At 43.2% G+C, this 270702-nt stretch overlaps 4 protein-coding genes across 5 annotated transcripts; 1 reads left to right on the plus strand and 3 right to left on the minus strand.

The window, feature by feature from the left end:
• Window positions 1–12852: 12852 nt before the first annotated feature.
• On the minus strand, window positions 12853–17178 carry COX7A2 (cytochrome c oxidase subunit 7A2). Its single transcript, XM_074150828.1, has 4 exons — window positions 17094–17178; window positions 15487–15576; window positions 13950–14034; window positions 12853–13071 (listed from the first exon to the last, which is right to left on the minus strand). The coding sequence occupies exons 1-4, from the start codon at window positions 17109–17111 to the stop codon at window positions 13016–13018; spliced, it is 249 nt and encodes an 82-aa protein (XP_074006929.1). The 5' UTR covers window positions 17112–17178; the 3' UTR covers window positions 12853–13015.
• A 4132-nt stretch (window positions 17179–21310) lies between these two features.
• Window positions 21311–34710, minus strand: TMEM30A (transmembrane protein 30A). Its single transcript, XM_074150394.1, has 7 exons — window positions 34426–34710; window positions 29231–29347; window positions 28401–28508; window positions 27206–27293; window positions 26645–26788; window positions 24280–24486; window positions 21311–23382 (listed from the first exon to the last, which is right to left on the minus strand). Exons 1-7 carry the CDS (start codon window positions 34708–34710, stop codon window positions 23189–23191), a joined length of 1143 nt encoding a protein of 380 aa, XP_074006495.1. The 3' UTR covers window positions 21311–23188.
• Window positions 34711–37934: 3224 nt separating this feature from the next.
• On the minus strand, window positions 37935–140667 carry FILIP1 (filamin A interacting protein 1). 2 transcript variants are annotated; one of them, XM_074150393.1, is made up of 7 exons: window positions 140135–140667; window positions 96881–97159; window positions 81416–81589; window positions 79333–79511; window positions 53166–55971; window positions 48162–48219; window positions 37935–40233 (listed from the first exon to the last, which is right to left on the minus strand). In XM_074150393.1, the coding sequence occupies exons 2-7, from the start codon at window positions 97151–97153 to the stop codon at window positions 40193–40195; spliced, it is 3531 nt and encodes a 1176-aa protein (XP_074006494.1). In that variant the 5' UTR covers window positions 97154–97159; window positions 140135–140667; the 3' UTR covers window positions 37935–40192. The 2 variants fall into 2 exon arrangements, with proteins under 2 accessions (XP_074006494.1, XP_074006493.1); XM_074150392.1 differs by having other exon boundaries at window positions 38000–40233; window positions 47996–48219.
• Window positions 140668–176982: 36315 nt separating this feature from the next.
• On the plus strand, window positions 176983–234955 carry SENP6 (SUMO specific peptidase 6). The gene is made up of 24 exons (XM_074151084.1): window positions 176983–177133; window positions 194046–194139; window positions 199516–199579; window positions 200214–200356; window positions 204552–204653; window positions 209196–209216; window positions 212365–212435; window positions 212979–213124; window positions 215457–215859; window positions 216763–216995; window positions 219537–219707; window positions 220612–220654; window positions 221133–221312; window positions 222994–223220; window positions 223785–223891; window positions 223977–224093; window positions 224707–224829; window positions 225081–225173; window positions 225585–226018; window positions 228062–228165; window positions 229058–229146; window positions 231364–231432; window positions 231652–231802; window positions 233784–234955. Exons 1-24 carry the CDS (start codon window positions 177082–177084, stop codon window positions 233991–233993), a joined length of 3447 nt encoding a protein of 1148 aa, XP_074007185.1. The 5' UTR covers window positions 176983–177081; the 3' UTR covers window positions 233994–234955.
• The last annotated feature ends 35747 nt before the right edge of the window (window positions 234956–270702 follow it).

Below are 270702 nucleotides of genomic sequence, written 5' to 3' on the forward strand. Positions count from 1 at the left end.
CGGCGGCCCCGGTAACGCCGCCGGAACGGGCTCCTCCGGGCTAAAATACGGGATGTCACCGTCCCCCCGGAGCGGGGTCCGCAAACCCGGGAGGCGGAGAGGGACCAGAGCTGGGCGAGGAGCGGGGGCGAGCGGGGAGAGAGAACAGGGGCGGGTGTCTCCCAGCCGCAGCACGGCTCCTCTCCCTGCCCCGGCTCCGACAGCACCGCGCCCGCGCAGCTCCCGCCGCACCGGGGCCATTCGCGGTGCGCGGCCGCCCCCCGGCGGCGGCGGCGGGCAGAGGCGGGCGGGCGAGCGTCCCCCCGGCCGAGGCTACCGCCGGGCGCCCCGGGGCCACCGGCCGTCTCCCCGGCCGAGGCTACCGCCGGGCTTCCCGGGGCCACCGCTGTTATAAACGGGAAGGAAAACAAGAGCCTGGGAAAGGTGGGGAGGGGGCGAGGCAGGGGCAGACCCTCAGTGCGGAGGTTTGGACCCCCTTGTTTGCAGAGGTCGGTGACGTTCCGGGTCCCGTGTCACCTTCTGGCACAGCCGTGAATTTCAGAGCAATCGGGACGCTTTCCAGCCAGGGTGGAAGTGCCTGATAGCGGAGATCAATAGTTTATCGGGCTGGGGCACGGCTCCCGGGCACTTTTCCGCGGGATGGGGAGATGAAGGACATGTGGCCGGGGAGGACTTGTCTCTCCTGAGCTGGGTCGGGTTGTCTTCGTTTCTGTAGTGCGCCAGTTACCTGCATGAGAACCCAACCGCTGAAAAGAAGGTGATAACCCAAAGACGTGCGCTGACATTTCCTGACACTTTGGAAGTGAGTCAGCTCCTCTCGGGGACACGCCACGGCCCCAGCTGCCTGGTATGGATAAAAGGCACTTTCCAAAAGCAACATCTCCTCCACCGATAAACTTTCAAAACCTCTTTTGACCCGTTAGCCCCTGTGCCCAGCTGTTGAGTTGGGATTCTCACTGTTGGCATTTTGGCATGAGGAATTTAATTTCTTCCTGTCCCAATCTGATATGTAAAAGCAATATTTCTAAGGAATAATACTTTTTTTTTAATTTTAATTTAATTTCCTGAGTGAACAAGCCAAGAACACCAGTATAAATGTGGTGTGAACGATAGTTTCAGAAGAATGGATATCAGGGATTACAATGAAATACCCTGCCCTAGGAAGTGAATTAGTGCAAGTGAGGTATTTTTATCACTTGTGCACCAAAATGGTATTTTTTACAATGTACTGTGGATTTTTTTTTTCATCACAGGGTAACCAAGATTTGATGTTAACAGTTAAAATCAGTTAATGCAAAAAAATGAGGATGGGAGAAAATATGTATTGTTCTATTTAAAAGTTAAATCACTCAGAAAAATTACTTTAAAATATTAAAATAATTTGGTACTAATTCTACAACTGGACTTACGTGAGTGGAGCCATTGAAACCAGCAGGTCTCTCGGAGGTGCAAGAATCCCCTGGTCTCCCCCTCGCGGAGTTAGGTGCTGCGCAGGGGACTATCTCCCACTCCTCTCAGCCCCCCAGCTTCGCTTAATTTCGTGGCGTAAAGTAAGACTCAGCGCTGGCAAAAGCAAATAATTCATTGACTCCAGGGGCAGCAGGATTTCATTCTCATCTTTAACTCTTTGTCCTAACCATTCTCACTCCTTTCCTCCTAAGATATTTTTACATGTGAAAATACACCAGTGAATTGTGTTTAGAGTGTGTGCTTCCATACATCACGGTAATTAAAAGGGTTGTTTTTAATCAGCTCTGTTGCTATGTACATTCATGGCCTGAGTACACAGTCTGTGATGCAGAAGGCATTTCTGAAATGCATAAACATTTACTAACACTCTCCTGTCTGCTTGTTTCTGAGACAAGTGTTAAACACATTAAGGCCATGCACTCCAGCTCTGCAATTTCCTTTGCTATCTAAGCTGAATAAATTGAAACAGTGACAAATTTAAATACAAAAAATCGAGATCTGAATTCATATTTGTGCTTTTAATAATGTTGCCCACTTCTGGTGTCGGTATGTGGCAGTAATATTGCAGGTAACCAGGAATTTCTTAGAAATTTTGAACTGGGTTTGGGTCTAGAGTAATTCAAGATATTTTGTGCTCCTGGCACCTTTTTTTTTGTTCCCTCAGGCTGCGTTGCCAGAGCAGAACAAAACAGGACGTTCTGCATTTCAGCACTGTAAACCTGGAGTATCGTTTTCTGTGTGGATATCGCACTAGATTTGGCTTCTGTGGCTTCCTGACAGTTAGTTGCTTCTGCTTTACATATGAATATGGTAAAGTCATTCATATGTATAAATATATATATATACACACTTGTGTGTGCTTTACAGAGAGGAAGAATTAAAAAAAAACAACAACTCAGCTCTTTGAATGTTAAACAACAGATAGAGGCAGCATTAAATATTGTCATAGAGGCAAAGCTGTGCTGCTGCCAGTGACTTACCTCATCTGCCCAGGACACTGCATCAATCACCGCAGCGTATCTAAATTGGACATTATCTTAGCGCAGTCATTTAGGGGGCCCATTCGTTCTTTACAGCACAAAGAACGACCTCTCCAGTGTATTTTTTTTATTCCCTACCGAATCAGTCATAAAGCTAATATTGCACGGTGTGATATCTGCCTCCACAAAATGCAGAAGGACGAAGGACAGCAAACCCCTTCCTCCGGGCCCTACCTTCTCTGAGAGGTTTCCAGTCGATGGCACGAGAAGAACTCAGCCTGCTGTTTATTTATTCAGAAAATTTCATTTCAGAGCTGGTATTCAGAGAGCAGAGCTAGTCTGACCTCTCATAATGAGGAATGGCTTCTTATATTAGCAGTGTTCGGAGCGGACTGGTTCTATCTGAAATCTGCTCATTTAGTGGAACAACTGTGGAAGCAGCGTCCCTGGAGAGTGTTACAGCGCTGAAATAATTATCTATCTACCTCACCAGGTATGTTTTCCTTAGCAACTATTTATTTCTTTTATTTCTCTAACTGATTTTTCCCATCATGTAATGCTCTGAATGTAAGAAATGATTGTGGTTCCAAATAAGTAGAACTGGAAAAGTAAATAAATCGTTCAAAAGCAGAGGTATAAATAGAAAGGAACTAGCCTCATAATGTGATTTGGGAGTCTTGGAAAAGCCAGTTAATTTGTAGACATTTTTTAAAAGATAGCAGATCTTTAATACTAAAACTGGAAAAAAAGAGATGCAACAATCTTATAGTCCCTTTTATATATATATATATATATATATATATATATACACAAATGCACCTTCTGTTAAAACTTTCCTAAATTAAGTTGCTTTGTTTCAAAGAAGCTGGTTCTTTATTTCACAGCAGAATCCTGATCTGTTCCGGAAGCATTCCCGGCTGAAGCCAGTACAAACCTTGATTGATCCAAGAGGGCTAGAAAAGAAATTAGCTGAGGACGGTGACCCTTTCCATTCATCAGGTGTCACGCTGTGCCTTAACGTGACCGTTCCCGTCACAGCACTGCACCGGCCACAAGGACCTGCGGGTGCAGGTCTCAACGTTCCTCTTCTCCACGTGGCTGAGGGGTCCCCAGCAAAAAAATGACATTCCACTGAGGAAACGCCTCATTTAAAAAAAAATCAAAACGCTTTTAAAAATCACTAGCCACGAGTTCTGCTACTTGCAGAACATTATAATACAGCGTTCTCTGAGAACCTAATTGGGCTCTTCGTATGATGAAAGGTCCACGGCCATGGGTTCCCCTACATTGGTCACCCTCCAGCACTTTTCAACGTAGTCACTCCCTACAAAGAAGCACGCAGTATTAATCCACAGCAAAGTCTTAAATGGTGTGGTGCCGAGCCCTGAATAGGGGCATTTTGCTAATCCTTATCAGTATTTCTGTATCAAAAAAAAATCAATATATATTGTGACAGCGGGGTCTGTGTAGGTGGTAGGTTTATGGAAAAGATAAGCTCGGGCCTGAATGGACAAGGTATTCAAAGGTATTGAAAGTCCAAGTTGTGTTTGCTAATGAGTGACCTGATCCCGTTGTTGCAGACAGTGGAATAATTAATTATATCGGGGAAATTTTAAGACTGAATACCTTCCCATTAGGCCAACCACTGATGCTGCCCTTCTGTCCCCAACAGGCACCAAAGGCACTGAGTACGGAGGGATGCTGCGGCTCCCCGGCCTGAGGAGCAGGTCAGCGGGAAGCTGCGAGGGGGACTACTCGGTGCTCTCGCCCAATTCTCATCTTTCCAAGAAGAAAGGAAGGACGTAAAGGTCAGCCCCAAACTTCCTGCCAGTTCAGGGGGACAAACATTCAAAGGTTTAAACACTCTAAACAAGTGAACCTGATGCGAATGCGCAGAACCGTAGTAAATGAGGCTGGAAAAGATTCTGAGAGGTCATTTGGTTCGTCCCCCGTTATTTAAAGTACGCTAGGACTTCAAAGGGAAAGCCTCCGCACCATACTTAGTACTAACAGCACACGTTGGGGAGCCGTTTCCCAGCGGCTGACGATAGATAATAGCTTGTTTTAGGTGAGTCGCGTGTTGACCATAGTTGGGCTATGAGCACAGCGCTCAGAAATAAGTTGGATCAACAGAGTAAAATCTGCTCTGAAGTGAAAGGAAAAAATGATATAGGGGGAAAAAAAAACAACCCACCCTACACCAGAGCAGCCTGTGTCTTTGGATGATTCCACAAAATAGCCCCAGTTTAGGATGAAAAATTAATTGTCTGCTTAACTGGTGTCTCTGCAAACTCTCAGCCCGAGAGCAAAGCACCAGGAGTGGATGATTCCTTCCTACATGTGACTGCCAGACACACAGACCTCGCCAGTCTTCCCAAAAACCCTTTTGCTGCTGTGGTACGTCTGGACTTAAAAGTCATGTCATTTTTTGACTGTTTCTAAACTTCAGGGGAGATAGACTCAATGGTCATCGTGTCCCCTCCTTCCCCCCCGCCCTCTCCCTGCCTTCCCAGTCTCAGTGCCCCGATATCCATGCTGGCAGGTTGTGGTGTTCATCACAGCTCTTTCCTCCCCAAAAGCAGAGAACAGCACACAGGAGAGACAGCGCTTGGGCCAGGACATGGCCAGGGGATGCAGCAGGAGCTGGTTAGCCCGGGTTGTACGTACTTCCATGGGAACTGTGGGGCTTTCGTCCGCACGTCACTTCTCACAGGTGGTGATGGGCTGGGAAATTCCATCCCTGAGGGTTTTGCGGAAAAAAAAAAAAAAAAAAAAAAGAGACAAGAGCTTAACCTGCAGGAATTAAAAGCACCGCCTAGGAATCACCTGTCCTGACATTTATGAACTCCACACCAGCGAACTTTAAAGAAGAAATCTGCTTCTTTTGCACAAGTCCCAATTGGCCGGTGACTGGATGGGGAAACACACAGAGCGAAAGAGCGCAGACTGGAATCGGCATTTCTTCATGCAGCCTCGCGGCTGCTGCTTCCCAGGACGCTGAACGCCGACAGTTCCAAATACCAGAACGTAAGATTTATTTGGATTATAAATAGATGTTGCCCTGTGCTTCGGTATCAGCAGCACTCTGTTGTGTAAACACAACGCTATTGTTTTTTTGTTTCTACTTTTGAAGGTTACTTCAAAGCTCCCACCCGCCCTTTGCCGGGGCCTTTTCCACCCGCTGGAGCCGGGTGTCTCTCTGGTGGCTCCACACCTCCCCAGCCTGCGCAGAGCCCTCACGGGGAGCCGTTGAAACATCCCCTCTCGGGTGCCCTTTCCTCCGCTCTCTCGGACGCTTTCCAGCTGGCCTCCCTGCTCTCTGTTAGCTTTTAGCCACTCCGGTTTATTGAACGTGTCTTGGTTTTGGCATTGTCCTGATTTCTGTTATATTAGTTTTTCCGGAGACCTGTGCTTGCTACTAGCTGCCGTCTCTCTTATTTGTTGGTTTGTGTTTGTTGGTTTTTTTTAAAATAAAAAGTATTAAATCTGCTTAACATTTTTAAACAAATAGTTTTTTAAGCACAAATTACATTCTGAAGCACCACCCAACTTCTTTCCATCCTTTGCTATTACATGTTCTAGAGTAAATGTTCAGCTGGTGCACCTGACCTGATGCTCCTTCACCCCCTGCCCAGCGCTCTTTAAACCTAGTTGGGTCATGGGCTGCTTAAGGCGCATCACAGCAGGGGCTTTACTGCATCCTGATCTTCTAATCTTCTTCCCCAGCTGAGAACAGCCACAGCTGCAAGATGTAGTCCTTTCCTTTTCTTTATGCTCAGAGTAGCTGTTGGGGCTTTATTTGGGTGGTGAGAGCCTGGTCCAGGTTGCCCAGAGAAGCTGTGGCTGCCCCATCCCTGGAGGGGTTCAAGGCCAGGTTGGAGGGGGCTTGGAGCAACCTGGTCTGGTGGGAGGTGTCCCTGCCCAGGGCAGGGGGTGGGACTGGATGATCTTTAAGGTCCCTTCTGACCCAAACCATTCTATGATTCTATTTTCTAATAAAAACTACAAAATCTGCTTCCCTAACCTCCAGAGAAGTCACGAAGGCAGAGGAGGGTTGTGCTGCTTGACACACGTCCCACCATCACAGCTTTGCTGCACCCATTGCTCTGAACTCTCTGGTCACCTCACGCAGCATTTGGATCTAGGTTAAGATACATTCCAACACCTCCATGTGGGCCCAGGATCTGAACTTCTGCAATGGCTAATGAAGATCTAGTTAATGAACTCAGTGGTGCCTGAGCAGTTTGGCCACTCACCGTCCACAGGGTTTGGCCCAGCAGCTTTCCCGTTGGATTCTAGAGCCATCTGAGTGCCCTGCAGCACCTGAGACCTCTCGTGGAGCCACCAGCCACAGCCCAGGACCCACATACGCCGGCACTTCTCAAGCTGTGGTAGACCACTGGGGGAGGCTGATGCGAGCCCCCAGTGCCCTTTTGGTTGCCACAGGCATCCTGCCAAGCCCCCGGCTGCTGTGCCACGAGCGTGTGAGTCTTCTGCAGGCACAAACACACTGTATTTGCCACAGAGATGCCTCCAACAGAACCTGAGATGGTGCTAAACACACAAGTTTTTGGGGTGTTTTGAGCACTTTTGCTTTGCACCCCTGGTGTTTTCGCCAGCCAAGTCTTCTGCTGGTGCCAGGCCTCGTGGTCTGCTCCTGGAAATAACTGTTTACCGGGGAGCAGAGCGAGACCAGCCGGTGTTGTTGATCCCAAGCTGTTTTAGCTGGTAGTGATTCCCAGCCTCTGCCCATCTGCTTTTGGATCTGAGACCCGGACAGAGAGATGAAGGTTGTGACAGAGGTTGCTGCCTAACTCTGTGAAATGCAGCACACGCGGCTTGCAGTGCTGTACGGCTGGGGTCTCCCGCACCTCTCCCAGAAACTGCATTCACACCCCAAAACTAATTAAGCTGGGCTAAGCAAAAGTTGTGATCCCCCTCTTCTTTTCCCAGAAATCTGGCTGCACATATGAGTACTGTTTCCAGAAATAACAAAATCCTTTCTCCTCCTTGTTGTTGAAAGATTTTAATTTTTTTTTTTTCTATTTTCTGATTTTCATAGAAGAGAATTTCTTGGTATGGCTGTTCTGAAAAAAGTCAGGCTATTTGCGTAAATGCCCAAGTGTGGATTTAGGAATCTAAGTTCAGGCTCTCGTTTCTGACCATCCCGGGCAAAGGGGGAAGGTGCGCCAGCCTCCCCTCCCGGAGCACCGTGCTCCCGGTGCAACGCTCCGCACATCCCACGGATTAGCACACCCCACTATATTTAGCAAAATGTGCCCGGCTGCTCCCGAGGGATGGCTGAGTAAACCTTGATAACAAAGTTGGCCTGGCTCCTTTGGGACTTGTAACTTCCCACTGAGCAAGAGAGATCATTAAAATGGTTTAATTATATAATTCCCTTTGGCACAGTGTTGCGATAGATAAGCTTGTGTGTGTGTGTCAGCCTTTCCAGTATAAACTTTGGGTCCCAGGGCATTAGTCATCCATCGAAAGCGCTCGCGCTGAGATGAGACAGCCTGGAACCATTCTGATATTAAATAAAGATCTATAACCCAATTAGTTAAAGAACATGTTTGCGGTTTAAAGGTCCCGATGGAATCCCAGGCTCCTCCCTGCAACCCTGCGGGAGCAGAAGCTGCTCACGGTTACAGGGTGAGACAAGCTCCAGCAGCACCGAATCTCCCTTTTATTCCCCAAAAGCATCTCTGAATACCTACACATAATGTTAAGCTCGTATCAATGAGAACAATACCAGGAGATTGAGAGAAATTTTGATTTGGGAGTAAGAACATTTGGGCAGATCACATACTGCAGCTCTCGCACAGCCCGGTTTTCTTCATTAAAAGGGAAAACTTTTGTGGAAAATTAAAGACAGCCATCTACAAGTATTTACATTTTTTGCTGCTGTTTCAGATATTGTTAAAACTGGACAAACAAACATATGTTCCTTTTGGCCCTGAGAAATCCTCTGCAAAATATTTAACCCAAAGAAATTAAGAGATGGTTTAAGTTGTTTCTGGGTCCTTGTGGCAGCTGAAACGCTTCTGGACTAGCGCATAGAAAATTTCTCAGTTGAACACCTTTCTTTTGGCTTTTTTTCAAGGAAAACCTTCTGCTGCTTCTCCTGGTGAAATCGTGTGGAACTGCATCTCTGGGTGACCTTCACAGGCAGCCTCAGGAAGAGAGTTATTCTCTGATGTGCCTCTGACGGTAAGGATACCGATTGATTAGAAGGACATATCACAAGAGACTCTAATTTTACACCTCCTTTAGCAGCCGAATGCGTGTCGCTCACAGAGGAAAGAGGGCACTTACGCTGCAATATGCTTTTAAATCAATACCCTGACCTTCTCCGATCCATACTTAGTTTGTAACAACGCTCTTTAGGAAGCCTTACTGCAGGAAACTCCAAACCTCCTGTGGTCTACGGTATTGTAGGTCCTTCCAATAGCTTAAATATCACCGGATCTCACCTGCTCATCCCTTTCCCATTTATTTCCATGCTCACCAGGCGGCATCTTGCCTTTTCTGCAGCCAGCAAAGACCCAACAACACAAAGGGCAGGCAGTTTCACCAATGGAAATACCAACGCTGGTAACTTAACAATAAAACAATAAAAGGCCGCGGAGGGAGAGGAAAGACAATTCCGTGGAATGCATAAACCAGGCAGAGGAAAGGAAAGATCCTTCACCTTTGAGAAAGTTCAGATTGGTGGATTGGGAACTCAAAGAAGGACACACGTTAGCAAAGGACAAATTCACCCCGCTTTGGCAGTTTCCTCGAGGACACAGCGGGCTACATGCAACGGCAGGAAATATTTTATGAGCTGAGTGAACCGTACACAGATACTGGTGTTCCCCAGGGAGCTAAACCCAGGATTGCCTGCCTGTCTGGGGAATTGGGGGGGGGTAACACCCTTCTCTCCAGCACCTCCCCGGCTCCTCTGAGCGAGTGGGGCATGTCACAACAGTTACAAACAGAAATCCCGGCCGATTACCTCTTTCTTTTTTTTTTGCGAGGACGTATCCTTCGGAGAAAACAGATACGGGCGTGCTTCAGCTGTACGTGTCTCCTGGGAACCCTGTGATCAGTTAGAAAACCTGTGAATAATAAGAGCAACTCTTGAGGCACACTGAGACAAGACCGAGCCATCGATCACAGACTGCGTGTGCTGCCCACCGAGTCTGAAGGCCTGAATGCTCGCGCTCAAGCCAAGAAATTCTCCTCAGGTTGGGTTTTTGGACAAGGCATTATTTTCACAGCAGAATTGACTGACTACTGAAAAAAAAAAAAAAAAAAGTGGAAAAGCTCGGGCAAGCTAGACTCCAGAAGGTAGTGTTATTATTGAAAGGAACTTCTTTAAAAAAATACTGCACAAGCACGCACATGAAAAGAGACATTGGTTCTGACTTACTCATCACCTAAATACCTTCTGGAGGGTCATGTCAGGTTGATCAGATTGATGTTGTCTTTGAAAGTCTGATTCACTCCAGCAACTATGAAGGTCAACCTCCAGCCCTGTGACGTGTTACAGGATTGGGGAAGAACGGGGGAGTAGGGAAGGACAGCTTCATGCCACAGATGCCAAGAAAACTTCATCGCGCTTTCTCGCAGTTGAGAGCAGCGACAGCCGGGGTGAGCGAGGTCGGAAAAGTGGCGGTTTTACTCTGGGATCTCAAAAGAAAAAAAGTAAAAAAAGTACCGATAAGATCATACACCTACAGGTGTCTCTGGTGTTTTTTACTTCTGAGAGTTTCTGAACTTCTCCCCTGGTGTCCTTGGGGAAGCTGATGCTGTGATATTGTGTGTTTTTAGTCCTCATACTTTTATCGGGGAGATTTCTGAGTTGGATCTAATTGGATCTATGCGTATTTTCAGCCGCCAAGAAAACGTAGCCCAGGGCACAGTTCTAAGAGTAGATAGTTCTGAGCTTCCTTCCCAGTGGAGAAGGTAAAACGTGGTCTGTACATCGGGAGTCTCGGAAAGGACGGTGTAACCTGGAACTGCAATACTGAGCATTTAACTCTCATCTGCCTAATTATTGTTTGAATAATCATTTCTCTTACAGTAGCATGAACAATTTTCATTCTGCCAAAGCTGGTGCACTACTAAGCTTTCTTCATTAACTTTAAAACCATGTGAGGTTAAAAAAGCTTAAATAATGAAAAATAGAGTGTCAAAGGAGGTGGAAGAGCTGGAGTACTCCTTGCCTGTCCAGCAGAAAATGTCCTCCGTATTCTCAGGGTGACATTCGGAACAACCCAGCTCAGCGGAAGCCAGGACAGCGTTCCCATGTCCTCGGCACCAAGAGGCTTTCCCATCCTTCAAAGCAAAATATGTATTAAAAAAAAAAAAAAAATCATAGCTAACATTTCTAATTACGATAACTGAAAAATAAAGTTTCTGTGAACCTGAAACAGAAAATTAAGTTTACATGAAGTCTCTTTTTGGCAAAGATACCATGTCTGTTGCCTAAACACACACCAAAAAGAGGAAGGCAGTAAGGTAGTAATATTTACATCAATATAATACCTACCTCAAAAAAATACTGATTTAAGGGCGCTAATTAAGAACTACAGTGATAGAATCAAGAAAAGCACATAATTGGAGTACATCAGCTGCTAGCAATCTGAGACTTCATATTACTATTTTCTTTTTTAAAGTTTATAACTTCTCACATTAACAAGGGATAACAGAAGTTGCTTATTTTAACTTCTTCGACTCAGAAAATACCCACAGGGACACTGAAGGTAGGACCTTCAGATATTTCCGAAAACTTTCCATTCGTTTTAGCCCGGGTAGCTCTCCCTCTGCATTTCCCTCGGGAGAGACAGCAGAGGCATCTCGTTGACACCTTCTGGCAGCTTGTGGCGGGGACGTGCCTGCAGCAAAACACAGGTACAGACTGAGCCGGGGGTGGGAAATTCCGCTCTGAGCTTCCTAACGCGGACCCAGAAAGTGCCGCTGGGCACCGACCGTGGCTCCCCTTTGGGTTCATCCTCCTCCGGCTCCAGCAGCAGGAAAAAAAAACTCCCCGAAGCGCTGGCGGAGCCGTGGCTTTCGCACGCCACCCCATGAGCGCTCGCCAGCAGCACAGCAGGGCCCTCGGGGGACACCTCCTGGGGTCACCAGACCCACCCCTGCCACAGCAATTCTTGTTTTTTGCCATCTGTTATTCCTTTAAATAACATTTCGAGGCTTTGTCTATAAATAGGGATCGCTTTGTAGCACCGAGATCTTTTTTCCCCGGCGCATCAACCGCCCCTGCCCTCCCGCCGGGGCGCTGCCCGCAGCCCAGCTCAGGCTGCCGCCCTTCCCGAGACATTGGGCCCCGCGACGCACCCCGTGGTGAGAGCGAGGGGGACCCCGCGTCCTGCTTCGGTTGCGCACGGAAACGGGCGTTTACCGCCCAGCTCATCACAGGATTTTTACAGTTTAGGCTATTTAAACATTTGTCCTCTTTCAATAGTCTTCATCGTTCCCGTGGGCAGAAAAGGATGCGGGATTTTTAAAGGTTTTGGTTTTTCCTTATGCTGCCTTCCAGAGGCCCACCGCTCGGTCCACATCTGGGTGGTCACCCTGGGCACACGGTAGCCGCAGAAGCCTTGCCCAGCGTCACAGGGAGCGGACCGGTTCCTTCACGTGCTGTGAAGTACACTTCACCGTGTTCATCACCTCAAGGTAACCTGTACCCCATTCCCCAAACCTTCTCCCGAGACATCCATCAATCCGCCCAGATGTTTCTCACTCTTTCAGTCACGCGGTTGCCCAAACCCACCACTGCAGACAGACCACCGGCAACGGGTACTCCCCCACTCGCCTTTTTTTAAGATTTTGGGGTTCTGCTAGAAAGTTCTGAGGACACTGGCCTTTCTCTTCCAGTTTGCCTCAAATTTAACAATCATATTCTGGTTCTGCAGGATAGCAATGAAAAACTGTAAACACACTTAATCCACAAGAGGCTTAAAATAGTCCTGAAGTGGGAAGTTAGATTTTTGTGCTCATTTTCACGTTTTGGAAAACCCACTGTTTCCTCGAGAAGAGAAACAAAAGGATTAATTTGATGGATTTTTTTTTTTTCTTCTATAAGCTCTGTTTATTACAGAGCCAACACCAGACTTTCAAACAACAGGAAGCCACAGGCAGGAACTTGACGGGAAGGCTACAAAGGCACAAACTGTGTTAGGAACATAAAGCCCGACCAGGGATGCCCAGCTACCACTGGGCGCTTCCTCGGAGGGATTCGGGGCGTTTCACTCACCTTTGGAGGATGAACATAAACCACGTAGAAAGAGAAGAGGCTCTCAACCGCCCGCACGGTGACCAACCCAACATACGTCCACCGCAAGTAAAAAGCCCTCTAGTGCAGAAGACACGGTAACAGCCCAGAACACCACACCACCATGTAGAAACTGCTTTATTGATTGCAGTTCACATGTTACAATTAAATTATGATTCCAAGCATTAAGCCAGCTGCTTGTAATACGTGTAAGCTGCCGTCATAGTCACGTGGAACTGGACGAAGAGATGCTAGTCACTGGGGGCATCCTGAACTGGAATCGTTACTGCTTCTTGGGCATTGAAGCGACGAGCAGCTCGTACACAACATAGGCCGTTCCTGAGTCAGGAGACAGAAAAGATACTTTCAGAATGGTGAACAGAATTTCTTTCAAGCCAGCTTTCCCCTTCCAGGTTTATTCCAGAAGAAATACCGACACTAAGCAGCTGCGGTTCAGACACGACACATTTCCATAGCCATCTCTCAACGAGTTTTTTTTTTTTTTAGCACTTCGTATTTTAGAGAAAAAAAAAAAAAATCCTTAAATACCACTCCATATACTGCACAAAGAAACGGGGAACCACAGGGAGAGGCACGTTTGTGGAACCCACACAGGTGATCATAAAGTAACAGCTACTCATTCCTGAAGTAACTGAACTGAAAATCCGTTAGCTCAATACATTGAAGTTAGAGGCTATTACAAAACCGTGTGACAAGCAACGTAAAGGTTAAATATATACAGTACATAAAGCCTGGATGTATTCTGCTCATTTTCACAGCACGTGGGACCTCAGCACATCAACTACCACCTAGGACTAAAGAGTCAGCCTAGTGGGAAAACTGCTGTGTGTACGTGTTATAACTACATTTTACTCCTTTTCAGAATAAGCTTTCTAAGTAGCTCTAGTTTCCTCTAACACCCCACAGGAATCCTGAAGGAGTCTTCAGCCCGCAGTACTGTTAGTCAAGGGAAGAAAGCCATCTGAAAAAACCTTGAGAAAGCACAAATAAATATATAGTATGTCCAAATGGTTTTTTTCCCCCCCTCTCTATATATAGGCATTTTCTGTGTTCTGAGAAACAGACTGAAGAGACCACGTAACTAATTTCCAGAGGAAGTGCCAGTCGTGTCGGAGACCGTACCAAAGGAAAAAGCACTTTAACATTAGCACGTTGGAAATTGTACCAAAGCATCAACATTTGAGTATTAGCCTTACCAAAAACCGTAAGGCCCATGGTGACTCTGTACAACAGAGAATCCATCACGCCACCTTTCAGATGCACAGGGATGCCATTATCCTCCTAATGGAAACAAGTGACAAAAAGAAACTACTTAAATACAGCTCTGACGATACGGCGTTAACATAACTAGAATTACCCAGAACAAGAACTGTTTCCCCAAATTATCTTCCCAGTGTCAAAAAGACCCTGAACTTTATTTAGATTCTTTCACGCTGGTATCAGTTGATCTCAGGGAAGTACAGAAAATGATGTGCATGTTTATTTCTTTATTAAAGCAGTAATTGGTGAATGCCCGAATGCTTCTGACACCAGTCGCCACCCTCCTCGGGTGCACAGGGTGTGATTACCGTCCCCAGAAACTTCCCCACACTCACCCCCAGCTACAGGGAGCAACAAGGGGAGGAGCCCCTACCCTCACCCGGTGTCACACAGGAAAATGTTTCGCTCCACCTGAAGTGAAACTCCCGGACACCAGATCCTTGTGATCTTTGCCCCTGTCAGCAAGTTCGCACTGCTCTGCAACCCAAGCCTGCCTCCAGCGCTGGGGAACCGTGACCCAGCCCAGCTGAGCTTGCTGCCCCACAGGAAAGGGATGGGAGGAGGAAGAGATGCCCAGAGATCTCCGCCAGCAGAAACACCACCTCTGACCTCACCCATCACCAACATCCCGCTCCCCCTTGGCTCACAGTGAACACCGTGCTCCTCAGACAGTGTCCCAACAAGACCAGTTTTCTCTTTCAGGGTACAGGAAAGCAAAAAGATGCAAAAACTATTCAAACAGGGCTTCTAACATATTTTTCCCTGTCACATCGCAGAAGCCCAGTCTACTCTGTCCTCAGAGCGAAGCTACCGCTCTAGGTTATGGCTCGCAGTTGGGAGTATGCTCTTGAGTATCCACTGCTTTGGCATTTGAAGAACCACTATTCTCACCCTATGGATCAGGAAGAGATTCGTTCAGAAATCACCTTTAAGGATTCAATAGTTTTCCAGCAGCGAATCCAATCCCTTAAGACTTTACTGCTTTCCTAACTGAGAAGTACAATAATGCCACATCGTTGTTAAGAATTATGGGGCTCATCTATGAGCTCTGGATGTAGCTGTGAGATTGGAGGTTTAACTTGTCACTCTACTCCCGTCCTCTTGCTTGCTGTTTTCCTCTATTTGTTCTTGGGACACACTCCCCCACCTCGGTCCATCGCGCAGTACTTGGTCTCTACCTTTGTACAGCGCCTACTACTCATGAGAAACTCAGGTACAAATCATTTCACAGGGTAAAAAACCCTAAGGTTTTTTTGCTGACCCTAAGGAGCCAGCAAATTAAGTATACGTATGCAAGCAATCTTAACCAGAAAATAACTGCTGATTTCAAACACTGTAGTCACACAACTGATCTCAAGAGTTCACCTCAGATGTACAGAGGACTTTCACCAGTTCTTCAATGTAAGCGATTATCACCTCCTAAAACCTTGTAATTCTACTAACATTACCCTACTATTGGTGCTCATTCAATACCTGAAAAAGCTTCTGCTTCTCAGGAACTCTATTTTCAAAGTGCCTGCGTGAAGCAGTGCTTATGGTCCTCTGGGAAAGCTGGCGAAGACTCTGAAATAAAAGATAAAACAGGGTTTTAAAAACAGTGACATTTTTCAGCTATATCACACTAGAGCAAAAATATTTTCTTTTAAAAGTAAGACGTAAGTGGAAGAAGATAAAGTCTTAAAAATACCAAAAGCCTTCACCGCAACCCACTTTTGAATTCAGTCACTCTTTCAACAGACTGATTGACTGGTTACCAATAAAGAGAAAACTCAAGATGATTACTTTCATTAAGATGCAATCGATTCATGGATCTGCAGCACAACCTTCACAACCTTTTTTGGGGAGAAATCTCAACCTCAGCCCTTCAGGTCTCCGTTTCAAGCACAGATTTTCTGTGCCTGACTCTAGTGACAGGGGCAATATTATTTAAGACAAACACGTTTGAGCAGACATGGATCTTTCCTCAGCTGCAGTTCGCCTGCGGCCACCCGCACCGGAGCCACCCTCCACAGAGCTCAAGGAGGCACACACACAGAGAATTTAAAGACATCCTGCTGCATTCTACGCTAGAATCGGTTTCTCTACTTGGTTCACACAGGTGCTCGATAGCACCAGTCAGGCAAGGAAAACCAGTAACCTACAATTCTTCCCATGACTCAAAGCCTGCCTTCATTAACACGCCAAGTCTCAAAGTACCTCTAAGGTGCCAGCAGTCTCCTTAGAATCATAGAATGGTTCAGGTTGAACGGGACCTTAAAGATCAAGTTCCAACCTCCTTCAAGCAACCCTGATCCTCCCCCACAAAATCAAGGTGGTTTTTTTTGGCCTCAAGTTGCACCAGGGGAGGTTCAAATTGGACATTAGGAAAAAATTTTACACTGAAAGGGTTATTAAGCCTTGGAATGGGCTGCCCAGGGAAGTGGTTGAGGCACCATCCCCGGAGGGATTTAAAAGACGGGTACACATAGAGCTTAGAGACATGGTTTAGTGATGTTTTTTTATCAGTGTTGAGTTGATGTTTGGACTCGATGATCTGAAAGGTCCTTTCCAACCTGGGCAATTCTATGACTCTATAATCACCACCACTTAAAACGCAGCCGGAGGGGGGGGGGGGGGGGGGGAGGAGGAGCAAACACCCAGATAATGCAGGTCGCAACCTCCTCCCCTCACCCACCCCTAAATAAACACACTACAAACGTGTTTAGTTGTGTCCCCCCTATGATGGGAACGACCTACACCCACCGACTCCCAGCTCCCATCCCCTTCCAGTTCCTAAACCTCAGCACTAGATGGTGCGAGTGGGCCAGGACTTGAAATGCAACGCTCCCCCCCCCCCCCCCCTTTTCCTCATTCCCCATCCCCAGCAGCCCTAGAGGGGCTGGGAGGGAGTTGCCCAGGCGGGCGAGACCCACAGCCCGGACGGGGGCCGACAACACCCTGAGGGAGCCCCCACACACACACTGTTGGGTGTTGTCGGCCCCCGTCCGGGCTGCGAGGCTCGCCCGTCTCGCCGGGGGGGCTGACACAGCGTTAACGGGCTGCTCCCCTCAACCCAACCCGACCCGGCCCAGCGGCCTCACCAGCAGGTTCCGCCACATCGCGGCTCTTGGTCCCGTCACCTCCCGCCGGCAACAAGGGCAGCGGAAGCGGAAGTACCTCTCCTGCCCCCTCCCCGTACCATAGAGGCAGCCGCCCTCCCTCCCCCGCGAGCCCAGAGCGTCGCCCGAAGAGCCTAGAGCGCCCCCTAGCGTCGCCTGCAGAGTCAGTCCTCCCGATGGGGGGGGGCGGGGGCTGGAGAAGATGGCGGCGGCGGCGGGTCTGGCTGCCGCGCTGGGAAGGAGCAGGCCTCGAACGCCACCCCCCACTGTTTCCAGGCTGGTCGGAGAAAAGCCATTCCCCTCCTCGCACCTCCGCGACAGCCTTTTCCCCAGTAAAACAACGATGGCGGACGAATGGGGAAGGCATGAGGCCGGGAGGGGGGGGGGGAGTGTGTGGGGAAAGGCCTGTCCCTGAGGCCGTACCCCCCCCCGTTAGGCAAGAATGGCCGGGATCTGTCTGATTTCAGGGCCCTGGAGAAGGAAATGAGCCCCACAAGGCTGAGAGCGGGATAGGGAAGATGAGGCAGGAGGGGTAAGATCCCCAGCAAGCAGCAGTACAGGGCAGCAAACGCGGGCACGGGTGCAAACCAGGAGGTATTTCTCTGCCTCGTACAGCATAAACTGAGGAACGAACTTTCCCCAGGATGCTGTGGCTGCCAGCCACTGCCCTGCCTTCAGCGGGCACTTTGTCAAATCCATGAAAGAAACAGCCTTTCAGAGCTGCTACATACCAATTTTAAAATCGCCTTTCATTAAAAAGGTTTAGAGGTGCATGGGGCTGGAAGCACGGCCCAGGAGAGCAGCACCACAGGCTGCTTCTGGTCATAGGGACGCCCTCGACGTCCCCTTTGGCCGTCGCTGGAAGCGGGACACTGAGCCAGGCAGAGCTGAGCGGGACTCACACCCTCGGGACAGATGCCGATCCCTTGGTGAGCTGCTACACGCAGAAAAAAAAAAAAACAAACCCCAAAACTAAAACATGTACCTGCCTCAGACGTGGTGAGTAGCAGGGATACCGAGTAATCTGCATGTGAGAAAAGAAAACCCAACTTGAGCTTCATGTTTCACAATATATAATTACAGACAGTGAAGCAACACCAGATCGGTATGAAATGCAGGTCTGTCTGATACTGAAAGAAGAATCTACTTGCCCCTGAAGAATACAGTACTCTTGAGAAGCCTGTGTTGTTTTCTGCATTGCAGATCTAGCCCCATAACTGCATCTTCTCATGCTTCAGCTTTACACTGAAATACAACGCTGTCAGGAGCACTATTTCCTGCCTCTGCTGTGGCTGCAGGACACGCAGGGTTTGGCGTTACACTGCTTTTTGCGCTGGCGCCAAACCTCATGATGAGTAACGTGTCAAACGCAGCAAATCAGCGTTCCGTCTGGTGTGGAAATCACAAGGATCGTACCTCAAAGCACAGCACTTCTCAGTCTGATGAGCTGCCCCACAAAGGAACTAAAAACACAAAGATGGAGAAGCATTTGTAGGTACAGTCTTAGCTGAGCAGAATACTAAAAATACCATTTAGAACGCATAGTCAGAGAGAAATGTGATGTAAGAAAGGAGGAAACTGGATGCATTATTTAACAATTTTCAAACACTCCAGCAGTGCTATTACAGAATTGCACCTAGAATATAACTACTGCAAGATAGATTTCCATTCATTCCTCTTGCAATCTTTCATCGTAGGAGCGCATATAATATTTTTCTAATCTTTACATACTCAATTGTATTTAGATACTGGTAAAAGGATCATAATCCCCAGAGAAATGATTATTGCTTCATTTCTGCTGCGTGGGCCGTTTCCTGGTATGCCTGTACCTGAGCTGCTGTGCTACCCTCTGTCAAAATACACTTTACAATAGAAAGGCCATAAAGCTTGGCATGTGGGTTACGTACCTTTTGTAAACCTCCTCCTGAGCCCTGCCTGCCCACCAGTTTAATTTATTTTTCTTGCAAACAAAATAACTGAGTAACTCTCTTAAGCTATGGTCGGTATGAAGAGAGAAAACACCGTATAATCTTAGTATAACCATTTTCCAAGCTACTTTGAGCTGTGTAATGCGCTAAAATGGCATTAGAAGAACTTCTTGAGCTTCACTAATTATTGACTTGTGCTTTTATTCTTCTTTATCTCATTCCCAACAGGAAATGAGAGAGAGAATTTTCCAGCTTCAGCCTTTCTAGCAGGGGTTGGTGTAACTCACCCAATGGACAGCATGGCTTTATCTCAAACAGAGGGTAAGCAGGTTTGGGCTGGGAGGCTTACAGGGAGGCAGTTGCTAATTTGAGACTTGGGTCTTATAAGGACCCGGTAATTCTTATCAGGCCATTCCGTAATGGACTTTGGTCTTAATTGAAACTGTCAAGTAAGATTAGACTTTGCATTTGGACATAGGAGGCGATACGGTGATCAGATTCTGTCAGCTAGAACCGAGGGTATTTTTACATGAAAATACTTCTGCTGATCTAAATAAAACTTAATGATACTACCAAAAAACCCCCACCTTTTTACAACTGGGTTTTCTACCTCAGAGTCCGTTCTCACACTGCTAGAAGCAGCCTCTTCCATGGACCAGCCACATTGATAAGAAGAGAGCAGGAATTCAATTGGCTGAGATTTTCATGTTTTTTCTCCTGCTTCAGAAGTGAGAATTTCTGGCGGGCTGTTCAATACAGACAAGTATTCGGTATGTGGGACATTTTGGAGTGCTGGGGTCTTTTTTTTGTTGTTGTTTTTTTAAACTCAGCGACTAGGTCAGCACAAAACCCTCATGGGACTGGCTTGATTTTAAGACTGATTGTGTAAACCTTCCTGAAGGCCTCTGCCTGGTTGCCCTCTTCATTCCTAACTCCCCACAGCTGGTTAGTTCAGTTACAGGCAACAACCCCAGGTAGGAGAAATAGCGAACTTTATAAACACAAATACTGCTGTTGTAGTAGCAAGGGCAGATCACAAATTTTCAGGCAAGATCAGAAACCATATTCATGTCTCCTCGACTTGTAAGATCTGGATCATGTGCAGGGCTTCCAGATTACTCCATGGTTACACCTTACTCTTTGTTTTCCACGGTTGCATTCTAATCGGTACCTTTTTTTTTTTTTCTAAGTCACCGTAGGTACATTCTGCTTTAGATTAGTCACATTTTTTCCACCAGACACTCACTTTATCTCAGTCTCGGAGTGACCTTGGGAGGCAAAGGCTATGAAGGATCCTTCACATTCCAGTTAGAAGGTGGTAACTCTTCCCTGTGGCTCAGCAAAGCACAACCAACAGCTCCCTGAACAGTCTGAGGCAATTAAAAAACCACCTGAGGTGACAATCTGCTTTGTTACAGCCATGTGGATTTTTTACAAGAAACCAGAAGGAAGGTGGGTCTCACACAAGTGAATTTGTTTGGAGAGATCTCGCATAAGACAGGGACACATCCTCGTTTCCCAAATTCCTCTCTCTAGGAAGCAGACCCTCACTAACACCAGCAGCCTCCAGAAAACTCATCAACTCCCACGGATTGGGCATTGCCTGCGTTGGGTAGGACTCGGGAAGCGCCCAACCAGCACTGGGAGAGCAGAGGCTTTGCTCTGGGTATTCCTGAACCCTGGCAGCAAACACCCCTGAAGGATGGATGGCGCTGAGGACCTGGGTCACAGGGGGACAAACCCAAACCCAAAAGAGGACACCAAATGTCCTGCCACTGCCCTCAAGTGTCACACAGGGACGCCCTGGCTTCAGCTCTGAACACCTGATACACGGGTAACTTGTCAGAAATATAAAATCCAAGGATCTCCATAGTCACCAACTTGACACCAAGACAAATGAGCACGAGTGAAGGAAGAGTTTACGAATTTGACCTAATATTGCAAGCTCTTACAAGCAGTTTAAGCACCTCAGGTGCACTGCCCGACAAGTATTTACTGCTACAGCCTCTAAGAAAAAGCTTAGTTATAACAGAAACCAGACAGCAATTCTCATCCTGGTGCGCTTCATTAAGAAGAGCAAAGAAGCACTGACAGCTACAGTCAGTAGAAAAAAAAGTAAGGCATTCAGAAATATTTTAAGGTAAAGACAGAAAAATACTTTGCTTTTAATTTTGAACACAACGCAAAAGGCAGCATTTCCTAGTTGGAAAAAGATAGGGATTATGAATGAAGCACAATATATTTGCAATTCGAGTGACAAACGTGAAGTTTAAAAATCAAAATATTTTAATGACCAGTAATTGGGAGACACCCCTTTACTTGCTCACTATATTCTGGACTGGCAGCTACTCTGCAGACAAAAGCCCATTTAACCTTTTGTGTGAGTTTTCTGCCTTGCAACATACAAAGGTATATACCCTTACTCTAGAATTCCAGCAACAGAGATGTAACATTTTAAATAAAACCTTAAAGTCTTGACTATTTAAAGTCCTTGCTGCCAGGCTGTACTGTACGGACAAATTATAGGGAGCTACAGAAAGCTGGCGTGTGGGAAACGCTGCCTCCTGCCACAGTTCGTGCAGACTTACACACGACTGCCAGCTTAAAAAGGTGACACAAACAATTCAGTAAAACCAGTGTTTATGTGATAAATTAATAGAGTTGTTTAAAGCTGGCTATAGATTAAGCTGTTGGACCATAAATAAATGACTTCTTATAACAAATACACAATCCCAGGAATACAACTCGCTTAGACTGCATCCACGCTTACTGAGAATAAACGGAAATAAACGTATGTTCAAGAACAAAATAAAATCTCTTATTAAACGGTTTTGCAGAATGTACCAGGTCTTTTTTAATATACTCCATACTTTATCAAGCTAGTCGCATATAAAGTGATCTCCACCATATACATTACAATTTCTGTGTGTCAGCTAAAAAAAAGTCACCGAAAAGTAATATTTTACAGGTTGCACTTAACTTTTAATTAACCTAAAAGTGAACCCTTCTGTCGTTTGATTTCAGACACTAACCCGCACGTTGCTCCTATCTGCAGGACTTCAGTGAGGTTTCACAGCAAGCTCAACCTGCCTTTCAGTGAAAGGAGGTTACTGCCATCTCAGCTTCTCAATTTCTATCGTTTATTATCTTAACACCGCCAAAAACTTAATGTGGTGTTCACCCCAAATAAGGAAAAAGTGTATGACAATTCCTTTACGACAAACCCCGCTCAGAGTACGTACGCCTCAAGGAAATTAAGAAACTCCTCCAGTAAAAGGAATTCACCCAAATTTATGAACAGAAAAAACATTTTAGGTTCTTAATTAACGCTTGGAGCTGCTCTTAAGAAGCAAAACCAGCCAGCACAATAGAGAAACTCGTAGTGGATATGACTTAAAGCAAAGAAAAATTAGAAAAAAAGCAGCAGATTGTACCTGCAACAAACATTTCCCAATTTAGAACAAACATCAAAAGGGACTCGGGCAGGTAATTAACAAGCAGGTTTTCTGCTGACTTCATAGGATGGTAGTTTACTGGCCAGGCACATGGATTGTAAATACACAGAGAATCCAGAGTGCTGAAATTTACACCGCACTTCAATCCTTTAACAGAACAGAGGTGGGAAGGACACAGGAAAAATATTTAACAACTTATATAAATATATTAAAAATCTCAGCAAGAAATGGAAGAGCCCATGCACACAAGACAGTAAACTGAAAAAAAAAAAAAACCCCAACATTTAAGACTTGACTTTTCCTTTCAACAGCACTGACACCCGCATTCCGGAACGTGAACAGTTTAGGGTATCTTCTAACAATCTTTCCCCACACAATCTATACATCAGGCAGCACAGGAACAAGCAGCAGATGCATCAAGGGAACAGGAGCGTTACGCATCACGTGGCCTGCCTAGTTAGAGGCAAATATCAGCAAAATCGGTTCCGACAGCGGCAGAGATACAATCAATACAGCTAATTGTACACCCGTCATTCTCGGGAGCGAATCCACAGCACGGGAAAGGGGAGCTTTAGATCAAAACTACGGACCCAGCCTCAGAAGTGAGAGAAGCAGAGATTTATCTTTCAAAACCTGGGTGGGTTCTGGACTGGCCTTGATGCACATGCAGTACATTTGTCTTGAGAACGCGAGATTAATTGGGAATGTCTGCGCTAGTGTTTCGGTTTCCGTATTTGTGATGGATGATCAGCAACACAACCCCTAAGAAGAAGCATATGGACCCCACGGTGATGTACGCGATTCCCAGGAAGGGGTTTTTGCCTCCCATCCACGAGATGGTGCTCAGGATCATTCTTTTTCGTCCGTCAAAACTGTGTACAGGATAATCTGAAACACATTTAGGAAAACAAGAAGCGCGTTTCCAAATTTAGCTTTGGGTCAGGCACATGAAAATCTTGGGTCATTTTTACTGAGGTTCCAAACGCAAACTGCTGCCTTTGGGTACCGGAAGAGCAAATACGAAACATTTAGCTGTTCTTTTGGGCTAAGACTAATCTGGGCATTGTTGGCTTCCCCAAGAAAAACGCCAGGCTAGGAGAGGTTAACTCCTTCTTAAGGGAAGAGTAAACGCATCATTTTGTGGGGTTTGGAAAGCAGCTTCAATAAAATGAGGGGAATCTAGATTTTAATTCTTGAATATATTTTAGTACAAAATTCTTCTTTATGCTCAGTTTTTTACACACTCCCCTCAGTTTTGCAGCAGAAGAAAATACTGCAGGAGCTATTTTTAAATGATAATTAAGTGCTTTTGAATTTTAAGAATTTGGTAACTATGACAACCCTCCTCCTCTAGTCTCCTGCACTTCTACCTCCTGTTTCCAGTTTGTCCAAAGCAGAATGCTCCATCTGAGCATCAGCTCTGCCATTTTTCTGACCTCCAAAGTCATCGATTCTGTATTTTCATTACACCTTGATGTTAAAAGTTCTCAAATTTCTAGGCTGCCAGCCACCTCTGTTCTTTCCTTTTCCCTATACATCTCTCTGTGTCTCTACAGCACCCAAGCAATCTGATTTCTCTCTTGCTATGAACCTACCAGTTCCACAAAAATTTTCACGGAAGTAAAAGATGGCAATATTCTACCCAATTCTCACTCCCTGTTTTCAACCACAGTTCAATACCCTCTTTTTTTAAAAAGGTGGTAAAAAATAAGGCATGTTCAATTTAAGCTTGCACAAAGATATGCCCTTGTCATCCAGCTTCCAAAGGTTTTTTCCAAAGGATACTGTATGTGATATCCAGGGAATATTTTCCAGCCTGCAGGGTAGGCTGTAAGTTGTTCTTCCGTTCGATGAGACGGTACAGCTTGCGGAAGGTGGGCAGAGCGGCAGTGCGCATCCACACGATGAAGTCTTCATTGATAAAGCCATTGTTGTCAGGCTCCGAGTCCAGCATATACACGGGCTTGGGCCAGTTCACGGGTTTGGTCGTGCCTGGCATTAAACAAACACAGTAACAATGAAGAATTTCAAATACAGGACTGGGTAACACTGCGGCTCATCACAGTTCATGGAGTCACAGAGTTGCCCAGGTTGGAAGGGACCTTTCAGATCATCGAGTCCAACCATCAACCCAACGCTGATAAAAAAACCCATCACTAAACCATGTCCCTCAGCACCACGCCTGCCCAGCTTTTAAATCCCCCCAGGGATGGCGACTCCACCACTGCCCTGGGCAGCCCGTTCCAAGGCTTGATAACCCCTTCTGTGAAGAAATTTTTCCTAATTGTCAATCTGAACCTCCCCCGGCACAACTTGAGGCCATTTCCTCTTGTCTCATCACCTGTTCCTTGGGAGAAGAGACCGACCCCCCCTGGCTACACCCTCCTTTCAGGGAGTTGGAGAGAGCGAGAAGGTCTCCCCTCAGCCTCCTTTTCTCCAGGCTGAACATCCCCAGCTCCCTCAGCCGCTCCTCACAAGACTTGTGCTCCAGACCCCTCACCAGCTCCGTTGCCCTTCTCTGGAGATGCTCCAGCCCCTCAATATCTTTCCTGAAGTGAGGGGCCCAAAACTGGACACGGCCCCCGAGGTGGGGCCTCACCAGTGCCCAGTCCAGGGGGACAATCACTGCCCCAGTCCTGCTGGCCACACTGTTCCTGACACGGACCAGGATGCTGGTGGCCACCTTGGCCACCTGGGCACACTGCTGGCCATTATATTATTATCATTCTAGTATTACCCAAAAAAACCCCATATTTCAAGACACTGGGCTGTTTAAAGCCTCCTTATTTGGCAGCTTCAGTAGCAGTGTGTATCCATTTATTCTCATGACAGCACCGTCCATTTATTCAAACGGATCTGCCTCCCCAGGAGGTTTCTATCGCCAGGAAGTCTGGTCTCAGAACATTACTCAACCTTCTCCATTCCCCTGACAGCTCCCCCGCTCACTTGTTAGAATTTGACTACCACTTCCCGGACCACGAGCAAATAAAATTCGGTACAATATTTTAGATGATACCATACTAACCACGTCACTAATTTTATCGGAAATGCAATTCTAGGCTGTGCTTTCCCAAGGGCAGCATCGCGTTGGTAACACGCGGTTTGGCTGTGACTAAGCAAGAAACCCACATCGGGTTAAACCTGAAATGATTACATATCCTGCATAAACACACACACCTTAGAGCCCCAAGGAAGAGTAATTTCAGACCTTGGCAGCCAAAGAAAACTTTGATTTACCAAACTGTATTTAACCCAACAAGAGACATAAGTCCCTTCTAATCACAGTAAAAAGGATCAGGTATTTTAGAAAACTCTGCACAATCTGGCAGGAGAAACATTTAAATGAAAACTCCGTATGAAGAGTTTGATTAAACAACTGCAGGATTTCTTTTGAAGTTAAATCCAACCATTGGAACAGTTGTACTGGTTTTGGCTGGGATGGAGTTAAATTTCTCCATAGAGGCCTGTATCCCGCTGTGGTTTGGATTTGTGCTGAAAACAGCGCTGATGACACAGGGATGCTTTATTTATCGCTGAGTGGCACTTACCCAGCATCAAAGCCTTTTCTGCTCCTCAGACCACCCCGGGATGAGAGGTTGGGAGACGACACAACTGGGACAGTTGTCCCCAACTGACCACAGGGACATCCCATCCCATATGGCATCATGCTCAGCAATAAAACTGGGTGGGCAGAGGGGCGCAGGGGCTGCCGTCGCCACCGGCTGGTGATGAGCAACTGTTTTCTTTCCATCACTTGTTTTTCTTGGGGTTTATTTTCCTCCTTTGTTGTTTGGTTGGGTTTTTTCCCCCTTTACAGTTTGGGGTTTTTTTATTATTATTAAACTGTCTTTATCTCAGCCTGTAAGTTTTCTCACTTCTACTGTTCCGATTCTGCTCCCCATCCCACCGGGGGGAGGCAGAGCTCGGGAGCGGCTCCGTGGTGCGTAGTTGCCAGCCAGGGTTAAACCGCATCAGCAGGGCACCTATCAGGCTGTTCTCAGTAGTCAAAGTGAGAAAAAAACAAACCAGAAATTTAAAGAAAAAATAAATTACTGGTTACAGTAAAGGTAAAAACCAAAAAAACCTCATTGGAATCAAAGTGTGTTTGAAGCGTTTCGTCATTCTTACAATGTACCATCTTCTATTTTACCTTGGAAAAGCGCAGTTAAGTTATTCCCATCTCCTGTAGGATTCCTGAACTTGACGTTTTTATCTGTCCACCACGCAATGCCTTTTTTAATCAAAGTAATAGGAGTCCTGGTGTCGTTATCAATGCGGTACAATTCCAGCGTATCTAGGGAGAAAATCAAATTAGAGAACCAGCTGAAGAAACTTTCATCAGGCAGATGATCTTGATAGGCAGTGAAACAACTACCGCTGGACGAGGCGTTTATTACCTGCCCGTCACAGGCTGTTCTGTAAGGGTCAATGTATGTTCGATAGCGGCGTATTATCCATATAAGATACCTATATGTCTACTCCTCAGCACTAACAGCTTCTCACAACGGGGATTCCCATCCTTTGTATGCTTTCAGATGAAGTTAATTGTGATAGCAATTTGGAAAAAAGCAGCAGCGGTACAACACAAGGCATTTCTTTTATGCTGAACAATGGAAATGTGTTAATTCGAAACAAAAAAGCCCGCGAAGTGTTTACTCTGAATATTTTGCAACACAACACAGCTCAGTGATAACTTTAAATGGTAGCGTACCGTTAAACATGCTGTTGGCGATGGCTCCGCAGGGAGCGATGGGCTTGTCCTCGTTTGTGCGGTACGGCTCACACTCCTTACTCGGGTTCTGGGAGTCAGAAAGGAAAGAGGCAGATGGGTCTGTGCTGGTTTATCCAACTAACCTGGTTTTTGCACCACCTCAATAACGTACACATCTTAAATGTGCCACAAAATAATCTTCACAAGTCAGGACCTCTACAAATACTTCAGCGTTCAGTACTACCTAGCACAACTGATTCTTCTTTTACAAGCAGGGATAAAATCTAAATAAAACATGAATAAACTCAGAATCCCACCCTGGGCACACTGAAAATAAGGCTTTTTTGGGAAGCTATTACAACTTTTTTTATCTTTTAATAGAAACAGTTTTCCAACATGAAATACTCAATTATTCTTTCATTAAAGGATTTTTATTTTAAAGTATTCATCAATTTTATAGAAAACAGACTCTAATAAGAAGCTGAGCATTAACGTAAAATGCAAAATGTTGTCAGGACTCCAAGAGCATGACAAAAACGAACACAGAAAAGGTCCCCCCCAAACCCTGTGTCAGTCACTGGATGGAGCCTCCTGAAAAACTCTCCCCTTTTCTAACATTTAAAGGTAAAAAGGGAGAATCATTCCTGCTGGAGCAGGAACTCAACTGTATTCCCACTCCTCAGAAAAAGGAGGGAGAGGAGAGGTCTGGCCCTGAACGTGACACAGCGGCTCCAACAGAATGAACAGCGCGGATGTTTTCCAGTGAACCAGAGTCACCGAAACCAGATGCCTGTAGGTACAACACCCAAACCCAGCGCCAGGTAACCGGGTAGTAGTTTATAGCGAACATGAAAGTTTTGGGCAGAACGGATACAGACAGATTCTACTGATTGAAGATAACAAGTTCAATAATAGTTTAAACAATAGTTTAGTTTAAAACTACTCCGATTTGAGAAGTGATCTAACGAATGAAAAGACTGACAGGAAATTTTACAGCATTTTACGGTTATTTTTTTTATTTTTTTACGGTTATATATTACGGTAAACAAAATATGAATTTCTTACAGTTGTCTTCTATCACACAAAAAAAAAAATCTAGTACCTTCTCATTATTGAACTACATCCTCTGCTACATGGTGATTTATGCAACAGTCAGAAGTTGGTTGTTTGTTACTATTCAAGCGTAAATACCTACAAGCAGTGAGGCGTTATCTCCATTGAGCTGGCTGTCGTCTCGAGATTTCACGTAGCGACGATGGTTTTGGTAGAAGTTGGAAAGTCCATAATACATGAATACGTTGCTCTGCAAGAAGCAAGTGGGGGCAAGAGAGGTTTTCACTCACGCAGAGAACAGGTCGATAAAACATACCAACACACTAAGTACCACAACGCTTAAGTTCTAGCCTCTTAAACTCTGTTTCTGATCCTTGTTGGACTGAGTTTCTGTAAATCACGCAGGAAGAGCTGATCCTTGACAGGACAAGAGGGAACGGGCACAAACTGGAACATGGGAAGTTCCATCTCAACATGAGGAGGAACTTCTTTCCTGTGAGGGTGGCAGAGCCCTGGAAGAGGCTGCCCAGAGAGGTGGTGGAGTCTCCTTCCCTGGAGACATTCCAAACCCGCCTGGACACGTTCCTGTGTGACCTGCTCTGGGTGACCCTGCTGTGGCAGGGGGTTGGACTGGATGATCTCCAAAGGTCCCTTCCAACCCCGAATCATTCTGTGATTCTGTGATTCTGGGATCTACTCGCCAGCTCTATCACACAAACACTAAATCTAAATGTGTGAAACACACACATCCCACTTAATTTGGGCACTTCCAGATAAACAGAAGCATTAAGAACCATCTCATCCTTGCTACTGAAAAGGCACACAAAAATCAGATCCAAGTTTGTAGAAAAACTAGAAATAATCCTTTAAAATAGAAATAAAAGACAGGATTTAAATGATGCAGCTCTGCTATCAGTTATGAAATGAAGCACACAGAGTGCTGTGATTCCCCTCTGCGCACGGGGCACGTACCTCGAACGAGTGCTCCAGCGTGAAGTTGATGGTGCAGGTACAAGGGGGCGAGCTGTCCCAGGACACATTCAGACACTTGTTGCAGGGACTAGACGGCTCCGTGCCCGTATAGTCGATCTGGAACGGGAAAAAAAGGCAGTCATTTACAGTGGGAGAGTAAAAAAAAAATAAATTGGTTAATAAGCCAGAGTGTTACCAGGGCATTCATTTCATAGTGTTATTACACCCCAACTCCAAAAGCCCATCCAGGCCTGTCTGATGATCTGGAGGGGACCCTTCCAACAGTCACTGTGTGACTCTGTCTCTGAGCTCCATTTCTGCCCCAAACAAATGTCACGCGGAGCCGGGGGGGGCGGACGGGGGGGACACACGGGACGACACACGGGACATTAGTGCTGGGGGGAAACCAAACACCACACCCCCAAACACCACCAGCAGATAACTCAGACAATATGATGTTTCCAAACACACAGATTTGAGCTTTTATTTGCTTTTCACAGAGGTAAAATTTTAAAAAATCCAGATATTTAATAAGAAAAAAGGTTTGTGTTAGACAACTTGCTTTGCTGATGATTTTTAGCCATCTAATTAGCCAGAATACTGAAAAAATAATTTAAAAAAAAAAAAATCACGTAATGCCCAAGAACTCTCCCAAAATAGGGCAGATGAAGTCTGTACATACAGGCTGCCTGGACAGCACATAATATACCCTGAGCAGCCGTGAGATGACCCTCTGGCCCAAAAGCCCACTGGAATTAGCTCTCCCTCACCTACCGCTCCGGCATGGGAAGGGCACAAAGGAATTAACTTGGGCTCAGCAGGAGAAAGCTTCCATCCGCCTATAAACCATGTATTTCTACGCTTACCGTGAACTTGCTATTTACAATTTAGACTCCGATTGGTGCAGCACATCCCAAGTTACGGCAACAACCTGTTTATCAGCAGTAGCATTTAAACTGCGACTCTGATACAGCTTTATGAAATGCTGCTGCAAATGGTTTGCCCAGATTTACGCTCGTAGTGCAACATGTTCTCAAGAATTAGAGTGATTTATGATCTGTCCTGATACCCGTATTAAGGTTTAGCTCAAAAAAAACACAGAGTTTCAAGGTTCAGGGAACAAGTGAAGCCCGTTTTCCTCCACATCTTCTTCAAGGTCTCTCCTTCTGTGTTTTCTTCCATGGGTATTAATCTGCAGCCCTTCCCTCAGCTCTTTTCTTACCATCTGCTCCACTGCCAGGTTTCTGACAGAGGAGACCTACCCCCTAACGAGCCAAGCTGTAACGAGCCCGCTTCAGGAGCTATTAGCCAGCAGAGAGAGAGAGAGAGGGGGGATCAGAGAACCTTTGCTTCCTTTGCTGAACAAGATCCTGAGTTTGTGCTGCTCTAGAAATAGTGCCGCTGCAGCAGTCCCGAGGGGCTCTGTTCGGCAGAACAGACAGACAGACAGACCCCTTCTGCTCTCAACAATGCACCTCGGTTGTTCAAGGTGAACCTGGTGATTTTTTTTTCTTTTTCCTGCTAAAATAATCTTAAACAAGCATTTCCTCCAGAAGGAACTTAAACCTCCATGTCCCGAGCGAGTCCTTCAGAGCGTGGAAAAAGCTGAAGATCCAGAACAAAACTCAAATACTCCCAGGCTGCAAAAGATCTGAAGGCTGCAGCTTTAAAAATATAATCGACTGAATTCTGCGGTGCATGAAGTTGATGCGTATCGAAACAGAATCGTGCTTTTTGAGCGCTGCTGTCAGCTTCAACGCTGTCCGAGAGCTCTCCTGTACAGTGGCTGCCAACACAAGAAGGTTTTTCTGCATCCACATTTACAGGGCACACTCACCAGACAGCTCAGCTAACGGGACACAGGGATCTGTCCTCACCTGTCCACAAAATAACGGAACCGGGGCTTTGAGAACAGCAAGGATTGACTTTGGGGTCCACGGCAGGAACCAGCGTTGTGTCCCCAGGGATGGGCCAGCAAAACCCACACGTAGCGAGCCCTTCCCAGCACCCCCAATCTCTCACTGGGTACATCCCAGCTACCCGATGGCATTTCAGGCTGTCCTTCTCCACTGATTTACATTTTTGCATATAAAAATAATACAGAATTAACATATTGCACATACATATTCACCAAACCACTTATGATTTTGTAGACTCCATACACTGCCACGTATTTATGCTACTCCGCTTGGCCACCTCTTGTACAGAGGCATCCCATAACTCTGGTCCTCTTTGCTCTCCCTCCTTCTCTGTAGTTTTTTTATTAAGTTTTGTACCATTTTTGAGGTAGGGCCGCTGGACCGGCACACAACACTGAAGATGTACGGAACCGCAACCATTTCCTTTCAGCTCTTCTTTCCTAGTCGTGCCTTAAAGTCCCTCGGGTTATTTAACTACAATTACACATTTCACAGCACAGAGATCCCTTTCCCACACAATTCCTGTTTTGGATATTCCTCAATTTTTAGCACATTTTAATATGCTCTGTCAATGCTTCTCGTCCATTCTAGAAAAAAAAGTACTGAGGAAGAACACCACTTTCACCCTTTAATAACAGGGCAAAAAGAGATATGCTCACACAGCTGATTCTCATTATCCACCCAAACGAACTATTTTCATAATAGACCCAAGATAAATGGCTATTTATACTTTCTAAAACAATAAGAAAATGCTAGAGAAAACCAACACAAAAAAACCCCCTATAATTCTAGTTCACTTAAGCAGTTGGAAATCTTCCACCACTGAATTCAGGGGAGCTTATAAAGGAAATCAATGGCAAAGCTGCATTTTGCTGCTCAGCCCCTGCACCTGCAGGAGAAGAGCCCAGTTCAGAGACATCAACGGCTCCAGGAAAGGGTGATGTGAACTGTACATCAACGTGTACTTCAGGGGCATGAATTATACATCCTGTTCAATACCGTAAGCTTACAGGCAGCTATACATATAACGCACACACATTTAACAGGCACGCTATTGTCTGGGAGGTGGGTATAAACAACCACCTCTGCTTCCTCTCCCCATTGGGTCCGTAGAAGAGCTTAGTCACTGCACCCACCTCCTGGACGCCTCCTAAATTTACAGCTATTTGTGAATAACACTTGGAAGTTCCTAACAAAAGGCAGCGCCCTAAGCAGGGACGTGTCTCAGCGATGCACAGGGGTCACAGCAGTGTCTTAAACCGCCTCCCTCACTGGGGTTCACAGCCCAAACGCTGCTCTGCAAAACGCTTCCTCTGTGCTTTGTTGCTGCAACCGTAAAGCCTTTTTTGATTTAAACTCTTTTTTCCCCAAAAATGCAACTGCCTCTAGAACGATGACCTCACTCGCAGAATTTCTGCGTTATAAGTCAATAGAGCAGGCAGGAGGGCGAGAGATGAGAACCCACGTTTCCTCGTTCTCGCTCGGATACCCCGACTGTCCGACCGTGCTCTTGGATCCATGGCTCCTGCCCCCGTGAAAGCCTGAGGAGCTGCCCTGGGGGAGCTCCCTCATACAGGGCTGAACCCACACAGCAAAACAAACCAACCCCCTTCTAACCTTGAATATCTTGAAATGACAAAGGGTGGAAGGCCAGCACCTGCCAATTGGTTTCCAAATATAAATGACTACTGCTGCTTTATATATGCAATAATATATATATTTTATTTCTATCCAGTTCACCTATGGATTTGCATACTGCACGTTAGGTGGGAACACGCTTTGGGCTCCTACTGGAACCAACCAGGAACAGAGGACAGAGCCGCTAAGCACCAAGAGTATGTAAATTTTCCGTATACGCATCCAGCAGCAAGGCAGGCACCAGGAGTTGCTTTCATTTCTGGACTCATGAAACTGATGCCTTTCCTGTCCCTACAGACCCACCCCGATCCACTCATAATGGGGAAAAAAAATCCATTTATCCAATTATATTTACCTTACAATCGTTATGATCTAAAGACTCTGTACTGCTTTACTATAGAAATGGCTATTTTAAATGCAGTTCCCAAGACAATTATCCCTGCTAACTGATTTTTACTTCTCTCCATTGAGTGTCCTATTGAAAACGTGACTGTATGTACCTTAACTACGACTGTCCCCGCACAGCGTCACTGCCTACAGGCCCAAGGCCCCTTGGCCACGCTCTGTGAAGCGCTTGTGTCACTTCTCAGATGTTCTGTGTACCCTCAAACATTGACACAGAGCAAAACTGCTCTTCAAAAATATGCTTACGTACAATATTCAGACGCTGTAAAATACACTTCAGTTTGGGTTGTTTTTTTTTTTTTCCACTTCTGTTTTTCTGCTTGACCGGAATTTTCGTTTTCAACATAAAAGGAAAGCGAACGCTAAATTGGTGTTATTTTAACGTCGGGCGCACCCACACACATTCACATGGTCCCACACAGCAATGCAACAAACGGCTACACGTATTATTTCTTTTTTCCCCCGTACAACCAACGGCGGGGGCATGAGCCCCCCGGAACGCACCCCAGCCGCCCATCTGCTGTGGGAGGTTCCCCTCAGCCCCGGGGGGGCCTTCCTTACAACACAAAGCCGCGCCGCCAGCGGGTACAGCTTAGTTTTCGGTTCACGCTCAGCAGCTTCTGACAGCAGCGCCGTGGTTAATTATCGGATGTAAACGACTCGCGTTTTGTAAGCATAATTAGGAAAAGCCACGCTCTTCCATCTTTGTTTCTAAGTTTACTCCGGACACCCCGGTCTCCAACGGAGCACCGAAAAACGTTAAAATCATTAGCACATATAAAAATTACAGCAATACGATCACCGCAGAGCTTTGTCGCGAAACTACAGTTACTTCGGGACGTTTAAGGATATACAACCCGGCCCTCCCGAGGCCGACGCGCACCCGCGGCAGCAGCGCTCGCCGGGGGCTGGGCTGATGAGCCGCTGCCGTCCGCGTCCCGGCCAGAGCCCCGGGGAGGCCGAGGGGCGGCCGACGATCCACGCAACCTCAACCCGGGGCAATTAATGGACGGTTTGTTAAAGAGCTCAAGCCTTAAACCCAACCGGAATCGCCGGGGCGAGGTGTCCGTTCACGGCGGAAAACCCGCCCGGCACCGCCGCCTCAACCTCCCGCCGGCTCCCGGCGTCGGGAGGAGGCGCAGGGGCCTACTCGGTCCCCGACACCGCTCCCCCGGCCCGGCCCGGCCCGGCGCCCCCCGGGGGCTCCCGAGCCCCGCCCCCGTCCCCCCGCACCTCGTACTCGCGGATGTTGTTGGAGGTGACGAAGATGCCGATGCCGATGGGGATGAAGATGAGGCCGATGATGAAGAAGGCCGGCAGCACCGTGCCCGCCGTCAGGATGGGCTGCCAGGCCGGCAGCCGCTGCTGCTTGAACGCCGTGTTATCGGGCTTGCGGGTCTTCACCGCCGCCCCCCCGCTCCCGCCGCCGCCCACCGCCCCGCCGCCTCCGCCCGGCACCCCGACGCCGCCCGAGGGGTGCCCGTCCGCCTCCTCCTTGGCGCTGTAATTCACCGCCATGATGGCGCCGCGCGCTCCCACCGGCGCCGCCGGCGACGCCCCCGACCCCGCCTCACAGGTGCCCCCCGGCACGTGACCGGAAGCGGGCGGGCGCGCGACTGATGACGACGCCCCCCTCCCCTCCGCACGCCGGCCACGCCCCCCCGCCGTTTCCCGGTGCCGAGAGAACGGAGCTGCGCAGGCGCAGGAGCGGGGCGCCCGCGTCGGGGTGGGAGGGCGCGTGCGCGGTGGCTTCGCTGCCGGTGCCGCTGCCAGGCCTCGCGTAACGCATTGCGTCACTTTCCAGCTCCCTCGCCCGCTCCCGGCGGCTCAGTCAGGTGCCGGCCGGCCCACGGGCCTCTCTCCGAGGGGGCGGCGTGGCCCTGTGTGCCCTCCTGAGGGTCCCTGCCGCCCGCCGGCCTCCTTGTGCCCCTGGACCGGGCCGGGCCGGGGCCAGCCCGGCGGGCGGCGGCCGCCTCTGAGGGGAGAAGGCCCGGACCTGCGGCCTTGTCAGCCCGGGTCAGTGCTTCAGCGGCCCCCCCCCCCCCCCGCCAGCCCTTGGCTTCCCGCTGCTTCAGGGGGGGGTTGCTGGAAAACGGCAGCAGCTGTTGGATCCAGAAATGGAAAATGGAGACGTTAACTTAAGCTGCCTGTTCTCATAAAGAGGGACAGCAACGGTGCCGCTGTAGAGATGTAATAACACAGGTCATGTCTTTGCAAAATTATAAGAGATAATTGTAAAAAAATTATCTGAACGAAGGCACTGGTAGTAGCCATCGCTTCTGGGAGTTGTTCTGTGCTGTATTGCTGCTGGGTTGTCAGGAGGTGTGCGAGTGAATGGGTGCAGTGAGTGCGGGTACTTGTTATTCCCTTTACGAGCTAATCCGGCTTCTACTGACTCCACTGAAACAGTCACCCTGTGGAAAGCGGTGTGGGAGTGTGCGTTTGTGTCCCAGAGTAGCTGCTTTATCAGCCGTTGCTGACTGGCAGCACTGAAAGTCCGTATTGCTCACTTTATTGACACAATTACATTAAAGTTTGTTTTGTGAGGACGGTGTGGTCCTTACTATATAGAGAGGTTGTACCCAAATCCACTTTCAGCAAGTATTTATGGATTTGCTTGACTTTAGCGAGAAAAAAAAATTATTCAAACTATTTCATTAAATAATTTATAAGCATGTAATTCAGTCTGTGACTTCTTAGCTGCCAGCAGAACGGTTTCCCTGAAATAAATGCCTTTTAGTTCTCTGGAGTATGGAAAGTATCCCCAAAGGCCGCTGGGGGGAAGCAAAGGGCTCGTGCAAACCCCGTCTCCCTGGAGACCCGAAAGCCCTCTCTTCGCAGGCAGCACAGGAAATTTGGACACTTCATCATCTACAATTTAAGAATTAATCTGGTGCCTAAATAATTATTTAGGGTTCAAAAACGGGTGGTGTTCCTTGTGGCATCAGTCCTAAAGCTGTGTCTCATTCCTAATTCGTCCTTTCCGTTATCTTGCGGGCCCTGCCGTTAGCTGCCATTGCCCCCAGCTGAGCCCCTGCTCCCAATTATCACCATTTTCTTTATTGCCTTTTGTTTCCAGTTACCCCTTTCAGCTCCGCTGTACTCCCACAGCCCCACAGAAAATCCAGCGAGGTACAGCCTGAGATCCCAAGGGAATAGGATGCTGCCAAACCTGTGCCGTGAGATGGCATGAGACTTCTCTGGCAGCGGGATAGCTGAGGGGCAGCACCGGGACATTGCGAACCTGCTGCTGCCAGGTATGAGAGGGCACGGTAAATTTGGGAGAGGAATCTGTTGTGCGATGGGTAGACTGGGCACGGGCTCTGTGGCTTGGTGGGGAATAGCCACAGCGGAGCGCTTCCTAGGGGGTCTCGCAGAGGTGCCCTCAGTCCAGCAAACACAGGTTGATGCGAAAGATTCCCCGATTCCCCTCGGAAAGCTTCAAAGTGACCCGCAGGGGAGAGTTTTTGCCCAGGGGCCGGGTTAAACCCAGCCCAGGAAAACCTCAAATTGTCTCCCATGGAGATCTGAAGAGCCCCCGAACTTTCATGTGCTGATTCTCCGATTTATGGGCTGATTTGATATTTGATACAAGTATCAAATACCATGGTAATACAGCCATAGCTACGAAAGCCCAGCATAAATCTGGGCAATGTGGAAGAAGGAGAGAGCAGGAGAACTCCCTCCTTACCAGCCAGTGGAACCAGCTGCTTGCCCGATTTTGAACTTTTTAAAATAAAATCTAAATAAATAAAACCTTATGAGGCTAAAGCCCCCTAATGTTTAGAATAGGCAAGGCAAATAAAATGCATTAACTGCCAAAGAGATTATTTCAGGGTGCAAATCTATATAACTTCAAGCATTAAATAGGAAGCTTTCAACTTAAATGTTACTGTTCGGCAGAGGAGATGAAGCCCAGCGATGCCCAGGAGGAGGTGGAACAGTCAGGACAGGAATCTCCAATTTATTTCTTGTTTTCTACATTAGAGATGGTTCCACAAAACAGGGAATTTTGTCTCCTCTTTGGTCCAATTATGTTTCACAATGAGGCAAAAGAAAAAATCACCGCCTGTAGAGTTTTTCTCTAGAAATCAAAGAATTTGAGATAATTTTAATAGATTGAAACATCATATATGACCAGCTGTAATTATCCTAATACGGGTCTTTCAATCCTCTTCAGACAGTAAGAGATCTTTACCGGAAAAGTGTGTCTTCCACTGGTTTTCAGTTACTTAAAAGCTGCTGCTCTCTCTAGCCCCGGGGAGCCTCTGCGTTGCCTTGGTCTGAAAGCACTTCCTGATTACTTCCTTTAAAATGACAATGCTTGTAGAAATTAATCACATCTTTAGCCTATATTAATAGATTTCCTCCTGAGTGTCCCCGAAATAGAGGCTGGTTATGATGTGGCTAATGCACTTCCTTTGCTTTCTTGTTTTAGATTCCTACCCACATCGGGCAATGTAAAGAATTGACCGGGAACATAAATGCAGTGAAGATGAAATAACCCCTCTCAGAGCGCCCCACGCACACCTGAGTTTTACCCTCCGGGCATTTCTGTGAGATAATTTTGATGCTTGCCAGGGGTCAGAATTTATTATTCCACCTGCATAAACCAGCATCAGCCGGCGATGAAACAGTGGGTGTCGGCACAGTGTGACCAGTCTCCTGCTCCACAGAGCTGCGGTTCAACGGCAAGATTTTACAAATCGAAATGATTTCAAATACGCCACAACTGCAGTTATGCTTTAAACAAACTTGTATTTTGTAAAGCTTAAAAACTTAATGTATTTGTGAAACTGGAGATGTTTCTGTATTTATTTAGGAATCGTAAACCAGAAGGGGACGACTTACACGTACACTCCTACTGAATCGGCTTTATATTAAAATCTAGACAAGGAAAAATATTTTCTACTTTGGTCGAGACCTTTTAAATCTAGACTCAATTCCAGAATAAAATTTTGCTTATATCTTACTCATACTTAAAAGCTGAAGTTTCTTTGAGGCACGTCACTGTCACTTTCAAATAGCCAGCAAGTTTCATTCCAGATGAGCTCAGTGTAGTTCTTAACATGGATGGGTTTGATTCCCGAGTAACGCTGTGAAAATAGAAGATGTGGGTCATTCCAGCGTTCACTCTGCTGCCCGGTACGTTGAAATGTGGCACGTACTAAGCTTTATTCATCTCAGCTGTGTTACTCTCCCAAAGCTGGAATTCTCAGCTCGCTCTAATACATGATCCGCAGACACAGCTATGTTATTGGCAGACATTGTCTGCCCTAAGAGAAAAACCACACACTCCTTAAAAAACCCCTCGTACCAGCTGGAGTGGAAGCTCTACCAACAAAACAACTCTTTTGCAAGGACAAGCAGCGTTTATTTTGTTTGCTCGGTGTAGCTGCGGTACCTAACACTTTCCAGCACGGATTAACTCCAAGGCAGTTTGTACAGGTCCCAGAACATCCCGCTTCTCTGCAGCATCAGCATTCGCCGCAGAACTCCTGTCTAGAGGGAAGAGCAGCTCCTGTGGCTCTCATGAAGATCCAATTGACTCCGTAGCAGCGCGATATTTCAGCTTTGAAGAACTGACCTACTCATCTCCGCGGGAGGCTGTGATGCACTCTCCCTGGTGTCTCATGGCGTACCTCCTGCAAGCAGCTCCGCCTGCCCTTCCAAAAAGCAGTTTCTCCCAGTAGCTTCTGCAATTAAAAAAAATCTACAGTATTTTAAATATGTGCCAATGACTTAGATTAAAAATAATTCATTGTGAAATGCATAGGAAAAAAAAAGGCCCTTCCTGGGTTGTAACCAGCTTCATATATAAATTCATTCTAAAAATCAGTTTAAGTATAGCTGCCTCAGAACTCTCCGGATGCTAATTGAAAAGCCATGGCCACCAGTGTGAAACGTGCCCTTCGGCGCAGGGCAGGGCACGTGTGGCATCTCCTTTACATGGTCCCACTAGTCCAGGACTAACTATTCTGATCGTGCCAGTCCAACGTCTCTGCCAGTGCCGGGAAAGCACAGGGTTCGTTAAGTCGTTAAGGGCTTGGTGACAGATCCTGCTCCGTGTCTCAAAGCACCTGAACCAGTTTTGCTGTGTCCGTCCCTGTGATACCAGCCGGTAAAAGGAACTGCCAAAGCCGTACCTTCTGTCCCTATAGTCACAGAGACGAGTACTGTCAGCCTTCAGAAATCAGGCTTAAAATTCAAACACTTGATTACATTTGCATAGTTGTGAAAATTTATTAGTTACAGTGTAATGAAAATCGGCTTTTTTTGGTACAGGCAGAAGTAAAAACATACATTATATAGAAAAAAAAAAATCACAGCTTTAAAAACTGGCTTAGGTTGTTTAAAATGAGTAAATCTGGTTGTATTTCAAGGCATTGGACTTCAATACTTAATTTGATGCCAAACCATCACACAGTGCAAGAACTATTCTGCAATAGCACAAGTCCCATACAGCAGTCTGCAGAGTAGCCAGTCTCACAGAATCTCACGGTGGCAAAAAAAATGCGCTGAACATTCTTTCCATTTAAACACAAAACATTGCCAAAGTTAAATTTTTCTTTCTTTACATACTCTCTGTTACAAAAATATCGAATTGCGAGTTTGACAGTGTATTCTACAAACAAATGTGCCACGGACAACAGGCATTGCAACTTTGGGACAGTTACTTTACAAAGTGTATTATAAAAATAAATTATATGGCAAAGATCAAACAAAACCAAGCACGTGTCTCAGGCTTTGCAAATAAAAGTGAAATTCAGCCGGCAGAAAGACTGCTCTCTCTGACTATGGACTTTAAAAATATCAGCAAGGCCCTTCATAAAGCTCTACCAAGAGAAAAAAATATATAAAATCTAATGGAAGCAACAAATACTTCCACGAATAATCAGTAGCACGAGTGACCCTGGTGTCGGTGGCAGAGCTTCTACCGCGACCCATCCATCGGGCAGGGAGGGAGGCGCCCACGGAGACGTGCGGTGGGGACGGCAACTCATCGAGAGTTCATACGTAACTGGTGAATGATGACACTCTCTAGAAGGAAAGAGCAGAACGTTGGGGTTTATGAGACCACAAATAAAAGTTACTTTAAAGAAGAACAGTCGCAATGGGAGTGCAAAGCGTCTTTCATAGAATCACAGAACAGTTAGGGTTGGAAGGGACCGCAAAGCCCATCCAGTGTCCCCCCCTGCCCTGGGCAGGGACACCTCCCACCAGACCAGGTTGCTCAAAGCCCCATCCAGCCTGGCCTTGAACCCCTCCAGGGATGGGGCAGCCACAGCTTCTCTGGGCAACCTGGGCCAGGGTCTCACCACCCTCACAGCAAAGAAGTTCTTCCCCACATCTCATCTCAATCTCCCCTCTTTCAGTTTAAAACCATTCCCTGTCCTATGGCTTCACTTTCCTCTAGAAACGTCTCGTGGACTTACCCTCACATCACTGGTGAATAAAAACTGTCTGTCCTGGCTGATGCTACAAAGGGAAACTAAATTTGTACCAGGCTATAACTCAGCCATTGGCTGAGTCCCGTTGGCTTCCACTGCAATGTCCAGCCCATCGCTGAGTTGTCCATAGGGAAAAAGATAAATACAGTGGGATGGATTAAACCCCGGGAATACCAAGGCTCCAGTCCCACACCCCAATCAGGCAGAGAAGACTTGGAGCGGGGTCTCTTGTGGCCCATCTGAGCAAATCCATCATAAACCCGCGGGCAATTCTGAAACGGGGATGAGGAAGAGGTTATGAGGTCAATTCTTATTTTTAATTGAAATTTGGCTTATAAAGCTACACTGGCTTTATTCAGCAAATCTGCTGGGATTTTGCTACTGACATTAATAGGGACAAATTTCAGGCGTAGGATGAAGAGTGAAGAGTTGGCGTTGTCTTTGAGCGGCCCCGTGTGTAGTGTGGGAGATCCCTGGTCCTGAGTCATCCCTGGGCTCTGCTGAGATACTAATGACCTGCTCATCTCTTCTTCTGCCTGGATCCACTGCTCCCAACAGCAACCTTTTTAATACAAGGATTTAGCTGTCAATGATGCTTTTCTCTGAAAAGGTGTATTTTATGCATTTCAAATAAAACAACTGTGCCAATGCTGACTGGAAACATGCAGTAATACATGTTCACAAACACTCATTTTCTTAACTGAAATTATTTTTTTTTAAAGATTCCTTCCTCACTTAACAGTCTGAAGATTTTTCAAAATTGACCCAGAAAATGACGCTAATCATGTATTTATTCCCTTTTATGTTTTGATGGACTTCTGCTGCCTTTTGCTTCCTAACTAATATTTGCAAGATGTTTGACTAAGCTACATTCTAAGAGGAAAGAAAATCAAAAGCTTTTCCACGTACTCTTAATGCCAGAACTTTGCCACTAGATGGCAGGTCCCAGTTTCTGAGCGATGAATGTGACGGAACCACGAACTCCAGTAAAAATGTACCTTAAACCAGCGCTGGGCTCTACCTTCAAGCTCTTAAGGAATCTGATGTAAAAAGCTGCATTTACTTGATATCGGATTGTAACCTCAGGTGAAACCTCCCATTAACTCGATGGGACTCACACGAACTCTGTATAAAACAGATTTTTCTTAATATTCACTACGCACATTATATATTAATATGGGGTTTAGACACAAAGTTCTGCAACTAACTGAGTAGCGCAAGAGTAGCATGTTCCTTGTAACGGCCCTACTAGTGATTCAGGTCTCTGAATGAGTCTTCCTCCTACAGACCAGACCCAGCAATTATGCAGAAAAGAGTAGGAGAAATAATTTAAAAATCAAATAATTTCCACTTCTAGTATTCATTTCTCACATGCGTGAGAAGTGTCTGTGTTTGGTCTTAGTTCTTCTAACTTTTTTTATATATATTGTTTTTATATATATATATTACTGTTTATATATAAAAAAATAAATACATATATTTATACACACACTAGTTACTAAAAGAGGTGTCTGAACAGTAATTAAACTATAATTATAGCAGGGCAGATTTTGTCAGAGTTCTGCAGGACAGTGATTATATCCGTAGGATATGACTACATACATCTTTCTAGGGTTATTAGATGTGAACATTTCAAGAAGCTATGAATTCAGTTAAACAAAACGATTTATTTTAACGACAGGGGAAGACAACACCGTGAGTGTAAAACTGCTAATTCTGCTGTCGGTCCCAGGGCTGTAACTCAGAGCTTCTCCGGGAAACGCAACATCAACAGCCCACGGAAAACACCAATTTGTATCAGGAAGCACATCGACTGGCATTTTAACACAGGAAGTTTAATTTTTCTTGCAATATATACAAACAAATAACAGCAGAAAATACAAAAATGTATGTACCCCAGACAACGCACACCCAAGCGACAGGAAAGAATCGTCCATCAGTATTTCTGTTTTTAAAATCCCGTGGAAGAGAGTTTTTAAAGCGAAGAGCCGCTCGTACCTGAGTGATTCACCGACTCTCGGAGCCGAGAGCGGTTTCCCCTGAGTGCGTTCTCCAAAAAGCCAGGAGCGGCGCGTGGGGAGCGAGGTTCACGGGGAATTTAACATCCATAATGAGAAATGCTGCGTCCGGGTTCGCCTGAGAGAGCCCGGGCAAAATGAAGGGAAAAGAGGAAAACTCACCCCGAGGAAGGGGAGAAAAACGTTCCCCGAAAGGAAAACAAGTTGGGAAGAGGAGCTCACAGGAACTCCTGCAGGTTTCAAACCCACTCAGTGAAATGGGCCACCGGTGTGTGATGGGGACATATAATCGCTCTGCAAACTGTCCCGAGGGTGGCAGCTGGTGCCGAGCCCCTGGGAGCCGGCGGGACAGGACCCAGCTGCCTCCCTCTGAACACACGCTCTGCCACTCCTCATCAGTCACTGGAAATTCAGGTAAATACTGGGCACGTTTCAGAACGTGTAGCATGTTTCAGGCAGTAAGATATGAGTTGGCACCCGGCTGGCATTAATCAACGTAATAACGTGAATTTAGAGCTTACTTACATGATGCTAATTACTGTGTGCTGTAAGCGGTCTGAGGTTTAAATGTGGTAACGCCCACACTCGATGGGCAGATTCAGCACTCACGGTGTTATTTGGGTTTTTTTGAAAAATCACACTCATGGGTGTCACAAAAGGAAAAAAAGGTGGGCAAAATAATTCAAAATCTCTGTTTTTCTTCTGTTATTTCCTTAGCATGTTCACCAATCTGAAAGCAATCCCCCAGGCATCAGGGCTGCAGTTCTGTGCTCCCGCATTGTCAGTCACACTTGCTCTGCCAGTGACTACGTATACAACAGGAATTCAGATGATGGGATCTAATCTAGAGAACGTGGTGGAAAACTTACTCGGAACTAGATTTTAAATCACAGAGATCATCTGGAGAACTGAGGGTGCACCTTCTCAGTCCATATGGGCTGCTCATGAATGGGTTGGCCCTTTCCCTGCTCTTCTGCCCCTCCACCTCTCTGCTGTCCCTCTGCTGGCCTTGAGTTATGGGCCACCACAGCTTATGTGGCCACGCGACCAGAGCAGGACATCTCTCCAGCTGATGTTGACTCCTAAAAATACAGAGATTGGTTCTCAGCCAGCTCAGTTCCCGATGAAGCACAAGAACTATCATTCTTTCTCCAAGCTGAGTGCATTTTCCTACCGAAACTGGTCCACTTCATTTAAAAAAAAAAAAAAAAAAAAATCAATACAGGGAAAAAACTAAGAAAGAGAAAGCACAAGGATGAGTCATTCCAGATGATCACCAGGGCAGAGGAAGGCTTGGCTTCTGCACTGCAATCCAGCGACTTAGAAGACATAAGAAGCCCCATAAATAAAGACCCTGACATTTTCCTATGGATTGGAGTCTTAGAGTTTGATTCTTCAGCGCCCTAGAAAAATCTGAGGTCTGAACAAAGCTCATCCTTGTGGTATTTCTGACCTCATTCTCTCGAGTTCATTCTTTGATGCTGTGTGAAGGTGAGCTCATGCTACATTCCTCCGCGCAGCGGGGCTCCGCTAAGGTCTCGCTCCTCTTCTCTGTCCCCCTTTTCATTAAACTGGAAGAACTTCTTATTCTGGAGACAGCTATTGCTTTGTCAGATGTGGTTGGAGTTGGTTGACGTGTTCAATGTTATTCATCAATGAAGGACAGAAGGAGGGATGGCTGAACACAGACACTTAATCTTATAAGCCTTCTTTTCACAAAGGGCCAGGCTCAAAGGCGGCCTTTGGAACGGGGACCAGAACCCGGGGGGGCTCCCTCCGCCTGGTTCAATATCCTGACCACTCAACCACGCTCTTGTTTCTGCTCAGAGAACACCGGAGCCCTCCGTGCGGAACAGCCCAGCCTTTTTGGGAGGGAATGAGAAAGCCGCCTCCTTGCCCCGCAGCCATCGGTCAGTGCCGCTGGTGGACCTGGTGTGGGCTGGAGTCTCCTCAGATGCTGAGAGAAAGGGGGACCTGTCTCCTACCTTTGAAGAAAGGTTTCAATTAAAAGCTTTTCAAAATAAGCAGCACCGCCACTCCATTTGTGTGGGATCTGATCTACCGGGAAGCGTTCGTGATTCCACAGTCACTTTAAAGCAGCCATCGGTTTCCTGCTCCTGCCCAGGTTCTTTTTCTGGCCCGAGAGCCTGGAACTAAGTGATGTTAAAGCTTTTTGCTTTTTGCCAGATTCCTTTTAGTTCGGATCAGTTCCCCAGTTAAGTTCAAACACTTGTGCCAGCTCAAGGGACGACCACATGGAAGTGAGTACTTTCCTGGCTGGAGGTGACAAAGGCAGGACGACAGCTTGTGACTCCAGTGTGGGGTTATGCCCCGACTTTAAATGACCATGAAGTTGTGGCTTGACTGAAAGCCCTTAGAGGAAATACAAGAATACCCAGATCACGGATCTCCATTAGGTTCAGAGGCTGCAACGCTGGTCAAGTCACAACTGGAACACTGACTAGAGAAGTGCAGAGGAAGAACTTCAGGAAGATCTTCAAGATGCCCCTGGGGCTTAGGCACCGTCTTTAGACTCAGTTGTCTAAACTGCCTTCTGGAGATGACCTGCTGAATGGAGGATCTTACTGTAGTCTCTAAACATAACTGTCTTCAGATTCAGAGGAAATTCCTATATAATAACGACAGTTATGCTTCCAACTTTTAAGAATTCTGAACTATGGGCTTTCTTTTTTCATCTTGCTCTTCTCCTACCTTTAAGAAACAGGTCAATTCAAACAGATGTTAAAAATTATGAGTACAACTAAATACCTATTTGTAGCCAACAGTTAAATCAGTTGCCTGATTCCCACTCTTTGGGCTTCTGCTATGGAGCAGAAGTTCCTTTCTGTTGTGCTGCCCCTGGGAAAAATAACAGGAACCTCGATCTGACCTGTCTGGAATTTCTCGAGGTCGTCTCATGAAATCCTACTGACTCTCCAGGAGAAATCCCCGGCTCGTGCTAATTTGTGCATCCCGGATTTCAGGTGCCGTAACCTTGGCTTGTTTCTTCAGGTGAATTAGTTCCTTAGATCTCAAGCAAAACAAACACCTTTTTCAGCCGCAGGAACAGACAGAATATTGCCTTGGGTGTAGCAACAGTGAACTGAGGAACCGCGTTTCTTTGAAAGAGGGATGTTAAAGGGAAGGTTTAAGGCAGCTGTGGCTCATCACCGCATCCAGCCACATTAGCTTGGGGCTCATGTTTGCAATATTATTTAAATGACTGTTTTGACCTGAGGACTTGCTTCAGTGCCAGTATTTAGAGTGAACATCCAGCAAAAAGCCCTTAATAATGTGTTTTCTTCAAACATCAGCTAAAAAGTCTATGTTACAATGGGAACAGTAAGATCTCGGCAACAGTTTATTGACAAATGGAGGCTTTTAAGCGGTACCAATTAGTTGAGAGGACCCGATACGTGTCTGGCACAGTAACTCGCATTGCTTGCTAATTCCAGTGTCCAAGTTTTATCTGAAATACTGGGAATTCAGTGTTATGAAAAATGTTACTAATATGAATCTGATTTTCAGATTTCATAGGAAATGAAAATTAAACAGGGGATGCAGATGCTAAACATGTAAAAATTAGAACCTACTTCTTTTCTGATACGGCAGCAGCTTTTACACAGGGGCACAGAAATGCCCTTCATGTGAATGATAAAATCCCAGCTTTATACTGGGATAATGGCCATTCTGGATCTCAAACTGGAGAGCAATGCAGAGTGCAGACTGAAGACTAAACATTGCTTGGACTGAATATAATTTTGCTGACCTTCTGTGGCAGATTCTTCCATCAACTCTCTTCTCCCAGACAGAAGTCCATTTAATATTTCACCCACCGGTGCATTTTCTTTTCTGTGAATTGTATTTATTATTTATTGGTGCTTCTTCCTGCCTCGCCTTCTGAAAGCTATTCCTAACCACCGGTTCCTTTACAGCTTGCTGTGCTGGTTGAGTTATACGAGCTTTAAAACCATCATTTATCAGCCTGTTTGGCTCCATTTCTTTTGGCTGCGAGTTTCTTCTGTGGGAATTGATCACTTAATGGAAATGCCCTTTAATAATTTTCCTGTTATTAGATAAACAATGATAACAATCGTCGGCATCCACACCATTTCCATGCTGGAACAATTCCTTAAAACATGCTTAAAAATGCAAACATATAGATGAGGAAATCACACAGAGGGATGGAAAAACAATGAATCACCATGGAATTGTGACATGGTCTGTACTGAAGACACAGTATTTCAAACAGCTGAGAACTGAGAGGAACTTCCATTCCGAACCCTGTCCCTTTCGCTGTCTGTACCCGAGCTGTGCCTTCAGACAGCAGCTTGTGCCCCCGGCAGCCTGTGCTGGCCTCCCCGGGGAGACGCAAGGCCACTCGGCAACCAAGACTTAAACAGCCCGAGTCCATCCAACCAGGAAAACCGAAACCCTGCTGAAGTTGATGGCGTGACCTGCCTCATAGCCTTTAGCGGTCTTGGGAGTGGGCACAAACGGACTAAATTGATTTCAGCCAGATCAATGTTTCTCAAGGGTTTTTTTTTAAGGACTAACCACCTTCTGGCTCCCTTGCCTTCAGTAACTCAGCGTGTGTGAGTCAGGGACCTGGCTGTAACCATCCACAAGCTTTAACCCTCATTATAAGAAATAAATAAGCTGCTGCTTTCCCACTGCTGTAGCTGAGCATCGTGGGATCTCCTCACCCCCTCGAATTTTGTAACCGCCTGGAGCAAGCAGCTCACCACCGAGAAATGCGGATTTGGATGGGAGACTCGGAGAGAAGGCTGGTCCCACGGTGCCCATCCTTTCTCTCCTCCCCTCCCTCCAGCCCCTACGGTACCAGCGTTCATTAAAAATAGGACCCCAAGTGTGCTCTCTCCTGGTGCTACTTCCCTGGGAAAAAAAAGCGATCACAGGCAGGACGGAAAGTGCCCCCATGCAGTAGCGAAGGTGGAAAGTGACCTGTTAAGGTGGAAGACAACATAGTAGAAGTGACCAAACTTTCTTCAAGCTACTAAACTGTGACCAAGTCTATCATTAAGAAATACTGGGCTAGATTAATAACCTAGTGCAGTCGCCCATTCTCCCTTCCTCGGCTGAAAACCTTCCTGGCCCACAACTGCCTTTTGAGGGCTTTTTTGCGGTGTGCGTTTGTTTGTTTAAATTGAGTAAGAAAACAAAAGGTTATTGTTACTTAAGTAGTCAGTGCACACACTTATTAGTTTGTTGTGAGTGACAGCTTCGGGACTCCGTTAGTACAGGCAAACGTGAGCAACTACACAGGCGGGGGGGGGCTGACTTCATGGTAGCAGCAAAACCTGCAGAACGTACCCCCTGAGCCACCGCCATCAGCCCTGGCCCCCGCCCAGGGAGGCAGAGCCGCTGGCTGAAGATTTCTTCAGTTCTATTTTCATAGACTGAGTCTCGGCACGAGGCTCGAATTTTGTCACATTTCCTGCTCCAGGGGCTGCCACTACCGGCTTTCCTGCTTTCATACCTTTTGACACGGGAATGCGGGTGGGTGCAGGTCTCGGGGATGACCCATCCTGTCCTGTCTGCAAAAGAGAGAGACAGAAAGAAATGACATGAAAGGAGGACTTTTTCTTCATCTATATATGCTCATCTTAGACTTTTCATTGGGTCTTCTTTTACCTCTCGGGCAACCATGCCCCAAATCATGCCTATTTGGGGGCAGAGTGGCTGGAGCTGCCTGGGGTGAAAAGGACCTGGGGGTGTTGGTCGACAGCCGGCTGAATGTGATCCAGCATCATGCCCAGGTGGCCACCAGCATCCTGGCCTGTGTCAGGAACAGTGTGGCCAGCAGGACTGGGGCAGTGATCGTCCCCCTGAACTGGGCACCGGTGAGGCCCCACCTCAAGAGCTGTGTCCAGTTTTGGGCCCCTCACAACAGGAGGGACATTGAGGGGCTGGAGCACCTCTCACAAGATCCTGGGATGCCACCTAGACCCATCTGCTAAATGACTAAATTCTGCAACTTAGGACAGGTAAGCACAGTAAAACTAAACTGCTGAAAGAGAAAGGATTAGGGGACTGCGTCGACTGCAACAGATATTTACACATTTACTTAAAAATGCTCTTAAAAAATGCTCCACAGATGAGCATCTCTCTCTCTGGAAGGTTTTCCAGCCAGTAGCATCCAAGCCTTCTGTCTGCATCCTTGAGCATTCAAAGGAAAATCATTCCTTAAGCTTCTAAGAACAGTTCAAAACTCCATGTGTACAGCAAAAAGAAAAAAAAATCCCAACTGGAAAAGTTGAATGCCGTCTGCCTGGCAGGAAGGAAGCCATTTTCAATAACTAAAAGCAACATTTACAATAGCAGTCTAGAGGCTAATACGGAACTCACATGTCGATGTCAAAACAAGTTAGGCCCATACAATTCTGTAGGGCAAAACATGCAAATGCATTCCATCAGCCTTGGAAAATATGTCAACATCCCAGGGAACCCGAATGACAAACATCTTGTACTCCCTGAAAGAGCTCCACAGTGTGTAAACATGAGGCAATCAAATGAAGTAGCTGGAATCTCAGGCATTTCTTCAGCTTTATTCACATGTAAATTATTAACTAAGGATTTGGGCGCTTTCAAGTTACTCATTTCAAGTCTAAATCACTCAAAAGCACTTTGAAAAAGAACTCTAACTCGCTTTAAATGTCTTAGTTGCCTTCCTTAGGGCATACTAACATGTTGATGGTATGGAAGCTAAGGCCCACTTCACAGGCAGCTGCAGAAGCATCTTGTGTTTGCCAAGTGAAATGGCACAAAAGTGGCTCTTCAGAAAGCCGTCCGTACCGTCTGTGACAGCGAATCCACACAACTCTCTGTTTTTTGGCCATTTCTTCCAAGAACCAAGCCCTAAGCGATTCCCTCCATGTAGGATGCTGAATTCTGATTGATCCCACCAGACACCAATCCTCCCGCGGGATGCAGGGTGACGCCGGCTGGCTCTGAGCTGGACACGGTACGTGATGCTGGAAGGGCACAGGGGGCTGCAGCGAGGTCACTAAATACTTTACCGAGGGGGAGATAAATACTTGCAGCCGCTAAGCCGGTTATGTCGATAATCAGCGCTCGCTGCGGACCCCGGCAGGTGCATTAAGCCGTGAGGTTGCAGTAAGGTCAGACAGTCCCATTACAGGAAGAAAGGCAATTTGAATGTACAGAACATTTCGTGTGTTTTAGTGGTTTATAACAGAACCTGCTTCATGCATTTTATTGACACACAAAAAGAGCACTTTCACGCACACGTTTAGTTTTGGAGTATTTTCATAACAAAGGTGTTTTTTCAGCACTTGTTCTCAATCAGATCAGGGACCAGCTTGCTCTGGGCAGAAATGGTTCCCTTCAGTGGTTGACACAGGTCAGTTTACGATGCCCTGGGCTACCAGTGCCACCCCTTGCCCTGGGCAGGGACACCTCCCACCAGACCAGGTTGCTCCAAGCCCCCTCCAACCTGGCCTTGAACCCCTCCAGGGATGGGGCAGCCACAGCTTCTCTGGGCAACCTGGGCCAGGCTCTCACCACCCTCACAGCAAAGAATTTCCTCCTAAGATCTAATCCAAATCTCCCCCAAGTATCTCAATGACTTCCACTGCAGAAAGGTACAGGTGGGTGTTAGTTTCAGGCTCGTTTTGGTGCATGCCCTCTGGTCTCATGGTTTTGAGTTTTCGGTTGTGCCATGGTCCATCTGTAATAAAACAATTATCTGCGAGGTCTGCTAGGCTAGTCCGAGAATTTTCCTGGGAGTGGGTTTGATTCTAACCAAGCTAAGGAGGACCAAACCCCGTTTTTCTCACTTCTGTGGTAATTACCCAAATCCACAGGCTATCATATAAAAGGCAGTGACCAAGTTCTCCTTCAGGTGCCTGTGCCTTTCTTTGGATGAGGGTCTCACTTTATCTAAATCAGAACTGCTGCAGACTCTGAAGAGAACTTGGCTCAGGGGAATATCAATCTCCAGCTACCCATCAGTGTATGTCAGGGTAAATCAACACAACCGTAACACCCCTTAATCCAAGGGGTTCAAACATCGTGCTGGTCCATCATGAACCCACAGTCTCTGGTTTTGGACTCACAAATGCAGAGACGCCACAGCCCAGGCTGAACCTTTACAAGTACCAGGTGTGCGTCTTATAATCAACTCCACCTGCAGAACTGAGGGTAATTCTATAAATTCAAATAGGAAGAAGAGTTAAATGTTTTCAAATATGAAAACTGCAAATTTGTCATAGCAACAGATGAGAGCCAGGAATTTCAGAATTATTTTCCCCTTTGTAGCTTGGCACTGCATCAGTGCATTGTACAAAGCATCTCGGATGAGGGTTAAGAGAAAAACTAAACCCAGGGAGCTAAGAAAGCCGCTGTGGATCAGTTTGTCTGCTTCCATTTTATGAACTTAAACCCTCAAAATTCTATCGATGTTGGTTAAATGATCACAACTTGTTTTTTCTGACAATGGGTACTGAAATGTGTTTGTAAAACAGTCATTTGCAAAACAGATGGTGAATATCCAACTTTTGGGTTTTTTTCAGGAGGCCTGGGAGGAAAAGGCACATTTGGGCTTGTCGGAAGTTTCCCTGTTCATCTGCCTAAGGACCTTAAAAAAACAAAGGGAAGCATAAGATAAAGGAAATCTTATGGTTGAAGTATTTTCCTTACATGCCAAACCTTGGAGGATGACGTGAAGAAAGAAGCCACTTTTTAGCCAGATGAAAACAAACCAAAAGAGTTTTGTCTGTCATGGTTGAGTGCATCACCACAGCAGAGACAGACATCTAGTAAAAAAGAATGAGGGACTCTTAGGAAAAAAGATGTTTTCCAAGCTTCTGAGAGACAAAGGAGTTTGTAAATTAATTAATTCAAGACGTTTTAAAAAATGTGCAGTTGCCTCTAATATGTAGGAAAACACTGTACAGAAAAGTGTCTCCAACACATTGTGTACGTGGGGAGGGGGTGCGCGTGGGCATTCCCAAACAGCCTCTGCAGACCCACCAGCGGGGCCAAAAATTATGATGGGTATTTTCAGAACTCAGAAATTGCATTCACCAAAAATAAAAATACAGTTTCCTGCTCTGTCCCTCTGTCTCTGACCGTATGACAAATATAGTCAAGTTTTCTTTAGTCGCAGGCTGAAACGGGCACGGCAGCCTCTCTCCAGGAGTGTGGAAGTGTATCTTAAATGCATTTCGACATTCCAGCTTGGAAAGCGGTGGCTGCTGTAGGGTCTGCAGGCTCCGGGGCGGCGCAGACAAACGAACGGGGGATGACTATTCAGTGTTTGTCAAGATACAAGAAAGAGGCTGTAACCAATGAAGGTATCGCATAAAAGGTATCCAACAAAAGAGCATTTTTCCCAGAGCCCACAACTGAATTCACTGCCCCCTGATGTTGTGGAAACAACAGTGTAAATGAGTTCAAAAAGCAATTAGAAGAATAAATAGAAGAAAACTCCGCCACGGTCTATTAAACACAAAGCTGTGGCTACAGGCCCCGGTTCAGAAAGAAATACCCACCTATTGCCAAAAACTGGGAGCAGACGCTGAGGGAAACATTACTGTGTGTTCACCCACTTAAAATAATCTTCCCCTGAGCATCTGCTGTGGGCTCTGTCTGGCTAAACAAGCTTTTGGACTAATACAGAACTGTTTGGTTTCTATTTTGGTTAAATTCTTCTTTCCCAGGGTATTTCCAACCGGAGACGTGCAAAGCCACATCCAATAATAAACCTGGGGGGGAGGACTAGCAATAAATATTGTCCAATATGTTTAAAGACAGAGGTGAGAGACTGATTTAAGTACGAAAACGAAGCCGGGGGACAACCACAGAGAGACAAAGCAGCAAAAAATATGCCAGAAGCAGCATTATTGTGATGCAGCACTTCTAGAAGGTGAGGATTTCAGAGGAACAGAAAGAGCTTTACTGTTTACCGGCTGAAGGAGGTTTGGAGCTGTCAGCAGCGATGCCATGTCTGCCTATTTATTCCTTTGGAGCTCAGTATTACAGCAGATATTAATAGAATTATAGCTATAATGGGATTATACCAAAGAAATACCAGCCTGCGTGACCAGACTCCCAGGACCCGCCAGCTGGGCCAAAAATTATTGTGAGTGTTTTCAGAACTCGGAAATTGCACTCACCAAAAATAAAAATACAGTTTCCTGCTCTGTCACCTCCATCACTCTTTGTCCCTCTCCGTCTCTCACTTGCAGGATGGCCATTATGGAAACAACTTTGAAAGGACCTCCTTTGAAAGTCACTCCGTTGGGAGATAATGCCAAAAGTATAGCAGCGCTCAACACTGCTACAAAAATACATTCATCAGGCAAATTCTGATTTTAAAGCTAAGCTAGTACCTGAAACAAATGTAGGGAAGTCATGAGTTTCCTCACGCCACCCATTTGCCCTGCTCGTGTCTCAAACCCAGCCTATGGTTGCCCTTCTCCTTACTGCAAACACTACATGATGAGACTATGCCACTCACCACTGACTGTGTCCCTCGGGTGGAAGACGTTGTCACGGGCGTTATGGTGATGGTACTCGTCACCTTGCTCGCCGCAGGGCGCGAGGACAGGTTGTTGCGGGGCGATCGAAGGACGGTGCCCGTCACAACTTCCTTCTCTGCCGCTATGTTCACCGGCCGGACTGTTATCACGGGACTCGCACCATCGGCTGCAGCAGCGGGAGAGCGTTTGAACTGGGAACCCAAGTGGATGTGGATTTTGTTGTCTTCTGTCGTGATGATGTTGGCGTTGGTGTTGTACTTGCGGATGGGAGTGGGGACGGTTTGTTTTTCCGGCGTTACTTTGAAGACAGCCCTTCCCATGGTCATATCTTGTGACTGCGGAGAGACAGAGATTTCTGCCGGTGCTGTGGATGTCGATACTGTCATAATCTGAATTGGCGACGCGGGTCTGTCAGCAAAGGGTGCTCTTCCTCCCTCTGGGGACTTCTCCCTGGAGAACGTCGTTATAGTGACTGGAGACATAGAACGATCTGGGCCCATGGGACTTTCGCCGCCTTTTGCTTTTTGTGGCATAACGTTTGGAGAGGGAATGATGGTTATTCGTGGCTTCTGATTTCCCAAAGTAGGAATGACAGTGGTACTCGAAAAAAATTCCTCTGAGGTTGGACTGGTAATCTCCAAGGTAGCTGTGCTGTTCTCGTGGTCTGGTGTCACTCGAATATGAAGGGGTTGACCCTGCTTTGGTGAAAGGACAACCTCCCCGGGATGCGCTGGGCTACTGTGGGCTCGGGTTCCTTTATCAGGAGTTGCCTGGGCCCCAGTTTCCCTCTTTCTCATCCAGGGTATCCAAGATTTCCTCATTGCGAGTTCATTTGCTGCTGGAGGATATCTCTCGAGCACTGAAGAACGCTCCACGGGTTTTTTCAGACCTACCTGTCGCAGATTGCTCATGATGTGATTCTCCTCCTGGAAGGATTTCCTTATAAACACTGCGGGGGTTTCTTCTTCTGCTGCTTCACTGCTTACAGCATCTGTCTGCACACCGGTGGACGTCACGGGAACATCAACCATTCTTCGTCCGTTTATGCTGGGCCTCAGAGCACGGCTGTAACGCTTAGAAAGCTCCAGCTCCCTTGTTAGGTTCAGAACTTCCTGCCCCATGCTCTTGTTTTTATTTTCTTCTTCCATAAACCTTTGCTGCAGAACCGAATAATCGACCTGGAGCTGAGAAAGCTGGTCTTCTTTGTTCATGAGCTCATGGATTTTTTCCTTCAGAGCTTGAACTTCTGCTTTCAAGTCTCTGCTTTTGGCCTCTTCCAGACGAAACCTGTGCCTCAGCTCTGCCTCCTGGCTCACTGCTTCACCTTTTTCTATCGCTTTGGTTTTGGCAATCTGGAGTTTCATCTCCTCCAGCTGCTGAGAAAGAAAGTTAGCTTTGTCCTGCTCAGTCCTAAATTTCTGTTCCAGCTGATCATATTCATCTTCCGTCTTCATCAAATCTCCTTCAACCACTTCCAACTGTTTGAGACGTTTTTTCAGCCTTTCAATTTCAACGGTCAGTTCTTTGATCTTGTTGTCCTCGTGACAACCATGCTCTGGTGCTTTCCTGCTTCGACCTCTTGTAATTTCTCTTTCTACTTCCTCCATACCATCAAGTCTTTTCTTTAACAGGTCAACTCTACAGCTTAGTTCAGACGATTTTTCTTCTTCGCTTCTCAGTTTGCCAATTAACTCATCCCTTTCCTTTGTCAAACCAGACACCTTTTCCTCCATTTCGGATTTCAGTTTCAAAAATTTCTTACTTTCTTCTATCAGCTTCTCTGTTACATCCATAACTTTCCCTTGTTCAACTTTAAAATTCTTGGTTAGACCCTCAACCTTTTTTTCCTCCTGTTTTATTTTTTCCATCATATTTTTTCGTTCATCCACCAACATTACAGTAAATGACTTCAGCTTTGTCAGGTCATCTTTTAAGCTTATTTCAGCTTTTTCCAACTGGCTTTCTGATGCCTCAAGGTCTTTCACTCGTGTCTTCACCACTTCCAACTCATTTATCAAATCCTTAGTCAAATTCTTTTCTCTCTCCAAGTTTAAGTGCAGCTGGGTGCATTCAGACTTGCTTTTACTGAAAGCCTCTTCCAGCTTCTCTAGTTCTGACATTCTTTTCTGCAATTTTTCCACCTCAAGTTTCAGCTCTTTGCTATGGTGCTCTTCCTCTTGTAGTTTATTTTTCAGCTCCTTACACTGGGATTCAGTTTTTGTGATCTCTTCGTCTTTCCCCTCCATTTCAAGCACGCGCTTGCGGAGGTTTTCCACCTCTGCCATTAAGCTAGAGTTCCCACATTCCCCTTTCGCAATTTTATCTCTTAGTTCTTGAAGTTCTTCCTCAGCTTTTTGGAGGTTTTTGTTAGTTTCTTCTAGCTCCTCTATTCTGCGAGTCAACCCCACCAGCTTAAGCCTCAGCTGTCGATTATGTGACTCTTGATTGGCCAATTTAGCAGTCATCTCCTCATGTTCCTGAGAAAACGAGGATGTTTTGTGTTCAAGTTCCGCCTCTAACCTCATCAGTTTTTGCCCATCTTCTTTTGTTTTCGCGCTAATAATTTTAAGCTTTTCTTCTTCTTCCTTTAGTTTTTGGGTTAAGTCCTGTATTTTCTGGCTTTGCTGACCAAGTTGTTCAATATGCATTTGTCTCTCATCCACCAGCATGAGTGCGAATGATTTGAGCTTGACTAGTTCTTCTCTTAGTTTATTGAGTCTCTTTGTGTGTTCCTTCTCCTTCCGGGCTTGATAGATCTTCTCCTGCTCAAGAAGTTTCTTCAACCTGTAACGAGTTAGAAGAGATGTATTAAACTAAAATACATATATAGTTGTATTTCTCCATTTTTTAGATCACCTTCATTTTATCATATTTTTTTCATTAATAAACGAGGTAGTCTTTCAAGAAATAATGACCAGCTACAGTTACATTCCCAAACCAAATATTTTAAATTACAAAACGTAACTGAAAACTATGCAAAATCATCTAGAAGTCTGAAAAGCAGTGAATTTTTATACATGTATAGACAACAAACACATCAGGTTTCAACTCCTTTATATTTAATTCTCTGTTGGGATGATGTTGGTAAAAATATACACTACCTCAACAGGACAGGTATGTGTACCCACCAGTCCATTTATACCGAACTTGTTTTACAAGGTGGATTCCTCCTTATGTCTTGTATACACAAAAAGGCGTAAAATAAGATAAAAAATGAAAACTAATTGCTATGTGCAGCCATACACAAATGGATCAATCCCGGTGATAAATAAACCAGCAGGAGAGAAGGTTACATGAGCACACAACTGATAACCATCTGGGTATCACAGGCATAAGAAATCAGCAGGAAGACAGATTTGCCAGCACAGTGACTATTACATTAAAAAGTTTCTTCTTCCAGGCACATTTCCATTTAGAACAGTAGTTTTTGTGGACTGCAAGGGTTGGATTAATCAAACCTTTGGCTACATCTAACCCCAGCTAGAAAATGCTCTTCTTTATATAGTTGGTAAAGCGCACGATACACAAATTAGGTGTATCCTCAGAAAGATAACAAAGACCTACATTTTGCAGCCTTACCCATGCAACAGTTCAATGGAGAAATTATTGGCCATGTAAGTATTTTATATCTGTGATTTATAGTCAGGATACGTCGATGTTGGCCAGGAAGTTCCTGCGCACATTGTAAGCACAGATTTATGAGGCTGGGGACCCTCAGCTGAGAGAGGGGTACGGATAACACAGGGACACATCCCCTGCTACTGCGGGACCCTTACTGCAAAAGCAGCGGTATGACTTAGAGAAGACACAGGTACGCACACTGAATTTCCTGTGAAATGTTGTGTTTCTCAAACCACCCGCAACTCCCATATCCCTGATCACGACAGGGGCGATGACTCGAATCCACTTGCTTTGCTTACCCTCCGTTTGGAGCTTTTCAGCTTCTTTGTGAACCACGCAGTGAAGTGATAATACAGAGCAATTTACCACCTGTTAATTAACTTGCAATAACAAGAACATCCATATCTTAGCAAAGATGGGCTTTTATCAGTATTTTTATATTAAATGCTGAACTGCAGATGGTGGTGAGTGAAGCACAGATATACATTCGCAATTAAATGGTGCAAAGAGCTCCGGGCCACAATGTCACAGGAAAAGGATGTCTCCCGGAGCCCTCACCTGAACCCTACACCCCTCACAACAGCCGTAGTAACTGGGGCCTCCAGCAACTGTTAATGTGTCACTCCTCGGGGACCGGAACGAAAAGGAACTGGGAAGAAAAGCTCTAAGAAAAGGGGAGGAAGTCAGAAAGCGGAGCACAGGATGCAGTAGGTAGGGAAGGAGAAGGCTGAAGAATGCGTTTGAAAACAAGAGTCGGATGGGATGTGGGAGTAAGAGAATAGTAGGAACCAGCGGGAGAGAGAAAAACAAACAAACCTTGCAGCCAACCTCGCTGGGTCACAGATTATTCTCAAAAAAAATCTCCTCGGTTCTGACAGCTCTTTGGAAAGGACTGAAAAGCTGTGCTGGTGGATGCCTCATTATGGGTCAAGTTAGAATGTCAAAAGGTAAAAAAAAAAGACCCGCTGCCACTCACAAAGCATGCATTTCTCACACTGAAGAAGGAACTTTATTAGCATGCGATGTATCCCCCGGCTGCTCTATCACACTGCTTCATGCAAAACTTTCTGCCAAGAACTCTCCCTCATCTCCCCCAGGCTACGTTTTTAAAGAAATAGTATGAACCCTTTTACAAAATATTATTTACCGTGACAGAACAGTGTGTCCTAAACCGGCGGGGCTCTAAATGACCCATCTCCCAAAGTCATAAACATATATACAAGAATACAAGACCTTCAAAACGGAGAATATTTCCAGCCGTCCTCGTCCCACAGGAAAATTTTAAGGTGACTCCTATCAAATACAGGCTGAGAGAGTTGGGGGGGTTCAGCCTGGAGAAGAGAAGGCTCTGGGGAGACCATAGAGCCCCTTCCAGTCCCTAAAGGGGCTCCAGGAGAGATGGGGAGGGACTCTTGATCAGGGAGGGGAGCCATAGGAGGAGGGGGAAGGGTTTGACACTGAAAGAGGGGAGATTGAGATGAGATCTCAGGAAGAAATTCTTTGCTGTGAGGGTGGTGAGAGCCTGGCCCAGGTTGCCCAGAGAAGCTGTGGCTGCCCCATCCAGGGAAACTGCTTCTAAAATCTGGTTCTGTGAGGGACGGGTGGGAAAGCATTTTCCAAATCTGTGCCAATGCCAAAGTAATAACCCAAATCTACACCTTTTCAGTGTTACTTCTAAACACTAACATAAAGCCGAGTTTAAGCTGGCTCCTGCTTTTCCATCCTTGTACAACTCTCATATCTCAGTGGCTGAACTGGAATTTCAGCAGGATTGCAAGGTGATGTCCCCTCTTGACCCTCACAGCTGATGTATTATCAGGCTTCTAATCTGACTGCTGCTGCTAATTGCTAATTAACAAAAACCTGCATGGGCTCCGATGCAGCACTAAAAGCACCTCAGACTCCCAGCACGTGTGTTTTCAATGTGTTATCCAGAGCAACTGCACACAGGATTATCAAGAGGTTGAAAGCAGCTGAATTCGGGGTCAAAATAAGCAAAAAAGAAAAGAAAACCAAACCCAAACCTTTCACAATGAAATGTGGGGCTGGATACAGCCAAAACACTGACAAGCCAACAGTCTAGTACCCCCGGTCCGGTCCCTGCGTTTGCTTCAGGTTGATCATCAGAAGCGCAAGGAGATGCTGAACCTCATCCCTCCAGAGATGTGGCTTCACTTCTTTTATTGCAGTTCTATTCCTGGGCTTTGTCCTGTCAGTTCTGCCCGCCGTGCTCGGGCTGGGGCTCATCTCTCCCTCAGGTTTGGATGGCAGTTTTTCCTTAAAGCAAACCTGGCCAATACCTATTTTTCCACCCCTCAGCCACATGACCGCTGCCAGGAAGTCCAGTTACTGTGTCAACGTGTTTGTACGAGACAGTTGTGGCACAGACACAGTTTGTGAAACAGCACCTTGGGTACATTGGGAAGAGGTGTCCGCCTCAGGCAGGGCTTTGGTCTGCTGCGAGCGAGTCCCTGAGTCTGCCCTGAAGGACAGGAGGACAGGGAGGGCTCGATCCACTCCTTCCAAAGAGAAACGCGGAGTGGTTGAAGGGCTTCTTGCTGGAGCCTGCTGGTCAGCCGTCAGCGTGCTTTACCATTCTGTGATCAATTCATGGAATCAATAAAACTACAAGCTTAACTTGACCGCATACATTGTTTTTCCTGTTTTATTTCTCCGTGTGTCAAGTCCAGCACCGAGATGCAGAGGAGGGACCCCCCAGTACCATTCTCAGTGTCCCTTCTCAGACCAGAGCGAGACTCCAACGTAAGTTATAACTTACAGCTGGAGAATAATGATTTCGTGGTTTTGAAAGACACTGCAATAGTTTCACACCAGGAGAGTTCCAATGGGCATTACTGGATTTGAGATGGAATTTATTTATGGTAAAAGCAGTAGCAAAGACCTTAGCTAAAATCAAGCATTAGTTCTTCTCTACTTTTGCAAAAGAAATTACAGTGGTCAGTAGACATTTTCTTGCCTTCTGAAGGATCATAAACTTTGTGACTACATTTGAAATACAATAAATGGAGCAACCTGGGAACTATAAACCCCCCACTTAGCACTGACAGCTGATACCAGCAGCCATTCTCCAAAGTGAGTTATGATATTTTAAGAAAATACAAAGAATTTTCAATTTTCAGGGGAAAGATGCTCAGTGAAAAACCCACCTCTACCCTCAAAAAAGCATGATTCTGTGGGAACGCTTTGGCAGGGCCTTTCAACTGCCTGGGCCTGATTAAGATCCCTGCTTTGCAACCAGACTAAGCCAAGCTTCCCAAGGTGTCTTCTAGTGTTTCATGAAGCACTCACAGGAAGGGCTAACATGGAGGGCAATCTGGAGAGAGGGGGAGAGCTATCTCCCCTGCTTCAAGACAGGAGGGACAGCAGGTAGAAAGAAGAGGATGGGAAGGAGGGAAGCAGGAGGACCTTTGTAACTAAGTTCCTACACAGCCTGGAGGTCCACAGAGCTCCTCATCGCTGTTCTAGCACAAAGCCATCTCAGACGTACTGCTCTGTACCTTATTTTGCCATTTAAATTCCGAAATAGTTTGTTGCAATGGGATGTAATGCCTTCTCTCCTATTTTGTGGGCTGGCAGTAAGAGGGGGTTAAGAGAAGGGCTCTAACAAGGACTCGATCACTCTAAGGATGAGCTGACTGATGGCTGATGAATCACAGAACTGTAGGGGTTGGGAGATCTCCGAGAGATCCTCTGGAGATCATCTAGTCCAACCCCCTGCCAGAGCAGGGTCACTGCTTCCTCCCCAAGGGGCCAGCAGCATTCCTGCCACTCACCCAGCAATCCCAAGGAAGCACTGGGAAGCCAAACACCTTCTCAAGCTCGATTTTCCACTTCAACCCTAAAGAGTTTGCGGCTGCATGCGCAGAGTTACGGGGACTGGACAACTTCCTGGTGGTAGCTCCAGAAAGCTGCTGCCCATGAGGCGATGTGAGAGGCTGCTCACCAGAACCCCGGGACAATGAAAACGAGCAAGAGGTGGTTTAACTGAATAAAGGAGCTCCCTCCTCATATTTTTTTTTTTTCCCTGTTTACTGTACAACAGCCGATTTTGATGGTTATTTCTACAGCCACTGGGAAATCCTCCACGTCATGACTATTTCTGAGTCCTTCCGTGGTTGGGGCCAGGCTGAGACACCCAGAGGCTGAATTTCGCTGATTCTGAGCACTTTACAATTTCAGCTAAAACCAAAGAGAGTCAAAAGGCGGTGAGGTTCTCTAGGACGCAAAGCAATCAGGCCTGACGCTCAAATTGGGCAATTCAAAATTAGGTAACACTTTCAAGTCATCAGCGTCAGTCCTTCCCTCATCTCCCTCTCAACTGAGAGGAGAAAGATGTAAATGAGACCAGATCCCATAGCAAGAAAAAGAACGAAGCACACTGGAGTTACTTTCTCCTTTCTATCCACTCAACTTTAAAGGCAAGGAGCAGAGACAAGTGTTTGAACGACCTTGCTGCAGAGCTCCCTGAGTTGCTGTTTGGTTTATCACAGGGTCAACTCTGAAAACAAATAAAAACTTGTAAAAAAACAAAATAGTTATCAGTTCTAGTCATTCTAAAGACAAATTTTGTGGGTACCCGCTATACAAAATTGAAGTGTAAAAAACTGCAGATTCTTCACCGCTGAATTAACTTTTTAGTTTAACTTTTAGTGATTTTATCAAATTATATCAAAAGCAAATTGATATTCTTGCTACTTCAACACTACGCAACAGTTCCCAAATTATACCGACAGAAAGAAAACATTTTCCATACTTAGGAAGACACACTGCTTATCTTCTACAACAATTTTTCCTCCTGCTTTTGTTTCTAACACCGATTTTGGATAAATTAAAATCCAGTTTGCTGAAATAGTTCATCGGTGCTGAAACCGTCTCACTTCAGCTGAACGGTGACTGAAAGCAGTGTTTTGGAATAAGAACATTTGCTAGATCCAGTGTCCCACCACCTTTCCAGCATCTCGTTCACAGAAGAAAAGCACCAAAGAACTTTCTTTTGGTCGACCAAAACACGGCCACAACCCATTCAGGCTGTGAAACGGTATTACAACCAGACAGGCGCTTTTTTCCGCCCCCCCCCCTCCCCCCAATTAATACGTCCGTATTAATTTCGCAGGTCAGAGGAAGGGACGGGGTGGGGGGGAGGGTAAGCATGGAGCATGCAAACAGCCTCTGAGAAAAGGAAGCCGCGGCAGCGCTCAGCTGGGAGATGAAATTCGCCAAACCTGTCTCCGGGCCGCCGTTATCCTCCCCTGACCCCTCGCTGCGCTCCCCGGGCGAGGAACCCCCCCCCCGGCAGGACACACACACACACACACACACCCCCCCCCGCCCAAAGCTGCACCTTCCCCGGCTCCAGCCGAGCAAGAAGACGGGAACGGTTCTGCCCCGGCCGGAGCCGGAGGGACAGCGGGAGGGGGGCTGCCCCGGGCTCACCCCGAGCATCCCCGGCAGCCCCCGGACCCCGCTCCAGCCTCCCGCCGGCGCCCGGTGCTCTCCGTTATCCACTGTGCATGTACCAGAACAATTAGCACTGCTCAAATTAGAAGTAATAATAATAATAATAATAATAAAATCTGAATTATCTTACCTTATAATTAGACCTTTTTTTTTTTTTAAAGCTACCAAAAAAAAAAAAAAAAATAATAGAAAAGGACAATTTTGCAGCACGACTCCTCGCTCCGCGCCGGCTCAGCCCCTCCGCCGGAGGGAAGGCGCCCTCACCCCGCCGCTGCGTCCCCCGAGCGCCGCAAGGTGACGGCTGCGACCGGGCGAGGGGGGGAGACGATGGGGGGACCGGAGCCGGGCGGGGGGGACGGGGCGATGGGACCGGGGGTGGGAGGGGGCGGCAGGAGGGGAGCGGAGCCGTGCGGTGGCCGGGGGGGGATCGGGAGCAGCATTGCGGAGGGAGGGGTGGAGCTGCCTCGGCGGGGCAGGAGGGGTGGAAAGGCTTTAGGCGCCCGGGTGGCTCCTTTCGGCCAGCCCTTCCTTTTAGCACCCCCTTTGCCGGAGTTTATTATTGACAGCCCCCTCCGGTCTCACAGTTTCTGGGTTAACGATTAAGAAATAGCAATTAGATGGCAGGGAACCCTGGGCAGCTGCTCCCGCGGCACCGAGCCGGGATGCCCAGAAGCCGTGCGTCCCGGCCCCGCTTCCTTCCTCCGGCTCAAGAAAAGTTCCTCTCCCTTCTCCCCTGTGGCGCTGCTGCTGCTGAGCCCCGGCTGATGTTAACACCCGTTGAGAAAGGCGTTGAGTACCTGAAGAAAAGCCCCCGCGGGTTTGATACACGCACATACTTGTTTTTGGAAAGTCACACTAACCGGGAGCCTGCACGAGGGCCGAAGAGCACCATTCTGCGAGCAACCTGCGTTAAAGAAGTCCGAAATCAGCCCTTTTGTTCCCAAACCAACATAAAAGAATTCGGGGATTCCTTCTATTTGCCTAATGATTCCTTAGATTGCCCAGGGTCACCTCTTCAGACTCCACAAGGGCAACTAGAAACTACTCCTCCTTTTCCCTTTCCCCTTCTCCTCCTCTTTTTCATCCCTCTTCCCTTTCCCATTCACCTTCCTCTTTTTTTTTTTTTTTTAAGAAGCCTGTAATATCCAAACCCACTGAAAGTCTATCATGTCAAATATTATTATACACAAAAATGGACCGGTGTGTGTGTTTACATTTTTTTGAGAAACTACCTAATTCAGTGTCCTTTCATTATTTGTGCTTGGGACCCTGGCCTCATTCGGCATACAGGCTGGGCAGCGCTCCTTTGGAAAGCGGGTGTTTAATGGTTGACTTTATGCTCTTTATTCCAGGCCGTGTTTACCACACACCCTTCAGCCTCTGCCGAGAGCAGAATTGCTCCTTGCCGGGTGGGAAACAGAAGCGCAAAGGGGGCAGGTCACGGTTGGGGACCTGCTCCGGGGTACATGGAATGTGGTTTTTGGAGCGCTGCGGGTGGTCCATCACAGACCCCTTTGCCCCCAGCCCCGGGAGTGGATGTTACAAACTCCTGCCCATCAGAACCTGGATTTCCAACAAGCTCCCCAAAATGAACATCAGTCTGAAAAACGTTCACCGCCCGTGTGAATTAGCTTCAGACTTAACCAGCGCCATCTAGGAAATCACAAACTCAACAGGGGCAGAGTCATATTTTCCAAGGAAACATATACCAGCCTTAATCATTCCCTCCCTTTTTATGTTCTCCTGCCTCATTTACTAAATACTTTCCAAAAGATGAAGTTGGGGTCCTGCAGAGAAACTGTCGCCTCCTGTGTGCAAAGTTGATGTGTCTCAATATGTTTCTATTATTTTTTTTTCAAGTGTCTGAGGAAAGGTTTCGGTACAAAACTTGTGTTTGATTATGCAGTTACAAATGATCCCATGCATCAAGCAGACAAATGTTCTGCTTAATCTACTTACCCTGTCCTTTCCAATCCTAATAACTGTTCTGGTAGAGCTACGTATGCTTTAAAAAGAGGAAATGGCATGTACAATGGCAAACGCTACAATAAATACCCATCATGGAAATTTACTGATGTGGCATTGCATTGGCACTGAGGGAGATCATCAGAAGAGTTGAGATCCACCCACCGTTCGGTCCCAGGGTCCTCCTCACCTCTACACTCCCTTTCTAACTCCCATCTCTCCCAAATCCACAACGCTCCAAGGTGTCCTGAAGGGTTTCGGTACAAAACTTGTATATGTATTTATATATACTATATAGATATATATATATAGTATTTATATTAGGAGAGCAGCTGTGAGTCTCTAGCAGTCAGCTTTGTACAGATGTGACATGAAGAAGGGAGAGGTCACTGAGGGACCAGGACCGAAGGGGTCACCTCTTTCACGAAGTCTGAGCGCTCACCATCGCAGCAGGCATGTAGCAGACTCCTGCTTACAACACAGGCTTCAAGGCATCACCTCTACTCATTACAAATTTGGCAGAAAAAACTCCAGCAAATGGAACAATAATGTGTCATGAGAAGACCAGAGGGTGACTGAGGAGCCCTCTGGAGGGTGTCGCATCATAAAACCACAGAATGGTTGAGATTGGAAAGAACCTTGGAGATGTCGGGTCCAGCCACCACAGGTCCAGGTAGAGCAGGTTGCACAGGGCTTGTGCTACCCGAGTCCCAGACACCTCCAAGGACAGAGGCATCACAACCTCTCTGGGCAACCCGTTCCAGGGCCTGACCAACCTCACATTTAAAAAAATCTAAATTAAGTCAGATCACTAAGACAAGGCAACATAGACTGCCTCATGGTAGTCACCAGCGGCACCTGTGACCACCAGTGATCCCCAGAGAGGACTTAAACCAGACCATCAGCTCCCTCAGCTTACCCTGCAACTGAGAAAACAAACAAAAAAAAAAGCCCAGGGAAGGTGATGTCGAACCACAGAAGTTGTCTGGTTGTGAGCGAGGAGAAACCTGGACACAAGGCTTGTTAGAGACAGTGCGGCGTGGCAGTGGTGAGCCCTACACACCCTGAGATCTGTCTGTACCACCACCAGGCTTCATAATTAAAGTATTCTCCATCACCAGCCCAGCTCCTCCAGGTACCCACCACTCCAGCAGTGCCAGAGCTACAGAGGACATCACGTAGGATGTCACAGCTAAGGTCAAACAGGCCTTTCACCTTCACCACTTCTCTTTCACTGCACAGGAATCAGATTAGGCGTATATACAAAAATAGAAAGGTACTCCCTATGTTGTTATTTCTCAAGAGTAACTTTTAAGTCACATCAAAGGCTGGGAAATTCTGACTTGCTCCCCAGAATTCCATGAATCTTTTTGTTTCTGCTTCCACTGGGATGAAGTAGCCCAAGAGATGCATTCCTGAGTAAAGCAGCACTTGTGACATCGTGAGACCAGGTAAGAAAAACACGGAGAAAGAAAGAAAGGGGGGAATAGATAGGAATCCCAAATTCCAACTCACCTCTGAACGTCAGAAACTGCACTGTGTATCTGGCACATTGTCTGTGACAGAGGAGAGTAACTGGGAAGCAAAAGATGGAATTGGTTTAACTATTTAATGATGTGCTAATAGACTACACATTTCTTTCATATTGTTGCTCTCTTTAAAAATTCACTAAACTCTGCACAGCCCACAGATGGATTCCTCTTGTGGATCTCGGAGACTTGTAAGAAATGATTGATTATAAAATCCTCTGTAGACAGGGCTCTGCCCCGCTCTCCGTTGGCTCTTTATCTTCAGTGCAGAGACAAACGTAATGTTTATAGGGAAGGCAGCACTGGCAACTCTCCCCAAGTTCTCTAAGGTGTTAGGAAAAGCCCAAACATTTCTATTTGTGCAAAACTTTTCCTGAAATTGTGTTTACTGACACACACGAAAAAGGACGCTGTGTAGCTTGCCACGCTTAAAAAAAAAAAAAAAAAATTGTCATAAACCTCCCAAAGCAGTGAAAACCTTCTATCGTTATTTTTGGGGTGGTTTTTTCCTTCTTTAGGTAAGCCAAACTCATTTAGTAAGTCAGACCTGTCCTCCGCTTCCTACTTGGCCAGTTGCCTACTCCGAGTATAACAGGTATCAATGAGTTCAGTGGCATCTTGATAGAACGTGAAAACTTTGGATACTGAGGGAGGGAAGAGGCTGCTTTTAACTCGCTGCTGAAGATGCAGTGAACAAGGTGATCTGTTGGGCCTTTGGGGCACAAATAAAGAATGAAGATAAATACAATAAGTTCTTGCAATAGGACTTCGTAGGAAAAGCCTAAGAAAAAAAACTTCAGGTTGGACTCGGCGCTGCTGTATCTCGGGCGATACATTTTCCATGGCATACGTCATGCACACTGAAACCCTTCGTTTGGGGAGCGGCGCTGACAACCGCCTTCCTTCACCTTTGTTCTTATTTGAAACAGGTTGTACCACGCAGCTGGGAAAGAAACTGCGCACACACACACGCACACATTCACACACTGGCCCTTTTATTACTCCCTAGACCTTTCTAAATAAGTCAGGCTGCCTGTATTTAAAATTATTTTCTTTTTTTGCAGCATGAAAATTGCCCTACCTTAGGATCTGCTGCCTTTTATGGAAGCGTGATTCAAAAGATTAATAAAAGTATTTCTGGCTTTGTTTTCCTTTCCCCCTTTTTTTTTCCCCCCTTCTGGTTTGGTACTTTGTACACTTAACTGTACTTAATGCTTGTGTGTATCCTTCTGATATCTGGGAAAGCTCAGTATGTTCAATATTACACACCTGACTTGGATATGTAATAAATAAATAGAATGAAATTGAGTGGAAATTATAGATTAATACTGAAACACACAACATGAAATTGTATCACTGGTTTCTTCTCTCCATGAGGAACGAAGCCCACATTGGTGGGACTCCCTGAAGTACAGGTGATCCAGCTGGAGTAGAACCTGACTATACAGCTAATACCAGCTCAAGGGTACTGGTGCACAGTCTGTTCTGGTCATTATTTTGTGAATAAGCACACACAGTGTCACAGAAGCAGCCCTTTGACCAAAGCTTCTCTGGAGTCAGGGGCAGAGGTGTCCAGGACATCAGAGAAGTGCCATGTGGCATGATGACCAAATCACAGAATTATAAAAATCACAGATTCATAGAATCATTTAGGTTGCAAAAGACTTTAAGGTCATCAAGTCCAACCATTAACCTAGCACTGCCAAGCCCACCATGAACCCATGTCCCTCAGCACAACATCTACTCGTTTTTTAAATACTGCCAGGGATGGTGACTCCACTGCTTCCCCAGGCAGCCTCTTGCAAGGCTTAATAACCCTTTTGATGAGGAAATTTTTCCTAATATCCAATCTAAACCTCCCCTGGCACAACCTGAGGCCATTTCCTCTTGTCCCATCGCCTGTTCCTTGGGAGAAGAGACCGACCCCCACCTCTACTACACCCTCCTTTCAGGGAGTTGGAGAGAGCGAGAAGGTCTCCCCTCAGCCTCCTTTCTCCAGGCTGAACACCCCCAGCTCCCTCAGCTGCTCCTCACAAGACTTGTGCTCCAGACCCCTCACCAGCTCCGTTGCCCTTCTCTGGACACGCTCCAGCCCCTCAATGTCCCTCCTGTTGTGAGGGTCCCAAAACTGGACACGGCCCTCGAGGTGGGGCCTCACCAGCGCCCAGTCCAGGGGGACAATCACTGCCCCAGTCCTACTCACCACACTGTTCCTGACACAGGCCAGGATGCTAATGGCCACCTTGGCTACCTGGGCACGCTGCTGGCTCATATTCAGTCAGCTGTGACCTCAGGTCCTTTTCTGCCAGGCACCTCCAGCCACTTTTCCCCCAGCCTGGAGCACCCATGGGGTTGTTGGGACCCAAGTGCAGGACGCGGCACTTGGCCTTGGTGAACCTCACACCACTGGCCTCGGCTCATCCATCCAGCCTGACCAGATGATTCCTTACTGCCCCCTGTAGACCTGCCATTTTTAGTGCTGGCTGCTTCCACGCATCCATGCTTTATCAGAGCACCCTGCTAATGCCATCTTTCTCTGCTCTGGTCTCCACCCTTGTTTTTCTAAATTACTCACTTTTGATGTATAGGTATCCACATGGAAAAATGACATGGAGAAGTAACCTTGAGGCTTTGTGAGCAGAGAGGGCTGTGGCTGTTCTCAGTTTACCAGGTGACTCGGCCTCTTTTGCTCAAGTTTCATCTGGGACATTAATTAACCCTGACTCATTTTCACCTGTGTGTTGCTTTTGTTCTGTTGGCAGCTGACTCCCTGTTGTTGTCGTTTCTGCTGCCTCCCCCTCACCTGACTTCTCCGAGAAGAACAGAAATACTCCATCTAGAGATAAGGGTCATGTTTTTAAGCGTGGCAATAAGTAACTCATAAAGAACAGTGGTGAATATTCCCTTACTGGAAACTGAAAATCAAGGCAGAAATTACTTTTTTCCCTAAAGTGTATCATCTGACATAAGGATAAAAAAATACACACCTGTAAAATGGAGGAAAGTAAATAATCTCATGACGATTCCTTCTAGATTGTTAAACATGGCTTCCTGTGAGCACCATGTTCAGTGATTTAGCAAATAATGAATCCTCAGTAAAATTTTCAGATGCTGTAAAAGAGCAGTCAGCAGCTGCTTTGATGAACTAATGAGAGACTGATGGGTTTTAACAACATCAGCACTGAGTAATCCTGGCTGTCACACCACATCCTAATATGCTATGTCCCAACTGTCAGTCTGAAAGGCTGTGGAGGTGTTTCAGTTAATGCTCATGCCAGGACACCCAGCTCTTGCCCTGAGCAGAAAGGAGCACACACCTGGCCACCACATCCATCTCACATCCCACCTTCCCTACTGCTTTTTGCCCCTTGTGTTCTGGAGGTGCAGCATAAATGAGATTTGAGCCTCATACTTTAACCTCCTACTTGTAGTTGCTTAGAGCAGCGTCCAAAAAAGACTCACATAGATTTCTGGAATGCAGTTAGTGAAGAATTTAAAGAAGAAAAGATAAAAAACAAACAAAAAAAAATAACATACATATAAATCTGAATGTTCATAGGCACCTGATTTGTGGGCAGGTCTGTAGTTTGGTTGCCCAAACTTGCTGTTTCACACCCTTGGAAGTCCCATCACCTTGCCTGAGCTGAACATCGTTCTGCGCTCGAGGTTATTTGGGACTCACGAAATACATGTCTCTACACATAAAAGGGCGAGGGGCTTGCTCTGAGGACTGGGGAGATATGGGCTGACTACAGCCGTTGCACAAGGATGGGAGCCATAGGCGCTTCCATCTGAAGGAAGACTTGCAAAGGGGCTGCCTTCTGCACCAGAACACCTGGTTCTAGTTCTCTCCTCAGTCTGAAATATTCCAAGCCAATATTCCTGGGCCAGTTTCACGCTGTAAGTGTGAATTTCTTGCCTCTGCTTGCCTTAAAATTTCTTTCTACCGTGTTGCCCTCTGAATATGCCCTCTCTGGACATGTTTAGTTTGGAGAAGAGGAGGCTGAGGGGGGACCTCATTGCCCTCTACAACTACCTGAAAGGAGGGTGTAGAGAGGTGGGTGTTGGCCTCTTCTCCCAAGGGAATAATGACAGGACCAGAGGAAATGATCTGAAGTTGCGGCAGGGGAGGTTTAGATCAGATATTAGGAAGAATTACTTTAGTGAGAGAGTGGTCAGGCACTGGAACAGCCTGCCCAGGGAGGCGGTGGAGTCGCCATCCCTGGAGGTATTTAAGAAACATGTAGCCATGGCACTTCAGGGCATGATCTAGTGCCCGAGATTGTTGGTTTGTGTCTGTTTGTGGGTGGGTGTGCTGTGTGGTTCTGGGTGTTTGTTTTGTGTGGTTTTTGTTTTTTGTTTTGTTTTTGGTGTTTGGTGTTTTTTTGGTTTTGTTTTTTTTTTTTGTAGTTGGACTCGATGATCTCAAAGGTGCCTTCCAACCAAGAAGATTCTGTGATTCTGTGACATCTGCAGGCCTTATGCATCCTGTTTTCTAATCAGATATTTGCTTGTCAGCTGTTGGCTTCCACTGAGCATCCTTGCTTACCAATCACTATTTTTTTTAAAAATGTTGTAGTGATATAAGTACAAATGATGCCTCACGCACAAAGAAAGGCAAAATCAATTGGCAAAGCTTACAGCCTCCTTGGCAGAATCAATAGGCAATGCTGACCAAAAAGAATTCAAAACACAAAGGTGTTATATGGCTGTAGAAATTATGTTAAAATAATATAGTAATAAATTACTATTATTGTAAACAGAAATGCATATATAAGATATATAAAAATATAATCATACAGGAAATAAATATTTTTGATAAGTTATTTTGCTGGAGAGCAAAATCTTATCCAGCAGCTGCACCTCCACTCAAGAAACTGTTGTATGTAATACATTTATATATGCATATATATACTTACACACACACACCCTCTTTTAAAATCTTTATAGAGTCCCTGCTCAGATTCTCATTAATCCCATTAATCAAGAGAAGCTCTACTGACTTCAAAGGAATTGCACCAGTGCCAGTTCTGGGCTCATAAACCCCAGCGTCAGGTTGGCATTTTTAAGGATTAGTTCTTTCCTAAGACTTGAAGAAGCCCCTTGTCCTGTCACTGGGCACCACTGAAAAAAGACTAGCTCCATCCTCCTGACACCCACCCTTTAGATATTGATAAGCATTGATGAGATCCCCTCTCAGTCTGCTCTTCTCTGGGCTAAAGGGACCGAGGTCTCTCAACTTTTCCTCAGCAGAAAGGTGCTCCAGTCCCTTGATCATCTTCGTAGCCCTTTGCTTACCCTCTCCAGCAGTTCACTGTCCTTCTTAACCTTGGGAGCCCAGAACTGGACCCAGTGCTCCAGATGTGGCCTCACCAGGGCAGAGCAGAGGGGGAGGATGACCTCCCTCCACCTGCTGGTCAAACTCTTTTTAATACCTCCCAGGAGACTGTTGGTCTTCTTGGCCACCAGGGCACATTGCTGGCTCATGGTCAGCTTGTGTCCACCAGGACTTCAAGGTCTCTCTCTGCAGAGCCGCTTTCCAGCAGGTCAACCCCTAATCTGTACCAGTGTGTGGGATTATTCCTCCTGTGCTGCTGGACCCTACACAGTCAAACCAGGACACGCTCTAACTGCAACTGGTGATGCTCAATCCTCAACACCACACCCCTGCTCTTCCCCACGCTGGTTTGTCCCCACTGTTTTTGCAAACCAGGGTTGTATCCCAGCCAGTGATTTGCAAAATGAAATAGTGTTGAAAGGTGTGCATCGTTTTAAAACAAGTCAAGTCGTCTTGGAAAAGCCTGGTATTTAAATGATGAAAGAGAATATGTCTATCCCTTTCCAGTTCCTCTGAAAATAAACATTTTCAACACAACTGTACAGGAACTTTCATCCTGTGATACATATCCTTGTCACCAGGAGATACTTCTTCACCTATGACATAATTGCTATCATCAGAAAAGCGTTGCTGTCACTCTGCTGTAATTTAGCCTCATTTTCTGCTCACTTCTTTATCTTTTCTTATTAGGGCATTACTTAGTCAGCTACATTGCTATTAATCATTCCCTAACATAAGCAACTGGATAATAGAGCTGGATGAGTAAGGGATTTTTCAGTTTCAGAGCTGAACCAAAAATTCAGTATGTAATTATCAAAGAAAAAAAAAACACAAAAGACTTTAGTTTATTCTCCCTCATTCAAGTGAATAAAAAGTTTAATGTGGATTTCAGTGAAACATTTGTTCATCTTGAATAAGTAATTCCATTTCCATCTTTGTCATTTTAATAAAAGCAGCAGATAGAGAGGACCATATCTTGGCACCATTCACCAAGCCAACAAGTGAAAAATCCTCACTTTTCAGGAGATGGAGAGACCCAGCCCAGTGAATTCCTGTGTCTGGGGGAAATTTAAATGCCCAGGGGCTGACCTACAAGAAGATTTTCACCCCTTTGGTGAAAAGAACTCAAAAAGTATAAAAGTGACTTAACTGGGAAGAGCGGGAAGAGGAAACTGGAATGATGCGAATATAAAACTCATTATTCACATGCTGCACTGCTGGTGGAGATACTGCCAGAGTGAGAAGGAATGCACTTAGCACCCTTTTGGGGAAAGAAAATGGAAAAAGCATTACATCTGTTTAGGGTTAGGGAAGGTTCTGTGTAGGCTGACTGAGCCAGAATAGCCCTCCAAGTCAGGCGACATCTTGAGGTTCTTCACACAACTCAGTGGGAGTTCTCTGACCATGCAGGACACGTCTTGAATAGCTGTAGGGCATTAATCAAGCCAGTAAGTCCTGCACCTCACTGCCCAGTCTCTACATCCCTGCACAGGTAACCTTCCAGCTGAGCGTAAAGCAAATATCCAAACACGCAAGCCTGAGTGCCTGTGAGCATATATTTATACTTGTAAATAACCAGCATCTATCTAAATTTTGTAGAAATTCACTGAAACCTGGCACTTCAACTGAAACCTGTTTCTAATATTTCTGAATGAGGAAGCAATTTTCCCTACATGACCCCGATTCAGTTCTTGTTTTCTTTCCCTAAAAAAACTGACAACTTAAAAAGATGGCCTCAGTAGAGCTGTGAACTGATATTTATTTCAGTAGTATAATAACTCTGAAACATGCCAAAGGGCCCTTAAATATTGAAATTGTTACCTATTGCACCCTGGACAGAGTTCAGGTTCGTGAGTAGATTTTGAATGAAGTCATTTTTTCCCCCTGTCTGACCCTGGGAGCATTTGAATTGGTGATTTTAGCAAGCAAACTTGCTAGGAATAATGAACTACGTGTAGCTTTGTGTAACAATTCTCTCTCAAGGGCTGTGAAGCTGATGCCTACTTAGAAATAATTTTTGGAAGAATAGCTGAAACAACACATGATGCCATTTTATATAATCCCAGAAGCGAGTGAAGGACTGGACAGTTTTGAGGACTATCCAAGTGTGAAGAGACGGATTTGGATGAGCCCCAGCTCATGGCGAGCCCCGCGTTGTGTGAGACTCGCAACACTTTCGCGTTGTTTCTCCCCGGGCCGATGGGGCTGTTTGTTCTCTCATTTTTAAATTACCTTTGGAGCTGTTTTGTTGGAACTTGGGACCAGATTCATTAGTTAAAACATAAACTTTGAGCAGTCGCTGCCTTGCTGTCAGCTAGAGCTGTAAAACGGGACCTGCAGAATGGACGACCTTCAGATTTACTTAACTGTGCAGAAATGGGATTTGTCATTGCCAGTTTTTTTCATTTATTTCTTTTAATAGACTACCACAGAATTTGTCATCTGTGATCCTGTGAATGTATTGAATTGACAGAAAATAGCCAGTGCTTCCAAACCATACCGATAGTATGTCAGCCTGAAAGAAAGGAATGGACACTGTGCTGTTGCCCTTGTCTTCTTCACTGTAAGATTAGGAGTTTGGAGATGCACTTACTGAAAAGTAGACAGGGAGTGACTCAGTGCTTTCCTCCGGCCAGTGATGTGCCGTAAGATGAGTAACTACTGCGGGCAACAGTGAATTCCCACAGTCCCATCGGGCCGGCTTTGCCTTTTTTTGGGTCACAATTTGGAAACCAGGACAAAGAAACAATCACCATATGAGAAAAAAGTCAGAGCACAGATGTGGCTAGAACTCTTGGAGAAAAAAACTAGCAAAAATCTTTCTGTAAAGAAACTTACTTTCCGGACTTTAAAGGAATCACCAACAGATTACACAGTTACAGGCCAAAATCTGTGCTATATGTTTGCACCATACACCTCACCCCAATATCTTTCTATGGGGCCATTCTTACCACAGAATTTGGCTTTAAACTGGTAAATCACAGGGATTTATTAGCCCTGAACACTTCATACTTTTGGCGTGATTGTTCTCTAAACAAGTAACTGACTGATGGATACTCTGCCCGGCTGTCTTCCTGCCAGCTTCTTTATTTTACAGTCTCCATAAAAATCAAGAGTAAATGCAAACTGGAAAGGTAACGCACACAAAATCTCCCTCTCACACTCCGGCCTTTGCGCTTGCTTGGGTCTGTGAAATAAAGGGGAACAAAAAGGCAAGCGCTTCCCAGTGAAAGGCTTGGTGCTGCCGTCTCGTGGGAAAAGGGAGCAGAGGAGCTGTGGTAATAAAAGCAGAAATGCAAAAAGAGGATGGGAGAAAAAAAAAAAAAAGATTTAAAATACTTGCTAACATCAACATTCCCGTTTTTGTTTCAAGAGGGCTGTGCGCTTTATTGCTCGCAGATCAGTTTCCTTTGCAGGTGATGTGGGCCCAGAATTACATCACCAGCAGAGCAGCCAAGAGCATCTCGGTGCCAGGATGACCGAAGCCGAGAGGAATGTATTATCACAGACCTCCGAGGGACTTGCCAGTGCATTCCTTGCTGGGGGTGCTGCGATGGGGGAGGCAGCGAGGAGACAATTTTACGTGAAGGCTGAAAGGAAACTTTGTGGGGGAAAGATCTGGGGGTCACAGTCCCGCTGTCTCCTCTAAGCAGATCTAATTATGGCCGTGTACTTCAAAAAGAGGGTTTAACTAAAACCAGATTTAGCAGGGCACTGCTTGGGAAGTGCAGACCAAATCCTTGGCCTTGCCTTGGAGGAAAACACAAAATGCTTCGGTGCACCGGGAACGCTGTCCCTGTGGTTGTAAAGAATAATGTGAGGCTGCAGCAAGGAAAGCAAGAGCCAGTTTGAAACGTTCATCCCTTCTGTGAAGTCTTACAGTGAAATGTGACTAAACATAATATCGATGCTTTCAGACGTTAGATACTGGGTGTGTATTTACTGCCGCATTGTGTGGTGGGGTAGAAGGTCCCAGCAGTCGCAGTGGTGCTGCTGGAAATGATCACAAAGCAGTTGCGCAGGTTCTCCCTTAGCCAGCTCCACCAAAGCCTTTCTGCCACATGGCACCCTCTGTTCCACAAACCATGGCCTGTGCATATGAAAGAAACTCCCTCCTCCCCCTATTTTTGAAGGCTTTCAGGCTATTTCTGCCACCCGTCCGGCAGCACCGGCTCAGTGGTCCTCACCGCAAGCCTTTTTCTGAACCATTACAATCAATGGGACTTTTCCAGGGCTTTTAATAGCAGCAAAATGCGCTGTCAACCAAGGGGATTAAAAGAAGAGTACAAGGCAAATTGTTCAGAGATTAGCGCCTCTAAAAATGTCAGGATTTTAAACCTCATGCCCTAGGTCTATCGACAGGTCGAAGCAGTGCCGAGGTTACACTGAGCTCTCCCCCTTTTCCACCAGAAGAAAAAGCCCTGCTGATCAACTTGAAAAGTTCATAACTGATCCTAAAGATTTCTCCCCCTCCCACCCAGTTCCCTAAAGGCAAGAGGGCTGGGACTGGGCAGAACAGAGAGCAACCAAGTGCTGCTTCACGTTGAGCTGCTTTTCACAGGAGCTTTCTGGGGCAGGGGGTGCCAGTAGCTGGTTCAGGTCCCTCCCTCCCCAAAGCCAGGCTGAAGATAAGGAGGTTCCTTGTGTCAGGAGGACTAATTCTATCATTTTGGCTACTGCTGCATGGTCTCCCGCTCTTCAGGTGTCCAGATGGTCAGTGCAGCTCCAGTCAGATCCCTGGATCTCCACCTGCTGGACCAGAGACTCCTCACCCCACCATCTGCCACCAAAGGTCTCCGAGGGGGCCAGGTGTCTCCAGCTCTTCTCCTTGTTCCTCAGCCTTGTCAGGAGGCTCCAAGAATCATAGAATGTGTTGGGTTGGAAAGGACCTTAAAAGTCACCTAGTCCAACTCCCCTGCAGTAATGAGGGACATCTATAACCAGATCAGAAGACGGATGCTTTGGCACTCCTGGGCATAGGAGACGCCTAAGGAGAGCTTGATGTTACAGGTGGGCAAGTGTGAAAAAGGGGAATTTTGGTTGAATGGTAAAAACAGTCCTTACTTTCAAAACATTCCCGTTTTTAGGAATGATCATAGTGTAATTTGAGCATACTGTAGGGAAATTTGCAAAACATTTCAGCCACCATGTCTGTAGAAGCACCTTCCACTAAAAGGACCAGATTTCTTTCACTTCCATCCAGCAAATGGCTGTCACTGCTCTTTTGCTGTAACACACCAACCTTTTCCACAACCTTTCTACAGCTTAGTTGCATTTGGTGTTGTGGAGCCAAGACCAACAGTCAGGCTGTCCAGCTTTCTCCATTTACTCCTCCTTGCTGTCTACATTTTGAGTATTCCTGTGTACAATTTTGTCTTTTTTATACTTCTCATGCATAATTATTCTTGACAAACCATGTTTTCCCGTTACTTGCTTCCTGTGCAAGGCTGACCTAATAATTAGTCTCCCACCGGACTGTTTGCTTTCATACCATGTTATTGTGGATGGATTAAAGATAATGCATGAAAGTGTATATAAAAAAATATTCCAAAGCAAATACATTAAGAAAGTGCTAGAAATACATTAGAACCGAGGCATATCTCTGCTCTTAAGGAATTTCCCTTTTCTATCTTGATCAAACTTTCACAAAGGTTTGTGCAAAAGCAGATGCAAAAGCAGATGTGGCCTCTAAAAGTTGGTGTGGACAGCAATGGTTGGGAAAGATTGGTAAAATACCGTGGGGAAAGAAATTACTTAAATTTCTTAGATCCAGGTCAGAAGTTATTACTGCTCTCATTGTACCAGGCTGCTGTGAGATGGTCACCCCCCAGGACTGTTCTTCCTCTGGCTCACCCTGTCTCATTAACATTATAACTGGGAGTGCAGCAGAGGGGCTGACGGGCAAAGCTCACCTCCCTGTCCCTTTTCTTTTTCACGGAGACTACAAGTCTGTTCAGCTCTTAATAAAATAACCCTCAGGCCTCAAAGCAACACAGTAAAACAAATTATATATAAAGTGGTACTTATAAAGCAAGGATGCCTACGCGGGACCCTGAGAAATGCCTTTGGGCAGGTCAGTTTTCAGTTCTGATATGCAGATTAAATGAGTATGGGAGTTTTTTGTATGTTTTAACCTATTACAACTTAGTCTTTCCACTACAAGCTCTTTCTTTTTGACAAAAATCTATTGCTGAGTGCCACTGTGGGGCTTTCCTGAGAAGCGATCCCATCACCCTCTCTTTTGCTGTGAATATAGCCCTCAAATGATGCTACTTCCAGTTTTTGATACCTGCAAAGATGCGGGTGCAGCCTCAGCGCTCAGCAAACAAAGACAAGGAGTTGAATTCATTTAAGGCTATACACTAATGAGAGGGTTTCAGCCCATCCTGATTTTGCTAATCTGCTCTGCAGGTGATCTGGGAGGGGGACCGTGAAGAGGAAGGGACGTGCTTGGTTCGCTATGTTTAGCTACATGCCACGTTCTCGCTGCTTGGTTGCTACTAAACTTGAAACAAATTTTCTCATTAGTGCCTCAGACTAACCAAGTGGATTAAATAGCAAACATCAGGTTTCTCGTGTCACTCAGCATAAATCAAAAGGGCTTCAGCACTGCAGCTCTTGCCCCGCAGCCACCAGTACAGAGGCACTGGTGACTAAAGCCAGCCAATTTAGCTGCTCTTAAAGATCTGCTTTCAATAGAAGTTCAAACTCAAACTCTCCGTTTTTACTGCTGTTTTTCCAAAAATTGTAGGATGTGGAACAACTGATGTTGAAAAGACACAAAAGAGCAGGAGGGACGTTAGAAAATGCCTACAGAGATGGGACCTGATATCTCAGCCGCAGTAATGCGAGACAGAAAGCTTTTCAATCGATTCATTGAAGGAAGTCGGTTCAAAACAAGTCCGAAGCTTAGGCTGTTTAGTGGCCTTCACGAGTTGAACTGGAATAATAAGAAGGCAACAATTTTCAAATTATAAAATGTAAAAACAAACATAAATGGTATTTTATTACCACTTTCACTTTTGTATCATTTGAGTTGCCGGCCTGTTCACACTACACAGATACTCAGCAAAGAGAAAAAATGGCATCTATGAGAATCAGATGTGAAATTGCTCCTTACTGGGAAATGCAACAATTTTTTTTTATTTTCTGCTAAAGGAATCAAATTTCTAAGAAGCAGAAGCATTTTTGCTTTTTAAAGTTTGCCAGTCAACCCAGGAAAACAGAGAGACAGAAACCCAGCAGCTATTAAACCAGGAAACATGGTCACTGTAGCTCATGTGCCACCTACTCAAAGCTGGCGCTGAGCTGAGCTCAGGAAATGCACTAAACAATTTAGCTCCTGGCTTTTTGCAAATGTCTGCCACCAGACTGTGGTTTCCTCAAAAACCTTTCTTCTTTGAACTTGCCTTAAGTAATTTTCTCAGAGCTTTTTTTTAAAAAAAAAAAATGTTGTGGATTGATTTCAAGCAGTTTGGTATGAGCATGAAAATTTCCTGTTGAGAAACTGAGGCTGTTACCGAGTGCTCGTCCTTCACCTAAGGTTGATGCTCTTTCTTTTCTTAGAAACTCAGAGAACCAATTCCTCCCACAAGCAGGACAAACACTTGAAGAGAAGAAGCCTGTGAGATAAACACTGCAGCCAGTCCATCCCAGGCTGGGCACGTTTTATAAAACGTGGAAATATTTCCTTCCGGGGGAACACAGATCTTGCCTGAGGCACGTGTCTTCAAAAATATGAAAAATAATGCAAATGGTTTGTGACTTTGCAAGCCCAAGCCTGGCAAAGTCCCTACCACTTTGTGTGCCAGTGTCCTCCTGCGTGTTGTGGTTTTCCTTACCCCGTCCTCCCGCTGTGACAAACAGTGCCCCGTCCTTCCCAAACGGCGGCGCTTGGCTGAGCAAGCCAACCTGAGCCAACACAAATAACATCCCATCAAAGCTGTTGGGAGGTGAACCCCAAACGGGCACAACTTATTCCAAACAAACTCCTTTCTTAATTCAGGCACAGGCTACAGGAACAGCCAGCGGTTCTCCTCCTTCTCCAGACCTGCACAGTAATATGCTTGCTAATAATGAGTGGATCGACATTTACAAATGGTTTACACATGAGTTTAGTGTCATTTAAACACAGAAAACACCGGACCGTGTCACTGCTGGGCCGACAAGCGCTGGGACACTGGGGGTGCTCTTTGCACCATCTCAGGTACTCACCTCTCCCGCTCCTGTTCCAAGAGGTTGGTAAAGTCATCGCTCTTGTTCATGTAATCCGTGTGTTTATGTTTCTCATTTTCGAGCTCGTAAACTGTGCGGCGATGGCACTTTTCTGCCAACAGGAGCTGTTCCAGCATGCGCCGATACGTCTCTCTCTGCTTTTCTTCAAGTCTGTCCAGCTGGATTGTAGGAAAGGAGAATAGACTGTTTCAAAGGTCTCTGTGCTTACTTCATCTGATTTATTAACCAACAATGTTGTGTTTGGTAAACGCAAGTCCCGTAATTTTATGTCTTGGGCTTTACATAAAGCAGCGACTAGAAATAAGAGTAACTGTCCTGTAAAAGTAATGATTTCTTTGGACGGCGTGTTTGCAATAAACATTTGCACAGTTCTCAGACACACAGAGAATTTCACGCAGTTTTAGGATAACAAATAATATTGTTGCAGTGCAGAATTTCCCCCGTGGCAAGGTGCTGTTCACACTTTCCTCATTTCACGTGGGAAAAGCTGTAGCAAATGCCAGGGCAGATGCCCTCAGACCCCGGGAGCCTGAGTTCACACACATCCATGGGGCCTGGACACCTACATGTGGAGTGTAAGGTGTAGGATCAAGGCTGAAACTTGAGCTCTGCATCTTCAACACACCTGTAGGACTGCTGAGCTAAAAATTAGGTTTAATATGCCAATTATTATTCAAAGAAACACTAAGGCCGGGGAGGTGCATCTAAAAAGTGGCCAGGGCACACCGAAGCCACCACAGCTATTCGTGTTGCTCCTTTCACTGTTCCTGGAGAGCAGATGACAAACTCCATCCTCTTCCCCACTGAAGTGGCCCTCAGACCTGGTGCTTCTCTGCTCTGCCCACCCCCAGCCCCCGCCTCCTGGGAATCACGTCTTTCTTGGCCCCGGCTGTAGAGTTGCTGTTTCCAGCAGTGCCTCCACAAATGGAGGGAAATAAGAGAGCAGGAGGACCACAGCGATTTGCTCTCCAGAAGTTGACCATGGTAGTCAAAGTAAAATAGTTACTGCATTTTTTAGAGGAGACAGGTTGGATTCAGCCTTTGAGAGTAGATCTTTTGCACTTACAAAATTTTGTCGTCATCCTATTTTAGCTCCAACATAACCCCTGTAGACCTACACATGACAAAAGTTTTACACTGAGGTTCCCATCAAATTATCAGCTTCTTTAGACAAAAAGCCAGGCTGAGCTCTTTTAATATTGCTAAACAGTATTTCCTGCATGCTCCCACATTCTAACATTTGCTTTCCTTATTTACTATCATCCGAAAAATTCCAGAAGATACTTCAATGAGAATACACAGTATAAAGGTATCCCGTGGTAGACAGAATTCCTGATGAAAAATTAAATGTTCTACTAGGAGGAACTGTGAAGATTTGGACAGGCACTACAGTATATTATATTGTACATTGTTCCATGCTCTTTCTCCGTGCCCTGGACTGCTAGGAGACTATAAACATGAGCAGTGGCTGCTTATTTTGGCGTTCCTGCTGGCCTGAGACATTCCCAGTTCTATTCTACATTCATTTATTTTAAAGCAAGGGATCAAGTCCACAAGTCTCCTTTAGGGGATGAACTGACTGTGCAGTCCTACAGCTTAAGTGACGTAAAATGATTATGGATTTATGATCCCATAAATATGCTCAAAGTCAATCTCTGAAGGTCTTCTTTTCCTCACTACCCACGCGATATTGCTCCAGTATGCCAAGAAAATCAGAGGGTGCTTACCAGTGCTGCCAGCAGTAGAAGTTGGTGCCTATAATTGAAAGGAATTTAAAAAACAGAAATGTAACACCCAGAGATTTTGTTCTCACTTAATGGCACCGGCCCTAAGGAGCACACAAGCTCTTTACTGTTTGTGTTCAAACCCAGTGATTTTGCTTACAATTTGTCCTGTGGTTGAGTGAACGGGAATATTCGATTCTTCTTCGATTTCTTGTCATTTGTACAAGCGCTGTATTATCCCCTTGTGTGTTTTGCACACATGCAAAGGATGTGGAGTCTCACTTCTGGTTAGGATTCCCCCTGCAGAGATGTAATGAAGTAAACCAAGAAGTTATTACCTCTGAAATTGGTTTCTCGTAGACGTCTTCCCCTATAGACTTCTCCTGGGCAAGGATGGCGTCCCTGTGTAGCACTCGGAGCACGTTCTCTGGAGCTGCGGACCCGTAATGAGCTTCTAAAACTTCAGGTTTGGTTTTCTCTGTCTTCAGCATGTGGATCACATCCTCCCTTGCCTGTAACAGAGCAGATCAGTACCATCAGCCAACCTACTAACCAACAGGGGAAAACAGGGAGAATAGGGGCATTTCACATATACAGACTGCATACACAGAAATAAAATAAATTAGAAGAATGCCAGGCTGCCAATGTAAATATAAAAAACTTCAGGAGACAATCAGAGTAAACATGATCTGTGCAATCCAATGTCATCCTTGTAGGCATTAATTAATCTATTCCTGCCTGTCACTACATCATTTGGATGCTATGAATTTTTATGTGGGTTGCATCTATATCCGGGGAACATCATTACTCTTCATATCCTTCGTCTTCTTCACTGCCCATGCTGTTCCCCAACCGGGGTAGGAACATGAGTGGGACAAGCAGCATGGGTGTTCTGAATTGACATTTCTCAGACCGCCTCTAATCAAGTATTTCCTTGTCGTTCCCTATCTGACTTTGTGACTAAATGTTCTCTTCAAGTCACTCTTAAAGTTTTCTAACTTTTGGTTGTTTAAACAAAATCCTGGAAGTGTTGCAGACCCTGGCTAACTGGCGAAACTGGTGGCACTGGCTGGCTGGTGGGACGACCCGCCTATGAAGAAGAGGCGTTTTAGGGCCATGCTGCAGACAAAGGGTTAATCCCAAGATCTGTTTCTGATGATGCTTGCCAATATCTGTTAAACCATCTGTAAAACAGGGGCAGGGCACTCTCTTGTCCTTCAGGGCAGGTTTATAAGGCTGTGATCCAGGGAGAGGCTGTAAAAGGTACAAGTTTTCGGTGGGAATGAGGGAGCTCCCGGATTTTCCCATCTCTCACAGAAGCCCAAAGGGATGGAGGGCAGAAGGGTACAGGCACCAATTTTTCTCTCACCTGCTCTTCTGACACTCAACCCATGTGAGCTTGGGAAGCAAAATAAGGGCTAAGGAAAGGTTCAGATATTTTAGGAAAAAACCCTTACAAATCCTGCCCCTATGTAAGCAATGACTGTTGAGGATTTATGAATTGACCAATGCTTCATGCTTTTCCACAGCCTTCCTAATGGCATAATGGCATTCTGTATTAACCCAGTAGCAAGTCTTAAATCTTTACCCAACGCCACAGAGGCATTTCAGCTCTACAAACCCACCTGATTTTAAATTGAGCAAGGAAATAATTTCAGAAAATGGCAAAGACCCTTTAATCTTTTTTTTTTTTTAATAAAATAGAGTAACATGAAAATCAAACAGAAAATGAACTTCAAGCAAAGATTATGCCACCCAATTGAGAACTAGTCCATTTATAAACAGCTACTTGAAGTTGAACGCAGCTTTTCCCAGCAAGTGCCCCAGCCCCTGCCCAGTTGTGCACAGCCGTGCATACTTTCCTTCCAGCCTCATTAGTGTTTAATCATTACCGATTAAAATGGAGCAACTCTAGCAGGAGGGAATCAGAGTCCCTGAAACAGCTTCTAACTTGCCAGCTAAGAAAGGTTTCTGGAAGCTACTGGTTTGGGTCCCCCGAGAGCCAGAGGGAGCAGAGCCAGGGGAGTGAGTGATGCTGAATGGAGGAACCAGCACCCCGAGCAGGGAAGAAGGTCCCCAAGCTCAGTTCAGAGCTTTGAAGGAAACCCTTATTCATGGTTTTGTCTTTAGAAGGAAGCAGTGACATACTTAGCTCCAGGGATCAGCCCTGAAAACCCCTTGCTGCAGCCCAAGGGGACAGTACCCAGCCTGGGTGGCACCATCCCTGGGACGCAGGCAGGTCCCCACTTGTGTCCCCCCTCCTTGGGCACCCCAGGCTCTGCAGGGGCTCGGGATCTGGATCGTGTTAGCATGGTGAGGTGCCTTCTGCCTTTTCTGGGCTCGGCCACTGCTCCTATCGTTATCTTTTCAAGGGTACCGGCTAATTGACCGAGTGCTCTGTTTCCATGGACTTATGATAACAGTTTGTGAGAAGCAAACTAACAAACAGACGCTCGGGTTGCTAGGAAGCATTGGACCAAAAAAGGGGCCTCGTGCTAATAATAAACTGAAGAGAAATTTGCTTTTTATTTGGTCAGCAACAACCCCCGGCACAGGAAGCTTCTGAAGTACAGCGAGCCCAGGTCGCAGAGGGGCCCAGGCGGCATCCTGACCTCCTGTCAGCCTCGGGATTTGCAAACTCCCGTTAGTCTCTCTGAAACCCCTTAGGATAAATGTAGAGGGAAGGAGCTGAAACAGCAGGCCGCTGTGACTCCTACTTTCATGTTTCCTCCAGATGACTAATTTTGCACCGAAACAACAACCAGAAGAGAGCTCACGTGGAGATGTTTTCTTTCAACGTATAGTGACCAACTGTTGTTGTTGATATTGTTGATATTATTGTTGTATTAATATTGTTGATATTAAACTTCAGATAGCAAGTCAGAATAATCCTGAGGAGGAACACTTGGGCCACTTCGACTCCTGTGCCTGGGAAGAGGTACAAGAGGCTCAAAGTGGGGGGTCCTTGCTAAGAGGGAACCATACTGGGAAGCTGTTTCTACTGATGGACATCTACTGTAGGTGCCTCCCTCGTCTTGAAGCACAATGCTGTTTAGCGTAAATCATAAGCCGGGAGACAAACACAAGGAAGAGATTTCAAAGTGGAAGTAAACTTGTCTATAAATCTCAGAGGAAAGTTGTTAGCTGTTCTGGTAGAAGAAACATGGTGTTTGGCACAGGAAAGCCATGTCTTAAGCCCCTTTTTTTGTTTTGTTTTGTTTTGTTGGTGCTCTGATGTGAGAGAATATTCAAGCATGAGAAGACCACATATTGCAACAGCTTGTAACACAATGAAAGTCATTTGCGTAAGTCCAGAAAACTGCAATTAGTCAGAGAAGTTCTTTAAAGTCAAGACACAGAATTTGGAAAACACATACATTTACTTTTATTGTTTTGTCATTACTTAGATGGTTCTAAGAAACTCCAGGCTAACTTTTTATCTATACTGTTCATACTGTGGATTCTTGAAAATAAACAGACTTTTCTGTTAATAAAGTGCTCCTAAGTACCTGATTCTCTAAAAGTAGAAACAATGAAGAAGTCATGTTTACTTCTTAGAAATACTCTCAAGGCAAGAAACACAGAAGGCCAGATAGTTGAGCGGTGTTTTTCCACACTGGTTTTCTCCAGGAGCAAAGCCTGCTTAGAGACTCCCTGTCCGTCAAACTCCTAGAACCATAGAACAGCCCACGTTGGAAGGGACCTCAAAGGATCATCTGGTCCAACTTTTCGTGGGAAAGGAAGTCTCAATGAGATCATCTAGCACCCGGTCCTTGAAAACTTCCAGTGATGGGAATCTACCACATCCATGGGGAGGCTGTTCAAGTGATTGACTGTTCCCACTGTAAAAAATTGCTTTCTTATGTCGAGATGAAACCTCTCCTGGTGCAACTTGTACCCCGTTGCCCCTTGTCTTCTCCATGTGGCTCCTTGTGAAGCAAGAGCCTACGTCTTCTTTGTAGCTGCCCTTTAAGTACTGGAATACTGTGATGACATCCTCCCCAGCCTTCTCTTCTCCAGGGAGAAAAGACTTAATTCCTGCAGTCTTTCCTCATGGGGCAGGTTCTCCATCCCTTTGATCATCTTCATGGCCTTCCTTTGGACCTTGTCCAGCCTGTCTGCATCTTTGTTGAATTGTGGAGAGCCGAACTGGACACAGTACTCGGTTAACTCCTCCAGGTGTCCCTGCTGATAGAGGAACTGCAAAGTTGAACTGTATCTAAGCCTCGTTTTATGCTTCCTGGAGGTGCCAAATTCTAAAAACTGATGTCCTCAGATCTTGAGTATGTCCATGGAGGGGCTGAAGTGCCATGGGTCACTGCTGTCCTGCACAGCTTTGCCTTTCCTTCCTCTCTACTACCTAGTGACTAGTGGACTTACTTAAGCTATGGACTCCTCTGCGTTTCTACCTGGGAAATACAAATTCCCCAAGCCCCTCAGGAGTCCATGGTAGCCACCCAGCTGGAAGGCTGACATGAGGCCACTCTTCACAGGGTTGCCCTGAAATACTCTTGGGCAGAATAAAAAAAAAGAAGGGCTTTCTTTCGCTCGCTGGCTTGAGCAGAGCAGGGGTCTGAGTTCCAAACTCAGCTTTACTGCATGCCTAGTAAAATATTTAAATGATATAGAAAGGATGTAAAGAGGTCCCTGCATAAAACTGAAACCATTTAGGAAACAATAGCATGATTCTGCTGCTTGTAAAAGGGGACCGGCAGCCTAGCAACGGAATTCTTGGTCAATGGAAATACTGTTACACAAGCCCGGCGTTCGAACGTGCTTCCTCCTCGTGCCCTGCCCTGCCAATTTACTACAGCCCTCGCTCCCCATTCCCACAGTCTTTGGCCTCTCCCGTGAGACCGCTAACAAAACGCAGCACCCACTGAACGGGGAATTTTTGCTGCAGCCCCTTTGTCACCTGGGAAATGGGACCAAGCTGCTCAAACTCATTTCATGTAAGGCATCTAGTAAATCGGAAAAAAAAATCAGTGGTATTCAAGATGGGCTGAATGAAGTCAAAGTAATCACTGTCAGATGAGACTAAAATCCAATTCAAGATGTTTTGCCAGTACCTCTCCTAAACTCTTGTATTTTCTTTGTAAGTCGCCTTCCTGCAAATTCATAACGTGCCTCTCTTTAAATCAGATACCAGTAACTATTTCCTTCATAGTTCCATGTCTGGAGTCACCCAAAATACATCTAACTCCTTCAGAGCAATCTAAATACTTCAATGACATGATGACAATCCTCTCAGTTAATTGAAAGAAGTTTTGAAAATTTGGGAGCAGGAGTGGTATTTACAGGGAATGCACATATGCTATATTTGGAAGATCTGATATTTCCAGCTTTTGGCTAGCTATTTCCAGCTTTTATTTCCTAGTTATCGCGACACTTTGTTATGCCTGCACAAGGGAAAGGACCAAGTAATAGAGGTTTAATGTTTATGAAGGCATATTTTTCTTCCCAGTGATTAATGGCAAGAAATAACTATCAAACCACAGACAGGAACCTTTACTTCTACTTGTGGTGTTATTATTTGCCTTTCACACAGTTCGGGTTATTTATAGAGCAGCAGCTGCTCTGTACCTCACCAGAAACTAGATAAGGTCACAGGTTCTCCATGTAACCTTGGGATCTTACCAGCAGCCCGTTTCCTCCATTCCAGTAGCCTTTACAAATGTTTCACCTCGAGCAAACAAACAGCGCACTCAAGGCATCCTTCTGAGGGAGATCAGGAGGATGTTCTCACACTGCTTTCTGCAGCATCCAGGACAAGCTCGTGCTGCGTGGGTGCCAGGGCAGGAGTAGTCCTGTCTCTGAGGATTCCCATTGGAGACGTCAGAGAGTGAATACCACCTGTCCATTTAGTTAATCAATGGAGAAAGCACCTTCAATCAGGTGTAGTTGAAAAACTATCTGCAAAACTTTCTTAACACTCATCCACCTTTAAACTCAGTAACTTCCCTTCTTTTCTTACCTTAGGGGGAAATTCAAATAGTTCAAAGTGGCCTTTCTTCATTTTTTGTCATGATACTATGAATATGAATAGAGAAAGTAATGAATTTTACCCCTGCCTACTGGAATGACTCTTCATTAAATGCCTGATTCCTCAAGCTATCCCTTCATACTGCTACAAGGATGTACTTCGAAGCTGGGAGATTAGATGTTCTACTGCATATTGTATCATAAAAAGTGCCCTTTTTGCTAAAACTCACGAAATATTTTTCTTTCCTATACCAGATATCTGAAGCAGCCTTGTTTATATCGCTCCCTCAGTGATTCTAGCCGTGCAAAATGCTGGCTGATGGTACCTATACATAGTTTTTCTTGCAAGAGAGACTCTGTGTACAGCAAAGTCTTTTTCTTGCCTTTCATCTTAGCTTAATTTCCCAATACTTGGAACTGTGGAGTTCACTTGCACTAATTTCTTTGAACATTTCTGGACTTGGGTCTATGTACGTGATTTACTTTGGAGGTAAAGAGATGACTTCAGTGATGAAAAGCGACCGTCGGTGGTTTTGTATAAAAGTTTAGTGAAATATACCCAGAAATAGAAGCAATCCCTCATGCCTGGGGATATGAAACAGAATTGTCCTGTCTTCTCCACATGGTGCAGAACTCTCTGGCCTTGTACGAAGCCTTTGCAGCTACACAGCGTATTTAATTTTGTTGTGCTTTATCTTAGTGTGATAACACAGCAAGTCCCCCTAAAATCAATCCTGGAGGAAAGGCACATGACAGACCAGCTCATCCACTGCACAAACGCTCTGAAGTGGCTCCAGAAGAATTACATCAGAGATTAATTTGGCCTCTTCTGTTAAAAAAAGTCCATGCTAAAGATTGCAGAGCTGAGGAGAAGCAGCACTGCGCAGTGTATTACTTCTTACAGCGAGCTTCGAAGCAGATCAAATGAGCACTAGAAGACATCTGTCTGTTATTTCCTGCCCACACAGCTTTGTTCTGCTTTATTGCCAGAGAGCTCCATGGATGATGTCACTTTTTTTCTGAAGAAAACAGGCCACCAGAGCCTTTCACTGACATAATTAATTATCTGTAGTCTGGGCCACAGCCAGAAAATTCCCATGGCAAGGCCCCGAGAAGTATTAACTCCACACTGCTTGATGTTTGCAGAATTATTAGGGTCTGGGATACCCTGTCTTGTCTTTTCACACGGAAAGGGTGCTTTGCTCGGTATTATCGAACCGTGGGGCAGTTACTGCAGAATAAGGAGTTAGAGTGTCATGATCCAGTCACCACAGAGCGACCAAGGCGAGGGGTCACTCTCAGTTACGCGCACAGGCCTGTGTGTCGGGGTATGCTCTACATGCTGCAGCAACGCATCACCATGGCTAAACCCACTGCTTTGAGTTGGCCGTATCCAGGCACAGAGTTTATGTCGCAGCCAACATTAACCGTATCATAACATGTTGCACATGACCTGAAGCCTGGCAGCCAGCAGGCACCAGGGATGGATCCAACCAGCCAGGGAGAGGAAGGGACATCTCTTAAAACACCTTTTTGGACACCTGAGCAGGAAGAATCTTTAACAACAAGGCAGGACTGACCGTACTCACAGTTCAGGGCTGGTAGGTGGCTGTGGGATGTGATGTGCATCCTAACGACAGAGGTAATTAGCAAAACAAGTCTAGGTCTGTCCTCTGAGCAGAACTAGGCACCACAAGAAGAGAGCTCCCTGATTCAGGTGCTCCAAATCAGACACGAAAACCCAAATGATTAAGTCCCCATTCTGGTCTATTCATGCCAAGGAAAGGACCTGCAGCTTCCCATAGCCCAGGTGAATGGCCAGTCACGAGCTACTATAGCACAATAGGAAGTCGTTAAAATTGCAGCACGTTCCCCACACATTAAGGTGTTTTTACATTGCTGGAGTCGTGTAGTAAGTTGCCGTGCTCCTTTTCTAACCACAAATTATTTTGTGACCGGTTAGCACCTCTTTAAGAAGAAAAAAAAAAGATGACTAATGAAAGAGGAACAACAGAAATAGCATTTCTTTTCCTTTTTCTTGTGTTGTCATCTGCCCCTTAATCTTACGTTAACCAGTCTGGACCAAGACTCAAGAGATCCATGTTCTGTTCCCGGACGTCTTTCTTGTGCTTCGCACATAAAATGAACCTTACCGTGCCCCAATTTCCATTCCATAAAGGAAATAATACTTCCCAGGAATGCTGTGAGACTGAATCCATAAGTATATATAAAATGTAGGTACTAACACTACGAATATTACAAAAAATATGACACTGACATCAATACAATTTTCTATTAATTTTTGCCCATTCGTTATATTATTTTATTTTCTCCATGTTTATGTATCCAATTTGTTTATCATCCAATTTGTTGAAATCATGTAACTCAGGTTGTCTAAATTGCTCTTTGAAAGTGCTTCACTGACTGTAGAAGGAACAGAAGCACCTGAAATTAGGTGCTCTGACCCCAACTTCATGGAGGTGCTTGAAGCTGCACATTAAGTACCATCTCCCCAGGAGGAACAAACCTGCCCAGGGTTTGTTTTCCACGGGGATCTTGCTGCCTTCTGAGAGGAACGAGCACGCAGGGAGCAGGATGGAACGAGAGACACGCTGGTGCCAGTGGGACCGTGGCCGTCAGGATGATGAAGTTCAGAGGAAATCCTTTTACCTCCTCTGCGGAGACAGGAGCATAACTCCAGGTGGGATAGCAAGAGCCGGGAGCGTGTACACGTGTAATTAACTGTATACACAACTTGCTCTTGTCCAAGCATTTTGTTGGCGTCAACAAGCTGGTTTTCAGCGCTCGGTGCTACACGGATGTGCTTTCAAGTTCCTGATGACTGATGAATGTGCAGGAACAGTAGGGCTGCATCACAGCAAGCGCTCACCAGCGTGGCCAGTTATTGGCACAGAGGAGTTGTCAGAGGAAACAAGGGAAGTGGCACGAACTCTGAGGGTGAAGTAACCAAGAGAGGGTGAGCAATGAAGGGCACAGAGCAAGAGCTCCTGGCCATGCCCACAACAAACTAAGAGCCTCCCACTGTCTCCGAAAGATCCCTGATGCTCCCCGGTGTCTATCCTTCCCCTTGGCCTCCCCAAGCCCCGCTTGGACATCCCCTCCCCTCTCCATCCTCCCATGGCATTCTCAGGAATGACTCTGTAGACCTTTAAAATGCCATTTTGTCTGAAATGCTGAGACTGCCTGAGCCAACACCGGGGAAATGGGATTTCGTTATGAAGGTGATGATGAGGGGCCTGGAGCATCTCTCTTACAAAGAAAGGCTGAAGGACTTGGGTTTTTTTAGCCTAGAGAAGAGAAGACTGAGGGGGGATCTGATCAACGCCTATAAATACTTAAAAGGGTGGGTGTCAGGAGGATGGGGCCAGTCTTTTTTCAGTGGTGCCCAGGGACAGGACAAGAGGGAACAGGCACAAACTGGAACATGGGAAGTTCCATCTCAACATGAGGAGGAACTTCTTTCCTGTGAGGGTGGCAGAGCCCTGGAAGAGGCTGCCCAGAGAGGTGGTGGAGTCTCCTTCTCTGGAGACATTCCAAACCCATCTGGACACATTCCTGTGGGACCTGCTCTGGGTGGACCTGCTCTGGCAGGGGGTTGGACTGGATGATCTCCAGAGGTCCCTTCCAGCCCCATATCATTCTGGGATTCTGGGATTCTGTGAAGGTGGCCGCATCAATACTCCTGTTTCTGACTTGTTTAAACTTGAAGGTGATAAATGCCTGGAAGTTACCGTGCAACTCTACTTGGGTCAGTCAGTTCCACTCGTTTTGCTGGCATGGAAGAATTGATGCTGATTTTTATGCAAAGAAAGACAATCATTTTCCAGGATAAGAAAGACTTCACTTGCAAAATCCAAGAGGTTCCTGTCTTAGGAAAGGAATTCCCTTCCCATTGTCTCCGGAGTGCATCACTTTGGGTGCTGCATGTGCACTGCCCTCAGAAATAAGTCACTGAGCTGATTTTATCTTGGATATCACACAAAATTCTGCACTGAAGCCAGCAATTTCGTAAAGATGTGGCAAGACACAGGATGTTCAGTAGGGCCAGCAGTTTTCTATGTGAAAATGTTACATTTCTCTCATTTTAGTCAACCAATAGGTGGAGCCTTTAACCCTAGAAACAAGACACTTTCTCAGAGAGCCCCATTCTTACAATTATTATATAAAGACTTATATTTGCTTTTGTTAAAGCTCTTTTTTGGATGGAAAATAATCTGGTTTGCTCTCAAGAGCTTATCTGATCCTCAGCTGGAGAATAGGAGACACAAACTTAATAAATACACAATTGGGGCAGCAAAGTTAATAAAAACAGACTCAGCTACAACTGCAATGTTAAATTAACAGCTGGTGACTCAGAGCACTGGACAGCGTTATGACACATAAGACATATGCTCATTGCAAGCTCTCCCAAGAATCCCAGATATTTTAAAGCCAGAGAGTCCACGCATCTCACATTTATCGCAAGAGGGTTGGCCATGTCCTCTCCCACAGAGCGAGCCTTCTCTCCAGAAAATGAGAAAAGATACAAGGTTTTTCGTTGCTGTTGCACTGGGTGTACAATTTCTAATAAGTAAATTTAAAAAGACAACAGGAATCAAATGACATCAGTTGATTAAAATTATTTTCAAAAGATGGCAAAGGAGGATCAGTTAAAGACAGTGATCCCAATGGGAACAAGACCAAAGCTTGAAAGTTGATTAGGGGCTGTCCTTACTGTTCCAAGATTTTTTTTAAAAAAACCAAGCTGCTCATACTCCTCCCTCCACTCTCGAGGAGACGTTCAATGGATCAGAGACACCTGCCAATTATTCCTGTCTCTTCTGACTCTCCGAGTCTAAATAACAGGATATACGTAGCTATGTTAAGTACAGCTCAGGCATTAACAGAGAACGACGCTAAAATGTATTTGTGAGAGAGGTTTCAGCCTACAGCTGTCCAGTGACAGTGACATTTTAGTGAGGAGAATTACTTAGAAAAACGTATAATTCTAAAGCAATTTTATTCCCAAAGAGAGAGCTATCATCACTACGGTTGATAGTACCTCTGCCCCTCATTTCAGAGGGAGCAGGAAATTGCTTGAATAGACAATTTAACTATATTTCAGTGTAGTGTTTTAACTTTTTTTTTTTTTTCTCAGCAGGGTTCTCTTTTAGAATTCATTATTCTGAGACTTGCTAGACAAGCCCTGCTCACCTCCCATGATATCTCCTGCACTTTGCACAGCAATGATTGCAAGCTACAGAAAAAACCCCAACCGTATTATTCTGGACAAAATTCATCTCTGGTTATAAATTATTCAATGGAAACAGAAGAGAGCATTTGTGCTCTGAAGTCTATCCTAACTTTTGGTTTTTTTCTGTCTTGCAAAAGCCTACTTCACCAGGAAAACACAAACAAACAAACAAGGAGTCACTCTGAGGGGAGAGAATTTCTTAACTCATTGTAATGATATTCTCATGCCAGACATTTTTAGGGGTTTTTGAGGCTCTCCTTTTGCTCCAGTGTGGATACCACCTTTCTCTTCATTGTCTTGCCCTTTCCAAGACTCTGCCTTGGCCCCATTTATCACTGTCTTATTCCCCCTTTCCTTATACTCTTTTTCTTCTATTGCCCAACCTCTTCCCTCTCATTCCTTTCTCCTTAAGTCACCTCTCCGTCCTCACATTAACCCTCTCTTCTCTTTTCCCCTGTAGCACTGCACATGCCAAAGTTTTTTCTCTTGGGGAATTTGAATTTCATCTGTATGATATGCTCAGAAAATCCTAAACTTTTCCCATCCAATTAACAAGACTTCACAGTTATAAACACGCATGCAGAACTACTCTACATGCATTTTTCCCTGGCTTTACCTGTTCTTCCCACTCTGGCTCCTCTTCAGCTTCTCAAACGATGAGAGTTTGCTAATGACCATTCGAAAACCCCTGCTCTTCACTCTGTTCTGTACTCTTTCTTTAGGTGCCAAAGCATCTTGTCACAACTTTCTCCTCTGACTTTAATATTACCCAAAAGAAACACATCTGGTTTCCACCCACCCATCTATCCCATAGTCCTCGCTTGAGCTTTCAGACAGCTAGATATTTAATAATATTAATGCAGAGTATCAAGAAAGGCACTGAATAAAAGATATAGGCGTTTGTGCGGTGTTTTTTACCTAAGCAATACCTAGGTAGCTATCACAGTGTTGTTTCGACATCTCAGGAAAGTCAGGTTTGAAACAAAAGCTGTTGAAGGCATTCCATGGAATGTAATGGCACAGAAAATACAGGCAGGAACACAGTAAAACACCAGCTATAACAAGGGCCTCGGTTGGATTGGTATGAAATACAAGAAACTGCCTCCCAGGCTTAAATTGTCATCAGGTAATAGGCACAGAACCCAGCTAAGAAATTATTTTTCTTGCAAAACCCAATCATTTGGAGTGGGATGCTGTCTTTGTAAATGAACTTTTATTATTGTGGTTGTTTTTTTTTTTCCAAAAATGCAATATGAGAGTGAACAGTAAACATGTATGAATACTGCTCCTCATTTCCTTTCAGGCCCCTAATCAGGAAATGTTGAAAATCAGTGTTGGTATCGCTGGAGATTCATGGCTGCTGCTCAGCAAGCGTACAGGGAATATATTCCTGCCAGGACAAGCACATAGGCTGTCGGGAAAAAATCTGTGAACCACAGACAGGATTATATTGTCATTGTAAACATCATGCTGCCTGTGTTGGTCTGTAATTAATAATACTCATATGTTAGTTTGACTGAAATCACTGTAACTGCCAGGGAAATGAATACTGTGCCTTCATGGTCCAATTTATTCTCTTGGTGTTTGAAGTTTTCAAATCAGCTTTGCAGTATTTAAAAATGTTAATTTTTTTTCAGGTATAGGAAGAAATCCTTCGTGGATTTTTTGTCCCTGTATATTCAATATGTGTTTAAAAGACCATGCGATTGCTGCTTTTTTATATTAGCAGTGCGACCTCACAAGAGAACAGACACTCCACTGAGCTATAAGGCCTTTAAAATCAACTCCTGTCACCAGTTCATTTCTTTCCCACTGTCCTTCAGAGAGGTTGCACTTAAGAGCTCTCCTGCTATGTATATTGGGATACATTTGCAGCTTCTGTATACTTTTCCTCCCCTTGTGTTTTCTTACAAAATAAGGCCTGGGCTATGGTGACCTCAGCCGTTTATGAAACCCTTCCCCTCTCTATATTCAGGAAGTGGTCAGGGCCCAGCCAGGGAATCTGACGACAGGCAAAGCTGAGTCCAACTTGGCCCTAGAAGCTACAGCACAGGCAAGCTACCTGAGGGTGTTATAATTTAACAAAAAGAAAAAGAAAGACATAGACATCACTGGTAGGGCATGTCTCCATAGTTTACTGGCACATTCACCTACAAAATGAAGATCTGGGAGGTCAGGTCCCAAAGTTGGGACTCACAATTGATGTCAGCAGCAGCGTGGCATGGGTCTGTGCTTGCTGTGTTGTTAGATTATGTGACGAGTGAACTAAGCCCACGAAGCACATGTATATGTTACCAGTTCACCCGGCTAACCCCATGGGTGTCACGACCAGATTACCTCCCGTGGCTGAGCTGGCAATTTGGGGTTCACAGGACAGTGTCACCCTGCTCTGTGTTGGGAAGCACAGACATAAGACCCGTCCTGCTCGTGGCTGCTAAATTAACAGTCATGGTATGTTACCCCATTTTTTTCTTTAAAAAATACTGGATCTCCCTAAAGGTACAGCCTGCTGTTCTTCTCAAAACAAAATCTTCTCACATATGCCTATGTAATGTTTGCTTTGCCAGTATTGAAATGGCTTCAAAATAAACCCACGGTCTGATTTGTCAGTCCAACGAAACGCCCGCCAGCCACCGGAGGTGTCCGAACAGATCTGAGAATGAAAAGCCATGAAATGACTCAGTGCATTAGGTCACGGTGGCAGCCAGGAGGTATTACCAGAGTATTTACTTTGGCTGGTGACTTCCTTGGCTCATCCTCGCCCGTAGCATCAAAGCCAGGCTCTCATCTCAAGCCAACATGCTGTCGCTCTGCCCACTTTGGTAACGGTTCAACACAGGTACCAGGTAAATAACTAACCAAAACGGGGGGGTTTGAAACGAAATTAAAAACTCCTAGGGATTAAAAAGAATAATGATTCTTTTCCCTGCCTGGCAGTAAGGAGCAGAAGAACACACGCGCTCTATGGCTGCCAGTGGGGTTGCCCTCACAGTCCTCCCGTGACACTGGGAACCTTTAGCCAGTGCTTTACATCTCTGTGGGGTCTGTATGTACAAATATCCCTAGTAAAAGCATTGTCCAGGACAACGGCAGTATCACCTTGGTGAGGATTTCCAGCCCATGTTACAGTGCAGATGGCAGCCATCCCCACCATCCCCACAGGGATAAGGAGAACATGGGCAGTCCTTTAAAGATTGGGTAACTCCCCCACAAAGCAAAAGACTTTGGTGAAGAGCCACATTTCCACGTACCGAACAGGAGAATTACTCAGAGAGAAGAATAAAGACCACATTAGGGACTTTCTTCACCTCCCCTTTCCAGACCATAAAGGTGACTTCAGGACAATCTTTCTGAACAACATGAGCACGTTAGATTTCTGGTGAGGTTTGGCTCTGTTCATCACCGAAGCTGCACACTAGCTCCATCTTTTAGGAAATTACAAGTTTTTGTAGACAGTAAAATGAAGCACTATAAAACCAGATACTGTTGTGTAATGATAAAACTTTTTTTGCCTTTTCAAAATTGCATTCAACAGATTTTCTTGCCTTTTTCTGCAATTTTTCACTGCAAAATGACTATTCTCTCTCTTTGTGACAAAATTATTTAGTTTGAATTCATATTTCCTGAAACTTGAAAATACTTTCTGACAAAAGCGAATTGTGTACAGGAAGGGGGACGCTTAATGATACTTAATGAGATGAAATCTCAGAGTTGTGGAAATTGTGCACTCAGGTGACTCATATACCAAAGAAAGTCACCAAACAATTGTTTCTTGTAATCAGATAAGATAACAAGTCCAAAATAAAGTAAAAATGTTATGAATGTGGGTTTCTGGAAAAAAGTGAAGCCTTATATGAACTGCTAAGTAATGACGGTTAACTAGAATAAAGGGATTGAGACAAAATATTTTCACAGAGGGTGGGCAGGTTTTTTTCTGCTTGTCCATAGGTTCAGTGAAAAATATGTCTAAAGTGCAAACAAAAGAATGTATAAATTTGGCAAACAGTCCTTACAGCAAAAGGGGGTAAGTTTTGAAAAGTCAGAAGGCTTCATATTGACTATTTGAAATGCCATGTTTCAGCTCTTTATTTTGCAGGATGAGACTCCTGAGAGGAGGACCCAGAAGGTTCAGGGGATCGTCTTAAGTCCTTTTTCTGTGTTACTGACTTGCAGATCTGTCTCTTGAATATTTGCATCAATGATTGTAATTGCACTCACTGCATTTGCCTGTCTTTTCCTCCCAAACTGATTCCCCTGGGGTTGTTTTCTGCCTCTTTTCAAGTGTTCAAGACCTGCATATCCCCCTTTCTTCATCAGTTCTGACAGGTGTTTATAATTTCTTTTTCTTAATAGGTAGCTGCAGATAGACATACATGGTAAATAAAACAGTACTTGACTGTGAACAGAGCATAGTACAGAACTATGACTGTCCTGTTAAACACCAACTACCACTTCTCTCTCCGTATGGTCCTTTGCCTTAAATTTGCATGTCCCTCTCAGTTGAGCCCTGTGTTTTTTGGAATAAATAGGTACATAGAAAACACAGTTTAAAAGATGCTTAATTTACCTGCAGTTCTCCTTCCATTATACTGAGGAGTTTTATCAAGTCCTCTTTAGAAAGCTCTATGGACTTCTTGTTCTTTCGTTCGGTAGGTCCAGGTGATTTTGAGTGCCGTTTGACAGTTGCTGAAACCATGACCTCATCTTCCTTCCGATGAGGTTTGTTCTTTTTCTTGGCATCCTCCTGAAGCTTTTCGTGTTCTGCATGGCTGATGACAGGCTTGGAACTGGAGAAGTGCCCGTTAGACGAGCTTTCTCCACCTTGGTTTCGGGATCTCATCCCTACCTAGAAAGAAACAAACATAAAGATGCATTTATAAACAAAATTACTCACAAAAAGCTGTAGTGGCAATACTGACTTCTGGAAGATCAGCAGTCTTCTAAAAACTGAAATACACTGTCATGCTCAGGCGATGATGGTAGAAAGCTCAACCACTTCAACAACTCTGTGTGTGGCAGACAGTGAATCCGGGGCATTAATTAAAAATTTATCAGAGTCCTAAAGTAAGGGTAACCATCTTTTCCAGCATATCAAGATGCTGATATGAGTTTAAATGTAGGGAACTTAAAAGTGATGCAGGAACACAGTAAAGAACATTTTCCAGTGTTCCCTTCAGTCAACATTTTGGTCATTCACAATTCATTGCTACAAAACAAAGTACATTGTTAAGTAGATCTTATTTTAACACGAGGTTTACTTGAGAAACAGGAATGCAATTAAATTTTAGAAAAGCCTATTCCTTGAGTATGAATTCTCTATGAGAGTGGAGTGACGATGCACGGCAAACAAAGGTCACTACAGTTTCCCTGAGTGAAGGCTTTATCCCAGCTTTATTCCAGGTAACCAAGAAAAATGGGGAATATAGACTAAATCAAGTAGTAAACTCCGTCTTAAGCTAAGTACTGCATGAAGTTATTAGTAAGTAAGTGCCATAAAGGAAAGTCGAAAAGAAGTTTGAAAAAAGAGCGCAGAGGACATGAAACCACTAAGAAGTAAACAGGCAAGATCAAGGCAGTCCTTCCGGAAGATTCAAGGTTTCCCCAAAATGTCAGGTCATGGTTATTGAATGCTCACGTCTCTGTCCTCTTAAGCACAGACACTGCACTCTTCAACTGTGTCTGTCCTAGGAAATTAAACAGTGACAGCAAATGTTCCTGAGCTCTGGCACTTGACCTACTGTATTGCTAAGTTTTTAGCACACTCCTTGGCACACTGCTGCTCCAGGCAACCTATCACTCTCTCCCGACCAGTTCCTGGGCACAATTCAGGAATTAATCCAGGCCACGTCCAGAGGCAGCCACCCTGCTCTGGAAGAGAAGAGAGTTTAGTAGCACGAGCATGGCTGGATTGTGCTATTTGACCCCAGGGACAGAATGGGGGCCCTGGGACTGTTTAGTTGACAAGTGACTTAGCCTTGGTGTCACACAAAACACAGCTGTGAAAATCACCCTTCCTGCACATCACCCTCCTCAAGCAAGAGTCTCCTCTGACTCCCTCTGCTGAATGCCATTCAGCAATATCAAATTAAACCACTTGCCCTTATCTGCAAATCTTTTCACGGTTCTCCTTACCCATCAGCCCTTTTCAAGTTGTCATCCACACAACAAGTTCCACTGAAATTAGCTTGATCTGCCTGCCTGCTGTCTCCTCCTGTGAACATCTACCTCCTTTCCTCCCCCTTGACCCTGCAGGTGGGCCAGGGAGGTTGCCAACCCCTAAAATCCCATTTACCCTCCCAGGTCTCATCCTGTGTCACTGACTAACGATGGCACAGAAGGCAGGACAGGGTCATCAGTGTGTATGTCATCACTTATCATTATTAAACAGGTGTGCACAGGAAACTCAGCCGTGATTATATATGGGCCAATGTTACTATCCTGTCACCTTGATGTCCTGTCACCTTCCTATGTCATGTTGAAGCAGGTCTTCGTCATTGTTTTCAGTGTTTAGTTGTAGAAGACCTTGATTGTTATTTGTAATCAAGATATTTGTCAGACATGATACAAAAGCAATAGTAAATTTAGGCTTGGTTGAGGGCCAAACTCAGATGTAAAAAGTAGGTTAGTCTCCTAAAAATTAGGTATTCTTCATCCCACCTGAAATTGCCTGTGTAACAGACAAGGGCAATGGTCAGGAGTTTATGTTGCCTTACTCCAATTTACTTTTGTCTGTGGTCATATTTTCTGGTACCTTAATTTTTTTACTTAAATCCACTTTACCCAAGATAGTCTAAGAATATTAGCAAGATCTACCCAGAGAAATATCTTGCTTTAGATAAAGTACAAACAGACCGAAGGAAGCTGAAGAAGGGTCTGTACGTCTGAAACTTGCCCAGGTTTCAGTATTCCCCTGCTTCCAAATCTCCCCTCTCGCTTAAATTCATCTCTGGATTTAGTTTGCAGCTTGTTCGTTAGTCAAACAGGTGCTTCTCAATGTCACTAACATCGCAGGCCTTTCCGACAAGGATCTCGGAGCAGCAATTCGTTAGCGATGGGGCAAAACCTAAAAAGCATTGGCTGATCAGCTCGGCTGCCGTAGCCGCGGGCCTGCCATGGCTTGCTCCTTCCGCGGCTCAGGCCAGCGTTATAAATCTCTCGCTCGTATTAGCCCTGCGTTTTGGTAGTTTCACACTCAGCAGGAAGATTGTCTTTTTATTATCATTGGTCACTCATGTCTCAGCTTCATTAATTCAGTGGAATTCGTCCAGGAACATAAAAGGGGAGAGAATTAGACCCGATGTTTTGGAGTGAGAGAGTTTTGCGAAGAGACTCCTGGCATTGTAAGCCTGCTCCTACCCAACGCACGTGTGGTACAGGTACACAATGGCTTTTCGCTTCCTGAAAGCTTATGCAGTGTGTTTTTCATCAAACAGTTTGGATTAAACACATGAATTACACTTTCTAAAAACAGATCACCATTATAAGCATGAACAATACCTGAGAACCTCCGGAAATCTTTTAGGTCTCAGGTTTGTAATGGAAAAATAAACATTGTACTATGTTTCCTCTCAGATAGGGCTTTTCAATTTGTTTAACTTTACTGGGGTTTAAACTTTCCAACCATGCTTCCTCTCGGGAGAGAGCACTTGGGATTCAATCTGTCTCTATTTTCTAAGTGTTTCCTTCTGAGTCCCTGTGGGTCACAGCCTCCAGCCACTTTCATCTCTGAACCAAACCTGTTTTTCATGGCTTACACCGAATGGCTTCACGGCTCTACAACATCCTACATGTTTTAAGAATAAATATTGCAAGTCTGTCTTACATATGCTTTCCAGTGGAAAACAGATTATTCCATTACAGCGTATTCTGCTTAGTAACACGCCGCGTTAGTGATTTCTCTGTAGTAAGATGACTCTGCTCTTAGACTCGAAGGTGCACAATTAATCTTAAATTTAACTCATGACTAGTTGAGACCATCAACTAGTCTCCAACTAGTCTAGCTCGATCATCCACCTCAAGCATCGCACAATCACCCAGATGCACTTAGCTGGGCACGATAGGCTTCACGAGAGGTGGTGTGTCACGCTGTCACATCGTAATTCACAACAGCCACTTTGATCCATCTGTCCCCATGGAGCTGAGACAACAATTCATGAAGCCACATAAAGACTGAGTAGCTGACTGTAGGTCTATAAGCATGCTAACAGAGAAACGGGGAATGCATATTTAAAGTGTGTTTTTACTTTATGTAAAGTGTTGACAGGTCCACAATGGACAGATGCAAATTATATATATATTTTTTTTTAATTCCTTTGTACAGCAGCAGAGCAGCTTAACCTGGAGTTTTGTATCAGCTACCTAACTAGAATAGGATTGTCACCAAAGGAAGTCAGACTTGGCCTTTTTTAACATTTCTGTAGCACTTGTAGATTGGTTTTACAGCAAGTCTTACAGCCCAGTGAGCGTGGCAGAGGGTCTGTCACTCCCCAACAGCCTTTCTTTGTGCAAAAACCTGCCAAAACCAGTGTAAGGCTAACACCCTCTCCATCTTCAGTTACGACGTTGGTACTTTTCCAACACGTTACCCAAATGCCCAGGTGTTGTGTGCTGAAGCCGGAGATGCAGGTGAACCCCAACTTCGGCGGTGAAGGAAAGGGCCAAAGTTTTGCTATTCACACAGTAATTCCCAAGGAGTTTAAGGACCAAACTCTCTGGCGTGATCCAGCTGTTGTGCAGTGCTCTAGGAACACAAAGCGGCTGCAAGGATGACTGAGTTTTAATTAGAGCAGCGTGAAGCAGCCAGAACATCCCACTGATCTTGGCTGAAGCACTGTGTGCTGGAAAGGAGCGCTCAGCGTTATCACTTTGGATATCCGTCTGTAGTTCTGATGGCATCACGATAAAGAAGGAGTTTCTGACCAGCTGCACAACATTATTTCAGTATGTAAATAGCAAAACCACCAAAGTCTGCCTCTCTGTTGTTTCACAGGGGTTCCAAAACCGACTCTGGGGACACTGCCAGTCTCACCCTGGCAACGAATGTCCTTCTGCTGTCTGCCCTGATCACACCTCTTCATCTGACGGCATTTCTCATCTGCTGAAGGCATTGTGTTCCCTGCAGAAGGAGCTGGTATGATTTAGAATGACTTTAGCATTTAATATTTAACTTTACTGCGTTTCTTTTTTCCACTCCGCATCATATTGCATATTAAACTGGAAATCTTTCCTAACAGTCTCCAGTCAAACAAGAAGTCTTTATGTGATCAGTCACCTTGATTTCGACATTTATTGGCTACTCCCTTTAATATGTGCTCACTTGGCACGGGAACTCCTCAGCCTCTCCTCTGTTTCACTCGTCTGTTGAGCTTTAAGCACAAAGGACAAACTCTGTGATTATTTACTTGAGTCTCTATTGTTGCTCTGGGCATGGGGCCTTTGCTTGTCACGAGTTAGCAATCCACATAAGATTTTATGAAATAACCTTTATGTTAGTTTTGGTGACATCAGGAGGAAATCTGCAAGGAATTTGCTGAGTAGGATGTCAGGAGAGGACAGGCTGCGTGCTGTTCCAAACCTTTCCCCCGGCGGCGGCAATTTGTTCTCTCTGGAGCTGGTGAAATGACAGGTTAGATTAGGCTCCGTTACCAGTGCCATTAGAATCAGATAAGGCAAAAGGGTTCTTTGAACTTAACGTGTAGCCCCTCCTGCTAATTAGACATGCTGATTTTGGCTCGTAGTGCTTTCCTTTAAAATCATCATCATAATAATAGTAATATTATAATACACGCACACAAAAACAGTTGATTTACAGCCATGATAGGTTGTTGCCTTTGGCAATAAATTTGCAGTCTGGGTTTCAGCCGCAGACCTGACTGATTAAGATATCACATGAAAGCGCTGGGTTTCTGAGGAGCTAACAATGTATTGCAGGGTCCCTGCAATCAGGTTATTAGTGAGCCAAAACTAGAATCATTTCTCGGCTGTGGCTTTGGGAACTGTAGGAAGGGAACGGTCTCTTTCAGAGGCTCCCCTGTGTAGGCACTCGGAGCGGAGCAAAGCGCTGTGCAGAAGGGCCGGGTACACGAGGGAGATCGCTGAGAACTCGGGCAAATCTCTGCCCAGTGATCACCCATCAATGCATAGCACCAGGAGCGAAAAAGAAGTTTAAACATACTCAAAATGGAGATCAAATCATCTAAAACCTCTATCAGATCTGAAAAACTCCATAAATAAGAAGGAGAGCTGGAAAATGTATTAAATACTATCAGTCTGCATCTGCAAGTAGTGGATACCAACAAAAAAAACCCCACCAAACAAAAATACAAAAAAAAAGATGACACCTTCTCAGACGCCAGGAAGAGAGGGAGACAGGGTGACTAAATTGACCTAGTTGGCTTAGAAGTCCTCAGCAAGGACTACCCCAGATGGGGATGGATGGCTTTAGCCCCAGGAGATAGACAGAACCAGGGCTACATGGCCTCAGCGTGTGGCTTCCACAGGACAAACATGTAGAGATGCAAGTGTTCACACCACCTCACAGTTTTATTGCTAGTTGTTCCTTATTATTAGTCATTCCGGGCTGATTTCCTGGACTTAGCAAATAGTCGTTATTATTGTTTTGTCTGACTTGAAGAAATAAAAAGGAATCAGGCTACCAAGAGGCTGTCGTAGGAGCAGGTAGGAAGCAATGGCCGCATTGTGCGGAGGCGCCTGCTGAGCAGCGCTGCCCGGTTGGACTTGGATGCTGCTACATGGAGCAGACGCGTGTCAGACTCCGGACTGTGTGACAGCCAAACAACGCCGTGCCAAGGGAACGCAGACCTCACCCTTGGTTTTGCTTTTGCAGATGATTCCAGCGTTTGTCTCAGTCACGCTGGTCAGAGCAGAGCGCTAAACCAAATGACTAATGCAATGAAGAACGGAACAAATATCTACCCTAAGCAACTCTGGAGTTCCCTGAATTTCTAAACATTCATGCCTAGAGCACTAATCCATTGTCTCCCAGCCTCTTGCCCTCATATGCCTCAGCACTTCTCTGCAGGAGCAAACAAGGAAAGGTCTTTGTTCCGTCTGACAGCATTATGTGTGACCCGTGGGCTTTTGTGAAAGCCTGTCTTAGCTGCTTGCCCTTGCTGTTGGACTCTTGGCACGGAGGTGATCAGAGGCTGGAGCCCCTCTGCTGTGAGGACAGGCTGAGAGAGTTGGGGGGGTTCAGCCTGGAGAAGAGAAGGCTCCGGGGAGACCTTAGAGCCCCTTCCAGTCCCTAAAGGGGCTCCAGGAGAGATGGGGAGGGACTCTTGATCAGGGAGGGGAGCCATAGGACAAGGGGGAACAGTTTTAAACTGAAAGAGGGGAGATTGAGATGAGATCTGGGGAAGAAATTCTTTGCTGTGAGGGTGGTGAGAGCCTGGCCCAGGTTGCCCAGAGAAGCTGTGGCTGCCCCATCCCTGGAGGGGTTCAAGGCCAGGTTGGATGGGGCTTGGAGCAACCTGGTCTGGTGGGAGGTGTCCCTGCCCAGGGCAGGGGGTTGGAACTGGATGATCTTTAAGGTACCTTCCAACACAAACCATTCCATGATTCTATGATTCTATGAAGTGTGGATACTTTACGAATCAGGACAATTCTCTACTCAATAAACAGCTTGAATAACCAAGACACAGGGCTGTGATTCTTCTACAGACTAGGAAAGGACTTGTAGCTACATAACACCACAGCTGCCCTCATCCTTTCACCTGGTCTGCTTGCTGTCCTGGAAAAAATGTTTGTTATACGGGTGGTAGGAGGAGCAACACCAAAGAACACGTGCTGAAGAAGAAACCCTCGTGTCATCCTGTTGATGGTGCCTCCATAGAGGGGTTTGCACCACCTGCATGGGGAGTGCTGCTCTGGGGGCTCCCTCCATCCCAGATGCAGCAGATACGGCTGGTCCCTGGGCTGTCTGATTAAGGGGGAGAGGCCACAGCATCACCTGAAGGAGCCTGGGCAGCAAGGAAATACTGCCCCATGGCAGATGGATGTCACAGGGGCTCCCTTGTTTTGTCATATGATACATGAAGTCTCATTGATGGAAGAAACTTGAGTCTTTTTAATTATGAGAAGAAGGAGAATTTACCCTCTGTTAAGGGTCTCTGACAAAAATGCAGTGACTGTTTTAGAGGCAGGACACAGATTATTTTCTTCTATCAAGTCATCACTATGTCATTATCCCCTAATCTATTTTGGTAAATAGAACTTTTCTTTTTATGCTGCATAATGGTTTTTTATGTCCTTTTCCTACACAAATAGTGTAGAAAAGCAGCAAAGTTATAGCAGACACGCTTGAGGTACAGCATGAAAATCAGCAAAGCCTTTTTGCTTTATTAAAGATTTATGTTATAGCTTCTAAAATTGGTTCTTTTAGCAGTGGATCGTAGTAACACATGGATTATATTCGCCAAGGATTATATCAGCAATAGTCCCTTTGCTTGAAAAAAGAAATGAAAGGAATAAGCATAAGTGTATTCTCAAGAAGAAAAGAAAAAGGTTTGTGAAAATTCCCCATCCAGGAGCCATTCTGAGCAGGCAGAATCTGCTCGAGAGCAGGAAAGGATTTCACAAAACTAAAAGAGGAAACCCAGTCATCACTAAGGCAGATTTATACCACTTTAACACCATTTTCTTAACTCCAAGATAAACTCTTCTCAGGCTAAATTATGGCGCAGGTTTACAAAGAACAGAGTTTATGCTGGTATAATTCCATTAATTTTGTCATTTTCAGGAAAACTTGTGGTTTCAGCTGGAATACTTTCACTTGAGTAATGCACACTGACCAACTAAGGAGTAACATAGACTTGTTTCACAGAGATTCATGTTTCCCAGGCTTCATCTGGAAAAACATCTTGGATGCATGAGGCATGAGGAATGATAAGCTATTAGATCATCATTCAGTCAAAAAAATAAACTTTTATATATCACTCTACCCGTGTTTTGATTACTGTGCTTCCCAGCTGCCAGCAAGTACAAACAGGAGTCACAGGAAAGAGATGGCTCAAGTAGCTGACACCACTAGACAAACACGATGCTAGGTCTGATGAGGGTTTAGATATTTATTCTCCTGAGTGACTACGTGGCTGAAAGGGACTGGCCAGGAGCAAGGTAGGGGACAACAGTGCGAATGGCCTGCGGTGCCACCTTCCTGGCATGTTTCAGCTGAGCTGGGAGATGTGGGAGTAGGTTCATTCCAACTCACAGAATCATAGAACTATGGAATGGTTTGGGTTGGAAGGTACCTTAAAGATCATCCAGTCCCACCCCCTGCCATGGGCAGGGACACCTCCCACCAGACCAGGTTGCTCCAAGCCCCATCCAGCCTGGCCTTGAACCCCTCCAGGGATGGGGCAGCCACAGCTTCTCTGGGCAACCTGGGCCAGGGTCTCACCACCCTCACAGCAAAGAATTTCTTCCCCAGATCTCATCTCAATCTCCCCTCTTTCAGTTTAAAACCGTTCCCCCTCATCCTGTGGCTCCCCTCCCTGATCAGGAGTCCCTCCCCATCTCTCCTGGAGCCCCTTTAGGGACTGGAAGGGGCTCTAAGGTCTCCCCGGAGCCTTCTCTTCTCCAGGCTGAACCCCCCCAACTTTCTCAGCCTGTCCTCGCAGCAGAGGGGGTCCAGCCCTTGGAGCATCTCTGTGGCCTCCTCCGGACTCGCTCCAACAGGTCCATGTCCTTCCTGTGTTGAGGACTCCAGAGCTGGACACAGTGCTCCATGTGCGGTCTCCCCAGAGCGGAGCAGAGGGGCAGAATCCCCCCCCTCGCCCTGCTGGCCACGCTGCTGGGGATGCAGCCCAGGATGTGGTTGGCTTTCTGGGCTGCCAGCGCACATTGCCAACTTATGTTGAGCTTCTCATCCACCAACACCCCCAAGTCCTTCTCCTCAGGGCTGCTCTCAATCCATTCTCTGGAATCAATTCTCATCCCTCTTCCCAGCCTGTTTCCAGCCCGCTGGAGGGTCTCTTGCCCATAACTATTCCTGATTTGAAGGAAAAGCATGGATACTTGGAGGAAAGACATGCCTCTGGTTCCTGGGGCTGCATACTTTGCACCTGATGGAGCCTGTTTGGAGACACAGCCACCCCGTGAAGGCTGGATGAGCACTGTGCCCTATCACGATCCTTCACATATTGTTTTACAGCTTTCTGCCCTTTTGAGTGATGCCATTTCAGTTGAAAATCACACCGTGACCTTCACATGAAGATAAAGCAAGCAACCACACGGTTAATTTCAGCCCAAACCTACTAAACATTTGTTTTATTGACCGAGAGCCAGAATGTGCCTGGAAAATGGCAAGAGGTGATGCAGATCAGCTGGGCTACCACAGATTCCCCCCTCCTGCAGGTGGGTAATCTTTGGTGTTAGGTAAGTATTAGTTATTTCTTTTTGTTGGCAGCACAGAACCAAGCTGGTAACCTGCAAGATTAAGTATGCTGTGGACTTATGAACCATGCTGTATCTCTCATAAGTAGTGTCTAAAGACCGCTGCTCCTACAACAATGCATTTTCTGCTTCCAAGATGGCAGAAAACTGCTGAAAGCAGCAACAGAGAGGAGCAGGCAGAGAATCATCACAGCTCTTGCCTCTGAGTCCCTTGTCTCTGTCCTTACAATGACCAACCAAAATACCTAAAAGTGATATATGGATGGGGAACACAGTATAGAAAGTAAAGTCGTTCCGTGGTCCTGGCAATCCTGCTTTAACCCAGGAATGAACCATGGGGCAAACGGGGGGTGCAATTAGGAAATGAGGAAACTAACTCTTATTAGCTTTCTACAAAATCTATTTCAACTTTTCACTTTAAAATTATGTTTTATTTCAAATTTAACTTGGATTTTAACAAGTGTGAGACAAGACAAAAAGCTAAATGTCCCAAAAGCAAACTTAAAGCTTTGGGTAGAGGGAAGTGTTTTGCTGCCTCTTGCTGAGCAGACGTGATCCGTGAATCCCATACGCTTTTGCACAGCTCTGATTTTGCCGAAACCAGTAAACAACTATAGCTACATTTTACATTCGACTAATTTATCCTTCTTTTGTTCTATAAAAATAACAAAAAATAATCACAATGTGGATACCCTTACAGATTTTACCGAAAAGGGGGGGAAAAATTATACAGAGGACCTGTATCTTCTACAAATATTGTCTCCAAGAGACACCAGTGTAAAAACACATCTGCAGCATCTCAGATTTCAGCTGTCAACCAAAGCAGGGAGCAAGTTCCAAATCTCTCTCAGTGACTCCTTTGTAGGAAGTTTCAGTTGTTGATAGACACAGAGTACCAGCTCGCATGAGAGGTGAATTTAACCCCCTCCGTTAGACTGGGCTGCCTCCCACTTCCCAAAAGGTTCCTCCTCTGTGAAGTTTAACCGTTTTCAAAACAAGGAGCTAAAAATAGTCTCTGATATGAAACCTGCCCTTGAGCTTCGCTATCAGTTTTGGTGGTTTTACACTAATATTTTTCCTGTTGGGGAAAAAAAAAAAAAAAAGAATTCTCTGGCTACATGTACAGTGGAGATTAACCATGTCCAGGACTGCTCTCTCGCTGTGAGACCAGCTGTCCTGGAAAATCCTTCAGGCTCTTAAGCCCTCTTAGCATCCATAACATGCTGGCTGCATCCACGCTGCCCACTGGGAATCGCTCCTGGCCCATGCTGACTCCCCAAACGCACTCTCAAATGGCTCAGGAGGGTGTTAAGTGGCCTGGCCAAAAGTGTGCCGGGGACTACTCCAAGGGTTTATTAAGAGCACAGATGCTCACCTTCAAGTATCTGTGCTCATGCCCTGGCGCTGTTTGATTTACAGCCTTTCCTTTCCACAGCCGCCTCCTTTACAAACAAAGGAAATGGAAAACTAATCAGCCATGCAAAGGGAAAGTGCAACTCACCATAAATACACAGTCTGCAGAGAGAAAATAAGCAGAGGGTGATGGGAAAATAGAAAAGAACCCGTATTTTTTCAACTAAGTTTGGTTGAGGCAGGCAGAAGTATATTACTTATTCTAGAGGTGGATTTTAAGTCACTCTTGAGGGATGGTCTGGAGGTGGAGTAGTTCTTTGGGGCTCAGGAAGAGACAGGGCAGCTGAGACAGAAGCAGAGAGAGAAGCTGCACAACGTCCCCGAGTCATACCAGGCTTCTCCTGGCTTTTGCTGGGCTGGGTGGCACAAGCTTTGAGCTCTTCTGCTTCATGTCACCGATAAGAGGACCAGCGCTGGGGAGGCTCCAGCCGTGGCCCTGGCATGATTCAAAGCCCTGGCCGTCGCTTGTCATTACTATTTGTAAAGAGGTAAAAGGAAAGGAGAGTCTTACTTCATTCCTGGCAGTGCCAGCCCAGTGACTGTCATTATTTCCCAGGAATCCTGCAGGCTTTCCACTGACTTCAGAACTTGTGGCAAAGAAAGTAAAGAAGTAAATGTTAGCCCAACTGATTGAAATAAAACCAGTGCCTCACGCTGACCGCGAGCAGCAAAAAACCCTGCAGATACCTCACCTGGGCATTGAAAAGAGCTTTCATTTATAGAAACTATATTTGCATGCCTCTTCTAATGTCTTGGTTTCAAAATCCCGAGACAATTTCTTCACTTGAAAAGAACAAAGTTAAAGAGTTATCCTGCATCTACAGGTTGAGCTGGTTTTGATCTTTATTTGAACAGCCTGTTGATGTTAATCTGCTCAGATCTTCACCTGGCTTTTTAGTTCAGAGCAAAAAGTCGGGCTAAGCTGAAAACACAGGATAACTACTTTGAGTAGAGAAGGAAGAAGCAAATAAATATCTCTGGATGGACTTGGTCTCACATTAACATAACTAAAATTACCTGCTGCCAGATTCAAGTTGCTTTAATGTCTGTGACTTCTTAAAATCCAATTTCAACAGGGATAAAATCTAAGTGAACTGTGTCTGTCTTGTTGCAACTAGCTGAACACCCTACCTCACTTAACTTTTTAAAAAACATTGAATTTTCTTGTTTTTCCACTAGGATAGAGTTAAAAATTCTTAGTTGCTTTTCTTAGAAAGCAATTTCAGTTCAGAGCCATGGAAAGATGTTAAAAAAGACTCCTACAAAGGGAGTGGGTGTTTTACAAGCCTAGATGAAGATAAAATCATCTGCACTGGCACAAATTCACACTGTTCAGCTTTAAGTATCTCACTTGTGTGACTGAGCTGGGAGTTTAGGTTTCACCCGTAGTTTGGAGTGTTTTTGAAATGGAGCTCCCTGAGGCTCCGTTAAGACTTCAGGCCTGTCCTCGTCCTCAGTCGTGCACCTCCAGTGACCACTGCTGAAGCCCACCATGGCTCCTGTCTGCCAGAAAAAGCAACCCCTGGTTTTCTTTCCATGGGAAAAGGTGCTGGTCAGAGAGGGGTGTTGCTCCAGCCTCCCCTGTGAGAAGACATGACTGGAGGACATGGCCACATCATACCCCTGGGATGTGCTGGGAGGTCCCAGTTGTGCCCCTCTGAGCCACCACTGACGTCTCTGAAGAGGTTGTGCCCCTAATTTGGACACATCAGTTAAACTGACTGATAAACTGGTGATGGATCTGCAAATGCATCATCACAAAGGCACCATCACAAAGGCTGAATTTGCGGTTGGGTGGGGAGGCAATAGCAGGGATTTGGCACCTCGTTATCAGCATCCGACACAGTGCCACGCTGGGTGGCAAATGCTAGGGCATGACAGAGGCTGTGGGACTGTGCCCACCCCAACCCTGCCAACTTTGTGTTAATGAAGGCACCAACTCAAGTGGCTTGTGCTGCTGGGATGGATTTTCTACAAGGCGTTAGTGCACAGATGGCTGCCACAGGGACACGGCTGGTCAGAGGGAACAGAGAACCTGGTATTTCTAAAAAGTACAGAAAAGAGTCAAAAGCTCACCCTTCCCGAGCTACCTAACTGGGAAATAAGCTCATCTGAGTCAGCTTATCGGACTCTCCAGCCACAATTCCTTGTGCCGAACTCTCTTTCTTGGGAGGAAAAGTAGGGGGAATTTGGCCATTATTGCCCAAAACAAGTAATTTAAGAAACAGCAATAAGCAATGGATCTATGTTAGCTTTCTTTTAGTTAAAGCAAGTGAAACTAGAGACTCGTTTTTAATAATTAAGGTAAATCTGAACAAAATTGATCACAAAATTTTCAAGTTCCTATTCCCTATGAGGAAGTGGCTGACAGTAAAGCAATGGGGGGCTCAGTGCTGCTAAAGAGAACTGGTGGGTGCCTCTAAACGTCACGGCATCACGGCCTCTCTCCGTACAAATTGAAAAGACTGATTTGACTTTTCACAATAATGCCAAAAAGTTTGATCATCATCCAAAGAAAAAAAAAGCAGGGGGGAGGCATACACAGTTGATACATAATTGGTAAATCAGGTAAGAAATTGGGTAAGAAAGCGGCATATAGAGAAATTACTGTTTCTCTTTATTTAGTGAAAAACTGTCTAACCCAGCAGTTATGTAATGTCTCAGCATTACTTATTTGTTTACTTAAATATTTTTCCGCTGCCTTCAAGGAAGTTTAGGTGACTGAGAAATTACTTTGGGCTGCTTCTCCTGCGTGTGTGTGGTGGACCCGTGGCCTTGGCAAGGACCTGCTGCGGTCACTGTTGGCAGCATCTGGGCTCCACGGGAACGGGCTGGACCCTGGGCAGCTGCTTTCCCGGGTGCAAATGCTGGTAAAAAAAGCCTAATCTTTCCTGCTGTGTCTGGATTGCTCAAAATGGTACTGTTATTGCTTTCTAGCTTCTCATCTGTGGTTTAGAAAAAAGGAAGATTAACCAGTTTTTCCTCCTGTGAGGATGCAAATTATCTCTTGTCATATTAAGGTGCTGTATTTAGTAATCTTAAGAAACAAGGTGTAGCAGAAAGTATTCTCACAGTTCACATGCTGTTTTACTTACTCTTCCCCAGAGAGAATAAACCCCACTCGGGTTTCTATCCCTAGAAACAATGTCTAGGTGAGCTTTGAGTAGCACCTTGTTCCTCTCACTACTCACTGCACACCCCACAGATAAGAGTTTTCCCTTATCTGTATCTGCCCACTCGCACACTGTAGGAATTTCAGAGGTGGAGGAGTTTTCTTCAGACCTGCCCAGCTGGAAGTTAAAGGGCAGGTCCCCAGACCACCCAGTAGCTGCCTGGTAAGCACAGCTCTCCAGAAACAGCAAGCTCAGACCAGCCAGCTGAGCCTCCATGGGATATATATATATATATAGAGAGAGAGAGAGAGAGAGAGAGAGAGAGAATACTTTACAAGGCTTTCAGGAAAGTCAGGACAAAGTCCTGACATTGAATAAATATTACCTTACAGAATTACGAAGAATATTTTATATCTTTAAAGCTGAAAGACTCTGCTAAACTAAATGTAATTTGAGGAATACATACATTTGTTTATTACTAAGATATTTATCAGCTAGGAAATGAAATTAAACATCAATTCCTATTCATTTCTATTCAGTTACTCTTTCAGATTTTCTTTTATCAGCACAATGCGTTAGGATTTTTATATCACTGTCTCAGAGAAATTATTAAACTCAGTCAAAACCCAAAAAAAGCATTTGCCTCCAAATGAAGTTCTGTAACTCATTTAATCAAAGTTAATTTCAAAATCTGGTATCCTACTGAATATTTCAAATTCATCCTGTACAACATCATTGAGTGTGTGTCAAACAAACAGCATAAATTAAAACAACACCATAACAATCAGTCAGCAGTTTGTCAGTCGGTTCCAGGACTGCAAAACTGACCTGGAGTGAAATGGCCATATTTAGAAAATGTCTGTACAGCTGGGAGTTTGCCATGTGCTTGACCTAAGGTAGCTGTCACGCTTGTAAAAAAGATCTTTATTATACTTGTACTTACTAATAGAAATGTGATTACTTTTTGGCACTAGGAAAACCCAAAGCCTGTGTGGACAGCAGCCTGGCAGCACACGCCGGGGTGGCAGCGTGGCTCAGCCGTGGCACCGGCCTTCCAGGGACTAGGAATCACCGGGCCATACCCTGCAAAAAGCAGCAAACATCAAGTATTCCACAAACCCGGGACTTGTTGAAATAAGCATATGTGCCAAAGACAAAGGATTGTAATTACAGGGATAAGAGGGCCTAGAAAAATAAAAATCCGTTCAGACTCCAGCATTTGGCATGATGGCACAGGGACTGGGAACTGGTGTGCCAGCAGCAGGCTCAGCTCCCTGAGAATAAGGCTGGAGAGTTCTGGATAAATATTGTCACTGACTGAGCTCTTACACCTTGAAGATGCATTTCTAGAAAGGAATAAAAAACAGAATTGTTCTTCCCATTGTATCTTCAAAAAAGCTGAAAAGTGCAATTCTATTAGGCTTTCCCAAACTTCAGAGAAACTTTTCCAAATGCCTACAAAGGTGGAGGATTAAATAAATAGTTTGTTGAAGTAATGGAACAGTTTTTGAACTTCATAACACTGTATATTTCTAAATAAAAAAGAAAATACTGTGGGATTTCTTTTTAATTTGGTTTTAAAATTCCATAACTAGAAACACATCATTAGCAGCTTGTACTCACATCAACTTTGTATCAGAGAAAAACAGTTTTGTTTGTGTAACATTGTTAGGCAAAATATTAACTACACAATTTTAAGAAAAAAAAACCACCTTATTTATGCCAAGTTAATGGAAATTAGCATTATGAATGACAATTTAAGGAGCATTAGATGATGTATTGCAGGTTTCAACCAACTAAAAATAGAAAAGCTATACAAGCCATAAAAATTGCACAATGTACAATTTTCAGTTCCAGGAAGACTGTGTTTGCAATCCTTGACTACAAATGGAGTTGCTTTCTGACTGTTGGGATAGATCTTCTGGGGCCATAATTAATATAGAAAATCCCTAGCTTTCCAAATGAGTCAGGCATTTAAAAATATGATATGATATGATATGATATGATATGATATGATATGATATTGGGCTTGAAGTTCTGAATTTTTCATAAAATCAGTTAGTGATTGCCTTCCAGTTTTTGAGCTGGGCTCACAATTTCAAAGTATGTCCCAGCAACATGAGGCATTTTAAAACTGGAAATAAAGATTACTGTAAAACCAATGTGATACTAGCAATAGGGCTTTTAAAAGACAGGCAAAATCCCAGGCAAATATTGTGAGACACCCAGTATGGTCCTAAGAGTTCCTCGTTACGCTAACTCATTAACTCAGGATGATTATTAGTAACCCATTATGCTAAAAAATTTCAGGGAAAATAATGAACATTCAGGATGTCCTTGGCAATCTTCAATAGTACCTGAGGACTCTGACAGCGCTGCAATTCAGATGAGTTTTTGAAAGACAAGAGATGACAGCTGTCCTATGAGGACAGGCTGAGAGAGTTGAGGGGGTTCAGCCTGGAGAAGAGAAGGCTCCAGGGAGACCTTAGAACCCCTTCCAGTCCCTAACGGGGCTCCAGGAGAGATGGGGAGGAACTTGACTTTATCCCTGTGTCTCCAAAGCCATGACAGAGCACAGCAACCTGAAGGATCCACAAGACACTAGGTGATGTGCTTGCAGTGATGATACAAGACATAAACCCAGGTGGTAACACCTTGCATTCCTGTTGCCTCCTAAGAGCCGGTACCACACCTCTAATTCTGCTTTAATTTATCAATCAACACCAAGTAACCCCCTCCATCCAAAAAAAAAGCAGCTGTAACAAGGGAAGGAAAAAGCTGGTAGGTACCACCTTTTAGTCCCACCACACATGGGATGCAGCCTTTGAGCTGCTCGGTGAGAATGCACGACTGGCCAAGCTGGGAAACCTGCAGTACAGCAAGAGCTGGAGACCAGTTTCTTTCACAGCCCACAAAAGCAAACAAAGGAAGGCTGGGGGCGTGGTGACAACTCCAAATACCACAGGAGAATAGTAGACATGGAGGGAATTGCTACCGGAGAGGTGGGGATGTTGCAGGACGTATGGGGAAGAGAGCTGGAACACTGGAGGGAGGCAAGGTCTCATGGTGATAAAAGCTCATTCATGCACTTGATTTGTTTGCATAAATGAACAGAATTTAAATCCACCTTGTGGATTCCCTGAATTCTGCCCTGACCTCCTCACCTGTGCAGCACGGTTATGGTACAAGCAAAGTTTGGTCAAACTCAGTTCAGAGACAGCATGGAAAGACCAGAGCTGATGGACTGAGAAGGGCTGGGGGTGCCAGGGAGCCTCCGAGCACAGAATCACAGAATCACAGAATGATATGGGGTTGGCAGGGACCTCTGGAGATCATCTAGTTCAACCCCCTGCCAGAGCAGGTCCACCCAGAGCAGGTCCCACAGCAACGTGTCCAGGGGGGTTTGGAATGTCTCCAGAGAAGGAGACTCCACCACCTCTCTGGGCAGCCTCTTCCAGGGCTCTGCCACCCTCACAGGAAAGAAGTTCCTCCTCATGTTTAGGTGGAACTTCTTATGTTCCAGTTTGTGCCCGTTCCCTCTTGTCCTGTCCCTGGGCACCACTGAAAAAGACTGGCCCCATCCTCCTGGCACCCACCCTTTCAGTATTTATAGGCGTTGATCAGATCCCAAGCACTGTGAGACCACGGAGCTTTTCCCTTTGGCACAACACTTGGCCAAGGAGGACACGGGGTTCTGGAAGCTGTGATTGCTGTGATTTTTTTAAAAACAGTAACAATTCTGTTCAACTCTACAAGATGACTGTTATTTAAATCATGTATATAGTTGTTCTAATAACCACGTAGTCGTACAGGGACGTTACCATTTAAGGAATAAAGCAGGACTACCCTGGGGTCTGAGTTAATAGCAGTGAGAACAGCGTATGACACATTTCCCCCTTATTTCTTAACAAACTGTGCGAATTCTTGCAAAATAGTAAATACCAGCTTGGTATTTGTACATTTTTTCTGTCCTTGCTCTGAATTGAAAAAATGAGATTTATTGGATTGTGAATAGCGCAGGGATAGACACAATAAAGAAATTTTAACCAGCTGTAATCACAGTTAAATTGGTGCAAACTCAGTAAGTGAAACTTACTTTGGAAAACTAACTCTGGGAAAAACCCCAGATTTTATTGATAAATACTTGCATTTTATTGAAACATTTGTTTAGGAAACTTCAGTCTGGAACAGCTAGTTCTAGGAGAAAATTGAGCAACTATCCATCTATTTATTTGTTTAATTGTAGAAAGCGTTTCCTACAAGCACAAGAATTGAGGTTATCACACTGTTATCCCCACACGCTCTAAATCACATCTGACACGACAGTTTACAAGAAGCAAAGTAGAGATAATTTGTATGAGGCACATGGGATTTACAGAAATTAATTCTTTGTCCTACAAAAAGTTTCTCCTTCAAAAAAGTCAGTGAGAGTTTTCTCATTAATTGGAACAGAGGAAGGAATCAAGACTACTGTCTTTAAAAGTTATTATGCAACTATCTAGAGCCACATTTTTGCAACAAAAAGCTTCATCTTCAGTACAATTCACAAAGTATAAGAAACAAAGCATAGTTTTCTGTCAATCAGCTCATACTAATTATTAAGATTACAAAAATGGTGGCCAAGGCTTAATGGGTCAAATTCTAACCTCGTTTGTCTTGACTCTTCTGAGTTTAAAGAAGTTATCTGATGACGACTATTGTAATCAGAAATGTTCATTAGAATTACAGTTCTGTTTAATTTACTGTAACTGATATTTCTTAAAAGCAACATGTGAATGCAATTGTGGCTTCCCCAGGAAAGACCAGTCACGTACCACACAGTGTTCATAGGAATTTTCTCAGACATTGTTATCAAACAAACTTTCAAAAAGCCAGACCCATTCCCTTCATTGATTACTGTCCCACATCTAAACAACTGCATGCTATGCTGCTGAATACCTCAACCAAATCATAATTTTCATTGATTTCCCAGCTTTTGATTAAAACCCTAAAACCTTTCATACTGCAATTTCAATCAACAGCTTAGAAAAAAACCCAACACGTTATTTCTAATAAAGATCCTGTTAGAAGATTTCAAAAGCTCTACTCAACCTCCTAAATATTTGGCACAGCACATCCTTGCAAGCCTGAAATTATTACTCCGTTTGCTGTGGTTTCTTTTATTATGCTATTATCCAAGGCTGGTGTACTTTGTCATTTGTGGCACATTGCCTCAGACTTGTTCAGGTACAAAGATGGACTTCTAGGATGATGAGGGGTATAGAGAACCTATCACATGAGAAGACAGATTGAAGAGCTTGGCTTGTTTAGCTTGGCAAAATAAAGGCTGTTAAGGGATCCAGTTGCTGGCTATAAATATATCATGGAGGCAAACATCAGGAAGACGGGGGAGCCATTCAAATTCAATGACAATGTTGGCAAGGGAACCCATCGGCACAGACTGGCCAGAATTTAAGCTGTGCATGAAACCAGAAACAGGTTCTCGCTCGGAGCAATGAGAGTTGGGAATGATTTTCCAGTTGGAGTAAAGCAGCAAAAACCCTAACTGCACTCACGGTGGAGCTTGAGAAGTTTCTGAAGGGGATTATAAAATGGGATTTGCAGTATCAGGACAATAGATTTGATGATTCATTAGATCCTTTCCGGTGTCCCTGTATAAAGCTATAGCATATCCTGCAGATTCTGTACCCTTCAGCCATGCATGCCTCAGAACAAGATATGCCAGCATATTTCATGTGCTTCCAGCTATTTAAAAACAAAATAAAACAAATCAAAACTCCCAACTAAAGAGTTCACTTTAGTAAGTGTATTTGTTCAGGGTAGTGGTAAAACTTAAATAATTTTCTCTCCAACAGTGACAATAAACTCAATATTACCCAAACGTATTGCAAAATAAACATCTTTTACATTCAGTTGTCCATCACTGAAATTCCTAAGATTATTGATAATTAGTTCTACTTGTCCTCTAGCATTGTTTAAGGTTTATTACAAATTTTATACAATATTTTATCCATGAGTTTAAAACCTTTGCAGCTGAAGTTCAACTGTTATTTATGGTATTCTGCTCTAAGCCATAAATTAATTAAGGAGAAGTACATTTTTGTGCTAATGCATTTTATGTTGGAGGGTATCCAAAAGATATAGCCAAAGGAACAGAATTAGGTTTGTTTCTCATTTACTTTGGTCATAGCACGGCTTGGACATGTGAGAGGAAAGATATTGTTAAAAACAAAACCCTCCATTTTTGGAGATACTTCAGTTTTTTCATGCTTAAAAGATTGTTTATGCTGAGCTTGAAGTAAAACCCCATGAACTTCTACAAAGCAGAAAACTTCCTGGGGAAAAAAAAAAAGGAAGTTTGGAAAAAGATCTACTTTCACCAAAAGCAATAAAAGGTTTACATAAAAATCAGTTATTTACAAAAAGTATTTGTTTCTAAATGCACACACACAGGGAGGGTTCCTCCGACTGAGGTAAAACTATGGCCACGATGGAACTATGCATATTTTCACTTTTCTGTAGCTCCTGTTTGAAATTTTGATAGAAATACCAGCACGCTGTCTTCACGTAAAGTGTACTAGCACAGGGAGGGGAAATCTTACTATGAAGATGCCCAAAACATTAGTGTAAGATTGTGTCTTATGGTAATTAATAGTATCTTAATTTGAATCACTCTACTCCCACCTAAGGTGGTTTCATAAACCAAGTATCAGTTTTGCTGGGTTTGTTATTAGCAGTTTGGTTTTTTAGCCAGAGAAGTTAAAAATCCCTTGCGGGTTTCTTGTGACCAATGCTAATTTCAGCTCTTCAGATGCAGCATTAGATGCTCAGGAAGGAAGGATCCAGTAGAATGGAAAACTACTCTCCATTGTCAGCAGGTAATAGATGGTTTACGGCCTGAGTTACTGACTTCTAACGTGTTTTCCTGCCTTATATAAAATTCTTTTGAAAGCATTCTAAGCTTCTGGCTTCGATCAAACATGGTGAAAAGCAAGCACCCATTTACACACGTGTTTGTCTACATAGCTTTTCATGTATTTTTTCATTTTCATTTTGTCGCCTTTTGCTTTTGCCATATGCACATTCACTCATGCATCAGGAAGGAGCATCCATCCATCTTCTCCAGCCTCTTCTTATTCAACATCCTTCCTTTGTGCCTCCTTTACACTGTTTTCTCTCAACTAAGCCATCACAATTTCACTTTGGACCGACAATGCTGGTGATTTTCACCATAGCCTCTGTTTCTAGTCTCATTATATATTTTTAAGGATTCAATCAGAAGATAAATGCATTTTTCAAGTTCCTGATTTACCTCAGTAGTCCACGTGATGTATATAAATCAAAACAGTCTCATTTCCTCCTTAAACTGCTACTTTTCTCTCAAGAAAAATAGTTCTTCATTTGAACAGCAACTGTCCATGTGCTCTGAACTCTTCAAATTGGTCATGAATAAATAGACACTGATGAGTTTTCAGAAGGCTGATATTATAAAACATTTTTTAATACATGTGGGGAAATTTCCTGGCAATTTTTAAGAGAAAACTTGATCCATATTCAAAAGAAAAGCTATATGCTGAATTTGTACTTTCTGACACTAGCTTCACACATCAGTAACTCACATTTTTTTTCCAAGATGTACTCCTTTGATTTGTCAAAATTTATTTGCCATCAGACTGCTAATTCTTTACTTTTTCCTCCCACATTATAAGTAACATAAATCACTGTCGCCTACTAATTTAGAGCATGATGGCCAATCTCTTTTCCAGCATTTTATAGTAAATATAGCAATGTAGTTCTAAAACAGTAGCACGTTGAATTATGCCAACCTTCAGCTGAAAATTTACAGATTATTCTTAAAGGCTCATGCAAAAAAACAGAGGTGGTCAGGCATCTTCTGCCTTTTTTTTTCCCCTCAATGCTTAATAATTGCTTTGCTGTGTCAATAGACTGATTTCACCAATCTGTAAATTAAATCATCTCCATGTTCTGTGAAAGTGGTCGCTACTCAGTGCATTGATTTAGGCAAGATGACACTGAGAGAGCTGGGGGCTTTCAGCCTGGAGAAGAGGAGGCTCCGGGGAGACCTTATAACAGCCTTCCAGAAGAGGAGGCTCCAGGAAAGCTGGGGAGGGACTCTTGATCAGGGAGGGGAGCCACAGGACAAGGGGGAACAGTTTTAAACTGAAAGAGGGGAGATTTAGATGAGATCTGGGGAAGAAATTCTTTGCTGTGAGGGTGGTGAGACCCTGGCCCAGGTTGCCCAGAGAAGCTGTGGCTGCCCCATCCCTGGAGGGGTTCAAGGCCAGGCTGGATGGGGTTTGAGCAACCTGGTCTGGTGGGAGGTGTCCCTGCCCAGGGCAGGGGGTTGGAACTGGATGATCTTTAAGGTCCCTTCCAACCCAAACCATTCTATGATTCTATGATTGTCAGATGAATTAAGCACAGCTGCTACGCTCAGCAAGTGCTGATCAAACACAGCCCTTAAACGAGTTCATGTGACGGTGGGCCAGGTTGGTAGTAAACTGGAGCCTGTATTTTCTCATGACTTCTCTGCTGTTTATATGGAATGAATTAGTGGTTGTGGTGGGATTCCTCACAGACGCTTACCCACGTAGCAAAAGCACCGTGGTATCTTGTATGCAGATCCTACGCAGAGCTGCCGAACGCCAGCACAGCCAAGATCATGAACTTGTTTCACAAGTGAGTCAACAAAGAAGTGTCGGGGCCCTGAAAGGTGCCTGAGAAAAACCTAATGGGCCACATCATTTCATTTAGGTTTGTTTATCAGATACAAGACACGGCTTCACCAAGGAATCTCCAGCGCTGTAGGTTTTAAGTCTCCGTTCTGACTTGTGTAAGTACAGTAGAGCATCCGTAAGGACTCCTGGTTTCTATGCTCCTCTGAAACATTACAGGGAAACGGTCCCGGATGGTCAGAAAGTTTATGGTACTAATTCTAGGTCTTGATCCCTGGGTGAGAATTTCCTGCGCCGTTTTTTTATCCTTCAGCTCTGAGAGGCAAACCTGTTCTCAGGAATCTCCTGGAGTTATCAGATCGGTTCTGTGCACAGCGGCAGCCAGAGAGCGTTTGCCTTCACCCTTCCTTGCTCCTCCCCAGCCCAGAGCTGGCTGCCTCCCGCCCCGGCTGTGTCCAGGAAGGAAGCCAGGAAGGTGAGTGGCTTTGACGTCTCTCAAATCCATAGAGTTCTAGCAGAAACCTGGTTGGCTGAATTGCAGGGGTTGGTATAGAGCAAGCGCAAAGCTTAAATCTAACCTTGGGGAAACCAGTTGGTGGCTTACTACTAATTTAGTAGAGTTCTCTCTTTTCATCTGATCGCTTACAACAGGATCTAAGACTGAGGGACTCAATGCTCAGCTATTTTAAATGGCTGTGGCTTGGCTGCAGCCCTTGAAAGCAGGCTTCTTTGTCTGACTGTAGTTCTGACATGTATATTGTTATCTCACCGAGGATGCTTTTATTGAATTGTTTTGAATGTACGTGCTATGATCCCTTTATTGTGCAAATGCAAAAGATTTCTAGTTTTAGAAGAGAAAACGCAATTCACACCCTGCAACAACCCAACCTAACTGTGTCCTCAGCTGCAGTACACAACAGTCACTGTGTCTCCCAGCAGGTGCTCTGGAGCTGGCTTGTGTTAGTCTTAAACGACAAAAAATTGCTGTCATTGTTGAGCAGTTCAAATGAGAAAGCTGTTCTTGAAAAAACAGTATTTAATGGGCCTAAAAACAAGAACACAGCAGCAGGGAACAGCAAAATGTTATCTCAAAAGCACGGGCCACACCCTTAAATTAAATCCAAAATCAACTGCTCCAGTGGACAGAAAGAAGGGCAGAGGGTGCTGTTTGTCACTGGGCATGCGAATGAGGCGCATGCCGTGGCTCAGATGTCACAGCACTCTTTTCAGTAATATTTTTAAGCTTTTGGTAATGCCTCAAGCACCTAAAATTAAAGGTGAATGTCTTGAATAGCAAGGATCTGAATCTTACATGTATTTAAAGAGCGGTGCTGTTTAACATCTTCGTTGGCAACACGGGCAGTGGGATTAAGTGCACCCACAGCAAGTTTGCCAGTGACACGAAACCGCGTGATGCAGTCAACGTGCTGGAGGGAAGGGATGCCACCCAGAGGGACCTGGACAGGCTGGAGAGGTGGGACCATGCAAACCTTACAAAGTTCAGCCAGGCCAAGTACCAGGTCCTGCACCTGGGTCATGGCAATCCCAGGCAAAAATGCAGGCTGGGCATAGAATGGATGGGGAGCAGCAGTGAGGAGAAGGACTTGGGGGTGTCAGTGGATGAGAAGCTCCACATGAGTCGGCAACGTGCACTGGCACCCAGAAAGAGAACCACATCCCGGGCTGCATCAAAAGAAGGTGATTCTCCCCCTCTACTCCACTCTGGTGAGACCCCACCTGGAGCACTGAGTCCAGCTCTGGGACCACCAACATAGGAAGGATATGGACCTGTTGGAATGGGTCCAGAGGAGGCCACGAAGTTGTTCTGAGTGCTGCAGCCCCTCTGCTGTGAGGACAGGCTGAGAGAGTTGGGGGGGTTCAGCCTGGAGAAGAGAAGGCTCCGGGGAGACCTTAGAGCCCCTTCCAGTCCCTAAAGGGGTGCCAGGAGAGATGGGGATCTTGATCAGGGAATGGAGTGATGGGACGATAGGGAACGGTTTTAAACTGAAAGAGGGGAGATTGAGATGAGATGTGGGGAAGAAATTCTTTGCTGTGAAGGTGGTGAGAGCCTGGCCCAGGTTGCCCAGAGAAGCTGTGGCTGCCCCATCCCTGGAGGGGTTCAAGGCCAGGTTGGAGGGGGCTTGGAGCAACCTGGTCTGGTGGGAGGTGTCCCTGCCCAGGGCAGGGGTTGGGACTGGATGCTCTTTAAGGTTCCTTCCAACTCTAACCATTCTGTGATTCTATGATTTATGTTTATCGATGTAACAGTTATTCCTTAGAAACTTCAGCTGAATTAGAGCTGGAGTTGTAATTTTTTAAATAATCTGTATCCATTTTTTTTTAAGACAGAAAGACCTTTAACATAAAAGTACTGGAATTATAAATTATGTTTTCAGAGCTACAATTTATAAATGTATTGAATTGCTGCTTAATTGCAGAATGGTCTGATATCTGAAATCATTAGCAATGCTCATGGTGCATGTCACAACTAAAATTCCACATAAGCATATTTTTCAAATGATGTCTTCATTTGCTTAGCCATTTTGCTCAAGAATCCCTTTCTCATGGATGAGTTGGTAAAATATGCATCACCATCACTCAATGATCTGTAAAGAATGCAGCCTCGGCTCTGCTTTATGTCAGATGATTTCATCAGCTCTTGGAGAAGGATTCAAACAAGGGTGTTGGCAGATAAACGTCTTTTTGGTTTGCTTTAAAATTGTGATATACACAATTTGAGTTGTAACAAAACATGCATCGTACATGGGGCACTGGAAACTTATGCAAGAATAGGGGTGGTCTTTTTGACTTCATGCTATCGCTTTAGGATGGAGTTGCCTCTGAGGTTCTGCTTCACTAATAGGGAGACTAAATCCTGAGACTGACTCTCAGGCGCTGCCACTGTCCTTTCACAGCAGAGGAGGGCCAAGGGTTCAGCTGGCATCAAATCCCTGCAGGCTGCTGCAAGCCCCAATGCTCTGCTTCTGTATGGACGGGTGTAGAAAGCCCTGCACAGCCTGATGTTCCCACCACGTGAAAGTTGAGTGCTCCATCGGGCTGAAGCCACGGGTTCAAAGTGAATATTTGAGTTTCTAGTTGTTTTGTTGGCTGTCTACAGTTTAGCCATTGATGCATCAAGAAATCCTTATTATTCTCTTCTCTGACGAGTCTAAAAATTGCCTGTATGAGGTTTTTATGTTACCCATTGAACTCCTGTTCAATAAAAGACAGTTCTCCAAAACCACATATGGTTAAAATAAGCTTTTTTTGCTGGCATTTTTTTCCTTGCTCACATGTTTCCTTTGAAAAGGAGATAGTCCTGTGAGATCCTGGGCACAATTGTGCCTGTAGCTCTAAGCACTATTTGTCCATGAGGAACTAAGAAGACCCAATGAAGTGTTACTCGCTTTGACTCATCTGACCAAAATATCATCTGCTATGCTCATTAATTACAATAGTTCAGATGGAAAAAATTGGTCCCCAAGCTTAATTAAAATTTTCTGTGGGTTTTTTTTTTTTTTGTTACTCATGTAATGAAAGGAGAACAAGGAAACAGGCAGCTGAAGCAGAATAGTGGAAAGCAAGCAAAGGTGCATGCAGAGGAGATACTAAAATAATGCCTAAGGAACCAACTAAAAAATCAGTTTAAACATGTGTCTCAAAATTTTTTCCAATGCTAGAATTTTCCAGTGTTGGAAGTTCGAAATATTCTTGGAAAGCAGTCACTCTATCTGTAATCTTAGAGAAGTCTGATTCAATGATAATAAAATAGATTTTTATAATGCAGAAAGGGTTTTATGTGATTGTTCAGATGATCCCAGGCATTTGATGTGTTCAGATGAGGATGACGTGAGGATTATGTCTAAACCAGGAGGTTAAACAGTGCCACGGCTGGGTCAAAATTTTGGCACAGATTAACCAATGGTCTTCCTGGAATGGTTCAGGAATTAGTTCAGGGGCTGGCAGCCTGGACGTAGCCAACCTGTTTTGAAGGCTGAAGAAGTTTAATAACATAGGCACGACCAGCCAGCGACAATTGGACCAAGGGCCAGAGAACTGGCATTGTCATTGTCTGATTTCCTGATAGCAGACGTAGCCAAAGTGTCATCCATGAATTATTAGAAATTTCTGTGTGGCTGTTACCACATTGCTTTCAAACAAGGATAAAACTGTGAGAAGTGGAAACACACATTGTTGCTCTACAGAACCGCAGCAGTACTGGAAAACCCTGACTTTTGAGAGGAGGGCAAGCGAATGAGAAGCGCTCAGACAAATGGCACAGGCAGCTGGAATGAATTCCTGAGGGTGAGTGCAGCAGAGAGAAGAGGAAAAAATATGGGAATAGCAGCTGCCATTGCTGTTTCTACAGAAGCAAAGCAGGTTGAGCAAATTGCCTCAGAAGCCTGTCCTGTGCCCAACTGCAAAGGGGAGAACTGAGAAGGCAGGTTTGCAGGGAAGGATGGTGCCATGCAGGGGGGTGATGTTGGACTCCGCACTATTGCAGCTGTTAGAGAGGGATGGGGGACAATGGCTTCCAAAGCTCACAGCTGGAAGGTCAGACAAGAAGTATGCTGGCACCCAAGAGAAGTCCAGCTTGGCTTGGAAGATGATGGCAAATGCCAAACAGAGCAATGACACAAAGCTCAGGGCATGGAGGGACACAAACTGAGACAATTTTGGTTCCAAATGAGTCAACTGGAGATCCAGATCAATTACTAGTAAAAGCATGTTTATGCTGGCAAAGTGTCGGTGTGGTTGCTAGTTATCCTCTGCCTTCCCGAAGGCAGTGTTTCCATCCCATAGCAAAGGTGAGGGACAACACTTGTCCTTGGCAATAAGGTTTCATACAAGGGCTTGTCACAGTGCCATTCATTCCCCATGTCCTTCCCTAGCAGCAAGGACAATCGTACTCGTGTCTGCACGTTTTTTCCCACTGTGGCAGAGGTTCTGCTGAGGAAATGTTGTTGAAACAGAAGAAACAAGATCCTTCACCTGGGTTTTTGTGTTGTAGTGCTGCAGCATCAGATGAAGAAGGAACCATGGGCAGAGTATTGCTGAGCCCCGTAACCCCGAGGCGGAGGTGCTCTCTGGAAACGGTATGTGCATAAACCAGCTGAGGAACTGGGACAGCACCAGCAGATGTGGGCTGTTCTGAGACAAATCTCTACCAGGTGTCCTTGGTGAAATACTTTTTCCAGTGGCTCTTAGCCTGGCATAATTCTCACAGGGATGGCAAAAGTCAATTTGCTGCCACAGAGCAGTTTCCTGGCTGAATTTCAGTAGATCACTCTGGAACATGGAGACATTAAAGCTCTTCAGCAAAATGGTTATGGGGTTGTTTTCACATGGGCAAACAACAATTTTCTCTCATCTCATTCTTGGAAATGCTCAAAGCATTCTAGTTGAAACTTCCAAAACCGATGCAGGCTCAGCCAGACATCCAGCCAGAACAACTGAAGTTTGGCAAAGCTGTAAACAACTGGGTTTCATGCAAGACTAGATTTCTTAACGAAAAACGTCAGGCAAACTGAGATAGAGGTCTCGTTATCAGCTTGTTCTGTAGTATCTCTTCTCCTCTGTGTCCCAGCACTCGCAAGTCAATTGGCATACCTAACTTTTAATGGAGTATTTAATATCTGCTCACATTTATACTTCCAATTTGCATCTATTCCCAATTCCCAATTGATTACCTATATTTTGCTGACATGATGACAAAATCTAAGAGCAACAGAAATCCTTCAAATTCCTCTCATAACAGAGTTTCAGATTATTTTCTAGATGAGAGAAATGTGTCAGTCTCACAGAAGTATCTGGATGGAACATCCTGATTTGTCCCAGTTCTCTCACGACTTTTAGGAAGGACTCACAAAGAAGGGAAAGCAACTGAAGCAGTTGACTTAGACCAACTAGTTCTCTTTCTAGAATTAAACAGACGAGACTGAGAATGTACCTATCTCTGTTGATAAAACTGCTTATCAACAGATCATTCCCTCCGCTCTGTGTTCAAAAAGAAGCATTTTTAATGATTCGCAGCTTCTTAGAGAGTACATGAAAAAAAGGAGATGGTCCTGTTCAGTGAGCTGACATATTCAGCACATTCTCAGATGCCCTAAGAAATTTATAAATAATCCTCATAATGGTTCCAGCCAAACTTGCTAAATTTTTTCCTTTATTTGATCTGCAAATGACCTATTTTGGCAGCATTCTGGAAGTATATAAAAATAACATAATGTCTGCAATTTATTTTTTCCTGCCTGCAATGCTCTATGACAGCATTTTTAAGCCAAACCTTGGGCTTAAAGCCGAACCTTCCTTCCGTTGTCCTTGGGAATTCTGACCTACTAACTACAACGGAGTTTTCATGCGAGCTGTTTAAGGCAAGCTTGTTTCCATAAAGAAACTGTTTTGATTTTAGGGGTTACACAGATGAAATGCTTCTCCTCAGAGTCAGAATCCAAAGGATTCCACTGAACTGCATGACAGAATCGCAAACTTTTTGTCATCCTTGAGAAGCCAGTTGAAGGAGAGTTGTACCAAAGAAGACAAAGTAAAACAAAATTAAAATACAACAGTACTTACACTAGGCATTTCTTAAACTGCCAAAGGCTACATAGTCTAGTATCATCACTGGACTCACAGAAAAACTACGTTCATTGCTTTCTTCATAGTATAATGACACTGTATTACTTATTGGTAATGGTAGATATTTTTTTCAGTGGTGGCTTTGTGCCTGCTTAGGTTCTCTTTATGTAGAGAAATGGGAATATGAGGTTAATAACAATATTCTCTAGCACTAGATCAGTTCCCGTGACCTAGAGAAGGGCTGAGGCACCTGCACACTCTCTCTAAAGGCTCCAGGATGTGTTTTTCTCACCTAGTCCCTGCTGTTACAGCCCTGCATCCATCCTGCTGCCAAGATTTTGCCCCTTGGGGTTTCCCACCACAGGAGAACTGGGAGCAGAACAGTCTGATTGGAGCCTGAAGCTGAAATTACGCTGGGCAATGTCTTCCAGTAAACAACTCACCCCGCCTAAACGCATGGCTTTGACTTCTCTGAAATAGATTTGGGTAAAATTCAGTATAAAGTTTCAGAGAAACAAAAAATGAAAATGGAATGTATGAACTGCACAAACAGTTCCTTTTGCTATTTCCGATTTTTCTTCCCCACATTAACATCACAAGGAGTCAGAGGTACTATCAGAGCGAAGCAGAAAAATTATGAGAAAATGGTTTCTCTGCCCTCTTTTTCCACATGTCCCAATTCCCTGCCCAAGCCCAGTAGTGCTTTAAGTTCTTACTATACAGAAACTGCTGTTCTAATTGTCTGCATGATTCAAAATGGGTATTTGAATACAAATGAGTGAATTTGGGGTCACAGGGAGTAAGAACCACTCTACGACTTTGCATTTAGCTTTGGCCCTTCCCAAGTGTCAGCTCTTGCTCTGGTAAATATTTAACTATTTCATACAAAGTAGACGTTTATTTTTTTTCTGTGAAGAGTGAAGCAGTCATCCCAGAATACTGCTATTTAAAGTATTTTCCAGGGAAGTGTAAGAATATGTTTTAATCCCTATATTGTAGCAATAAAATATTCTAACCTTTTCCTTTCTGGGTTGCTTTGTTGTTTTTCTCATGGTTCCAAACTCCCATTTGTCTTCTTGCTCTTTAAATTTTGCAAGAAGAGCCCCGTAATAAAAACAGTATTTTGCAGTCTGGTAAAATATTTAATCCAAACAAAAACTAATGATGTGCCTCACCGCAAATCCTGAAAAAACATAGCAAAGCATCGATCTGTTTTTATTTTTTAGATTCAGCCATCAATCAAAGAAGTACAGATATAGGCACAGTTTTATAATCATAATTTTCCTGGGTATTCCTTTGAAGGACTAACTGAGCAGTGCCTCCTTCCCGTTCTTCTCTTTGTCTCTCTCTCTTCCACGCTGTCTACTTCTAAAACCTACACCCCACCTTCTTCTTCTCCTCTCTTACAGCTTCAGAGGTTCAGGGGCAGAACTGGGAGCACCATAAATGTTCTTGCTTTCTGACTGGGAGGAAAACACCATTGCATTCCTGAGAAGTCCCTTTTGTGGGTGAATCACCACAGTATTACTGAGTGACTGATTATTACATGAAAACTTTTATGAACCAAGAAATCAAAGCTTCTTTCCTTGGGGATTATATGTTAAGATGGATAAATATTCTTATATTGACTATGATAACAAATATAACTAAAACTACAATAATAAAGATAATAAGGTGACAAGTGATGTAATGTTAAAAATTATCAATGGACATATTGCATAACTACATATGCAATATTATTTTTATTCCCAGATTCAGTGCCTACTTTCTTGGAGTGTGGGAGGGGAGATGAAGGAAGGGACAGAAGAGGAGCTGTTGCTGTGCCATTAGCAACCGTGGGATGACCCGGCTGCAGCCCTGTTCCTGCCCAGGCTGGAGCTGTGCCTGCCCCCGAGGCTCTGAAATCCCCTGACACTCTGCTTGTGTGTTCCCATAGGAAGCTCCCATCTCCTCTGGTACTTCATATGAAGAAAACTCTTCACTGCAGCTTTTTAGAGACTGTGTTGTAAAACGCTGGTGACTTTATTCCTGTACACCCTTCTCACTGGCCCCGCTCAGGTTCTGTGCTCTTTGGGTTTTGCTCCCTGAAGCTATTTTTTTCATGCATCACCATCTATATGTGCTCCATTACGAGTGACCGGTATGAATAATCGCGGAGTGACGGAGTTGCACGGTGGTGCAGGTACAGCCAGGAAGAAGCCAGCGCTTTCCATCTAAGTAAGGAAGCCTTGAGATAGGGTTGATGTTGGGGTGAGCTGAAATGTTATCTGTCAGCTGTAGCTGTCAGCAAAAATATTAAAGAAAGAGCAGCTGCCTCATGCCACAGGCAGGGGAGTGGAGCAAGAGTAGCTCCAAAATAGATTTTAGAGTCAGACAGAGTTTTCTTTTAATGAACCCCATTAATAGTCACGGACTGTTTATTTTCAAACCTGCTTTGAGCCGGTTGATAATGCTACCGCTTTTAAAATGCTTTAAACAAATATTTGAGATGCAAGTACAGAAGAGCTATTTCAAATAGGACTTACTGAATGGTATGTTACTACTCTAATAAAATGTAATTTTCCCTACTAGTTATTCTCAGCTTCTGTAGCCCTAAATTTACCCTCACCACTTTAGTGTGCAAGTGCTGATATAACAACAAAATTGATATGACAGTAAAAAATCATAACATTTCTCAGCCAGAAGAAAAATTATTTGCTTATTGTATCTTCTGTAGCATTTATTCTTCCTTTTCAGAACACTTAATTAATAAGGTACTAAGCCATCCTGAAAATATTTATTAAAGAATAACATCTTACAGTCTTTTTGGATTGCCATTAAAGAAAATATTAAGTGTCAGCCCCTTCTGGATCTTGAATTCCGAGATAAATGTAATAAAGCTTGTGGTGGGGTGTTATTGTTTACTGCTTGGAAAAACTTATGCAACAGCAGAATAGCATTCCGACTTTTGAGCTGCTGCTAATGAAGTACAACCAGGCAGGGTACATTGCCATGAGTCAGGAAATCTGGATGTTCCTGGCCAGAGGCCAAGGGAGCTTAGACACATCGGAGATGTGATGTATATGGATCCTCTGGGGGAAATACACTGAGCTGTTTTCAAGCATCTCAAGCTGCCTGACTCAAGAAGCGACCGAATGACCACCCTGAAATGAGGTTACTGGCTGTCCCTTTCTCAGAGTCCCTTTTTTTTACAGCAGACAAACCAGACTGAAGGAGGCTGTCCAGGGGAGCTGAGCGATTAGATACCAGGTTCACCCTTGAGACAGCAGGTCCAAAACCCTGAGGATATAACTTTGTTCTTTCACTATAAAAAGAAAAAAAAAAAAAACCCTACAAAAAAAGAACAAAACAAAAACACAAAAAAAAAAAACCAAAACCAACAAACCGACACCCTGATATGCTACAATTTACTGTGAGACTTTAAACTTTTTGAAGTCATGGTCTGTTAAAGAATGGACTTTTTTAGAGCATGGGTGGTACTGTTGTATACTGGGGGAGAAGCTCCCGTCTCCACAGAGCTAAAGCATTTGCTGAAATGCTGCTACGTTTCAGTAAACACTCCAGTATGTGTGCAACTCCCCGTCACTTTCTGAGCCTTCAAAATGTTGTTACCATGGGCCCTTATTTTTCGATGGAAACTAAGTGGTTTCCTAAAGCTAGTGGGGATCACGTCAAAGGGTGCCACTGGTTCCTTTTCCTTTCCACTCCCCTTTCTGACAGCTTAATAATCACCCCAGAAGACTTTAATTTTTCACTCTTCCCCCATAATTTTTTGGTAGGTGCATTTTCCTTATATTCCCACAACCCTTCCCCACATCATGCCCCAAGGGAGGGCTACAGCTTTCACTGCCTCTTGCAGTGGATCAGGACACACCGAGCAGTTTGGTCCCTTCCCAGTCTGTACTGGTACACGCAGGTACGTGGGTAGCTGCTTGGACTTCCACAGTTTTCGTCTTTTATCAGACGATGTTCTCACAATATAGATTTGACCTCCCTTTCATCAAATCCAAGGAAAGGTCATTGTTACCCCAGACCCTGAGAAGTCTTTATCAAAAATCTCAGTTTCCAAGAGAGTCACCTGGGCTGTCACCATCCCTTTAACAAGGTGGGCAGGACCAGGAACCCGGACTACTTGCCCAGACCTGCAGGAAACAGGCAGCACCTCGGGATGTTTCTGTTTTCCAGGTGCTGTCTCTTCCCCACAGCCAGCACATGGGGTTCCTGTGGCCTTTCCCCAGCCCCACAGCAGCTCCGAGGCTGCCCCATCACCAGCTAATTTGGGCAGTCGCCACTTGCCCACCCCTTCCCTCAAAGGTCCTTTTTTCTGCAAGCTTGTTTTTTTCCCCAGTAGCCCCCTTACACCAGGCAGCTTGTCCTGAGCACTCCCAACATATCAAGAAGCCCAGGAGCTGACAGCACCACCTTCACCCTATGAATTACTTCTGGTACAGCTGAACCTGAGGGAATGGGTTGGTTTTTCCTGAAACATCTTAGTATTGACACTAGTTTACCTTCTGTTTTGGTATGGTTTTGTTCTTACAGCTTCCTGGTCACATCCCCAGTCCCCCTCTTTCCTTTTTGTGCTGTGCTTTACCAGTACAGCTGATTTCTTGCTACCCGCAACTCAGGGCACACCTATGCTTCTCTCTGGGGAGCTCCTCTAAAAATACATATTCTTGTCATCCAGACTAATTCAACTTCTAGTCCTACTTCTCCCAGCAGAATCTGGTTTCCAGGGAGGGCTATTTAAGTCTCCTTATTCAAAGCTGTTGACATGATGTTCAATACTGCAACATCTCAGGGTGTCAAAGTCACTACTATATTTATTCTTGTAACATCCCAGGTGTTATTAAAAGTGTAGAAGTAAATAACTTTCCGAGAGTCATACAAAGAGTCACTGATGTGACATCCAGCCATTTACCAGCCTTCCTCTCCCCTGTTGATACCTAGCACATTTTAAGGTAACATTATTTGAAAGGTATAAACAACAAAATTCAAACATGGCATGAATATTTTGGAGCGGGAACCTGAATTTAGCAAAGTGTTTCTGATCAATAAGCAATCCATCAGATGTCCTGTCACAGCTTGTTCCCTGTAGTGGGATTTAGCCTTTCTTTATACAACTAATGCTGGAGGTATCTAAATTAACCCACCTTGTTCCAAAATAATTTTAGGTTTAAGAATGTGTTCTCTGAAAGTGGAAAAATCAGTTTAGTTATATTTTTTCTCCAACCCATAAGATACTTCTAAAATCACTGCCCATATGGCTCCAAGGCAGGGCAGTTAAAGATGCTACTACCTGGTCAACCCATGGTTTAGAGGCCCCTAACTCTAAAACACTAAGCTTCCTGGCCTCATGCGAAGCACTTCTTGTCTGTCATAGAATCATAGAGTGGTTTGGGTTGGAAGGGACCTTAAAGATCATCCAGTCCCACCCCCTGCCCTGGGCAGGGACACCTCCCACCAGACCAGGTTGCTCCAAGCCCCATCCAGCCTGGCCTTGAACCCCTCCAGGGATGGGGCAGCCACAGCTTCTCTGGGCAACCTGGGCCAGGGTCTCACCACCCTCACAGCAAAGAATTTCTTCCTGAGATCTCATCTCAATCTCCCCTCTTTCAGTTTAAAAAGGGTTGAAAGACACCAGGTTTGAATGGGCTGTTCCAGACCATTCTGGTGTCTTTCAAAGCATGATCCTTTCTTCCTAAATCTCACTAACTTTCTCACTAATATAACTCCCACTGGAGCATATGGCAGATTTTTTTATTAAAAATAGCTGTAAGGGTAATTCGTATGACCCCTGTGTGTGTGCAAGTCATATTAGCTCCTCAAGTTCCTCTCTGCAGAAAGACCTGAGTTTACTCTGCCAAGTGCAATGGCATCTGAGACCTCTGTGCTCCACCAGCCATGAGAATTCCCTAGCCTTTTTCCACTCATCTCTACTGACGATGGCAAAATTTTAATTACAGTATGCAGCTTTAGGAACATTACTTGCTGATTCATCTAAAGAGAAGAAGAATACCTGTCTTCAGTGGTTATACTTAATAGGTAGGAGTACTCCTGTATGGAAAGACTGCCTGCAACACCCGTTTGAGTGCCACAAGGCCACTACTTTGTCCTTGTCTCATGCTACAGTAATCACCACCAGGTAAATTTAGATGTTTCCACAGCCAAGAGCTTTTCTAACCCAAAAGATCCCGAGCTAGTGGCAGGTTAAGCAGAACTCCATCTAGGAATCCTGTCTGCCATATGTGCAGCACGCTCTGTTCCTGATTAGGATACAATTGGAAAGAGATGTTCAGTAAGAAAAGTGAACTCGGTCTCCAGGCTTTCCTTCCTCAAAAGCAGCATCTCTGTTCTCCTCCCTTACTTGTTTATTACTGACAATCTCAAGGCTACTCTTTCAGCGTATTGGACTACCTGGAAAGATAAAGATAGAATACACTTAACCTTTTTTTCAGAATTCTTTTGCAGAGAGATGGCGCCTTAATGGCATCCTAATTCTAAATATTTGGCTTTCAAACAGAATGTGGTGTCGGGGAGGAGGGTGTGCGTTCTAAAAGCTGGAGTAAACTAGGATAGAAAATTACATACAAGATTTTTGGTTCTTATTATGCTTATTTTAGGATATAACACATCAAACATAACAAAATTGAACAAAAAACCTACAGACATTGCTTCTTTTGCAATTTTGACAGTGTCAAAGGCCTGTGATTTATGTTACTATCGACCATCTCTCCAGTCATCTTTTATTCAGCATATGGATTTTGATACGCTGATTATCATCACGGGCAAAATATTCCTCAGCCAGCCATGTTCAAAACTTTGTGATCCAAATAAGATGCGAGAACTTAGAATAATTAGAAATTACAAATACTTAAGGTAACTGAAAGTAATCAAAGCCCCAAGCAACCTGATCAGACTCTGGAGGTAGTCCCGCTTTGAGTGAGACTGGACGACTTCTGCCAGTTCCTTCCACCTAAATCCTGCTCCTGTAACCCCAGAAGTGGCACTTCTCACTCAGAGGACACGCTGCTGTGACCCTGCCTTTTACTATTTGCAATGTGATGCCTTTTATGACTTGGCTTCTAGCTCCCGGCTCCTGCCACTGGAAGCGGCTGTAGTTCCCATAGCCAGCTGCCTGGTAACACTCTCTGGCTCTCGGGAGCTGTGTTGCCATGTGTGTCCCTCCGTGCAGAAGGGACATCTTGTTCTGCGCCGTGTTTGACATGCTGGGGGATATCTAGCATGGCATCATTCCCTTCCTTCTGTCTCCTCCCCAGCGACAAAAATCAGAATGTTTATTTTTCTCTAAAGAATTTTATCCTTATCTACTGGAAAATAATTTGTCTTTCTTTTATTACAGAAGTCTTTGTAGAAGAATAAAAGCAGGAGAAGTAAGACACTATAGAAGAACTACTCTACCTTAAAAGTTATATCCAACAGGCTTTGTGATTACAGAAGTGAGATTTTGGGAATAAGTATGAATGACAGACACAGGAATTGAATAGCTTTATCATGAAAAATATATGCCTAATTTTGTATTAAATTTTAGTCAGCTCAACACTGAACCAGTCATAGTTAACCACATGTGCTTAGAACCATAGAATGTGTTGGGTTGGAAGGGACCTCTAAAGGTCATCTAGTCCAAACTCTCTGCAGTAAGCAGGGACACCTTTAACTAGATCAGATCAGATGTGTTTTGCCACCCTTTCATTTATGCCCATGCTTACAGCTTTCAAAGGAATATTTTTCAGCAATATGAAATTATTTTAAAAGTAAGAATGCCCTTTGAGTCACATAGGTAGATAGTGTGAGGCTTTATGGATATCCTGTCATCTACTATGTTCACAAATTTGAGCTTGAGGATAAATTGTATATGTTTTTCTTTAGTGTATATTTGTTGTCACAGTAACTGCAGTTTTCCCAATAAATGGAAATTGCATCGTTTCCTTAGCATTCAGGTTATTGCACTGAAATAGCACCATGAATTCACCACCACTTCTCCCTTCCTGTTGTCAAGCCAGAGCTCATTCAGTTACAGGAACAGGCGCTAAAGCAGGTTAGAGTAGATATGTGCACGTTAGAAAGATGAAGCAAGTCTGCTCAGCCCCATTACATCCTATGACTCATGCGTGTGTGGGAAAGACCTTATTTTCACAGAGATCTCTTAGATAAACAAGGCGAGTTGGCAGCAATTCGATTACAGTGATGTTAGCAGCCTCCTGCTTTCTGTTGCATTCATTTGCTTTCTATTTTCTGAAAAAAGCAAGCAGTCTGATAAACTGTAATGAAAATTCTTCTATCAAGGACACACAATCTTTTCTTTTCAATTACTTTTTTTTTTAATAGGAGCAGCCTTGAAACCAGTTTCAAAAAAAATTCTTTCTTGTTATCACAGTAGAATCCACTTTCTCTCAGGTTTTTTTAAAGTTTGTTAGTGAAACTGTAGCTCTTACTGTCCACAGCCATAATACACTCGTTAGTCAGATACCCCTCCCCACCCCCAAAACCTACAAGATTCTAGATACTATGGACTTCACATAGAAAATGGATTTAGCTCCCAAAATATTACTTTTACATGTGCACCGGAACAACCTTTTGAACAGCATAAATCACAAAACGTTATACGCTTTGACACCATTTCCCCAAAAAGGAAAAGCAAATAAAGCAACCTTTACTATATTAAAGAGCTCTTACAGTATAGAAACCAAACTCAAAAGGCTTAGTGCAAATTCATTGAGGTTTCTGCTCTTGTTCTGAAACCCCACTGGTTTAGATCTGAGTATGGTGACATCATAGATAATTAAGAGTTTAATTGTGGTTTTATCAGCTTTGAAAAGAAACTCGTTGGGACAACGTAGAGCGATCTGTTAGATTCACCCCCCCTTTGCCTGTGTCAGCCAAGAGCACGGAGCCGGGCTGCCCATTTAAGGGAAAAAGCACAAGCTCCAGGCTGTTTCCCTCTACTTCGCATGGGACTGTCCCATTCCTTCAGCAACGCATTCTGCAATGCCAAAAAGCACTGCTTTTCTTACAAAAAGCACACACGTGCACACACGCAGATTTCTGATGAAATTTCAGCTCTCATAGAGGTGGAATATTAAGGAACCGGATGTTGGAATTCTTAATTTTCCCCTAAATTCTAGAATACCACATATAGTAATTTTCTAGTAACTGGGGGAAAAAAAAAAAAAAAGCAATGCCATTTTGGTGCCTCAGAACACTGCTCTCTACATGGCCCAGGGTAAATCTTGCATTTTAACAGCTGTGTATCTATAGAAGAATGATTTCAAATTAAAATGCAATTGTGCTTTTGGGATATATGCTTTTAATGGTAGGAGTTGCCTCTCTCTCTGTATTTCCAAAGTGTGCAAACCATTTTGGAGGCAACCACAATCTGTGTACAACTTCAGAAGGCTTTGTGTTTGTGTGTTTGCATTGATATTAGTATTTCTTTTGCTATGATGGTAAGAATAAAGAGTGATACAGGCAGTGAGATTACCTGCAGAAGCTAGAGAAGTCTGTAAAAAGACCCACAATAAAAGATAAAATTGAATCAAGTATCCAGAAAGGCACAATTTTCTCAAATACATTAGGCACCACACAATCTTCAACGTGATTAGAGACTCCCACTGTCTCTGCTGAACAGGAAACAGGTACAACTCTTCCTCTCCTTTGGACACCAGGACCTCAAAGAACACCTACAGGACTGTTATAAATGCTCTATTTTTCTAGTATCACTAACCTGATACAAATACTAGCTACCAAATGGGAGTGAGAGAGGTTAAGAAATCTTAATTCTTTATTAGATAATTGTTTCTGCAGCAACTCAGTATCCTCCAATGTAAAGAAAAAACGGTATTCCCCAAATAATTCCCAATATTCTGTATAAAATTGGAAAACAACTTTCAGTAGAAACCACTCAGAGAAATTAAAAGATAGATAGCTAAAAATGAAAAGCACCAGAATAAGGTGAGGAAGCTGAAAAGTACAGGTGTTTGTGCTTCTTGTAAAGAAGTATTTAAACCTTTCTACAGAACAGAATATCATTATTTTATCACATATACTGTTTTATCTTTCTAACTTTCAGTTCTTATCTTAGGTTTTGTGTATTAAATATTTTTTGTGAAATAGGAAGTATGAATACATGGACTTCCTTCTCCTTCGTCTTGTTGTTTCATCTGGATTCTTCACAAATATTATAGCTCTGTTTCTCCAAATGGCATTTCAGATGTGTAGAAGGACAAAATCCCTGCCCCCAAAATCAGTTTATCTATTAAAATAGTATGGCAAAGTGCAACAACAAACCTTGAGAAAGGAAGGGAAGAAACAGGAAATTAGAGAAAAGTAAAATGTCTCTTAGGAAAAAAAATATTTGGACAGGAATACAGATGATCCGTTTTGTTAAATGCTCTTGAGAAGGCTGGAAATTTATCTGTTAATTATTGAATGCTAAGACATGATCTTCTTAAACTCAAAGGAAATCTCACTCCAAATTCAGTGGCATAAACCTGGCCTCTGAGTCAGCACAGCCCTGAGGCACATTCTTAATTTATGCCTGGGGACACATCAGCTGGGTTAGATGAGATTACCAAAAGCCCTCAATTACTCATGTGTGGAATTTGTGCCAACAGTAAGACCCTCTATCAGGAGTTTTACTGATGCACCTGTATCAGTAAAAAGCTTCCAGTCTGGAAATGGCGACACTGGCGAAATTGTGACCCAGTGAAACAAAAGAGGGCATACGAGTAAAAGTAGAGATTTCCCAACATACTTATGGTTACTCCACAAGCTGCTTCCAGGGAGCACAAGTGTATCCTCAGGAGCCCTACCTTGGTCAACATAGCTTTGGTAGCAGACAAGTTTAGTCTTTCCGTGCCATTAGTGTTGGGTGCTACAGTGAGAGATGCTGTAGAAAACTCTAATGTCGTTAGGTCGATCACAAGCTTACTAAGCCAGTAGCCCAGAGGATGGACCAGCTAACACCAGAGCTGAAGGTTAATAGTCCCCCAGACACAAACAGGAGGCGTATGGGAAAATCGAGGCAGATGTAGGCAAGGACAGAACAGAGCTGAGCTCTGAAGATGAACTTCAAGTCTTTGAATTTGGTGTTAAAAAGAACCAGGCGTTCTATAAAGAGACTGAAAGACCGAGGTGATGACAAAACACTCAGTTACGATGATGACTTTAGCTGTGGCTAAATTGGCTAAAAGAGGCCATAAATTATACTATTGCCATAATGAAGGTGAAAGAAGGAGTCACAGGCAGAGGCTGGAAGTGCATTCAGATCGGGAGGAACACACAGGCTTTAGCACCATGAAGGGCACCATTCATTCCACAGTTACGGAATATAAACAAAATCAAAATAATATATAATGGGGAAAATAAATGGGTACTCTATGTCTGCTCGTCTTCCAAGAAAATCTCTACAATGGAGTGTATCGCCAAAACCTAAATTACTTTTTGATTTGATATGAAATTGAGCTTGGTTTCACTGTAGTCATTAGTAGAATTGGCTATTCTTCAAATATGAAGCCATCTGTTGACAAGCCACATTGCATATTCCACAGATTTGATTGGAAAATCCCAGAGCCTCTTTGTGGACACCTGTTGGGAAGAGTAATTTTAGCTGCCTCCTCCATTTTGAAGTGGAAAGGAAGACAGATGTATGTAAAACCACAACTCCATGTGTTAGAGTTGGAAGTTGCTATCAGACTGTTCAAAAGGGACTTCATTTGATAGTTGTCAGACAAATAAATTTGCCTTTTGCTTTTAACAACTTTGCTAAAAGTAATTTGTGCAAGAAAAGTAAAATTGTAAAACCATACATTATGCTGAGCAACAACAGACTCCAAAAAGCAGTCAATAATTAGCATAGCATTTTCCTTGATTTTGTCATCCCTATATATTCAGAAAGTCAAATCTGTCATTTCTCCACAGTTTATTATTTGCCAATTAACTCAGTAATTTTCACTCTAATGTCAAGATGACAAAAACTGTACAAATCGTATTGTCTCTGTTTTAGTTCTCACTGTACATCTTTCTTCCAAAAAAATAACTTTCCCGGGATATGCCTATATTAAAAAGCAATACCACAGTTTCCTTTTGAGATTTAGATTTGGGATACCATAGTGCTGCAGTAATTCCACAGTAATCATTATCGCATTAAATCATGGCCACCAAAGGGCATTCCTATGTAGTGCTTAAGTGGTATGAAATAAAATGTAAACTACATTATTTTTGTTTTTAAGAATTTTCCTCCAGCCAAATACTTCATCTATCTTATTGTTTCACAGCAGTTACATTCTCAGCCACCAAGTCAAAGTTGCTTCAGAGTATTTTAATTTCATCCAATCTGTAAGCATGTCACTGCTAAAATGTGGTATTGATGTCATTTATATAATATGCAGGGATGAAACTAGAATTATTTAGCTGAAGCAAGACCTTCTCATCTTCCTGAGGCAGTCCCCAGAGTCCCCAGACTGTGTCAAACACCACAGACAGTCAGCGTAGACTCACTCAGTCCGCTCCTTCTTTAGGACAAATATTTTTCATCTGAGACAATTCCACATAAATCTGTGAACAGGGTTTTTGAGGGGTTAAGCACATTCTTTAAATTTTTGCCTTCATAACTGAATTCATATTACATATGAATTCAAAATCAGTACGTCTTTTAAAAATTTGTGCATACTAGATTTCTTTTGTTTGGAGAAAATGGCTTTAAAAGATGGGGTGGAGGGGATTCATTCTTCAGTTGACCAAACAGCTTTTGTCAGTTCAGACAAAGCAAATCATACTAAGCAATTCCTCCCTTAAATTACGTGACTGCTACAGGACCATAGGATATGCATTTCCAACAGATAAACAGGCTTCCATTCTGCTGTCAGGGTAAAACAACTGAGAACTCGTTTCTCATTTATTTTGCTAAAAGGAACAAACACCTTAACAACAACCCAGCTCAAGCACACTTGGGTACAATAAACACGAGGTCAGTCTTTAGGAGGGTTGCATTATCCAGCTAATCAATCAAGCAGAGGTTAATAGTCGTTCTATGTAAATAAATGCAAGAGGAAGAACCAAGAGCTGTTGCCACAGGAGTAGCACCAAAGGCACCAGGTGAGCCTCTGCTAAAAGTTACTAAGGAAATAAAAGGTACAAATGCGCTGGGTCACAACGTATTCAGTTAATTCAGTTACTGAATAGCTATTTCCTCTCAGTTATCACCCAGGCTGTCACTGTTTCTAATAGCTGCTAGGCTATCGCCGGTAAGGAGCGATATGCATTCTATTCTTACATGCTGGTTTGTCTTCTGTCAGCATGTGAGCAGATATAAGCAAGATACATGTCAAATTCTATACACATTTCTTCATAGTACTGCTAGCTGCTTGATCATGCTTGTTCTAAGAACTGTAAAAGTTATTTAAGCGATGTTTTCCTGTGATGAAAGTGTAAAAAAAAAATCTAAAACTTTTATCCCAGCTTTCATGCACTGACATTTCCAAATCATGCAGAAGATTGTTCATAGAAGGAAAGAGACAATAGTCACTAGCGAAGTAAATCACTTCTCTTAAAAAGAGTGCATTGGAGTGGGTAGCTCAGCCTTACCTGTCAGCAACACGACCCTGGGAATATCTCCTTTACACCACAGCAAAAGTTCCCAGAAGCTCGTCCCGCAGCACTACCACAGGAGTAGACTGATCCAGCCCAGGAGAACACAGAGAGAGAAACTTTCCCCACTTTTCTAGGTCTACCAGCAGCTGAAGTAATGAAGGAAATGGGGCAGAGAACAGGAGACCGGAGCTGCTTCCCGCAGAAATCCCAGGCAGGAGAAGTAGGAGGTATGCTCTGTCTGTGTCTCACCCCGACTTTTGTTTAAAAGTTTTTTCAACTGTTGCTAGGTGGTGTTAGGCTTTGGCAGTTTAGTTCTCAGATTGTATTTCCCCTCTTCTGGTCTCTTCACACAGTGTTGCAGCAATGACTTTGTTGAGCTCAGCCCGTTTGTGCTATATTTAACCAGTGTTCTCAGCAAGTCAAGCCTGTCAACAGCTGAGAAGTTTGGAGCAGGCTTTGCCGAGTTCCTCAGCTGCTGAATTATCAGTGGATGGAGCACCGCGCAGCCCGGCTACTACATTCACTGCAAGATTGTGGGGAAACTGTCAAATCCTTTTAAGGGCTTCCAGTGACTTCACGGGAGTAATTACTATTTAAAGCACTAAGCACAAGATGTGTGTTTAGGCATATATTTTAGCCTGCTAGAGAAAGAATACTTGTGTTCCCAGCAGATGAGTTCAATTATTTATACAGTGAGGATTTTCCTAGGACAAGTAGGAAGTTTATAATTTGAAAGGTATGCACTTCACTTGAGGAAAAATTATACCTAAGAACTTTTTGCAGCAGAATTTTTTACAGAGTTTAAATATATTAAGATGACACAGAGAAATTAATGAAAGGCTTAGGCTGGAAAGTTTTCAGTGTGATATTCATTCCAAAGACAACCTTTTTTTTCCCAGACCAAGAGCTTCCTACAGTAATTCCTACTCTGTCTCTAACTCTCACTGAAGAAGAAAAGGGAAGCCACAGACACCCCAATTTGTTTGATACGGGTATTAGGAACGCATCACTCCAGGGCTGTGTACATTTTGATGTATCCACACTTGCTTCTGGATCTAATTACTCTTCCTAATTCCAAACCATAAGTCTCTTAATCAACAGACCAGCAGTAAATTGGGCAGCTTTTCAGCCCACAAACAACCACAATATCAAGATTCTCCAAAAATGTTACAGATCTCAGACTCCAGAGCAAAGTTCTACCACCTTGTTGCAGAACAGCCCCTGTAAATGTCCCTGGCAAGGAAAATTCCTTACCCCAATAACTGTTCTCACCGAGGGCTAGATGAAGAGGAAGGAAAGAGAGAAGAAAGAGAAGAAAAAAGGAGAAAGATGCTGAAAGATTTGCTTGTCGATATTTATTCATTGAGACATCCCAAACTTTCAGAGCAAAAGAAGGAGATTGGAGCAAATTGTGACAATGACACTGGGTGGCTGTGCAAATAGCAGATGGATTGTAAGGAACAATGAAAAAATACCTTCCTTCCCAAGGAGCTTATAAGGAGAAAATGAAGTAGATATTAGGTATTATGACAAGTAACTGACATTTAGACTCTGATGACGCATTTATAAATGCCTCGAATGCTTCCATCACATCAAACATATTTTATTTTGGAGACCAAGTAATAATCATTAATTTCATGTCGTCCATTTCAATATTTGACTTGGACAGAATAGCTAGAATGTATAAAAATACAAACGCTTCTATTTTACAGAAACAGCTATTTGGAAGAGTGTTGCAGAAACACATAATATGTTGGCACAAAGTTTGGCATTACATGCTTGCACTTTGAACTGAAGCGAGTTACGTATATCCACGTACTAGAAAGAACATCTAATGTTAGTCTCTCATATAAAATTGACGTGCTCTGATCAGGTGAGTAACATTTGGACTATTCTGGCCTCAACTTCTTGCTCAAAGTGCAATATTATTAGTATTTTATCCATTCAGCTACAATAAATCAGGCAAACAAAACAAATCACTTGGCTCATAAATCTCAGAGAAATGATTCTCAGCGTTTCTCTCCCATTAGCTCGTGGCACATTCACTGAGTGGAAAACAATACAACTCCTGAGGAGGCGATCTCTGCCGCCAGCCCTCGGGGGTGGCTTTCAGTAGTGACCCGCTGGTGCAAGGCTGCTTAGTCGTGTACACTTGCAAACTTACTCCCCAGCTGCACACATATTAATCCTGTGACACAGTGAGGATTTCAGCAAAAAAAAATTGAGGATAATAGAAGATTTTGCAAGTGAATCAAAGAAAATGTAGGGAGTTCTGGCATAGGGAAGAGTGTGATTAATCTGCATTGCTGGAAGTGTAAAACTTTAAAAGTTGTGCAGTATGAAAATGGTTCACATCTAAGTATTTCCCCTACTGAATGACGGAAAAAAAAGTTATAAATAACTAGGTTGTGGAGGCTGGGGAATAAGAGGAAAAAAGAGAACCACAAAAGAGACTTTTTAGTTTGGCATCCTACATTAGGTCAATATACAGCATCATCTTCAGTCCTAGTGACATCCTAGAACTAAATCTAAAAAGTGACTTTCTTAGAATTTCTCATAATTATGTTATCTTTTTGTTAAACAACCAAGATAGTAGAGGTCAAAGTAAATACTTTTAAGAAAATTTTTAATGGAAGCCAAAGCTCTCAGCATTATTTCAATCAAAGCACCAAAGGCCAGAACAATGCAAAGGGGACAAAATATGGCAGCAGGACCTGTTCCATTTTTGGAGATGTTAGTCACAAATACAGCAGAGGGGTTGTCATTGTTCACACTATCATATTTCTCTGTACTTACTTTACTAGAAAATGGAAGAAAAATTTTTATGACCTGAGCTGCTCTAGAGAAATTCCAGGCTTGATGCAGACATTACTGGCAGAAAATCCAGGTTTTTTTATAGAGAAGATCAAAACATCTGTCTTCTTCTGACCTTACTGGTTCCTCTTGATCTTAAAATGTGTGCCTGTAAATAAGCTTTTTCTGGAACACATATAACAGTATTACTGTATAATATTTATCTCAACTATCCATCACTGTAATGTATATCTCATTTTCTGAAGACATAGTGGCATCCAGAGGTACAGCTGTCCACCTTTGTCCTTTCCAAATATTTTATATCACAATTAACTGGACTAATATATTAGAAACAAATATATCTAAATGGGCTTAGAAATTCTGAACTGTACGTCCTGAGGAGCTCTACTATTTGTATAACTCTGTGTAAACAACCACTGTCAGTCCTTCATTAAGAAGATTAAGATTAAGGTCCTTAAAATGCATTGAAGTAAGAGTCATCAGTATTTTAGTTTCTAACAAATTAATTTTTCATTTGCTTGAAGGGTGGTGCACCATAGTCTGCTGATACCCTGCTTCCATAATGTTTATCGCTCGCTTCCATAAAAGCTATATTATTTTAGACTGTGCTACTGCTTTTAGCTCTGTTTTGGTTTTACAGTATAACTTGTGCTGTTTTACAGGATGTTAGAAGGGAGGGTGTTTGATCATGTTTTGCTTAAACTCATCTTGGCAGCACCCCCTCAAATCTATATTTTGAGAGGGCTAGGTATTTTTTTTTTTCATTTTTCCACATACTATCGTCACCTCATAAAAGCTGATATTGCTTTTTAGTTAATAGGACTGCTACATCTTCAGCTCAAACACCTGCTTCTTTTAGACCCAAAGAAAAAAACACATTTCTGCCATTTAGCTCATAGATTTAGTTTAGTTGTCTATTTTATAATCCTCCCAAATTAATGAAACTAAAAAAAACTTTGCAACATTCCGCAATCCAAATATTTTCCCAGATATGTAACTTCTTTTCCTAAGGAAACCATGTAGAATTAAAGAGTGAATTGCATAATTAACACCGCTATTTATATTTTCCTTATGCTATTTACTCTCTTTTTTTGACATCTGCAAAACATATGCCATTAATCTTCATTTTGCTCATGGTAAACATGTCAGATATATAACAAAAATTAGTGCCTTAAGATCCTTGCCACAGTCCCAAACCTCCAGGAACACTTACTGGAGTTTTACAGTCTTTCCTGTAATAGTTTGTCATGCTTTATCAGTGAAATAAAAACAGAGTGTCTTTCATTTTGCTTCTCCGTATGCTGTCTTGATTGAAATGCTTGAAAGCATTTTTGGCTTTTTTTTTTTTTTGTAATTTTAGTGAAATAAAGATATTAAAAGATTCTGTCATATCAGTTATTTTCAGTTTTGTATCTCTCCATTGTGCCAACAAAAATAATGGCATTTCCTAAGTCTTCTCCAAATTAAGTGAGGTGAAGTTCAAAGATGACTTGAGACTCAGAGGGGCACAACACTGTCTACGAAAAATGGTAGAAAAAACAGTGATAACTTTAGAATCCCTTTTGGACACTTTTGAGCCCAAAGCCCCAGAACCTGTCTCTCAGTTACACTGGGGTCAAACGGAGACCTTCAGAAGCACAGATCTGGAGGAAAGTGCCAACTCAGACCTCTGGAAATGGAGTGAATCATCTCACTTGCTGCGCTGCCACACCCCGGGAGTGGTATGCGACTTGCTCAAAGACTATGATAAAAATGAGCTGAACGTAGATTAATTGCTTTTAAGGCCAGAATAAACTATTTTCATAATCTAATATAGCCTCCTACACAGGAAAGGCTGTGGAATTTTCCTGATGCAGAACAGCAAGTTGCAGTGAATTAAAGCACATCTTTTATGAAGATTATATAAATCAAATCTGGAAAATCTGCCACAGCACCATCTAATGCAGAGCAACAGCTAATTACACTTACTGTTTTAAGCAAACTGAAACTTTGCAATTTATTTCCAGTTTGCTGTTGGCTGACTTTAGTTCCCAGCCCATGAGATGACTAGTCAGTGGCCTTCAACCTCTCTCAATTTGTTCAATTCCAAAAATGTTCTCATGGAGATTAAGAACCCTGCAGAGAAAAATGAAGCCTGCAGGAGCCAGCTGTGCTTTTCCAGGGGTTTGTGGCCCACTTGGAAATGCCATACAGGTATCCTTGGACCACAGAGTGAAAACAGTTCTACACCGCTTTTCCCCATGCAGGTAATTAAAAATCATAATCAAGTCAGTTCTGAGCCTTCTCTTTTAATGGACTAAATACAGTGGATTTCTTACTGTCCCTTAGCAGATATTTGTATGTTATGAAAAAACCCCACCCAAATTGCCCACAGTTGTTAAAAAATAATCAAGCAAATAAGCAAGGACCCTACTTGTCTAATGCTGCAACATTGGATTATCCATCAGATAAGTATGGAAAAATACATATAAAAGTAGAACACTGTTTTGAGGCTTAAATACTGTCTTGAAAGGACACCTAGAATACGTTTCATGAATAATCACATGATGAGATGTTGCAGGAAATGAAAATAGTCCTGTATTTTCTCAAGATCTGTTTGTGCACTCTTCAACCCTGAAGAGAGTCCAAAAGAATTGCTACAGATTTTTGTAACATAATTGAAATATCACCTTCCTTTTAATATTAGTATGAATCTTACTTTTATAAAGATCTATCTATCTAAAGGAAAAACCACTCAGAAAGGAACATGAAAATATCAGCTACAGGTAGGTAATTATCAGTAGCACGCGCAAAGAATATTATAAATGCTTGCCCTTAATGAAACAAACACAAACTTCACTTGCACTTTTAATGGAATAAGACCAAACAAAACATTCTTCTCCTTGCAGTCCGGCTTAATTATGTTCAATCTACTTAGCACCCTGTCTTTGCAGAAAAATCTAACAAGCTGTGAACCACAAAACTGGAGCTCAATTACAGTCAGTAGATCAACATCTATTTTATACCAGTGAAGGGTCTGTCCATTTATATTTAAGATGGCTTCAATTATTTCTGCTCTCTTTCCTTCATTAGCGCAACAGCTTGCAGTAAAAGTGGAATTACCAGATTTCACTCCTTTTCAAAACCAAAAGCCATTCCATTATTGTAATGATGTGACTGTACAGCTATGGACAGAACTTGGTAAGATCCCTCTGCCACAGATGTGCTCTTTCCCAGATCTCTCCCCTCCACACCATCGAGCCATCTCCGAACAAAATGTAGGAGTCTGAGGTGAAACGTGGCAGTCTTCATAAACTAAGAATATTACACAATAAATGTGCAAACCAGAAGTAATAGAATATTTTCTCCAAACAAAACAGATCATCTGATGTATTACTAAAGCTGGGGGCTAGATGACCAAGAACAAACAGCACCTCCACCCTTACAAACAGTGTCATGCATTACTGGACGTCCATCGGAGGTGAAGCTCTGGTTAGAATCCCCAAGAACACAGTGCCACCTATCTATACGTTGGGGCTAATTCATGGTAGGCAGTGGGAAAGGATGGGGAGAGGGGGCTGTATTCCTTGCACCCATTTCTGAAACCCCATTGCTCCCTCGCTTGGTTTCCTGTGAGCTGGGGGGAGGCTGCTCCCCCTGCCCATCCCCAGACATCCCCAGCTGCATTTCCCACAAGACGCTGGTTTCTGTCATCAACCCAGTGCCATTTACGTGTTTCAGCTCAAGTTCTGACTGGTTTTATCTTACTTCACTTAAGACACTGACACTCATGTCGTTAGTACTTCTGCAGATTTTATTGACAGAAGCCTAACCTCATTATTACATTACCTGTAGAACTTGAATTGTTGGGGAGAAAGGATTGGCTAAAACAGCATCCCAGTAGCTTCAAAACAGATACCTGCCTGGAGTCCTCTACCTAGAGTAGGCTGGCAGGAGCAGCCTTCCCTAATTTTGTTTCCTTGGAAGCCTTGGAAGCCAAGATGCCCCAGAGCTGAGCCACAGATGTACTCCAGATGTAAATAACAGCACAACTCATTTTTTCCTGAAGAACTGTCTCCAGTCCCGTGACCAAACTGTACACATCCACCTCTCAAAGGCAGGCACAGCATTTGCAAGAATAGTTTGTGTGTGCTGAGCAGGAGAACAAGAGGGAAGGGAGAAGGTATTTCGATTCAGGCACAAGTCCATGCCTGAGGAACATCTGTGCAAGGAGCCAGAAGCAAGGTTTTGAAATTCAGGATTATAATCTCCATGAAGTATCAAAGACATGCCATTTTAAATATAAAGAAAAAGAGGATATATGCAAAATACCTCACTTCTGTCAAACTGTTAAAAAACAATAGGTCCTGCTTTCCAGATATCTCTGAACATTTGCCATGATTTAGACTTTGTGGTTTTACTTTCACAGATGTGGGGAAGAGGAATCTGCTGAAGCCCTTCTTTCTACTTCCTATTATTTAAGAATTTGATGAATAATAATGAAGAGGGCTCAGCTAAATTGCTGTTCCATTTGCTTGCGAAGAGACATTGCCTGCCAGTGACACACAAAAATAAAATGGTCTTTCAAAATGTCTTTGTTTTTAAGTAGTGATGTTTAGAACAGTTCTCCAAGCACACAGTTTACTGGGGAGTGTTAGGAGAGACTTGCTTTGCCTTTTTTATTGGCTGTTGAAAAGGGCAGGAGAATTTAGATATCAAAATTTTAACACTAACAAGTGAGGTTGAAAATAGGGAACTTGAAAAAAAAAAACCCAAACCAAAATGGTTTTATTGCTTTAGGGCCAGTTATGCCCCAACTTTTCCATATTAGCATATAAACTTTCTGTATATTTTGGCACTAAAACTATACAAACTATGCAACTACTTTTTTTTTTCCCAAACATAAGGAGGATGTGTATTTTTAAAACATACCTGCTGGAAAACATTCCCTGTAGGAGAACCACAAATGTTACTCCTGTTATTAGCAGTCAGTCAGGAGTTGGAATAACAGAAAAAGTTTTAATTATAACAGGTTTGGACTGAATATTCAATCTGCCACCTTTGCCTCCAAAGCACCGCGCTAGAACATCACCCATGGGAGAATTCAGCACTGAAGGAGGAAGAGGAGGCCAGGATCACATCAGTGTGTGACTAAAACTGTATGCTCATCGTGCTAAAGAGCAAACTGACAAATATAACCCCTTTTCTTCCATATATATTGTCTATGCAATTGCTTAGAAAATCCACCTGAACTAAAACCTATGATGCATGCCCAATACCTGTCTGCTAACAAAAATTACTGAGATGAAAACCCCTACAAGTGAGAAGAAACTACTTGAGGTTCCTCTCAGTCCTTGTTAATAGGAATGCAGGTTTTTAGAGGAACTAAAATAGTGATGGGAGTTGAGATGGGGAATCCAGAGGTAACAGGGAAATATGTTACTGCACAGTGTAGAACTCAAGAGTGGGGACACACAGAGAAACCTGAACCTGAGGTAGCAAGAGCACTGAAGAATGGCTCCTTGCAAGGCACTTCCTCCTAGTAAATGAAAGGGAGACAAATACAGAAAGTGCCTTAAATGTTCTGCATCCACTAAACTATGGGCTTTCAGGGTATAAGCAACGTCAGGAGAGCAAGGTACAAACTAAGTCAAATGTAAGGAACAATCACTACTGACAGCAATGTAGGCTTTCTTCTGTTTCATTACCTGTCTAATTAAGGTAGATCTATATTCTGCTAGTTCCTGAGTATCCCTCCTTTCAGTACTCTGAGGCACAACAGCACAGACTGCTGAGCAGAGAAGCCAGAGTGGGTACTGGCTAAAGAAATTTGTAAGGAAATTATACTATTTACTTTATTAGACCATCTTTCTCTTTACAAATTAACAAAATTGCTACTTTCTACTTGCAATTTCATATTTTTCTAAAAGATGCCACAGAATGAGACCACAGTTCAGATTAGGAGGGACCTCTGGAGGTCATCTCCTCCAGTCCTACAGCAGGCTGCCCAGGACCACGTTCACATGGCTTCCAAATATCTCCAAGTATGGAGTAAACACCCCAAATTAACAATACATCAGAGCAGATTTAATCTCACCTAAATCAGCCACGAAGTTAGGTATACAATCTGACCTGGTTGTTTCTGCTCCCTATATAATCAAAGTGAATAATTTCATCCAGAGGAGATAATTAAACACTAATTTTTGGATGATCTGAGTAAATGTGAGAATCTAGTCTGCAGCACAATTCCACATCTCATATATATAATTTTTGCAGGGTAATAATTTGTAGTAATTTCATGGGTATATCTAGTAGTATTTTCCATGTGCTTTTTATGTAATGCATTTTTAAGAAGTAAATAAAGTTTAGGGTCAACAAGAAAGTAAATAAACCAGATAATTTTTTTTCCCCTTGAAATTCTGGTTATTGTTATGTTTTCAAGACTCTCATTTGTCAAGACCTAAGTCTTCATAGTAAGTATATAGCTAAATAAAGCAGGGTCAGGCGGCAAGTTGCACTGCTGGTTGCTCAAACAGGTAGTGCTTCCCTGGTCATTGGAGTGCCACAGGCCTTCCAACACCGAAGAGCACAGTATCCAACTGCCTTTGAGAGTCAGTGTTTAACTGTCCAAGAAAAGCCCAAAGAATCTCTTGAACCACACATTTAACTGATACTGTGGAAACATATGATTCATTTAATATTCAGAGCTGATGCACTTTGTGCTTCTCCTGTTTTATTATCCCTAGAATCTACAATAAGTTTAAGATTCCTTTAACCAGAAACAGATCTCTTTTTGGCAAATATTACCCTCACATTCCTCCATTTACAGAAGGCGGGAGGCCAAGATTTTTAAGTGTTTTGTGCTTCCCTCCCACATATATACCTTTATTTTGTCATGTTTTTCCCACAGCTCTTGCATATTAAGCAGTTTTTCTTTCTCCCTCAGGTCTAAGTAAATCCTTCTAGAAAGTCAGGAAGATGCTCATGAATCTCAAATTATTTTTCTATATTTCAGTCAAAAGGATGCCCTCCAGACCATCCACTAAATGCTTCTGCATTGCTTGCTTCTAAGTGTTGCACATATGAGAGGTTGGTATATAAAAAATTTCCAGCAAATAACAAATCTCCAAGGCACCATCAATAAGATTCTTCTAGGTACAGTTTACCCTTCAGAAAACAAGTAATAGATAAAAAGCTAATACTCTCCAGATCACAGTGACATAGCCGGGAATTAACTCAAGCAGAATAGAACAATGTGATCATTTGAAGTTAAAAACAAGACAAATCAGAAAAACATTGCAAAACAAGTAAAATAAATCTTTCTCAGCAGAGGGTAACAAAGTACTGAAGCAGAACCTGAGCACCTGAAGAAAGGATTAATTCTGCTGTAGCTGAAGGATATGGCTGATTTGTCACATACAGCTGTAGTGCTCTATGGGACAAAGAAACCAAAAGCATTGCTTACTAGTCAAAGGAGGAGGAAAATCTGATTAAGAGCTCTGTATCTTTCACCTCAAATATTAGTAGGAATTGTACCTTCTCTACTAAACAATAAGCTGACAAATCTGAGAGAGAAAGCTCTTCAGGAACAGCCAAACAAATCATCCAACCGGGAAAGGGAAGAAAACAGAAAGACATCCTGACTCATAAAAGAAAAGAGTGCAGAGGTGGGATGGGCAGTCTCTGCACCCGATGTATTGCAGCAGGAGCGATGAGGGCAGCCCAAGAACCCAACTAGACATAAATGAGTGTTCTGAGCAATCAGTTTGGCTTACACTGTCGGCTGACAGACATCATTAAATGTCTCTCCTAACCCAGGAATAACAACACACTTTAGTAGGAGCATGAGTTTCAAGCCTTTACCTGCACTGAAGTTTATTTCCACCATTCATAACAAAACCAGGGACTGTCACACAGAGCCAAGCCACCAAGATAGACCTTTAGCTGCAAACATGGAGATCTGGGGTTTTTTTGATACATGTATATATAGGAAGATATATAAAGAGATCTAATAAACCAATTTGCCTCCAAAAAGATTGTGTATTAGGAAAAATTTCTGAGTTGGGTGTAGAACGAGAGCTACATATGGGAAATTTTATTAGGATGGTAGGAAAGGATACATCCCCTCACCAGCTGCCTGCTGCACATTCTTCCTCTTGAATATAAGGGATTTACCAGCAGTTGTGTGTACCAGACTCACAGAAAGGCAAGGGATGGCCAGGCTTTGAAGTTACAAGTAGCACTTGACTGCACAAAGAGACAGAGCCTCCCTGTGCTGACAAGGGCACAGGCAGGACTCACAACCCTCAGGAAAACACTACACCCTAAAAAAAGGGGACTTGCTTCCCAGTGGAGAGCAGTACCTCCTTACTTTGAGATCTTTCTCCATGAAAATCAATAAAACTTTCACAGAGGCTCTGTGGGAAGAGGTCCTTCCACTACTGCCTTCAGGTCACGGACAGAAGCAAGAGGGATTTTAGTGAATACCGTCTGACTGTTTTTTCTTATCACTGATTCCCTGCTTTTTTCTTTTAATCCTAGCTAGTGCACGTCCTTTTATTCTGTCCCAGATTTTTTTCCTGGATACATTACAAGAATGAATGGAAAAATAGGTTACTCCAAAACCACTAAGATCCATACTTTTGAGGCATTCCACAAAGAACAAAATCTAGTCCAAACATATATGGGTCATATAAACTTTAAACCCATTTATAGAACTGAATATGCATAACTCTATTCTTTTATGTAAATATTTCTGACATCCCTGATCTCGCTTCAGGTTTCTTCAATGAGTAAGAAAGTACAGGAGAAGGCAGAAGAATCAATTTTCCATGTTTTCAGTAATTCTCCAACATCATTACCTTCACAAAATAGAATTTTATAAATATTATCAAATTACCTCCTTGTTACAACAGAATAAGCACAGCTATAGCAAACTGTATTTTTAAAGAACAACTTCAGAAAAAAAACCAATAGGTTTTTGTTTTCTATACTGTTTCAATAAAATAAAAATAGATGAGTTAAAGCACATAAAAGGAAAAGGAGAGGCACCGAAATGTTGTTCTGAAAGATCACTAAGGAGCAAACCCTCCCAAATTCCTCTTCTTTGACTTCACCACAATCATAAAATTAACTCCTCTGGAATGTAAACAGGTTTGTCTTCTGTTCAGCTACCAATAAAATTAAGTCAGCCTTCACCTGACCTTTGTGAAAAATGGGATCACAGTGGTCCGGTTTCCCTGGACTGCCCACAGCTCCTAAAGCTTCTCCTTCTTTCTGCGGAACACCTCATGGTAAACCAGCAATGCACTATTGGTTAAAAACTCAGCACGGCGGTTCCCCGGTTAACTTCTCTTACTTGTCTAACTCCACCAGTTTAATAAAATGGATATTGCAACTTTTCAGTGTATTGTAATATGGAAATAATGCTCAAACTCTCAAGCTCTGAGATTAATTCAGGACACTAACAGTAGTTACACAGAAACGTGCCATTTTATTATTAGTCAGAAGAAGAAATCCCACAATTGCTCTTCATAAAAGTAGTGCGGCTGTGAGAAATCCGGTACCCAAAGAGAAGACACTTCAGATTAGATATTCTCGTCTAACAAACCTTCAGGGGAGTTTGTGTAACTTTGTGCTTCAGCCAATGGACTTCACATTAAATGGAAGAAAAACACCACCGTAATGACCTTGAGATAACGATGTGTTTTATGGTAAGTAGAATGATGCTAATAAATTGAAGCTAAAAACTTGCCCCAATTATTCATTTGGTACCAAACCCCTATTGATTTAAAAGAGTTTTGCATCTCAGACCTGAGGAATTTCTAGAGGAAGGAAGGGCAAGCCGGCCAGGAGGCTCTTTCCCTCCGTGCTCTGATTTGAGCAGCAAGAGAGAGCCCCCATCATCATTGTATTATATTATCCATACCACAGATCATATACATTATGATCAGCTTGGGATTCAGCTCTACTAATCCAGAAATCTGTGTTCATGAATGTTTGTTAGCCACTTGCCCAGTCTCCCTGTGCTGTTGAGAGAAACAAGCATTTCTAAAGTGTAGTTCCTCTCCTACTGGCACAGTCGGTGAAATCACTCCCTAGAATGGTTTCTTTCTCTCCACTGATGATAAGATCCTGAGGTTAAATCACATCTGGAATTAGATGACATGATTCTCACCCTTCCCACCTTAACCATTGCTTTGAGATCCCAAGTATTTGTACTTCTGAAAAGAGAACTGCATTTTCTTCACAAACCTGAGGTTTTCATTTAAGCATGTATTTTAAACAGCTGATTTTCTGTTCTCCATTTTCATTAATTAAGCATCCGTATGTTTTCCATTTTTTATTCAGCTCTTCTGTCCAGCCAGAAAATCATGCCATAGTTGTAGACTACTGAGACCTACTGACTAAAGCTCAACAGAGGTGTGTACCTCGGGAATAAATGCACTCAGCTAAGCTAGTAATATTTTTCTCCAAGTTTCAACCCAACTTTCTACTTGAACTCGACCTTGATGTAAACTAACTCTGTGCTCATGCTTATATCAGCTAAAGCCAGTATAAACAGGGAAGGGCATAGCACAAAATACCAAAACCTCTTGAAAGCATCCTGGTTATCTCAATAAAGTTTAATGAGTCTGATCCCAGCTTTATTTACATCAGATCTTTGCATACTCAGTGTATGCAAAAATTAAAACAAAAAAGAAAGAAAGACAGAAAAAAGCCATAAAATAATTAAACTGTCTTGGACAACTTATGTTGGTAGTAGACAGACTTACTAGGTAATATTAGTTAGCTACACTTGTATATATATATGTCCCAGCAAACTATATGGTAGATGTTATACTGCTATACTATCCAGTGTTGAATGAATGAGTGTGACTAGTAAAAGAACAGCTAGTGTTTATTATACCTGTATTTGAATAAGACTTTATTAGGTTAATCCTAAAAAGAATATAACTCAAAATAACATCTACTTTTATGTCTTCTGCTCACATATCCTAATGATAAATATTAAAATCATATGGGATGAAAAAGCTTCTTCCTGTAGTGACCCATGGAACAGTTTGCCTGCTTCCTTGCCTACGACTTGCCTTGCATTCATTAAAAAAGCGGCCTCCTGGATTTGAAAGACGCTTGTGCCACAAACAGAGGATTTCCACCATGAACATCTTGGGAGACTGATGTACCCCTTCACTGCTTGTTGGTACCATTATCACCTGCCCATAGGAGCTACTTATCACCAAACTGTAGTTATTATTATGATTCCTTTTTTCAAAGAATCCTATGTCACGTAGCAGAAACTGGGGGAAAGGTTAAAAAGAACAGCTCCCTTTCTTGCTTTGTAGGTGCTATTGGGGAACAACATCTCTTTTCTGTTGCCAGACCTGTCAAATACCTCACACAGAGCATGAAACTTATTTGACAGGAGTTTCAGGTTCTCCCACTGCTGCACCTCCATCTCAAAGACCAGTAGTTGCCCGCCACAGCCGCCCTCCTGCCCCAGCACCGAGCACACCATGTGCAGCTGGCTGGCCTCTTCCAGCTGTACTGTTGCCTACCAGTAAAGATTTTTTGTTACAGGACCCGCAGCAGCACGTCCCTCAGCACAGTCCTAGGCTCACAGAACTCCCATCGGCAGTCACCGTACAAATCTAAAACGTTATGCTCAAAGCCCTCTCCACCCTATGACAGGACACGCACGTGTCACGGACCTTCTGGGTAGGCTTTTCCCTACTCTAATCAAGCAATGTAGCATCCAGGAGCTGACAAATTGGGACAGGACAAAACTGAGGCAAAGCTTGGCCTTTCCTCACGTAAAATAGCATCAGGAATTTTTAGGCTAGTAAAATGGAAAAGGACTACACAGTTTGCTCAATGTAAGGATTGTTTTATCGATTTAATGCAGGTCACAAATGAGAAATTGGTTTAGGAACTCTAACTAAAAGCATCTACAAACAAGACTTACAGATAAGTAAAGTTTGATTTTTATATCAAGATTCTTGAGAAATTTGAAGACTAAATTTGCCCTCATTTATAAAGGTGAATCAACAAGAGCTATGTGCCTGTAGAGAACTGGTCAGAATTGGGGCCATTACTAATAAGACAAGCCTTTGGGCTACAGGCATTGTCTGCAAAACTGAGGCATTTGAAAACCAGTTTCTCATGGATATTTTCTCTCATTATGAAGCCATCATAGCAACTGGTAAACTGAATAGGCTTTGTTATAAAAGTCCCAGGGGCTCTCTACTCTTGGTAGAGATATACTGAGGCTGCAAATTTTGGATCTGAGACTGGATTTCAAGCACACTAAAGTTCATGAATAATTGGTTCCAGGAGGTAGTCCCGTTCTAAACATGGGGAACATTTGCAAAATTCCTAACTGGAAATGAGTGTTGAACATCATCAGGGTTTGGAGTTATTCATCTCCAGGGTTTTAACTGAGACCCATCTGTAGCTGTAAGTCAAGGCTGGATACAAATGGAGGAACTGCAGAAGAAACCTTACATTGTGTGAGTGCACTGCACTCACAATGGCTTTGTCACCTCTCTCCATTTTTATTATTAAATTTTCCAGAGATCATTTTAAGTGTGTATACACTGCTACTCTGAGTTAGTAAGGTAGCAGTTACTTGCATGCTGTTACAAAAACAATATTCAACAATCATATTTTATGTGATACTTACAGTGCTACTATTAAAAGTTGTATGAGAAGTTTTTACTGTGACTTGAAAACAAGAAGATTTATTGTGGTGCAGTAATACTGATTTTCACCTTATCTGCATGGATTACTAGTGCGCTGTGCCTTTCCACAGCTCCTAAATGACTACATATTGCCATCTAGTGGTATAGGGCTTCAGTTCTTTTGAAAACTGCTAAATTTAGACTAAAGTTTATAACTTTGGATATGTAATTGTCCAACTTGTGACCAAAACCATTGCAATTATGAATTCGGTGTTTAAAACAAACTGATCTTCTAAACTTAAAGATTTTAAAGCTTCTTATTATCCATTTTGATTTCAAAGTGTATCATTATCCATTTATAACAGGCACAATAACTAACCAGTTATTTAGAGTCTCAGGGCAAATATATAGCACCCCTTCTCACTCACAACTGATGCAAATATATTTCAGCTATTAGTGAAAGAAAGCAAAAGGTGCATAGCAAAAAATTAATAATAATGTGTTTATATATTTATAACTTTTCACATTTAATACATAAGCTCCATCTTTGGAGGTCACACCTCAGCATCAGTGCAGAACAGGCTACACGGTACACGGCACCTGTTCTACACCCTGCAAAGCAAGATGGACCACTATTATTCTACTGGATCCTTTATGCAACTCCTTTGGAAATAAACCCTTTTCTACCAGCCTTTAAATGTCTCACTTTTACCAGCCTCATTATCCTGAGACTGGCTTTCTGGCTTCACCATCCCTAGCTACAGCTGTATTAGTAAATATTCCTGTGGCCAAATGGCTCTCCTTTCCCTGCACCCAGACTGCCTACTGGCCTGTGGCAACCTGAGCTTTTCCCAGGCACTATCTAGGAAAACACTGGTTGACACAAACCAAAATTGTTGCAGGGTCTTCTCTGATAATTTAGCGGTATGGTCATGTGTCAGAGCTCAGGCCTGTAGTTTGGACCAGTTTAATTTACCAGTAAAGATGTGGACTCCATTTCTTTCATAGCTGTTCTTTGAGCTACATCCATAAAGCTGAATCTCCATTGGAGAAATTCCCGCTCAATAGGAATGCAAAGCTCTGATGTTCTGGGAGCTGACAGGACAGCCTTTTCAGAAAGAGTCTGCTGCAGTAATAAAGGATATTTTACAGTATTTAGATTGGAAAGGAAATAAACGGTTCATGAATATTCCAGCAACTTTACGCCAACCTTCTCAGGCCTACAACACGGTTAACCAGAGTTTCACGGGACAGCAAAGTTCCTGTTTTAAAGACTTCGCTCAGTATTGAAATTGAGGCACCTGGAGCATGGCATGTGCATTTCCCATCTTCTTTCCAAGGAAAAACTACTTAAAAGTGGACATTCTCTCATAGTTCATGTACAGTAATACAGTCCTGAATGCATGAGCTACATACAACCACTGCTCAGTGCTCATTCATAAGAGGTTTTCAACACTTTTGGTCTTAGATCACGATAGAAAAGTAGATGACTAAAATGTGTGTTTCCACCCATTTTCACTGCATGACTGAGTAACGTGTAAAGCATACAGTACACTTTCCAGTTTGCTAATGACTTTGTAAACAAACACTATAGTTCCCATTCAGCTGTGTGCCCTCTGCCTTCTGGTAGAAACGTTCAATCTTTTGCCAGCAGTGAAACAGTGACAAAAACACCTTCCTAAAAATTAGAAGCTAAATTATTTTTTGAACTGTAATAAACTTACTAAATATCTTACTATCATAACATATATGCATATGCTAGAAAGGTATATATCTGTATATATCACCAAAAATTCTCAGTCAAACAACACATCCTTTAGCAACAGTATAAATGACATCAGGTCTTCTTTCACACTGTGTTCGGTACAGGGTCAATACTTGAAAAGATATTAAACAATAGAATCAATTTATCCACTGAATTAAGCTTAAAAATTAATTTTTCAATTAATTTTCCACTAATTCTAGCATAAAACTGAATTAAAAAACCACTTTCTTACCACCGCCTTTGTCACTGTTTTCCAAAAGTTTCTGGGCATTATACTTTGTTACTGAATTCAAAATGAAAGAGAAAAGGTCAGACACACATCCTGAATGATGTTTTAAAGTGCACAGGGAGTAAAAAGTCCATTCACATCCAGAAAGATTTCTTAGGAGGGCTCAGCTGAAACTCGCAAACACAGTATGCTGAATGTTTGCCATCTGCTCTGTATCACTGCTTAGATTCTAGAAAATGCCTTAAAGAGTACTTTGATTCTGTTTAAGTGTGGGATGTACTGTCCGCAACAATATTATGCATATTTTTCCCTTACATAATGTCCTGGATACAATGAATGAGGTCAGTACACACCAGATTTACCAGTAGGAGTAATGGCAGCATGGAATAAATATTTGGCATAATAAATACATTTCTGTTTCTCTCATTAACTATTATCATGGGACACTTAAAAACATGAGGAGTATACGTAACAATTATATAAATTTAAATAATGCTGTTTTGATGTAAAAAAATCAAGGCAAGCTGACATCTTGTTCTTTTAAAAATAGAGCTTAAATTTCAACAACAAGGCTTTTTAGTGCCTTTCTTTTCATCTTAGAACAATCACCACTCTGTACTTCATCCCACGTACATATGACCTGCAAACTGAGAACAGATATCTAAGGCATTTGCTTATTTGTAACAAATCCTGACATCTGAAGATGCATTTATACATATATATACACATACACATGAAGATATATAACCGCATTTAAAAAATTTGTGTTTTAATTTGGCATCATCATTTAATATGTCAAATATTTTAGTCAAATGCCATTTCCTTCGATGGAGCTTCTATCACTATACATATATGTGTTTATACACAAATATACATGTATGTAAACTTATATATAGGATGTGAAACTACTATATTCTAGATTCTATTTCCTATAGTTTTCTCATACCTTAAACATCTGAGCTGAAATTTTCTACATGTGATCTCAGTTTCAGCCTCAGGTTATTTTTGTTTCGTTTGAGACATTTGATCTCAGAAAAAAATTTTTGCCACCTTCTAGTAAAGATTGATCGCAACTCTGCTACAATTAACGTTCTTTTGGGTGTGTGTTGCTTTTACAGTGTAAAGTCACCACTTATTATCAAATTATAACCTTCCGAATTATCATATTTTGCACATACTCAAGAGGCAAGTGATTGAAACTTTGCCTGCTTATTAGAGTTTTGCGGATAGAAGATTCTGTCCATATAGAGTAGTTTCCGTGCTGGAATCTAGAAAACAGATGGTATTTTGGTGGAATTAATCCCTGAAACTCAGCTAGGCTGGCTTTCATATCATCATCTGTCTGCCTTTGATTTTCTTTTCACCAAGTGACGCTGGTAACATTTCTGTTGTATGTGGTCAGAAGTAGAGGATACTTATCTTTCTCCTGTTAGTAGCTTCTTAATATATTGATTTATTTATTTTCTTAGAATCATATGAGACATTTTTTGGTACATAAATATGTTCTAAAAACACTCGCTCAAAGCACTACAGTGCATGTTCAGTCTAAAACTTCTCAGCACAGGAAATATTGTCATGCTACAACAGAATTTTAACAGAAATACAATTATTTTACTTTTCTTTATAACATACAGTAGATTCAATGGATTTATTACTGTTTTTCTCTGGCATAAAAAGCAAATTTTTACTATTTATTTTCTAGATCAAAATTCAGGGGTTCCTTGAACAGCTCATTAGAGTCAGACACTCACTTGTGCCAAGTGTTTAAGGTCTTGAGCACAGCCTTGTCTTGAAAGATCTATGAGCTGGATCACTATTCCTCTTTCTGTATATATGTAAACCTAGTGAAGCCCAATCAAACATAAACACTTATGAATGCTGATGCTCTGAATTCAGTAAATATTAAAAAAGGAAACTTCAAATGTCACTTTGCAGCAGAAAATGAAAAACTAAAAATGAGTAGAATTCACAAAAGAAAAAGGAAATGAGAAATAAATTGGTTTACATCCTTCAACTGAGTGGACTATTGAGTTATGCTTGTAACAAATAAACAGAGAGGGATGCAGTTTGAGGTAAGAATATACTGTTTGAAAACTATAGGGTAAAAGACAGAATAAAAGTTTGGGTTTTTTAAGAAAGGGTTTTATTTATGGAACTAAATTTCTATAGTTCTAATTTACCTTCATAACTAAAATTTATTTTTAAGGGATATTACACACTATTATCACATGATTACCAGAATCTGTGAAAGAATTAGAAGTTTCAGAAACAAGCCTTAATGAATCAAATCTTTCTCATTTGCATTTATAAGTTATAAAAGTTACAAAAGTGGCAATAGCTAATAATTTGCAGTGGCTGATTGAACACTATGTGAGTGGTGTGATAAGCAGGCTGGAAAATTCGTTATACTATGACGTTTAATTTTATTTCTTACATTAAAAAGTTACAAATACAATCCCCCAGAGCAAGCATTCATTCGGTGATTGAAATATTAACATAAAAACCTCACCATTCAATATTGATAAGAAAATCAAACTGTAGGCAACATCTTCCAAGATTTCTCAAATGCTCAGTCCTAACATATGTCTGCTCTTGCAGATTGCTACTGATTGCTGGAAAAAAATTATAAACTTCAACAGTACTAATCTGCCCCCTTGTGACAGACTAAGAAAAATTTTTAGATTAATAAAATCCTGGAGTCTTTACACTAAAAAATTTTATTGAGAGTTCAGTTAGGCTGAAATCAAGCTTCTTGATGCTGTTGTGAGAACAGAGCATCACTAAATGCAGGCCACTAAAAATCCATCGTAACACATTCACTAAATGACAGTCATATAACAGGTCTGTCATCAAATAGTGCTACATCTCCTGATGTCTTATACCAATTTGGGTATAAAAAAATATAGTTCTGAAAGTTTGACTTCAAAAGGTGACAAAGTAATTTTCAAGGGTACTTGTTCTTTTGTTACTGCACATATGTAGTTTGGAAAGCCAAGACTGCCTAACGACATTTATAGGAGCTGTTTTTCAGCTCGCTAATTAGAACACTCCCTCAAAAACTTGAAAAGAGCAATTCTTCAGTCTCAACTTTATAAGGGAATGAAAAAATCAAAAGAATATAATCCTTTAATTTACTTTGTAAATGACTTGTAGAAGGACAGTGTTCCACTTTACTCTGAAGCACAAAGAAGTAGTCTATAAATTCTTATGCTTGGTTAAAACTTTGTCATTATAGTCATCAAATGCATAGGTCAGCACTATAAAACATTGCCACAACAACACCATTTCATGAGATGAAAAAGTTGTGAAGAAATTTTCATGCCAGAGACGACAGAATAGAGCAGTCCTAACTGAAACTGATTAAAGGTGCTGCTTCCACGAGTAAAATGATACCTGTGTGAGGCAGGGTAAGAAAGAATTTGCTCAAATTTCCCTGGTCCCAGGAGATAACACAACAGTTAAGGGAAAATGTCACGTAGCTGTTTCTGCAGTAAATGAGGAAGCTAAAAAAAGGGGGAAAAGGGAGAATACTACTGTGGATGAGATGACTATAGATACAGAACACATGAGATGAAATTGTCAGTGAATTTACCGGAGACATTAACACGTCATTTTTGTAAAGGTCATCTCACGGGAGAATCTCAGTCTTACTACACCCCGATGACTGTACATCACAACCTTTGCCCAGTACAGGACATCCTCTAATCTTAATTATTCTGATTGCAAGGTTAAAAATAGCTCTTATTAGTTACTAACACTAGTTAGTTACTAACACCAAATTTTGGCTCTTCCTGTCTCAAAGACAGGACATTGTTTTCTTTAGAGTTGTCTATTCAATCAGATCACACAGAAGAAAGAAGCAGCTACATATATTCACCAATTCCAAGATCTTTTCTCTTTTACTTATATGCAATGATCTACTCTATTATACAGTCAGAATCCTAATCAGATGCCAAGCAGGCTGTGCTGCTGCAAAAAAGCAGTTATAACCTGTCTGCAGCTCTGCCTACACGGTTACTTTAGACAAGCGCCAGATCCCCCAGCCTATATTCTGTGCTCATCAGGAGATGTATGACCGCAGCAGATGTCGCTAACAAGGCTGCTAAGCAGCACGGTTAATTAGCCAGGGCCAGGCACTGAGGTGCGCACACTTTGGGTTGGCTCAGAACACTCGCAGTGCGAGGTTGTATCAGCTTCCAGCACCGGCATAGAAAGGCTGTGTCTGCTCACAGCACGACATGTAGGCCTAGTCTGAACATAAATCAGAGTCCAAAAGCATTAGAGTACCTGCCCAGAAAAATCACTGAGGAAAGGAATAAAAAATTAAATTAATCTTGAGATACTTGGTCAACGTATGGAAATATAACATCATCCAGTATTTTCCTCTTTAAGACTGGTGATGTACATGTGATTCTGGAACTCAGATAGCCAGCTTGTATTTTCTGAGAAGTCTCTTGAGATACAATTCATCTAATCAAATGGGGACTCCTACATTATAGAAATCTACATCTGGGCTAGACATCTAGATACCTTTTATAAATAATGGAAAGAAACAGGAGATTTGAAAGAGCGATTAATCTCATTCTAAAGTAGCTATCTAAAAATACCTCAAATGAGTCATACCTTAAAAGTGCCTATTTCTCTCTATAAAAAGAGCACCAGACCTCCAGCTCGGATGTAGACTACAGTTCTGCGGTCATCTAAAGACAAGAAAGACGAATCCCACTGTCTGTGCCTATGTTCCTTCAAGTGAGGATAACTATATTTCTTAATTGGTTAGGGGAATGTTAAGGTATTTGAAGCTGTGAATAGTTCAAAGACTGACTTCTCGTGGGCCAGGTAGCTATAACAGAATTTTATTTTTATAATAGCATTTATAAAAGAATTCTTACCTCTCAGGATAGGTATTTTGGGATTATATATATATCTGTGAGATATTTTGTTCTTCATAATACCTGGCTTCATCCACATGCTTTACAAACATCAGTTAGCACTATCTGTATTATGCAGCCATTTCCTAAAACACAAACTAAGGCAAAGTGCTAATTTTGTACTGCTGGTGGACTTACTGGTGTACTACTGGTACTGCTGGTGGACTTAGAAGCTTGATTTGGATCTTCTCGTGTATTCTCTCTGTATCTTTCCCCTCCCAGCTTGAGCTCTACTGTTTTCACTACTTCAGATTCTTTGCTCTTGTAATTGAGAGTTGCTGTATTCAACAGCTCCTGTCCGAAACTTGAATGAATCAGCTCAACTTCTATCAAGATCTTGTATTAGTGATCAATTTAAAATTGAACAAGAGTAAAACCAGGTTTTTCTCTCCCCAGAAGACTGCTGATTCTTAACTTTCTTAATGGTGCATCAAAGCAAAAAGAACAGTAATCTAAGTGTTAATTTATCTCATGCTGCCCCGTTAATGTACCTTGCAGCACTGATACCTCCTTGCTAATCCTTATTGTTTGGATCTATGAGAAAACAACTAATTGAAAAGTTATGTTACTGCTACAAACAGAAAAGTAATTATTGTACCAGAAGCTCCAATTAGGATGTCTCAGACAATCATAGATGGTAGATCTCTAGCAAACTAACCCTAATCTCTGCTGCAGAAAGGCATCCACAAAATTCTACCTGTGAAATGTAAATTGCCAGTTCCTGAGTTCATCTAAGATAGAAGTGGTAGTTATTTCTTAAACCAGAGAGATCTGTACCAGAATGCCATCACACTGTTCCAAAATGGTTCTATGGCATCTTACACGTTGACGCTTCCCATGGCATTATGACTTGCACATGTCCTGCAGGTGATCCATGTGCAGTGTAAAAGCATCAGGAAAATCTTTATTACCCAAGAAAGGCAAATGTTGATGATAAAGCTGACTTTACCTCTTCGTACTTACCTTTGGTGGTAGGCTATTCCCACAGGCACACAGAAATTATGGGTAACTCAACATAACCTTTGGTACAGTTTTTGCTTATGGGTTACTACTGTTTTATAGGAATTGAAATAATGCCTTTGTTATTTGCAATGCTAGTATCATATATATATATGTATCAACCTAAGTGTTGCAAGACTAGTATGTTTATTTATATTAATCTAAATGCTATGACTAGTGTACTTACACATATCGTAGATGATGAATAACGGTGGAAAAACATAGATGTTTATGAAGTTTGTAACAAACAGCTGGAGAAAAATAACAGTGGTTTGACCCATTGCCTGAGAAAAAAGAAAAGGCTTGTGAGTTTTCCAGTTGAAAATAATGCTTATATTCGCTATATTTGTAAATTGCTCCCTCAGAGTAACAAAGTAATCGGTGACACAGCGTCTGTATTTAACTGCAGCTGTGCAACCCCAGGTTTCATTACATAGACACAAATGTATTTCTACACTTGGCTAAAGATATTTCCTCCCACCTTTACCTGACCAGCGCAAGAAGCCGAACCAGAGAAGAGCGTGATGCCAGAAGCCTTTCTTTGAGGGATGGCGGTGTTTACATGAAGTGAGGCTGCATCTTGCAGGTTTGGAGCCCTCCACCTCTGGGCAGGGCCCACAAAGGGCAAAGAGCCATCGTGGCCCACAGGCCAGGCCAGGCCAGCCTCTGCCTGGGATGTGCCAACAGGGAGGCTGGTGGGTGCTGAGGGGGAGTGAAGGTGGTGGGTGCTGAAGGGGAGTGAAGGTGGTGGGCGCTGAGGGGGAGTGAAGGTGGTGGGCGCTGAAGGGGAGTGAAGCCGGTGGGCGCTGAGGGGGAGTGAAGCCGGTGGGCGCTGAGGGGGAGTGAAGGTGGTGGGCGCTGAGGGGGAGTGAAGGTGGTGGGCGCTGAGGGGGAGTGAAGCCGGTGGGCGCTGAGGGGGGTAGTGAAGCCAAGAGGTACTGTGGGGAGGCGGCAAGGCCGGCTGGGGTGCCGGTTGGGGTGGCGGTTGGTTGTTGAAGCAGCAGTCAGTTGGTGAAGCGGCGGTTGGGGTGGTGGCGGTTGGGATGACCGTTGGGGCGACCGTTGGGGTGACCGTTGGGCGGGTCCGGGCAACTGCCCAAGTCCCTGCACTGCCAGCTTTGCCCCGGTGGCCGCAGGCTTTCCTGCAGGCTCTGGAAAAGGGAGCTGCTCAGGAGGTACCTCAGGAAACCTCACCAGAAGGTTCCCCCAACAGGTGACTGTTGTTTCTGGACCAGACGCATCTTTTTTGGCTCTTCCCACACGTCAAAGCTTTTCCTTCCTCACCGCACACGTGGGCCTTTCCCTTGGTAACGCAGGAAAGATGTTTTGCTGCCCCGTGTCAAAATCTGCTTTCTCCAGGCAGTCGCTACAAGCCTGTAAGTAACCATGTGTGAAATTTTAAAAAAATAACCAACCTAAAAGCTGGTAAGAAAACAACACATTTGCCTGTGGACCCTCAGGGCTAATGAGGTTCTTGTCTCAGGATGCAGTTAGTTCAAGCCTATGGCGTTCCTCACACCCCAGCCGGTGTTGATGGTCGGGTGTTGGTCTCTTAGCGAGGGAGAAGCTGCAGTTATTCCTGTCTTGGATGCGGAAATAATATGCTGTTGTCTGTGAACTTTGTAATGTAGGTTAAAGGTCTATTGACCCGCTATCGAGAATGTTTTGAACTGTTTCAACTAAGAGGACAAGCTGGTAAGAAGGTCAAATATTCTTGTTGCTACTCGGTTTACTTAGGAGAATTTGCAAGGCTCTACTTCCCTGGGTTTAAGAGGACTTAGATAACTTAGAGTTCCCCTGTTCATAGCATCAGAAACTGTTTCAGCCTCTGCTCTGACATGTAAGTCTTGACTTCTAACTGCGGTCGCACACTCGTACTCTTCAAACTCTCAAGCTTTTTTTCCTATTAGGTTTCTATTTGTTGTTTACATATTTTCATCTGTTTCTCCACTTTGCCTTCCTGAACTGTATCGAGATGAAAGCTTTTCATTCAGAGCATTCCGATCCCTAGGATCTCATGAATTTTCTGTTTGTTTGGGTGAAAAAAAAAATCTTAACTTTCTCTCACTACTGTCTTTTATGAAGGTTTACAATTAAATGTGCTACTTCAACAAAGTTTAATCCAGTACAGCACAATATTATTGCTGCCCTGAAACAACCCTGTGAGAAAGAGGATATTAGTTGAATAGTTCCTCATTATTACTTCTCTGGGGAACTGTTCAATATTTCAGACTGTTACTCGCTGCTATTTGGGCACATTGTCTCATTGTTGTCTATATATTATTACAGGAAAGCAGATACTTGTGCTTTGCCAGTCATCTAACTGTTGAGTGTCAGATTTCCTCCGAGCTAACCGTGGTTGAATGCCAGCAGTATGCACCTGTTTAGCTTCTAACAGCCATCAGAACATTAACCAGGTCTTCTCTGTAGGTCTTTTTTCCAAAGAAACTGAATATGGAAAATGTATTCTGCAGCCCAACTGTGGAAATGGGTAACGTTTCTCTCTCTTGTGTCAGGAGTGTTTCTTTCAATGTTATTCCTTGTTTTTCTTCATCATATTATTCTTGTTTTAAAATCCTCTCCAAATTAACTGCTTGCCATCTGGTTTGCCAGAGTTTTGTATCAATGTCATATAAAACACTTCCAATTCCAAGCATACATTTCAGGGGTACAGATAAATTTCCAGGGATCTCAACTTTGTCACCTTGATCTAGATTTAACAAAAACTTAGGGTTTGATTACTTTTGAGCTGCAGCACCTAACCCAGCATTCAGATGTAGAAATCAAAGCTCATGAGCTGGATGTACCTCATCCAGCGCCTGTAAAGACAGATTCCTAGGTTCTCTGAGACAGTCCTCTATCAAAAATGTCACAGCTGAAGAATGTAAGGTGCTGAATTAATGTTAACTCCTTCTGCTGGTTCAAATGCACACACGCAAATGAAGTTAAGTTCTTCCAACAGTCTTTATACATAAATCAGGTATTATTGGCTGCATCATTTTAATATTAGGTCAAATAAGGTGTCATTTGTCTTTCTTCAGTCAATGTAAACCTGGAATAATCACAGGACTATTTCTGTATCTACTCAAAAGAGATGGCCTGTGTTGTCCTATCTAATCCAGAACAAATTTGTATCGTCAAGTGAACATGAAGTCATGGATTTAGACCTTGATATCAGTGTAGTCTGGGGAGACTCCTGAATCTAACCCCTAAGACACATTAAGTATTCAGCAATGTCTGAAAATCTCATTCCTTTTTCTTGTACAATACAGCTTGGATTTATCCTACTTTAAGCAATAAACTGGGCTAGGAAGGAATCTTGTCTGGTTTCTCCAGACCAGAGTAAGATAGGCAGAAGGCAAATCTCATCTCAAGAGGAGACTGAATCATCCTCTGAAGATGCTCTTCCACCTCCCTAAATTGTAGAGAAATTGTAGAAGTATATATAGCTTTGGCCCCTTTATTTAAATGCTTACGGTTAACTGGATAATTTCAGGCTCTGAAGTCTGACCAAAGTCTGCTTCTTTTGAGTTCCCACATGCTTTTACACAGCTGCCTACTCTGGAAAACAATCACCTAAAATTGAGGAGTCTCCTTGTATTATTTTTTAAGAAATGCCAACAATTTTCATCCCATAATTATTTAGCCTTTATATTTTCTATATATACAGGGAAATAGATAATTGGGAAACTAAAAACGTGCCAAAAAATCACTTGCAGTCAGGATTTATGTTAATGATGTTGTAACATCATGTTGAAGCTTACATGAAAATCTTCTAGTATTTATATACATACAGTACCTCTACAAGCCACACTGATTTAATTTCCTTTGAAGACATATATATAATTTTGTAAGTCCTTGTGTAGTCAAGTCACCTATTAAACTGATGTTCTATTTATGGAATAATACAGCACATTCTCTAGCAATATGTGGTCATGTAAAAAAAGACCCTATCACACAGACACAGGAGGAGATAGAGTAAGGTTGCTATGGGAACTTAGCTCTAAATGGTCTGGCTTTTGTTGGCTAAAAATCTCAAACATTGGGTTGCATTAATTATGTTTTTGTTGAGGTTCTTTGCACTGAGTATGAAATTTGTTGGATTGCTGCTTCAGTCTTACATGTATGTATGCAACATTTTAAGAAACAAAATGACCTGTGTTAGCTCATACAAGAAGAGAAGAATATATTTTATTACCAAACTGAACTATGGCACTGAAGAAAATATAGCCAAGAAATAGGGACAAGATTTTCTTTTTATTCATCTAGCTAAATTTCAGCTGTCCCTATCCTCAGTTACTGAATCTGGATCATGGATCTTAACTAATATAGCAGAGCAGCAGCGGGAGAGCCACAACAAAAGGCAGGAATAGGGTAGCGATTGTGGGAGAAAAGGGCCGGAGAAATCTCTGTTGGAAGCATGGGAGGGATTTTGGTCCTGAGAAAGTAGGTGGAAAGAAGCTGAAAACAGGAACTGAATGAAAGCAAAAGTCAGAGGGAAAGATTTTAGGGAAGACTGAGGGAAGGGAAGAATTTTAGCAACAACAGATAAGAAGTTGAAGGATTTCATTTAGCGCAGGAGCCACAGGGAGAAGTAACACGGAAGCGGATAAAGAGACTCTGAAAACAAGGTGAGTCTGTCTGGGGAGGAGGAGAAGATGATAGTTGATGGGTTGCTATTAAATAAAGTGATGAGGACCGTAATAGAACTCAAAATACCCTCAAATTATGAAAATATTGCTAATCGAGTCCTACAAATTAGAAAACACCAAAAAAAAATTGTAATATAGTTTCTTATAGGTAGAACATATATTGTTCTAAGGCCACTTCAAAGCTTCCGCTGTATGAAAGCAACAAAGTTTCACGCAGTAAGAAAGGAAACATTCTACAGCACTGAATTCCTTCCCGATACATTTCCAGTGTTATTTGATCATTTTCCTCTTGGAAAACTACTTATGGGTATGAATAAGATTTAATTTTCCTTTCTTTAAATTATATTACCTATTCTTAAGAAGATTATGTTTCATTTGCTGAATTTTCCATAGAATGATTACAATCTTTATTCATCCTTATGGGTGGTACAGAGTCTGGAATTTTTACAATGAAAACTGATACCGCACTTTAAAACTTTTCTATGCTGAAAAACAATACATTTAGCTTCTATTCTACAAGGCAGCAAACAGGACAGACATTAATAATAGGTCAGCTCTGCTTTAAACGGCCTCATATGGTAACTGGAATTTAAACAGTCTCCTAAAATTTCACATTGTTTTAGCAACCATAAATCCTCAGTCAAAGTATATATATCTTCAAACTGATGGAAAACTGATTAGTTTTCATGTCTTTGTTTTGTTTAAAAGTAAAGCAAACAGTGCTTGTGATCTAGGTACCTTTTATAAAAATTTACAGAATTCAATATATTAAAGTAAGCAAATTTAATCACAAATTACAGGGTTTTCTCAAAAAAAATAGAGATGATATAATAATATTAAAAGGAACAATATCTTTCTTCTGAGCACTAAATAGTCTGAGTAATAGCCTCACATATGTTCACAATACGCTTACAAACTGCTGTGGACCTCACGCTCCCAGAAAACACAAATAGCTCCCAAAGAGAACCTCTAGAATTTTTCACAGAAAAAGGAGTGAACCACCAAAACCAGTCTAATTCACTCCTGTAAAAATCTGCAGGCCAATCCCATCCCAGTTATGCTCACAGCAGTTAACATCCCCTTAGCTTGTGGCAAAATCAACAGCGATACTGGTGGCATTTTTATGTGACATCAGCATGTTATTACATGGGATCCAACGATTTCTGACAGGAGTGGTGGCAGCTATTCCCTGACCCCACTGTCTCCTCGCTTCTTGGCCTCCTACTTTTAACAGCTGCATGTGACTACTTGAAGAACGTGACCTGATGGTACCCATTAAGAATAATACACCAATGACAACCAGGCCCATCTCAGTTTTATACATGCAGCTAATGATAAGGATGATAAGTGCCTGGAATGAATCAATGACACGGAGATAATGACTGACACTTTCATTTATCAAAGAGCATAAAGACTTGGAGAATCTTTAAAGTTAAAATCAATGCTTGTGATAGGCCACTTTATAAACTGAACAGCTTGTTAACAAATACTGCAGAGCTCAGAATTCACTATGAGTTAGAACATCCCTCCCACCGAGATGTCCTTATACAGTAGAACTGTGACCACATGAGACAACTCTCATTTCTTTAACCTCCCCCATCTCAGAGCTCATAGTGCTTATACCAATCAGAGTTCTCTCCAGTCTACATCAGGGCCGAGGCTCTACTCCATGAACATTTCTTACCTCTTCTTTCATAGGGATTATACAGGGGCTACTTTGGTTATCCATACAATTCTGGAGAAAATTTCCATCTTGCCTTGAGCCACATCCCACCATTTGACAATTACTATACGTATAACTGAGTATTTCCTGTGGACCAGTGCTGTTAGTATATACCTCCATTAAAGAATGTAAATGACATCTTTAAAAATAGCAGTGGATATCCACATCCTTCTAACGGAGGAAATACTGTCCCAGAATGACATTCATTGTCTTGTGGAAAAGAGGAAAATGACTGAGAAGAGCAAAGAGGACATGAAAGTCTTCTTACACATCTTGTAATCCAGTCTTCTGAGAATCACTGGAAAGCTCTGATGTCACACTACAGTTTTGTCCATCTTTGTTGGAACAGTTGGCATGCGGGATAAATAGATAGACACTGCAGGTGACACTGACTCTAGTAAGTCATTCGTCACTGTCCCCTACGACTTCTTAAAACTGAACCTGGAAATAGGCTGAAAAAGAGCACTCTCAGCGTTTCACCGACAGCCTGAAAGGGCACTTGATCCTACACGGGTTTATCCCAGCTATGATTCTACCATTATTTTCGCTGCTTGAGCACAGGTGTTGTAAGCACCTGACAAGTGGTTAGGTTAAGGACAGGATTAGAGTACAAAGTGATCTGGATAAATTAAAATAAATTATCTAAAACCGTCCAGATGATACGCAGTGAAGACAAGTAGAAAACCATACACTTTAGAAGGAGAAATCAAATGAACAAATCCAAAATGAGATCTAGCTGGCTAGGGAACAACAGTACAGAAAAGGACTTGGGATTTATATTGGACCACAAATTGACGGTGATCTAACTGTGATTTTGTTGAAAAATATTTTAGGATATATTAATAATATATTAGCATATATTTAAAAAAAAATGCAATATGTCAGAAGACAGTCATTCTGCTTTATTCAGCTTTGGAGAGACCTACATTAGTACTGGATCCAGTTTTGAATGCCCCACTTTAAAATACAGACAAGCTAAAGAGACTCCAGAGAGATTAAAAATAATAAATGAAGGAAGACTGGAGGAACTGCAGAAGAGAAAAGACTGAGAAACACAACAGCAATCTCCCAGTATAGAAAAGAGCACCGTGAACTCTAATTCAGGTAGAAAAAGAAACTTTTTTGTAGAGATTATTTAGGTTAATACGGGAAAACCCCCCAACCTTTCTAATTCATTATCTGTGGAGACTGAAGATCAGTCTTAAACTGAGATTTTTAAGGGCATGTGCCAGTGACAATTTAAATCTTTACAACTTAACTCTATGCAGAAGGAGGAGAAATGATCCTTTTGCATCTTTCAAATCCTGTATTGTACGGATTCTACTCGTTGCAGTACGGTCATTCCTACATATGCTTTAACTGGTCCCACTCCCGGAGGAGACCGAGTACATACTTAACCACGGAAGTACACAGGCAGGAGCACTTCCATCGTCACACTCCAGATCTCTAACCTCCTTTGTACATTGAGAAAGAGGTTTCAGAAGTTCTTCTGATTAACAGGGGAATTTGTAAGAAACAAACTCTCTGTCTCAGGCAGCAGCGTGAGCAGTAGGGGAGGAAGTCACACTGACTTTAGGTAGGATGTACTGAATATTTTGCCTCTGCTTTCATAATGATTATAATACAACCCCTTGGACACAAGCCTGACCTTTTTCTTTGCTTTTCTTGTATGTATATGGGTTAATATTTTCCTTTTTATGTGCCTTTGATGTAGTTTATTTTTATAAACATGATTCAGATACATACACAAGTTTCCTACATAAAACACATCATAAATTTTGCTAAAATTGCATTGAAACTTAAGTATTCTTAAAGCTTTAGAGAAATAGGAATTTAATGAAACAGGCAGGGGAAAGGTGATCCTCCTCTAGGATATGTGACCCTGCTGAAACAATTTCAATTAGGTATTTCCTATTTATTATTTGCATTTGTTTAAATTAGACATCTCTACTAACACAAAGATCTTGAGGCTAACGATGATTGAGAAAGTATCTCCAAGGATTTCGGATACGAAGCAGAGTCACCTTTTCTGATGGGTGTGAGACCATTACAAAGTAAGACCATCTGCAGTTAGCTGGCAATTAAGAACATGTATTTCTTTCCATGTGTGATTGTGAGAGTGACTTCTGTTAAACTTCATACAAAAAAACACAGTTTCAATGTCTATTAGCATTGCTTAAAAATACTTTAGAAGTTGACTTAGACATATTTCCCATTGATTTGAAAAGCAGAAGATGAGAGACAGGGGCTGACCCAGTGCATATCTGCAGAGTGTGTTTTGCATCCTGGGTGTTTTCAGACTGACATGCCTGACATGCCTTAGGTAACAGTCTGAGTCTTGCTGTGCTTTTATTTTATTTTTATTGTTGCAAAAAAAAAAATCTATTATTTTATTTTCCTGATTCCATAGTCTTTGGTTTTAATATTTCAGGCTGTAGATGCATTCATTATATTCTTTTTGTTAGTAGATGAAAGACTATTGTGATCATGCCACACTATTTAATGTTGACAAATGGAACATTTTCTATTCTCCCTCCTTTAAATTTGTTAGAACTTCTGCCCTTATTAGTAAAATGATGAAAGAGTTATGCTGAAAGACAAACAACAAATTTATACTGTTGCCTAATCATCAAGCTTGGATTGCAATCAATAAATGTATTTCATCAGTCTGTATGCAAAACCGTATTTCCATTAGAGTACCACCATAAAAATATTAGATAAAAGGAAAAGTTTATTTCAGATTAACGAGAGAGTTCCTTCAGGATAAAAAGTGCACCAAAATATACAGAAATATCTTTTATACAGACATTTTTAGAATACATAGGGGAGTATATTCTAAGTATCTTAGATCTGACGTATTCTCTTGAGCCTTTTAACACTTACAAAACTACTATCAACAGTTTTGCTTTTCTTTGGTTAAAGATCAATCTTTGCCTCAAAATGTGCCATAAAATAATTACCCAATGTACATTACTAAGGAATAATTAAAAATACAGCAGATTATCCCAAATTTTTTAGGATTAAATATTTTATATTTGATTTATATTGGTCATTTCTTCTTTAGTCTGATTCCATGCATACATTTTAAATCATTGTCTTTTATAAAGTTTTACTTTTTCTCATTATCATAATTATTCTTCTATTTAGGAGAGGTCAGTGATGTAATGGTTCTGGGCTGGGCACCAAATTCTGTTATTTTTTTCTACTAGAAAAAATAGCCTTCCAGGTGTATCCCAGACTCTGCAGAAAGAAACATTTATTTCCAAAAGTAGTATCTAATGCTGCGTTGTGGCTAATGAGACTCACGCTTCTATCAATCACTCTTTTATATCTATAAATGTCACTCTGATGCTTAATGAGTCATAATTTTTTTAGGCCAGCACAGTTGCCTGATCTCACCGTCCAACAAGAGAACTCAAAAGATTTAAAGCAAAGCTGTTTCTGCGTGAATGGTTATAATGCAGTAATGACTAAGGCAGTGCAGCAGGTATTTAAGCAACAGCCATGGCAATGAAAACGGGATTTTTCTGTTCAAGATGTTTGTGACAGTAGCAGGAAACCTAATAGGTATTTGTTCATTACAGTTATCCTCCAACCACACAATATTGCATTTTGAGTAGGCTGATCAGATTTAAAAAACAGGTCTCCTTCGAGGAAGGAATTAAGGAAACATTTTAGACAAAGTCCTGATGGTTTTAGCCAGCCTGTAGTTGTTTCCTACCTACTCAGCAAGCTATCTTTGATACCAAAAGTTAACAAAACACTTTTCCACATCTTGATTAGCATTACAAGTCCTAACACACAGAATGGTTAGGACTCTTCCATTTGGGAGTAGCATTCCATTTGGGAACGTTCCTGAAGAGTTAACTACAGTATGTGAACTATCCTGGAATATGAGGTAAAAAAACCCCTAAAATTAAAACACGAGCTTTAATAGCAAGAACAAGGCATTGCAAGCACAAGAAATAAATCTGATTCCGCTTTAAAAATGCACAGAGAAAAAAAACAGGGAACAGGTCACGAGGGCAGCATCAAAAGTGTTTTATTTTTTAACAAAGGACACAGATTGTACATCATTAATACATTCAAGGAACAGTTCTAAGAACATCAGTGGAAAATAATTCAGCCCATAACCATTATTTTCTGAAAGGTGGGATGTTTAAAAAGCATTGATTTATAGTCTGTAGAATGGGTTCATGGGTTGTAAACAACAAAAATATTATTCAAGGTGCCTATAAATTCCCTTAAACTTCTATATGCTATTTATGTAGCAGTAAAGAAAATTAAATAATGTATGTAATGTACACTACCACAACTACAGAAGCTGTCAAACTGCAATCCCAACTGAACCTTATTCCTTAAGTAAAGAAATACTGTCTCTATGGAGTAGCCACCCTCATTTCGTTGGCCAACCTCAAAAAAACATCGAGGAAAGAAGAACTAATTGGAAAGAATCAGAAATACAAAGCAAAAAAGATGTATTTTTTCCATAATTTCTGTACTGCATCATCTAAGCCACGTTCATTAATAACAATTTTTTTATTGGGGGAAGAGAAGTTAAAAGTAGATTTCTAAGGTGAAACACAGATTGTTCATCATTGCCTAACAAAGTGATCAGCGTGGTGCCACCACCTGCTGAAGGCCAGGCAGGAACGATCTGACCATTGCAGCCCCGGGCTCTTACTCCGTGAACACAATCAACGTTTTGGCTGAGAAGAGAAAGCAAAACTCAGTAAATTCTGTTTGATTTTCCCCAGCAGGAAGGGGAATGCTGATTTTCTCTTTCCCATGGATCACTCCGTTACTTCTTATACATGAAGAAAATCCTCTGGTTCTAAGCAAAGTTAAGAAGATGCTAGAAAGATTTTGTATGACCTGAGTGCTGTCAGTATCCCATTCCCTCACAAATACTTCTCAAATGAAGAAAAAAAACTACTCTAAGGCTGCGAATAGATTACTAACAAAAGCTTAATGAGAAACAAATGAACAAGAGATGACTACATACTATTCTCTTGCATCCTTCAAGAGCTTCAAAGTATAGGAAAAAAAGAACACTGCAGTGAGATGGAACTTTGGGGCAGCTCTTCTCCGTAAGAGTAGATGTTAAATTATCTATCAAAAAGTTTAAAATCAACCATGCATCTAGCTGAATATTGACAACTTCTTCCCTTGCCGTTTCTACTTTAAAAGGTATTTTAATCTATACTGTGCCTCAGTTCACTGAAAATAAGACTATGAAGCTATATTTGATGCCTTGACTCAATCAACAAAAGCACACCACTGTGTATCAAACTTTTATTCAAATAGCTCATAATCTTTAGCTTTTGAAAAATTGTGAAGAATTGGGTAGACCTGAACCTGTCTGGTCTCAACTGGCAAGAGGAGCTTTTTTTTGTGGATTAATGCTGTAACCTCCGCAGTAAAACCTCTGTCTAAACAATGCCCTTCTGAGACACAATAGGGTATTTTTTTGAAAATTAGATTCTAAATTTCCTTTTTACTGGTTTTGTTTGTTTTTTTAATATTAGGTTTCTATTAAATATATGGGCTTCTGGTTTCTGTATAATTAGCTTGCACCGATTTTTCCTAATTGTTTCCTGTTAATTACTAATGAAACAAGAGTATTTTGTGATCTTTAAGAAAAAAAGTCTTTTTTCAAAGGAGATTTTGAAGATGGAGATATGTAGGTTTGCCAGCTTTTGGAATTCTTTCTAATTGCTCGTTAGCTCTGGTGGTGTGAGGTAGCATTCGGGGAGCAGTCTCACGTCTCTGGTGTGTGGCCAGGCCAGCGCTGCTCGGCTTTGTGACCTCTTGCTTGTATTTTTAAACACATCGGGCTTATGCATATGGTTGGTGTCAATACAGAAAATACAGAAACAAAAATAACAAATTTAGGAGGCTTACAGGAAAACAAAGAATTTTTCTCTCTCTAGTTTTTAATTTTCATATGCACTAGGTACTTGAACTTACCTAATTTAGGACTTTAGTCTACAAACTCTTCAGTTCAAGCATTTTTGGAAGCTCACTTTTCAGGGATTAGTCATTTTAGAAACTAACTACATTAAATTAGACATAGAAATTCCCTGATTCTGCAGCAAAAGCAGGGTCAGGAGAATTCCAGATGAAGGAACCTGTCCAAGAAAGGAATATCTAATTTTCACTAACTGTAGACTGTCAGAATTTACCTTCCAGTTTTTGAAGGATGCACGGTTTTAGTACTTAGACTTCACAAGAATGCTTTTTAAAACGTAAAAATTTACATGCTAAAAAAAAGGATTTTTTAATTTTAGAAGCCAAATGTATCTGAAGCCATGACTTGCAAATTCTGTACAGTTGGCTTGGCAACGCCGTAGGCTTTGCAGAATCCAGGTTTTGGATTTAAACGCGCCTTGATGTGGCCGCAGAGGATTTTACGATGGGTAAGAAGGGGCCAGACCTTTGTGGCCTTTTGCCCGAGCATGAGCCAGGCGAGGCCCAGGGGCCCCGTCCTGCGCAACGGGCTCCCGCACGCCGGGAGGTTAATTCATTTCACGCCGCCCCATCCACCTCCTCACCTCCCGAAAGCAGAGAGGGGGAGCGGGAGAGCCGGCGACACCGCCGGGCGCGGCCCTGCTGCGGCCATTTTATCGTCTCGGGGCCGGGGAAGCCGGCGGCCCCCGCTGCGGCCGGCGGGGCGGGCCGGGCCAGCCGGGGGGTCCGGGCAGGGAAGCGGTGGGGAGGCCTCGCCGCGCCGTTCATGGAGGAGAGCGGCGGCAGCGCGGCGCGCACCGTCTGCTCGTCCTCCCCGTGTGCTCGCAGGCGGCTCCGGCGGAGTCCCGGCCAGGCCCCTCTCCCCCGCCGGTCGCCATCGGCGGCTGCTGGGCCGGGCCCGGCTGCCAACCGCTCGGGGGGCTGCTGGTGGCGGACGGGCTGAGGGAGGAGCGGACGCGCTGCCGCCGCCGCTTCCTCCTGCGCGGGGGCCGGAAGGCAGCGCGGCCCGGGCCGCCGTGCGCGCTGAGTGGGGAGCGGGAGGAGAGGGCCGGGCCTCGGCGGCGCCGCCGCCGCTGCGGGTCACCCAGCCTTCCGCAGTGGGGGTGGGTGGGCGGCGGAGCGCGCAGGCCGGGGGAAGGGCCAGGCCCCGCCGCCTCTCTGGGCGATGGAGTGAGGGAGCCAGGCTCGGCAGCAGGAAGATGGCCGGTGGCGGCGGCGGCGGCGGCTGCAGAGACAGCTTGTTTCTGGAAGGTGCGTGCATGGCTGAGAGGGGGGGAATGTGGCCCACGGGCTGCCTTCCCCTTCTGGCAACCAGTAAGGGGCACGGTGCAGACTGGGGAATGGGGGAGGCGGGCGTGTGTGTGCATGGCGGGGGGGTGGGGGGGGGGAACGGAACGGGTCCCCTTTGGGGGACGACGACAATGAGAGGTGGCTTGGTGGTGGGGGAAGGGTGGGTGCCGTAAGGGGTGGTTTGGTATGGTGAAAAGAGACCTGCTTTTGAAGGGGGGGGGCTTAGTGAGGGCGATTTGATTTCTTATTTTCTTTCTTTCTTTTAATTTTTGTGAGGTTTCGGGAGTGCGGTGTTTCCTTTGTGGGGGCTCGGTGCGGCGGGGCCGGTGTGGCAGCGGGAGGGGCGGGGGGCGGCCGGGCAGGGTGAGGGGGGGCGGCCGGCATTGCTCTGCCGCCTCCCCGCTGCGTTCCCTGCCTTCACCCTGCGCCAGGCCCCGGCCTACCCCCTGCTCCTTCCCCCCGCCATAAAATGAGGCTCCTCGGCTTCAGAAATGCCACTTTACAGGTTTGGGACTGAGGTGAATTTTGGGAGGGGGATCCTTCTTACATTTGCGATACGAAGATGATGAATCTATCAGCTGCAACTGGGAGAAACCTTTAGCGTTTATAAAGCCTTGATTAATTTGTTTGATGTACAGCTTGTTGGGGTTTTTTTCTATCACTGTAAAGCTCTTAATTGTAATGCAAAAACTCTCCTGAAATTTGAATATCTTTAACTGTTGAGCCTTTACAGTTTCACCAATTTAAAAAAAAAAAAAAATCTGCTATTGCAGTCTTGCAAAATTGCTGTAAGCATATATTCTGATGACATAGGCCAATAGTCTGCTAAATTCTGCTAAATTGCCATGATGATAATGAAGAAAAAGATACGTTAATGAAATAAATTACTCCTCATAAGTAGAGATTTTCAAGTCAGGGATAAGTTTAGCAGTGGAGGTTTCATAGCACCTCTATTATACAGAACATACCTCTTTGCAGATATCGTCTTGCTGGGGGATGTTGGATTTTGGTTTTTATTATCACAGGTTCTGGAATAGAAGTACTGTGTGAACAAAATATTGCTTGTTGTTTTGCATAATTTAATCTGAAATTCTGATGTTCAGAATCTGTTTCTGGTTAATAACTGTTGTCACGTTACCTCCCCTCTGCCTTTAAAGTGTTTGGTGGCGAAATGCAGACACTCCATTTTTTCCTGAACTCTCCACAGAATACAGTGAGGTTTGTGCAGACAGCTAAAGGTCTCAGGGTGATGACTAGTTACTGTCTTCTGTGGGCACCTTGGCTACTTGCTGCTTGGACAGGTGGCTAAGAAAAGCTGGATTTCATATGCAGCGCTCACACGGTTTTTGCTTCCAAGATCTCTTTCCAACAGCAGGACCAACACGACACTGGATAGCGTCCCCATTCCAAGCTTCAGTATTCCACAACTGGTGAACCGTGTTATCAGCTGGTTTTGTGTTTCCCCGTTATTTGGGGACGTGTTCATTTTAGGACTGATGGTGTAATAAGAAACCCTAAGAGTGTGCGAGTGTGCACGCATGTGTGAAGAACACCTAACGTGGATGGTGGTGACGGACAATTTCAGAGGGTGGCACAAGTCCGAATGGGTTGATAGTACTATAGCAGATCTAGAAGGAGCTGGTAAACTTTGTATTGGTTTAAAGCAAAGGAGAAAGGAGGCTTTCAGACATTATTTGAGAGGTTCTTATTAGGCATGTTGACTTTATAGGAAAAAGTAAAGGTGTAAAATACATATATACACACACACCTATGTGGGGTCTTTGGCAAGCGCATTAGATCAACCTAATGCTGTTAGAAGCAGCATTATCCAAAGGCTGGACAAGCACGAGAGTGCCAGGCTTGTGAAACAAGTGTAATGGGGATAAAAGTCTATAGAGTAGGAAATACGGCGAGGTGATGATCAACACGTGAGCCCGGAGTTCTATCTGTAACTGGTCTGAGTGTGTATATTTCATGGACTCTGCTGAAATCTGTGTAAGCAACAAGCGATTTTGCTTGTTTGGTTTGTTTACTTGATATTTTTGAAAGTGTTGTGTTAAAGGCTGGTAAAGATGGATTCCTCCGTCCATCCCTGCCATCAGTGCACGAAAAGAATATGTGCCAAGTGGATGTTAGAGCTATCGCTAATTGAGCTCAGTCTAATGGAAATTGTGCTCTTTAAGTATATATGTATGTTTGTATACATATATGTACGTAGAAACTTCTGGTCCTGTCATGTTGACTATCAGTCAGACTTAAGATAAACACAGAGTTAAATGATATTAATAGCTTTTAAATATGATAGTTGTTCAGAATTTTGGTTTTGATTCCGTATGTCCAGTAATCTCTCATTTAGTGTAACAGATGTTACTATGAAGAAATATGGCTGTCATTCTGCTCTTAAAGTGCTTCCTTTTAATATTTTTATTATTTTATTCTCCAATGAAAACAAAACGGTCTTTCTGGAGGGGTGTTTCTTGAATGATTTATCTGTTGCCTTTCTGGTAATGCCATTCCTGAACACAGTGATTCATACTAGTACATGGGTTTTGTCCAGTTTTGCGTATCTAACATGTCATCATTTTTCATTCTGTGTTGTATAGACTGTTTAATGGAAAATGTGAAAAAGATCCCTAGAACTAGGATATTTGAGTCTTTTTAAAGCTGCATTTGTTATCGTTCTGGAGCAGTGCTAATAGTTGGTATGTGTCATATACATTGATATATGTGACCTGTGTGTTTACTTTTCTTGAAATATCAGGGCTGTTAGAATTTATAAGTGTGGAAAGTACCTTATTTTTGTTGTTGAAGCTAGTTTGCAAGTGGAATTAGTAAAACTTTTCTGAATTTACTTTTCCACAGTAAGGTTTCTAAGTTACGGGCAAAATATGTAGAACTTCATAGATTCATAGATTGGTCCAGGCCGGAAGGGACCTCCAAAGGTCATCTAGTCCGACCTCCCCGCAGTCAGCAGGGACACCCCCAACTAGACCAGGTTGCCCAGGGCCTCGTCGAGCTTCACCTTGAATATCTCAAGGGAAGGGGCCTCAACCACCTCCCTGGGCAACCTGTTCCAGTGTTCCACCACCCTCGTGGTAATGAACTTTTTCCTAATATCCAATCTAAATCTCCCCTTCTCCAACTTAAAACCATTGCCCCTCGTCCTGTCACTGCAGGCCTTTGGAAACAGACCCTCCCCAGCCTTCCTGTAGCCCCCCTCAGGTACTGGAAGGCCGCTATGAGGTCTCCCCGGAGCCTCCTTTTCTCCAAGCTGAACAACCCCAGCTCCCTCAGCCTGTCCTCATAGGAGAGGTGCTCCAGCCCCCTGATCATTTTGGTGGCCCTCCTCTGGACCCGCTCCATCAGGTCCATGTCCTTTCTATATTGAGGGCTCCAGACCTGCACACAGTGCTCCAGGTGAGGTCTCACCAGAGCAGAGTAAAGTGCAGAGCACTTCACACTGACAAAGTAGCCCTGTTGCATGGGAATTTTTTCCTGATTTGGAGGACTAGAAATGTAGTGATTAGAGGTTTCCATCTGCAGGAATTCCTGTGTTTTTTAAATGATAGTCACACCTTATATATAAAGCAATGATAGGCAAATCTGAGTTTAGAACGGGGGGATGTTCACTGTGTAGGAATGGACAGTGTGTTGATCATTACCCCTGGAGAAAAATTGTGGGAACTCTTATTATATTCTGCCACCTTGGATATTACCAAGTTGCAAGGAGATTGTAATTTCTCTTTTCCCGCCCTAATTTTAAAATTTCTCTATAGTTGTGCAGTAGATAACAGGCAAACTTTATTCTTGAATGCATGTATTTTTCAGAAGAAAGAAGAAACATTTTATTTCTTCCTGTTTTCTTTTTCCAGTAGTGATACTGAGAACCGGTATTGGAGTTTCTTTTTGAGGATCTCCTTTCTAAGGAATGTTGCCAGTCCCTACCTTCAGAGCTGCTGAGAGATTTTAGTTTAACATGATAGGAATTTGCTCAATTTTCAGTCCATTTTCTTGGCTACAGGTTTCCTAATAACAATAGAGAAAACTATGCGGACTACCCGTTAACATCAGAAGAAACTTCGCAGTTGCCTGCCAGAGGACTCTAGAAGATGGCTTTGTTTTTCATTCAGCTCAGGTGTAAAGGATTGCCTTCGCCAAAGCAAGGATTGTAGGCTTGTATTTTCTTAAAAGTAGCTGATTTCTGGAGTGGTAGAGAAACACGCAGCATCTGTGTGTTAGTGCACAGACACGGAGTTGCCATTTGAAGCGGTGGTCAGCCTTTCCTCTTTTGTTGGTTTTTTTTTTGGTTTGGTTTTGTTTTGTTTTTCTTTTAAGGATATTGAGAAATCTCTGACAGGAGTAATACAAATTGGGATGACAGTTTATATTCTGATAGAGCACTAAAATTTTCTACCTGCTATGACTCTTCTCTTTATTTTTCTCTTAATGGTGAAATGTAATTAATTGTTGTAATTGTCTCTGAAGCAGTCTCTGATGCTTTGTTTATGACCTCATGGAGATAGGTATTAGCTTCAAAATGAGGGCAAGGGATGTTTCAGGTATCGTGCACCTTCTCCTGTGTCTGTTATAATCTTAACTCCTGCTTTATGCTGTTGAATCTTTCTCCGGTTTGCATCAGTCCCATCGATGCCCAGACATGTTCTGATCCTTCCTTCTGTTTTTCTTGAGTGTAGTTTTCTCTCTGAAAGTGGGGTCTTTGTGACTCTTCCATGGCTTGCTTATGTCTCCTGCTCCTCTGACCCATTCAGAGTTTCTTTCCCGCACTGCACATGTCCTCGGCTGTCCTTGCCAGCGGGTTTCAAAGTAAGAAACCTTCTCATTGACTTCAATGACAGATTATTTTCTAGGAGTGAAACCCACTTGAGAACTATTTCTCAGCAAAGTCAAATTGGAACTATCTTCTTACTGTCTCGCTTTTTGTATGTGCCAATCTAACTTGGGTGATAGATGGCACGAAATATTAAGAAAGACAGGCTGTTTCTTAAAGCAAGTAGAAAGATACTAAAAATAAACTTCATTTATCTATGAATGTTCTATAACATATGTTGTAATATGCTTGGTAGCGCATACTAAAATAATAGCCTGTGCCCAAATCCTCTTCCACATCATCACCTTCTTTTTAATTTTGAGGCGTAGGATTCTAGGAGCCCTGGCCTGGCCTTGGCTTTCTAAATTGGAAAGCACCAGTGTGCAATTTTCCGGGTTTCATTATGGAGGCCTTTATTATTTGATAGTTTTTCCTAAGTAGCTGCTGCTATGATAATTTTGCACAAAGTGGGGCATAGAAGCTTCAGGTGTAAGAATAACTATCTTGTATGGGATGCCTCCTCCCTTATTTTCTGGCACTTGGATTTGGTAGTAAAGCACTACTCTTTCCTCAGAAAAAGTACAGAAATTCTACTGAGTTTTAGTGGCCAAAAAAAAAATTAAAATGAAAATGTTCCTAACGGAGATCCTTACACTCTTCTTTATGTAAGTATAAATACAAAAGTAATAGTAATAATATCAATGTAGCAAACATAACCCAACATTTTGCAAATGTCTTGCTTGCACAGATACTTTTATGATGAGCCTATTTGGATATTTTAGTATTTTGCTTCTTGTTTTATGTACAAGAATAAAACGTAATGGATTATTTATTGTAATGGTTTCAGCGAGAACTTTGGCTTTTATTACTGTTGTTTTGGAAGACTGTGCATGGATTGCAGCGCAGTATCAGACTTCACCTTTTCTGTAGAGTTGTAGCTGTATCTCTTAATTGAGGTAACTGAGGGCTGGCGAGGTGTTTTGTGTTGCAGCGGGTCCTATAACGTGAGACTAATCATCAAACTCACCACTTCAAGTATTGCTCACGTTTAAGAATGTGAGGAGTTTTTGAGTAATCTCTCATCTTTTTGTCTCCTCCCTTCCTCCTAATAACTATTAAACCTTTTTGTTTGCAGAGGAGTAGAGATCTCACAGGTAAATAGCTAGAAATTTTGTGAAACTCGTCAGTGTATACCTCCGTGTGTGTGTGCGTGTTGCAGGAAGGAGTGAAAAAGTGTACAGGAGAGCTAAAGATACTGCAGGAGCTGAGAAAACAAGATAAACGTGGAGCTGTTTTGGTGAGGGAGGCTGTAGAGATACAGGGAACAAATTCTTTTTTGGGGGAAAAAGGGCAAATGTAATTCTTCTCTTAACCTGATTGTTCTAAAAGGCACTTCCATTGTGGGAGGGGAGAATGATTTGGAACATTCCTTTCTTTTGGCCTATGTTTTAGCACCAACTTGGTTTCAGTTTGGAGAGAGATTCTTACATAGGTTGAAGTCTGTCTGATGCTCTGTACTCGATTATTTCTTGCTTAAAACTAAGAAAATGAAAGCACTAGTAAAATTATTACTATTCTTATTTATTATATAGGATTAAACCTGGTGGTAATTTTATCTTAGACATTTAATTTTTAAAAGCATGTGGAACAGCCAGGCGTGTGTAATATTTTCAGGTGAAGCTGATCTTTAGCTGTGGCGAAGTCAAAGGTGGTGTCTGTTGGTCGGTCAGATGCTTGTGAATATCGTGGTCACAGGAATAAATGGCACTTCCCTAGTGGGTGCTCAGCAGCCTGTGTTGATGGGGATCATGATGCAAAAAGAATCACCTGGCAATCTTTATTTCCCTGATCCTTCACAAATACAAGATAAAAAGTGTTTTTCAGTCTGCTGCTGAGGTAGGAAATGTGGAAAAGATAACCACTTCTTAAATAATGGGTTAAAATGAAATTATGTGTTTTAAATCATTAAGTCACTGTCTAATTCAGTGACACATGTTTAGGTTGGAAGGTTTTTTTGGGAACTATTAACATGTTATAAGTAGAGCTTAGTAGTACATTAGTACATAGACATATGTGAGATGTCTTTTGAGTACTTGTAAGAGTTTGTCGTAAAAGTACTGAAAACTTACTTAATTTTCTCGTATGGTGTAGTCTCCCTGCTCAGAACTGGGGATTGTGCCAAATGGCATCCAGTCTCTGAATTACAGTCTGGTATAAATCAGAATCCAGAATGGCTAACGGTTATTTGGGTGCTGTAGCTAACAGGAATGATTAAGAGCAAATAACTTTCGGAGAAGTTGTTGGTTTTTTTATTTATTTATAGTGTAATGTCTGCTATGCGTTAAATAGCATTTTGTCAGTGCTGCTGTTAGAGTAACTTTTTTCTAAATGATCTGTGGAAGGAATTATGGTCTAATACATGCATTCATATATAGATATACATATACATAATATATACAACACATAATATATGAGGATAGTTGGTTATTAGAAGGGTTGTAGTAAATCCATGAGTACTGATGTCTTGTAGTTGGTGTACACTAGCAGTTTGCAGCATGGATATCAAATTTGAAAAAAATGCTTTCAAACTGTCTAAAGAATAGTAAAATGATGAAGGGTCGATGCTGTTGCCTTGTACAGGGTAATGATAAATGGGGTGTATGGATTCCCTAAAGCAGTGGACTGTGACGTTGCAGCTTTTATCTTATCGTGCTGCGACTCCATTTCAGACGCGAAGCTGCTGCCAACTAGTTACTAGTTCTCTTTGCAAGGCTTAAAATTATTAACTGGTTTGGGCACAGGGACTAAGAGAACAGTATTAACTGAGGACAGCAAGCTGAGTGGTGCAGTTGACACACCTGAGGGATGAGTTGCCATCCAGAAGGCTGGAGAGCTGGGCCCGTGTGAACCTCATCAGGCTCAACAAGGCCAAGTGCAGGGTCCTGCACCTGGGTGGGGTGTTGATACTCCCCGGTATCAACACAGGCTGGGGATGAAGGGATGGAGAGCAGCCCTGAGGAGAGGGGCTTGGGGGTGTTGGTGGATGAAAAGCTGGACGTGAGCTGGCAAAGTGCACTTGGCAGCCAGAAGCCTCCCACATCCTGGGCTGCGTCCCCAGCAGTGTGGCCGGCAGGGCAAAGGGGGGGATTTTGCCCCTCTGCTCCGCTCTCTGGTGAGACCCCACCTGGAGCACTACATCCAGCTTTGGGGTCCTCAGCACAGGAGGGACATGGACCTGTTGGAGCAGGGTCCAGAGGAGGCCATGAAGGTGCTGCGAGGGCTGGAGCCCCTCTGCTGTGAGGACAGGCTGAGAGAGTTGGGGGGGGTTTCAGGCTGTGAAGAGGAGGCTCCGGGGAGACCTTATTGCAGCCTTTTAGTACTTAAAGGAGGGCTTACAAGAAAGGCGGGGACAGACTTTAGTAGGGCCTGTAGCAACAGGACAAGGGGTAATGATTTTAAAACTAAAGAGGGAAGATTTAGACTAGATAAAAGGAAGAAATTTTTTTATAGTGAAGGTGGTCCAGGGTGGAGACCCTGGCCCAGGTTGCCCAGAGAAGCTGTGGCTGCACCGTCCCTGGAAACATTCAAGGTGAGGTTGGATGGGGCTCTGAGCAACCTGATCTAGTTGGAGTGTCCCTGCCCGGGGCAGCGGGGTTGGACTAGGTGGCCTTTAGAGGTCCCTTCCAGCCCAAACTGTTCTATGATTCTGTGATTAGAGAGTTAAGTGTTGCAGCTATGCTGTTTTTAGGGCTCACTGCTGCAGGTGGGGCAGAGGGAGAGGTCTGCCTCTCCTCCCCTTTTGCCCCCCCCTTAAATTCCAGCCTTGCGGTGTGTCTTGTACTGTCCACCACCCCTGAGACTTACCAGTTTATTGTCAAAGAGGTTGAACTTGCTGTGTCCTGGCTTGCCAGGCTGGAGCTTTGCCAAACCGCTGTGGAATTTGCTCAGTGAAGGGTGAGGGGGAGAGGCAGGACAATGGCGTGGATTGGAGAGGGCAGAGGGGCTCTGCGTGGGAGTGGAGTGGGACAGTTAACTCAGGTTAAGGAGTAAGAACTTAAACTTCAGAGTAAACTTCAGAATAAACTTAAATTTTAGAATAAATACTTTTGTGTAACAGCGGCTTTATTCTGCCCAGGGAAATCCAATTATTTTAAATACCAGGTTCTGCGCAGAAGTTTATGGTGAAGGCTGGAGACTGGAAGGAATAAATGACCAGGCTGTGGCTGTTCTTCCCAGGTTGGTCAGCGGGCCTTTGAAAAGGTGTTGTTAATGGGCAAGTGCGGCATGAGGTGAGGGAACAGTTCTGAAGGCGTGTCCCAGCAGTTCCTATGAAAGAATAATTTGGAGTGAAAGCCATTGTGTTTGGGATCTCTCTCTCAGACTGAATCTTGACTGATGATAAATAAAGAACAGTGATGATTCAGAAACTCTGTGCGAAGCCTTCCTGCGTGTGTGTTTGTTTTCAGACCATATAAGCTGCAGCTGGAGCAAAGTCTCCCTGGTTTTTGTTTGGTTTTTATTTATTTATTTTATTTATTCTAAGACTTGCCACAACCATGTTTCAGGAATGATAAATACCAATAATATTTTGCTGGTGCAGTAAAACATAATATTATATGACATGCTTAACATTACGTAATGTTAGAAATTTGTGTCTGTAAGAAACAGCTGCGAAAATACTTGTTATTTTCATGAGAATGTGTTTTTCCAGTGCCATACAGTTGTTTCACTTGTACTAAAAGTCATTCTACTGATGTGTTTTTATTAATTTCGTAAGATATAATGTTGTGTTTGTTTGGCATGTCCAATTTTTATGGTTCATTTAGCAAAATATGAATATCCTGCTGATGACAGAATTTAATATGACAGTCTTAACAGAAAGAGTATTCAAGAGCCCATTAGATGAGAATTTGAACTATGCAGTAGATGTTAGGTTTCATATTTACAATTGCCTCTGTAATTTCTGAGGCTCACTTCTTTTAGAAACACTTACTAGAGTCCATCGTGACTTTATTTCTACCAAGGCCTTCTGCTCAAGAGGCAATTTAAGGTTCCTTTACAATTGAGAATAAACTTTAAAAATCCACCCTCTGGACTCCTCCGGTCCAAGGTGTTGTCTTTGCATATACCTGGCACAGCGGGGCAGGAAACCTTTCACTGAGGTTACTGGTTCTGCCGTAAAGCGGGTATGTTGTAGCTGGGTCTTTACCTGATGAATACCACAAAAAAAAAAAAAAATTTGTCATTAATATCATAAAGAAGTTCTTTGTTATCTAGCAAAGCCTTTGTTAGATGGTAAAGGCACTTGGAACAAAGACTTACTCTGTGTCCCATGATAGAAAGAACTGATAGATCCAGGTGAGCCTGAGTTTCATTTTTGGATGAAGGTGGCTGAAACTCCTCTCCAGCTGCAGGATGGTCTCTTGAGAAGTTGGGTGTTTTGCTTGAGCTTTTTGGATGGTGTTGCTTGAAAAGTAGGTTCATAACCGAGTGCAATTAGCAAGCTGGCATGTGTTATTTTGTTATATTAAAAATGAGCTGATCGATAGCACTTCCTCATCTTCACTACCTTTACAAGTAATTACTGAGAAAATGTTTTGTTTGTTTTTTTCAAGGATGTTTAAGTTATTTTTTAGCTTCTTAAAAATAAAGCCTGCTTAATGAATTTTAGCATACTGTGGTTTAGTTAACAGTTGTCAGTGTTCCTTAAACTCCTTGTTGTTAGGTCTAGTGAAGTCTGATACTTGCATTACAAAGGTTTCTGTGATTATAATGCAGTAATGTCCTTGCGTTGCATCATGCCTCGCTGCACTGAGGATCTCTAGTCACGAAGGCAGTTGCGCTATATGGTGTATCTAGTGTGAACAGGAGGCTGTTGATGGTGTTTGTGATGCGTTTCTCTGTGTTGTTTTTTTTTTTTTTTTTTATAATAGACAGGTTATGCTTGGGTTTTTAACAGTATGTGCATTTGCAGGGTCGTTTTCTAACTCTTAGCAGTCCCCATGTGTGGGGCCATACTGTGTGGCCACACAAATACTTGTGCCAGCAATTGCCATCCCAGCCAGGCCTACGAACGGCTCCGTGACAGTCTTGTCCCCCCCAAAGATGGGGTGCTCACAGCTTTGCTTGGTTCATCCCTGGCACTTCTCTCGGGGGGAAGTGTTGGTGGGGCTGGTCTGTATTACTTTTCAGCCCTATCAGCAATCTGACCCAGGGGACCGCCCTCTTGCGTGGGTGTGAAAGCTTCCCAGTGGCACTAAGAATAGGGAGAAAAAACAGCTCTTTGGCCTTTACAAAAAGGCAAATACAAATTTTTCCTCACAGCTTAGAGTTTAACTAACTCCTTCATCCTCCTTTCATCCTTTCCCTACTCAGATTTTTCATTTGACCAAATTATTGAGGTTTTCTTGATTGCTGAGTGTTTTGGGTTTGTGTGCTTTTTTTTTTTTTTTCTGTCCATTTCAGGTGAATTTTGAACAGTTGACAATATCAAAGAAGTGTCTTACTTTTTTTTCTGCTTTAATTACATTTTAGACTTTCTTCTTCTGTTCTACTTTTGCAAGTTATTTTCTTGTAGAAGTCATGGGACCTTTCTGGACTTTAATCTCTGTATATTTTATAGAGGGGATAATATCTATCTGACATCATCTTTGAAAGTTTGCAGGATAAATCCAGAAGTGTTAAATAATACAAATTCTTGATTTTTTTTTTTTCTTCTTCCTTTTGGTATGTAAATACAGCGCTTTATTTCAACTTGACGTTCCAATTATTGCAGCAAAACTGGAAACCTTCTCAAGGTGTTGGTTGCCTAATTTCCAGGTAGATAGTCTAGGTTATTAATCTTATTCTGTGTGTAACTGCCTTTCAGCACTTTCTAAAAATAGATTGCTGTTTGTTTAGTGCTGCTATATTCTGTTACACAAGCTTAGCTTTTTTTATGAAGCTGGATCCCATGGTGCATAACTAAGTCTAAAATCACAAGTGTGCAAATCAGATGTGTAATATACTGTAAGGTTTCCTGCTGGGTTTCGCTTATCTTCTAAAACTCTTCCAGTGCTCAGAACTTGAGATCATTTGTGATCAACGTCACATACTGATTTGCCACAGAAATCCTGTTCTGGAATTCTTATTCAAGTGTCATTTTCCTTGAAATGGCTTGTTAGTTTTATATACTTTTCACATTTTGAGACTAAATTGGCAATTCAGAAATTGTCCCTAGCCTATCCTAACCTTTTATCCTCCAATTTTTCCTATAAAATACTAAGATAGCTCTCCTACATTTATCTTTCCTATAAAACCACTGAAACTTCCTTCTTCCTTTCTGAATTTTTAGTGTCACTCCAGTCTAGCAATAAAGGTCTTACCTAAGTAGTGGATTATATATAGTCATAATACTAGAGATGAAAAAATTGCTTTTTTGATATTTGTTTCTTTTTTTTTTCCTTTATTGTTGGATCCTGCTTTTAATGTTATTAAAATTATTTTACTTGTGTGGAAAGTTTGAGTGGGTGGCATACTTGTTCAGAGAAAGAAAAGAAGGAGAGTGACTGCAGTATTTCGTTTTGGAAGTGTTTGTGATGATGGTGATTCCTTGTACCTCTGAGTGACTAGTCACTAATTTTGACTGCTGGTTGGAACCTCCTCTCCAAACCAAGCCCAGTTAGAGCAGTTTGCTCAGGGCTTTGTTCAATCTCCAGGACCTCTCGGGTCAACCTGAGAGTTGCACTCTTGATCACCCTCATGGTGAAAAATATATCCTTTTATTGAGTTGAAATTTTCTTTGTTCCACCTTGTGTCTTTTTGCTGTGGAGAAGAGCTGCTTCGTAGCAGCTTGGTCCCAGCATCCAGATGATTAACAAAGACATAAAACAGTATTGGCTCCAGTACTGACCACTGGGGGATGTCAGCAGCAGGATTTGTAACTAGTGGTCATCACCCTTTGGCTCCAGTGGTCCAGCTGGTTTTCCCCTCACTTTCTCAGTCATTTACTCAGCCCTTGTCTCTCTAGTCTGGCTATAAGGACCCTGTGGGAGACCATGTCAATGGCCTTGCAACACTCATTACTCTCTCCTTACCTGCACAGCCCGCCATCTGACTGTAGAAAGCAGCTGGGTTAGTTGGGCACAGTTTGCCCTCGGTAAACTCATGCTGGCTGTTCACCTTCTGCTTGTCGTGTATCTGGGAATGGATTCCTGGAACGTTTTGATCCATAACCTTATGAAGGGTTGAGGTGAAGCAGACCAGCCTGTAGTTCACCAGATCATCCTTGTTGCCCATCTTGAAGATAGGTATGATGTTTTTCCAGTCATTGGGAACCTCTCTCATGCAATGACCTTTCAAATATAGTGTGGAGTGGCCTAACGGTGACAGTGACAACCTTCCTCAGCACCATCAGATGTGTCCTGTCTGATCCTATGGACTTCTACATGTACAACTGACTTTAAGTGTTCCTTAATCATACTTTCCTTGACAATGGGTGATGTCGCATTCCCAAAGGTTCTGCTGGTAGAGTTGGGGAACTGGGAGGCCAGAGGACAGAACCTCCCAGTGAAATCTGGAGGGGCCAAAGAAAAAAAGGATCAAGTTCTTCACTTTTTCCCCTGTCCTTTGGCACTAGGTTGCTGTCTCATTGAGCAGTGGGCCCACATTTTCCTTAGCATTCTTTTTGCTGTTGGTGTAAATAAAGAAGCCCTCTTGAAGTACTTCTGCGTGGTTTTCTGATGCTATTGTAAGGGCAGCATCCTTGGGTGGTGGATCTCTGTTGGGAGAATCAGTAGAAAAGGTCAAGAAACACTAGTTGTCCGTCGTGTGGTTACCATCGCCATCTTACCAGAAAAACCTTCAAAGACATTGCAAAGAAAAATGTTTAACATACTTCAGAGCTCTGTCCTCCTCTGTTACTCCTTGTTAATACTTAAAAATATTAAACAGAGTTCGGCAAATGATCAAACTTAGGCAGCTCTGTGTTCTTGAGTGCAGTCATCGTGCGTGATACTCTGCACTGTAAGCAGCCCAATGTATATGAAACTCCTGAAGAAAAAAAATAAGTTGTTTATCAGAATATGCGGATGATTTTCCATTTTTGAACTACAGACCTCTTATAAATGCTTTTTCTTTGCATGCTTTTTGTTCAGGAGTGGGTGCTCTGTATTTATCATTGGTTTTCTGTTGACATCACATTCTTGAAAGGGTGGGGGTTTTTTTTATTAGCCATATGAGAATTAAATTCCCTTCATGTGTGAATGTTCATACTTTGTATCCGTTACACTGGTGTCATAGAGCTTTACTGCTGAACTCTGGGCTTCATGTATTATCCCACTTAACTATCAATTTGGGATTACTGCCTGTAGTAGAGTTTGACAGCCTTTTTGCATCTGCAGCTAATGTAGGGAAAGTTAAAGCATCTTTTAAGCAATAGCTCTCTAAATCTGTGCCTATCAGTGTAGGTTAGGCTACGGTTCCACGCAGATTGCTTTGGGATCCTTAGTGCCTAAAACAATCTTGGATTGTTCTTGGACACCTCTTACCTCTGCTGTGCTGTGGGAGTGTGGTTGAACCGAGGGGGGAACTGATATGGTTAAAAAATAACTTTCCCCTTCCCCCACCGCTCAAGGTAATTTTGCCTGAATTAGTTTCCTTCCCCGGTTTGCTCTCGGTGAAGAAGGAACAGGGCAAGAGCCAGAAGCCCCAGCTTTTAGGGAGTGTGAGGGGTGCGTAAACCTGTCCACGTAGCCCTGCTTCCGAATGCGGAAATGCAACCTCCCTGCGGTTACGCAGTTGATGTACTAGAGCTGATAGTATCAAAGCTGGAAGATAAAAAGCTAGTTTGCATAGAAGCCTGAAGAAGCCTTTCTGAAAGAATAATGAAGCAACAGGGAAGGTAAAAATTAAAAAATGTTTCTGTGTCAGATTTTTATGAGTACTTGTATCGTTTTAACAATACATGTGACGGCTCTAAATGAACAACAGATTAGAAAGCTTAGAAGCATTCTTTTTAATTTACTTTAAATATGAGTCTGGATGCAGGCGACGATTCTGAGCACATTTAAATTAATTTGCATTTTTTGTGTGAAGGCTGCAGTATCTGATAAGTTGTTTGCAGTTGTGATAGTCTAAGCATTTGTAAGATGAGGCTTCTATTATATCTTTTTCTCAGACCAATGTAACTGGGGAAAAAAGAATTCTAAACTTCAGGTCCTCCTGGAAAAACTCCTTGGTCCTGAATCAAACCTTTGTTTGATTTAGGTTTCATGTTTAGGGCAGTTCTTGGACACACAGAAAGAGATGTGATTTCAGCAGATGAAAGACTTGTAAAAGCTTCTGTGTGCTGCAAGAGAAACCTTAAAATCTATACTGTTGTATTCTGGGGGTGGGGAGTTCTTCCGGCAATCCAGTGATACGTCTGAAAAAGTTGCCTTCCTAGAAAAGTTGGTCTTCATGTGGCCAGGACATGCATCTGTGGTCTGTGGTGGGTTGACCTTGGTCACCAGGTGCCCACCAAGTTGTTCTGTCACTCCCCTCCTCAGCTGGACAGGGAGAGAAAAAACATCACACTCTGTAGAAATTCATGGCACGTGTGCATCTTGAATATTCCTCCTAGTGTTGGTGTCCTCTTCTCTTCTTGAAAAGGGTATAGTAGACTAGAAGTGGTTCAGAGAGAAGCACTGAGAGTGATTTAAAGACATGAAACGGTTTTTATGTGAGGAAAAATGACTCAGTTTTTTTTTTTCTTTTTCTGCCTGGGAGAAGGGTGCCTGTGAAAGAACACAACAGAGATCTAGGCAATCATGAGGGAATTGGGGAGGATTACTTATTACTGCCTTCCAAAGTACAAGAACTGAAGGAGTGGAGTACTAAGGAGGAGAAAAGATGCCAAATTGAATCAGGACAAACAAAAGGAGATACTTAGTCATATAATGTATAATTAAGCTACTGTCTAGTGCAAGATGCTGTTGATTCTATAAAGTAGGCTTCATTAAAAAAGCAAGTGGGGAGAAGAAAAAGGCTGGGAATGGCTGGTAAACACAAAGCTATCCCCCATGGCTCAGGAAGTCCTTGGTGGATGTAAGCAGCTGGAAACAGAGCTGAATATGCAATAAATATTTCTGTGTGTACTCTTTATACTTTACCCTATGCATCTGTTGTTGGCTGTGATTTATTTTTTTTTGTTCTTTTCTATCAAAACATAGAGTTACATTCATTATTTGTAAATGCATTTCCAACTATGTAAAGAAAAACATAGTAAGAAGAGACACATTTAAATTTTACCAAAATCAAAGCCTCTGCATGGTTTGTCACACAAAATTTATGTGAGACAGCTCTTAATGGCAATAATTAGGGCCTGGGGTGAACAGTGCAGTCTCCATGCTCTGGAGCTCCTTCACTTGAGAATACCCCCGCGCCATCGTCTGGTATGAAAGTCTCTGTACTGCTGGATATTGCTGTAGGGAAATCTGAAATTTGATGTGGTGTGAATGTTCTCAGAAAGTTCAGGTTTTTACTTTACCTGATGCTGACACTGACATTTCAGCATCAGATGTTCATTCAGGTCAGTTGTTGAATGTTGTCATATGTTGAATGAAAAAAAAAAAAAGCGTATTACATTGAATTTGTACTTGGGGCAGTTCAGAACTGTTACTTTTCTATAGAAGAATTAAATATTGGGTTGCTTGGGTATTAAACATTTAAATAATAACTTTTAGGACCCTTTCTGCATGCATATAGTTCATATCAGAGAAGGAACCCTTAAATTTCCAGGTGTCAGTAAAATAGTCGATATCCTTGTAAAACTACTTCACCTCATGGTTTTTAATAGCTTGCTAACTTGTTGCATTAGTAATCAAGATGTTGACAGATACTTATATTTATTTAGAAAAATGAGTCACCGCTGCATTGATGAACTTATTTTGTCACATGATAGTTAAACATCGACATCGACAAACTAAATACTGGGGAAAATCTGTGCATCTGGTTTACTCCTCTAGTTTGTGTTGACTAATAACTCAGCTTGAAATCAAGACTTATCTTAACTTGTTCTCATTTCAGCTTTGGATAGATCACAGTCCAAGAGAGATGGAGGTTTTAAAAATAATTGGAGCTTTGATCATGCAGAAGAAAGTGAAGGAGATGCAGAGAAAGAGTAAGGATGCTTTTATCTAGGCTATTGAAAGTATAAGTGTATTTATAAATAAATTCTTTTTTTTAATTTATTAATAAGAAGCAATATATAATATCTTAAAATTCCAGTGATTGAGAACAATGGTTTCAAATAAGTGATTATTTTAAATAGTATTGCCATAAAAAAGTGTGTTATAATGTAAAGTTAATTGTGAACAGGGGGCTTGCAACATAGGGCAAAGTACAGTTCCCAAGTGTTGCGCTCCTCTTTGGAGCTACTGGGTGAGTCGAAGGAGCACAGACAAGAAATATGTCAAGCTGGAAAGGTGGGGTATCCCAGCAGCTGCCGCTTTTCCTTGAGTGGGGATGCTGGTCGGTACCTCCCAGTTACAGCAAAGGTACCTCAGCAGCTGTAGGGCTTACAGCAAGGTCAACTCCGCTCTAAAAACCGGAGGTTTTCCTCCCTGGTGCTCATCTCACTGGGGAGAGTTGAGGCTGGTTTTGTTCCCTGATCATTTATTTCTTTACTTGGTATGTTTGGGTTTTGACTAGAACTTAAACCCAGTGTGTGTAGTTTGACTACATGCTTTGTCCCTGTGACATTTTATAGTTACTGATATGTTTTCTCGATATTAACATATTTATTTCCAAAAAGACTAATGAATTGTTAAAAGAACAACAAGTTTCATGCGTGAAGAATGCACGTTAAGCTTCTTTGTTGTTCTTAGATGTTTGGAGAGTAGGACCCGCAAGTTTAAAAAGGATGCTATGGTTCTCCAGTAAGGAGAAACTGAATCCTGTGGTTAGGTACAAAAATAATTCTTGTACGAATTTATCTCCTGTAATATTCTGCCAAATATTGTGTGCTGGGAGGCAGCTGGGAAAGTAGACACATAGCCTGCTGCTGCAGCCAAAGTGGTTGTGCTGTAATCTGACAAAAGCATTAAGAAATGTGATATTTTAGACATTAAAAAATGAGTTCAGGAGTTCACTGAAGCTTGAGTTAAGCATGAAGAGCTTTTGTCAAAACAGAACTGTATTAGAACTTAAAACCACTTTTTAAAAGGTTCTCAAACTAAGGGCATTTTAGCTTTATAAAATTAAGCATGCCTTTTTATTTTTAGTCATTTTACATCCATTTCTGGTGCATAGTTAATATGTTTTAAGTGTTGTGGCAGTACATATAATACAGTTACTATTTGCATTTTACTTGTATTCGGAAATAAAAGTACCTCACTGAAGTAAGCACGGCAGCTTTTTTGTCTCCTGGTAATTTACTGCTGTTTTCCATCTGTCTCCAGCTGATGGTGACTTAAGAGCACAGAATGAGAGATGTACAGTGTGCTGATGCAAAAAAAAAAAAAAAAAAAAAAAAAAAAAAGTTTGAAAAACTGATTATGGAACATGTGTTTTATATAACTATATCTAATTTTAAGATCGTACTTCAGAGTGATTTTTTTTTTCATTCCTTTCAAATATTCTGTCTGACAAACAGTTTTCATGTAGCCAGGGCTGAAATTTTATTACCTACTCGCATCAGTAATTTGTTTTTATATCTGTGAATAATGCAGAATCGTATCTGGAAGTTTTGGTAAAAGAGTAGTTGAAAATAGATTTAAATTGGAGTTCTTGCCTGTTTCGCATACCCGTCTTCTGATGCCATTTCAGGCAACTCCTCCCTCCCTCCCTGCAGACAGCCGCGTGTTTTAACCTGTCCCTGTATTTACATTGGGTTTTCTGTCCTAATGGCATTGTAAGCCTTGAGCATTTTGAAAACAAATGTGTATTTCTGATACATTTTTACTTTGTATAACAAAATATTGACAGAAGGGAATCTTTAGAAAACAAATTATTTGACAGTAAATTGTCCTTCCTAATTCCCAATACCCTTTTAGCAGCTGTAGTTCGTAGAATTGTTCCAGCAGAAAGCTTTGCATGCCCCCAATATTTTGAGTTTACTCTTGTTTCAGTGGCCAGTCCGGCCCAAACCATGACAAGTAAGTCTGTATTCTGGCAGTTCTTAAAAATGTCACTCCTATTCGCTATGTTATTCGTCCAGTCCCCCCCCTGCCCTGGGCAGGGACACCTCCTACCAGACCAGGTTGTTCAAAGCCCCGTCCAACCTGGCCTTGAACCCCTCCAGGGATGGGGCTATTGGTGGGGAGTTGGGTGGGCTGTGTCATCATGGTAAAGTGTCAATAGGACATAAAGGAATAGGAAATAGTAAAAAAAGACCAATTGATCAGTTGAACGCACTGAAACCTGAGTAGAACATCACAGAATAAGGGATGGGAACGCTGAGTGTCTTCCATAGCAGAAGACATGACAGGATGGCAGACTTATGCAGACATGGCCAAAGTAATATATTAATTACATTGATTGCTGAAATGAACATGTTATAAGATGCTTTCTAGTTTTACAGATGATTGTTCTTGAAGTGTCTTGGATAATTAATATTTACTTCCTTTTTAATACCTGGGTAAATGTTTTGAAATATGTCTTGGTATGCCCCAGAGTGGGTTTGTAAAGTGATGGGCCCAGTTTTCTCTGGGCTGTCATACTGGTTTGTTAACAGTCCAGACTTGGGCCTTCTACTGAGACATGCTCAATAAGTGCCTTATCACAAAACTGAACACAAAGAATTGTGTGTCTCTGATTTATTTGTGCTATGGTGTCCCTTCTTAACTAACATTTTCTTTCAAAATTTTTTTATTTTTTTCCCCTTTTATTTAGGGAGATAAACTTCTTGGTCCTTTGTATTCCTGACTGGAAAAGCAACGATACTTTTAAAATTATTATTATTTCTGTTTAGCTTTTTTCAGTACTTTTTTCCTTTTTATTCCTTTCTCAAAACTCCCCCCCCATTTATGTAGATGTTTTATCCTTCTTTCGTGACCCTGTTAGTAAGGCACTATACCCTTTAAATTGGTAAAAAACTTTTTTGTTCAGAACCTCAGTTCTTAATTTTTAGCAGTTTTAGCTAACATTCTTTTTAATGTGCATGAGTTGAATAATGCCACTACTTCTCTTATGCCTCTGATATCAGGGCTTTTTTAAATGTGCTACCTACCACGGTGTAATTTAAAATAAAGCATGTACAGAGTGTGCAGTGAGGGGAAATATCAGCCTTTTGGTTTCCTACGTAGGAGTTTTGCGAAAGAAATTCCCCTGACGTTTGAGCCGTGAGTGGGTCAGTGGTAGTTCATAGAAGTGTCCTTGCAGCTCACTGGAGTCTGAGCTCAACGATCAACAGAGGTTTACAGTTTGGGCTGCTTATAAATAGTAGTAAAACCATGGTCTGTTAAACTGAGGTGTCTAACTAGCTATTGCGCAGCTCTTAATGTTTTAAGACATTAAACAAATGTTAAGTGATCAGAGATAAGTAAATGGAGTATTTTTTTTTTCTTCAATTCCTACATTTGAATGTGTAATTATGAACTCCCCTTTGGAAAGAGCTCTGTTTACCTAAATAACTTACTTCTGATTTTTTCTTAATTTTAATAAAGACTTAACTTTAATTTGTTATAAATTTTTAATTGAAGTATTGAAAAGTTAGAAATTATTGTTCTAATATGAAAATATCCTGGTTCCCTGGTTAGAAGTGACGGAGTGTGGAGGCATCGCTCCCTCCCAGCAACACCCCTGAGGTTTCATTTCAGCAGTCTTAAAACGTTATTGTCTGGTGTGGGGGAGTGTGGTAAAGTGGGTTTTTCCCCTGTCTGTATAAATTACATCACTTAAGCTGTCAACTGTAAGCATGTGATACATGAGCAAATAGACATTACTCAGTTGCTATGTATTCTGCTCTTGGGAAAAAACTGCCTTTTTGGTACTGGTGTATATGCTTTGCATTCCTTAAAATCTTAAAAATATTGGTTCTTTAAAGACATCCAATTCCCAAATATTATTCTAGTCATGTCATCTTAGTTACGTCATAAGGGTTATTCATGTTCAGTTTGACTTAAGGATTTTTTTTTCAGTGTTTTGTTCATTTGCAGTCTGTTACCTTCTCTCTCGCCTGCCCAAACCCCCTCTGTTAAAACACTTGCAGAACTGTGGCATCCTGAAGCCCTAAAAGTAGAGCCTCTGCACAAGGGCATTTTGAAAATGGTCATGATTTTTGTACAAGCTGAGTGTTGACATTTACATCATGCTTCCTATATCAAAACCAACTGTGCACACAATCTTATCTCCCGGAGCTTCAAGGTCTGCAAGTCTCACCCCATGCGTCAAGAACTTTTTTTTTTCTTTTATTTGGTGTAGGGATATCTGTATATAGAAGGTGGAGGAAGGAATTACAACGTGATGGGAAACCTTGGGCATGAAAGAAGTATTTAGGAAATTGGGGGCTGGTGGTATCGAGTGGTGACCTCTATATCATGAGCTCAATTCACTGTGTATCCCAATCAACCGGTCCCACCTCCAGCTGAGAAATCTTTCCACCTTCACCTCCATCACTGTTCCTCTTGTGTAGCCGGTCCCTTGGAACTCCTGGCATAACTGCTTGTATTCTTAAGTAATTTCTGCCTGAACGATCTTAATTAAAAAACCCAAACCCATGCAGTTACAAGTTGGCTTGCATATTATTTTGTTGTGGCCAAGAGAGGAGTAACCAGGACTGATGAGAAGGGAGTCTCTGCAGATTGCTTCTCCTGGAAGCTAGAATGTGTAGCCTGATGTAGCTGCTATCACTGTAAAATCAATGATTGGGCTTTGAATTTAAATACTTCAGATTACTTGAGGATAATTGCCTATTACTGAAAAGAGTACATTTTCTCAGTATCATGGGGTGGGGTTCTTTTTTTGTCTCTTCTTCCTCATTGTAATAGCTGAAGATCACAGACTAAAGTACTAAAGAGACACATTTTAATGAGCAGTTGAGCCAAACTGAATACGCTATTTTTAGGAAGACGTATTTTGGCAGTAATTCTTATGAGATAAAATTTAGTTATACATAATTTCTTCTCCTAAAGCACTGTGAAGTTTGCAGTTTTAAACTACGTACTTGAACATTGACACGCAGGAACAAACTATGTTTTAGGGGTTAATTTAGTATTTGACTCAATTTATGCATAGGGCTGCGCAGAATCTTTCACGATGTCAGTAACGTTACCAGAACAGTGTTGAAGGTTCAGTAGTATTCCCTAGTTCAAATTAACATCCTTTTAATTTTGCTTTTTATGAAATAATTTAATATACCACTTTAAGTTCAGGTTCACATAATATATCTGGTTATGTTCCTCATGTTTTGGGCATATGTACACAATGTGTATGTGACGCATTTACATTTAAGGAGGGAAGGGAAGGGGAAAAAAAGCCCTTTTGTGTGTTTAAAATGTTTTGATGGTGCTGCTGTTGCATTATGATCTATCTGCTTTTCTCTCCCGCACCCATCTAGTGAGGCCAGTCTGCTCAGCGTAGATGACAGTGACGGGCCTTTCAGTCCCAATGAAGAAAGAAAGGTAAGTACTGGCTTTATCTGGGGGTGAAAATACATCTTTAAAGCTTGCTGGGTTCTTAAACTATGTTGCTTGGTCATCTGGGTGGCATTACTAAACAAAACATGCTCAAGGTGTCTTTCTCCCTACCCTTTAATGGTTTTGTTCCTTTTACTCCTGGAGATCTTGTTGGTTTGTATAGTATACTGAAAATATGAGCATGAACAATGAGTTTTAAGTGTAGATAATTGTCATCAATGAGATTCTATTTTTTAAATAAAAATATTAATCCTTATATCCAATAATTCTTTACTGTCAGATTCCCAGTTTTGCAGATTCCCATCCCATGCATAGATGTGTGTGTATATATATAAAAGAAGAAGATACACAGGCAAACCCCATGCTTTTTGTGTTTTCTTAAAGTATACCAAAATAGCTTACAACTGCAAGATGCTTCATAACACTTTGAAAATATTCGCATTTTGTTTAGGAAGGAGTTCTAGTGAGTAAGGGTGCAGAAGGGCTATATTTTACATGAAATTTTGTACAAAAGTAGTCTGAAAATGAGGCCAGTGTAATATTTATATCAATATGTTGAATTTGTTTTTTCCTTTTAACTTTTATACAAGCATTTTAATATATGTGAATTTTCTTACAGTCACTTCGTTGTCGGCCTGGAGCTGTCGGCACCAGTGGTGATTTCATAAAAACATACGCAAGGCGAGGCAAAGCTGGAGGCTTGAGGCTTTTTAAGGGGAACTCAATTGGCCTCAACATGATGGGAAATAGCAAGAAACTGAGGTACTACATTTAGTTTACTCACATACATGATCATTGATAGAAATCAATGCTAAATGAAAGAACTTGTAGTATATTTACATTATCTGCTGTGCATTTGAAGAAGCTACGCTGTTGTGTGCTTCTGAGCAAAGATAGGAAACTACGTTAAGGTCTTTCCTCTTCAAAAACGTTAAATAGTACATTAGTAAAATACCAGAAGATGATTAAAATAGAGTTAGAGGATTCATGGGCATACTCGTCAGTGCCTCACCAACATTGTCTGCGTGTGTTATTGTCTCCTCTACACAGTACCATCAGGTAGAAGAATATTTCTGACATCCCCATCAAGAATTTCTTCTTCCCATGACTGAATTGCCAGGGTTAACTCAGGATGCATTTTCTGGGTTTTTTTTTTTACTGAAAGATATCATTTGATTTAGGAGTCATGGACTATTCCTTTAAAGGATTTGGCAAATATCCCTACTCCTACAGGAGAGTTTGAGATTGTCACTTGTGTTTAGAGCTGACAGGAGCAGTGTTTAAGTGTTGAGTGTTCTACTCGCTTGCTACTACTGTCCCTGGCTTCTAACAGACTGATCTTGGATTGGGGCTTCCTTCTGTTTACAAATACTAAGTTATAAACCTATGACCTAGTATGATTTATAAAATTCAACTAAAAAAAGTGAAATCTGTCGCATGTATGTTACCTTACTTAAAGGTCACGTTATCTCCTTTGAGAGCGGGCATCCGCCTTCTGTCTGGTGCTGAGCTGCATGCTGAATGTAAATGGGAAATAGAACTATCCACCTTCTTCCTAATTAACTGTCCTTAGTGAAGGAGTGTAGTTGGGAACAATGGATGTGTGTAGCCCACTCTGACCCCTGTAAACACTTGGTAGTGTGAGTTTTAATCAAGCATCACCATTATTTAACAACTCCTCAGATTTTGGTCACTAAGTCTGCTTGGAAATGTGATTACACTATAAGTGATTATCTTGAGTTAATAACTTAATTGTGATAGCGCTGTATCTTTCATAACACATGTATCACAATAAAATGCCCACACCAGTAAGGGTTTGTGATCCAGTCACTGTCTATAGAGGAAACTGGTGGCGTGTTCACTTTGACACGCAGCACAGGAGGTGCGTAAGAGTTGGCCTTTCAGTATTTGGAGTCTTGGACTAGAGGGAATCCAGAAGGTTGATGATGCAGTTCAGCTGCCACGTTTAGCACAAGAAGACCAGGTACTTGAGATTCTTGAGCTGTTCGTGGTGATTTTTACCACAAAGTTGAAGTCTTCCCCCCCCACCCCCCCCCCCTTGCCTGCAGAATAGGGATTAAAAACCCTTCAGGTCAGTGGAGCTTGACTCAAAAGAGTATTATTGTAGTGCAATCCCTAAAATTCAGGGAATGAGTGATAGGGATATGCAAGGACAGTGAGAAGGAGTTTTCCCTGTACATACCCACTTGCATGTACAAAAATGTAAGCCATCTAAAAAGTTATCATCTGTTACCTGGTTAAGCAAATCCAGTCTCAAACTCTAATTTAACCCTAATAGTTTTGGGTTTGTTTTTTAATCATGAGGTCTTATTTAAATTGCTTTTATCTTTGCTAGTTTTCAATAACTTGTATCAAAATTTCTCACTGTATTAAGTCCCTTTTAGACTTTTTTTTGGTAATATTTCACAAAGAAAATTAATTTGATGAACAGCAGAATTAATGTAGTCTATAGTTGTGTCCTGTGTTCCTGAAATTTCATACTTCCATTACTTTTAGCTTCATCCCTTTGCCCAGAGCAAGATTCCTCTGTGCTTTGGCTTTGGAATCTGGGGTGTTAAGAAGTTCCTGGGATCAGGTGATAGAATGTGAAAGTGTCAACTTGTTTTTATCAGAGCCTGGATTTTGAATGATTCAGGGGTTTCTGAGGTCATGTCAAGGAGATATATATCATTGATATATTGTAAGTTCTTTGAGACTTCTAGAACATTTGGTCTTTTGAGGAACTTTCTGCCCTTTACATCACCCTGGTTTTAGTGTTTTATGTTCATTTTCTTGAACCTGCTGAAACTTGCAGACCCAGATTTCAGTTTGGATGTGCCCGTTTTGCAACTTGCTGGGACTTTGTGATTAAATTTTCTGGTGATTCTGTCTGTGCTGGGCATGTTCTATTCTATTCAAAGACCAGGATTGTAGAGCAGATTGTATTTTACAGCTGTCCTACTTGGAAGCGTATCTGCTGCCATATGAACCATTTAAGTGTGCCATCGAGAGCAGTCTGCTCTGACTCCAGTCTCATCACCCAGCGGGCTGCGATATTCTGTTCCAGCACCCACCGGAGCTTCTCGCTACTCAAGTGTGAGGCAGAAAGCAGAAGCGCTGCTGAACAGGGTTTTTTTTTCTACTTCAGGGACACAAGAGTTAGAGTGTCCCAGTCATGACAGTTTGGCAAAGCTCAGATTTAACAAATAAAATGGTAAAGCATGAGATCAGGTGTGTTTATAGACTTGCTTGTTTATTGAAGTCTTAAGCATTGCTGTGCCCTGCTTGTGGTTTTTTTTTTGTAGTGTCTCTTTCAAAGGCATTAAACTAGAAGCCAGAGAGGATTTGAGACACCCTAAAGTATTTAGGGCTAGTAGCTGCCAGCTTTTTAGTTCTCAGGTGACAACATTAAGCAGCAAGTTGGCTGTAAATTAGTCCGGGTGACGACTGAGCAGCTGGAGGGGCATAGTCTTGCCTTGGGAGTGTGTGGGATGAGTGTGTTTGCCTTTCCAGAAGCTGGTCATGGAATGGGATGCTGTTAGGGTAGTTTTGAGGAGTTGAACTGTTAACTCAGAACACTTAGGATGTTTCTAAACTTCATATTCTAGAAAGGAGAGCTCTTTACCATTTGGTTGCTTTTGATGGGTCTTGTTCTGCACGTTCGTGGTTATGGTATGGTCAATCGGATCATAACAGTCATCTTAAGATCAGTCAGAAATGCTCTGAAAGCTTCTGATATTAACTTATGATACTTGATATAAGGCTCCCTGAAGGATTTGTAGTGCTAAACTGCAAAGAAATTTAAAAAGCAAGCTATAGCAGTTTGCTCAGTTTCACCACTTGGGGAATGTAGAGGAGGGATTAGGAATTGATTTTCAGCTTTTGGGGGAATTTTGGTACTTCAGGTTTTTTCATTGTTCATGACAGGACAAGCAGCAGGAGCAAAAATTCTGTTGAATAATATTTCTGAGAAATATTTTTAATCAGAATGCTTCTCCACATCATTTTGTGTAGTGCAAAGAAGATTTCTAGGCAATTTTACGAGCAAAATTTAGGCGTTGTAGTTCCGTAATTTGTAACAGTTTGCATTATCACCATGCTGTCTGTTAAAAATTGTATATTTTTTGAGCATTTCAAACGTAGCATTGTGTGTCCTGTCACAGAAGCGTTTAGGATAATTGTTAGGGTCTACTAAGGAATACTTCGGCATCTTTCTATCAGCTTTTACTAGAGAGGGTGGTGGTAAGTAATCTTCTCTCCAGAATTCCTTGTTTTACATAGTAATGAGATTAAAGCGTCACAAGGCAGCAAACGAAGAAACCAAAGAAATGCTGGGAGACCCTGGTGAATACACTGCCTCTGTGCAGAGCCCTGCTGAGGTTTGAGCACCTGAGAATCCCCCTCTCTCCTTTCCGAGCTGGGTTGTGTGCTTCAGTTACCACCCGTCTTACAGCCATACATTTTCTGCGTTTGCTTTCCCTTACGAGTAATAAGATGAGGGAAATTCCTGAACGTGCAATTTAACCTGGTCACATGTTATGCCGTTTAAGTCATATTAAAGAAGTTAATGTTATGCCTTAATAAAATTTATAGATGGATGTATGAAATCAATTAGAAGTGGGTTTAATTCATTCTAAAAGGCAGCGTCTTTTTGCAGTGACAGCGTTGAGTAAAGGAGAGCTGGCTCACGGTGTTTTGAATAGTGATAAAATTTTAAAAATCTTTACTTTTTCTTCAGGAAAAGAAAATACAATTGTGTATATTCTTATTTGTCTATTTGAATGTTTTTTGCCTGTCAGAGGATTCTAACAAGTTGTATTATTGATTCAGAAATACTTTGTTGATTGTCGATTTTGTGTGGCTGTTGCTGTAAAAGCAGGACACCACAATTTTCAGCTAAGACAATGTACAAATACACCAGAGTCTTTTCTTGAACCGTTTTTCTGTATGTTCACAGTGAAAATGCTCAGAATATGTCCTGTCCTGTAACTGTGGTACATGGTAGACGTTTCCACCATGCGCACGCGCAGACAGCAGTAGTGAAAACAGCAGCCCAAAGGTAAGGTTCTCCTTTGGTTCTCCAGATGTTCCGGTTGAAAAAAGCCCTTCCTGGTTTTGTATGTAATAGTTTTCCTTACGCTGTGAAGTGTTTTAAGGAAACATAAGTAATTACGTGGTGCGTTCTTGGTCATGAGCTTCGATCACAATTACTGACGTTTCATAAAACTTACCATTTAGGACTTAAATTATTATATAATTTTAGAATTTACTAAGCACACTGTGGCACCTGTTCAGTGGGAGAGCACCTGCTCGTGTACATACATTCAGGAAATACTTTGAAATGGGCAAACATAGTGTGCAGTAGCAATTACAGAACTGACAACATGGTCATCAAATACTAATTCACAGAAACTCCAGCTTGAATAAAATCTGTCTAAAGAGTAAGTTATAGACCTGTTGATCCTATGTAGTTTGCAAATACAGCATAAAACGTATAAACTGGGACGTCTTGCAGAAGCAAGGCTTTGCATTAGTATAAGTAATTGTTAGAATGGATGACTGGAAACTGGAGAATCTTACTCAGCTACGCCGAATTGAACTTCATTGTTTTGAAAACATAAAACTATATCAGACTCCTGTAGATTGCAGGGTTATTTTAAAATTTGTTTACAGGCTTTTCACACCCAAAGTGTATCACAGACGAGTGAACTGTTGCTTTAAGTAATTTTCTTTCAAAATTTGTCCATTCAAAGCTCCTTTTATCTATGAATTTCATGGATTTCCACCAGCCCACGAGTGTTTCAATCCTGTCAGCATTTTGTAGCCTCCTTTTTCTGCCCCCTTTTTACCCCTCTATTTTTTAGTGTAGAGTTTTTGGCATGGTGGGATCATCCATAGCCGCGATCCTCTTTTTCATCCCACTTCCCTCCCGTTCATTTGCTGTCTTCAGGAAAACAAAGCCCATAGAATGATGTGGAAGAATGATGTGATCCAAACATGCAGTAGGGTAATCTGGCTTTGAAGAAACAGACTGAAAATTGGATTTTGCAGTCCTGTCCTTGAGGACCAGTGTTGCCTCCCTCCATTTCAAACTGGACTATCATCTGTAGCTGAAAAATAGGGTGGTTGTTCCCTTCCCCTTAGTGACAGCGGGTGCAGAAGTGGAGATCTCCCTTTTCTTTACAGTTCTTCCCATCACTGCAAGGCAGGGATGGCTAAGGAGGATTGGCGGAGCTTTTCCACAAGTTAACTGAAAGACAACGAGGTTTTTGTTACCAATGTGGTTTAGGCTGAACCAGCCACGCTCTTTTCTTATGACATGTGGTCCTTTTTAGACTATTTTGTTCAATATTCCATTGAGGGAAGCACGGGGCATCTCTTAAGCATCCATGCCTTTATCTTTCACCTTTTTTTTGTGGTTTTAAGGTATAAAATGTTGATCTGTAGTGCTAATTAAATTGATTTGAAGTCAGCAAAATCACATGAGACTGATCTTTCTTGGATCTCTGAATGTGTTTTCTTCTAGGGTTGTTACTGTAGTTCTTTTACGTTAACAGCAGACAGTTAACTCTTACTCTAAGAGTATTTTAGGAGTTTCAAAGGCAGGAAATAACCGTAACAATTCCCAGCAATGTTTTGCTGCTGGAGGATGTCAGAACCAGGGTGATCTAATTGACTGAGGGTGAGCTTTATATAGGAACTATGCAAAGGGGTTTTAATTTAAAGTATCTTTTGCCAGTTGACCCAATTGACTGCTTTTTGAAAGATTCTAAATCTGTTTCTGACTTAGAGGGTTGACAATTGATAGAACATGGCTTCCTGACATTTTTTATTTTTTTTTAATTTAAAAAGAAGGGGTATCTCAAGGTTTCTTGTTATGGAAAATGTAAGTTTATAAATGAGAAGACAATAGTTGTTTAAAAAAAAAAAACAACTAACTGTTCATAATACAAAATTGCAGTGCATATAAACTGGGTAATTTTTTGGGGTTATACATTTTTACTTGTTTGGGAATTTTTTAGTATCTTTTTTTTGCTAGTTTTTACTGACGTTTTACAATTGTTGAATTTAAAAGTAAATTCTCGTGGTGTCTCCTTAGAAAGCAGTATATGCAGAGAATGTGGGTGGCAAACCAAGAATAAAATTCTAGGTGTATATCCAGATGAAGAGAAGGTGGTAGCGTGGAAGTTGAGTTGTAAGGTGTTGGGCTTTTTTTCTGTATTAATCGATAGGCAACACAAAGATGGGTTCTTTTACATTGTTTTTATTTCTAGAATTGTGTTATGGTGCGGTGATCAGTAACAACACGGGGAAAGTAGTTGTAACTAACCTAACGTATTGTTTTTAAATGTATAGTGGATTATTGAAAGGATAACCACAAATAAAAACATGATTAAACTAGTTCTGAGCAGATTGAGGCTCTGGCACTGATGTGATTTCGTTATTTATGTGAGGTACTTTGAGTGGGGATGGTGTCACAGGGGGCAAGCTAATTATGAAACTCGGTTGTAACCTCTCTCAAGTTGAGTGTGGATCTTGTGATTTGTACTGTATTTCTCATCTTTCTCCAACTTTTTTTGCACATGCACGTTAATTTAAATTCTGGCTGAGTATCTGTTTCACTCGTATTTCAAATAGAAGCTTCCAGTACAAGAAAATTGGGCATTTCAAAAGAATATTTTGATAAACACAGATTTTTCAGATACAGTGTAGCCTGGTGTTATAGTTGGTTCAGACAATTTTGCTTCATTTAATGGCCAGGGGTTCTGTCTCCTCCTATTGACTGCCTGTTCTCCAGGACTTGGCACTGGAACGGCATGGATGTACAGTGTGTCTCACAAATCTTAATGCATGAGCTGCATGAAGCAATTCCTAGAGACACTGCTCGTTACAATTCCTGGATCTGCCCAGGATTCTCATTCCTCACTATTTCTGAGATGTAAACGTGAGAATTCTTTTCAAGGCGTTATGTTAATATGGGATTTATTGGGCTTGGCAGTGTTAGGTTTACGGTTGGAGTCAATGATCTTAAAGGTCTTTTCCAACCTAAATGGTTCTATGATTTTAAAACAAGCAAGGCTGCTAATGTAATGACAGTATATATATACACACACATATATATGTATATCTATCTATCTATACAAAAAAATCAGGCATTCTGGAATTTTTTTTCCTGCCCTTAAGTTTCCTTAGCACTTAGCATTAAAGTTTTTAATTCTCAACAGTGTGACTTTTTACAGCCCCTGTAAACAGTGAATCCAAGTTATGTATTAACAAGGATATTAACAAGGATTAATATTAACAAGGATGCAGAGACACTGGATGCGGATCCATACAGACATGATTTGGATCTGCCTGGGTTTATAAACTCGGATGTGCCCGGCACAAACGCGCGGTTATTGTTTGTAAAGGCGAGGTCCAATTGGAAGCAGTTTTTCCCCAGTTTCCTGCAGCGTTGGCTGTTACCCCCATCCCAGTCCGAGCTGCAGGGGTCACGCTCTGGTTTGAATTCCTTGTGTGCTCTTCCCAGAACCCGGAGCACTATGGAGATTGAAGGTGTTCTCATACTGCGCTTTGCAGGATTATCGTGATTTTACCTGGTTTACTTTCAGTCGTGCTGGTTTGGGTAACAGGGTTAGAGAGGGTTTGCTCTATTCTGGTTATAAAAAGGAAAGGAGAATGAGTTCTATCACTCTCTAATGTTATTACTCTGTTTAATTTGACTGAAGTAAAACACAAACCAGTTTGTTCTGTGTTACTGTAATGCATATATTGCAGAAGTTTGTTAGGTTTTTGCTATTTGGGAGGAACAGCCACGTAGATTAAAAGCTTACAGCATTCCATATGGCGAGTTTTGAAAAGGCAGGAGAGAGAAAGATTCAGGTTTCAAGTTGTCTTCGTGCTGTGCTGAGTTAGATCTATTTTTGTATCAGTCTTGGTGTACAAAGGACCCGAGTTGTGAGCACCAGCCACATTCACTGATGCTAAAGGAGACACTTCTGGAACCAGTGGGCCTAATTCGTAAATATTTTTGGAGATTCTTCTCAGCCAAATCCTCAGGAGGGGCTGGTCACTTCTGCTTATCCTTGTTTGTCCAGCAGCTGTTGGCATCTGGTCTCCTGAATATTTAAGTAGTGTTTTCTGACTTATTTTTTTCCTCAATTTAAACACTTAAATATCTTTGAAGAGTAGGAAACAAGTTGTTATGCAAATTTGTTGTATCTCCTTTTGCGTGGCAATCAGGGATTGGAAATGAGACTTTACCTCAGTTCCTGTGTTAGGATTCTGTTGCATCAGGTTCTTCATTGCAGTGAATCAAGTGAGACAACCAGGTTGAATTCAGAACAAACCAAATTTTACACATTGAAAAAGAGACAAGACAATGTAATATTTAGACTGTGAAGTAGAATTTGTTTGTGAGTTTATAATTATGTTACAAAAATGCTGTGAAAAATAATAATGCTCATTTGAAAACTGTTCCAGTAAATGCAAGAGGCAACGAAACCGTTACCGTTTATATTTAATAACTTGAATTTAGTGATGTGCAACACATGTAGGGCTTTACATCTTATGTGTTTTTTTTCTTTTTTCATATTTTAAGCAATCTGGACCGAAAGGAAAGGTAAGCTCACTGTTGATGAAATGAGCATGGCAATGAGCATTAAGAAAATGGCCTGAATGAGTGCTTTATCAATGCTAGTTAAAGAATATTCCATCCAGTCAGTCATAGCTGCTCGTGTGTGGGGGGGGTAGTTGGTTTTGTTCTTTTTTTGTGGTTCACTTAACTCCCTTTAACCAAAAAATGACCTTTACATCCAGCTCTAGATAATGCTGTGTTAATGTGAACTTTGGGTACATTTCCACTGGATATTTATCTGCCTATTTATATATCCAATGTGAAATAGATAAATTCTAACTTTCTCTGGAATTTAAGAATTCACTGCTAATTCTTTTCATAGAGCACCAAACTTTGTGTAATAGAATGGTTCTGAAGCAAATCTTCATAGGGTGTTTAACAGCTTCCACTCTGCCATCTCATGAGAGGATTTGATTGCATTGCTGTGGATGTTAAAGCAATTAACAGAAAATGCATAGCAAAACCAGGCACCCTGGTTTTTCATTGCTCATTTCAGCTCATTTCTCACTCATTTTGCATCTGTTTTACTGTTGTTAATATTTTGTTAGCAATATGAAATACCATACATTTGCTTTTCTTCTTATGTAGCTTAAATGTATGTGTTAGTGGAAATGTTTTCTTGACAGTAATGAACTCATTGATTTTTTTTGTGTAAATATCCTGTCTATGTAGGTGTGTTTTGGCATTATACGCTTGATATCAGGATGAATTGTTCAATCAGTGCATATAATGTTTAACCAATAATGATATAAATAACACAGAAATCTAGTGTCTATCTGTTCTCTGTGAATTAAGGATTTTCTAGATTTATTTCAAAAAGCCTTTCTTTTTTACTGCCTTTTGTTATTTCTTAAAAGAAATACCAAAGACTTACTCACCAGCCAGGGAAGGGATCCTCCTGCTGCCTGGGCTTTGAGTTCATGTACTTTTTCCTGTATCTCTGTGTGTTGTATTATTAGTTAACCATCCAGCTATTAATGTTTTTGATTTGGCGTTGTGTGCCATGGCATGCTAGGATTGAGCTGCATGCTGCTCGTCTTCATTTTCCCTTGGGGACACCTGCTGCTCCTTACTCCAGTACCACTGCATATGTTCTTTTTCCTTCCCTGCTTTTTGTTGCTGTCCTGGCAGGGGAAGATGATTTAGGCAAGAGATGCTAAATTTAGTTTCAGTCATTGCCATCATCATAGGTGTGGCTGGTTAGGAGCTGGTGCAGCCTTGCACATACAGGGTATTTTTGCTGTGGCTCAGACCAGATCATAAGTAGTTTTGAAAGCTCTGATCTAAGACAGCCTAAGATCCCAAATTCCTGGATCCAGATGTTTCTTTGGTTTTATTCCTTTCTGGCATAGACAGAAATTGTCATACCTGTATGTCCCATCCCTGTCTGTGTCCCCTGTCGTTGTCATCCCCCTTTTTTTAATAGAGAAGAAATTTTAATATTCTGTTTTGGCTGGAGGGTGTCACAGAGGTCTGTGTACCAGCCCAAGGTGAAGATAGTAAAGTCCAATTCCATCAGCAAAGGACTACGGCAGTAGTCTTGAATGTGCGCTGAAAATACTAAATCAGTAACACCGTTCTGTCTGGGCAAAAGACGTTTAGTTAAGAATGCTGTGCCATTATAAGGACACTGTACCATTATACGGATGCTGTACCATTTAGCTGGTAAGATGTGTCAAAAGTTCAAGACTCTCCACAGTCCAGACTTAGCTCAGTGCTTTTGTCTGTTTGCGGGAAAAGCCTGATCTTTCTTGGAATTGTAATTAATTTTTTGCTATTTGATGCTTTACTACTTCTTGAGGTTGCTTTTCTGAAATCCTGGTCTACCTCCCTTGTAGTTAAAGGGATTAAAATCAAAACTGCTTAAAATGGATGAGGTAACTGAGATGCCTAAAATGATTGAATCTCCGAGCATGGAGCCTTGCTCTTCAAGCAAAATCTAAATCTCAGAAATATTTTTAGGAAATCTAAAAGGCAAAAAAAAAATTGTGTATTTTTAATACTTGCTAGAATGGTAAGAACAGGAATCAATATTGTATTTCTTGGTTTTTCTGCTGGACACAGTATGTAGATAGTCCTGCATCTTGCTCTGTTTAGCTATTTGATCCCTCGTTTATTCCTTTGAAACGTGAGACTGTTACTTTAAGTTCGGATTTAACAGCAAGAAGGCTTTTGGTTTGAAGTGCTGTGTGTTTTCTAATCTCTTATAAGATTTTTTTTTTTTCTTTTCCAAGTAGTCCTTTTAAAGATAGCTGTCATGTTTGATTTTAAAAGGAGCAACTGTAGTTTCCATTCCCTTTCTGCGCCACACCGAATTAAACCGCTCAGTGTACTGAGTGCTTTACTGGAGAAGGTGTCCATGGATCTGCAGCCAGTCAGATGCCAACAAACACCGTGCTGAGAAGGGGCAGCCTTCATTTTATCGGCTGGAAAAACTTCGTGGTGGTGGCCTTTGCCTTTTTTTTGGTGTTGGTTTTTTTCAGGAACGGAAACTAGTAGGAGGCACTTGAAGCTGCTCTCCTCTTGTCAGAGGGCTGTTACTGTCTCCAAGATCGCATGTTTTTTTCAAATGAAACGTAGTGTTTAAAACTGTCTCCGCTTTTGTTTCTAACTCAAAGCAACTTCAAACCTGACCTTGAATTGCTAATGGAGTTAAACTGTCAGGAAGCCCCAGTTGACTTAGAGCTGCCACAACAATTTTTGACACTGGATCCCTTTCCTCTGTTTTGCATCTTCTCTTCCTGTTATTTAAGTTGTGGTACTTACAATCTACTTTAATACGAAAATAACATTTTTTTCTGGTTTGGGATTTTAAAAGTCTCTATCTTGTGCTTCATGGAAGAGGAGGAGGAGGTGGATGTTTCAGTCTTTGAAGACTTGGGTCTGAAAGTGGGAGACTCCTCTTGGTTCCTGTCAAAGGGGTTTAGATCAGAAACATTCCCGAGACCTTTACCCGAGCTGTTCCCAGCATTCTGCTCGTATTTTCTTAAGTGTACAAATAGCATGTAATTGGAGAAGTTATTTATTTGTAGCTTTCAGATACATTTCAGGTTTACTTTGTCCATGTAAAATCGCGGCTAAATTATAATGGTGCCTGTCAAAAGAATAACCGTGTATCTAATTTTCTTTCCAGAAAAGAATACCCCCCTCAGCTTCAGAAGGTGGAAGCAGAGCACATCAGGTTACCGCGCTCTCAAGGAGTGGGTAAGTTACCTTTACGGTTCTCGCTTCTTTTAAGCAGAAGAATTTTTCGAATACCTGCTTTGGGTGGGTACGGCGCCAAACTTTGTGTGATTTTTAGTGTATCTATTTCTATCCTTATAATATCCTGTTAGTCTAGATTTATACAAGTTTGTGCAAATGAAAATGAAATGAAAAATGACTGTGTTTGGTTGAGCTTTGTCAGTAAGGACACAGATACAGTCTGTAAACCTGCGGTGCCAGCTATTCTGCTCTGCCTTTTTTAGGTAATTTAAGTAGAACTTCCTCAATTCTACGCAAAAATAAGTTAACTCAGAAAAAAACCCACTTACTATTGTTTGTTTTTTGAAAACAAGTGATTCCTTAGTTTTGAGATGTCTTCCAATTAGTAGGATGTTTGTGAGACAGCAAATCATGAGACACTTGAAGCGGGGTCTTAAAAAAGGTGTTTATATTTAGCCCAAGTTAGTGTATGTAAAGAAGTAATTTTAGCAGCACCTGAGCAGACATTTCCTGTTAACAGTTCTTGCATTTTTTCCCTCCTAGACAGTATAATGGAAAACACAGAAGAGTCAGAATCGGAATCAGAATCGGAAATTAAGAGAAAAGTGCAACAGAAACGTCACTGCAATTCCTTTCAGTCTGACTTGACTCTCTCTTCTGCTACAAAGAAATGCTTAAGCCAGTTAAAGGTGGGTTAGATTTCAAAAACATGTGAACTTCTCTTTAACTTTAAAAGCTGATGCATATTTTAAAAACAGGCGTTCAGTTGTAAAATAAGACGATGTTCTAAAAATCCTTAGAGTTGGGAGAAAGATATAGATCATGAAATTTAAAAAAAAAAAGATAGAGATATTTAAGTGTTAATACTGATACTAGCTCTGAAATACCCATTTTCTGATTTGAACAACTAGATGCTGTAATGAAAAAGCAAAAGAACCTGTGTTTAAATTGATTGGCTGATCAATAAGGCAGAAACTGATAATTTTGGTTTGCTGTCTATGAAAATAGAGGAACAATATTCTACTCTATAACAGAATTTATTTTTTTTTGAAGTGTCATGATTTTCTGTACTTGTTATAACAATAAAGACAGAGGTGCCCCGAAGATGAGAGTCCTTCTTACTATGGTGTTCTCTTCCTCAGTGAAAATAGCGCAGTATCCAAATGGCCTTCTCTGGCCTGGATGCAGCTGACCGGGATGTTCTGTCTGGAACTTTTCCAAATATCAGATGTAAGATATTTTGGAAATTCCTGGAAGCCTCTCTGTATTTCTTATCATCTTCCCAAGTTACTGTGGAAGATTCGTAATGCCCACATACTGGGCACACGGTGTGACTGTCAGAGCAAAGCTTCCTGTAAGGAGTTCTGGATTTAAAAAAAAAAAAAAAAAAGAAAAAAAAAAAAGAAAAAGCAGTAGATCTGTGATTATTATTTATAATCAGCTTATATAATACTGCTTCTGTGTATTAGAGAGTAAGTCAGACTGTATTTCTTTGTTAGTGTGAAACACTTGCTACTATCTTACACATTTCCCTTTATATATTTAGTTAATTAATATGGTGTTACTTGGAAATTTTAATAGATGAATTTTTGATCTATGTGACATATCTATATAGATGCGATCTATAAAAGCTAAGTAATGAAGTAGCAAAGCACTTAAAAACAAAACAAAAGACATGAAAGTTCAGTGGGTTTTGTTTTAATCATTACATTGATAACTTTGTTTATGTTTGTTTAAAGAAGTGAAACACTTATTGCTTATGTCCGAGGTTAGGGACAAGAAAAGAGTCTTCTGGATTGAAGTGATCATTGAAGAAAACAATTTTAAAATAAATGGAATCTTGTCACTGCCTTGATAAACCAGTTTTCAGTCTGAAGATCTAACAAAGGCCATCTTTTAACACGTAGAGTTTTTTCCTTTACAAATGATGTGAATTAGCACGAGAGGAAGGAGAGCAGCGGCTTCGGCGGTTGTGGCTGGATGAGCCGTTTGCAGGAACTCCTGCCTCTGGAAGCCTCCATGTAGATTTAGATGCCAGGAGTGCTTTAAGCGTATTCCTCCCCATTAAAGCCACACTGCTGACTTCCAGAGCTGCTTCCCGCGCTGGATACACCTGGAGAGTGAGGGCAGAAGCTGTGTTTGGAAGTATCAGCAGCTCGGTGTCCCCGACCACGTTGCTAAAACAACCTGTTCTTGGGCTCCCCGATGAAAAAGCGCCGACTCGATTACGTTGTTCCAGGGACATGATTTCATTTCCAAAGCCATCAGACAGATTTGGCTTGTAAACAGTATTTAATAATTACATCTGGTACTTTTTCCCATGCCTGTCTTAGAAATCTGTAAAGTTGAGACCATCGAATGTCGTGACTGGAAACCACTTAACTGTTTCTCAGACACAAGAGCTGACTGCCCGTGGTGAAAGTATCAAGCACTAAGCTTAAAAAAGGTGAAACCCCCGTATTTTTCACACGATCCGTTATGAGATTTCAAAAGGGATTGATAACATTTGTAATCATCGTTAAAAGGGTTGATTTAAATTCAACCACTGATTCCGGAAATGTCTAAATTGGTAATTACATCAAGTGAGGAGGATACATCCTTACTCCGTTCCCTGAGGATACGGAACAGGTCCTGCTGCAACTGGATTCACTCACAACTCTGGGGATTTTTTTTATTTTTTTTTTTTAAATGGCTTAAGATTTTGATCCTTTATTACAGCAAAGGGATTTGACATGATTTATGCGCTGGTCATGAACCGTATGCATTTGCACGAGCTGTGAGTTGCTGAAGTGTGCAGGTGATCAATGGGAGGTTTGTGGAACCTCTGAACAATTCAAAAGTGTTGTTTTTTCCTTAAATGAAAAACAATCAAACTGTATTTTAATGTTTTGCTTTCTCTGCTTGTTCTAATTGCTAATATGATGTTGTCTGTCTTCATTCTGAACAGAAATTAAGTGCAAGATTTGGAAATGATACTTTGTACTTAGGCAATTACTGATTTTGTGTGTGTTTCCCCTCTAGCTTTTGGAACAAATTGATTATTCTACTGATTGTCCAAATTGTGGGCGGGCAAATGAAAATCAGACCAAATGCCGACATTGTGAAAGTGCTTCTCTAAAGGATTTGCAAAGAGTCTCCAGACAAACTGTGGCTTTAAGTGAATCTGTGGGGCCTTTATCACGTTCTTCAATACATCAGAATTCAACAGGACAAAAATCTTCAGGTACAGGGTTCAACACAAAGAAGTTTTATAGTTCTGCTGTTGGGAAAGGTCCGACGGATATTCTACTGAGCAATGAAGTTGTAGGACATTCTATGTTACGACAGAACGGAAAAGTTGGTCTTATCACTGGGACGAAAAGTCCTAAAATGACAGGAAGCTTAAGACAGAGGAGTACGAGACCGTCCGAACTGAACGATCCAAGTAAGTACCTTTTTATGAATGTAGCCATACACTGAAACCGAAAATACTGTGTAATGAAGGAACTGTCCTCGCAGGTTTACATTTCTGATTTTACATGGAATTTTTTTGTGGATGTGTTCTTGGGGAAGAGGGACAGACCTTTTTGTAATTCCCTTTTCATATACTCAGGTACTGCCTGAGAAAGATGAACACTGGGGAAAACAAATATTATTCCATGATTTTTTTTTTGGGGGGTGGGGGGGGAGGGTTGTTTGGTGGTTTTTTTTCTTATTTTTAGAGACTTACACTTTGTAATTTTAAGACAAACATTTTTTGGCAGAATTCCATCATTCATTGTCCCAAAGGGAAAGACAGTCTTTGATTTTTATTTATTTTTTTTTTTAATTTTATGTTTTTCCCTCTTTTCTTTTTGAGCTGTGCATTTAATTGAATTTCATAATTTGTAAAATGTTTATTGTTGTGCTTTCTCTGCGTAAACTCGAATTAATTTATAAGCAGAAAAGAACTGAAATTTGGGAAATGATGTTTCTAGTTCCATGCTTAGTTTACTAGACCATGTTGTCTTGCAGATTTGAATAATGTCAGTCACAATTTGTTGCCAGTTTTTCTTAAGTTACATTATTCACTGCTTGAACCAAGAAGTGTATGGCTTCACCTCTGTGTCTGGAGGTGGATTAATGATACCCGTTTCTTGTGTAGTTAGTTGTGAGAAATAAAAAATAAGGGAGAGAGCGCCTGTGAGCAGATTCCAAATAAACATTATTAAAAGCATAATATGATGATAAATGTGGACTTTTTTGGCACTGCAGGACAATTCCATAAATTTTTTTAAAGCTGTTGCTTGAAAAGAAATTTCTGTTCCAGAAAAACGTAGTGGTTGAGAATGTAATATTTTCTGTTTAGTTGTTTTGTCTAGTGATGATGATGAGGAGGAGGATAGTGGCAGCACTAGGAGAATGGAAAGCATTTCACCTCGTCCTGCAGATTCAGCCCGCTCCTCCCCAGCTCCTTCTACAGGAAAGGTGGAAGCAGCATTAAAGGAAAACAGTTGTGGAATAGAACAGAGAATAGGTAGTATAACAACAGATACAGAAATTGCAGTCACACTACCAAGAAAAGCAAGAATGAAAGATCAGGTACTATTTAATGCTTTGTTTAAAGAAAACAAAAATCCAATCATAAATGGAAAATGTAAAGGCTTGTTTTGCATTGTCAGAAGATGACTATATTTGATTGCTTCTCTTATTTAGCAGCTCATCGAGTAGTATCTGCTTACGTATGCTTATGGGAACATAAGAAAATGTGTTTGCTATATTTTTACAAGCATTCATCACGATTTGAATTGTGCTTTTAATGTAGATGCTTCTGTGTTGAATGTAGACTCTTTGAGGCTGGGCAGGGAATCTCTCTGAAACTCAAGGGCCTGCTCAGTTTGCGGAAGAGTGTCCTGGGAAGACTTTGGACATACGAAGTTAAACATAAAAAGAGACACTGCGAAAAATTAAAAATTAAAATTAAAATACTTTGATAACTGTCCCAATTAATAGCACTTATTTTAAGGATTTCATGGTGGGGCTTTTGGTTTTTAATTGAGTACCACTGCAAGAACTGGATGAACAAAGACACAAAGTGCCCCATGAGCAGACTCCTTCAGCGCTGTCAAAGGGGACGGCTCTCATGGCATGTTCAAAACGTAACCACCTGAGTGGTGAGCCGTTAAGAAGAATAAATTCCCTGTGACAACTGGTGTTAAATTGATAGTGCTGATTAAAACCACTGGTTGGTCACTTGTCCCATTTCACTCTTACGAGTTCCGTGCAACGTGAGTATCTGATGAGATTTCCACCCGCCCTCTCAAATCCTCCGAGTGAGAATGTGAGAGTCACGACACCAAAACCTTCGTGCTGTTTTGAGCCTCAAAAGCCAATATTCTAGCGCTGTAATTGATGACATGGACGTGTATAATGTGGTGTGTAATTGGTCACCATTACCAATATAAAGCTGTGGACTTCCAGCCCGCAATAAAGCTGTGGGGCTAAAAGCTTGAATGATAAATACCTTTGATTTTCAGTTACTCTGGTGTTACGGGCTGCACTAATTGAGGGCGGTATGTTGTGAAGGTGCTGATGTCTGAGACTTCTGAAACTCTCCCAGATGTTTTCCTTTGGGTATCCCTATGTTCCTGTGCACTAGTCTTTAAGAACCAGTTGTAACATTGGAAATTAACTGCATATTTTAGACAAAAGCAGAAAAGAGCTTGGTTTGAAAACGAGGGAAACAGATTATTTTTGGTTTTGGTGAAATTTAACACAAACTTTGCATTGATTCAAGGGAACTACCAAGAATTGCAGGTATCACAGTGTTTTTGTCAGATGTGATAGAAGAAGCTTTAAGAAGCTTTGTTTGTTTGTTTTTCTCTCAAAATATTCATTAATTCTTTACTGAAGAGGCTACTTGAATACAGCACTCTCTTTAATGTTTACTGGTTTACTCTTTGTGATTTGAGTTTTGAGCTTTTAATAATATTTAGCTAGTCCAGCACACAGAAATTAAAAACTCTTTAACAAGAGCCCTAGGAAAATATTTTAATTACAGGGATTTAGAATCTGTGCCTTTTCCACTCTATTTAAATGAAGCATCCCAAAGTATATTTTGAATTATGGCCAAGATAGGCTAGAGCTTAGGGACTTGAAATAATTGTTGAGATTTTAGACTTGATAGAAATATTGAATCCCTTAAAATGTTTTTCTGTGGGAGTTTAATTGTATTTTGTAACCCAAAAGTCTGTTTATTAATGGATCGCTTTACGAAACCATATAAATGCCAAAGAAAAGACTAGTGTACAGAAAATCCTTCAACAGAGTAGAGCGTTATAAGCAATACAACAAACAAATATATTAATCTGGTGGCTCTTGGCCGGCTTTCTTGTGTTTTAATAGCTCTTGGTAAGATTGTTCTGTTGGTAAACAGGAGACTTAATTGAGATTACAGCTTCAGTCGGCATCTAGAGACTTCTTGAACTGGAGCCAAACTCCACGTGCCCTTCTTTCGGTATTTAGTCTTTGGACCCTGGAATCTTATCCTAAAAACATCTTAATAGTTGTGTAAAGTTGCTTTAAAGAATTTGGATTGGGTTTATTTATTTACATGTCTTGAAGATTCTACTCCTGCTAATGTGGTGGTGGGCTGTGCTTCGGTAATGACTCGGTGTTTGCAGTCACCAAAAGCTCGGACTAATAAAAACTGAAAGAAAAAAATAAACCCACCAATATTGTGGTCCTTTTACAGCATTAGTGTTTATAAAAATAAACAAATAAAACATATTAAAAATAACTTTGTTTTGCTGGGCTGAACAGTGTTTCAAAATTACAAAAATTGATTTGTTTTTTGGCAATTTTAGAAGCATTATTTGTGATTTGGAAATGTTAAAAAAAAATCTAAATGTTTCAGTTTATGTTTTTTTTTTCTTGAATCTAGCAATATTTAAATCATTGGATGTTCCAAAAAGTCCCTCAAGAAATTTCCACCATCTGTGTACGGTTGAGGTGGCCGCTGTAGCAAGTCATCCTGTTGACCAACAGAAAAGCAGCCGAAAATTTAGTCGCTAGTTTTTAAGAAGCTTGTTTTAGCGATAAATCTTAGTGAGACATTCTGAAACCTTGACAATTACTTTTCAGTTTGGGAACATTGTGTCTAACACTCCAATAAAACGCCGTAAAGTTATTTCTCAAGAGATTGTAACTGAGGCCGTACCTCTAAATTATCAAAATTCCTGTGAAAGCGTCATTCTGAACTGCCGAAGTATCCGGATAGGGACGCTGCGAAGAATGGTTGTGGAACCTGTCATTGTAAGTAAACCTGTTATTTGACACATCTCCTTTCAGGTTTTGATGGATGTTGTTATTTTCACACTAATTAACGTAATCTTTTGCCTTTGTCTGGAACAGTAAATTTGTCTCTAATTCCAGAGGCTGTGATTCCCAAAGAATCCCAAAGTGCCATTACGTACTGACGCATACAGCCTAGCTCTGGTGTTTAATAGAAGCATCATGCCTGCAGAACCCTTGAAAACTCTGTTTACTTGGTTCCGGGGAGGGGGGAGTGTATGGATTAGTGTGCGTTTGTTAAGAAAATTGAAGGCAACAATTGCCAAAAAATGGATATTGATAGGTGGGAAGAAGTAACACGTCTGCAGGTGAATAATTTTGCTTCTCTAGAACAATATAATTTTTCTGTTCACCTTCTAAGTTCCACGGAGACGTTCAGGGAGACCTTAGCTAATTGTATGTAGTAACCCAGATAAAACACACATTTCTTGCTGGGGTAACCGCCTGAATAGCAGAGAGGTGTTACTTGTTCTTTCCACCTTTCTACAAAACCCTATTGTTTCCTTTGCTTAAATACTGATACACGACATTCTCTTTTGAAGATTTTTTTTTTTTTTTTTCCCCTCCCTATAACTTTTGGCATTTTTCAGAGTATTTGAAAGCTTTTTGAAAACACAGTACTTGGGAGAGATCTTAAGTTTCAGCAGTCAGTAGTCTTTACGCTGAATAGTAAAGAATGTACTTGCTTCCATGAGTTGTGCTAAAGTGTACACTTTAAAATAAATACATTTTACATTTTTATTTGAAAATTTTCATTACTTAAGTACTTAGTCAATTGAAATATATTTACTAAATGTTAAAAGGCTGTAAGTCACCTTTGCTTTGTAGAAGATGCAAAATCTTACTATTGTGTTGTCTTCCCCAGTTTTGCCTGGATTACATCAAAATACGCCTAGAAAGTCAAGAAGGTGAGTACATCTTTCATTTTATGTTAACGCTCAATATATTTTGAATGCGGTAACTTCGTCAAAGGAACTAATAAGTGAATCATAATGAAAAGGCGATTCTGGATTTGTTATGTATGTAATAAATAATACTCGGTGCCTGTAGTCAGATAAGAGGGGAGAAGAAAAAAAAAGAGAGTATAAATTTAGTATAAATCACGCAGGTGTCTCAGACCTTTCCTGTGTATATCTCCCTTGAAAATTTTTTCTTCTCTGCCCTATAAATTGTGTATTTCATGGTACTGACAGAAATAGAGTGACATCTTTTGGGAAATGGTGAGCTTAAACTATTGCTCTGTTTCCTTTGTGTTCTTTTGTAGGGTTTGGCTTCGGGCCTGAAAAGCAGCTTTGCCTCCTTCTGTTAATCTTAAGTTTACAGGAAGATACAGTCCTATCGAATTGTGCATTTTGTTGTTTGTAAAATGTCATTATTTTCTTCTAGAATCGGAAAGCGACATCCGAGAGATTAACCTGAAAACTTCAGAACTTACCAAATGTGAATGGTGCAGTGTCCGAAAATTGCCAGTAGTTTTCCTCCAAACAGTCCCGTCAACCTGTAGTAGCCTGAGAGACCAACTGAAAATGAGTAAAGACAATGTCTGGTACGAATGTAAAGGAGACAGTAAGTAACACAATTTCAGTCTACTATTTCACTTCAATTTCTCTTCTAGAGTTTTGGCTCGTGACTGATGGCACTACAGAATAAAACTGGCACCAGCAGAGTTTTCCTCAAGGCTCTAGCATCTTAAAAAGCACACTGTTTTTTAAATTAGCATAGAGTCCTCCTTGCCGTACAGAGATTTTCCTTTAGGTTAAATTTTGTGGTTATTTATTCTTGTACTTGGCTCCGTAGACACATGAAGCATTCAAATGGAGGAAGAGCGCTTTCAACAGCCTCACGATTGCGTGCTTCCAGCACATAGTACTGTTACAATAACCTCATCCACCTCCTGTAAAAAGGTTGAGCTGTAAGGAGTGTTGTAATTACAAAAGTAATTGGAGAGCGTGCGGGGGAGCCAGACACCATCCTGGGAGCAGGCGTTGGAACCCAGATGAACACAGATGTTCACAAGTGAAAAAAAGAAAAGCTTTTGGCCAACTGGGAAATCCTTCCCTTCTCATCTCTCCGAGGCTGTGGCGCTGAGCTCCTTTTACACCCAACTGCTTTATCGTACTCGATACTTAGGAGGACTTTGTGATCACGGGGTTTCTGCACGGAACTGGGATTTGCAGCCTGAATACTGTTCCTCTCTCTGCCTGCCTCAGTAATTGCTCCTGCTGCAGCTTGATGTTTCGGATGATGTGAGCAGGTGGTATTTATCCAACAGCTGATCGATCCGACTCACGTTCTTCAGCTTTTGGGGAAAGGTGCAGGCTGACCTGTTTGAAGCTAAATCCACCGTTTATTGGGGCTAGCAGGAGCATGAGAGAACACAGAATGTTCACCAGGGACAGGGAGATTTCGGGTTGTTTATGTCACAGGACCTGAAATCAGGGTTTTGCTCTTCTGGGCGGTGAGATCCGTTTCCCAGAGTAAGGAGATGAAGGTTTTGATTACTGTGACACTGTAAATTCCTTTCCTTGTTCAGATGCATAGTTGTTAGAAATGAAAACTGGTTGCCAGTGGATCAGAGATCCTGAAGAGGTTTCTATTTCTATGGTGACAGAACTCTGACCGGAGAAAAAGAACTGTTTCTTTTGTGAAATTGCTGTTACAGGTTTCTGTACTTGCGTTCCCGACAGCGCCTGCCTGGGAGCAGGGAGAGCAGTTCTGTGAGAACTTTGTGCTTCTAATGCGTGGTATACAGTTTGTATCCACTTGTTAAAAACTGTTACGCTTATTTTCCCAGACAAGTCCGGAAACAATTGTCTCAAAAATGTACCTTTCTTTCCCCCTTAGCATTCTCTTCAGTTTAACTTCTAATAAGTTTTGTGTCCTGCTTGCCAGCTACCCCAGGGCAGAGGACTATTTTATTCGACCTGTCACTGTTTCTAAGAACTCTGACCAAGAACTTCCGATTCTAACCATTCTATGATTCTGTTACTCTATGATTTTAAAAATTTATCAAGTGTAATAATTAACATTTCTGGATTAAAGCACAATTTGAATGCTCTCTTTTTTCAAATGCAGGTGGGAGGGTTTGGTGGTTAATCCCGTCCACGTGCGCACGTGTGTGTTACTGCCTGGATGCGCTGTCACCAGCGTGTCCTCCTGTTGGCCCACATTTCTTTCAAATCTGTTTATAATCGTGACGTATCTATTTTGTTTCTAAATGAATAATTTTCTGTCTGCTTTTTTGTAGGTCAAGAAGAACAGTACATCATTTTGATTTTTGAAACTGGTCTTGATACTCATGCAAACTCGATATTTGAAAAAATAATTACTGACATTGGTATTAGAAATAATATTTCTGACTTCTTTGTGAAGATTTCCTTCGAAGAAGCCAATGGTAGGCTTGTTGCGTTCACTAAGTGCTTGGAAGACAATTCCAAAGGAAGCCCATCTCACAGAGAAAACAAAATAAAAAACGTAATTATGTTTTTTGTCTTGAAACAAAGTCATTATATTATTTCGGTTACAGATAACGCTCAAGACGGTGTGCTAGTCACTGGACCAAAAAAAATCCCACCAGCTTCTGCTGGCTTTTATATGAGATTCCCTAACTGGTCCATGGTGGGAAATAGCGTGTGCATTCCCAGTGCTCGTTAATGTGTTCAGTTTGACCATAGGGTTGTACAGTGGTCCACGGGTGATGTTGTCATTTCAAAACTATTAAGGCATGAGAAATTTGTAGTATAATTAGACAACATAATTTTTTCCAAGTTCATCTGCTGGTAAAATTCTAGTATTTCAAACACGAAATTAAGTCACGGTTAAGTTTAATTAATGCTTTCTTGAAACAAAACTACCTCTTAAAGAATTTGAAAGTTTTGTGGCTCTGTCAGAAATGAGTACAGACCTAAGGGTAATAAATGAACCGGGAAAGGAAAAAACTCAAAGTTCAAGTACACTGCTTGACTTCACAAAGCTTTACTGCCTTTTTGGTAAGTTTGAGCACAGTGTGCAAGTTAATACTGACTTTATTCTTTTAAGGTTGCATCTGAGTCCAAATTGCAGCAGCGAAATAAACAGTTACCATATTTTGATGATGATGAAGAAATTGGAGAACCACATACAGTATTTATTGGTCCTATAGAAAAGTAAGATTTTTATCTTTGCCCTGTAACAATTCTCTGAGGCTTTTCGGCATTTCGTATTTATTATTAAATGTGTTTTTCTTTTCAGGTTGATAGTTTATCCGCCTCCTCCAGCTAAAGGTGGTATTTCTGTGACCAACGAAGACCTCCATTGTCTAAATGAAGGAGAATTTTTAAATGATGTTATTATTGATTTTTATTTAAAGTAAGTTCTACTTCAAATCAGTTTTTAGCTGTCTTATACTTTTGAAACGTGAAAAGTTCTGAGATTAAAAATTCATAGGTCAGTTGATAGGACTTGGTCTCCTACTATGTGTAGCTCTAATTGTAAAGATGGTTTTGTATCTTTGCAGGAAGTTTTGGTTCCTCTCCTGTCCTGCTTGACAATGACATTGTTCTCACTTGAAAAAAATGTCCTTTAAAATTTCTTAACATCTGAAGAGGAATTTTAACTGCAAGGAAAAAAATAGCCTTTTAAAGTTTGTTTTTTCCAGAGTATTTGTGTTCCCTGAAATGTCATTTATTTTGATTAACCTAATACCTAAATTAATTTTTTGGTGTCACTGTTGCTACAGATGTTAGAAGAGCATTAAATTGCTGCATTCTGCTGTGGTTATGCCACACATGAGGTGCATGTGTATGATTTTCTGTCTATTACAATATTTTAGAGGTGGAAAGAAAATCAGTGCATCAGTGTGGGAGTGTTTGGAGATTTCGTGGCTCAGCAGCACTGTTGCCAGCTGTTTTTACTCTGGTGATGAAAAGTTTGAGTTAACACCTCCATGAATTTTTCATATGTTTTTTTTTTAACTAATTAGGTATTTGGTACTTGAAAAACTGAAAAAAGAAGATGCTGATAGAATACATGTATTCAGTTCATTCTTTTATAAACGCCTTAATCAAAGAGAAAGAAGAAGTATTCATGAAACTTCAAACCTTTCGTAAGTCTGTTGATAAGTTTAACTAAGAGCGAAGTAGAGTGAAGAATACAGGAACAGATGCTTTACAGAGATAAAATCCTTATAGACAATGTAACGATACCAACAGAACTCTAGGAAGCGTCCAGACTTATAATAAAAATAGAATATGACATGTAAATCTTAAGAAGCCGTTAAGGTGAAAATACCTGCAAAAGTAGCCTTTCATTTAAAACGCGCCACCATCCAAATCCTGTGTTGGTTTCTTCTTGCAGAATACAACAAAAACGGCACGGGCGAGTAAAAACATGGACACGGCACGTTGACATTTTTGAGAAAGATTTCATTTTTGTTCCCCTTAATGAAGCGTAAGTAAAGACACCCTTTTATCACTTTACGTAAAGGCTTAAGTGTCATAATTCTAAAACTCAAAGTTATATTATAGTGTCCATTGAAGTTAAAAATTAAGAGAATAAATATCTTTTTCCAAGTGATAAAAGCAAAATGGTAATGGAAGACCTTGAAGTGCATTGTGGTAGTGTAAAAAGTATCAGACAATAATTCGAAGAAAGAAAAGAATGAGCGTGAGCAAATTGAAATAAATATTTAGACAGAGCCTGTTTTCAGCTGACTTGCATCCTATTAATGAATTTGGCGGCAACTACTTGCATGGAGTGATCTTGCCTTTAGAGAAGACTGTGAAGGTTTTCTTAAAACCTGCTGGGAAGAGTGAGCAGCTATTACAATTGCTAATTTTCAGTGTATTTTTTCCTTTGCAGTGCTCACTGGTTTTTGGCTGTCATCTGTTTTCCTGGTTTAGAAAAACCTAAATACGAACCAAATCCCCACTATCATGAAAATGCTCAGACTCAGATAAAATCTTCCTCTTCAGATGGAGAGACCAACACACCCTCGCCTTTGCCAAATGAAATAGATGCACAAAACTCGCCTTCCAAGTCCACAGCAAAGAAGATGTTGACCAAAAAGTATAATACAGCTTTAATTGACCCCAACACTGAAACAGAGGACAGTGAGTCTTCGTGTTGTAGAAGAAGTCCTTGTAGGGGAAAAATTGCTTTCAAAAAACTAAATCAAATAGACAGTGACGTGGAAGAACCTAACACTGTGGAATCAGCTTGCCAGAAACTAGACCATAGGACTCCGGACAAAAACGGTGTACAGGGTGAATTCACATCCGCTAGCCAGTCTATGGGTATGTCATTTCAAAATATGCACATATTTATGAAAAATTTGGAGATTTCGCATCTTTTACTACTTTTGCAGTTGTGTAAACTTCATGCTTTGAAAGTTTAGTGTGCGGCTGAAGTTCGAGTGCTTGCAATGTAAGTAATTTATAGCCACTGCGTATAAAATGTTTTCGTAGCCGGTGACATAACTCTCGTGGCAAAGCGCTGGAGATAAATCACTGTTTTCTTAGATCAGGTTAATTTTTCAGTCGTGTGACCTTTTTTCACACAAAATAATTTTTTTAGATGCGCCTTTGCGTCACTTAAGACTAATTGTTAAGGAAAGAGTATTAGTTGACCATGGATCCTCATAATTTGTGCACGGGGGGGCTGAATTAAGATTAATTAAGATTAATCTCTCACATGATCTCCATGTTACAGATAGAGAGGCTTCGCTGCTGTGGGGGCTGATTTCAGCCTTTGTACCAAAGTGTACAGAGGAGCTGACAGGCTTTTAAAGGTGTATGAAGGAGTTGGGAGCTAAGATTGTTTTCTCTGCACACTGCAAGGTTTGGATCCAAAGCCATTCAAACCGTCTGGTCGCGCAAAAACTTTCACTTTAGTCACCAGTAGTATTTCTAGTGACTTAATCGGTGCAGCAAGGAATTGCATCACTTGCAGTAGATCTGAAGATTATCAGTCATATGGTCGAAGCTGTATCCTGCAGGCCAGGACAAGTTTAATATTTTCGTGGGTATAAACACTTCCCTACTTTCTAATCGAAATCAATTCATTTGCAATAACATTGTCACTTCTAGAAGGTCTGCTCTTGTTTTAAGTGATTTTTTTTTTTTTTTTTTCATTTTATGTGTGATTATTACTGTTTCTGATATTGCTGCTACATGATACAGTCTTGTGTCTAGGGATGTCTACTCCACATGGATCTCAAACAAGTCCTGCTGTTGGACTTGTAAATGAGTAGGAGTTGATACTTAAATAACTTTGAAGAAATAATCCAGAATACATATTTTCTTATTACTGAACTAATCCTCTTTTTATTGCTCAATTCTCTTATGAGATGTGATTCTTCTTGATGCCCGTTCTTATTTTTTAGGAACCTGTCAGCTCTAAGTCACATGAGTATATGGCCTACTTCTTGTAGGTCTTCTCAAAGATACCGAGCAAGACTTAACTCCCAAGTTTGTCCCTGTGGAACTCCACTGGTGACCTCTTTCCAAAGTGTTCTCTGTTGAAATAGTCTTGAATGCAGGTGGTTCTCCATTTTTCCCATTAGCGAGTTCAGTGCCCTATTTACTGTTCCTAGAGAAATCCTGGTTTTCTTTAAATAAGTAACACGTCCTCCAGTGACACCACCACCAACACTTTCATTTGGGGGATTGTTCAGATATATTATATAGCACTTTTCTAGGAAAATACGTAGAGATAGGAGGGAGTGAATTTAGAGATACTCTTTCTATGTAGTAAATAGTGAAGTTTCAAACACTTCAGAGCTGCTGCTGCATTCTGCCCTCCCCAGCACCATCTTCCCAAGCTGCCTTTTCCCTTTTCCCAGCACAAGTCTTCATAAAACTGCACAGGGATCTCATCAAGGAAATAATTCAAGTTAAACTAAATAATAAATAAGCTTGTGACTAACTTTCTCGGTCTGGTCCCCTGTGTGTGGATGGATTTGGTGTCATGGAAGGAACCGGCTGGGGATGGGAACAAGGGGTTATATCAGGGACCAGATGAGACTGTGCCTTTGGTAGCAGTGCCTGTGTATACTGCTGTAAAGGCTTCGTGGAACGACAGGGTAATCTCGTGGTGGATTTTAGTCGAGGTCTCTAGAATATTTTCTTAGGCATTTCACAGAATAAGGAATAGTTTCTGCTGTAACTTAGAAGAAACTTTGCACTTTGGTTCATGTGCATGAATAAAATAGTTTGTCAGCTGTATCATGGTTCTTGCCAGCAATCCCGAGGAAATCAGAGGAATTTGAAATGAGTTTGGTCTTCAATGATGACACAGTATTTGATGTTTAAATATACTACTGTCTGTGATTGATACAGATGGATTGCACAAAATCAGGCTAAACTATAGTGAAGACTCAGCTGATGGCAGCAAACTCAATGAAGATGAGCTTATAGATTTTTCTGAAGACCAAGATAACCAGGTAAAGAATTTAGCCATTTTCTTTGGGAAACGCCAACTGTTGTGGTGTATTTTGAATGGGCAGCTTAAAAGCTGTATACACATTGTAAATGTGCGTTGTCTAAAGCTACTCATCTTTACAAATGGCAAATCCAAAGCACTGGTTGCCTACAAAAATTTGCAAATTAGCTGAGAGGATTGTACATTGGTTCATTAAACTGATTAATAGGGTACTGCTCTACTGATCCTGCGTTTCATTTTGTGACTCTCTTGCCTAGTGACAATATACACCACGATTTTAGTGGAAACTCTGAAAGTCAACACCTTTCTATCTTTCATCTCCCCCACCCCTGTGTTTATATCCCAGACCCAAGAACAAGTTACTCTCCTTTCAGCCGCATTTCCATTTATAAGTAGCTGCTACTCTGCTGGTTTGTTTTGTTGGTGTTTCTAATGAAATCTAAACAACATGGGTTTATAATCAGACAGTGTTCTTGTTCACATCGGAAGACACTTAGATTGTAGAGCTGTGGGAAGACTGATCGTGAAAATGTCCTTTACTGACCCACTCTTGGGTACGAGGGCATTATTCCATAGCCCTGTTGCTTCTGCAGCGTAAGTTCGATGTGAGAAGCTGGAATTTACACATTCACTCTTCCTAATTGGCCTTCGGCGGTCGTTAAATAAATAGCACCCTTCACTCCCTGTTGTTCCAGCCTGGAATTGAGACACCGTGCGACTAGAAGTTGGTAATGCAAACTTTATAAATGGTTTCAGATTAAAGCTGCCCTTTCTTTATTGAACTTACGTTATTAGTCTTGAATAAAAATGGTGACTACAGCAATAGGTTCTTCTGCATCTGTTTGAAAAACAATATTGGCTTTTAAACACCTGTAAATGTGTTGCCTCTGTAGGAGGACAGCAGTGACGACGGTGGCCTTGTAGATGATAACTGTAATTCCGAAATGGGACAGTGGCACCTGAAGCCTACCATCTGCAAACAGTAAGTATTAAACCAGTTAAAACGGAAATTCCATAAAAGTTTATGAAATTTAAAAGATGTTAGTTATGGGAAACGGTCATACATCAGTCTTCAGACACTTTAACGAGCATGTTATTAGTGTTTGAGGGACAGTTTTGTACTTGTAGTATCAACATCTGCAGGGAGCAGGAAATGTCATGAATGAACAGCTTTTTGGGTTCTGGGAGCTGCTCCGGCAGCTGGAGACTGCCTCTTCAAACAAGGTTGGTCTCTGAGATCTTGCACTAGGATTCCTACAAAAAGAAGGTGCAGAAGCATGTTTAACTGTATCCTTCTATATTAAAAAAAAAAAAAAGTCTTTAAATGGAAATAATTAAATGAATAATAAAGACAGCCTTTGTCACCACTCAGATTAGTACAGGAAAATGGGAATAATTTCAGCTGCTCTCATTTCTTATCTAAACGTGTTCTGGCTGTTTCTCTTTTATTGCCTTTTTCTGTTCTTAGTATTACTCTTTTTTCTCTCTCTGTTCTTAGGATTATTCATTTTTTCCTAATAAAAATATTCCTAAATACTAAATTCAGTTTGGTTTTTTTTTTTTTTTACTTTTTTACTTGTTTCGGATTTTAAAACTCTTAAAGTTTATTTTTTTTATGTTGGAAACCCAGAAATTATTTACGAATAATCATTGACTGCGGTTGCTTGCCTTTCGGTGTGACACAAATACATGGTTCCAAATCTAGAAATATTGTTCCTAGTATTGCTGTCTTCACAGTTTTGTTAGGTTTTTTTTCCTAGTTTATTTATCCATTTATATATTTCCTTCTTTGTGAGTACAACGGTTAGGAGAAAGGTAAAGGCTTTCACAATGTATTCTTATGGTGCAGGATGAAGTTATATTTTTATACACGATACGGAATGTGTGTGAATTGTTCTTAGTACATTTTCATGAAGGGGTAAAAATCCATCTGTGTTGTGAGTTTTAAGCATATTTATGAGCTGCTGGTTATAGCTTGGCTAAATTTGTCCCGTTCTGATGATGGATTATCTGTACATAATACTTTCCACCAGACATTATTTTAATCCAACCATGAAATTTCCTAACATCTCGGGCACTTAGAGTATCAAAAGTCATTAAGGGCACTTAAATACTTTACTATAAGCATATTTTTAAATTATTTCTATATGAAAAAGAAAATTACCTTGAAAAGGCTTTCACTTCTTTCCCCCTCTCCCACCCCCCAAAGTACTGGGCATTTCCGAAGAGCATCGCCTGTGTAAATAATAACTTTCTTTTATCAGAAATTTAAACAAGTACGAGTAAAAGCAACCATCATGCAAGTGATGATATACTTACGCCAAAAAAAATTGCATACAGGTGAAATAGTTTATAAACACAAACAAACCTGTCCATGATGTTTTGTCTGAATTTACTGGAATGCCCCGTCTGAGCGCGTGTGTGTGACTGTGAGCAGAGAGGAAGCAGAGCTTTGTGAAAACTAATCTGCATCCTAATAATCCCTCGAAATACATCTTGTGCTGAGGCGCTGAACTCTGGAGCGAGTCGCTGATGCCTGACTCCTGCTGCTGCACAGGAGGCGGCGGATCCGACCGCCATGTCTGTAATTGTGGCAAAGGCAGTGTCCTCTAGATGGAGCGTGGGGCGTCAGCACCTGAGTGTGAGACCCTTCCAGCAGAACTGGCTCTCTAGAAAAAGTTTATTTACGGATACGTTATTTTTCTAAAGTCTATGAAACGGAGTAGGTGTGTGTGTTGTGGGTAACTCGGGTAGATTCAGATACACTGGTTGGGATGCACAACTGGTGTCATCTCAGGGGCTGGGACTGTCCCGTGTCTCCTCCAGAAGGACGTGTAGGGCTTCTGTGCCAGTCTCTCGCCGCTCTCCCGGAGTCCTGTGCACCTACAAGAGCGCGAGACACCGGGGGGAATTTTAGGCAGCTGGATTTTGACTGTAACAAATGCTTCCAGTCTGACAGGACTATATTTTCCAAGTGCATTCTGAATTTCTCTGTACTCGGTGTACGGTTAAATCTAAAGACAGCTTTATATTTAGCTACCCCAGCTGGGGCATTACGGCAGCACTGGCAAAGCTTCGTAGTGGTGATACAGTTCTGTTCAAGGTCACCCCCCAAATGCCTCCATAGTGACCTGGGTAACGTTGGGTTTTGCAGACCGCTGTGAAATATTGTACACTTAACAACTGTATTCTCTCTCAGGCCCTGCATTTTGCTCATGGACTCTCTGCGAGGCCCCTCCCGGTCAAACGTGGTGAAAACACTAAGGGAGTAAGTTTCAGAGCTGGGATTTTGGGCTGTTGGTCTTCTCCTCTCCCTCTCTCTCCTCCCCTCTCCCTCTCTCTCCTCCCCTCTCCCTCTCTCTCCTCCCCTCTCCCTCTCTCTCCTCCCCTCTCCCTCTCTCTTCTCTTTTTTCCCCTTCCCCTTTCCTCCCCCCAAAATTCTGCAAAAAAACCCCAAAGTTTGCATTTGCGTGGTCTTTTATCCTAGATATTTAGAGGTGGAATGGGAAGTCAGGAAAGGCAACAAAAGAAGCTTTTCCAAAGACGTGATGAAAGGTTCCAACCCCAAAGTGCCCCAGCAGAACAACTTCAGCGACTGCGGAGTGTACATCCTGCAGTACGTGGAGAGCTTCTTTGAGGTGCGTGAACCTGTTTGTGTAACTCTTGGGGTCTCCTGCAGCAATCAAACGACCTGTTACGCTGATAAAAGGCTCTCCAGGTAGCTCTTGTGCCTCTTCACTAGACTCTGCATTATAAATTAAATTATACATTAACATACTTAATAATTCTTTTTGGAAACTAAGCTGGTTATCGGTACTCGGGCACATCTTTTTCGTCTTTGTGGATTTATTTCAAATCCCTTCTTTCCGAGAAGGCTCCGCCGGGGAGCGCGGGGCCGCCGCCAGGGGGCGCTGTGGGGCCGGGGCCGGCTCCGGTGGCGGCTCCCGTCCGCTCGCCGGGACGGGGCTGGCAAAGCCGGGGCACAACTGGCGACAGGAGAGACACTGGGGGGCTGGAGCGGGTCCAGAGAAGGGCAACGGCGCTGGTGAGGGGTCTGGAGCACAAGTCTTGTGAGGAGCGGCTGAGGGAGCTGGGGGTGTTCAGCCTGGAGAAAAGGAGGCTGAGGGGAGACCTTCTCGCTCTCTCCAACTCCCTGAAAGGAGGGTGTAGCCGGGGGGGGTCGGTCTCTTCTCCCAAGGAACAGGCGATGGGACAAGAGGAAACGGCCTCAAGTTGTGCCAGGGGAGGTTCAGATTGACAATTAGGATAAATTTCTTCACAGAAAGGGTTGTGAAGCCTTGGAACGGGCTGCCCAGGGCAGTGGTGGAGCCCCCATCCCTGGGGGGATTTCAAAGCCGGGCAGGCGTGGTGCTGAGGGACATGGGTCAGTGATGGCTGTTGTCAGTGTTGGGTTGATGGTTGGACTCAGTGATGTGAAAGGTCCCTTCCAACCTGGGCAACTCTGTGATTCCAACTGGCTACTGACCCATATCCCAGCTTTTCTTCCCCAAACTGAACAACAACAAGCCCTAGTTAAGGATGTGTTCAGATTAATTTGAAATACCTTTCTGTTGTTGATAAACACACTAATTAGTTTTTTTAAAAAACCCAAGCCGTTGTTTGGCCTGTTCCGTAATTGAAACGATGGGAAACCTGTTCAGTTTCTGCTCATGGTTTTCTGCATCTTTAGTGTCATCTTCTGAAGCCCACTCACCGCTGCTGTTCAGCAGCTTCGCTGGCGAAGGCATTTCAACACCGGGGTTTTTTGGTGCTGTATTATCCCGCTGATGCTGTGTTTGGATGGGGGGGATGTAACCGGTGCAACATCAGGCCTTGACACGCTCCTGTGCTGAACGGGACTGGTTTTTTTCCCAGTAGCCTTGTTGGTGTCAGCTCTGGTGTCAGTGAGTGAATGTAATTCACTCTTAAATAACCCTGTTAATGATGGAAACCGGAATACACCAAGGGAGGAATTTCTTTTGAGAGAAAACACTATTCCAGACCCTGTTGTTTGGTCAGGGTGGAATTGTACAGTCTCACAGAAGAGGTGTAGATAATGTCTTGTAATGATCATTGTCCCGGTTCTTTGGGTGGGTGACCTCTCCCGAGGAAACGGTGTGAGTGTGGAGAGGGCTGGGGGGACCCCGGGGCTTCTCACGGGCCCTGGTTTTCAGGGTGAGATTTCCCGGGTGGCTGTGGTCCTAGAGGTGTTTACAAGAACAGGAACATTTAGCAGCAGATTCCTAATCAGCTCTAGAGTTCGGTGCTAGTCATCCTTCCAAAAATGTGCTGTGTCATTACAATAATTTTCTCCTTTTTTAAAAAATCAGAACAATTCGAGGCGTTTATGCAGCCAAATGCTGTGCGTGAAAGACCCAGCAAACTGAGGAGGTTATTTGGTCGCTTCCGTGCCCAGAACTGGGATCTGGGCTAAGGGTGCTCTGTAACATACTGGGGCTTGACTGGTTCTCCTTTAATTGTACGAAACGCACAAATGGTAGAAACGTTGTTCCGTGATGGCGGGCGGTGAGGAAGAACGTCCTGTTCCCCCCTGCAGCTCTCTCCAGCCTTACAGGTTCGAACGCCGTACTTTAATACCGAAATGACCTTTCTTTCCAGAATCCCATTCTGAGTTTTGAGCTACCGATGAACTTAACAGACTGGTTTCCGCGCCCAAGGATGAAAACCAAAAGAGAAGAAATACGAAAAATAATCCTGAAGCTGCAGGAACAGCAGAACAAGGAAAAGAAGGGACAAAAGGACCCAAGTTCAATGGAAAGATCTTTGCAGGAAAAAACAGAACAGCTTCTCAACAGCAGCTCGGACTGAGTGGTGTGTCTGTCGCATGTTTAGCTCCACGATCCAAACAGAAATATACATTTTTTTTGTCTGCCCAGACTAAAGATTTGGCGTATTCTCTGCTCAAAGTTACTTGGGAATGTTTAATGCCTGTATAAATGTGTGTCATAAAATGATTTAATTCCCACAGAGATGTGTATTAAGTAAGCGAGTCTGTACATATGTTAATGAGGCCAACTTTTTCAGCATTTGTAATTACTTTTTTTCCACTTGTTAGGGAGCTTTTGTTATGTATTTCTGTTAATAGAACTTAAATAGCAACTTCTAAACATAAAGCAAATAAAGAAAATATTTATAGGATTAAAATGGTTAACTTTTTCTTTTCCAGTAAAGCTGTAACGTTTCAGGCTTCAGTACCAGCTAGGGAACGCCTCGGCAGTGAGACGAGCATTAATTCCTGTTTTCACCCTCTTTAGTTGCCCTTTGCCAGACGATTCTGCTTGTGCTACAGCCCATAACGTGGGTGTCTCGCTGTACCTCGGCCTCGGGGGGGGGTTCCCCCCTCCCGGTACCCGAGTGCGGGCAGTGTCACAGCCACAGCAATCCTGCACACCCGGGGGTTTACCGTACGCATCCCAGTTAAAATTCCACACTGGCTTTAGTGGGATGGATGGGGGAGGAGGCTCTTTGACCAGAGATTACTCTTCAAACAGTATTATAACAGTGGTTTCAATGAAGTGATCTTGAGTGCTAACTATTAAATCATATTTTGTGGATCCCAATTGTTGTACAGGTGTATTTTGAGACTGACTTCATTATAGAATTGTATTTTGGTAAGTGTACTTGGACGAGCAGATTGCCCACATGACATTTTCTATGTTACGATTCTGAATGTTACATTCATATGTGCTTTATCGAAGTAATGAACATTTAAAAAGTAAAAAAAAAAAAGTGTATGATTACTATTTTTTGTAATATCCACGCAACAAACCAAAATGCCAGTGTTCATTGCTTGCTTGTTTGTCCTTGGCTTTAGGTAGCACCAGCCTGATGGTGGGGTTGGTTTGGGTGTTGCCCGTGTGTTTCGATTTTAACAACGACCTAAACCACCATGGATGGTCAAACTGCAAACGCAGCCTTTCCCCGCGGTACAGAGAGGCTCTGGTGGTGGAGGGAGGAAAGGAAGAGACGGTTCCTGCGAGGAGATGGAGGTATATCGGTATTTCCAGTCTGCTACTGACACGGAAGCCTTTGAAGGGAAGCAGAGGCTGTCTCTCCCCAGGAAGGAGCCTGTCGGGGGATGAGAGGGACCCTCTGTCCATCCCTCCTCGCAGACAGTGTTTTCTCTCCCAATTTTGTTTTTATTTCCCCCTGGGAACGTCATTTGTCCTTCCCTTCCCCCAAAGAGAAGCAGCAGAGAATTCCTCCGCTGAACTCTGCGTCCCCCGAGACCGGTTTTTATACACGAGATCAAGTCAGACCCAGCACTCGAGGCTCCCCCCGAGTTCTCATTCTCGCTAAACCCTGGGGACGCGGCTGCTGACGACGTTCCTGCCCCGAGGACTCCCCGTGACACCCTCCGAGAGGGGCTTCTCTTCCCGTTGCACGGGACCCACGACCTGGGCTGCGGGGCCTTTGCACGGAAAACCCGAGGGATTTGGGGGCGTTGCTCGTTCCTTCTTGCACAGAGCCGGGAGAAGGTGTAAGCACCAGGAATACACCTTGCCCGAGGGGTGACTCCTCCACGGGCTTCCTGTTGAAAGTACCTGGGGGAAACCTTCTGGGCTACGAGTTCAATAGGGAACGTGCCCACCTCCGAGTTGTTTCCTCCCTCAGATTTATCCAGTATCTCGCCGCCGTTGGGGACAATCCGTGATGAAGTGGTTTGAGGCTGTTTCCCTGCGGGGCCCGGTGTATCCGGCTGCAGCGGAACTGACGTGCGGGGGTAGGAAAATACACAAATGCGGGTGAATCGGTGATGGCTTGTAGAGGAGGGAGGGGAGGAATTTCTTGGAAATACGGAGAAGAGACAATTGTGAATAGAATGTATTCCTTCCCGGTCTCGGCTCTCCCGCTGATAGGTTCTAATTATACGGAGTATTATCCAAATTTGTTCAATACAACAGTTAGTTTTCCTTTTTCGAAGGTTTGTGCCGCAGGTTGGTAACTGGATGCTGTGGAACTGGCTGGTTCTCTTCCTGGGAATGGCCTGGTGCTTCCTCCTCTTCCTTCCTCTCTCCTCCCCTCCTCCCTCCCCTTTCTCGAAGCTGTGAAGAAAGTGTTTGATTTATTATCGTTTAATGTTAAAGGTCTTGAGATCTTCAGTCCTATACAGCAACTAATATACATGTTAAATATAGGAAACTTATTTTTTTAATAAAATGTGATGTTAATAGAAAAAAAAAAAAAAAAAACAAACACAGAATTAAGAATGAGTTATTTAAAACCAGCCTGACTTGGTTTCAAAAGCTCGTTACCGCCTGTGCTCGTTAGGCTTTATCGTCCCAGGCAGTTTCAGTCTGAGCAGTGCATTCCCTGGGTCGGGTCAGTTCAGCGGAGGTTGGTGGGACGGGGCTGGATGCCGTTTATTCCATAATTGCAGGACAAGGCCCGCGCTCCGAGGGCCGCGTGTGCTGCTCCGCGGGATGGGAGGTGAGCAACGCTGCCAGAGGAGCCCGGCCGCCTTCTGCGCCGTCGGGTATCCGGTGGCCGCCTCGTTAAATGTATCTGTTTGGATTGGTTTTCAGGGCAGATAGAGTAACGGGGAAGAATTCTTAGAAAAGTTTCAGATTACTTGGCATAAAAAATGCATGGGCTCCTGGTGCCCGTCGGCAGGGAAGCTGCGGAAGCAGAAGGGGCATCGCACCCTCCCTTCTGAGAGCCTGGTTTTCCTTGCTCTGAGAGACTGAGCGAGCTCTTGCAAGAGCAGAGACTTCAAACAGGAGGACCGTGGTGTGGATTTTTGAGGTCGTGCCGTGTCCTCCTCCTGGAGGAGTCTCGCTTCCAAAGCGTTCGGTAAAGGGAGAGATGAAAAATCAAGCAGACTTTACCCCGTGATGAGAAAACCATGCCCTTGATTTTTTTTTTTAATTATTATTTATGTATTGCATAACAAATGAGCGCAGCAGAACAAGAAGCTTTTGCAAGTACCATTTTTATTTCCCGTCACTGCAAGGCCAGGCTGGAGGGGGCTCGGAGCAACCTGGTCTGGTGGGAGGTTGTCCCTGCCCAGGGCAGGGGGTGGGACCGCATGGGCTTTAAGGTCCCTTCCAACCCAAACCGTTCTATGATTCTGCGATTAACGAAGCTCCTCTGGAAATTGGAGTGAACTAGACTTTCCTGATGAACAAAATGCAGCAGTTTCCTTAGGTTACCAATCCGCTGCAGGGGGTTTTTTTCTGATTTTTAAATGGGATGTATTTTCAGCCACCGGTTACAGCTTTGTGTTGCCCTCTGTTGATAACACTACCCGGGTTTCAGCCCGGGAACAGGAGGAGGGAGCCACGAAGCCGCTTGGGGTCCCGACCCTTGGGGCCACAACGGTGAGGGGTGGTGGAGCCTGGGTAAAAGGGTTTATCTCGTTCTGGTGCGATGCTTTTTGTAAGGCTTTGTTAAATTCTACATACTCAGCGCCCCTGAAGAACCTTGTGCAGTGACGGGGGCTCACAAAGGTTCTTCATCTCCCAAAGTCTTCTGACTCTTCCCATCTACTGGAAATAAAAGGGGACCTGATGGTACAAACCACAGCTCTGAAACGGTGAGAGGGAGGTAACAGCCATTTCCTTACCTTTCACCACCACGTTTTTGAACCAAATCCTCTCTGTTTAACTCAGTCGGTGCCTGCTCAGAGACGGGAGAACGACGGCTGTTCTGTGGGCTCCGGTCTGGGACAGTGAGGGTGTCACTTGGAAAGCGACTGTTCTCTCTGGTCTGGTCTGTTCTCTGGTCTGGTTGTAGTTTTCAGATGAATATATATGAACACAAGGTCATACAGATTAAAAAGTATCCAAATTCTAGGAAACAGGAAAGAGACTTAACCTTGTCTGCCTTGGTTTTTTTTTTCCTTTTTTCCCCCCTTTCTTCTTCATCCCTCCTCATTTTCTCGGGTTTTGTGCTCAGATTCTCTCCTGAGTTCTTTGGGGTATGCCTTCACCCGCAGCAACCCTCAGTGTATAATGGGAAGTAATTCAGGAGAGAAGGGGAGGAAAGAAGACTATTAGTATTTTTTTTAAATAAAAGATTCTTGTACACGAGGAAAAACAACAGCAACAAAAAAGCTGGCTGTACTTTACAAGTAGATGGTTTATTTTAGTGGGAAGCCTGAGCTTCTGGGGTTCGTTTAGACTCTGGTCTTTAACCCAGAAATTAAAACGCGTTACATTTCCCCAGTGGTTTAACTTGGTGAAATTCATCAGCTGTTTACACAAAATGTATCGATTTAACAGTATTTATAAGTTTAGGAACTTGGTTTTGAACATCTGCTGATGCCAACTAAAAATATTTAGGTATATATTAAATGCGACTAAATCCACGGATGCCACCTGACGGGGGTAGTTTGCAAAGTGTTGCACCAACCCCTACCCCCGCTGTCCCCCAGAGAGAACAGTTTTTAACTCGAAGCTCTGTGACGGTGCCTGTTTTACGGCAGCTCTGTCCTTCCCCACTCCTGTTTTGGGAAATGAACGTCTTCGCCTTATCTTTGCGCCTCGGTAAGAGGGAGGGCGGGGGGAGCCTGGCTTAGGGGGTGGGACGTTGGTGTATATTGCACCAAACCCACACCATTCGTCGCAGGAACTCTCGGGAAATAATTTGTCAGGAATCTAAAGCCCTACGATGAGTCCACGGGGGCAGCGGGCTGAAAACAGAGCCGTTATTTTAGCTCTGGAGAACTTCATATTCTGTAGCTTCAGGCCTGGAAGTGCATTTGAGGCCAGAGGTCAGTAACACGCACAACCCAGGCGCTACCCGGCAACACCCGAAAATCAGGCAAAGCCCAAAAGAGCACTATTTAGAACCCGGTGCGTTTCTCACAGCAAACGGAATTACACAGGACACGAGTTGTGCCGGAAGGCAACCAAGCGGGATGTGCTTCTTAGATGTCCCTTGGTTCTGAAAGCTGAACTGCTCCGTGAACAATATTGTGACGGTGTCCGTCCCCCTGGCGGAGGGCGGTAAGAGGCCGTGAGAGGTTGCCGGGCTTCCCCCCGTCCTGCAGGACCACTGCGGTTTCTAGACTTCAGACAAAACTTGCAGCGGCTCCTCCCACTGCAAACGAACGTTCACGCTCCGGGATCATGGGAGACGTTTTTAACAAAATGTCTGGATTAATGAATCGAACGTATTTGTGTGGACAGCTTACGACATTTAAATAGAAACCAACACCGCTTCCCCCCGCCCCCAGGGCAGCCAGGCCTTTGCTTTGCAAAAGCAGAGTTCTCTGAATTAATTTACTAGTTGTTTTTCGCTCTACACCTTTCCGTGCCGTCATTTTTGGTGAGCTTTTCCCGCGACTCAATTATTCTGTCTTTCACGTGCAGTTAATGAATTTGGATGCAGCAGAGTCCGCCTGATCTCAGTCTCTGCCTCGCGTCCCCGTGTCTCTGTGTAAAGCGAGAAAGTTCTCGGGGTCCACCCAATCCATCCCCAAGTCCGTTTAACTACAGGTGAAGGGCTGCGGCTCCGTGAAGGACTGACAGCCTTACGCCTGACATCTACAGGTGACACTGACCGCCGGCTACGCTTGTTTTTCAGAGGAGCCTGCAGATATTTTATCAACAATCGCTGTTCATGACCCAAAAAGAAACCCCTCTGGGTGCTCCCAGAGGGGGAGAGGGGGAAACAAAAATGAAAACAACGATGGTAATGGCTGTTGTGTGTTATCTGTGGGGCTTTTACTGGCCTCTCATTTCCATGAGCCACTCCTCCCCGTCCTCCAGCCGAAACAGCCGAACCGGCGGGGCCCATTCTGCTTTTAACACGCACGAGAGTGGGCCCGTGAGATCTCCAGAGAGAAGCTCCAGCAAAACCAAAAGCAGATCCTCTCCCCAGAGACACGGGGCATCTTGCTCCAGGAACGGAATCCATCTGTCCCCAAAGACCGGGATGGCTCCTGGAATATCCTCCGGCTTCTCTGGGGTGCTGTCGTCTCATTTTCCTGCCCTCGCCAGCTGGGTTTATAGAAACTCACAAAAATAAACGAAAAGCGCTGGACTTCAGGAGCATGACAAGTTGGGGATTCCTCCTCTCGTGCTATTCTTTCTGCAGACCTATTTCTGAGGAGTTACCCACAATTAAAAATAATCAATTTGCTTAATTGAATTATCCTTTAAGGAGAGGAAATAGAAAAATGGGGCCAGTCCAAGAGACTTACTCCCAGCCAAAAACCAGGGCTTCAGAAACCGGTCACGTGTTGCCAGGGCTGGAAACACAAAACCAGCAACATTCCTGAACCGACCGGTGGCCTGATAACGCAGAAGAAGAAACTACTCACCAATTGCAATGAAACGGGAAGACATCACATAGGAGCTCTTGCCTTAAAACATAACGTCTTCAGTTTTTTGTAACTCGAGGGAAGCGGTTGGAACACAGGCGGCCGGCGGAAAAGCCAGAATGTTAAAAAAATCAGGTGTAGTCAAACCGGGTGTCCATGTGAAGTCTGCTGGGAAGAAAGGGGAAAAAAAGGATCATTGAACAGCTATTGAAATCAGAGAATTGTGTATATGCGCATAATACTAAGTGAAGGGTTGCAGATAAAATAGGGCTCACGCACCAATTCCCAGTAAATCATTTACATGATAAGGAAAGGAACGGCACTTCTCCTCGGACCGGGACAAAGCCTCCTTGGAAAGGAACCAAAGGTTGGTCCTGAAAAGGAGCGTCACCTCGGAGCTGGGAAAAACACTACTGCTAAAAATCCCAGCAAGTTTTCTTGGTCTTTCTCTGCCTCTGAACATAAGCCGCTAAACCCTGAGCCAGTTAGAAATGTTCCTTTGCAAACATACGAGCAAGCTCTTATTTATCCGGACAAATGAGAGATAAATGGTGCTGGCAGCACCAGCGGGAAACTCTGTTCCGGAACAGTTTTAAAGCCAGTGAGTTTAGGTTTAATTTTTTTTCAGAAATTAGTTGCAAAACCATAAAATCATTTCAGGGAGTATGAAGGCACTTAATCGAAATACTCAAGTCGGGGAAATCCCGTGGTTGACGCTGACCGGCCGTGAGGGATTTTAACACAACCCCATTGCACAGACACGGCGTCGTCACATCACGCTCGTCTGCCTTCAGAGCATGACAACCAAGCGGTGCGAAGGAAATGAACTTCTGGCCTCGGTAAGTCATCGGCTGTGACCGAAGGCAGCGCCCGCGGACATTTTTACGGGCAGAACTTCCCCCATTCCCCACGATGGGTAAAGCTGTAGCTGGGTGTGATTCCCAGGGAAACCCGGCTAATGCCGACGTGATCTAAACACGAGCTTTCCCTCTGGGGAGACGCACACGGCAAAGGCTCGGAGTCGACCTCAAACCCCATTTCCTGACGTGATTTTTTCATACTAAAGCGTGGGGAGAGGCACTGAACACTCTCCACACGAACCACTCCAGAGCAGCCGCCTCAGGAGGGCAATTTCTACCCGGGCAAGTGCGAGAGCCTTTAACTTCTTGTGTTTATATTGAGTGGTCTAAATCTCCATGGACTGAATTATACGTAAGAACTCATTTTCATAGAAATGTAAATAGCCAGGACATTGTATGATATTCTTTGAAATGAAAACATACATAATATCCCCCCAGGGTTTTCTGAGAAGTCACCGGGGCTCCTTTACCTGCTCATCCTTCCACCATCAGCTCTGACAAAACACAGTGCCTCATAAAATTAACATATATTTAAAAAAAAAAAAAAAAAAAAGTGCCAACTTTGAGGACAGAAAATGTTCACTATAATATGTAACAACCTCAATTCATACTTAATATATTCAATTTTAATACCTGGGTGAATGAAGACAGCGCGGACCCCTGGCAGACCGTCAGTTCTTTGCAGCGGGGTTACAGCAGAGCTGTGAGTGTGCGTCGAGAGTCCTGTTAAAATGTCCCACCGCCTTCTCTCAGTGACCGCTGTGCCTGTGGCACGCTCCCGGGGTTCCCGGTGGCCTCCCCAGTGTATTCCATTTGCGCTTTGAAGACGGTACTAATCTATATTTCTCCTTGGTGATATTTCTCGTCCCTCACTCGCAGACCCTCGTGGGGTGATGGGTACGGCGTGACCCTGCCCCTGAGCGAAAGCGATGCCCACGGACTCCATCTGCGCGTTGCAACTGGGAATCGAGTGACTCTGCCCCTCTGCTCCGCTCTGGGGAGACCCCACCTGCGTCCAGCTCTGGGGTCCTCAGCACAGGAAGGACATGGACCTGGTGGAATGGGTCCAGAGGAGGTCATGGAGGTGCTGTGAGGGCTGGAGCCCCTCTGCTGTGAGGACAGGCTGAGAGAGTTGGGGGGGTTCAGCCTGGAGAAGAGAAGGCTCCGGGGAGACCTTAGAGCCCCTTCCAGTCCCTAAAGGGGCTCCAGGAGAGATGGGGAGGGACTCTTGATCAGGGAGGGGAGCCACAGGACGAGGGGTAACGGTTTTAAACTGTAAGAGGGGAGATTGAGATGAGATCTCAGGAAGAAATTCTTTGCTGTGAGGGTGGTGAGAGCCTGGCCCAGGTTGCCCAGAGAAGCTGTGGCTGCCCCATCCCTGGAGGGGTTCAAGGCCAGGCTGGATGGGGCTTGGAGCAACCTGGTCTGGTGGGAGGTGTCCCTGCCCATGGCAGGGGGTGGCACTGGATGATCTTTAAGTTCCCCTCCAACCCAAACCATTCTATGATTCTATGAAGGATGCTCCTCCCCTGCTGCTTCCCTCATGTAACGTGCCAGGGTGATGCTAAAAGCTCTCTGCTCTCCTTCCCAGCCTCGTACTGAGTCTGTCCCTCACACAGCTTTTAACCAAAAACTGGTTGGCATCTGCAACTCAGCCCCACTGCTCCTGGTGGTCTGAAAAGTCTTGGTTGGACTGAAATTACAGAGGTTGGCCCAACTTCCCAAGGAAAGAAACTGGAAATGCTTTTTCCTGTCTCCTTATAGACAGGCAAGGGGGACAGTAAAACACATCTTCCCTTTTCTTCTCTTTCCATCTTTCCCCCTGCCCTTGGCTTAGGTTGAAGTTCTTGTACTCAAGATTTTATTTGTGTGTGAGTTTTCCTGTATTTTCCCAGAAGATTTACAGAGCAGACGCTGCTGTGTCGCAGGGTATTTTTAGATTTCCCAGGAAGAAAAGAGGGGAGAGAGCAGAGGCGCCTTCCCTCTCCCTCGTCAGATGGCGAGATCGTGCTCAGACCACGGAACCGACCATCTTGTTTACCCTGAACAGATTTTGTTGATCGTTTCCTGATGTTGTATCCTGTTTTGCTAACAGAAGGGGGTTTATCCAGTCAGCAAATTAAAATTTTTTATATAATTGTCCGGTCTTTTTTTTTTTTTTTTTTTTCTCCAGATAATAATTATCCTTATCTGTCTTTTACAAATAAAAGTGAGGCTGAACATACAAAGTACTGCCCTGAGCGGTAACGCCAAAGGTAAACTCCCATTCCCTAGAAATTCTACAATATTTTGATTTGCCCAAATTGTTAAACATTCCTAAATTACATCAAGTGAAGACGCAACTGTCCAATTCACCTTGCCGTTTTGCAGGCATGTGGGACCTTTTAAAAACCAAAAAAAGCTCATAGCACATTTCGGGAGTTGTAGGAACGTTAAGCCGGACGCAGAAGTTAACTCCACCCGTGCTCTGCTCCGGATGCGGGATTACTCAGGCACTTTGTCTGCTCCCTTTCTCCTTTCTACGTGTACGTCCACCCTGACCCCTGACAGAACCCCTTCCCTAGAGACCCCCCCGGGGTTCCTCTTTATCTCCTAAAAGAGGCCAAGGCATCGTTGTGACTATTGTATCTATGAGGGCTGGACGAAAACATTTTGGTTAAATTATTTATTAGCTAGAGGCCGTACTCACAATAGAATCACAGAATGGTTCGGGTTGGAAGGGACCTTAAAGATCATCAAGTTCCAACCCCCTGCCCTGGGCAGGGACACCTCCCACCAGACCAGGTTGCTCCAAGCCCCATCCAGCCTGGCCTTGAACCCCTTCAGGGATGGGGCAGCCACAGCTTCTCTGGGCAACCTGGGCCAGGCTCTCACCACCCTCACAGCAAAGAAGTTCTTCCCCACATCTCATCTCAATCTCCCCTCTTTCAGTTTAAAAACATTACCCCTACATCCTATGCCTCCACGATGTCCCTGGTGTTGTCCAAACACTCAGAAAAGGATGCGCACCCTGCCTAAAGCAAGAAAGGTAGTTAGGGCTCCAAGATTAAGGAAAAACATGAGATTTTGAAGGGTGAACTCGTTCATTTCCCTGTCAGCGAAACACACAAGAACGTTATGGCCATCAGGTGGAGAGCAAAGAGGCTTTGTGCCTACAGCCAGGGTCACCGTGCCACCCGGGGAGTATGGCGTCAAGAGGAGCGACCTGTTTACAGGAATGGCTGACAAACCAGCCAGCCACGCTAGCCACGAAGGCTGGTGGAGCCGAGGGACGGGGAGGTGAGGTGAAACCCCGGCTGGGCTGGTCAGGGAGGGGCTGGTGGTGGCTGCCATCGGTGGTGTGACACCGTGGCCGAGCGTGCCCCTGGTGCCCTGGTTTGAGGACCATGCCCAAACCACCACACCGAGCCACGGCAGTGTGACGGGAAACCCCCCCGAGCCGCCACGGAGGGAAGGCAGGGGACAGGAGGGACAGTCGAGCAGCAGCCATGGCCATGGCCTGTGACAAACCCCTCAGGGCGGGTGGCCGGTGGCCGTGAGGGCAAGGTCAGCACAGGGCCCTGGGGGGCTGTGGGGAAGGGACGCGGCAGGAGAGCCGCCACCTCCCCTGCGCCTTGCTTTATGGGGTAATGGTTAATTAAGGCAAAAACAACCCCAAACATGACCCTATAATGTAACCGCATTGGTGAAAAAATAAAAGGAAAAACCCCAACCTTCTCCCAGAAGAGCCCGGAGCCGGCCCCGGACCAGCCCCAGGAACAACAGCTCCGGTGCGGGGCGGGCGGGGGGCGCAGGCCGCGGGGTTCGGCTGCCCCGGCCCCAGCCCGCCCCGACCCGGGGCTCCCTGTCAGGCAACGCCGGTGCGTAGGGAAGGCCGGCGGGCCCAGCCAGCGCTTCCCGGCTGCCGCCGCCTCCTCATCCTCCCCCTCCCGCCGCCCTCGCCGGCGCTGCCCCCGCCCCCGGCCGGCCCCTGTGGCGCTGACGTGCCGGGCGGCCGGGCCGGGCCGGGCCGTGCCGGGCGGCGGAGGGCGGCGCAGAGCAGCGGCGGCGGCGGCAGGGCTGGCAGCCGGGAGCCGGGGGAGGCGGCAGGTAAGGACGCGGCGTCCGTGCGGGCCCATGGCTCCCCTCTCGCCCTCCCCCGACGACCCTTCCACGGCCTCCTCCCGCCCGGGGGCCCCTCTCGGCCGGGCCGCGGTGCGCTGCCCCGCCGCCCTCCCTCTACCCGGCCCCGGCTCGGCTCGGCCCGGCGGCAGGTGCGGTCGGTTCCCACCGGCGGGGCGGCTTGGCCGGGGCCGGCGGCTTCTTGAGGGGGTTGCTCGGTGCCGGGAGAGGACGGGGGCGGGGGGCGGCTGCCGGTGCCGGTAGCTCTCAGCTTACACGCCTCGGGAACGAGAGAAGCACAGAACCGGAGAGGTCCCGGTGCCGGGTGGGGGGGCCCGGGGGTGTCGGCAGCCGGGACCCTCCCCGAGGGGATTCTCCCCGGGCTTCCTCAGAGGAGCTGTCACGGGAACGCCTTTCCCCGGCTTCTCTTTTATTTCAGCGCCGTCCTCTGTAAAATGTCCCCCCCCCCGCTCCCGAGTTCCAGCCGAGCTCCTCTCCTCCTTTCTGGGCTGGAAGGGTTGTTGTCACGGAAAAGACATTTTTTTTTTTTTTTTAGCGCCCGGGCTGGCTGCTCGCAGTGTGACCGGTAGCGCCGTTGAAAACCGTCCTTTCTGGGAGTATTTCCCCTGGAATTACTTTTGCGGGCTGTGTTTGTGGGGGAGCAGCGTGTGTTAAGCGCATTGTGCCACCAAAAAACTGATTCCCGGTTCCCCTCGCTTACTGCCATTAATGAATAGGGGAACGTAACAAAGGTCCGTCCCCGTAATGGGCCGTGGCTTGAATACAGCTTCCAACGCAGCGTATTTAAAGTTGACGCTTGCCTGAGTCTTCCCCCTCAGATCCCAAACTGGCACATCCGAATGCCACCGGCCGCCCCTAAAGTTGAGATAGCTAAATTAGTAGATTACAGGTTGCACCACTGGGTGATTGTTACCTGTTTTTTCCTCTAAACGTTGCTGATCGCCAGCCTTTTTCTTTGGGAGAAGCAGGATGTCGTGACCGGCGTCCTGTCTGGCCCCGGGAAGGAGGAGGAGACCTTTGGGGGACTCTGATTTAGGGGCCTGGAGCATCTCCCTTACGAGGAGAGGCTGAGGGACTTGGGTCTGTTTAGTATGGAGAAGAGAAGACTGAGGGGGGATCTGATCAAGGCCTATAAATACTTAAAGGGTGGGTGTCAGGAGGATGGGGCCAGTCTTTTCTCAGTGGTGCCCAGGGACAGGACAAGAGGGAACGGGCACAAACTGGAACATGGGAAGTTCCATCTCAACATGAGGAGGAACTTCTTTCCTGTGAGGGTGGCAGAGCCCTGGAAGAGGCTGCCCAGAGAGGTGGTGGAGTCTCCTTCTCTGGAGACATTCCAAACCCCCCTGGACACGTTCCTGTGGGACCTGCTCTGGGTGGACCTGCTCTGGCAGGGGGGTTGGACTGGATGATCTCCAGAGGTCCCTTCCAACCCTATGTGATTCTGTGATTTCTTGCCGCCCTGCTGGCTTGGCCGGGCTGCGGGGTGGCCTATGGACTGGGCTTACGGAGAGCAAAGGTTGGCCACGGGGCTGCCTCTTCCTTCTTCCTACCAACGTGACAAATTAACCGGGGAGAGATGGACTCGCAAGTTGAATGTCATCCGTGATTTTTCTTTCCAAGGCAGAGGGGGGATGCAAGGGGAAGAAAAGCCCTGTAACAGTACAAATGATTTAATGATTAAAAGTATCCTTGTGCAAATTTAAACGTATGAGCAAATGTCTTCTTGTGGTATTTGTTTAAATATCGTAAAACTGTGCCGATGCACAAGTTAACTGTGAAGTGTACAGTTTGTGAATTTCACTGAATTTCACTGAACTTTTTTAGAGTTGGAAGGGGCCATATAGATCATCTCGTCCAACTCCCCTGCTGAAGCAGGATTGCTTAGAGAATGCTACTCAGGAAATAACTGCAAAAGAAAGATCTGAGTGTTGCTGAGGTGGGAGAGTAAATATCGGAACTCTCAGAGCACAAGTTACAAACCTTTGCTGTGTTGTTTTTACTAACGTAGAAATCGGCATTTAGCTTGACTGTATTTTTAATGTGTATAAGTTAATAAACTCTTTTGTGACGGTACAGTTACGCCTTGGACTGTGAAGCTGTAAAGCCAGCAGTGTGAACATAAAGGCAGCAAAGTTTGCTGGGAGGCTTAATAGCTTTCTGAATTAAAACCGTGTCAGTGTTAGCTTGCAGAAATTGTAAGGAAGTTGAACTAATTTCCCCACCCCCATATTTCTAGCCTGAGTGGGTTGTTCGTGTATAATTTGCTGTGTCCTCCGGGATCCGGCATCGCCCTGCGCCTTGGGTTTTGATACTGGGTCGGTATTTTGACCCATTAACCATGACGTTCTCATAAGCGAGGTGGAGCAGCGCTGGAGGGCTGGGGGCGGCTTTGTGACCCCGTCGAACCTTCGTATTCTCCCGGTGTTTGGTAACGCTGGGCTGAGGAAAGCTTTCAGGTTTTAAAATAGAAATTTTGAAGGTCTCGCCAGTGACACGGCGAAGTTGAGTAGGGACAAACTTTTTATGGTCGCTTTCGGTACAAAATGTGGAAGCGTGCGATTAAGCTGGCAGGTCCAAAGCGAACAAAAGGGGTGTGTTTTGGTTTTGTAGTTAGTTAAGCTTTGGAAATCCTTTCTGCAGCACGTGGATATTGGAAGTTTACAGGGACTCAAAAAGCCGCCGGACAAATTAATGGGAGAAAAATCCACTAAGGCTGAGTTGTAGTGTACCTCCTGTAGCTCGGGGAGTCACCGAGCTCCCCAGGGAGCCTGGGAGAACACACTGAGAGAGGACTATCAATTATTTACCAAATTTTTATATTAATTTCAAGCATTGAGTACTGCAGGTAGCACACTGGAGATGAAAGAGCTGCCGTCTGACCCAGCAGGGCTGCTCTTAGGAAAATTATTTATTCACCTGAAGTATTTGACAACAGCTGAGGCAAAGGGAGCAGGTCTGGAGATAGCAGCTCTGGGTGATGATTCCCACGGAGCGATTATGAGACTGGGAAGTCGGCTTAAGTGGTGCCGGGGGCAGTTCTGACACCTTTGTACTTGGTGTTGTCATTGATGTCTTTGATCAGCAGATTTAGCGCAAAGTCCGAAAGAGACCAAGTAGAGGTTTCAGGCCTTATTCCTGGTGCTCTTGTTTTGGAGGAGAAGAGGCTTTTGACATATTTGATGGCTTTATTCAAGTACAAGATGCTATTTTCAGGAAGGAGATGCCATAACACAGGTAGGTAAAGTCAACTTGGCAGCAGCACCATCCGAAGCAGATCTGAGGGCTGGGGGGGGTTGCGATAAGCCGCGGGATGTAGCACTGTTAAAGTTCATCATTTAACTTTTCGCACGAGAGAAGCTGTAAGTTCACAGAATAAAGTGTCCGGCTTTGGCCACAGCCCTTTAAGAAAAGTAAATGCAAATGTCTGAGCCTGGCAGAAATGGTCACCGAGGCTTAGGGAGGGTTTGGAAAGCCTCATCCGAAGAGACCAGGCATGTTCTGCAAAGGTGAGAGAAGCTCCGTTCCGGCAGAGAGAGGATGAGATGAGGGGACAAGGAGATGCTACAGTCTTAAAATTAGTGAGAAGTGGTCTGTGTCCTTCTGTCGGTACTGAAAAAGAGGAAACCAGTTTGTTCTGAAAATCTGATGTAGTTGTTAGAATCTGTTACGTTTTGGGAAAAAGTGGGACGAGCTGAGGTTACGCAGTCTCCTTTTTGAAAGCCAGGAAAGACTTGTCTTAAGGATATATTAAAGACTTTCCTCCTGACTGTTTTACTTGGTCTCGCGCAGGGGAGTGGATTTGATGGTTTCTTCAGGTGCTGTCTGAGTTTATGTAGAAAAAGTAATTTTAGTGCTCAAAAGAAGTGTGATTTCTGTGATTGAAAACCTAGAACCTTTCAACTGCTGCTGGTCATCTGATGTTACAGCTTAAGGCATTGGGTATAAAAATAGTTAATGTGGAGGCCAACTATTGCATTTGACAACAAAATGTTGTGGTTTAGGAGAGTAGTCTGAAATCCCGTAGGAAACGTAGGTGTAGGATCATACTGTGATTTAAACCAGGAGAATCAGAGGGGTAAGACCTGAGGTGTTCATCATCTAGTGCAGTACATACCCTATGTGGCTTCATAACCCCTGTCCACATGGTACAGCATCTTCCCTTCTGAAACACTTTCAAAGAACTCTCAGCCTATGTAAAAAAAAAAAGTAACCAGACCTGTTAAGTAGTGGATGTTTCTTTAGGTATCTACATTTTGTATCTCTTTTTTTTTTTTTTTTTTTTTTTTTTTTTTAAAGTACCCATGGGCAGATATAAGTGAGTTAACATTTAACATAGCGTGCCATCTACGTAGGTTTTTGCTTTGCTGTTTTTTGGAATAAGTGTATTATATTTGTAGTAAATACTGCTGACTGAGACTTAGATTTCTGAAGTATTGATAGACACTAATAATATAAAGAGTACACAGAAAAATGCAGTTTTTTAACTGAATTCTGTGGATGGATGAACACACACACACACACACACACTCCCACCCAAATATCAGTTTTGCACAGCTAAATGTGAAGTATCCGTTTTTCCTAGGGTTTTGATGGCAAGAAAACAAGAGAGAAATCCGTGGGCTTTTTAATCTCTGGCGGGACGATTTCTGTGTCTCTCGGGGTTTGCTCTGCTCTCGGAAAAATCGATAAAGAAATTCCCAGAGTCTTCAGCTGGAAGCCGTGGTGAACCCTGGATTTGTAAATGCTCAACAAAAGGCCTTTTTTAACATAAAAGAAAACTTTTCTTTGTTTATTTTTTTTTTTTTGGAAGCACCAGGCCTTGAAAGAGCTTGCTGAATTTAATTTGTGAAGGTTAATCAGACATTTCAACTAAGGGTGTTGTTTATGTAGTGGATAGTTACGTAGTTTCGTGAACAAATTTGTTTTCTTTGTAACTAATGAGATTTAGCAGACTGATTTGAACTTTGGGGAAAGAAAAAGAGGAGCAGGGAACATAACAAAGTCGGTGGGTCACAAAAACCTCTCTGATGTCAGCAAGATCTCTGGCTGTGTCGGTAGCAGCAACTGTCTGAGGTATATCGAAGTGTTTCTATAGATCTTTCAGGCCTGACCTGAAGTCCTATCAGTGTTGTTATGTTTCGTATTTTGAGCAAGTCCAGCTTGTGATTTGGATGGTCCAGAACTCCGTCCCTCTTGTCTGCTGTACTCTGTTACAAGGACACTCGGCAAGGTTGTGGTCATCTCAGGCTGGTTCTTAGTATCCCAGATCCAAAGCAGCCTGACTAAATGAGATCTCAGGAAGAACTTCTTTGCTGTGAGGGTGGTGAGACCCTGGCCCAGGTTGCCCAGAGAAGCTGTGGCTGCCCCATCCCTGGAGGGGTTCAAGGCCAGGCTGGATGGGGCTTGGAGCAACCTGGTCTGATGGGAGGTGTCCCTGCCCAGGGCAGGGGGTTGGAACTGGATGGGCTTTAAGGTCCTTTCCAACCCAAACCATTCTGTGATTCTATGATTCTATAAAAGGTGATACTGTAAAATCCATGTTTCAGAAGAAGTTGCTTGTGAGAGGGTGGTGTGTCTTTCTCCAGTCCTCTGGCATGACCCAAGAGGACTTCTACGTCCCCATCTGTGCTTCGCTTGTTCCTGATCCGTTGAAGCACGGCCCATCACACCCTCTCTATAGTGGCAGAGGTGACAGCAATCAAAATCTTTCAGAAAATCCTCCCTGGCAAAAGTTGGCTGTTTTGCTGCGTCTTCATTTTTCTCGGCAGGGTGAGCGCTGTGTGTGGACACACTGAACCTGCCCGCTCCGCTGATCCGCTTGTTTTGGGGGAGGCATTGGCCAATTTTGGGGGAGGGGTGCTCAGCTGGTTGGAGGTGTAATGGCGTGCGGTGACCTCCTATGCTGTCAGCCCTGCTTACCTGCTGCAGAATTTCCAGGCCAGGGATCAAAGCATTCAGTAGTGAAGAATCTGACAAATATTTTTAATAACTTCAATTTTAATGATTCATAGAATGGTTCAGATTGGAAGGGACCTTGAAGATCATTGAGTTCCAACCTTCTGCCCTGGGCAGGGACACCTCCCACCAGACCAGGTTGCTCCAAGCCCCATCCAGCCTGGCCTTGAAGCCCTCCAGGGATGGGGCAGCCACAGCTTCTCTGGGCAACCTGGGCCAGGCTCTCACCACCCTCACAGCAAAGAATTTCTTCCCCAGATCTCATTTCAGTCTCCCGTCTTTCAGTTTAAAACCATTCCCCCTCATCCTGTGGCTCCCCTCCCTCATCAAGAGTCCCTCCCCGTCTCTCCTGGAGCCCCTTTAGGGACTGGAAGGGGCTCTAAGGTCTCCCCAGAGCCTTCTCTTCTCCAGGCTGAACCCCCCCAACTCTCTCAGCCTGTCCTCACAGCAGAGGGACTCCAGCCTTCGCAGCACCTTCATGGCCTCCTCTGGACACATTCCACCAGGTCCATGTCCTTCCTGTGCTGAGGACTCCAGAGCTGGATGCAGGACTCCAGGTGGGGTCTCCCCAGAGCAGTGGGTCTCCCTTCAGTGGGAGCTGCTGGCTCTGCAGAAAGCAACAAAACCCATCGCCTTCCTCTTCTCCACGTCCCTGCTGCCAAGGGACATCCTGCACTTCAGAGCTTACGTGACGGGGGCAGCAGGAGCACATAGCGAGGAGCAGAGACCCTCACCCTCTCTCAGGAAACTACAGCATTTTTTACATTTTAAACCCGTGTAACCCTTTACCAAAAGGTACAGGACTGGCACCAGTAGCCCCGTTGCAGAGAGAAGCGCAGACAGAAAGAGTGTATGTAGGGGATTTCAGAGTCATAGCAGTAGGACCGGAAGGATTTTAAAAGATCACGGACTTCAGAGGGCCCTAAGATAACGTGGACTTTTATTACTGTGTCAAGATAAGAACAGTTGGGTTTAGTATATATGGTTTGGGGGTGGGGAGGAATTTCTTTTGTGGCTTTTTTTTTTTTATTTTCCTTACCTGGGATTTTTTTAAAAAGATAGGAAAACTGATGAGATAAATATTTGTCTCGTTTTGGGACAACAGGAATACGTGTGCGTGTTGCGTTAGCACTTTATTGGCCTTGTTTGCTCTTTGCCGGGATCATTTCTCAGAGATTTTAATGGGTTTTTATCGATCTCAGTAACTGATCTTCTCGTGGCCGTGGTTGAGAGCATTGCTTCAAATTTCAAAGTTCTTGGGAAATGGAAGAGAAACGGGCTCGTCTGTCGTAATTGTCTGGGATTGGAACTGTGGGGGGCGAAGCCTTTAACTGCGCTGGTAGAGAAGAAACAGGCGTTTCAGAGATGGCGTGATCATCTTCATCTTTCATCGCCGTCCCATTACAGAACTCTCGCATCTTCTGAAGCATCTGACATTAGTCACGGTCAGACACTCCATCTCAGATTATACCGACCCTGAGATAGTGCTGGGCTCACTGCATGAATGTCGTAGATTAAAACAAGTTTTTCTTTGAGTGTTTGGAGATGCATTATGGGCTTCTGAAAAAGCAGTGTAACACCTTAGTATTTTTTTTACATCATTTAGACAAGAACAAATTTTCAGCTTTGCTTAGGGGAAGGGTGCTTTTTCGAATAGCTTTTGTATCATATTCTGATGGTAATCTGAAACAAATTTTAGGTCTTGTTTTGTGTTTTGCTTTGAAGTTCTACGTCCTTTCAAAGCTACAGATTATTTCTTACCAACCCAGGGAGGGGAATCTTAGACGTGAGGTTTCTTGGCCTGTTATCGTGCTGTACAAGTCGTGTCTTGCTCAAAAGGTCAACACCCACAGAACATGGTTTTTGCTCCACACTGGACTAAGCGGCTGCTTTTCTTTGGGCTGTAACAGTCTTTCCTATTGTCAATGAAAATACAGTCTTTTGATGATGTGGCGTCTGATGCTATGGGTATTTCTGTGTTACATGCTAAACTATAATTATGTATATTGAACACCGAAACAGCAATGATAAACATAAATAATATGTTGACCAGTGCTTTTATGGATTATTCTCCTTTGATTTAAACCCTTGCTGCCTTTCCCAATTTTTCATACGTGTTTGTATTTTTTAAAATATTACATCTTATTTCTTTTAACTGGGCACTGAAAGTACGTTTGTTTTTTTTTTTTTTTTTCTTAACGAGTGTTGGAGTTCAGCTTCTTTATTTCTGTTGATACAGAGTTATGTGCCTGTTCATGCAGTAGTCAGCCTAGCAGGGTTTTCAAGATCTTAACAAGATATTAAGTTGATTCATAGATTTTATTTTATTTTATTTTTTTTTTTAATTGCCCTTTGCAGCTTCTGTTCCAAACCCTTCTGGTACGGTCCCGGATCAGTTACAGAGCTCTGTAGAAGAAGAAGGTTTTATTTTATCCCTTTAAACAAATGCAGTTCTATAATTTCCTGATTTTTAAAAAATTTTTTTTCTAGTGAAAAGTTGTGAATTCATGTGAGTAGTGATGCCTGAGTGCATCGGATGGAAGTGGAAATCTGTATAGTTTCAAAGAAACTTGCTATTTGAGATGAGCTGTTTTCTGCATTAATCCCAGTTCCTTTATGAATCCCTGTGGGAGGGAAGAGCGGGGACAAAGGCCACTTCATGCCACTGGCGAGTGACTCTGCTGCTTTAGGCCCAGGGAGGAGGCAGGAGCAAGGGGGAGAGGGAAAGGGGCAGGAGGAGGAAGAGTAGTTTGAGGTGAAGCTTCTTCTTGAAGAGCCCGTGAAGGCTGAAGGACGATGGGCTGGGGAGCTGAGAGGACCAAAAGGACTGCAGCAGGTTCAAGAGGGAACACTTTGTAGTGGAAGAAAAATGCTGTTTTGACTGCTTGAAAGCAAAAGAGGTGAACATCAGGGGTTGCCCTTCCTCCCACGCTGGGGCTGACTTTAAAGCCATGTTTTCCTTCTCAGCTGGAAGATGTTGCCTGGTAGATGCCCAGGTACTGACCCTGGCCGTGCCTGCTACGGGCATAAGAAGGCCACCAGGGCTAAGTATTTCACCCTAAGAAAGGTAAAGGTTTTGGAGTGACACCTGAAGGTGTGCTGAGGTGTGGTTAGTTGTAATTAATGAAAGCTAATTGGCTCTTGTTTCCCTAGGACTTGGCACCTTCTCTCTAGCAGCCTCTCTTATTTCCATCGGGCGGCTTGTTGGACATGGCCAAGGAGTTTTGAGAGGATCCAGGTAGGACAGGAGCCTCCTCAAAGTGACCCGTTACTTCCTCTACTGTACATACTTCATGGAGAATACTTCATACTTCAGGATACAGCCGTGCATGGGGCTTGTGTGGCTTTGCTTTGTTCAGTTTTGATCTCTGTGATGGACATCTTATAGGCAGGCAAACCCCCAAAGCTCTGACCGGTGGTCTCCAGTCTGACAGCGAGGTAAAGGCATCGGAGTCATAAACACAGAATATTTTTCAAGTATTTAATTTTAACTTTTTTTCAGGCCTTTGCTTAGGGAAAAACTGCGTAACTATCACACGCCTGAAGATACAGCAGAACCAAGTCAGATATGAAATAGTAGCCACTATTTACAGGAGAAGCAATTTTATGTTGTGAGGAATTAGCCGAGTGGCGTAGGCGAGCATTGAAACAGCGTTGGGTGGGGGGTGGTGGTAGCTGTTTATTTTTGAAGCTCATGTCTTGGCAGTCTTCAAGTTGAGAAAGTAGAGTGTGTTTTGCCTTCTTTCTGCCACATCACCGCTTCCCTTAACCATCTCCTGCAAGTCTTTGGACTGTGCTGAACTTTTAATATGAGATAAAAGCTTATCGTTAGAAAAACTAAAGCACCTTCTCGATTACTGTACCTCTGTCAAGGTCTTCACAGATATTTCAGTACTAGCAGGAAGAAAACATGGGAGAAGAATGAAGGGTTTTTTTAAAGATCTTATAGCTGAGGGAGGATTTCCCCCTTTTTCAGGTACCAGGTCTCTCCTCCAAGGCCCCCACCCAGCTGGGATGGGAAGGGCTTGGTGTGGAGCTGAGGTGCTTCAGGCTGTGGTGAGTCATCCGTGGGATGCAGACCTTGGTTCGGTGGTAGCTGATACCACCTCTTCACACTCTTGGATGTAGTGGCAGTCAAATTCTGACCCAGATGCATGTGATAGCGTTCATTTGGAGTGCACCCGAGCGTAAAACCTAATGAATACTCCAGTATGGGTCGTTAGCGTGGCACCAGGGTTGGCTTCCTAAGCTGCATTGTGTCTTGCCCATGGTTCTTCTGCTGGGATCGCTCTGGGATTCAGAGGTGTGGTTGGGATCCTCAATGCATCCAGCACAGGTATTTGTGGGTGGCTTCACAAGGTGTCTCCCTCTGAATCAGACTTCTTTTTTCAGGATCAGCTGCTGCCCTTAAAGAAGCCTTGTGTAAGTTATTCCCAGGTCACTCCCCCTTTTTTTTTTTCCTTTTTCTTCTTTTACGTTGCTACTTCCAGGATATCCTGCCTTTTGTATTCCACAACTTGCTGGAGATGAGGAGGATTTGCATGGCGACAGTCCTGCAAATGGGCATGGAGCTTTGTGTGCCCTACGGGGACTGCACAGACCAAGAGAGATTATTGCAAGTGGAGTTTGTACAACGGAGCCAGTAAAACTGGCTGCATCCCTATGGTTTTCCAAGGATCAAAGAGATGCTGGGTTTTGTGTCACTTGGCAGCCGAGTGAGAGGGCTGGTGAAGAGATGCAGGGCAGAACATCTGGTGGAAGGAGAATTTAAGACTGGAAAGAGAGTTTTAATCAAAATCCCTATTTTTCTCTACTCTGCCTTCCCTGGTTGAGGATGACCGATGTCATACCAGTAAGCGCTGGATTGGGGGCAGCTGTAATTACTTGGAAGCTGTCAACCTACAATTAACCCTGCTCGTCGGCCTGAGGTTGGGCGGGTGACGTGGAGGACACATTTCACATCAAGCTTTGCTCGTGTGTGCCCAGCACAGCCTGGGAAGCCCTGCAGGAGAACGTGCGTGCTCCCTGTGCAAACCAGAGCAGGAAGGAGTTTTTTTTGTTGTTGCAGGCCGTTGTGGGTCACTGCTCTCCTGCGGACTCCTTTGGCTACTCACAGTGGTCCTTGCGCCCCATGGCATCACACTGATCTTGTTCTGGATCAGCAGAAGCACCTCGTCACCATGCCAAGAGCACCCTGGCAAAGAATAATAGAATGGTTAGAGTTGGAAGGGACCTTGAAGATCATCGAGTTCCAACCCCCTGCCCTGGGCAGGGACACCTCCCACCAGACCAGGTTGCTCCAAGCCCCATCCAGCCTGGCCTTGAACCCCTCCAGGGATGGGGCAGCCACAGCTTCTCTGGGCAACCTATTCCAGTGGCTTTGCCTTTTGCCACCCAAAATGCATGTGGATTCACTGGATTCCTAGTGAAGTAGAGTCTCTTTTCCTATTTTGAGAAAAATGGCAGTGCGGGGAATACTGTTGCCTTAACACAGATTGCCCAGAGAAGGCTGGATGGGGCTTTGAGCAACCTGGTCTGGTGGGAGGTGTCCCTGCCCAGGGCAGGGGGTTGGAACTGGATGATCTTCAAGGTCCCTTCCAACTCTAACCATTCTATGATTCTAACATGAAGATTTGCCTTACAAGCTAATTTTGGGTGTAGCTTAATGTGTAAGGGGGAGGTGGTTTAGAGGAGAAGGTCTTGAGAAGGGCAGTAACTACCAGAGGTACAAAATTATTTATGCTGGTGTCAACCAAGGAAAAAAAGCATTTTGAGGCTGGAAGAAGAGAAAAATGATGGGATGCCTCGAAAAAGGGGAGAAGCCAAGTGGCAAAGAACACGGAAAAACGTTCACTGCAGTCAAGGCTTATCTTTTATTGCGCTGCTTCAGTAGAAGAGCAGGCCAGGTGAAAAATCAGTCCTCTGTCCTCTGTACCTCCCTTCCCACGTGTTTTTCAGTGTAAAGCTTCCTGGGTGGATCAGGATCTGCCTCCAAAGCCACACCTGGTGCATTAGGGATTCTTGGGCTGTTATTACAGGACACGCTCTGCCTACATTTCCAGAATGATATCAGAAGCTGCTGCGTCGGAGGAGGAGCATCACACAGCACAGGCTGCCGGCGGCCTGAAGAAATTAGTGAAATTACAGCATCCAGTAAAACTTGAATGAGTTTTGTAGAGTAGAAGCTGAGAAACCAGGTGCTTTTTTGATAGCCTTTGAGATACATTTGCGTTCCTCTCATGTGCTTAAACTTGAAAGGTGGCAAGTTTTGCTAACTCGCCTCTTCTAAAAAAAAAAAATAATAAATTATTACCTCTTTATAGACCAGAGGCAGTGATATTTTTCTTTTAGCAGAATTAGATCTATCTCCTTCCCAGGTGGTAGCCCAGGGAGGTGAGCCAGCACGGCTCACCCCGGCTGTGAAGGGAGCGTAGGCATCGGCTGTTGCTGGTTGTGTGGGCGTTTGAGAAGGCATTTGATTCATTTCTTGTTTTCCTTGTTGTTCCCGAGTTCTTCAAGAAGCATGTATTTTTTTTTTTTTTTAATTTGTCAGAATAAGCCATTATAGCTGGCAAGTTCTTTTTACTAGTCACCCAAATAAAGCAGAAATTCTATGAATTTTGTTTTAGTAGAGCATCGATACTGAATGCAGTGTCAGGTTGATGGTTAATATCAATTTTTCTTTCTGTGTAATAACAAAGAAATAGTGTCTGCTTTTTGTTTTTTTGGGGGATACTGTGGCAAAAATGTACTCCAGGTTTATAGTTCACTCTTCTGAGCTATAGTGGAGTGCTTCTTTTAAATGTCCTCTATTAATAGAAATAATAAGAGATTTCTTCAGACCTCGTGTCCTTCAATCAATGAAAGGAAACGTGTCCGCCCCTGTAATTGGGGACAGGTATGTGGTTGGGGAGGGTGGAAGGTGAGTCTTCCTAAAGAGAGAGGTGGAGTCTCCATTAACCTGTTTTTGGTTTGGTTTTGGCTTTTTTTAGTCGGGTGGGTTGTGAGTGGTGTCAGTTGGGCTGCTTTGTACTATGCTCTTACTCAATTATTCTTGAGTTCTTGCCTCAAGACCTCATGTAGGTCACCTGGAAGGTGACTGAACCCTGTGTGTTCATTGTTTATTGTGTCTGTCTCAGCACCAGACAAAGGAATTGGGCTTTTCTGGATTCCTGAGGAAGTGCCTGACTTGAATTAACCCTCTGAGATCTGAGAATAGCCAGATTTCTCTCTGTTCTACACACAATTGTTTCTTTTACTGTACAGAATTTTTTTCTGACATGACCTTAGAAGATCTCTAATCATATGATGTTGTAAGACAACTGTTCTAGTTCCCATGAATAATTCAAAACCAAAAACTCATCCCTGAGGAAAATGTCTACTCCAGAGAGGAAATACAGGAATCTATGAGGAGTTTAGTATTAACTCCCCCTCCAGGAGGGTGCTCAGGGTCCTTCAACAGCGTGAAGAAATGTCCATCGTGAAAGCAGATTTGCACTTGGCTTTGGCTGGGGCTGTCTATGTACTGAAAATAAATAAATAAGGCAGCTGCTTTGCAGACTGGGTGTGATGTCTTCCAAATCTGACCGAGAAATATTGAACTAGGAAGAAAAAAAATAATCTAGTCCTAGTTTAACATCTGTGTTATTGGTTAAAAGTAACTCTACAAAAGATTTTCAAAATGATGTGTTTGTGTTTAAAATTGTGCCTGTTTCTTGTCTGTGTGGCCTCTGTTTCTAAATGGCCGTGTATTGCAGCTCTTTCTGCTAGACTGAAGAATTCTGTAGTTTGTTTTCCATGTAAATATTGTATATATTTAACCTGCAATTACATGATCCTGACCCTTCTTTGTTTGGTGAAGGGTTTGTTTAAAACTTCATGGAATTTCTGTGCGGCTGGTACTAAGCATACAGAGGAGAGTTGTAAAGATCTGCAAGAGGAGAATGTTTTGCCTCGACCTTGGAAGAACGAGGGGATGTGTCAGCAAGGTTAGAAATCAGTAATTGAGATATTTTTTAGCGGGAAGGATTTGAAACTATTCCAATAGATTGGTCTGTCATTGGAGGAAGGCTTTAAAGGTGCTGCTCTTGATCACAGAAGGTGTTTGAATTGAAAGAAAAAAAAATATAAGAAGATTTAAGTATCTTTGAAGCACGATTAAGAACTATTTCACGTTATCCTCTTCTCTAATTGTTTAACTGGATAATAGGTTTAAATGTGCCAAATAACAAACCCCATGGATTTTATAGCAACTGATCTAAATTGATCTAATTAAGTTTGGGTTTTCCTCTGGCGTCACCTGGGCGAATCCTAATGATGTAGAGCAGGTTGTGTTGAATTGGGTTGTGCCTGTGTCTTGGGAATGACGTTGAGAAAATCAGAATACTTCTTCAAGACCTTTAATTAAATGACAGTACTAAAGTGGAAATGGCTGTTCAGGCCATGGCATTCGGGTCCTTCTCACTCATTTAGGCAATTCCATTGGATTGCCTTTCTGGATGGTCTCGACGTTGAGCGAATTGACTGCACTTGGTGTGTGTAGATGTGGCCAAGACGTGGTCGGAACATGTGATGTCACCTGTGATGTCAGTTTTGCTCATTTCCTTGTAAAAATCATTTAGTTTTTTTGATTTCTGGACCCCCTGAGTTTCTGCTGGATACCTAGATTCCATCAGAAATTTCACACCTGTGGATTCTTTGGAATATTATTTTTTTCCTTAATCCCCACTTGGGAGTTGCCAAATCAGCAGTTAACTGTTCTGGAAGAGTGCTACTTAAATCCTAAAGGTCATATTGGCCAAATCTCCATGAGCCACATGAAATGCCCTACTTTTACAGTTGGGAACCATGATGTCAACCATCCTTGACCTCAGGTTGCGCAAAGAAATGCTGGAAATCAATTCCAGATGGAGTTTCTGTTATGTTTTCCCTTTTCCCCTTTGTGTTGCACAAACACAAGAACAAAAAATACAGTTGTTTGGTAAACGCTATATGCACTTGCTGCTTCTTGGAATGTTTAAAAACGCTTCTTTATTCTCTGAAGATAAAAGTAATGATTTTCCAGATTGGCCCTGAACATCTGAACTCAAGCTGTGTCCAGGTAATGCAGGCCATGCTTGTATGTATTTTGAGTTTGGGGAGATGAGAAAACCTGTTGACTTTTCAGAAATACTGAGCAAAATCTTCACAGCTATGGAAAAACTGTTAGGTTTGGAAAGGTCTGAGGTTTTAAGCCGAATCATTAAGAAAATACCTTAATGTTTCAGATATTCTTTGCATTTCTGCACCAAATATTTTGCTTTTAGTAAAGGGACCTGGTTTACCTGCCATTTATTTATTTATCTATTTTTATTTTTTTCTCTTTGGAAGCTCTTCCTCGAGTCACAGAATGTCCTGGGTACCTCTGGATAGTTTCTTAGTTGCTTGTGAGTGGAGCATTACGTGGTGAGCAAGGAGGCTGAGCTCTCCTGGCTGAGAGGAGAGAGGGTTTCACATGGATTTTTTTGGAGGAGGTTTGTGGTTTGTGGGGAAGAGCAACTTTGCAGTGATCTCATATTTGGGAACTTTGAACTTCTGTGTATGAGCCTCGTACACTCTTGTCGAGGGTATTCTAAATAGCGTCTTCCAGTGTGTTTTAAAAATAAATGGAAGAAAAGTTTACTTTTTATAATGCTATGTTGGAACAGTGGCAGAAATTGCCATGCGTTTAGATTAGATCTGTACCACCCCAAATGTCAGCTGTGCTTTTGGCTTAAAGCCCTAATTCAAACCTCTCCTGTCCGACGAGCAGCAGGAAGATTAATCTCTCCCTGGAGAGAGGAATCCCATACCCCGGTTTTAGACAAAACACCCCGATTGAAGTTATTTGTAGGTTGAATAAGCAGCAGCCTTTGTGGGGGACGGCTGAGCGGGGTTATGTCGGAACATGCAGGAACAGGACTTTCTCGCATTCCTGCTGCTTCCACGTCTCCAGTCCTCGGCATCATCTGACGGGGGGACGGTGGTGAGTTACCAGCTGAGCGAATAAGTGATATTTTACTTTGAGATCTGTTGTTTGATTAAACAACAGTATTTTCGGGCGTCCCCCCAGAGGTTGGTGGGTTGGTGGGAGCTGGGGGTGGCTCACAGGCTGGGGGCCGCTGGTCTTGGGACAATTTAGAGGGAACTGAAGATAACTTTAATCATGCTTTTATTTTAGAAAGCGAGATCACTACAATTATACAAAATCTGAAGGGGAAAACTCGGTTTGGCTGGTGTTTGAACTCTGGTTTTTAAAAACAGCATGCATTTTAAGTACTGAGGTTTTGAGGGCTAAGGCAAAATGTGTTGTAGCAGGAATAGTCTGTCCTTGGGGAGGGAAGAAGGAAGAATAATAGCTTATATTATTAAAAAAAAAAAGTTATGAGAAGCTGTCTTCCCATTGTTTTAAGGCCTTTCTTGCGGTTTAAGTAATGCTATATGACGGGTAGCTGTGTGGGGTGTGATCACTAATGCACAGCATTGAAAAATAAAGCTTAGATTACAGTAGTGATGAAGATAAAAAGCAGATTAAAAAGGAAAAAATGCCCTAAGCTGGCCTGTGAGTATGTTAGAGCAACAGCCTGCCATTTCTATCTTTTCCTGTGCCAGGAACCATCAGCATCTGGGTGAAGAAGGAGCAGAGGTGTCTCCAGGAGTCTTTTAGGGCATCTCGGGAGCTTGCTCTCAGGGTGACCCTCCTGGTTGTCTGCACTCACTGTGTCCCGGGTCTGGGCACCAAACTGGCTGCTGTTTGGGTGAAACCAGAGAGGAAGGTTCTCCTTAGGAAAACACCTGATATTCTCCTGATTTGCTCCTGTCGCACTGTGTTACTTGCTAACATAGATGTATCCACTGAGTTTAAAACTTATTTTTTTTGGATTTATGTCCGGACAAGCAATGACTTGAAAAAAATTCTGTAAATAGTATGCCCTACGCTTCTGAAATTTGTCCTTTTATTGAGATAATGGATATTATTAAAATCTCTACAATTAGTAAAAAAAGAAAGACACACAAAAACCTCATCAGAGCAGAAGTATCTAAAATTGACCATGCAGGGCTTCTATATGACTTCTCTGGTCTTGCTCCAAAATGGGTGCAGCTTAATTCGGAATGTTGTAGGAAGGGCTGTAAAGTATCAAAACAGAGGAAGGGTGTCGCTTAGAGCTGAAAATAATATCAGCGTTTTCATTTTTCATTTTGTTCCCAGGATGAAAATGAACGTGGGATGACCCTAGCCCTGCCGTAATGTTGAATTCTGGGGTAATTGTTAGAGAAGGGAAAACAAAATGGAAACTAAATAGTCCTGTAATTAAAGGGGGGGAAGTGAAAAGCGGTTGTGATGAGCGTCCTGACCTCTGGAGGTGTAATCTTTTTATAAAATATTTGGCATGGTCCGAAGTGAAGGCTCGAGGGCCATAGAGAGATGCTCTCATCCCCCAGCTGCCCAGTCCAACTGGGAAGCAGCAGTGGCAGCACGAAGGCGCTCATTCCCCCAGAAATCCTGTTCCAGCTGTAACTGCTCAGGAAGTTTTCAATTTAAAAAGCACCTGGGCCACGTTTTGAGGCTGAGTTTACAACCTAAAAACTTTTCCTTGACTCCGCTCTTGGCCTCCTGGCCAAAATAAACAGGCTGTTTTTAACACGTGACGGGGGTGGTTTGTCCCCCCGCGTGAGCTTCTGTACAAAATGTGTCATTACGCTGGAGTGTTGGTCCTGGGAGCCGTGGTTCTGCATGTTATTTCCAGTTTATTTTCATATTGGACTTACGGAGGCTGCGTGTCCCTGCAGTGGCTGTGCCTTAGAACAGTTCCCAGCCTCGGGGACAGCCCTGGGAAGAGACAGAGCCTTCACTCTGTCACCTGCACCCTGGGACTCGCTATTGAAAACCTTAAAGCTACCCCAGATTTTCTTCTGAAAGACGGATTTGGCCAAGGCTGATCTTGCGTGTAGGTTTTGTAACACCTGGACAGAAAATTAGTCACTCTTTTTGTGGTAATGCTGGTCGGTCATTTTCAGTCACTGTTGACTTTTAACAGAATCTTTTAGAGGTGGGATGCACTTTCTTGCAGCGCTCCTGTTAAATTAATAAATAACATTTTCTAGGTGGTGGGAGTGGCGAGTAGCATTCAGATGATGTGTTTGAGGTTTTAAAATGAGCCAGTTAAACGGAGCTGGACTTTGAACTAATCTTCTGCCTTAGCTCTTGTAACCGTTTTCTGAGCAAGGAGTGAGCGTGATGTTCTCGAGCTGAATTTCTTCTGACACGTGGTCTGTAAAAGTATGGAGCTGTGGGAGCCGCAGCCGGTACGTGCTGCAGGTCCCTCAGGCACTGACCCAGCAGCGGGGAAAAAAAACCTTTCTGGCAGGAGTACGTTTGGCTTCGGCTGTGGCAACGTCTGAGTAAGATTATTATGGACCTGTTGGAGTGGGTCCAGAGGAGGCCACGGAGATGCTCCAAGGGCTGGAGCCCCTCTGCTGTGAGGACAGGCTGAGAGAGTTGGGGGGGTTCAGCCTGGAGAAGAGAAGGCTCTGGGGAGACCTTAGAGCCCCTTCCAGTCCCTAAAGGGGCTCCAGGAGAGATGGGGAGGGACTCTTGATGAGGGAGGGGAGCCATAGGACGAGGGGGAAGGGTTTGACACTGAAAGAGGGGAGATGGAGATGAGATCTGGGGAAGAAATGCTTTGCTGTGAGGGTGGTGAGACCCTGGCCCAGGTTGCCCAGAGAAGCTGTGGCTGCCCCATCCCTGGAGGGGTTCAAGGCCAGGCTGGATGGGGCTTGGAGCAACCTGGTCTGGTGGGAGGTGTCCCCCCCTGGCAGGGGGGTTGGAACTAGATGATATTTAAAGTCCCTTCCAACCCAATCCATTCTATGATTCTATGATTAGCTGTGATCCAGAGTCCATGTTCTCCATGGCCTTGTACCCAGGTCTAAGGAAGGGAGCACAGGACTTTGGCAAAGCTTGCAGAGAGTTGGTGTCCCACCAAAAACAAGAGAGAGTCAGGCTGTGGTCAGGATGTGGCTAATGTGGAAGTTTTCATGGTCTGCACTTTTCCCTGCTGCCGAGATCCTGTCGGTGCTATCGGTAGGCTTTGTCTGGTTTGTTGCTGTTCCAATGCTTGGGCTTTCCAGCACTTCACATGCTCTGAAAACACAAACTCTTCTGGAATAGTACAATAATTAAAGGTTATTTGAGAGTCATAGAGTGGTTTGGGTTGGAAGGGACCTTAAAGGTCATCCAGTTCCAACCCCCTGCCCTGGGCAGGGACACCTCCCACCAGACCAGGTTGCTCCAAGCCCCATCCAGCCTGGCCTTGAAGCCCTCCAGGGATGGGGCAGCCACAGCTTCTCTGGGCAACCTGGGCCAGGGTCTCACCACCCTCACAGCAAAGAATTCTTCCTGAGATCTCTCCTAAACCTCCCCTCTTTCAGTTTAAAACCATTACCCCTCGTCCTGTCACGAAAGGCCCTGGTTAAATGTCTCTCTACATCTTTCTTATGAGCCCCCTTGAGGGACTGGAAGGGGCTCTAAGGTCTCCCGGAGCCTTCTCTTCTCCAGGCTGAACCCCCCAACTCTCTCACAGAGAGGGGCCTCAGACCTCAGATCATTTTAGTGGGTTTTCGGTGGATTTTATTCTTAAATCATATGTTTCAGATCTTGTTTTTGAGATTTAGCATAGTGTAGGTGATTTCTTTGCAATTGCTGTCTCTTGCTGAAATTACTCTTTGCACATTTTTGCCTCATAATAAAGGGGGCCGTTATATCCCTGAGAAAACCGGTGATTTAATGACAAAACACGTTCTGTGGCACTTTCTTTGGGTAGCTCTAGATACTTCTTTTTTGTCCTTTGCTGTTAGTAACTGTTTTAAATGGCTCTCACTCTCTTTTAAGCTAAGAGAAAACTTTCAGTCTCATCCCACAGAATTACGTTATCAGTGACATTGCTGGACTCGGCAATAGATTTCTCTGTCCTTTTTTTTTCTGTTACCCGTTTCTGAAGGGAGAGTTTCTCCTGATCCGTTACCATCTGTAGAGGATTGTCTGTATTTCAGCCCATTGTCTATAAATTACACCCCTACTTTTCTGTAGGAAGCACAAGCTGATATGAGGAGATGAAAAACGGAGGTGGCAGCTGATAATGTAAGCAATTTTAGGAGCTAAATCTGTGTTTGAAAGAATTCTGGTTTCTGTGCAGAGAGGGGCGACAGGAGACAGTTCCTGGATTGTACCCATTAATCTGCAGATGTTGAATATCATTAGTTTCTAGTATTTTCTTCTTTAATAAAGGGGCCAAATCAAAGTTGATGCTATTTGGAAGCCTCTGATTTACTTGCTGTTTGTTATTCCGGTAGTAAGACAAGAAAGCACCATTGTGTTTCTTTCCAGTCCGGTGTCTCCGCAGTTTCTGGGGTTCCCTGCACACCCTCCAGCAGCCCTCGATGCTGCCCTCCACAGCCCTCAGTGTATTTGATGTGACTTGGATCCTGGCTGGGTATATATTCCTATTTTTCTAAAACATCAATCCCCATACGGGGAAGTGGTGTTTGGCAACGTTGTCTTATTGCTGGGCTTCAAAAACAAATTATCATGCAAACACGTCTCTGTTCTGTTATTTATACACGTGTGTATTTATAAACTCAGTGCAGGTCACTTTCTTGCTCATCTCTGTATTTGCTGATTTACTTGGTTTTGCTATATTACCCTACAGCAAGAGGGTTCTGCAGCTAAAATTCAGACCTCCACAAGACAAATGAGTTCAAGGAAGGCGGGGGGAGTTGTGAATTGGTGCCCCCTGAGACTTCCCGGGGTGTTTCTAAAGGATTCAGGAGCGCACTGGGGAGAAGAGAGTTACTGATGGGCTTCAGGTTAGGATTCAGCTCTTGGCTTTCTCTGTTGGAATCGTAGGGTTGCCTGAGCTCCAGGGGCTGAGCGTGACCCCTCTCAAAGTACAAAATGTGTGGTGGTGTCACTAGTTAGTGTAGGCTTTCTTCTGCAAGCATTTTTCTGGAAAATTAGTGAAGTTGTTGGGAGTTCTTGAATTGCTCGTGAATCGACAAAAACCCAAAGGTGCTCAACGTTTTTTTTGTTGCTGTGTTTTTGTTTTGTTTGTTTGTTTTTTCCCCCCCCTCCCCCCCTTAAATTGGTGGTTAAGGAATATGCCTCTGATTTTCTTGTGAGGGGACGAACTTAGTTGGGTTAATCTGTGTTCATATAAATTAGACTAAATGACTGGGATTCAGTCTGCCTTGGCCTCTTCCCCAGTCAGCTTGGCAAAAGCTACTGTAAAACGCAATAACTTGCTTTAACTGGTACGAGCCCCTGCTGGTTACACCAAGATGTGCTTTTAGCTGCCATTTATGATGGTCTGCAGAGGATCAAAATTCTGGGCTCCCACCATAATGTGCAGCTTCTGCAATTCAGATCCTGGAAGCCAGTGACCAGATATTTACATACCAAACCAATATTTATGGTAAGCGATAGCATTTCCTTTAAGTATCTGGGAAGAAAAGGAAGGATTTTCTTACCTTACTGGTTTTTTTTTTTTTTTCATTTGCGTGATTGTGACTTTCTACTTTTTGTGCTGGAGCTGAGGTCCTTTGTGTCGGGCAGACTTGAGGCCGATCGGTAGCTTTTGTTTTATCTTATATACAGAGCTCAAAGGGAAACTAATGGATGCGTAGTCTTAGAATAAACACCTCAGTTCATGTATTAGGTCACCCAAAGATGAGCAATGGCTTGGCAGTGGGGTGCTTTGGGTGGGGAAACGGGGCACTCTAATTTGCCAGTAGGAGAGTGACGAGAGGTGGAAGATGAATGGGTGGGGAAGGCTGGAAAATGACATAAGCAAAGGAGAATTTAAACTTCCTGAGCTTAGGGAGAGTCATCGTCAGTCTTCGAGAAGTATTTCTTCTTTCTGATGTTTGCACTTGGAAAACGTGGATGAATGTGCCATTGAGGTGCCAGCTGAAGGGGTTTGAAGTTACCTGCCCTTGTTGAGTCTGTTCACAGAATCCCAGAATGGTACAGGGTTGGAAGGGACCTCTGGAGATCATCCAGTCCAACCCCCTGCCAGAGCAGGTCTCACCCAGAGCAGGTCCCAGAGGAACATGTCCAGGCGGGTTTGAATGTCTCCAGAGAAGGAGACTCCACCACCTCTCTGGGCAGCCTCTTCCAGGGCTCTGCCACCCTCACAGGAAAGAAGTTCCTCCTCATGTTCAGACAGAACTTCCTCTGTTCAAGTTTGTGCCCGTTCCCTCTTGCCCTGTCACTGGGCAGCAGTTTGTTGACTATGATTTAAGCTGATTTAAGTGCTTGGGCACTGCTGCCAGTGGTCACACAGTGTGGTCTCTCAGCCATAGGGGTAGTTAACTCCAGAGTGCCCCTCATTAGCTGGAACTACTCCAGCTAGATCTGCAAGACAGTGTGTCTGCTGGCTCCTCTGTGTCCTTTATACTTTATCATGAGAAGGCTTAAAGCGCCTTTGATTTTGCTTTGATGACTTTATCTGTTTGCTGGGTTCTGCCCTGTTCTTCCTCTCTCTCCTCTCCCTGCCCGCTGGTTTCACCAGGGCTCGCTCCCACGGTCTGAAAGAGCTCGGTTGGTCTGAACAACCTCTTTCAGACTCTGTCTCTTAACCGTATCCATTTTTCTGGGCCTCTTTGCTGTTCAGTAAACCTTCTGAAGTAGTGTCCAGACCATAACTGAGGAGTTCTTTCTTTAATTTTAACTTCAGCTCTATGGTTGGGTTTTTTTTTTTTGTCTTGCTGAAATTTGATGTTGTGTTTTGGATTTTCATAGAATCACAGAATGGTTTGAGTTGGAAGGAACCTTAAAGATCATCGAGTTCCAACCCCCTGCCCTGGGCAGGGACACCTCCCACCAGACCAGGGTGCTCCAAGCCCCATCCAGCCTGGCCTTGAACCCCTCCAGGGATGGGGCAGCCACAGCTTCTCTGGGCAACCTGGGCCAGGGTCTCACCACCCTCACAGCAAAGAATTTCTTCCTGAGATCTCATCTCAATCTCCCCTCTTTCAGTTTAAAACCATTACCCCTTGTCATATGGCTCTCCCCCCCGATCAAGAGTCCCTCCCCATCTCTCCTGGAGCCCCTTTAGGGACTGGAAGGCTGTTAAAATGTCTTTTGCTTCTTTTCCTCTTTCTGCTTGTTGCTGTTACTGGCTTCGGTATTGCTGTTGGTCAAAAAAGCTGGTGCAGATCCCCTCAGCGTACTTCTTCCTTGGAGTAGGAAGCTCCACTCCTTTATTGTAGTTAGCAAGAACTGGGACAGAAATCATTGTATTTTGTTAGTGGGAACTAAAATAGGAACAATGTTCTGGAGAGAAGGAAATCATCAGACCTTGATTCATCCTGATATGAATCAGGTTTAACGTCCCAATGTCATAGTCGAAGGAGCACAACCTCTGTGGTTAGAGTTTTGCAACCTTAGAGTTGTACAAAATTCATCTTAGTCTTGTATACGAGCAGCTGCAGTTGGACAAACACTGGGTAAAGAGAACTGGTACCAAAGTTTGGCAGAATTTTATAACTAGCTAGAATTTTACTAAGACACTAACTAGAACTACTTTGCTGCAAATAAAAGCTCAACGGGTCCCATCAGTACTAGCCGTGGGGAGCATGGGTGGGCACATGGGGGACACAGTGACATCAGGTGCTACAAGGATCTTGGGTGCTCCCGGGGTTTCCTGAGAGGTGTGTTTCCAAAAAAGGGGGTTTTTCCAGTAATCCAGGTTGGGCAGAGTCCACGGGGAAGCTCTCCCCGCCAGCACTGGCTCCTGCAGCCCCGTTGTTGGCAGATGGGAGAACTTTCCACCAAGGTTTTTGCAGCTGGTGGTTTTGGTTAGATGCCTTTTGGTAGACTTGAAACTCTTGAACCTAGAACTATTGTTATATTTTTTTTTAGGTTTGCCAAACAAAGCTTTATACAAGATGAGTGCTTTTTCTTTGAAAAGTCTAAGCAAATGTTTCTAGACTACAGCTTGCCCAGAGCTAAATCTGTTGGCATTGATGACAGATGGAAGCTGCCTGTTCCCTTCAAATTATTCCTTTGGGTTTGTAGAAATCAGCTTTCCTTTTTTTCCCATCGTATATGCCTCGGTCGTTCTTCAGGGAAGTCCATCCCGTCAGGTGCAAATGCGATCGTGATTACTCAGGATTTAAATATGAGCCAATATCAATCTGTGGGGGAATATAAACCATGTGTCGCCGTCTTCCTTTGCTAAGTCTCTTTCGACCTTCAGTCTTCTCCATTCCTTGTCGTCTTCTCACACATCATGGTTCATTCAAGTGGAGATTTGTGGTGGTTGCTCTCTCTCCTCTGATGGTGCAATGAGTGGTCCTTTTCTGTCTCCAGACCCTCCTGTGGACTCGCTTCTTCCACCGTACCCGGAGTTGGTGTCGCTGTTGTGATTCTCTAAACTCTTCCCTTCCTTTGGCTTTCTTGGAGCTTCGCTATAACCTTCAACGGCAGGTTTTCTTGGCCAGGAAGGGTTTATTTTTGTTTCCTAGGCAGTGCTGAGGCTCTTGGCATTTGGTAAACAACAGTAAGAGACACTCGGCTTTTGAAGCAGCCTGTCTAGTTAAAGTACATATTATGTCAGATAAGCTTCCTACAACGCCTTCAACAGGAACTTTTTAAATGATCTCATCCTTTTTAAATGGGCTATATTTTTGTTCTGTGAAAGGTGCGTGTACACACAAAAGTAATAAGCATGAAATTAATGTTTTTTAGAACTGGAAGAGTTCTTGCCTTCAGCTCAACGCGTGTGACACCGTATTCCCACAACAGTGATAAACATGAAACACTCAGTTCCTGTGGACAAAACTTCTTACCGTTGAGATAAAAATTGTTTCTTTTTAGGAATTTATTTGGATGCAACGGCCATTTAAATATTTGCAGACAAAGTAATTGTGTGGTTTTTTTCAAAGGACTCGTTCTTACTCAGACCATCTCCTGCCCTGGGTCAGCGTTCCTCAGGGTGACCGGGAGGGGAAGGGGCAGGAGCAGAGCTGGGGGGAATTGGCTCAGGCAGAAATTAAGACACAGGAAGGTGAGATGGTTTAGAATAAGCTGTCCGGGTCTCTCGCTAACCCTTTTCCCACCACACCCCTTCTTCGGCTCCTTAAAATTTGTTCTTCTGAGCATGGATGTTCCAGGGGAAAGTGTTGGAGAAATGATACTGAACGTTGCAGACTTGCTTTACCGAGGTCTAGAACAGGTTTTTTTTATAATTGGGAATTGCTACATTTAATGTGGAGAAAATAAGACTAGATT

This window comes from Numenius arquata, chromosome 7 (assembly GCF_964106895.1).
Source record: "Numenius arquata chromosome 7, bNumArq3.hap1.1, whole genome shotgun sequence".
Taxonomy (NCBI): domain Eukaryota; kingdom Metazoa; phylum Chordata; class Aves; order Charadriiformes; family Scolopacidae; genus Numenius; species Numenius arquata.

Coding starts and splice junctions, on each gene's coding strand:
- COX7A2 (XM_074150828.1), bottom strand. Junction 14,035..15,486: donor AGAAGCAGAAGCTTTTTCAG/GTATTGAATGAG, acceptor TGTTTCCATTAG/GAGGATAATGGCATCCCTGT. Junction 13,072..13,949: donor CATGGGCCTTACGGTTTTTG/GTAAGGCTAATA, acceptor CTCCTGACTCAG/GAACGGCCTATGTTGTGTAC.
- FILIP1 (XM_074150392.1), bottom strand. CDS start 97,153: ATGAGATCCCGAAACCAAGGTGGAGAAAGCTCGTCTAACGGGCACTTC. Junction 81,590..96,880: donor TAATGGAAGGAGAACTGCAG/GTAAATTAAGCA, acceptor GCTCTGTTACAG/GCAAGGGAGGATGTGATCCA. Junction 55,972..79,332: donor TTGGAACAGGAGCGGGAGAG/GTGAGTACCTGA, acceptor AACTCGTTACAG/GTTGAAGAAACTTCTTGAGC.
- SENP6 (XM_074151084.1), top strand. CDS start 177,082: ATGGCCGGTGGCGGCGGCGGCGGCGGCTGCAGAGACAGCTTGTTTCTG. Junction 212,436..212,978: donor ACCGCGCTCTCAAGGAGTGG/GTAAGTTACCTT, acceptor TTTCCCTCCTAG/ACAGTATAATGGAAAACACA. Junction 231,803..233,783: donor ACGTGGAGAGCTTCTTTGAG/GTGCGTGAACCT, acceptor CTTTCTTTCCAG/AATCCCATTCTGAGTTTTGA.
- TMEM30A (XM_074150394.1), bottom strand. CDS start 34,710: ATGGCGGTGAATTACAGCGCCAAGGAGGAGGCGGACGGGCACCCCTCG. Junction 24,487..26,644: donor CTTAACTGCGCTTTTCCAAG/GTAAAATAGAAG, acceptor GTTTAATGCCAG/GCACGACCAAACCCGTGAAC. Junction 23,383..24,279: donor TTCCCTGGATATCACATACA/GTATCCTTTGGA, acceptor AATGTGTTTCAG/ATTATCCTGTACACAGTTTT.